Below are 206,477 nucleotides of genomic sequence, written 5' to 3' on the forward strand. Positions count from 1 at the left end.
GCTGCTGCCAATCGATGGCAGCCCTTCTAGCACACCGAGCCTTATCAGGCAGAGCAAGCCCCCTTTCATTGACCCACGGGGAGGTGGGGACCCCCAGCCGCACTCTTGTCCGCTGGCTTTGCACTTTAAAACCGCCTTTTAGTTTGCTGATTGCTCTGCAGACCTCCCTAATTGCAGATTCTCCCTGGGCACACATGTGTACAAGGCACAAGCATCTGAATAGCTCTCGTGAGGGCGTGAAGGCATGAGACTTAATGGCTGAGTGACTATTCCTGTCTCGCTCCTTAGAGACCCACTGCTTTCCCCAAGAGAATAAAACAATAATTCCAGGTTCACCCCCTTTCGACATTAATCCCAGCAAATTCCCTCACTCCGCCCAGCCAGCTGAAGTTTGCAAACTCGTTGGTTACCTGAGGATGCGGAGTCAGCCTGCAAAGGGTCGTTCTGGGGTAATCTCAGCAGTTCTGGTAAGATTTCCCCCTCGCACGGGCTCAGCGAGCATTTCTGGCAGCACGGCCCTGCTGAACGCTCACCTGCCGTGGGGGATCAAGGAGAAACACACATGGCTCAGGTGGCAAAACCAGGACAAACACGGCGAGCAGCTGGACCACAAGAGGACAAAGTGCTATTTCAGCATCCCCACAGGGCTTAGTAACAGGGATAAATAAGTGGCCTGATGTTACACCCAATTCTCTAACTTTGACCTTGCTTCCCGGAGTCCCTTTCGCACATCAGGAAAGCAGAAAAAAACATTAAGAAAAAAAACATTTCAGTCTCTCAGTGGTGTAGCTATAATCCACTCAGTGCAAATGCTGTAAAAATACAGCTTGCTCCTCTAAATATCCGGATGTTTCTGGAGCTAGAACATTAATTCTGCCCCAATCACCTCTTAAAATGGCACATTATTTTCTCCATTAATTCTTGTCAACCTCAGAGGAAAGCTAAAGGGCTACTATTAAAACCATGCCATTATTTTGAGTAGCAGCATTAATTTTCTATCATACACACTCGCACTGCCTGCAGAGCAGTACAGGTCTGGGGAAAGTCAGATTCCCATTTCTCTTTAACAGGGTGCACATTTCAGAGTTTGCCTGACATGCATTTTCCAGGCTGATGCCTTGCCTTCCGGGTGAAGCATTTGGCACGCTGTAGTAAGAACATCTCCCACTCTCATGGGGAAAAACCATCACAGATGCATGTGTACACCTAAACTCTGCGCTTTTACATGAGTGTGCCAGAGACACTCAGACTTTTTTGAGTACATGAACGAAATTAGACATGTCTAAAGCCTGCAAGAAAGAAAGGAAAGGAGAGCTGGTATGTGTGCGTGCTCGTGTCTCGCAGCTATAAGACAACTATATTTAGACGGTTGTGTCATCCCAGAGGATGACAGCATTAACAGGCGATGGAAAGAGGAGCTATGGTTACTTTTCAGAGTTCAGCTCTGACCGTAAAAAGGGGACTCTGATCGAAATGACCTTTCGTAGAGTCCGGCAGAGCAGCAGCACCTCTGCCCGTGGCACTGCGGGACGCGCGGAGCCTCCCTCTCGGCTCTTCCCTCTCCCCCGCTGCAGCAAAGCCACGAGAGCTCCCAAAGAAGCGCAAAACTTCACGCCAGCAGCCACCTGCTAAACCCTCTGGAGCAGATCCCACCGGCAAAGCCCCACACCACCTCGCCGACACGGGCAACCCCACAGCTCGCTGTCCCCGCCAGCACTCACCCAGCGAGCCCCGGCTCCAGAGGGAGGGCTGCTCCGGGCTTCCCTCGCTGCTCCTGGACGAGGCGGCGGCGGTGCTGCTGGCGGTGGTGGCAGCTCCTGCGGGTCCCTGCAGCCACTGAGGAGCGCATCACCTCCCGGCCGCAGCCCGCGGAGGTGGGTGCCCAGATGTTCCCGGCGCGGATTGGTCCAGCGGGAGCAGATGTTGCCCGGTTGCTAGGAGCGTTGCTAGGAGCGCTGCTAGGAGACGGTGACGCTCTCTCCATCACTGGCGCGACTCGAGGGAGGGAGAGAGAGGAAGGGAGGAGGAAGAGGGGAGGAGGGAGGAGCAGGTCCCGCCACCGGGATGCTCCGCGCCGTGCCGTGCCGTGCCGGGCTGCGGCGTGAGCCGGAGGATGGAGAGGGTGCCGCGGCTCAGAGCTGGACAGGCGGTGAGGAGCTGCAGAGGATGGGGACGTGAAAGGCCAGAAGGGAGAGGGGGGAGCAGCCCGGGAAGGGGGCGGGCAGGGGGGGACCATGAACCCCCCGTCAGGGCGGACTGAGGGGTGCCGGAGCGGGCCGGCACCGCGGAGGTGCCCAGCGCTCCTTGTGGCGCTGAGAGAAGGCGAGAGCTCTGCTCGCTTCAGGGCAAGAGCGGGACAAACACAACCCGGTGCCTGGGAAGGGCTGGAGGGAGAGGAGTCCAATTCGGTCCTGCTGGCAGAGAGCCGAGCTCTTCTGCTTGCTGGGTCATGTTCCTCTTCCCTCCCAATTTATGATTCTCCCTTTTCCCTCCATCAGATCCTGGCCCACTTTTTCCCCTGAGCTTTTGGGATGTTGCACCACAGTGCCCTGGGTCCCACCCTGGCACTTACACCCATGATCCCATGGCCAGCATTTGGATTGCTGTAGGAAAAAAAGCTGCACAGCAAAAAAAGCTACCCAGACCTCCTCCCAAATGAAAGAGCAGGTCACTGTGGGGTAGGACAACTCCTGCATCTCAGCCAGATAGCAGGATTTTACTGCTGAGCACACTCCTTAGGGAAATAGGTGGATTACCAGGCTCAGTCTACACTCACAACCAAGGGTCCACCCAGAAAAATATTAAAAGGAGTCAGGAAAATCTTACCTGTATAATACAGTGTGCAGAAAGAGGAGAAATCTCTTTTCCTGAAAGTCTAGCTCTGTATGTAAATACTGGCAGATAGGAAAGTAAAAAAACAAAACAAAACAAAACAAAAAACAACAAAAAAAAACCCCCAAAAAAACCACAACAACAAAAACAACAACAAAAAACAAAAAAAAAAAAAATAAAAAACCCAAACAAAAAAAAAAAACAACCCCAAACCACAAACACACCAGCTATGTGTAGGGACCTTCCCTGGAAGAAGTGGGTCACTCCCAGAGTGAAAAGGAGTTGCACAAGATGAGCTTTTCTGGACAGCCAGGTTGGTGCCAATGGCTGCACTGAAGTTACTGGTACAGCACTGGCTTAGATCAGCCCCAGCACCAAGCCTGGACTTTGATCAGGACTTCTCTGCAAGAAGAAACATCTCTGGACAATAAATTTTCCTCTGCACCTGCCAGATGTGTCCATTTCCTCACAACCACCATGGGTGACACCGCTGCTCCTGACAGACTGACGTTCATGCCTCAGCCTCCCTATCCAAGCACTCAGTCCAGCCCAGAGAATCTCAGAATGGTTTGGGTTGGAAGGGACCTTAAAGATCATCTTGTTCCACCCCCTGCCATGGGCAGGGACTCTTCCCACTACACCATGTTGCTCAAAGCCCCATCCAGCCTTACCTTGAACACTTCTAAAACAAGTACTGCCACCTCCCTTCCTGATACTAAAGGTGACTCAATGGCTCAGGCAGTGCCAAAAACAGGGCAAGGTGCAATGGGAACATATTCATTTTGACAACATTTGAAGCTCCTGGGCAGTTCCCTGTTCCCCTGTGATCTATAAGATGTCTAATGCATATTCTATCAGGTCACTGATAGAAGGGCACAGGGAGTTCCCCTCCCTCTGGTTGCTCCATGAAGGTTCTACAGAGGATTTTGCACCAGGCTTTGTGCTCCTCCCTCTTAGACAGTGGGAATGGGGGCACACTGCATTTGGCATTCACCTTGATCAATATTTCACCCAAATTTTAACAAACTGGGTCTTGGCAAGCCTGAGACACAGCTAGCATGTGTTAATTCAGCAGCCTCAGGTCAGTTATTGCCTTGCCTTGGATCACCTGGCTGCATTTGGTACTCAGTGTGCACAAACGTGGGCACACATGGCTCCCCTGGTCTTTGCAGCTTGAGGAAAGATCACTCACGGCCACATATTTACTTCAAATGGTCTCTGAAGCTCTGCTTCTTTTATTGAGAAGTCAAATGAAACTCCAACTAATTTCAAATTTGAATTTTCTAGGACAATAGGAAGGCACTAGAATTTAATTGATTTTGATTACCTGCCTTATTATTATGCTGTCAGTAGCAGTAGTTCAGGTTGGTGTAATTTTAAATTAACTGTGAGGTGAATCTGACATTTCCCTACTGCTGAATCGAGGACTTGAGCAATTCTTCAGGTCTTCACAAAGATGTTGTAATTAATTCAGTAACATCCCTTCTGTAAGCAGAGATAGAAAAGGAAGACACAAAAAGCACCTACTCCATGCCTAAGAGCTGAATGAACGACAGCATCACTCACTCCAATCTCTGTGAAATTTACTGTATTTTTTCTAACAATCAAGATAATTTCTGCTGCAAAGGCACATCTTCCCCTCTCCTGTCAGCACAAAAGCAGGACTTACTAGCAGGCATTAATATACAGCCAAAAGGTCAGCTGTGTTTCCTCAGCTGGATCCAAGAATTGTTTCCATCCCCTGATCAGCCCTGAGCAAATTCTTCCACAACCCAAGTGTAGCTGCTTTTCTTTGCCCACTTTCCAAGGGGGCAGGGTGCAGGGAAGCAGATCCCCTGCCAGGGTAAAGCAGCCCTGCTCTGCTGGCTCAAAGGGACTCCATCAGGAAGGAGAGAAGATGCTCCACCTCACCCCATCCCATCTCCTTCCTCCTGCCATGGAAGCTCGAGAAATCACCTCCCTCCTTGTCTGGAGAGGATTTTTCTCCTTTGCCAGGGATGCCTGGTCAGGAATCACTGCCCAGCTGACTCACACAGTGTTTTAGTGCAGCAGAAATTCAACAGACCCATGAACTGAGAACAAAGTCTCTATTGGCAGGGATATTATTTGAGAAGATAAGATTTTAAATGTGTGCTGCACAAGATAAAACCTGGATAGGCAGACAATAGAAGAGCAGCTTTTTCCTTTACTTTTAGTTTTTCTACAGCAAGATTGCCTGACATATTCAGTGCTATAACAAATACATGTTTTTAAATGGTTTAGAGCAATTGGAAATATAAAACCCCAGAACATTTGCATTTACTTTAACTGTCTCACAGAATTAGAAAAAAAAAGTCAGTTCCTTCATTTCAAAGCAGTTATGTCTCCTCAAGTCAAGTGTTTAAAAAATGAATTAAATTAATGTGCTCTTTTGAATTCAAGCACCAAACATTCAAAAGGTGTGTGTAGAAAAGCACCAGCCCTCCCAGACTGCATACACCTACACAGGTGCTGCATTTCTAAACACAGCATGCAGAAAGTATTTTCAAAAGATAAAATGCACCCAAAATGTTCCACATTTGTACCTGAGAAGTTTCAGACGTGAGGAGCTGCATCCTGGGGTAGGTTTTATCCTTGGCCTGGCCCAGTCAGACACAGACCCTCAAAGCTCTCCCAGCCACTGGCTTGTCACAGCAAATGAAGATGAGTAGCTCCAGTTTCTGGAGCCTGTTCAAGCCTGCCAGTGGTTGGCCAGCCTCAGAGGGACCAGATGCCTTCAGAGGCTAATCCTGCCTCCATCTGAAATGCAGACAGCTCTTTCTCTTTCTGTTCTTTCTGTCCTAGGACACTCTTTTTCACCTCTATATTCCAACTCATTGTACGAGAAAATTTGTTATTTTAATTTTTTTTAAATTTTTTTCTTTTTACATTTGAGAAAAACTTCTTAAAACCTGCTGAAACAAGCTGGGGAAGAGCAGAAAAAATGAAGTTCATTTTCCTACATATCTGTGCTCTTTACTCCCTACACTCTCCCCACATCCCCAACCAAATTCCACCATGTCCCCTTGGACACCCCCAGCTCAACCAGAGGCTGCACATGCTGGAACTGTCACAATGGGCCAGCTCAGCCACCCTTGGCCATCAAACCCACTCCTTTCTGCTTCTCTGGAAATGGTCCTCTGCCAGCTGACAAAATCTGTAGAAGCATAACATGCCTTTGAGACAGTTACCCTGCTCTCAAATGTGATTGAAATTGGCCAACCTGTTAAAAAGTGATGGTGGTTGAAGAGAGGCTGGCAAGGAGACAGATGGCAGACAGCTCAGCTTTAGCCTCCACTGAGCTGATTGAGAAGTGGGAATGCTTTCACCCTCTAGTGAAAAATGATATCACTCTTTCGCTGAAATTCAAAACTTAGTTTCCTGACATTAAAAATGTGACTTTTCCAAGTGGTCAAAAATTAGGATTAAAAAAAAAAAAAGTATGTCTTGACAAAACAGCACTTGGTGCTCTGCCAAGGCATGAAGTCATTCTAAAGAATGAAAATGCAGCTGGAGGAAGGACAGGATAATCAGAACGATCAAACACAGCACAGCCGGGAGCCCGGCGGGGCCCACACGTGCTCGTGCTGAGCAGTGCTGTCCCAGCAGGAGCAGCAAGTGCAGTGCTGAGCCCTTGCATTTGCATGGTGGTGCTGTACACAGCGCACAAACCTGAGTTTTTGTTACCAAATCCATGGGCAGCCTCATTGGGCCAAGCTGACCAAGGCTCTCCCCAAATTCAGGGGCAGCAGCTCCATCGTGGTGTGTGCTGAGCTCACATGGGGTCACAGGTGAGTCTGCCTGCAGGAATGGAGCCAACCCTGGGCTGGTTAGCTCTGAAATGGGAACGAGCCCGGGAAAAACCTCCTGAGGCTGAGGACACCCCCTCAAGGACAGGGTGAGGCTGTAGGAGCAGCAATGGAGCCATCACCAGCATCCCTCGGCACTGGGGTTACTGGGGAGGAAGAGTAGGGTGAGTTGCTGGGAGGGCTGAGGCTGGTTGATTGGGCAGGGAGAATTTTAAGTGGTTTTTCAGGAAATGCATGGGCTGAAGCAGAGTTAGGATAACCAAGCCAGGAAAACGCTGTGCTGGTGCCAGCTCAGACCCTGGCAGCAGCACCCACCTGAGCTCCCAAACCCCTGAGCAAATTGCAGACAGGGTCTGGCTCTGCAGATCCCCCCCTCTGTGTCTGGAGGAGCTGCTGGGGCACTGCTGCAACCCAGAGCAGACCCCAGCCCACCCTGCAGCCCCTGCCAGCCCTCTCAGCTGAGCCTGGTCACCCACAAACACCAGCCCTGAGCAAAACATGTATTTCATCTCCAGTTCACACCAAGGGGGGTGAGTTTTTCCCAACTCCCTAGTTTCTCTCTGAGCCTCCCAGCATATCCCATTTCTCCACTGTCTTTGAGATGAAAGGCCCTGGGCTGGGTTTTCTGTGTCCTCAGACATGTCTTGTATCAGCTGCCTTTGCTGAGGTTTCCAGGCACTGAAGCTACCAACTGTTGCCAGAAAAAGAAACTCTATTTCAGGACTGGTCCTGGAAAGCCAACCCTGTGGGTGCCAGCAGGGCTGCAGAAATCGTGGTTTCTCATGTCTCCCTCAAATCTGGCACTGCTATTCTGAGAGGAACAAGCTAACCCCGGTTCAAAGTCACCAATCTGGGGATTTTTTAGCTTCTATCGCTCTCCATCTTAATGTGGGCAGGGATTACAACTGCAACCTGCCAGAAGTAAACCACTCACAAATACATCATGACCAAAGGTAGATGCAAACAGAAGTAGCCACCAGACACTGACACACCCTTTGCTGGCCCAGTTTCACCTCTCCAGGTCATCATTTGAGCTCTTACCTTCGTTTCCACCAAGTGGCCACCCCATTTTTGATGGGGGCATCCCTCCATGCCCCAAACACACAGCCAGGATGGCAGCAAGGCTGGTGTCTACACACAGCAGGGACACTGGTGACACTGACTGTGTGCCCTGGTGCAGGAGCCAGCACACCACAGGTGTGCAGGGGAAATGCTGAGCCCAGGGTACCACCCAGAGGGGGCTGCAGGGGCTTCTCCCCCAACTCCTGCCAGGCTGGGTGAGACAGCAGGGAAGAGCAGATGTCAAAGGCACAGCCAGAACTTTTCCTTCCCCACACAGAGTTGGCTGAACAGCTCCATGCAGAGGGAAGCAGAGACATGATGGTGATGCCTTAGGATTTAGATTTTATATTTTTCAGGTCCTGTACTGCTTTAGTGTGTAACTCTAAAACTCCATAGCCTGTCAGCTGCTGTTCTCCCATTTTATTCTGACAAAACAATTCCTCTCTAGGCCTGAAACCCAAGGACACCTCATTATCTCAGGCCCTGAGAGATGCAAACAACAGTGAATTGGGTGGGGGAAAACTTGGAGTCAATTATTTCATTACCTCAAACTGTAATTGCAGGATTAACCCTTGATGCATAAATGGAAAAAACTGTGTGAAAAACTTGTGACCATTGTCCATCTTGGGTGTAGCCCCTCAGAGGCTTTGGCTGCCCAAGGTGAACCTAGTGAAGGCCTGCAATAAATACCCACTTTTATTCTGTCAATTTTGTCTAGCCTCTGTTTCAGGCAGCCACTCCAAAGCATCAGTGGGAGATGGGACTCTCTTCAGCCCCTGAAACACCCCAGCCTGCTGCCACAGGGCCCCTGTGTCCATGTGGATGGACAGGGGGACCAAGGGCAGGCAGACACGTCCCATTCCTCCCAGTCCTGCATTATGCACCAGGCACCTGCATCCCTGCTCTGAACAAAGCACGTCCCCCTCTCCTGGATGCATATTCACTCTGTTCTGCCACAGAGAGAACAAAAAGGAAGATAGGCTGGGTTTGCATGTCTACATGAGCCATCTGCTTCTGTTTTATTGATAAACCTCCAACAGCAGCATTCTCCATAACAAAATAAGACTGTTTCTAAGGTGTGGACAGCTGTGTGTGTGCAGGGGTAGTTTCAGCCCAGAATTCTGCAGAAGCTGGGTTTAATGCTGATTTTTTTTTTCCAGTCATATATCATGTAGACATTAGTATTCCTAACGCAGCATATAATTAGCAAGAGGCAATATATTGTATGATCATGCACGTTAGCACTTAAGTAAAATAAAAAATGTTTCATTGTCAAATACAGGAAAAGCTAAGAATAAACCCATACCAGTTTTCCAGTTGAATATCTAAACATATTTTCCTTGTATCTTTCATCTTTTTATCAGTTTTGCACCACAGATATCTCTTTCAATCACATACCCAGCAAGTGAAACAATGCTCACACCATCCCAGTGGCCCCTCACCAGTCAATGCCAACCATTCAGTAACTAGATTCAAGGTACAATTTTCAGTGCAAATCTTTGATCTTTAGAAAAGTGAAAAGGACATATAAATTTGTTTCTTATAACTTTCACAGTAGGAAAAGTTCTTCCTTTGTAGATTTACTTACCATAAAAATAATTCATCAATAAATGCAAGCTCTAGAAGCCTTGCCTTTGCACCAACAGAAGTTAAGGACGTGGCATTTTTATTAATTTGTCTTTATTGTTATTTTTTAAAGTAAACAGTTTATAGATAAATTTTGTGCTTGTCCGGAGTGGTTGTGGATGTGGAAGTGCTCAAGGCCAGGTTGGATGGGGCTCTGAGGAACCTGGTCTAGTGGGAGATTTCACATGGCAGGGCGTTGGAGTGAGGTGGTCTTTAGGGTCCCTTCCAACCCAAACCATTCAGTGGCTCTGTGATCTCAGGCTGGGAAAGGGAGCTGAGATCTCCACTGCTCCTGGTGCTCCCTCAGCCACGGGGCTGAATCGCTCCAAACACCAACCAGCTCTCTGTGCTGAGGAGATGGCAGCAGAGAAAGAAGAAATGTGAAATGTTCTACCAAACACCAGGGGGGTACAGTAGGAAGCTCACAACACTGTCCTGTGGAAACAAACCCAGGAGGGACATTTCTCCACCCACAAAGCTCCTGAGGGGAGCGACTCTCACCTCACAAGGAGGAAACAGGACAAGGACACACCTCAGTGTCTACAGCGTCCAGCTGTGCCCACAACAGAGACAACACAACCCTGCCAGAGATGGTATATTGTTCCAATAGAGAAAGAAGTCAATACACACTAAAAATAACTTATTACATACTGTGTATTTAAATCAGCAGTCAAATATACATTGAGATGTGCTTCATGCAAATGCCCCGCGGCACTCTGCCATAAAAACCATTTTTTATATACACACACACACATATAAATGTCACGCAGTATTTAAATGCTAAGTCTACCAAATGATTACTTCATTTACTCTTCTTGACAAACAAAACTCTCTGCTGGGAAAAGTCAATGAAGTTACAGCTGAGAATAAAGCCCAGCAAGACTCACAGCAATGCCAGCAGAGGAATACAGGAGAGATGTGATACCAGTTTAATTGGAAAACTTGTGCTTGAGGTGCCACAAAGTGACAAGGGATTGGAGGACAGGTTTTATCCTGAGCACCATGAACATAAAATATTGCTACCAGGCACTGACCTGCCTTGGACCAGACCTCTGTAGATATTAATGAGGGGATGGGAGATGCAGTGATGGAGACAGCATGAAGGAAAAACACCTGGAAAGTGCTAACAAGACATAACAGGGATGAGGAAAGCTGGCAAAATTATATGATTTTTTTCCCCTAGTTGCTAATGAAGAGAGAAATTTGCAGTGTTACTCTAAGAGAAATGAAGGGAGAGGGAAGTATTTGGCATGGGGAAGTGCCTTCCCTGAAGGTCACAGCTAATTAATGGTTGTGGGGCTCAGGAAGAATCCTGCTTTTGTGTGAATCCTGAATCCTTGTTCCTCGCCCATGGCCAATATCAGCTTTTTGTCTCTTGTTTCTCAGTAAGATCAGCTCACACTGGGAATGACTCTACAGGGGACAAACACCTCCAGAGTGTTTGGTGTCTATTTGATGTCCCCCACCACAGCCAGAGGAAATACAAAAGCAAGGAGGAAACATCCTTAGCTCCTCACACCTGCAGCTGCCAAAGCAGCTGTGATTTCTGTTACAGAAAAAAAAATTACTTTCCAATTTCCTTGAGAGATGAGCAAGTAACGGGTCTGAAAGGAGTTTCACAGCTCCCATCTGGCTTTTGTGTTTCTTCCTCAACTATTTCCAACCCCAGCTGCCTAATACTGACTGGGGGCAAGCCAGTGACCATACAGGTTTTGGGTGTGTGAGATTACAGACTCTCACAGCCTACCTGCATCACTTCCTGCAGTTTCCTTCTGCTCCACCAGTGATACCTCAGAGGATTCAGGGGTTAATGCTCCTCTGATAGGCAATACCCTAATCCTGTGCAGGTTCCCAAATTAAGACCAAAAAAAGTCTCATCACTGGAATTTTGTCTGCATCCTGCAAGAATTAGGTTTTCCCTGCTCTAGGTGTAAAGACCTGACTAGCGACAGAGCTTTGCTAAGGTTGTTCAGCTTTGCAGAGATCTCAAAATTCATCCACCCAGGACAAACTCAGGAGCAGAGAACAGGGGGAAAAATCTCACCTTCAGCCTTCTGTTTTGGGGAAGCAGCACAGGAGAGCCCAGCCCAGAGCTCTTCTTTTATCCCTTTATTTGTATAGAGGGATATTGTGTGGAGAAGAGGGGGATTGTAATGCCAAAAGAGATGAATGGCATCTACCAGGTTTTTTATTGAGGCTACAACATTGACCTATATCTGCTTTACAAAGGTGAAAAAACATGGATAGCTGTGTGGGTTGAGCAGGAGCATCTTCCTGCTGCCAGCTGGCAAACAGCTTGGGGATTACAGCATGAGGATTAATAGCCTTTGTCATTTGTAAGTGCAGATGCTAACCTTACTCATATGACAGACTGATCTTCTTTGGATTCTGTGCCTGTTTGCTGTTCCAGAAAGATGACCTTGGGCTGCTGTGAGAGACAAAATATTTACACTTTCATTTCTTAGGGCCCACAGCGTAGGCTGCAGGAAGACACAAGCTCACTGTGCACTGAATAAAAAAGCTGTGTGCCTTCAGCAGAGCTGGAGCTCAAGAGTCCTGCAGAGAAACTGGGTTTCAGCTCAGGCTTGATGCCACTGCAGCCTGGCTGTGCTGCTTTCTGGAGTCAGGAGTGAGCAAATTCCCAGCTCCACAGCAGCACAAGCACACCAAGAGCCTTCCCCTCCTGCCTCTCTTCCCCCACCACCACCCTCCCACCACTGCCTGGGGTTTTCATTTCTTGCATGACAGCTTGTTAAATCCTCAGCAGATCCCAAATAAACACCCAGGCCAGCTCTGTGGAATTATCTTGGATGCCTCTCCAAGCTTTAGGATCTGTCATCTTCTGGCTGCTTGTATCACAGAAGCAGATGAGCTCAGAGCCAACACTGCTTCCTGGGATAGGAGAATGTATTTGTTGGGGTATCACATGCTGGAGGGAAAAACCTGCCTCATTCAAAGTGTGAGCTTCTCTACAAACCCTGGCTGCTTTGTTTCTTCCCCTCAAACCATAGCTGCAAACATCACACTTAGCACATTTTAAATGGAAAGAGGATGTTCCTGCATACTAATTCCTGCAGGCTCCGTTGTCCTTTTGCAGAGCACAATGCCCATGAGAAAAGGAAGAAAGCAAATACAAACCAGGATCTTTCTTCTGTCATTAACTTGGTCCACACTGAGGGTGTCACTCTGTAAATATTTAAGTGTCACAGCCCAACCAACAAACTTCAAACTCCACAAGTGGACAAGAGAGCAGGGAGGCAAGATCTTGATCAGGAGCATCACAACTTTGGGATGACCCCTCTGGGAGGGGATAATATGATGGAGAAGGCCAATTCTTTGCTCAGCCTTTCAATCCACCTTTCATGCTGAAGGGCAGAAGGCAGGAGAGATGAGAGGGAGGCAGAGAGATGAAGTGCTGTGATCACACAGATTAAAAATGATGATAAATATGGGAGTGGAAAGCAAGCACTGCAGGCACGCCAGCTCCAAGGTCACTGCCAGCTCCAGCTGAAGGGGAAAATGAAATGCCACCAGAGGAAAAGCCTGCTCCTCTGCCAAGCTGCCACCTTCAGCTTTATGCTGGGGAAATGATCAATAGCAGCTGGCAGCCTTTGGATCTGTGCATCCAGGAACTTCAAACGCCATCCATGACTGAAGATCAGTCAGCTTTGTAAAGCACCAAATAACTCCTCGGGATCTGCAGCCGCTAAAAATACACCCAAGCATTGTCCACCTACCCGGGAGCTGCACAGCCCACTCTGCCCCTGGAGGGAAAGGCGGACGAGGCAGAGCAACAGCAACCAGCAGGCCACAGCAGGGTCCAGCTAATTAAAGACACTGGCAAAAAGGAAGCCCAGACAAATCAAAGGATGTGGAAGATGATCCAGATAAAGCCTCTGCAAATGGGCACTTCAGTGAGCCATTGCTGCAGCTCAGTGGGCTAAAAAAGGAACTGGTTTCTGTGGGCATCAGCTGAAGATCACCGTTATTATGGGGAGTATAAACACGGTGAGATCACTCTGTTTTGTTGTCAATAAACATGAAAAAAGGAAAAAAGCAGCAGAGAGCTTGGCAGGACGGGGCCATGGTGGTTGGGGAGAGAACAAGGAAAGAACAGCTGCAATCAGCTGAACAATGCTGTTCAAGATACAGAGATGTATCCAGGGAACTTGCCCATAATACTCTGGGCCAATGCAGTTAATCCCTTTCCACATTTTCAGGCCTTTTTTTTTTTTTTAAAGACAATTCAAATAAACTATAAAGAGATTACAAACAGGGGTGTCAAAAGGGAACAAATTATCTTCGAAAACATCAATAATCTAGACCTGTAAGTTCCCAAGCATCCCAGAACCAGGTTATCCATTCCTACTCTGCTGCCTGAAATCCCCATGGCATTCCCACAGCTGCTCTCCCCACCTGGAGCCCCACAGGAGCAGAGAGCATCAGCATCCACATGGAGAAGGCCAGGGGAGCACGGGGCCTACCAGCCATCCATGAGTCAAGTGAGAATCAGTTTTCCCAAGGAATGGAAAACCTCCTGGAAATTCAGCCTTGTCAGCCACTTCCAAGGGAAACAAGGGGTTAAAGCAGTGACTAAAAGGGCAGTGGTGTTTACATAAGAAAGACCATGAGCACAAGCCCAGTCTGTATCAATATTAGCAATGACTAATTCAATCTGTCAATGGGAAGAATTTACAAGAGCTTTGGAATATGCCAGGGCTGCTGCAAAGCCTCCATTTCACAGACAGTCAATAATGGAAGGAAAAATAAACCACAAAAGCAATAAAAATCCCAAAATATAGCTAGCAAACACGAGTACCCCCAGCACCTGGTTCATCCCAAGATTCCTAAATTTCTCCATTGCTTTAGTAGGAACATAAAGAACCCCACAAAAGCAATTCTCTCTTGGACACACCAAGAGTTTTGGCAGTAGCTCTAAAAACCCAAAGGTCCCACTGCCACAGCCCTTGCCCCCTCCCTCCAATATTTTCTGATAAAGGGTAAAATAAAAGGGTAACATGTGGCAGCAAGGACACAGCAACCTGCTTCCCCTGGACAGCAAAGTTTTAACACATGCTTAGGTATTGACTTACTCTAAGTAAGCCATTTTCACTTGCTTTTCTCTGACTCCAAAAACTCTACAATTAAATTATATATTAAAATTCAATTCCCTTAATGCCATATCTTCAGAGAAGATCTTAATGTGAAAACAGCATGGAAGTCCAAACCCAGTGTACTTCATTGTTTTTTTTAAATTATCTTTTTCATTAGGATTTTTTTTTAATCATGCTGTTATAAATCTGGGTTATCTCCAGTTCACTGCTGAAATGTATTATGAACTTACACTTTTTCCTTAGCTAATCATGAAACTTAGGCAAGGCTTTGCAGGTTCAAGAAGTTCTAAAGAAAATCTCAGCACGTTTATTACACCCACACATTCCAGGTAATAAAATTAATTATAAACACTTGCATATACATTTTATGCAATTCAGGACAAAAGATGGAGAGATTGGAAAACAACTAGAATCAACAAATGCACCTTTTAAATTGGGCTGTTTCCTCTACTTTTTTTTTTCTTTTCTTTTTTTTTTCCCCAGCAGAAAAGCGTATGATAAATGAAATTCTATTGTTCTGGTCACCACTCAGATATTCACTTTTTCTCGCATTGGTAATGCAGCAGCTTTGGCAGTGCAGTCAAGAACTCATTTGCTGGGTGAGCTGCATTTGGGTTGTGCCCTGTTTTGTGTTTCAAAGCCCCAGTAGTGCAAAGCAGATGTGCCAGCTTATCTAGACAATGGAGGAAACCCTCCTGCATAGGATACCCACCAGTCTCCCTGGAAAAATGATGCTCAGACAGGTGATAAGAAGATACAAAAACGTGGTCTGTAGAATAGCTTGTATCACCTGTAGCAGAAGTGCTTTTCTGCAGATTATTCTGTCTGCCTCCTGAGGCCAGACAGAGCCTCTGTGACACCAAGTGATAACTGTGAGTGTCACAGCAGTGCCCTCAGGGCCTGTCTAGCCTGGGTGTGACAAAAACCAGCACCAAGGACCAATTTTGGTCAAACAGCCAGTGCCAAAATTTGCATCAGTTAGATTTGCACAGCACCATTGAAGTAAAGGAAGTGGCTGTGGTGCAGGAGGAGGCAGAATTTGGTGCCAGGTCTCTGTAAATGGCAAAAACAAACCATGAAGTGACTCAGTAAAGACAAACCTCTTCAGCAAAATATTTCCTGTGTCTTGCTGTCATCAGCAGGAGTGGAGAAAAGACAGTCCTCCCCTAGAGAGTGTGGGGAATGGGAGATTGGGCAGCTGATAGCATTTGGAGATCTCAGCACCTCACTGCCTACATTCCACTGAGGAGGAACATCCTCCTTTGTGTCACACACAGCACTGCAACAACAACCACTTAGCCAAGCAGCAGACTGAGACACATCCTCCATCCATCATCTCCACGACTTCAGCTCACAGAGACAGGAAAAGAGATTAAAATGGAAAAGGACAGTGTAGTCTGAAAAGTAACCACGTGACAGCGTCATCACCTCATCCAGCAAGGCTGCTCCTTGCATTGCTCTCAGCTGGAGGCAGGAAGAACAATTCTTTTCTCCAGTGCTAGTTCAGCAGAGCCAGCAGCCCCTCTGGATCCTACTCCTGGCCTGCAAGAGAGCTCCTTCCCCAGGTTAGGTGACATGGTCTGGCATCCTCTACTGCTCAGCATGCCAGAACCAGTCCCCTTCCCTATCCCAAGGAGATATTACAGGAGTTTTGAAGAAGAGCCCTCAGCAAACCGAGTAGTGCTGTGCTGAATCACAGAAAAACCACAGGTCTGAAGCCCTCTCCTGTAATGCTCACAGAATGTTTTTCTGAATGAACCTCACTTCTAAAGATCACATAAACACATGGGCAAAAGGATGCAGAAAGGAGTGATTCAGGCACAAAGGTGGCTGTGCAGTTTGTTCTGGTCTTTTTTTGGTATTTGTGATGACAGAAGCCATAACTTCAAGTAAACATCTAAACATGCATTGTATAATGCAATATAAAACTGATGCTTGTTATCTCTTGTGCAAACCTATGTCAATGCAGGCTAACAGGTGCACAGGGTGCCTAATTAAAAATACCAGTAGTATTTAGTCCTTATATCAATTGTTAGTACAGGAGAACAGTAGGAATGTCTAGGCACTTGAAAGTTGACAGAGAATTCAAGAGTGCTTTCTCATGCTGACTGAAAAATATATCATCCAGTCTACAGTGGTATCAAATACTTATTTCTAGGACTTAGAAACATGATAATAAAAGAGAGAGGATGTGATCTGCATGCAGGTTAGCTTTTTTGTGAGCTATCTGCGTGGCAAGAATATTTGCAAACTTCATTAATATAAATAAGGGAGAAGGGGGAAGTGAGAGTTTACCCCAGAAGAAAACAGCATCACATCAGAATCAGTCTGTGGTGATTATGCCAACGGAAAAAATGAGGAAGACAATGTCCAAGGAAAAGATTTTCCAAGTATTCCCACTGCTTCTCACTAGGGTTGATTATGTGGATGTAAAAAATGCAGGGCAAGCTGGTAAGGCAAGAACTAAACTTGCTTCCCAGGCCTTGCCACCTTTGATACCTACAGTGAGCGGGCAGGTTAAAGCTGTGCTCCCTGCCAGAGCTGGTTTCTCTTTCAGAGAACAAGGGGAGCCAGCCAGCCCTTGGTGCCAGGACCTGCAGGCTGCCCTGGTCCCCACTAGGACTCCAGCAGCGTGTGCCACCTGCAGACCTGTGTCCCCTGTGACTCCCTCATCTCCTGCCAGTGGCTCTGCTCCTCCTCCCCGCTGCTGCTCTGGCCCATGGAGATCCAGCCAACCATCTCCTTGCGCTTCATGCTGCGCCTGTTGTAGATGGAGATCAGCAGGGTGACGTCTGAGAGCTGGAAGAGGGCGACCTGGAAGATGAAAGTCTCCTTGTAGACAGGGTTGGGCTGTCCCCGGCGGATGGAGGTCTTGCAGCGAGACATCTCCTGGCCCACCGAGTTGCGCAGGCAGAGCTTTCCGTAGGTGTCTAAGACAAAAAAAAAAAAAAAAAAAAAAAGGAAATGACATGTTTGGGGCAGGTGACAAGCTAAATGAAAGTCCCAGGCAGTCAAAAAACACACCCCAAAAACCATCCAAGCAGAGCAGTTTGCAGTGAACAGCAGATGAGGGCTGGATGGCGCTCATGGTAAAATCCATGGGATGAGAAGCAGAAGATGAAAGCATCTCTGGGACTTTCTCATATTCAGCTGAGGAGAAGAGAAAACTGATGCATGTTTCAGCCCCACTCTGTTACAGCATATATCACAGTTGAGACAGCCATGATACCCAGAGTATCCCCATACAATTTCAGAAGGCTTCAGGCACCTGCCCATACAGAGTAACATCATGTCACTTCAGAAGACTGCTTCTCTTGTTCTTTAGCCCACCCTTTTATACCCCTCACGTTCATGCCCCTGTGTGCCCTCTGTTCCCTTTGGTGGTTGCTCAGTGCCCCTGGGCACTCCATGGCTCATTGCTGTCAGTGCTGCTCACAGCTGTGCCCACAGGGATGAGGCTTGGCCATCCCACTCCCAGTCACCACAAACTGTGGGCCTACACCACTCTCTTGGAAAGAACAGGATATCAGGTATCCAGTCCTAGAAAACCTGTCTAAGCAAAACTGTGAGCATCTCCATGGATTCTCCACTTCAAATGGTGTCTCCACCTTCCCTTCCTGTCCCTCACAATCAAGCTTCATTGGGGCTGTCTACCCAGGCTTCCCTCAGCTGCCCTTGCCTTTCCACCACTCTCTATGATCTATTGCTTGAGATACCAAAAAATAAGCATCTTAAAAAGGAGGGGCAAAAAAACCTACATAAACAGTGAAATTATTTGGTCTCCATAATAGTTTCATATTTTTTGCAAATTCTCATATTACTTTTTTGGTGGGTCAATTTTATTTACAATTTAAGTCCATACAAGTGGTGAAACATATTTAGCAAATACAAGGAAGGGATGGTCCAATTTAGTGCTCCTACTCTTTAAATCCCTGCTGCCTCCTGTATTAATCAGTTCTCCTCTTTTGCATGGTTGATAATAACACTGTGGTGTCAGAGCTCCCAGGGCTCCACAGACCCAGCTCAGTGTAAGTTTTCACCTTGCTCTGCACATGACAGTGACAGATTGCTTGGCTAGACAAGTCCTCTGCTAACCTCTCCATAATCTGTGCCTGGGTTCCTGCAAGTGAGTATTATTTCAGAGTGTGCTGAAGATAGGAAATAAATAACAAGCCTCCATCTCTTGTCTGCAGCATTTCTGTCCTCTTCTGTTCCCGTTTGATGTGCTATTTTACGCACTTATCTACTGAGCAACACAAGGTGTGAAATTACACTTCAGGTGTGAAAACACTTCCACGTCTCCAAAGCAGGGCTTCCCGCTCCTCTCAAACTGTTCCACTGAAAAAGCTGTCAGGAGGCTGACAATCAAGGAGCAAATTGTGAGCCTGCACAGCTGTACAGCTATCAAGTTACTGCGGGGAAAGTTCAGCCCAGCCATTAGATGGGGGTGCCAGCTTGGCTCCCAGCCTAACGCTGGGGATGAAGAGGATCTTGCCAGCAAAGACCAACTTGTCACACAGAAAGGAAAAACTTTGATTCAATTTCCTGATTGTGTCTGGGAAGGGGAAAAAAAAAAACTTTACTGAAAGGTAGACTGATTTCCACTGTAATATTCAGTGTTGAGGGACTGAAATCTGTAACAACTTCAGGCCCATCAGGAACACAAAGCCCAAGAGAGGACCCTCTGTTCCAGCTTGACTCAATGTGAAACCAGACACAACTCCTACAGTATTTGTAGGGATGTCACTGTACTTGGCACTGACAAACCACAATGTGCACTGAAACATTCCTCATGCGTAAGTCCTGGCTGCTGGTCTAGACTGCAAGCAACTCCCTGAAAATAAAGATAAGTTGGGGTTTTATGATTTTTTTTAATGTGTTCATCTTTCTTTTTCTTTTTTTTTTTCTTTTTTTTTTTTTTTTCTGAAAATGGGATTTCAAAATTTTGGAAGAACTCCACAAGGTTGATTTTTGAATACAAACAAGCAAATAATTAGTACAATTCTTTGTTTGAACTTCAAAATTTTTCTTTCTTTTCACAACCAACCCAGCATTACCTTCCTACGCTATTTTAGGGAAAGGTGTCCCACACATGCCTGCATCTCTTTTTCTAAGAAGATAGGGAAAGCACTGAGGTCTAGATTTTACTTTTAGTATACCTTGCTGTCATACTTCCTTCTGACTTTCACCAGTACTGGCAGCTCAGGTGAGATTCATCACACCTAACTGCAGGAACAGTGCCCAAAGGAGTCAACCAATTAATAATCCAAAAAGCAGATGCCATAATTCAGCACTGATCTAGCAGACAGTGATACCTGTACAGATGATTTAGGTGTTAACACTAAAGCAAGTGCCACAGCTAAAGCACCTCATGGATACTGTTTCAGCATGTCCCAGTTAATTTTGTAGGCAATGAATGGATGGGTGTCTTACACTCATAAACTCCAGGATGTCACATCCCTGACTGAGGCCTCAGCTTCTGCGAAGGATAACACAGCTGGCTTTGAGGAAAATGAGCAGCACACCACCAATGAGTTGAAGCCAGAAAAGTTGGTTTTTTCTTTAATATATGTCAGATTTCTACATAATTCTGCACCAAGACCCCACCTGTGCAGTACCAAGGTGGGTGGGGATTCTGCATGTATCATCTGGATCAGGCTGGAAGGAGACTGTGCTCAGGGCAGAGCTAATACCAGGAGCCCTATTCACCCCCAAGAAAGCACAGGCACAAAACCAGTGCAAGTCACAACTAAATCAGGCTGCTAATTCTCCTCAAGTTTATTCCACTGGGTGTATGTTACCAGCCAAAAGAATCAAGCTTGCCTGAACAGAAATAAAAGAGTAGGTGTGGATCGTATATTTAGCATCTGAAATTTGCTTTGCAGAGTTGGTACATACGAGGCTGAGCTGTTATTCTGCTTCACTAACTAAATTTTAAGATTGTAGTTTTCCCTTCCTACATTGTGCTCTTTGCAGCATCTTTTTGGGTATCTCCTCAGAAAACACAGCTTTTCTTGTGATCCAGTCTTGTCCTCTGGGATGGAAAGCTCTCCCCTCCTGTTGACTTTGCCAAAGAAAATCCATCCCCAGTTACACAGTGATATTAGTGGAGCTACAGCAAGGATGAACTTGACGATTTACTGAGGAATATATGTGTAAGAGCATCTATTCATTATGAAGGCAAACATTTTCCACCTAATTACATGCTCAGGTTCAGTAATGGCCTCATTACCGTGTGTCTCAGCACTCTGTGCTCTTCACAGTGTTTACTTTTGTGCCACCTCCATCAAGCACAAAAGGAAAAGAGATTAGGGCTGACATTCTTTAAAATGCCTAAGTGCTCACCTTCTGTTTAGGCACCCGTCTCACTGACATGAGGAAGAGTGAGACCTCTAAATATCTGGGAGTGTCTGAGCCTGCAGCTTGCCCACGGTTGCACAGAAGTCTGTGAAGATTCAAGAACAACGTCTAATTTTGCCACGACCAATTTTAGCACCCCATCTACCAGGCTCTCCTTTCCATACAGGTTTTGGAAGAGAAGTTCTTGCTGCATTCAGAGCATTTTTACTCTGAACTTATCTTGCCTCTCTCGTATGAGTGGACTGAACAATGTCCACGTATACATAAAATATCAACATCTCAGCATTTAATACTAGACTGAAAAGCACTAAATCAAGGAATGCTGTAATAAGCCAGACACATTTTGGGCTAGTGCTGCATCCTCTTACTCTAGAGGGCTGGACAAACCTCTCCTCGTGCAGACTGCTCTGTCTCCATCAACCATCAAACACCTCTGGAGAGCTCATCTGCAAAGGCAATCAGTTTTTCCAGGATTCTTCTAATGACCCATTTCTGTCATGATTCTTCTGAGGGAACTAACTGATAATGACAACTCAGGGGAATAATCAACTGTAATTTATGCATTCCTGGTTTTGGAGCAGGGACCATAGCGAGCCTTCTGCTTTCACTTACACTGAGCACCACCATTATTAGTAAAGCTGACCCGTGAGCAAGAGCACTGCAAATACAAAAGCATCCAACCCCCTGCTTGAATTTATATTTAGAAAGGAAGTAAACAACCAAAGACTCCTGACCCCTCACGTCTGAGGACTGCAGGGTACCGCACAGCGTCGTGCGGACTTTCCCACCCGCGCTCCAGGCGAGCTAGCTCATTTCCAAAAGCAGGATAACCATGTCAGCATGCTGCAATCCAGACTAATAACAGCCACAGCAGAAGAAAGCCTTGGGCCTGGAGCTTAATTTCCCCCAGCTGGCAAGCCCACGCTCCCAGCCTACATAATAAACGTGGCAAAGCAGCCCCAGAGCTCGACTCTGTGCTGCTCTGTACAGGCAGCTCGACGTGAGGGCTCAGTTTGAGGCCCAGAAGACCATTAGGGCTGGCTTTGCCTCCCCTTTCAACCAGCAGTGGGGCAGAACACTGAACATTCACGCTCTGAGCCGGGCTCACTGCAGCTGGATCAGTAAAATAGGAGGGAGGAGGATTAGACCCAAGCTTCTGATCCCAACCCGTCCTCATGAAAGTCTGGATTAAGGCAGTTTATGGCCTACTGTATAAATCATACAAGAGCTGGGAGCTGCCTACTACATTGCTGAGAAGCCAACTTTCCTTTCCCTGTTCCACCAAGCCTCTTCTCAGGTTCCCTCTCCCGGGGCTGGCAGCTCTCTCACAAGGGAGAGGCTGGGATCTGGCAACCTTCACAACATGTGAGTCATCAGAGAACAGACCAGCAGTGCCTTTAATTTAAAATGCAGCAGAAAAGAATGCCCTGGTCCCTGGAAGCACTGTTCCAGAGGAGGAAATTGCTGGCATCAGTGACAGCAAGAGGGGCAGGAGATGAGGGCTCTCAGGAAGGAAAGCTCCTTCTGGAGCACCCAGAGCTCAGTTCTTCAGTGATGCTCCTCTGCTGCCCCAACACCCCATGTCCACTCCATTTCACAGCACCAGCCCTCTCCTGGGACACGTGTCAGGCTGCAGAGCCAGTTCAGTCCCCAGCCCTGAGGAGGTGCAGCTTCAGCCCGGGCTGACACAGCTAAAGCAGGGCACAGACACCTCTCGGGATGCACAGCGTGACTCTCCTCTAATAAGGGCATTTCTACTTTCCCACATTAATGCATTGCTGCTGCCTCAGAGAGGGGCTGGAGCTTTACCAGGGAAAGCAGGGATGCACACCTGCCCAGCAACGGGAGCAGCAGGATGTAAGGATGCTTAAGCCCGGCTTTTGTCACCTCCAGCAGCAGTGCCCACGGGCATGGCTTGATTACACAGCCTGTGATCAGATCTCCTGCAAACGCTGCTGCTCGGCACTGCCACGGCAGATTCCCGCTAAACATTCAGCTCCAGCTGAAATTTGGAGTTAGGATGAAATGGCTTTTTTCTTCTGCCTGTTTGGGGAGGGGAAGAATTTTCTTGTTCACAGCCATGGGAGTAGGAGCGTATCAGCATCCGTCCACTTCAAATGCAGTCCTTTGATTCAGAAAGATCTTCATTTCTGTACCGAGAAACTATCATGGACTGTGCTTTTCACAGACCATTTAGAAAACTAAAGCTATTGAAAACATTACTGGATAACCACCCACTATCCCAGGATGTCTAATTATTAGGGAATATCCCCCGCAAAAATCCCACAGTTGCTCCTTGAAAGTCCCTTTTTCACTTGTTTGACTGTGACACCTGTTCTCCTGAGCCTGCTCAGTCCCAGGCCCCGCAGGTGCTGGGGAGAGCTGTACCCATCCACCCAGTACCACACACAGCAATACATCCATGAAAATACCACACCATCATCCTGGTTCTCTCACAAATACTCTCGAATCTCCAGCGATTTTGTGACTCAAGAACTTCCTCAGCCAGAGGCTTTGTATTTAACAATCCTCTGTGGAACTTTCTCTGTGGATTTCTCCTGTGCTGCACAGAACTGAAGGAGGCTTCCAGCATCCATGGCATTCTGTAGGGAGGAATTTGACAGCTCAGGTGAAGAGCTGTCTCCCCTTCAGAACCTGCTCCCTCCTCGCTTCCTTTTACCATCCTCTGGTTTTGTATCAGAAGACAGTGAATTTCTTTCGTTAATTCACTTTCTCAATGACACTTAGAGACCTCTGTGAATCCACCCCCACCTCCTTTTGTTGTAGCATTGTAGGAGGCACAGTCTATTCAGCTGGAAGCTGCTCCCATTCCCCTGATTGTCTCCAACACTCCTCACCACATCTTTCCAGTCCTGCCATATTCTGTTCGAACAGAGGAAGGCAGAACTGCAAAAAGTGTTCATTACACCAGTGAATGTGTATTTACAATCAAATACCAATCTTTCATTTTGTCCACCTTAACTTTGGGGTTTTTTTTCACTACTATTCGTGACCCTTGAGTTGACATTTTCCTGCAGCTATTTACCATAAGCCTAATATTTCACTCCCAAGTGGCTCTGAGTCCATCCAGATCACATTTGAATTCCACCTGTGTCTCCATGCAATATCTTACACTCATCCACACTTCCTCTTCCACCTCACTGCCCAGCTGCTCATTACTGAGACATCCTCCTGGGGCTCCTTGCATCTGGCCTCATCTTTTCCACCCAGAACAAAGCTTCCTCAGCTGTTCTTATTATAAGCTTATTCCAGCTGTATTCATGGATGGGCAACAAGAATGTGCAGAAGGAGAGGTGGTTTTCTACAGTCTTACTGTCACTCACTGGCAAGCACTCAGCAGCAAGAAGCTTCCCAGCACATCTACTCCTCTGTTATCCAATGTCTGGAGGACTGAATCCATCCCAGCTTGCCCTGGCACAGATCCCTCTTCTATTACTGATGACATGGGAACATGAATCACAAAGCTTTAGGAGCTCAAGCAAGTTCCCTGTTCAGAGCAAGATAGGCAGGTTAAAAGTTAATTTATTTTATTCAGCTTCCTGGCCTGCTTTGAAGTAATTAAAGGAATTAACCTGTGCCTTTGTTCTCCAGGAATGTAACAGGGGTAATAACTTTTCTTCCCTCAAAAATAAGCTGATAAAATAAAATCCACTAATGGCTTTCAAGCACTCTGATCCCAGAGCAAATAGGATCCTAATGTAAAGATCCTCATTTTCCTATGGGAACGTTTCTGTACTTGTTGGCATTGTTACCTGTGGCTCAGATGCTGTTTGTTTTCAGACAAGTCTTTACTTCAAGAATTTCTCCTGTTCCCCATAGAAATCCTGATAGCTTGCTCTCTCCCCTCCTGTCTTTTCCAGCATCAGTGCTATTGTATTTGTTTAATGGGGTTAATATGCTGCTGGTATAATAATGATCATGCACGGATGCAATTATTATGTGTGATTAATTCTGCAGCTGCCAAAAAGCTTGGAGGACTTTTCTTAGGCAAGGGAATAACTTCACAATAGTTCTTCTCACATCACATTACACGCAGACATAAACCCCAAAAGAAATGCAGAAGGGAACAGAAGGAAGACTGGATTAGAGGAGACAGAGCTGCCCCCAGCAGAGCAGCTGATGAAGGTTTAGCATCACATGGGCAGACACATTTCTGTGCTTTGTGCTTATGCACTGACTAGCTCAAATGATTCCTGGTCCATCTCTGTGATCCCAAGGTATTACTTCCATGCACATAGTATGTAACTGGTTATAAATTTTTAAAGACATTTCTGCCAGTGGTGTAGCCTTCTCTTGCTGATTTTTTTTTTTTTTAATAATAAACACCCTTTAAATGAACACACTGCATTTTGTTTTAAGAAGATACAAGACCACAGACCAAAATATGAACTCCTACAATGCTAGCACAGGTTAATGATTTTTACAAGAAGCAAAGAGAATGAGGTGCACTGCACACAAGCCATTAGCACTAAAATACCAACAGTGTCCACATCTGCCAAAGCTGTGGATGCTTTTCTGCACGAGGCTTTTTGGCACAGCCAGATAATTTATGGTCCGATGCTGGAGCCACACTCTTGAGTGCTCTTAAGTGCTCTGAGTGATAATGGATCTATTTGTGTGATCAGGGAATGTAGGCCTAGGCCTGTAACTCAGCATGTTCCCCAGAACAATACCTGGACACTTATCTTTGACCAAACTATGCTTAAATCCCACATACATGTCCTGAAGAGAAGACACTGCCTGCACAGTTTCTCCAAGCTGCCCAGCTGTTTTCTAACCCATTTATTACCCACATAAGCAACCATGACTTTGACATTTACCTGACTCTGTTGAAAGGCTCAAGTGAAGGAGAAAATGTGCCCAGGAAACACTGAGACATGCACCATCTCCCTTTTCTTTATAAAACCATCTGTTTCAGCCTCTGCAGTCTTTAACACCTAAAATCACCAATGCCCCAGTCCAGTTCCTTGTTCTGCACAGAGAAATCCCTGTGCAAGGATGCCAAGAAGGCAGCACACATGGTGTGGGTCTACAGGTGGCAGAGAAGGTCAAGGTGGGCAAAAAGCACAGCTGGAGACTTTGCTGTTGTTCAAAACTCCTTTGCCATTCCTAAAAGCTGACAGGACCACATATGGGTCCTGTACAGGGTCTGTATATCCAGGGCTGGGAATGGAGAGGAATTCTGCCCCTTCAGTCTTACCATAAATGGCTGCCCTGAATAGCAGTTTAGGCTTGCTGTTTAAGTGTTCCACGGTGCTATTATGTCCAACATTTCCATGATACTTTAAAGAAATCACTCCCTCTGAGCCTTGAACAACAGAACTTCAAATAGGACCTATTTAAGAAAACACAAGGGCTCTTTGCTCACCCTCCAGAAAGGGGCTCAGCACTTTTAGCTTCACTTTGTGAAGGACTTATTGAGCATCTCATTCAGCCAGCAGCATGTTTCAGACAGAAACAAACTGCTCTGCAGTGCCTGGGGGTTATCAGTGAAGTGCCACTCCAGCACCGAGACAAGGGCTGGTTTCCTTCCTTCTTTTTAATTTCTTTCGGTTTCTGCTTCACTGGGTTTTCTTTTTCTCACCACACTACTGGGGGCTTTACAGGCACAGAAGAACAATTCAGACGGCAGAAGCAACAATGTGACTCAGAATAAAAGAAGCAGATTTTGATAGGTTCAGAGTTTGCTTATAATAATTTATGGATTTCTGTCTTTCACTTAAAAGTTGATCTAGCACTGAGAGACATTGGTCTGACACTGGTCTGTATCATCTGGATACAGGAATGATGAAATTTCATTTATGGGAAAATGAAGTGGACATTATAGATGCCTAAAAATTAATTTGGACCTATATTGGGACTACTTTAATTTAATTTCTGAGAGTAAAACTTTGGGATGTATCTATTCTGCAGCATATATAAACAGGAGAGCTCTCCTGCTGGGGCATGGTTGCCTTAGTCTACCTTTATTTTAAATTATTAAAAAAGATCCCAACTTAAAATCTTTTATTAAACATGTACATGCAAACAAGAACATGCCTTTAAATAACCCACGTGGAGAGGTATCCTGTCACAGCTAATAAAAGACAGTGAGGGCTGCACAGGCTGAGGTCAGGGGTTTTACTGTTGCACAGACTTGCCCTTAATTCTCAAGGGACTGACTGATGACAGATTATTTCTGTAATCTACCTCTGTATAGTTTAGCGTAAAACCTGAGTTTTCACATCCATGTACTGAAATATTTCATAAATATTTTGCTAGATCTGAACCAAAGAGCAGAGCATCTTGCAGAAGCAATTTCAGTGTTTTGCAGCTCGAGATACTCTGTCAAATCCAGAGAAGGCAAGGAACTGCCAAAGGTTTGCCTACTTTGACAAGCAGGCACACATCACAGAAAGCAAACAAAAAGGTTGCTTCACCTTGCCATTAGCTGCTGGTTTCAGACAGGAGGCAAAAGGACAGCAGGAGATGAACGAAGCACCCCTGTTCAACCCCTGAATGAGGCAACCAGCAGCAAACTGTGCCTGTGACTCCATCTCTGTCATGGACATTACCAGCACCATCCTTCTCCAGGATTTACTGCAGCTCAGGAGCCAACTAAACCTACCTTGAGGCAATTTCCATTTTCCCCTTTAGGACTGGAGGAAGGGAACTCAGCTGTTGCAACAACTTTCAAGTCTTCTTTCTGCGGAAGATTTCCTTGTGCAGCAGCCGAGGATTCACGGCAGGAGGGTCCCCAAAGAGCCCAGAGCACCAGCTCACCCAGCACTCAGCAGCACAGCAAGGGACCAAACCAAGTGTAGCCTTGGGAAACACTTAATGGCACTAGGCAGGGCCTCTGTGGGTCACATGGTAACATTTAAACACTTGGAAAGTGCTTCTCGCTTTTTTTTATGGATCTGCTGAGAATTCTGTGCTTTGGGTACAGCAGCACTTTTGCCATAATCAGATATTGTAAAGGTTTGAGGAATAAAGCAGACATTCTGGTATTATTGTCCCATCAGCTGGGCCTTCAGATGATTCCCTGCAATTGCCCTGTACTATTTATCAGCACATGGATCAGAAATAATGCTTAATTTTCAATAATGCTTAATTTTCAATCAAGTACTCTGCAAGGGAGCCCAGCTCAGAAACGCTCTAGTTGAGTACCTTGAGGAAGAAAATAAAAAAGCAAATTTTGGCTCAATGGCGCTATTTAATAGCAGTGAAAGTACTTACCAGGTGGCCTATTAATTGCAAGGTTTCGGAAATGGCTGCCTTTGATCATCTCCACTGCCAGCCTCCCTGTAGTGGCATTGTATGACAGTCCCACGAGCAGCTCTGGCACCCCTCCATGCGACAGGGACTGTGTTGAGGAAGCGCTATCACTGTGAGAGATTGCTGACAGACTCAGCTGAGAATCTGCACTCTGCAGGGAAAGAGCACTGAGAGAATTATCAGGACATTCACCACCCCTCCCCCCCTTAATTTGTATCTTGTGGCCTCGTTTAGTAAGATCTCTGCTAAGAAATTACAATAACTGAGAATTAATTATGCTGGGGCACCAGAAGAATCAGAGCATCACTTTTACAGAAACACATCTCTGAACTTGCTCTTTAAAGACGAGGAACTCTGAGCAAAGTGTTATCACGAGTGTAAATCAAAGCCTCTGAGATAAGCAAACACCCTGCTACACTAATACTCTGTACATCTCCTTGATAATGGCTTTTGGATGGAATACACTTTTCAGTTTGGCAGGTTTTGGCCGTGTACTGTGCATTTTCTTACTTTCTTTCCTTGCTTCCACAACTCTTTCACTATTCTCCATTTCACCTGAAGTAGGATGTTTTATTCATCTCACGTGCACAACCCCTCTCCGAGCTTTTTGTAGACAATGAATCATGACAGAGCTCATCTACACCAATTGATTGGCATAGCCAGAGCTGGATACAACTGTGATGTGTGTGGAAAACTAAGAAGCAGCACAGCCAGTTCCTCTTCACATGACCCAGCTCTCCACTTCCATCTGTCATGTAGAAGAACATTACTAAGCATTTCTGGCAAGATGGAAACTGCACAGAGGAGATCCACAAGCTGGTATCTGGGGCCAGATGAGGTAGCTTCTGCACTGGCAGTACCAACACAGTGGTGCACAAGAACCACTGCCCTTATTGGAATTAAGTCTAATTATGCCTTGGTGGTTCCCAGACCAATATGCTGTATCTGAATGGCACAGCATGTGGTGAGTAGTGCAGGTGTCGTGCATCCAAATTATTTTGTATAAGCTTGCTAGCTGAGCTGTTAGTAAAACACAGCTTTTTACAGGGAAGAAATGCCCTGAGCTTCCCCTTCCCTGATAGGGGACAGCAGGTCAGATCCTCCAGTCACACTCTGACAGCCCTGAGTGAATGAAAGGCTTCAGGAACACCATATTCACCAAAACCCAAAAAATTTTGTGGACTCCCTCTGTCCTTCATCAAACTTACACTCAGGTTACTCCGTGGCTCCAAGAGCAGTGTCACCTTCACTTCCCCTTCCTGGCTGATGCCTCTCAGGTAGAACAGCTGCTCCCCCATCATCTTCTCCCCAGCCACCTTGTGCACGGCGTAGAGGCGGAACCGAACGGCGTGGCTGCTCAGCTCCTGTGGCTCCAGCTTGCTGAAGGTGATTTTGTCCTGGAAGACGGGGACGGGTCCTCTCTGCACGCTGGTCTTACCCCTCTGCTTCTTGCCCGGCATCAGAACCGCGTGCACCTGCCAGGTGTTCACCCCGCTGCGGTCCTTGTCTGGGATGTCCCTGGCCTCCAGGACAGTGGCTGTCAGCTTTTGGCTTGAGGATTTGTAGGTGAAGATGACATCCAGGTCGCCACACTTGCTGATGGGCTCGTGGGCACAATGGTGAGCTGGCACAGTGTTCACTTCGTTGTGCTCCTGCAAAGAGAAGGAAGAAGTAAAACCTCCACTGGAGTTCAACTGCCTCTGTGGTTCCAATTCCAATTAAAAAGAAATTGTTCTCCTCACTTGTGCCTGCAAGAATAGTTGCTGTGTGAAACATGGATCCAAACTGTTTCTGGAAAGGCCAGTGATAGTTAATTGCCTGATTTTGTGTAATAGTCCCCATACGCTCTAGTAAGAAACAGCACTTGTTGAAAGGTTTCCAACAAAAAGTTTCATCAATATTTAAGTGTTTTGCAGGAGATGGTTAATTTGGCAAACATTCTACATAGAGAAAAAACTAAACAAAGAAATTTTTACATTTCATTCATGTCAATATTGAGGCACTAGCAAAACAATTTGACCTACTTAACCTGTTACTTTGAACGTACACTGGAATTGCTTTTCAAGGTGGGATTTTTTACATTATTAAAATCAAGCAATTCAGCCAAACCTGCTAACTTTTTTAATATTTTGTTCTGCTAGAATTTTTTTTAAAAATTAGGCACTATGATTAACATGAAGAGGAAATCACCATGTCAGAATTTCTTGTGGAATGGAAATTCCATTTCTAGATGCTAACCCATAATTCAATACTTTTCCTACGGCTAAAGCAATGATAATGGGGATAAGCAGTCTGATTAAATACGTATTGATTCTTTATACCCTTCTAAAATCTCTCAAGAGAAGCATCTGTTCCTTCTGTTCAGTTTGCGTACTAATACATTCAGAATAAAAATTCAAAACAAACAATCACAACATGTGCAGACCAATTCACACACAATCTTTTACCTACTTTTAAAACAAAAACCATCTTGATAAAACAAGATAAAACCATGGATGCTCACCTTACCTTTTGCTGAGTGGGTGTGTGGGTTTCTGTTCAACAGTGCTTTTTTATCTTAGAGCTAGAATGTGCTTCATATGATAAAGGGGTTGCTATAGTGATCAATGATTTGTATTTAAACACGAGTATACACTGTACTAGGGAAAGATTTTCAGTTAATAGCCAGAAGGTGAATTAAGGCCTGTCACCAGCATCTGAGTCACCCTCCTCCTCAAACATTTATCTTCTTTTCACATTTCAAGTAACACTTCTTTCCAGCACAGGAGTCTTTTTGTTCAGAGAACAGATGATGGGCCACGGGAAGTCTGGTGTTAAGTCCTTTCAGAAGTGTCTGGGTGTCTCAAACAGGGCCTCAGATAAACATCAAAATTTTTGTTTACTTCCTGTCAATCTACTTTTGAAGTGCCCAGATTCATCTGCCATGACATGCAAAGTTTCAGATTTTCACATTTTCAGAGGTGTTTAAGACTGGTGCACATGAACACACAAGTCCAAGTGTGCAGATTTGAGACCTGCTGTTGCATGTCTTGCATAAGCAATGTCAAAGGGAGAACAACACACAAAATTACTTGCTTGGCTACAGAAGCACCTTTCTGTATGAACAGCAGGCTGCTAAAAACAAAAATGCAAGGCAGGCCAGGTTGCCTGGAGAGAGCATGGTGTTACAAAAATGTTAAGTGCTCCTGTGTAGCAGTCAAGTTATTTCTGTCTGGTTGATGAAATAATATTCAATACGTGATGGGGTTGTGCTTGACTCACATTTCCCTCCACACTTTTATCTGTGCATTTGCTGTTGAGGAGATGGAATCAAGGCATGTTTAAGGATTGCTGCTAAGGTCTGAAGACAACCGTGCTTGAGGCAAAACTTGGCTTTCATCTACATGTCTGAGCTGGAAAATGTGAACTCCAGTGCACCAGCACAAACCCGCAGGAATGAAAATCCAAGAGACACTTTCCTGCCCCAGCAGGGCTGATATCATCACCTTCTGGCAGTGTGCAAGGCAGACTGAAGGTCAGATATCTGCATTTTGGCTGAACAGCTAGAGAAGGTCTGGATTTCAGGAAAGCTCAAATGGTGCTGCTAGAGCAGTGGCCAGACCCACTGCAGAGAAGACTGCATGAACTGGAGGCAAAGAGGGAAAGAGAAATGCCAAACTCCTTGGCAGTAAGCTTTCCATGGGAAACCAAGCTTTGGAGACCTCACAGTCTGGCCCTTTCTGAGAACGTTGTGCTAACCAGGACTCACCCCCATGCAGGTTTGCTATACACCTACAAATCCTCTTTCTGTGGAAGTCATTGACAGAATTCCAGCCTGCTTTTGGAGCCCTGCTGGGCTGCAAGTGATTTGTGAATGTGTTGGTTATACAAAACTTGTACTGAAATCCAAGGAAAGATTGGGGTTTAGTTACTTCATCTGAATTTCTTTCTTTCCCTCTTCCCAGCACAGTTGTTGAGAGGCTAAGCCAAGAATCCTGATTGATACTGCACGTCTAACTCAGTCATTCAGGACAGCCAACATCCACTTCACTAAGTAAAATAAGTCCATTTCTGCCAGAGAAACCTGAAAGAGCAGCTAATTATGGACAAGGCTTGAAATGGTACTTGTGGTTCCACTGCAGGGGCATAAAATTACCATTTCTGTCTGTAAAGAGAGGTCCTTTGAGTGGAGCATAATAACACTTGGACATTTCTGGCATGTCAGAACATTTAGTTCCTGCAATAAAGTCTTTCATTAATCCACACAATGCCTTTGAATGAGAAGCTGCTTGTAAGAGATAAACTGTGTCTTGGGCATTCCTGCTCCAGTATGCTGGAACCCTACTTGGCATTTTTAAGATGTGGACACCAGGAGTAAAATGAGCCACGCATTCCAAAGCAACACAAGAGGACACTGGAGACACCGCAGCACACGTGAACCGTGGCAAAGCACATCAAACACAGAAAAGAGAAACGAGCCTCAGATGGGCAGACAAACAGTGTGTGTCAGAAGCACAGCAAAGAGAGGGCAGGGCTGCTGCCACACACAGCTCCCATGTGGGGTGTAGTGATTTGTGGGATTGGGTTGTGCAGAAAGCCAAAATGCTGCTTCAAGCACCTCCTAGGGCTGGAGGATCTGCACCAAGGAGCTGCCCTCCAGGGATAGGGACCTTCCCTCAAAGCCTTGTTGCTCACAGTCTGATGGAGGTGTGGATTTCCACAGCTGTCTTTTAACTCAGGCAGAAGATATGACCTTTGTGCTGTTCTTTTAATATGTCTGATGCAATCTGGTATTTTTCCAGAAATTTAATCCTGCGGTAAGATAATGAAAATCAACACATCATGCAGAGAGATTAGGAGAGAAAAGGGGGATGCAAAGTCATCAGGTGTTTATAATGCCTTAAAATCCAAAATGTTTCCTTGAGGATTCAAAATAAAAGTGCAGAACTAAGGGAAAGCAGACTCAGGTTCTCTCCTTCCCTAAAAGTTTGCCTGGTATCAATGGGGACATGATTATTGTCACTTGGGCAGGTCACAGGCCACCCCCACCAACTGCCTCCAGCTTTTCAGATTATTCCCATTCTCTAAGTCATAAAAAATACCTGGAAAAAGACACAGATCTGACCCAGTGACCACATCCCCTCTCCTGGGACACTCACCCTGCATGCACAGCCAGTGACCAACCCTGGGCCACCACAGAGAGCTCCTTGCTAAACGTCAGTAAATGCTGCTGGTAGCTAAAGCTCCAATTTCATTTCAGACACTGCAGTCAGAAATCAAGCAAGAAAAGCCTTTCTGTGAATTAGTGTTAGTAGCAAGAGGCAAAATACCAGAAAAAAAGGGGAAACACAAAGAAGAGGTGTATGGTCATGCACACAAGCACACAGGAGTACCATTATCTTGTGCTGTGCTGATCAATTTTTCACTTCATTTCTCCTCTAACCTTTTTTGGCCCCCAATATCCTTCAAAAGCTTTCACTGTGTGTAATAAATGACAATCCACCATACCTCAGGGCTCCAAGCCGATGAGCTGTCAGTAGCATCATTTACTTCCAATCCCTGGCTGGCAAATGCTGTCTCCATTTCCAGGCGTCCTTCCCTGTGTGACTGGCTGACACCATCCCCAGTCCTGGCCTCCATCCTGGCCCCTTTGTGCTGCCCAGTGCCCCTACTCCTGGTTGTTGTTCTTGAATCAACAGATGCATGGTCATCTTCACGACAGGAGAGGTTGTCTTGGTAACTCAGTTGGCTTAGTCCATCCAGATCTAACAATTTTCAGCAAGAAAATAATTTCAGAGGGATTAGAACAAATTCCTCCCCCTACCATAATGTGCCTTTCTCTCCTTTCTTTTATTTTTTTTTTAATTTTTCCTTAATCCTCAGTGCTTACAATAGGCAGTTTCTGTTTCCTGCAGCACTGAACCTATAAAGAAATCAGCAATCCTGTTTAACAATCCTGTTTAAATCAGCATTTGGTGGAAGGGACATGGCTGTTTATCACCCCTTGCTGAACTGAGAAACCCATTGCCTTTACTTGAAGAAGCTATATCCACAAAATGCAAGTGTCAGTGGAGTGTCTGGGATATTCAAGTGCAGCCCCAAAGCAATCTCTTCTATGAAAACACAAACTGCAGCAAAGCACAGCAGAGGCCTGAAGAACAGGTATCACAGTTCCCCCTGTGCAGGAGGAGGCGATGACAGGAGTTAGCATGGTCCTCAAGAGCATGCTGCTGGTGAGGAAGGCAGCTTCACAGACATCACAGAGGGCCAGTGTTACCCTCTCAGCCATCCCTGAGAGCTTAGGTGAGCAGCTCCAAAAACCAACTAGGAATCTCTAAATCCCATGCTTGGGCTGAATTTTCCTCCCAAGGACAACTGAGGGGAGATGTGTTACCTTATTTCCTAACTGCTTTTATTAGTTTTAATTCATCTTTTCCTACACACACATGCTCCAAGGGCTAGAGTAAGCTTTATTAATGAGAATAAAATAATGCTCTGTGCTTCACACCACAGATTCCTCTTTTACACCACTGAAATCTCTGTTATGAACACAGGGCACTTTTCTCTACTTGAAAGCACCAGTGAGAGCTCTGTGGATGGAGCAGCACAGATAATTACATGTCCAGGGACACAGATGAAAACAACATCATGATTTGGCCTTGGATGTGTTCTGCAAGCACTTTCAGAAGAAAAGCAGGGACATTCCTCCTCCTAATGCATCTCATGATGAGCCTTGCTTCAGGAACATGGAAAGAAAATTCTGCCTCCATCACTTTCAAATAAGCAAAAAGCACAGTGCAAGAATAAATTGTGCTTCCAGACAGCTGATGACAGCAATGAAAACTTAAAAATTTTCTTTGCAAACAGAGTTTTTTGGGGTTTAAAGGTTTCACAGAAGGAGGTGAGGTTGGAAGGGGTCTCTGGAGATAATCTTGCCCACTCCCCTGCTCAAGATGGGCCACATCTTTGTTTGATCCTATGAAGGTCACTACTAAAGAACAATCTTTTTTCAAATTTGGTCACAAATTCAAATATTAAAAAGAGAGTATTAATTATAGTGCTTAATAAAAACTATTCATTTGCTTTTGTTAAATTAATGGATGTTTTTATTCCGTCTAATAGATGGTGGCATGGAGGAGGCTGAGGTGCCCAACAACTTTTTCTGTCTCAGTTTTCACTGTCAGCTGTTTGTCTCACATCTCTCAAGTCCATGAATCCAGCAGGGGCTGGAAGAATGAAGTCCCACCCATCTTAGGAGAATATCAGGTTTGAGACCCTCTGAGGGACTTGAACATCCACAAATCCATGGCACCTGATGAGATGCATTCCAGGATCCTGAGGGAACTGACTCGTGCAGGAGAGACGTGGACCTGTTAGAGCAGGTCCAAAACAAAAACAAAACAAACAAACAATCAAACAAAAAAAAAAAAAAAAGAAAAAAGAAAAAAAGAAATTGTCTGTGGCCTGAAACATCTCTTGCATGAAGACAGGCTGAGAGACTTAGGGTTGTTCATCCTGGAGAACAGAAGGTGTCAGGAACACCTTATTGCTGCTTTTCAGTACTTGAAGAGGGATTACAAGAAAGATGGAGAGACACTTTTTGCCAAGGCCTGTAGTGACAGGACAAGGGTAATCTTTTAAACTGAAACAGGTGCATTTAAATTGGATATAAGGCAGAAATTCTTTACTGTGAGGTGGTGAGGCCACTGGCACAGGCTGATCAGAGGAGCTGTGGGTACCCCAGCCTTGGATATCTTCAAGGCCAGGCTGGATGGGGCTCTGAATAACTTAATCAAGGCAAGGGGATTGGACTAGATAAATTTCATAAGTCCCTTCCAACCTGAGCCATCCTCCGCATATCCCTCAATCTTAGAACAAAATGCCCAAATCTTTTTTAGTAGAAGAAATTCTATGTTTGGCCTTAGCAGCAAATATAACATTTCTGATGCTTATCTGCTCCACACACACAAAATTCCAATGAGAGGAGTGGGGATTCTACTCAGGAAGCATTTCCTGCAGGTGAACAGAAGTCCTTGTTCCTGTCCTTGGCTGCTCTTTCAATTTAAGAACTCAGAAATTAAGAGAATAACTTTATCCCCTCTCTTCAACTATGAACAATCTCCACTCTCCCTCCCAGTAAAATGCTTCAAGCACGGGCACTTCAGCCAAGTCTGAGAGCATCTCACAGCTTTGTAATTATGGTCCTCTTCCCCATGGGAGATGGTCCTTCAGGAGCAAAGAGGGATCTGAATTCACATCTCTCAAATTCCAGGTGAGTGCTCTTCTCACTCTCTTCTGAAATGCAGAACCCATCTCTTCTCCTCCTCCTCATCCTCCCATCTGGCAGACCTAGTTCTGAACTGAGAGCCCTCATTGTCTCACCTCTGCCCTGAGCAAAAAGTCTTGAGTGAGGGTAGGAAGTAATTTATTTTTTTTTTGGCCATTTCTCCCCTTCCTCTCCACAAAGACAGAAAACAGAAAGAACTCAACACAGGAGCATAAGCAAGGAATAAAATAACAGAAAATCCACACATTTACTGAGACTGAATGGATACAGGCACTCCTTAAGGCATTTAATTAGCAAGCCAATGTCTAATACACATTTAAACAGTGGGTCATCCATCAAAGCACACACCACACAGCAGGCTTTCAGAATAAAATGCTTCTGTAGTAAGAAATTATCCTCACACAATTGTCTTGTGGGTTTGACTCCTGCTGGGATAATATCTAGATCAATAATAGAGGAATTTTCAAAAACTACATTAAAGCCATAAAAGTCTGCCCGTAACAGGAGAACTCCAGAAATACATTAATAGAGCAAGCCATCTCCCTGAGACTCAGGCACAAAATGAATGTGTTAGGAAAGCAAATGTAGTATTCAGGGGAAGTAAAGAAAAAGGTGATTCACTCAAACCAATCAGTGAAACAGTCTGGCTTTTTCTTTAAATTTAAAGCAGTTTTGGTAAGAGATAATCACGTATAAATACCAGTATTAGATGATCATTACAGGTAATAGAACAACTATACAGGCTAGAACAACTGCACCTCTCCAATTACATCCGTTCCAGCATTATATTCACAAAATAAATTTTGAAAACAAAAGTTCCTCCTGTAAAGGAAAAGGTCAGAGCAGTAAAATGCCTGTAATTTACCTGAGAGATCTTTAAGGAAGAAAATGTCAACCGTCTTATGAATACCTGACGTGAATAAACAGCACAGCATCAGGGACAGAGGTTGAGACAGCATTATCTGAGCTTTAATTAGCCAAGAGTCCCTGCAGAGCAATAGCAGACAATTCTAAAAGTAAGGGCAGACAGTACTGTACAATGAAAAAGTGTGATTTTTGTTAAGAATCCTGTCTCCCAAACTTTCCCTTTCAGGTCCCATGTTCACAATCCAGGAAGGAGGCGAGGGGGGTACTGGGTAGCAGAAGTCACCAATAAATCAGAAAAGTCTGTGTTTAGGGTTGGAGAACTGGCTGTGAAAAAACTGTGAGATGAAAAGATGGGCATGACCTCCCAGCAGAACCCCAGCAGGAACTGGGATATAGAAGCCTCTCTCCAAAGATACAAGGAATGCTTGGCACATCAAACACTGAAAACCAGGCTGGAAAAATATTGTCCAGTCTCTCCTCACACTGGCAGGCAAATGTTCTGGCTAATTTACAGTATCTTTATTTTTTTTTTCAATGACACACAATCTCTCAGTTCTATGAATCATTATATTTTGCCAAAGAACATCCTGAGAGGTCTCATCACTTCCTAAAGCCCATTGCCAGAGTTAAAAGATGGGGACTGGTAGATCTTGCTAAATTAACACCACATAGTTCATTAACCAGCAAAAAACACAAATGAAGAATTTATGTGTGCCTGCTACCTGTGCTGACCAAGGGTGTGTTTGCTAAGAGAACTCTAAGGAATCACTTTGCTTCCATGCAAAAAAAAAAAAAAAAATTAAAATTTTAAAAAACCCAAGTATTTTCTTTGGAAGAAATTAGATCCCTTCTTTAAACTATATAAAAAGTCAGGATGAAAGTTCAGAACCTGATTAAATATAGTCCAGAGGAAGAAAGGATTTCAGTATAGCCCTAGGTGCCTCTGGACTTGAAATCCTCCTAGCTACAAGCAGTGATTTTTCAAACCCCTCCTCCCATAAGACAGCAGAACTATGGCTAAGTAAGCCTGAGGAATATTTCCCCCACACAGCAGCAATTTTCCTGCCTGGGCCCTGCCACAGCCCCAGTTCCAAACCACTCTGCACCCCTTGCTCTGAGACAAACCCACAGGGAGACCAGGCAGTGCTCCTGCCCCTGGTAATTTGGAGATTAGCCACCAAAAGAGCGCTAAAAAACTTCCTAGAAGAGCCTCAAAGGAGCAGAATCATTATGTAATTACAATAAATCTAAACAAAAATAGCCTGTAAATTTTAGGGGTTAAAGAGAAAAAGGATCTTAAATTTCAAGTGACATTATGCAATCAGGCCAAGATTGTTTAATTTACCACATGCTGGGTAATAGCCTGAGAAGGCTCCATGTTTCCAGAACTAAAACAGGCTCTTTATTAACAGGGTGATTTGCAGAGAGGCTGTGGGCAGAGCTGGCATTCAAGCCTGTTCTACTCCCCAGAGCATCCTCCAAACACTTCCTTCATGCTGCGTGCACTTCAGGATCTATTCAGGTTACTACAAAGATTTTTCAACAGGTAAAAGTTAAAGCCAAATGAGTCCAAAGTGCAGACTGTCACGACAGTGAAAACAGAACCAGAGGGTCAAGGAAACTCTTCTGTAAGAGCATGGTGTGAGAAAACTCTGCCCTGTGCCAAGTCTGAGTGGGAGAGAAATTATTCAGGGCTCTCCAAGATGCTCAGCTTTGCTCTGTGCCCGAGTTTCCTAAAGATTTTGGATTGTATAAGAAATTAAAACTACCAGCAATGTGTGTAAAAGGTCTGTTAAGAGTACACAAGGAGAAGAGAAGTCTCAGGCAAAGTCTGGACGTGCCACGATCCCAGTCTGGACTCATCACTTCCTCAAGCTCCTTCATCCTTCCCACCCAGAGGATCTGCTCAGCTGGAACAGTGTGTGATCCCCCCTTGGGGCACAGTGATGGCTTTACATCCACAAATCTTTATGTTTTGTGATCGTGCCACCAGCTAGGTTCCTCTGAAAATAAAAGTAAGAGCAGCTCTGCACCATGTTGTACCAGAAGATCTAGATGGAGAGACATATCTTCAAATGATCTAATTGGAGGGTGCATTGAATTCAAGCAATTATATTTCAAAATTAAAACATTCTATTGAACTAAAAACAACAGGCACTTTTATGGTTTTTCCCTCTAATGAACTTCTCTGGATTTTAGAATGTGTTCAGGCCAATTTTCTAAATAGCTATGTTTTTAAATGCATTTCATCTCTGTTTGTATAAAAGAGTCATTACATTAGTCCATGGAAGATCATAAAATTCTTCCCTTCTGTGCCATAAATTTTTAGTTTCTGTCATTGCCTGACATTTGGCGTATGTGCTGGCAAATGATACAGCATAATTCATCCAATGTTCACCTTGTGTTTGTGAAGTTGTTACAAAAGGAGACATTCAGCTTCTGCTAAAAGGCTTGCTAAAGAGATGACATATGCGGCACAGATAAAAAATAATTACAACCAACTCCTGCAGTCTTTACTCTGGAAAAATTTCCAATAAAATCCATGAGAATTCCTGTGGGTTAAGGAAAGAGAATTCAATAACTATATGCAATTAATGGGAAGATCTTAATGGACTTCAGCAAGTCTTGGACCTGGACACTTCTCTCTAAGTATTTTAGCTGCAGGTAAAATCAGGAAATCAAGTTTAGTTAGAGAGAATGGAAGAACTAGGACTTGTCCTCCATAGCAAAAGAACCTGTCTGTGTTGAGACTACAGATCTCAGCCTCCAGCTTCTTTAACCTTTTTCCATGCAAGCTGTCCCTCTGCATCCAGACACCTCTGTCCTGTGCTCCTCCTGGCTGCAGGGCAAGGGGCTGAATTTGGGCCTACACTCCACACCTAATTTTTATTCAGAGAGAATTCAGAGAGAATTCAGAGAGAATTCAGAGAGAATTCAGAGAGAATCAGATATTTCTGATCAAAAATTATGTGACCATGACACAGAGGTCTCTGACTGCCTAACCATGTCATGGTTACTGCCTGAAGATGCTGCCCATTCATCCTCCTCCCTGTATCTGTTCACTGGGAGAACAACACAACTCAGGCTTTAGACAGCCTGCTGCTCCTGGCCAAGAAGCCAGAGGACACTTCTGACTCCCAGGTGCATCCTCTGGGGAGAAAAAGTCCCCAAGGATTCAGGGAGGACTGGGGCATGAACATGAGAATCACCTGCTTCTTCAAACCTCTGGAAAGCTTGATGATGCCAATTGTTACATGTTATTAGACGCTGCTCAACTCTGCATGTTAACCTATTTTTTTTTTAAATTAAGATATTTAACAGAGCAAAACACAAAGTCACAACGCACAGAAGAACCTTGTAAAATCATTTGCATGTGCTAAGACGAAGTAGTAAACAAAGGACTTGAAAACATTTTCCTGCTTCCATTCCCTGCAGCCCCTGCTAAGGTGGGGAAAGAGCTTTTGTGCAAAGAAAGCAGCTCAGATTTAACCTGTTCAGGGTAGCACCATGAACACAAAGACATGGCACGTGACTAACAGGCACTGCTGGCTCCATCTGCCAACAGGAGATGAGCCTTGGAGACCAATGTGAATTATAACCTTTAAAAGTGAAGATAACACAGTGGAGCACGTCCCTGCGCTGCCATCACGTGCATGGGGCATGGCTGTACCCTCACCAGAGCTCAGCACCCTGCAGATGGGGACAGGAGGGCTCAGGACATGCTCTGCATTCTTGGCCTGGCTTGGTCAGGATGGAAATGCAGAGACACTTGGCTGATGTCCCTGCCAGCAGCCCCGGGGGAGCACAGCAGGGTGTTGGGGTGGCAGCAGCCACTGTGCACACGAGGGTTTGTGTGAGAACAGCCCAGCCGGGAGTGTGGCCAGGCCACTGCTCCTTCTGCAGCACCAAGGGCATGATTTGGTTGCCAAGACTCGCTTTGATAATCTCCATGGCAAACCCCAGCAGCTGAGCAAACAGGTGGAGAGGGAGGCTCTCCTGTTTTGGGAGGGAAAGCACCTTCCTCCACCTCAAACATCAGCCTCAGGTGAGGAAACAGCGTGTGTGCTTTTACACACACTGCTAGGTCTGTTAAAAATCTGCAGTATAAACTTCCTGGCAAGTGCTGTCAGAGCTCCATGGATCTGCTGCACTCCTCTCCCAGGACAGAGCACCAGGTCCAGCTGAGCCCAGCAGGAGCCAGCTCCTTTCGTGCCACCACACTGGCAGGTTTGACCCTCTGCTCTGGTGTGCCACAGTTTGACAGCAAGCCTGCTCTTCCTGGAGGAAAAAAACTGTGTTCCTACTCTGATAAAAGCAAAAAATTTTTAAAGGTTAGTTTGTAAATGGTCGGTGAACAGCTGTCATAAAATTTGATTACTTTTATGTAAGCTATTAAAAATAACCTTCTTTGAAATTTTCTTGGGTAAAAATTATTTCAAGCTGTAACAACCCCGTGGCCTAAATGTGATCCAGTCAAATAATCAAAACACATAAAAATAAACATTCTTTTTCAGCCTAATACCTGCATTTCTAACCACAGCTCATATAAGCTCTACTAAATGTCTCTAATTGCTCAGCAAATGCTATGAAGTTCTATTAATATGTGTGCATCTTTTGGGTGATTAGGATAAAAATAAAAAATTATTTCAGTTTAACCAAAAGTCTGCATTTCAACTTTCATTCTCACATTTCAACACATTCTTAACTTTCTACCAATACGGAGTAAAATAACATCTTTAGTAATTAAGCCACACCTTTCACCATTTTAATGTTACACTCAAACAAGTGTAACATTAAAATCCTGGGTCCATGAGCGTGAGGCTGTAAACTTAGATAAACGTGCCTTAATCTAATGTGAAATTCTGGTTATTACAAGAAATTTTGCAAAGGACACATGGGTGCAGGACTCCTGGACAGCTCCTGTCAGGGCACTAACCCACCTGCAGCCCCTGCAGAACACAGCAGAGCCCTTTTGCCAGGAGAGGAGGAGAAGGGTGCAGGGATGGTGTGATATATTATTGGCTGCTTGACTTTGATTTCAACTTCCCCAGTCCCCAAGGCACGACTGCATCACTTGTTATGACAGAGGCTGCTATTCCTCACAAACATTTGGAAGCACACGGGCTAATTAAACGGGGGCACTGGGGAATCTGCAGCAAATGCCTGATGTGCCTGCTGCTGAATCGCTGCCTGAGCAGCGACAGCTCCCTGTCAACTTAATATCTCTGTATTAATAACAGTAACTTAACCCAGGGGAGAGGAAAACGAACACCATTCAAACACACAAGTGGCCTGATTAGCAGAGGACAAGGGGGAAGCATTTTCTACATCACCATGGAAACTTAAATAAAGGGCCCGTAATTGCAATCTAAATTCTGGAAAGATAATGAATACATCTTGAGATCTGCAGATGTTGTGTAGCATATACATATTTCTAGCAACTTCACTCAATTACTTCTATGCAGCATCTGTTTTACAAATCAACTTCCCACTGCTCATAACGAGGCATGTGGGATTTTTAATTTTTCTTTTTTCCCCAGAGGAGACAGTGGGGGAAGAAGAAGGTTGACCTCTTTTTCTGGCAAGGTATTTCAAACCACTACTATTTATTTAGAAATTTCAAACACCCAGTCAGTTACAAAGTTAGCTTACAGGCATCCAAATACACCAAGCTGAAATGCATGAAATAAATAATTCAATAATTCACTGCAATGTTAACAAGTAGAAAGAATAACTTATCATTTGCTCCAAGCTTACCCAAGGAAAAAAAAAAATTACTGAATAAAATACATCATGTAGGTGTGAAATACAGAAGTACTTCACACATCCTGCTGTCTGCCTGTGTGTTAAAAAACAACAACAACAAAGAAGAGTCATTTTGTCTGAACAATGGAAACTTTCCAAACGCCAAATTTCTGGTTTTCCAATACATTTAATGCTGCCTTTGTGTGTCCACTTTTTCTCAGAGATTTTTGATTCTGCTCTATGGAAGTCAGTGAGAGTTTCAATGGGAACATCACCAAGCCCTGAAGGAAGCAGGAGTAGTAACAAAAAAAAAAATGCATTTGATCACATAACCAAGGCAATATCAGTACATCTATGCATAATGCATCCACCCAGAGCATCCCAGGAGCACTCACTGCCGTGTTCTTTGCTTTTACAGAAGCAGTCACACAGGCCTGGCCTTAAAATTTTCATGATCAGGATGACAGAGAGGAACCGTGATCTGCAACAGCTCCTGCCTCAGCAAAACCCAGAACCGTGCACAGAAAGAAAAGATTGCCTTTGGAAAACTGGAAAGGTCTGTGGCAGACGAGGGACTTGTTAAAGCTTCTCAGAAAAAGGAGGAACATTTTGTACAGGGAACACACATGGAGCTGCTCCTATCAGTTCCTAGGGGACTCTGTAGTGGGTTTCAGTCTGGAGCCTTCATCCTGCTCTTGCTGTCAGCCACCTGAACTGGGAATTCCAATGCACAAAGTATCAACCTGCCTGATTTAGGCTTGACTAAGGAGGAGGGCACCCAATCCAAGCCATTCCCTTAGATCCCAAATGTGTTTAAAAATGCTGGAGCAAAGCCAAGCTTTTGACACATTGACAGGTCACCCCTGACAAGCACCCACAGGTCATTTACTGCTGAGGAGGATTGATTTCTCCTTGCACCATCCCTGTGTGTTTTCACCCCTTCCTGCCAGGTCGAACAGCCAGGGAATATTTGGTGTCCAGTGCTAAAGGTGAGGACTGCCCTCTCTGCTGACTGTCAAACAGAGAGTGCCCTGATTTTGCTTCTCCATCTGTCCTCACTCCATGACCAAACCAACCAGGAGGCTCCCCCAGGTGAGTTTATTTGGGTGTTTGCATGTGACACAGGTGGAGAGAATCACAACTTGGAAAGGCTTTGTACCAGGGGTTATCCACAACAAAAATAATCTTTAAGAAAAAAAGAACAAAAGAGCAAAAAAGAGAGTAATCAGAAAAAAATGGACATTTTTTGGCTCTAACCACCTCTACAGTGAAACAATACAGCAGTCAGAGCACTACACCACAATTCTGTGCACAGCTGTGCAAAGAAATAGAGGACTGCCCACAGAAAACAGCATGAAAACCAGCAGATTTTCCTGTTGTTTCCTTTCCATTCCCAAAATTGGATTTTAAAAATAGGAACATGGGATTCCACGTCAAACTGGCTCTTACTGTGCTGCCTGAGGTTCTTCCATAGCTGTAGGAAATGGCAGCCAAGAAGCTGAACCACAATCATCCCTGATTTTCCCAATCACCTACTTTACATCTTACATGTGGAGCAAAAATGAGTCAGGCTTCATTTATTCTACTGGGTTCTATTAGCACAGGCCCAGGATTTGTGCAGAAGTGGAAGAAAAAAAGAGATTACACACTGTGGGAGACACTGCCAAGGCAGGAAAACCCCTGGTGGGGATGCAGTTACATCCACGAGTCAGCCTGCACCTCGCTGACAGCTCAGGTTGGGTTGTGTGCAGGACACATGCAGCTGCAGAGGCAGAAAAGCAGCTTCTGCCAGCAGATGTGGTACACTGGGGACTCTGCAGGGCACAGGTGGAGCTGAGTCTGCTCTGGGTGTGGGGCTGGAAATGCTCATGGGCTCAGAAACTAAACAAAGTGCTGGAATGACAATGGCTGGTGAAGTAGAAAGCACTGTCTTTTCATTCCAACAAAAAAAAAAGAACTTTCCCCTCACCATTATTATTTTATAACCATTTTCCTGGTGGTTTTCATACCACAATGGGTTGAATTCCTTCAGGTTACCCATCCATCATTTCTTCTATTTGTTTGTTTGGCTTGGATATGAATTTCCTCTAATGTAAGGCAGTCAGATCCTAAACCTCCTCCTGTATGAGTAAGGAAGTTTCTTTGGATTAGGACTCATTGCTTTCAGCTAGCAGAAATCAAACTGGCCAAAGAAACATCCAGAAAACTCCGGTCACTGACTTTGCTCCTTTTTAAAGCAGTTTCACCACTCCACACAAGACCCAGGGGATGCTCTTAGCATTCCCAGCACCCAACCATCAGCTTCACACCCACGAGGCTTTGTTTGCTGATCAACAGTGAGGAAATGAACTCCCTCAAAAAGATATTTGTTTGGATTTGATACAGAAAACAACTGCACTGCAACGAGGCAGATATTTATTTTCCCACTGATTTTTCTAATTGAAACTTTGTTTGCTGCCAGAGGGTTGATTCACCACAGTCCCCCTTTACTGTAGCACCACAGCACTCCTGGGAAAATCACCAGCTTTGGGAGCAGCAGTGGGTGGGGATGTGGTGCAGCAAGGCTCACAGGACTGAAGATGTCACCCAAAAGGGACAACACTGTCCTCCTGCCTCTCCCCTTTGTTTTGGTTTTAGCAATCACACAGACAATTCACCCGGCTCAAAAGTAGCAGGGAAGGGGCTGCTGGCTCTTGTTTGAAGCGAGAGGCTGGGCTGAGTCATGGGAAGCAGCTCTGCTGTGTGATAGGGGGAGGATGTTGTATTTCAGCTGCAGTTTTACTTCAATAAATGGCAATTGCAAAACTCAGGCCCAAGGGTTTTGTAGCTACATTATTTATGGCAGTAAGTCTAACCCCCAAACTGACCTTGAGACACAGAACTCCAGCAAACCACAGGGCTCTCATTAATCCAAATTCAGGGCTTTCTCTCCAGCACCACCAGTCTCATTATCTGCTAGAAAATACTCCCACAACAATTATGCTGTATAGACTGTACAGGTTTGAATCCCTCTCAGCCTGAGGAGGTAAATTCCTCCAAATACCCAGCTTGTGGGGGCAAATCCTCATGAATCCCTCCAGGGATGCTTCATCTCACAGAGATGCTGAGTTCTTGAATCAGAGAAGTACCTGCCTGGACATGAGAGAACTTTTAGGTGGTGCAATGATGCCATGAGAGCATCAGCTATTTTCATGACCATGGGAAGGGATTTTCTACAGATTTTGCTATGGACTAAGATTCAACCGAAGATTCAACCCAAACCATTCTTGTTGGTCTGCAAATAGGTACTGATGATGTGTCCCTGAGTCCATCTGTGGAAACTGCATGAGAATCACACAAACAGCATCTGTGGAGGGACAGCCCAAGCACACCTTCCTCATTACCTGCAAGATCCCCAGAGCCCAACAGCGACATCCCCTGGCTTTAAAACTACACAGTTTTACCTCCATGACTGTAATCTCCATATTTGCTTTCATTGCAGAAAATTAATTTTCCTCTTGGTTACTAAAACTACTTGAGGAGTCTATGAGGCCACTCAAAATTACCTGTAATGACCCGGTGGCAGCGGCCAAAAATTACCTGGGCACAGGGAAGTCATATCCACACCCCTGTCTGGCAAAGGGTGAAGATCAGCTCACTTTTTTGGCAGAGTGATCCCATCTTGTATGAGCTTACATCAGTGGGTTTTGTGCTGTCAAGCATTGCAAGGAGGGAACAGGGATGGATTACCTGTGCTTCCACCAAGCCCCTGCAGGCCAAGCTGGCTACAACTGCAACAGAAAAGAAAAACCACACACACGCACACACAAAAAAAAAAAAAAAGACAAACAGTAGTACTGTTTGTGTCAGCACACAGAAATACTATGTCCCAGCTCTGCACAGAGTGCTGCTAGTATAACCTCCACCACAACACAATGAGATCATTCACACCTGCCTCGCCTGTAGTAGGAGAGGGAAGGTGAGGAGGCAGGGTTTCTAGGAGAAAGGCAGCATTTCCCAGATGCTGCCAAGATGCTGTTTATTGGTAAATGAAGTCTCTTGAGTCCTAAACAACCTTCCCAGAGGAAGATAGAGTCGCAACTGCCATATGGAGAGTGGGAAGAGGATGTCACTTAGCAAAGTGGATCAGAAAATACATGCACAAACACACACGCTCACACACAATTTGTTCTGTAACTGCACCGAATGGCAAAAGCCATTTCATCCTCTCACATAAATCCTTCTCCATACAGCTTATGCAACCTTCTAGATGACAAGTGCTCCTGAGCAGAGCATCCTTCCCCATGGCCCCAGGGAGATGGGCACAAGGCAGTTCTGCCCAGAGAAGGAACTTGGTGAAAACCCAAACCCTGATCTGTGGCTGACAAAGACACCATGTCCAAAATCACTGGCTGAGGATAAACAGCAATTCTGCAGGCCCAAGACAGAGCTGGCAATGGTACTACCTCTGAGAAATTATGGTTTGAGCCACTGTTTGGCTTCACTTTCCCAGCTGTAAAGCTGACATGCCACAATCCATCCTCCTTTTGGGGCTGTTGTGTTCTCTCATCCCCACTCACATGTGACATCCTGCACGAAGATCCCTCATAATCTGAAAATTTGGAGAGACAGAACTACAAAGGAATACTCTAAATACAAGTAGGAGCATTGTACCACCTTCTCAAGGACAAAAGTCTGTGCACAACCACTTGGAGTGGTTCTGAATTTCCCAGAAAGAAAGCATTCACTGCAAACTCATGTCTGCACTTCACTGCAGAAAGCCACGGGCTTGCATCACATTCTTCAGAGAGCAGATGCTGTCCCCAGTCACGTTTGTGCTTTGTCCCACTAGAGCTGCCAGGAGCATTTTCTCTGAAGTGTTTTTGTCCACTGTCTGCCTTTGCTTTCACCCCCTCAGTCTTCATGGTGGTATTGATTCAGTGTAGCCTCTTTGAATGTCCTTCTTGCAGTACAGGCAGTGATTTTTATAGGGTTACATTCTGGCTGGAACACTGGCTGGCTCCATACCCAGACAGGTGATAAAATTCATAAACACTTTGCTTCTCCATGTGGAGACTGGCCATCTATCTATTTTAGTCTCAAGTTCAAGCAGAAATTTAATTTATCACATAATCAACATCTTCTTCTTAAGGGTATTCTTTGCTATATGGGTTTATGGGATCTAATGAAAACTTCACTTTTTGCCTAGGATTTCCTGCCTGTATGAAGGGTCATTTACTGAGGTCAGGAGTATTCATACAGAGCAGAAAGAATAATTTCCTTTACTACAGAAATTACTGGCAAAAATCAATGACCCCCGTTAAGCTGGAGGCCAAGGTAAGTAAAATGCAATAGTGCTCTCTAGATTTAAAAACTCCCAGAGCCCCAGAGGTGTGCTTCCCCTCTCACATGTGCTGAGGAAGGCTAGCCAGCCATCTAAACAGAGGTGTCACACTTCCTAGCATTCCAAGGCCACAAAAATTATTTTAGGGCAACTGAAATGCAGTTTCAGCTGGCGCTGAGGTTGTCCAGTTGATGGAGGAGAAAAAAATCTCTAAGGACTTGTGGCAGTGGAAGTGCTGTGCTCACCTATCCATTAGCAGTGCTGTGAGCAGTGCCAGACAGCCTGGGAGACTTCCACCCCAGCACTCTCTTGTGCAGAAATAGTTCAGCTCTCACTCAGAGGGCTCAGCACTGCTGCTGTGCCTGTCCCTGTGCCTTTTCAGGCAGGTGAGACAGATCTTAATGGTCATTTGGCTTTTTGTTTGCAAAGGACAGCAGCCCAGGGGGAGAAGTGGGCTAAAGCCCTTGCACACTCATTGCTGTTCTTCACTTTTCTCATTATTGCTGTTTTTTCCCCTTTAGATCCATGCTGGGAAGCAGAAGCACTGGCCACCTCTACCCTTCTACTCGCAGTGCACTGCTTTCAGGTGTGCTTCCTTGCTCCTCTCTTTGCTGGTTTGGATCTTTTATCACTTCTCAAGCCCAGTGTGCAAGGATGGACCTGGCAGCCACGCTCTTCCAGGCACCCCCAGGCAGCTGAGCAGCAGCCGTGGGGGATGCAAAGGCTGCTCCCTCCCTGTCTGTGCTGGGAGACAGCTCCTCTGCCACAGGCTCTGAGGTTAAACAATGGACGAGGCTCTGGGAGAGAGAGTTCATGTGATTCTGCAAAATTCACAGCCACACGGTTTGCCACCGGTGGCAGCAATCTGCATACACAGAAGGCTCTGCTTTGCTGTCATTAACTTCTTAAGCCAAACACCTGGCACTGCAATAATTCCTGCTGAGCTACCTTCTCAGTATTAAACTGTGGATCAGAAGCATACAAAATAAAAATAAAAATTAAAAAAAAAGAAAAAACAACTTTTGCTTGCATTTTTTTGAAAACTTGCTACAACTTCACTACCATAACTTAATTACAGAGCAGCACTGGACAGCAGCCAAACCTGCACCCCATGATTAACCTGCCTCTTGGTGTCTGATGGATGCAAGAATTTCATTGCTCAAATAATTTACTAGATCCCTAAGCCTAAAACAGATTTTCAGTAATATATGTGCTGCTTCAGAGCCTGAGAAAATCTACTCTGGGAGCCAGGAAACATTTCCTAAGAGGTAAAAATGGAATAAAAAACATATTTGATGAAAAGGAGAAGGAGTAATGATAGCTTTTAACTACAGTGTTATTTTATTTCATCTCAGAAGCATGCTGTCAGTTTAAAAGAAGGGAACTTCTATTGGATTTTGTTTTGCATCTCTTTTAAAACAAAATTATTCTCAACTAGGGCTGCAGGGCTTTTTCCCCCTAAACCAAATAAACTATATATTGGAATGACCTTGTAACAGGTTTCTGTGGCTCTTTAATCACCAGTGGCTGCTAAATGAAGCATATCTATTTTCTCTGTTACATTACTATTGGCAACCAGGTCTTCAGTAAGTGCCCAGAAATATTTCCATGGCAACAAAAAGCATTCAGCATTGCTACTGTTTTGTGCCAATTTAGCTTTAAAATATTCTATTGTGGAGAGAAATATGGTACATTAAGTGAAATAAAGTCAAGATGCAATGTTCTGAAAAGAATACAAGGATAAACAGGAAATACGTATTTTGCAGAAATGGGGGGGAGAAACCTGCCAAATGGAAGGAAAAATGTTCAAAGCTCATTTTGATGCTACTGAACAGCTTTGCTGAATGTCAGCAAGTCCATGTGTCACTTACATTGTCACTTAGGGTTAGGTAAAAAGCTAACAGAAATAAGGATACCTCGAACATCTTCTCTTGATCATTTTAATCCATGACTGAAATTTTAAGTTGCCAGGGTATTACAGCCTCTCTGCATGTCTAGGTTACCATCAGAAGAGTTCACACTCTTGATGTTAGAGAATCAATCTAAAGGAAAAAGAGGAAATAAAGAGCTGAAAAATAAAACACAAAGAGCATGTGTGTTTTGGAAGTGAAAGTTCACTTGGAAGAGCAAAACGAGTTCTTCCACATCAAAGTGTCTGTGGAAGATATTTTCAAATCACAGTTCAGCACTCTCTCCCCCATTATACAACTTAGTTCTGAGAGAAAAAGGTATCAGCTCCCAGCCCTCTAACCCTCAAACAGCCAACCTTTGTGACTATGAAGTCCTGAGACCATTGGCTGGCCCTTTGTGCAACACATTGCAGAGGTAAAAATATTAAAGTCTGTCTGAGACCATTTGGAATGACATTCCCTAAGGTGCAAAAAGCTGTGCAGTGCTCCCTGAAGTGCCTGGTGTGCAAGCAGAGAGCTCTAGGAAGCAGCACTGAAGGTGCTGGGAGCTCCATGGGACCAGCCTTCCAACCCACAGTGGCTCCAGGAAGCTCAGGGAGAAGGAAAGCAAAAAAATATGGAGAGAGACAAACAGCAACTTCACCAGGACCTGCACTCATCTGGGAGAGATGTTCAGAGGGACCCTCCCTTGAGCTGCAGGGGTCACTCTGGCATCTGTCTGTCACTAAGTCCCTCTCCAGGAAACTCCATCTGGTCCATCGCCCACCCCTCAGAACCCTGCAGGTGACAAACAGCTCTGACCAGGCCAGCAGCTCCTTCCTGGGCTCCCTGACAGCTCACCAGCTTTCCTCCAGCCACTGTGAGCAAGGGTCCTGTGGCCCAGGGGCAGGAGGCTGCCCTGGAATGCTGCCCTTGGCACCTGGCTGAGCCCCAGGATTTGCTGTGAGCTGCTCCGACAGCTCCTCCTGAGGCTGGGGGCTGCAGGCTCTGCAGGAGACAGGCTGTGCCCTAGGACAGCACCTGTCCAAGGGGATCCACAGCCCCAGCACTCCCTGAAGGGACACTTTGTGCCCTGCTGCACCACTTCTGGGCACTCACTGGTCTCACAGCCCAAGCACCCACACAAACCCAGCCCTGCAGCACTGGCTCAGTGCCTATGGGCAGACTCTGGGGGCAGGATACTGCACAGGGGTACCAGAAGGGAGGGCTTGGGCTCCAAGAGATACAACTCTGACATCTTTAATCTGGGAACTGGCAATCTTTCATTTGGAATACAAAACAAGCAGTCCCAGTTTGGGAGGTAGAACAGCTAGACCAAAAGAGCTTTTTAATTATTTACTCCCCGGCCATAACGGAGTGAGAAATAGCAATAAAGAAAAGAGCTAATTTTACAGTCATTAAAGAGAACCATCAAGGTTTATACCCTCTCAGTCTGATACTCCTGTTAAATACAAAAACAAACAGGCTGATCTTCCACAGTCTGCACAGAAAAGGCTAAATATGTAAGACTTCCCTAGAAGGCAAGAGTGAAGAAAAGCTCCTGGTCATAATAAAACAGACATTTTCAAGAGCACTTACCACCTGCTTAAAAAAAAAATTAGATATTTGAAGCCAAATTCTGTAGATCCTCAGTGAGCCTCAACTTCTTCATCAGCTCCATATTGTAGAACTCAGTCACCCCCCCATCCTCTTTCCACCCTCATTCCCATTCCCAGGATGTTTGCAAAGAGCAGCTTTATGCCAACAAGACCCAAGGATGGTGTCAGCAGGACTGCAGCTTTCCTGGGTGTAGTCAGGACCTGTGTCACCATCTGTGACCCAGGACACCTCCAGCCTCACTTGTGGTGACACTGAGCGAGCACAAGTCATGTGGCTGAAACTCAGTCCCGGGAACAATCCCCTGAAAACACTCCTGCTGTCATTTAAAGATCAGAAGTCATAGTTAGGCCTATTTAAAACTGAAAATATCAAACTCAGTTCTCCTTGCCATAATCTCCTGCCTGCTGTCTCTTCAGTCTTGTTTGAAAAGCCTGTGGGGGCGGTGGGAGGGGAGGAAAGTGATTTGGGAGCCTTTCATCCATAAAATCATGAGATACGGCTGGCTTTTTAGTACAGCATTTCACAGCACATGGCACAGTAACATCTTGAGATTCCTGGCACAAAGAAACAAGGTTTGAGATTACATATATATATATATAAATATATATATATATATCTTTAATAGCAATGACGCAAAGGCAGATGGTTCTCAAAGCAAAGGCTTAAGGCTAAACATTCCCTTTGAAGGGTCCTGCTACCAGAAACTGAACAGGGAGGGAAGCAAAACACTCCTTGCTACAGCAGCAGGGCCTGATTGCCTTCTAATACACAGCATTTCACCCTGGAGATCCCCAATTCTTTCAATGAGATTAGTCTCACAAACAGGGAAGAATTGGAAAGGTTAGGATTTTTTTTCTTTGGGATTTGGGGAGTTTTATTTTAGCTGTGGGAAACAGAGACAATGCAGAACATACTGAGCAGATTAGCAACTAAATGAAAGCAGCAGCAGAGAAGAAAGGCCTGGGTAATGCAGTCAGGGAGCGTGCCAGCTGCTTACCTGCACAGCGTGCCGTGCCATTAGCACTGCCTAAGGAGCCACCCAGGCTGAGGCTGTGCTCATGACCTCCCATCCTCCAAGAGGGCTCACCTTCTTCCTCAGCAATGGGAGGAAGCCGATCAGGAGGCTGGAGATCTTCACCCATCCAGTAGGATCCATTGGCTGCCAAGGTCCTGCTGCTTCCAGCGCACTGCTCTGCCGAGGTGCTGCTGTTTTTAACCCGTTTTTGCCTCTCTGGACCCGTGTCAGAGCTGTGAGGGAGGTTCTGTGAAGTGAGATCAGGGCCTCCAAGGTAACTGTCTTCTCTAGGATAGAAATAATCCTCATCCCAAAGGTCCAGGTCTTGTTCATCATCTAATTCCTCAGAATAATCCTCATAAACGCCTCCATTATTCTCCAGGTCCTGGGTCCTCTCTCCTTCTGGCTTACGACCCACTCCACTCAAATTCAGCAGAGAGGCAGATATGGAGTCTCCTGCTTGTTGGATCGCTTCGTATAGTTGAGACATCCAAGACGACAGTGGCTGGAGGAAGTTGTGAGCAGCCTCAGAAGCCATGATTAACACTATGCCGGTGTCTGGTGATCAGTTGTTCAGCTTTGCCAGCATGTCACTTACAATTCAGGGAGCTACAGAATAAGCACCATAAGAAATTACTGTAAATTTCTTGTCCATCAACACCTGTCGACACACTATCTATGTGAGATGACTAGATATGAGAGGGGGAAATGGAAAAAGCACTTCTACCCATTGAGAATACTACCAGAAATCCAGAAATGATGGACTGATTGCACGTATTCCTGCAGAGATCTGGAAAGCTTTTATTCACTTGCTAAACCTTAGATAAAAATAAGAACACAGAACCTTGGAACACAAGTAACTTTTTTGAAGTGCACACACTCTGGTTACAGCTGTCAACAGCCCTGGGGAAAAAAGGTAAAAAACAATAAATAACCTCTCAAATAACCTCCTGGCCCCAATTTCCTTAGCATTAGCATGAGCAGGTGAGAAAACTGAAGGGAGAATTTGGGGAGAATTATGTTTTGAATTATGAAAATGACAGGCCAAAATCTTGCAGTAGCAGCCCATGGCAGACAAGCATCTCAAATACTTTGCTCTAGAAAAACTATGAAGAAACTCTCTCTGTACATAGCCCAGAGCTGTTTTGCCATTCACAGAAATTTTAAAAAACAGCCAAACAGAGGAGGTGTAATATTATAGGTACAAAATTACTGGGAACAGAAGCAAGTTAACAAAAGCACTGGTGTCATCTCTATATGATGCTTTCTCAAAATTCATCTTAACTCTAAATAAAAACATAACTTGCAGAAAGTTAGCATGCCTTTTTGCCCAATATACATCTTCCCACAGTATCACAAGACAGATATTCTTTTAGGAACTCTGAGAAGGAGAAACCTACAAATAGGGTGATGGGTTTAGGAAGAAAGAATTAAATAGGTGCAGATTTTAGACTAAAAGACAACTAAAAAGAAGCTTCAAAATAAATATAAATGTCTTGCTGGATTGAGAGGTCTAAAAGCAATCAAAGTATAAAAGGGTAAATACAGTGTAACAGCAAGAAAATAAGCTCAGCAGCAATGTGTATTACCTTGTGAAATGATCTCCAGAGAAATGTAGTGGGAATCTTAACGTTGTGGATTTTAAATGGAGCATAAGGAGATCCCATTTTGCTTGGTGAGCAGCTCTTCTAGACATGAGATCAGTGACTGAAGAAGACTTTAGCTTTTACAACACCTGTGCCAAATAATTGTGTTCGGTTGATTTATGCTGCAGACACTTCCAACAGGTTTATTGTCAGCTTCAGCTTGTGCTAAGAATTACAGCCCTAACAAGGGCAGTAAATGAATGTGGGTTACTAAAGGCATTCTAAAAGCTGTGGCTGTCATAAAATCCCTGGGCTCAGGGCACACACTGTTCCAGCATCCATCTGGCAGCCTCCAGCCCTCAGCTCAGCCCCTGGGATCCAGGTAAAGCTCCCTGTCATGCATTAAATCTTTGGCAAGGAACAGGCAGTGCCACAGCCTCACCTCCCAGGTGAGCTGTTCCCTTCCCTCACTCTCCTCTTTCCAAACCTGCCCTTGGCAAAGCCTCTCTGCTTTGTGCAACTGATTTTCTCATGGACCAAAAGAGATTACAGGCTCCAAACAAGCCATTTGCAGCATAATGTGGATTGGCTCCTGGTAAATCACAGCACCAGGGAAGTCACTGGGAGGAGATGGTGCTTTAAACAGGGAGATTCTCCCAGGCATGGAAGAACTCTGGTGGGTAAGTGCTAGATACTGGATACATTTTTAACCTGGCATTTATTTACAGGCAAGAGCAAATGAATCTCTGGTTTCTGATGAAAGGAGAACCTCACAGTGCTCTCCCTCTGTCTCAGGGCAGCAGTGGCCCTCAGAGGGATGCAGGCATCCAGAAGTGATGGCTAACTGATGCAGGTAAAACATATGGGTGCTGAAATGAAGTGCTGGTCTGTTCTAAAAATCAACAGAACGCAGCCTTGTGATATTTGCATGGGGAATAATTAGCTCCTCTTGTTATTAGATTTTGGAGCTAACACCTGATTGGTCCAACAGAGCTACGCCACTTCTGGCTGGCTACATCACAGTCTGACACAGGGAGGTTGGCACCACAGCCATAAAGATGGAAGGAGCTTCCAAAGCAAGATTTTGCAGTAAGGGAGTAAAGCAGTTATCTAGACCCACCTGCAGAGCTTGGATGTGGTCACTCAGTCATCTGAAGCAGCAAATAGAACTGGAACGTGAACTTTCACATGCCAAGCAGCAGCCTGTAGGTTGTGGGGAAGCATGACACATACACCTGTGTACACAGCTCTGCCCAGGACTGGGACATTTAATTGAATCCTAGGAACCCCAACAAGTGGTTTGATCTCAGTTTACAGACAATAGGCAGACACTGATGTGTATTTCACCAAAAAATCTAAACCACTTTGCAGTAACACCTGCAACTCACACATGCAACTTGCAACTCAGTGCCTACATAATCTCAAGAGACAAAAGCAATGTCTTTTCCAGAGCGCCTGACTCTGTTTTGTCACCATTATATTTTTATGAAAATCCTTTTGCAGGATTTTTCTCCCGAGAAGTCTCAGAAAAGAAATGTAAACAGTAACTACCTGATTGCCTTGGAATGTGGTCTGGAGGTTGTTTACCAACAGGTGCATCTTTGACTGGTCTCATGTGAGTTGTTTTTACTTGGTGACCAGCAAGCTGTGTTGGACTCTGAGTCTGTCATGAGTTTTTATTATTCATTCCTTTCCTAGCCTTCTCATGTATTCCCTTCTCTATTATTTTAGTATAGCACTTTTTAATATAATATCATAATATAATAAATCAGCCTTCTAAGAAATATGGAGTCAGATTCATCTCTTCCCTGTCCTGGCACCTCAAACACCTCGACATTGTTTCACCTTTGCTTTGCTTTTCCTACCATCCTTTTACTAAAGACTCCACAGTCTGAACAACTGGAGTTCAGCTGAATTATAAATGGTTTATTTTTGTTCTTGCAGCAGATGGATAAAATGTGTAACAAGCTGCAGACAAGTTTAGGCGGGCAACGATTTTACAAACTCACCAGAGGATCAAAGGGGGCTGAGCTGTGTTGCAGGCTTGCTGTTTCCCAGGAGCTCTCTCCATTAATTAGGAGACACTGCTCTAGCAGCATGTTTATGATATATTTCACAACGTGGTCTTTTCAACATAACGGATTTTTGCTTTTGATTTCTCTAACAGTTTTGACTTGTATTAGAAGAAGAAAAAAAAACCCTAAAAGAACTGAGAGAAGCATAAAATGTGTGGGAAATAGGAAAAAAAATCCATTTCTTTTTAAAAGTATTCATCAAACAAGAGAGAGGAAAAAAGCAGTTTAGAAAATTTACTTCAAGTTCCATCTTCTAAAACCGCCCATAAGAATTTTCACACCAAATCACATGCTAAACTCAAAGCAGTTAGGGTGGTTATTTTCCTCTCCTGGAAAATCAGATAGCTAAAAGGATCAATGTTAAGCCTCTCATAGAAACCATCATAACCTTTACTACAATCTATATTCCCTTGTCTTGATAAGATCATTATTCCTGAGTAGCATTCCCATTGAGAGGTACAATTACTATATTGCTAAAAAAAGTAGACTATTACCAGAATTTCAGACACGACCACAATGCAGAGGTTTGTAATATTCCCAAAGTGTCTTTCAATCTTCTTGATAGGTAGGTTCCTAAAAAAGTGCCATCAGTTGTGCATTTCTTAATGTGTCCCTTATTCAAGCTGTTGCAGAGTGTAGGCACAAACTTCCTTTTCTTCACTCACTTTTTGTGTGGCCCTTGGAGAAGTTTTCCACCAAACCCCTCCCTTTCAAGCAGAACACAGGCTGAAAATGGATTATATCCATGAGCAGGACTTTATTTGTGTGGATGTCAAACTGACCCAGCAGGAAGCTCTGCCCCAAGTTTAGGGGGATAACCTAAAACAAGGTGTGAATCCAAGCTGATGCCCAGAACATCAAGGATCTGTGCAAAACATAAGACCATTTTGCTGTTCACAGGAGGGGGAAATAAGGAAGTCCAGGACAGTTAAGATTTTTTGAGCTACTGAAAAATATAATAAGCCTGATCTTCCTTTCAGACTAGAACCCAATTAAAACACACATAAAATAGCAGAGGGTAGATTAAAAATGTACTCAGATGAAGGCAGGCAGCAGCAACACTGGGCCAAGAAATCCTCTCTCCTGGTTCTGGGAACAATCTGGACTCTTTGCTCCTCTTGCTGTTGCCAGAATTGTATCTAACAAGATGCTTGCAAAGCCCTTGCACTCTCACCAAACATTACTATGATGAAAATGTATTTCCAGCTGAAATTGTCACAGTGCCAAGCCCATCCTGTGCACTTGAAACTGTTCAGAGGGTTGGAGCTTCTTGCAGAAGTGTTATGAGGGAAGTTCACAGACAGTGCCCAAGGTTCACATCAGCTGTGAGCATCACTACTGACCACACTTCCCTAAGGGAAAAACAATACAGAAATACAGAACATCTGGTACCTTTTTGGCCTATTTTGTGCTATAAAAACGCTATTTATGTGGTTGAATTTAATACACAAAAAAAGAGAAGACAGAGGCACTTTCCAAGTGATTATGTGCTCTGTGATAATAGTTTTCAGCTGGTGAATCAGAAACTCCAGGGCACTGAAGGAAAATCTAATGGTTTATGCCAATAAATTAGACACATCTCATTGGAAACATTCACGGGTTACAAATCAACACAGCAATAAACCCACTGCTGCAGAGCACTGGTCCTGCAAGCCCCAGAATGGTGAAGAGAAAACAAAGATGAGCTCAGGCAGACAGCAATGTACCCGGCTGCACGGGGCTCAGCCCACGCACAGGAAGCCTGCAGACTTATTTCTCACTCCCAAATCATCTCATGTCTTTGCAGGCAGCTCGCTAGTGATGCTGTGCCAAATTAGTTGTAAAAATTGATGCCCAAATGACAAAAGTGGTTTTGATCAGGATATTTAGCCCCACGTTGTCTCCTACTTTCTTTTCATTCCTTTGTTCACGCTCTCCTTTTGTCGATAACAATGGCTAAAATTTACTGATCTTCGCTGCTTCAGTGGGATGGGGAGAAGAGGAAAGAGGTAGAAGAAAAAAAGGAATTATGCAAATGTGACATTTATCGTTCGGAATTGTGGAGCTTTTTTCAAAAACCCAAGTCTCTCCATCATACAGAGTATGTGATGACAAATTCAAGAAAAAAAAAAAAAAAGTTTCTGGAAGAGCAGGATTCAAATATTGTACTCAGAAGCTCCAACAGCAGTGGGGCTGAGGAGCTGATGGTGATTTCCTATGCTGACCTCTTCATAACTCTGTTTTGCCTAGATTGTAGAACTACTGAAGTCATGTAAGTCCAGGGCACCCAGAAAGCAGAGGATCTGTGAATGCACAGATAGATATTATTGCCACCAAAATATTAATACAAAACCTGGGGGAATTTCAGGAGAGAGAAAGTGGCAACATCTCCCTGGCCACAATGGATATTTGGGTTTGGATATTCGGGTGAGCCAGATTCTGACTTGGCACTGGTGTTAAACCCAGAGTCACTCCACCGAAGGCAGTCACATCCTTCAAATCAAAATAAAGCCCTTTGCATTTAAAGAGCTACTTGTCACCAGAGGCACAAAAAAACCCCTAACTGTTCCATGCCAAATGGTAGCACAAAAAGCAGCAATGAATAACTTCATTTATACTTCTCCAGCCGAGGGTTACATAAAGGGCATAAAGAAATTCACAAATCATTGGAGTATTAGAAAAGTGGTGTTAGTAGTGGCAACTGTGCTCTTTCAGGCTGAAAGAGTGAGAAACATCTGTAATTACTGGATTAGGGGAATGAAAGAAGAAACCTGCAGTCAGAAATTACAGCAAGTTCTGTAATTGAGCTTCTGCCATTCTCCAGCTTGCATGAAGACAGAATAGCCAAAAGGAAATCACAAGTTCAAAGGGCTGGAGAAACACCAATTTACACCACCACTCCAACCCACCCACCTGCGCTGTCAAGCTGCTCCCTAGAGCAGGTCCCATAGACTCCACCCTGCCTGCAATTGTGCTACCCAGTTTCCAGCAAGTGAACAAACCAGGGTCAATCAGAGCAATTACTTGCATGGAAATTATCAGTGGGAGAGCATGTCTAGCTGTTTAACAAAATGAATTTATTTTAGAAACATTTAGAGGAGTCACCCAGCTCCTGTTACTCCTTCCCCCACGCACACACTCCATCCTCACAGAGCCTGTGGGAATCTCTCTGTGTGGACCACCAAGAGCAGTGAAGGCAGTGATGGCTGGGAGACAAAAACACAGTGGATGATTCCTGGTGATCCATTTTTGTGTGCACACATGGCTGAGTCTGTAGTTTCCATCTCCTCTCACTTCTAAGTCAACCACCAGTCCAGCCAGAAAAGCTGGGAGGCTGAGGGGTCACTGGGAAAAGCAAACCTTGACTCAAGGGATTTAAAGGAATTTGGAGCCACAGATCAGAGCAGGTTGTCCCTAGTGACTTAGGGTGCTCCCTCAGCTACTCTAATCCTCCATTTAATTCAGCTTGTTGCAAACCAGGCTCATCCAACATCAGTAGCAGCAATCCCACTGTCCCATGGCCACTCATTCTTCCTATGAGGCTCTATCGAAGCAGTTGAGAGAAAAAACAACTTAGAAGAGCAGCTTCATGTGGGCACTGAGAAACTTCCCTTTCACAACCTTCTCTCCTTCCTGCCACAGGATTGTTGAGGAATCTGAGCTGCACACCTCAGCTGAGTGACAGAAACCACCTCAGGCTCGCCCTCAGTCTGCCCTTGCCGAGGACAGCGGAGCTGCTGGGTGCTCACACCAGAGTGAAAAGGACCAACCACAGCTGTGTTTCTTTGGAGAAGCACACCCCTGGGTTTTCCACAACTTTGGAGGAAGCCAGACTGGTGCTGTCACACTCACCCACATTTCTTCTTTCTAAACATGAGTCCCTGCCTCTGCTGCATGTGACAGTCCCACTCACTGCATGTGACAGGTCCCCAGGGCCCTCCTGGGCCCCGGGCAGCACTGACAATGAAAGGCAGCACCCAGGCAGCACCCAGGCAGCACTGCTAACATTCCAGCCCTGGCTGAGTGCTAGAGGTGTTGATGCTTTCCTTAAAGCTAAGGGAGATGAGTGTTTTATATAAGAACTGCATCTCCATTTATTTATTTTAAGTGTGCAGCTAGCCCTAGAGGCTGGAGCAGTGGCTGTGCAGAACAGCTTGAGAACATGAACTGAAAGTGCTCTTGAGGATGATAAAACAAAAGAAAAAATGAAAAAAAAGAAACCTTCCTTCAAACCTCATCATATTTATGCTGTTTTCACACATCAAGAGTACATCTTCAACAAGTGTTCAAGGCAAGGCACAACTGGAATATTTTCATATAAAGCACAGTGTACTAAGCTACAATTTCTTTCCCAGTCTCAGGTGACACCATTATGAAAAGATTACTGTGTAGAACAAAGAGGACCCTTCACTCTCTTGAGCCACAGCACTGCAGCCTGTGGTTGGTTACAGCTCTTTGTACAAAGGTTTGCCCAGCACTGTCACAGGTACCTGTGAAATCCACTTCACCCATGAACTTTTGGAGGGCTCCCCAACACTATAAACACTGTGTGTAGGAACACCACCACCTCCTCTTGGTCCCAAAACCTACACTACAGAGAGGGACACCAAACCATCACAACATCAAAAGGTCTCACATGAGGCCTCACTGACTTCTCTCAAGCCTCTGCTCAAGGAAAGCTCCTCCTGCCTTGTGTGGAGAGGTGATTCAAGGGGCAATTTCCCATACACACTCTCCCAGTTCCTGAAAGACCACCAGTACTGTGAAGAACCACTCGAGCTGACTCTAGAGGTGTGGCAATTAATCTTTCGCTCACTGAGGAGTTCTGCACATGACCTCTATCAAGGCTCTGCATCACTCTGGAAAGACCAGGACTGCTTCATGCCACCACCTCTTCCTTCTGCACATGCTTGGGCATAGCCAAGCAAGCTTGACATGCCCTGTGCTAATTTCCTACCAGGTATGTGGTTACCAGCCTCTCTACCTTGGCAGCCTGCTCTGGGCAGTGCCAAGTGCATCCTAAATACAGGCTGGCTGTGTCCAGATGAGCTCCAGCCCTGCCAGTGAAGGGACTCCTGCAGCTGAGTGAGAAGAAACCAAGGCAGCACATCCCTGCTCCAGAGATGGACTCATCATTGAGATCAACAAACCAGTCAAGAACAGGATCCATAGAAGTTACCAAAAATCTGCCATCCATTTTGCCCCAGTAATTAAGAGTCTTTGTCCTGAAGCCTCCAAAAAGGTTTTCAATGAAATCTTCATTTCCACAATGATCTTTTCCTTATCTTTCCCCCTCCATAGAGACACAAACTGTGCAATTAAAATTAAATCAGGAACAAAACAGCCAGATGTGTCCTAGAGCCATGTGGATGGGAGCACCTATTTCATTCTGTTACTTGCCTTGTTCTGGGGTCAGGCTCTATACAGGAAAGCAAAAACAACAACAAAAAAGAGGCTCTGACATTTTACAGTAGATTTTCTAAATGTCACCTTGCAGACTTGCAAAACAGACAGATTTCCTCATGTTTCTCTACCAACTCTCTTCTCCATTGGTAGATGACTCAAAACTCAGCTGGATCCAAGGGCAAGAGGGGCAGCTCATGCATTGAACCCATACACCCCTTCCCAGGCCACAGCCTTCATTCAGCTGTGCTATTGCATGTGGGGGTTCATCCTACAGCAGATGCCACAGTCATGCAAAATGCCTTCTCTCCTATTTAGATAGACATCTTCTAAGCACTCCTAATTCCCGATGTGGAGAATCAAAAATCTTTCCACAAATTGAGAACTTAGGACTGGGAAGAGCAACCATTAGTGGGCTGCATGTTAAAGACCTCCAGAGTCCTTGGAATCAGGATCTCCTTGCAACATGCACAGCTCAGGAGGTAAGAGTTGAAAAGAGGAAAAGTGAACGCTAACCAATGAACTGCACGTTGCAAATGCTCCCCCATCCTGCTCCTTCCTACCCACCAAAGCCATATTCCAAATCTGAAGCAAACTCTTGCTTGTCAACACTCTCTTGGGAGAGCTCCCTCACCCTGCTGGAAACAGCCTTGCCTGGCTTCCCTGCCCAAGCTCAGCCTCCAGGTTTCTGCATTCGCCATATGACACGCTGAGTTAGCCCAGGGTTTAATATATTCCTTCATGCTGCTGTCCTTTAAAAGCATTGGCATTTCCTACACACAGATTCCATATTGACTTTACAAGTACCAAGACACCACGGTGAAATTTAAACTAAATATAGAGGTGATATTTTTAAATAACTCTCAGCTCCAACTCGCCAAGCCCATTTTATTTGAACAGGAAAAGCAGACTCCAGCTTTAAGCTTCCATTGTAATTAATGATTACAACAGATTCCTCTGCCGTATCAGATTTAGCACCTCATTAAGGTACGTGGTATTTTTCTTGCATGGCACAGCTGTAGTTAAAGTTGACTTAGTGTTTCCATTATAAGCCCATGTTTTCAAAGGTTTATCACTCAGACACATGAGATTTAGTCTGAAATGAAAATTGCCATCGAGAGTGTCAGCTGGGAAGCAATTTCTTGTCCTTCAAAACCTGGAAGCAACAAACACCGAAAAAAAAAAAAAAAGCAAGCCACTCTGTTTATTAATAATTCACATTTTAAAAAGCATTGCAAATACATGTTTACATGATAGCCTGTGACAGCTCCATAGAATGTCAACACCCACACGCTCCTGGGAGATGTGTCATCTTAAAAACCGAAATAAAAGCCACATTTTTACACCACTTGATGGGAGGCGAAGAGAAGGGGAAAAAGACTTAAAAGTAATATCGATGAAGGAAACTTATAAAAAAAACCCCAGAGTCTTTGTTTAGAAACATTGAAGTTAGGACTTTCAGTCGAGAGGGGTGTGGGTGGGAATCATTTCAAGTACCATTTGTACTTGTACCTTTTTGGTGCTTGTCCCTGGCTCGCTAGTGAATTCAGCAAGAATTTGTGCCACTGAGTTCCCACCACAGATGGCATCCAAGCCTTCAACTGTCCATGAGCCCTGGAGTCTCAAAGTACAGCCAGATCATGTCCTCAGGCATGCTGAGACACGAGGCAAAATGAACAACAAAGCAACCTTGAATGAGCTCTATGATTTGGGATTGTGCTCTTCTGCCTTTAGATTTAAGACTGAATCATTGAGAAGCAGACCCTTCATTTGGGAGACTTCTGAGGCCTCTTCTTGCCTGACTATCTTAGTGATTATACACTTCTGACATGCAAATTACAAACAAATACAGGAAGAAATTACCAAATTCACAGTGACCACCATTACCAGAACAGATGCATTTTTGATGGCTGAGAAAAATTAAAATGTTCTTTTTCTAACATAGTAAAATTTCCAGCTGTTCTGACTCCAGGACCTATGGGTTTACCCAAGACATAACATTTCCAGAGCACAACAAATGCATGAAAGAGCGTGTAATAGCTACTACAAGAAAACCAGGACAGACATATCCTTTGTGAGCAGAAAGGCACAGTTGCTACTCAGAAACACTCACATTTTGCTTCTCACTGGATAAACAAAACACTCCCACAACAGACAGAGCAGGGAATGGGCTTCTTTCCCCAGTGTTGACTTTCATTTTTCAAGACATTACTCCAGACAACAAAGATAATGGGAACACAGTAGTAATTGCATATCCTTATGATGAAATTTGGGAGGTTATTACCCAAAACCCTATTGTTTTCCACACAAACAACCTGAGAAACAGCAGGTGGGCCTGTGCCTGTCCTGTGTCTGTCAATCAAAGCCTCCAGAAGACTCTGCACATCAAAGGCAGTTAATAAATATTGTGACACTCACCAAGTCCTTCATGAGCTCTGGACTTTTCTTTGCAGTGTTTTCTTCACCCTCATTGTTCCAGGCATGGGAGCCCACCTCTCTCTTCACAGCAGAGCTTCTTGTTGGTGAAGGGAAAGAGGACTGCAGGGAAGATAATGAAGGCTCCCACTGCAGACAAAAACCAGTGGCATCAGGAGTAACTGAGAACAGAAAGTCGAAAAAGAAATCATCAACACAACCAGGAAAAACTGCCTAGGGAAAATGTGGTTTAAGCACAGCTGTACCCCTGGCTCTGCTTCCCATCCTCGCCACAGAAGAAATGGAACTGAAATCCAGCAGAACTTGGGCTTGGATATAACATCCATCTAACACATCGATCTGGTCTGCTAAGGATGTGCATCACAAAGACTTGGTTCCCATTTAGGTCTTAATTTCTGTCACAGGATGAATTCCAACACAGGAAAGACACCAAGTGATTTTAATAAACTTTTATAGGAATTCAGAATTCCACCAGCTCCAAGAGAGACACTCTCCATCTGTACTACAACAAGAAAGGATAGTGGGTCATTAAGGCCCCAACACCTCCTTTGCAATTTTTGTATTTTCTTTAAAGCAATCAGATTATACATAATGGTACTCACTAACTTCATTGCATTTACTAAGAACCAGGTTAACGTACAGCCTATGATCCTCATTCAACAGCTTCTTCACCCTTAAGTAAGAAGTATGACTATATCACATAATTATCATTATTTTCTGGGAAAAAAAAAATCATCAGCCTCCAGCTCAGGTAATTCAGTTTAGGTCCTTGGGTGTCAGGTTTGGGCACAGGTGATGAGCACAGTGGTTTTGCACTAGCAGATGTCCCAGCCCTGTACATCCACATCCCTATGTCAAACTGTAAAGAAACAGTCTGGTTTCAATTTATCATGTTCTGCCTGTACCACTGGGTCTGCAACAAACCACAGGCGCCAGCTAAAAGCTTTTAAAGCCATTTCACCTCTCTCACACATATCAAAATGCCAAAACAAAGGACAAACACTACATACATCACTAGATGTGGATGGCAAGGGCACACATGTCAAAAACTTTCAGTGTCATCTGCAAAAAAAAAAAAGGGTTTGTTATTCTGGTAATTACTTCACCAAGAAGGGGCGAAGTTCAGCTGCTCAATTCAAGTCAAAGACCCCATAAAAATGAAACATCAGCAGCATCAGTGGCACACCAGGGATGTTTGTGATTACAAAGCTGAGATGAGATGAGCAGGATGAAAGGATGTAAACAGAGCCCTGCCTGTGGAACATCCAGCAGGGAATTTATAAGACTTGACTCAGCAAAAGACTTGGGCTAGAAGAGCTACACTGACCCCAGTTACAGCCTTGACAGTGCACTGTATGACTGCTACCAAGGAGATTTTAAAAAACTTAAATTACTACAAGCCAACATGTCTCAACTGGAAGCAGAAATCAGCAATGCATAGCAGCAGCCCACATGCAAAACAAACGAGTGGCTGGGAGTGAACCCAGAGGAACACGTGCTGCACAAACTCCGGAGGTGGCTCCGGAGGTGGCTCCGACCTGAGGAAGGAGCAGAAATATGCCCTGAGTCACAGCAGCTGAAGTGACAACAAGGTGAAGTCTACACTCCCCTTGCTCTCTTCTGCACAGACAATTCACAGAACCACAGAATGGTTTGAGTTGCAAGGCACTTTAAACACCATCTGGTTCCAATCCTCCTGCTATGGACAGGGACACCTTCCCCTAGGATGCTCAGAGCCCCATCCAACCTCTCCTTGAGCCTGCCAGCACTGCATTTGGCACCATAATTTCCCCAGATAATTTGGCCAGCACATCTCAGACCCATTTTCCTCTCACACCTCAACCCAGGGAGCTGGGGAGGTGAGAGTGGCTGAGTGAGACATTGACTCTGGCTATTTTCAGCTGCTGAAGTCACCATTAAATGGCTGCTGGAGCCAAGGATAAATCAAAGGAGATGAGTATAAATCACCATAGCCATAACCCCAGAATATACATGAAAGCCTGGCTGCATCCCATCACAGACTTACCCTGCTCTTGAGCACAGAATAAGCAGGAAAAAGGATAATGCTCTATCTTATGTATAAAACACACGGGATCACCAGCTCTCAGCTCACAAGAGGGTGTGTGCAGCAAGGACACCACTGTTACCATTTATTTTATTTGATAAAAATCTCAGTGAGCTCAAGGAGACACCAGAGTTTCCCCTTCTCAGACAGGACACAAGCAAGCCACCACTATTTTTAAATATAAATTATTCAGTACATGCTCTGAAATGCTATACAAGCCCCAGCTAAAGAAAATCCTCAAAGTGCCCCTTTTTCCCAAAAGACCTTCAAATACCTTGCAAAACCACAGAAGAAAAAGCAGATCTTTGACTAGACAGGCATCCTGAAGGAAAGCTTGGAGACCTTGATCACCTGCTATATATTTGCTCTAAAGTAACTCAGACTGGCACAACAACATTATTGCCCTTCTAATTCTTGTTTCCTGGTCAGATACAGAGGAACAAGAAAGTAGCAGCTCAGTGACACAGGACTTGGGACAGCTCTTCTGGCTTCCCTTACTCCTGGGGCCAAAAATATAAAAGGCACCACCTATCAGAGCTCACCAAAGGTCCAGCATCAACTTCCAGGAGGAAGTTGTCAAAGCCAAGTACTAAAAACTGTCCCCAGAAAGGCAGAGTTTTTGGGAGGACAGGCAAGAAGGTCTCAGGATCTCCTCTGTTCAAGATGACCCTGAGATGTATTAAAAGTCTCTTTTCCCCAATCCAGCTGTGGAAGGAGGAGTCAGAGGTCTTCAGCTGTCATTCTCAAGGTTGTTTATTATTTCTTATCTAAACATTTTCTGTCTGGCCTGCCAAGCTCTGTTCAGCAGGTCAGTCTGAGGCACACTGCCCTCCCACGGGGCTGGTGTTGTCTTTTATAGTCTAAACTACATATTTGATATTTACAGTTATGTTCCAATACCTATCACCTGTGTTAGACAGTGACTTTCTACTCTACACCAATCCCAAAGTGCCACCATCACCAAGAAGATGGAGGCTAGGAAGAAGAAGGGAGAAGAACAGAACAACGCCCAAATTCCTCTATCTTGCCTCCTCGATCCCTATAGTAAAAATCTTCAAAATTTCTCTTTTCACCCTATAACTACTACTATTATGCTATCTAAACTTTTCCGACCTTTAATTCTTCATACAAAGGTGGTAATTTATTCCATGGGTTGAACTCAAAGCCGCAGGGGTCTTTGGCTGCATGTCAGGGTCTCCAACCCCCCTGCCAGGATTTTGAGCCATCCAGGGCACCCAGAGGGATGTCCTGGGTTCTGACAAGAAGGGACTGCACAGACTCTTCCTGCATGGAAAACACGAACAAGGCCTCAGATCCCTCACCTCCCTTCAATAAGGTCACCAAGCAGCTCTGCTATCCCTCCTAAAGACAGTCTGTCCCCATGCAAGGAGGTGACTGGGACTCCTACAGTACAAGGCAGCACATCCTGTCCCATGGCTTTATGCACAAATTTCCTCTTTTCTCAACCACAATATCCTGGAGCCAGACATCAGAAGTTTGTGCCTCAAGGTCTGTGAGGGAGGGCTGAGTTTGCACCTGAGCACTGCCTCACACACTGCAGCTGCTCCAGCTGGAAGCTCAAATCCCTCTGGGGGGGGGGGCATGCTGGCAATTTGCTTCTCCATCATCAAGAGGAAAACATCCTGCACCTGCCTACAGTCCCGATGACACCTCCCAGCTCTCCTCCCAACCCTCAGCTGAGGGGCTTTCTCTGCAGATTTAAAACTCCAGACTAAGGCTGTGCCTGGGAAATGGCTGTAAAACTGATTTGGAGCAGAGCTCTGTTCTGGTTTGTGGTGACTGTCTGGGCCTGAGAGGTGCTGAGGAGGAAAAGTAGCAGAAATGCACAGGCATCCCTTGTGCAGCAGCATTGCTGGAATGTGTCACATTGCTGGAATTTTCAGGGGTAAAATATCCATCCTCACAGCAATGGATGACAGACTGTGCCTGGAGTGAGAAAATGTGACACAGTAAGGCATTCAGCTCTTAGTCCAAACCCTGGGAGGTGCTGACCACCACCTGCTTTGGGACATAAACATTTGGCTGAATGTTTATTCGGCCAGAATCCTCCCCCATTTACCCATTTTTAAGCCAAGAATTCATGCCATGGACACCTTTGTGCAGTGCCACAGTGGGTCCACTCATTCTGCTGCTCTGGTGGAGGGCACAAGGCAAGAAATGGTACTTGTGCTCCTGGCAGGCTGAGGCCACACAACTGCACACACTCCTTGCCCACTGCTCAAGAACAAACCACAGATGCAGTGTGAAGGGCCCTGAGGAAGAAAGGAGATCAGAAATGGAGCTGAGGTCAACAGAAGAAATCTGAGAGAGGATATAAGGCATTATAATGAGGAGAAATCTGAGAGAGGACATAGGGATCACAAGGCATTATAATGCTATTCCTGCTCCAACCTCTCCTCAGAGCCACATCCACACTACAAGATGACCTCAGGGAGAGTCTGTCCAGAAGAACAAGAGAGAAGTGCTGGCCACAGTGTTACATGCATGGAATCCAGCTGGGGTTTGGGCTTGGAGCTGGTTTCACAGCAATCCTGCTACCAGGGCTGGCCTCTCCTAATGGACCAGGGCCAGGGGAATGAACACAAGGAGCTCCACAGTAGATTCACTTGGAGAACCTGCAAGTAGCAAGATCTTAATCCATTCTGCTGTGCAAGGGTTAAATGCTGCATAAAATACTATTCCAGACAATAGTTCTTTAATTTCATTTGATACCAAACTTCCTGAAAAAGGAATGTTTACTGGTACTTTTTAATTACGAAAAATAAAAAAAACCATAAATTGTCTGTTTTGCTGTCTGTGCTAATTACATTTCATTATATATTTGGAGTAAGCTATGATTTTCCTGCTGGTTCCCATGACATTTTTCATTATCAGCCACTAATTGTCTAGCATGCACACTGCATTGTGAACCAAGTAGGCTGGTGCGTGGGCAGAAGTTCCAGCGAAAGCTGCAAGGCAGTACAAGTGTACATTATTATTATTACTATTATGATGTATTAGAGAGTTTCCACCTACTTGCATATCTACATACCCTCATCCCCACCAGCAGTGTCACAGCAGAGCCCAGGAGTCCATCCTTGTGCTTGGCAAGGCTCAGCAAATACTGAAGGGAAGTTATGTGGGATGGGATGATGGCAGCAGCCCCACTGCCAGCACAAGTTCCCTGCTGGGTGCAATGGAAACACCAAGCAGCTTTCTCAGTCACTTCCTCTACTCGGTGCCCAAAGCACGTGGGGATCAGAATCTTGTCACTCTGCCCACCCACAAGATGAGGCCAAGGTTATCAAGGAAAGCAGTGCCATATGTGGATTCCTAAAGGAACAGGATTACTAATGGGATCTTTCTGAGACAGAAGGGCAGAAGAAAAAGGTAAGGGGTTTTCAGAAGCCATGGCTAACACTGTATCCATTATAGAAAAACCTCCAACAAATCCCCATCTATGCAAACTCAGAAAGTGCCACAAATGGTGAAGCAACTCCTTGCATGCAGCATTTCATAAACTCAGACTGAGGGAAGCTGTAGGTGCCAATTCTTCACACAGCAAACTGCAAGAACATGACCACTGCTTGTCCTTATCAGCCTTGGACAGGTGGCAATTCTATTCATGTGCACCACACACACAATACACAAACACTTCAGAAATAAATGTGTGTTTTCACAGGATTGCAGCTCTCTCCTGATATCTATTTCAAAGGAGACAAAGCCCGACCCTTTCCAACAGCACTGTGAGGGAACAGTTGTATAACTCCCCCTCTTCTCCTCAAGGTGATCCACAAATACATTATCAGAAATGCAATCAGACCACATTTGGTGCTGTAGCAGGAGTGAAATTCCCATCCAAGGCAGGAGGACTTGCCCTGCATAGAGGCTGGGTTTCACACACTTTATTTTTATGTGCTGATTTACAGATAGCAAGAATGAGGAGGTTCACCAGTCCTTTTATATAAGGAATATGAAGAACAGAAAGCACTTACGACCTGACTATACCTCTATTTACTTTGACTGCCAATTTTGTCTGATCAAAGGGTGGAGGAATGGGCTCACTTGCAGCTGCTGCTGATGTTATTTGCAGGTCATCTTCAAAGATTAAAGCTTCCCTTATGGCCTCTGACATAGGATGCAATTTCAGAGGTCTCAAAGACAGTAAATCAACTTAATTTCCCTCTATTCTACCAGCCCCAGAGCCACCCAAACACCTTGCAGGTTTCAATGCATTTATCCCCCAGCAGGTGTCTGAAGCAGGGAAACATTAACACAACTGCCCCACAGAACAGGAGCCATGGCACAGGCACAGCCCCAAAGGGTGGAAGTTAGACCCAAAAGAACAGTCAAGTTACATCCATTTATATGATCATTTCAGTGTTAGAATTACCTCATGTTTCACCCCAGAGCTGAGGCTTCATCTAGAGATGACATCATGGTGACAGTCACAGCACTCCAGGCATCTCTCCTCAGTCACACTGGGTCACACAAAAGCCGCAGAATTGGCAATTTTCCCCCCAAAACTGGGGAGCTGCATTCTCTGATTCTCTGAGGGATGCAGTCCAGTAGAGGTGCTCAAAATCTTCAGGCCACACTGAACTGGAGGCACAACAGGAGACACAGTGCTATTTAGCAAGTGCTCTCCCCTTAGAAATGGAAGGCCTGAGACAAATTCTGCCTTAAACCCATCTTTTCCTTTTCCCTGTACCATGTCTAAGGTGCAGGACTAGAGGAGGGCAGCCTCCACCCTTCAGGCTCAGCCTGGCTCACTGTGCAGCCTGTGTTGGGGCCAGAAGTAGCAGCAGATTTGATTTTTCTCAGCCTGCTCATAAAAGCCAGACTCAGACTTGAATTCTCAGGACGCAGTCTGGATTTCACTTAGAACCTGCTGTAGATAAATGACCAAGACATAAACACTTGGAGGGCAAACCTCAAAGCACCCAGCAGCCAACCTGTGAGAGCCACAGGCCCAATTTCAAGAAAGCTTTCCCTGAGGCCAGATTTCCCACCTTACAAAGGCTGCTCTGTGTTTTGCTGTGTACGACCCTGGGGCAGCACTCTTTTCCCAGCAGCAAAAAAACCCATCCTGGCCTTGAGCAGTGCTCTTGATGACATTTGTAACTGAGCACACAGGGCTCTGTGAAACATTCTGCCTTCAACAAAAGGCACTTTTCAACTAGAAAAGATGAAGTATTCATTTTGCTGGATGTGTCTCAAGCGAGTGTGGAGCACTAGTTCAAGTCCACAGCAAGTACAGAGCCTCTGCAAACAATGGCACCTGAAATTCTGCATCCAGAAGAGTCCTGGCTCTCTCATTCCTCCATCTGTAAGCAAACACAGATGAAACAAGGGAACAGAAATATGTCCTGATAGACAGGGACATTTCACACTGTCTGGTGGAGGTCACTCGCAAGAGTGATCCAGAGGTTCACCATCAGTTTTAGCAACAACCATAAAAATGGCTCCATTCAGCCAATATTCAAAGTCTTTGAAGTTAACAGGGCCAGGGAGACTGAGAATTTGAGCAGCACAGAATCTGAATTGCCATTCATGAGCTGCAAGCTGGGCCCCTCCATGTCAGGGCTGGACAGATTCGATGGGGACAGCACGAGGAGCCTCACACCCATCCAAGCCCTGCTCCTCCTGGCCCAAGGTCCCTGCCAGGATTGTCCCCAGGGCTGGGCCCACAGCTGAGGTAACCAAAGTGAAACCTGCAGCCTCACCACTCTTCATCTCAGTTCTTCTCCAGACCAGGGAAGAAAAATCACAAGCAGGTAGAAAATTACTTTCCTGGCCCACAGTCTATGGCCTCACACTCCAAAGTTTGCTCTGCCATTTCTTCTCTATCTCAATATTCACTCTAATCCCTGAGCTGTGCCAAAATTCCCAGTTTTGCACTCTGGAACTATTTTCAATTGTAAAACCAGCTATCACACAAAGCAGTGAGGTCGAAGCTTTCACCTAAGGCATAGAAAAGCCAGAAAATGGCTGTAGTGATAATGATAAATACAACTTGAATTAGAGCAAATGAAAGAATCTAGTCACTGAAAGCCAGTCTCCTGCTGCTTAGGGCTCTCATGTTAGAGATGAGACCTGTACTCAAATGCAAATAAATCAAACAGGACAGAGGTCTCAACTGCCCCTTTCAGATATCTTTGACTTTCCAGCCTCTGGAAAAACCATACGGTAGCAAGAGACAGGCTGTTTTTTCTCACAGACTGCTCAGAGGAGAATTCCATCCTGAAAGAGGACACAACCTGGGTCTAAGAAAGTTTTTTTCAAGATGATGCATTTCTTAGGAAAATTTCTAATTTAAACAGAATTTAATTGTCCAACAAGAGCACCTTTTCTCAGAAGGTCCTCAGCCTGCTCTCCCTGTAGTAGGTTTGTCTTTGATTGTGTCCCAGGTTTGTTTTCAGTCACAGTACAACACAGAGATCATAATCTGATACCTTTTGTCATAGCTGACACCAACACTGCCTTACTGCTAGAAAGGGAAGACTAGGGCTGTCAGTCTGCCACCTTTCTTGAACACTGAAGTCATGCCTTTTTTTTTTTTTTCCTTTTCTTAAAGACAACTTCTTTGTTGCCATGGTATCACTAATGCAAAATTTTGAGACAGGGAAAGAAGATAACTGTGCAGCATCACAGTGACACATCTATCAGCTGCCATCCTCTCAAAAAGGATAAATAAATAAGGATGCCAATGCAGGCTTTTAAAGGCTCCTCTACCCTTTAAAATTTTCCCTCTCACATACAAGTCACTGTCTATAAAGTTCACGCCTCGGTTTTATTATAGAGAAGGTCAGGATTTTTCTCACAGCAAGGAGTGTCTAGAGCTATTTTTCAATTCCTTCTCTTCTCCCTATGCTACATGACACCAGCTGAGGTCCACACTCAAAAGAGAACAGTACCTGCATGTTCAGAAAATGCCAGCCTGGCTCCCCATGTTAAACCATGCCGTGACTCTTAGCAAATCCTGCTTGTACAGTGATTTCTGCCTGAACTAACAGGGTATCCACTGGTGAGAACAACTCACATCCATCTCAACAGTGAGAGAAACAAATAGGGGCACGCTGGTGGTGTCTCCTATATAACCACCTTGAGCTCCCTGTGATCCTGTTATCCTTGTAGCCTTGGATCTTTCCTATCACTGCCAGAATTATTTCAAAACAGAAACATTTAATAACTTAGCAAATTAAGGCCTGACACTCAGCACCATGGCACTTCCCTCCTTGGCTTGTGAGGACATTGAATCAGGTTCTTTTCATAATTTCAGAGATGGCTGTGCCCACCACTGGCACAATTCTGCTGTGTGAGTAAATCCAGGGAACAGCCAGAGTGAGAGATGCTCCTGTCCCCATGCACTCCCTGATTTGGGATCCAGATCAATTAACAGGCAACAGGAGACACAGTGACTTTCTGTGCATGCCACAGCTACAGTGGCATGATGAGATTTTTCATCTCCCAGCTGATACAAAAGGAGGAATAATGTAATGAAATGGAAACTTTTATAAGCTGAGTTTACCAGAGCTTCTGTAACAGAGAAGGAAGCAGAGAGCAACAAGCAGAGCAGTGACAAAAGGTCAAACTGGAAGGACCTCTGATATGAGTCAAGAATTAAACAGTGAGCACAGAGTCCTCTAGAGAATAAAAATAAGTATTTTACATTTGGGAGAGAGAGAAAATGGGAGGAGAGGGGGAAGAAAGGAGGATTTCAGTTGCTGTTTCACTTATTTGGGGGGATAAAAAAGAACAAGTTGTCTTCACTCAGAATTGAAGTGCTCTCTCCAAAGAGGAACCTAATTGGGACCTTTATACTCTCATCTTCTTATTTCTCTCATCCACAAACCCTTGCTCTTAGTTTCACCAGTTTGACCCAAGGCACAATGACTCATCACAGCAAAAGGCTGGACAGCAGCTTTGGGGTTTTGTTTTTTTTTCAAAGACCTAAATAAACCCTACTCCATCAATTGACCAAGGACAGCGCCACAGCAAACCTCGCACTGAAGGCTGCACGTTGCCTTGGCAACCCGTCTGATCTCCACTGCTCCAGGGACTGGAAATGTGCTGCCAACAGGAGAATTTAGCTAATCAAACCAAATCTCTTAATATTTAGACGATTTCCCATCTGTGGAGAGCGGGCCACGTGCCAGTGGAAAGCAGGGCACCCTCTGAACGCAGCCCTGGCTCCTCCTTGACCTGCTGTTTGTTGGGTCCTGGTAGGCCACAGACACCTCCTGGCAGCCACCAAAGGACAAGAAAGGTGATCAGAGACCACAGCCTCACACCTGCCCTCAGCACATCCAGGCAGGATGCTGGACCCTCACAATATCCATGCCTCAACCCCTGATTTGGGAATTAAAATAAAGTTTCCAATATTGGCATCGCACACCCCCTTGGTGCTACTTGTTTTGAGCCTCCTGAAGCTGCTCTGTCCCTTTTTCAGCTCCCATTAAATACATCCAGGCAGCAGCAGTGGCAAACTGCTGACCAAAAAGAAAAAGAGAGACAAGCATGTGCCTCTCAACCTTCCTTGATCAGGGGCTGCTGTCAAACTGCAGCACAGAACACTGACTTTTTTCTAAAACTTCTAATTGGCAGTGCTAAAGAGGCAGCTTTAGTGGCTAATTTTGTCTTGAAAGCATGACCAGCCATTGATTTTTACTTTTTTTTTCCAAGGAGTAGCCAGGTCAACCTTTATAAAGTTCCCCTAAAGGTTTCTGGGCCCTGCATTTAAGCTCAGCCACAAATCCAGACCATCAGTCTGGCATTTAGCAAGCCAAGGGGACACAAAAAGAGGCATGAGCAGCAGAGGGAGAGAGGAGTGTTCTACAGTCCTGCTGAGACAAGAGATCCACACCCATGAGCCACCAGTTTCCATCTAACAACCACCAGAGCTACATCACCAAAGATGGCCCTCACTGTGACCTCTCCATGCACTTGCCAAAAGAAATCAGGGTGTTTGAGCAGCAGCAGATGTAGCTTTGGCATTCAGGTTCTCCTTTCCTTCCTGGATCATTCTTTACAGCATCTCAGAGGACACTAATCCACAACTCTCCAAACCCAAACGCCACAGATCCTGCATGGAGCTTCATTCCAACAGGTTATTTGCTGCCAAATTAACTTCTGGTGCAGCTACAATTGGCATGAGGGATCCTCAGATGGTTTTTGAGCTGGTACAGAGGATGTCTGCCCCACCACAGCTTCCTGGGACCTTCCTGGCACCTAGCCACCAGCCTCAGGCTCTGGGTTTTGAGGAGCAGGATGGAGGAATTGTTGGCATTTAGCAGGGAGCCCTGAAGCAGAAGGCTGCTGCTCATAAAGCAGGGTGTGATTTCAAAGAGTGTTGTGGAAGACTTCTAGGCCTCAGGTATTGACCAAGTGACCTACGCCCTGAGAAAATATGTTCCAACAATAACAAAAGCCATTAAACAAGTGCTTGTGGGGGGAAAAAAATGTCAGCAGTTTCTAGTCATGTATTTAATTGAGTGAAGGGCTGAGCAATTACTGCCACCTTTTACCATGGCCCCGGGAACATTTCTCATATTTCTCTCTCCACATAGGTATTAACCATTTAACCAGTTACGAGGAGAAAGGAAGGAACTGAGGTCATTGCTCAGCTAACCCAGGGCTCTGTGACAAAGGAGAGACAATGAAATCCTGCAGGCATAAGGAAGAGGGAAGCACAGCTCATTTTAAATGGCCAGGAGAAGCAGTTCATTCCCTAGGTGTGCCTTCCCAGTTTATTCTTTCTTACATCACACCTTCTTCTTGCCCAGGCACTCCTCAGTTTTGCTGAACCTGAGTTCAGCCAAAAACTGAAAAGCTCAGCCAAACTGACTGAAGGATGAACCCTGGTACTTATGCCTGAGATATCTGACTCAACAGGACATGGAAAATCAAAAGGAGGGTGGTCACTGATTTAATGGAGGGCAGGAATGATCTCAGAGAAAACAGCTGTTGTAAGTCACCCTCCACAGTGCCCTTGTAAAAACAACATGCAGGGCAGGACCCAGCACTGGGAAAGGGCCTTCTCCAGATGCAAGCAGCCACATAGTTGTTTCAGAGGATTCATTTTTATTTTCAGGTTTCAAAGCACCTACCCAGAGTTTCTTCCAAGCAAAATCTGTGATGTCCAGCTGTTCTCAGGGATCCAGGGAGAGCTGTGCCACTTCAGAGCCAGCAGAAGGGCAGGGGGGAGGCAGATAGAGCCACTCTTAGCCAGAAGAGATGCAATGGAGATGGACTAAAAGAGATTCTGTGCACTCCAAGGGCTTCTGCAGCACCAATGCTCCAGCCCAGCCCACGTGAGCAAACATCCACACACACACTCTGCAAAACACTTGACATAAAGGACCACAAGAACAAAGTGCAGCCTGTACCTGGGATATTTTCAGACACACTGAGCCAAGCTGTGGAATCTGTTTACTATTTTATTGGGATCCCTTCCGCTGTTTTCTCCCCCAGCCACCATGGTACATTAAGTTCCTTTTTTTTCTTTGAGCCTGTCTCAGTCACAAACATCTGCAAGCACCCATGGCTTCCCTTGCACAGTAATCAGATGTGCCCTCTGCTTAACAGGAATGCAAACACTTTGCACTTTTGTTACTCATTATGGATCTAGAACTACAGTCTACTACTGCCTTAAAATAAAATTTGGAATGACAGCAGGAAACAGAATAATGTCAAAGTAGAAAGCAGAAGAAAAGGCTTACTCCTATTTAATTCCTTGCAGTTTCCAAGATCTTTGTATTTTAAGAAAACCAAAGCAGCATGCAAATCCAAAGTTAGAAGTGAGGGTAGCATAGGATTTTCTTCTCAAACTGCAATTGTCTCGAAAGTAACAAACTAGGGAAACTATCTTCTCACCAAGAAATGGCCCCAAAGCATTCCAAACACGAGACTTACCTAATCACACTTACATAAAGCAGCAAGATGAGTCAAACCAGAAATGGAATTTCCCAAGAAAGCTTTGAAATGTGTTGTTTATGAGAAAAGTCTTCTTCCTAGGACATCTGTTAAATCCTTAGAATCTGTAGTACTCACACGAGCTGGGCAAAGCTGTAGAGAGGCACAGTCCTGAGTCTGAGAAATGGGAGCGGTGCTGGTGTTCTTGCCCTTTTCCGTGCATGTGCTTGTTGATTTAACATCCCAAGGAAGAAGGAACTGCTGGTTGGTAAACATGTGACAGCCACCAAAGGAATGTGAGCCAGGGAAATGAGATAAAGCAGCCTATGCCACTTCCTAAAGGGGATATTTAAATACTACTGCCTCACCTTTCTTACTGTTCTCACCTTATGAGTGCTAGATCTTTAGTCAAAGAATTATCTTCCTGAAAATTTACCTAAAAAAAAATTATATTCATTTATGAAGAAATTGGAAATTGTAAGTGATTTTCTCTCCTCTATAGAGTTATCATTTATTACTTGGCCTAAATTCATAGTCTGGTAATAAAATTTTGGATCCACTTTGGAAATGTACCTTTCCTATCCTGGATTCCCACAGATTTGCATTAAAAGGGAAAAGTAAGGATCATTCTTCCAAAGCAAAGGGAGCAGCCTGCCCCTTGCACTTGCCATGCTCAGCCAGTCATTATTTCAGGGTCAGGCCCTGCTCCATCTCTGGGGCATCCCAGGCTGGAAGGGCAAAGCTGTGCCAGCAGCTCTGTGCTTCCCAATGGGTTTTTACAGAGGTAAAAGCTGGTTTGGAGCAAAATGTGTAAGCACAGCACTGATCCCAATGTATCCCTCGTTAACCTTAATTTTGAGGAAGGCTCTGTGTAAGCCTCATGTACCATGAGGGCACATTATCTCTCCTCACAGCTGCTACTTTGAATGTGTATTTTGGATGCAGTTTTGAATGCCAGCATGAGAAGGGTCATTTTCCCCCAACATTCAGGGCAAATCTTTCTTCACTCTCTGGCTGCAAAAGGTCTCTCTGTAGTGAAACTGAAGCTCTTCCCAACAATTCATTTATTGGTGTAAAAAAAATTGTTTCCAGCTTCTAGAATACCTGATGTTCCTCAAAAACAGCATGGAAAGGCTATAAAATAAAACCACACATCTGAATCCAGCTGCTCACAATGCTAAAAATATGAGAAAAGGTGGGGAAGGTGGACAGAACGAGGGGCAGGAAGGGAGTACACAGACCTGGCTGCTCACAACCAAAAGGCTTCTGGCCCTACAGCCTGCAGCAATTTGTAAACTGGCTCTAATCTGCTCTCAGCAGTATCTTGCCTTTCTAAGTCAAACTGCTCCCTGAGGCAATTTTCTGCAGGTGTTCCTAATGCAGCTCTTCCCCCCCACCCAAAAAAAAAAAAAAAAAAAAAAAAAAAAAAAAAAAAAAAGGTGTTCTGATGATCTTGTTGCTAAAAGCTGTTGCCTGGCAGATCCCCCAAAAGCAGTCCAGACTGGCATCTTCAAAATAAAAGCTACTTAGAAAGAGCTTGAGGGGAGGAAAAAAGTCCTTATTGGGACCTCATACCCTGGGTTTACATGAGTCTGGCCATGGCAGAATCCCAATGGATCCCAGCTGGAGTTGGTGTCTGGCTCCCTGGGCAGACATGTGCCTCCAGCAGGGCTGTTCCCAGACTCACAGCCTGTCCCCTGTCCCCGTGGTGACACACAGGGATGGCTGAGTGGCTGTGCTGATGAGCCAGAGCAGGAGGCAGCCAAGGAGTTGTGGCTAAAAATACAGGGGAGCACAGCAGAGCCACGAGGGAAACACCAAATCTGGTTATGTCAGACTCGTCACTGGAGCCAGCTGAGTGAGCCACTCCATCCAGCCATTGCCCAGGAGGCCTGAGTGAGCCATTTCATTCATCCATCATCCAGGAGGCCTGAGTGAGCCACTTCCATTGCCCAGACTTGAGTGAGACACTTCCATCCATCCATCCATCCATCCATCCATCCATCCATCCATCCATCCATCCATCCATCCATCCATCCATCCATTCCCCAGGAGATTTGTCTGATCTGCTAAGCCAAGGGGGAATTTCCCTTCTGGTTTAGAATGAAGATGTGCAGAGGCTGCCTGCACAGCTGGGCACACAGGTCTGTGGGTGCCTCATTCCCTGTAGATTCCCTGCATTTCCAATGCTGCATGATCGAAAATAAATGTTCAAGTAGCAGCTCCAGAAGGGAGGCTGTGAAATGAGTTGCCAAAGAGAAAATAAGGCCTCAAGTTCAATAAGATTTGCCCAGGTTTACTGCACTAGAGAAGTTGCTTACTCCAGACTTCTTCCCAATGATTGTTCTGTTATTCCCTTACTTTTGAGCTCTTCCCTTTGCAACTTTCTCTGTAGCCCCTAACATGTTTTCTGTGGAAATAAGATGCTTATCCTCTTCCATTCAAATTTCTCCAGAATTCATCAGGACTGTCACAATTATGGAAGGAAATGGGAGACCACACAAGCCTCTCCTCTGATTCCCATGCACTCGCCTGCCTTTCTTCATCTCCCACATCAAGTTCTTACTCCAATTTGTTCTTGAAACCTTCCTTTACAAAGTCGCAATGGGAAAAAACGTAATCCAGAAATAATAGCACAATAATGTTAAGAGAATAAACTCTTATCCTTGTCAACTCAACACTGCCCTTTCTATGGTTGTTTTTTTCCAGAACTGTTGTGCTAAAAGAGCTAGAGCACAATTGGCAGGAATTGAAATGCATTTTCAGATGTAGTCAGTTTTTATTATTCTTTGTCAACCACCAGCTAAACTGCAGATATATTCCCTTTATGTCCCACTAAATGTCAAGCTGGTATTTTTAAAACCCAGGAAATGTATTTCACATAAACCTTTACACTATTATTCCAAAGACCAAGCATCCTTTCACCTGGGAGCCCCTGGAATGGCTGTTCCTCCAGCAACAGGATGTGCTTCTGGCTTGGCCAAGCAGTGAGATCCCTTTCAGCCATCTCCTGCCCTGGGCCTGGATGAAAGATCAGCCCTGACATAGCCCAGTTATGCCAAGAAAAAGAGTTTTTATGCTGGTGTGGCTGATTTAATTCCCACACAGAGCAGCAGCCATGGGATACCTGCCATCTACCTGATATTTAGCAGGCACCACTCTCATTGTAGTTCTTTGCAAAACCATTGTTGCAGCAGCATTTGATGGAGGTAAATTTGGCTGAACAAAGCATGAATATGCAAGGAAGGCAGGATGGCAATAGAACTGCACACAGGCAGCAGCAACTCACACTTTGTTCAGTGCATTAAGCCTTCCTCAACATTCTCTAGACTTGCAAAAAACAAATACATCTCCTACTGCTTGAATTTTAAGTCCAGTTATTCTCCCTTCTCAGCCCCAAGTCTTATTCAAAAGAAACGTAAGATTGAAGAGCAAACTGCGTGCAATAGAGTCAGGTCTCTGAGTCAACAGCCCCAAAACTAGAAAAGCTTATGAAACAGAGCTCAGGGCAAGGCCAAGGCACGAATATCTGAGTGAAACATCTCTGGCACATCTTGCTGAGATCAGCCAGGGTCTCCCAGTACTCCACTCCTCTGGGCCAGCTGGAAGGAATGTGCCTGTGCTGGATGGGCAGGGAGGCAGAAATATTTGCAGAACACATTTCTGCCCAAGTCATATTCACCTGCTCTCTGCTGGCAGGTGACAAGGCCCTGAACTCCAGAGGAGGAGGAAATTGCCTTAGCAGAAGCAGTATTTCAATTAAACACGTGTATGGACACCACAGCATTTCCTCACTAAAATTTCCATGAAGCAGCACAGACCAAGTGCCTGAAACCACACTTGAAAATTACCTGAAATGAGGCTGTGAGCCATTAGCCACAAACAAAGGGGTTAGCTTCACCTAGAGTCCAAAATACCAACAAAATCCATGTGGCCACTAAGCCTGTAGTAGAGAAATCTGACCTGCCTTGCTGAAGTGTGCAAATAAAGAAGGTGTAGATCATCAAGGAGTAATTTAATCAAATCATTTCCCTGTGGCTATTCCAGTAGGTGCTGCATGATGGCCAAGCAGTCACTGTCCTGTGTTCCTGTACACTTCACAAATGGATCCAATTCTGGCTTTCACCCCTGGCTTGGACCTCACAGCTCACTTATTCCAATCAAACAGTTTTCCACTAATTTAACAACCTCTGAAGTGGATCTGAGAGATCAGATCAGGAATTTGCGAAAAGTTTCAGGAAAACCTAGGTCTCTCTTGCAACCTGCATTTATTCTGATGATGGGAAGAAGGAAAGCCTGGAGCAGCACTCAGTCTAGTGAAGACTAGACTGGAATTACAACTGCCCAGGAATTACAACTGCCCAGGAATTACAACTGAGTAGGCAAATCAACCCCTAAAAACAAAGCAAGCAGTCAGGCTTCCACATAAGGTGGATTTCCAAAAAAATGTCTCTATACACAAGGGTGGTTCAAGTCTACTTAGAGACTTGAAAATCAGTGGCAAGGATTTTGACTTTCTGAGTAAAGCTGGGTGATTATATTTGATATATATATATAACAGAAAAATTCAGCATTAAAGGAGATTGTTGATAGAAATGCAATGAAAACCATTACAGTTGCAAGGGAGATGAAGGAAGACTGGAATTCCCCAGGAAAATGACAGGTTTTGATCAGAAATCAAGAAAGAAATGATCAGTGCTCTTCACCTTGCAGCTGAGTCCACAAACTACTGTATCAACATCAAACAAAATAAAAACATCATAGATTATACAAGACCAGCTTGCAAGGAAGAGTATGGACAAGAGCAGACCTAAATCTCCAAAAATGCAAGCAAAGTCTCAGGCAATGGCTGTATTTAGAGAAGGAACCAACAGGAGCACAAATGCTGGGTCAGCACATGGGTTGAAGCAATGTAGCTTCACAGATGAGACAAACAGAGCTGGAATACAGGCAAAGGCCACCACTCCACCATGGAAAGTGATACAAGAGGGAAATACCCTCCTAACAGCTCCTTTAGAGATGAGGGAGACAGAATCAAATAGCCCAGGAATAGAAAAACAAAAGGAGGAACCAGCAAACAGCAACACGTGCACCGATTGGGAACATTACCAAATAAGAGAAAAATGCCTCCAGAGTGACTTTAGCTAATTAGAACCCTTGCCATGTACAAACACTGCAGCCTAATCCCAGGCACACTGATAAGCAGCAGTATCAGGCTGGAGGAAAAGGAGCAGCTGCTCTCCACACACGGTGAAGCCATTTGGAGGTGCAAGAGCAAGCACAGGCAGCCAAGAAGGAGCTCAAGGTACCAGGACTGTTATTGCAAAACCTTGACATGGCACGAGCACTGTCACCTGTCCATGCTCAGCAGTCCTGAGTGGCAGCCAGGGATCTGCCTGGAGCACACCCTGGGTGCTGGAGTTCTGGATGCTGAGAGTTTTAGGCTTTCTGTGCTGATAGACACTGCATTTGACCTGAGGCTGTGGAGAAGGGTTCCAAAATTGAATGATAGAACTGGGATTATGGGTGTGGAGTTGATTGCAAGTGTGTAATATCACAGGGTGAAAAACTTAGAGTTTGGGATTTTAGAATATAGCAATATATATGGAGTAAGATGGAGGTTTTAAGGTGGAGGCTGGTCCTTCTTCACTTTCTTCTTCATGGGTTTGGGTGGTCTTTTGTAACAGGACAGAAAAGTCCACAGTGCAGAATTTGAGGGATTAGTCGTTGGGTTAAAAATGAAAACAATTTAGGTGCCAGTTCTTAATTGGATAGTTTAGCCTTAAAAGACCTTGTAACAAGAGATAGTTATTCATTTTGTGTCTTGTTGGTGAAAGACTGCAGAACTCACTGCTGTGAGACTGTAACATAGACAAGAAAAAATAAACATCTAATCCTGAATGCAAACTATTGTCTCGAGTGCCTTCAATCCCAATCTTGACAGAGGTAGAAAAAAGAAGTGGAAAACAGGCACCTGGGGTGCTGGGGAAAGGAGGATGAAAACCCAGCTCAGCTCCAGCCTGCTCTGAAACGAGACAGGAAGAGGGCAGGGAAATAAATACCTTAACAATGGATTTTGGAAAAATGATCCTTGAAAACTTTCAGGAATGCTGAAGAGAAACTTGGATGCATTGGGGAATGCTCACACCCCAGAAAATGCAGAGAGTCCTCACTTTAAAGAGCTCAATAATACTTCCAGAGCTGGTGCAACTCCTCCTATATTGAGTTGGTGCAATATTATTATCTGACAGCATTGAAAAAAATAAATAAACAGTGAAAAGACAGCCACAAGACTAAGTGCAGAAAAATGTGCAGGGAGGAGTCACCACCAGTTGCACAGGTAGTTCAATTCAGGATTTGACTGGAGGGCAAATAAAGGTTGTATTTTCAGTGTTAGCAACATGCTTTAGGTCATTAAAGTGACAAAAAGGACACAAAAATCTTTGAGAGAAAGCCAAGCAAAGCAGGCAGCTTCAACAGTGCAGGCACCAAGGATCACAAACAACAAACACAGCAGAGATGAATGTGTCTGTGCTCCAAATACCAAACAATATGGAAGCAATGGAAAAAATCAGCAGATGATATCCAGGGTGGTGAGAAAAGGAACTAAAAGAAAGTTGGAGTACATTAAGAGACAGCCAACATTGCCCACAGCAATTTGGTTTATTTAATTGTGTTAACACTATTAAGTGAGGGATTTGAACATTTATTACAACAAAGGGAACAGATGTGATTTTCTGGAGCATCAGAAAAACTCAGCATCAACCAAACAAGAAAAGTGCAGTTTGCTTACCCTCTTCCTGCAGAAAAATGAAGTCAGAATGGGGCTCAGAGGACGAGCAGAGAGCTCATAAATAGGCCTGGCTGGAGAAAAAGAAAAAAACAATCACCCCCATGTCACTCCTGACAGGATGTCAGCAGTGGCTTTGCTGCCCTTGGGACAGTGCCACAGTCTCCAACTGCATCCCTGCACTGCCCTTTGCCTCAAAACACCCCAGCACAAAACACACTCACCTAAATGAGTCTGGCTATATAGGAGGAGTGAGTGCTTGCTGATGTTTATTCTGCTTCAATTTTATCTTATTTCACAGTGCATCTTCAATTTAAAGCTCTTAATAGGTGTCAGTCAGCATCACTGAATGGCTGTTAACTGCTGCAGCTTGGCAAATGAGAACCTCAGCTCAAAAATCAGGTCCTACATTTCAGCAGTATCAAACTTCAGAAGTTATCTAGATCAAAATTAAGTGCTTGGAAAAGGAAATACTTTTAAACATTGAAAAATAAGTTTAAACTCTATTGCTTAGCCAATCAGTTTTCAAGGTATCTACATCCAAGGAAAGATGACAGATTTCAGCTAAATTTTAATAATATGGTCAAACTCCTGAGTGAAATTAGTCAAAGCAGCTACAAAACTTAGTTTTTTAATTACCACTTAATGTAGCTAAGTAAAGGAATTTTTATTATGTTTCAGAGATTATAATATTGAAGTTTACAGTAAATCCACAGAGTTCAGTAGAATTAACTGGCTGTAAATCTCAGAGGCTAAAACTGGTTTGCAGAGTAGCATGTAAGTGATTCCCAGACTCTCTGCAAGGTGCCAGCCATGGAGAGAGCTGATTAGTCAGCCTTTGATTAATTGCCTGTTACATTAGAGCCAGGGTCAATCTACTCAATTAGGTGAATGTCTGGTGGAGATCAGAGATGTGAATCAAAACTGCAGCAAAGGCTTTGGCACAAGAGGAGAATGTTCCAGCAGCTTTTCTTCCCTGCAAGGACCTGTGCCCCCCAGGCAGCTGGCTCTCCAGCCACAGCTGTGGATCATGGAATCCCAGACTGGTTTGGGTTTGAAGGGACATTGAAGGTCATCCCATTCCAACCCTTTCCATGGGCAGGGACACCTTCCACTGAACCAGGCTGCTCAAAGATCCGTCCAGCCTTTAACACTTCCAGGGGTGGGGCACCCACATCTCTCAGCAACATCTGCCAGGGCCTCACCACCCTCACAGTCAAGAGTTTCATCCTAAACCTGCCTTCTCTCAGTTTGAAGCCATCCCCCTCTTGTCCTGTCACTGCACCCAAGGCTGCACCCACTGTGCTGCCACCTCCAAACAGGCGAGGCTGGAGCTGCTGTGGGATGGAGAGATAAAGGGGGGACACAGCAAGAAGAGGCTCAGTGGAAGACAAAACCCAGTGGGAAGCTGTAAATCCCTGAATATGAGAAGCGGGAGAACATCAGAAATGGTGCAATGTGTTAAAAAAAAATCACAGATTAAGAATAGTTAAAACCTACCAGATTGTGACACTGTCCACAGGGTGACTGGGAATGGAGACAGAAATAAGGAATGATTTGAAACTAAAGTTATACCACAGAGACTGGGAAACTGTCTTGACAGGGTGCTGAAAACACTGCATTTTTATACATTATAAATAACTAGTTAAAAACCTGTAATAGAAGAGCAACTCGTCCCCAGCAACACATGAGAATGGCTATTCTTCAACACCCCATAGAAGAAAAAAGAAGCCCACAGAAATCTAAGCAAGAAACCTGGATTTGAAAAGGGAGAACTACATAAAATTCAGTGTGGCATGATAATGAAGTAGGTGGAAAGGCAGAAATACTTCAGGAGACCATGTACAGGTACTATAGGAAAGCATCAAGACACTTATTAATTCAAAATAGTATAAAAGAACCAAAAAAAAATCAATTTGTTGATTGTGATTGAATGGTTACTTAAAGCAATTACTGGTAGTAAAGCCAAAAACAGGAAAAAACTATCCTTCAGAATGTGGACATCATGGTCAGAGGAGGACAAGAAAAACAGATGGTGAACTTCTGTCAAGTTCAATGTGGAATCATAGGAGGACAGACCAAAAAACAGCTGTGGTCAGCAACTTTCTAATGGCATAAAAAATTAATTACAGCTCCTTTTCAAGGGCAGCAGAAATAGGACTCTTTTCTGAAAGCTGGTGGGGTCACCAGTGATGGTGGACAAAGAGCACTGATGATGATAAGCCTAGAGAACCAATTTTTGCACCAGTGTTACCTGCAGAGAAGTTGAAAGATGTAATTCAGGACTATTTTCACGCAGAAAAGGGATCTTGGTGACTGCCCAAATAGTTCCTTGAAAATAGCTCAGTGCTCAGGAAAAAGGCAAATGAAGAAACATTATGAAAATTAGTAAGACCATAAGAAAGCATTGCCATTACAAATTCACACTGCTCCCCTTTCTTACTAGAGTGTAGGAGTCTTAAAAGACTTCTTAAAAGACTTAAAAGACTTAATAGACACACCACATTATAGCACCATGCTGGTACAGGCAACTTGGGTAATGAGAGGTCTGCAAGAGCTTCTGCTCAAAGAAAAAAAACTAAATTTTGTCAAATAAAGAGGTGATCATGGGATCAGAGCAGATGGAGGGGTAATAAAACAGGGTAATAAGTGTTATGGAGGTGGCAAATAAGGAATGAATTGTAGCTACACCTTTCTAGAAAACAGCTAGAGGGCACACAACAAAATGAACAGGTATCAGGTACAAATCCCAGTGCACAGAAATCACGTTTGATGCAACACAAGACTGTGGAGTTCACTGCTGCAGGTGTTGCATGGCCTGGAAGCAGAAGTGTTTCAAAAACCCAACAGATAAAATGGGTTCATCATAGGCCATCAAACATCACCTCTGGGTTAGAAAATCCCAAGCTGCTGATTGGCAGAGACTGGGAGCACAAAGCCAGACTCTGCTCTTAAATATTCTCCCCAGGTATTTACTACCAACTATCAGGGCTCTTTGCTTTGACACAGCACAACCACTCTTCTGGCACTGCAGAAGATTGCTTTCACCACAGATTGCTTTCTTGATTCACTTTCCAGGACACCAGAACGGAGTCTCCTCCAGCCTGGTGCCAGGGTCGGCTGTCACTTGTCACGGGAAAAGGCGGTTCTGGGCAGGCCGTGCTTTGAAGGAGGAGTCTGGACTCTTGCTTTTGGTCTTCAGTTGAGTTTATTGTTCCTTATCTACAAAGTTTTTCTGTCTGTCCAGCCGAGGTCTGATCAGCAGGACAGCCAAGGGCACTCTCTCCGGCCCACGGGGCGGTTGTCTCTTTTATAGTGAAAACTACATATTAGATATTTACCTTCAATTTCCAATACTTTTCGCCCTTGTTGGCAAGTGCACCTTCACTATGAACCAATCCACACATGCCAACATCATCCTGAACATGGATGCCAAGGAGAAGAAAGAAGAAGGACAGGGCACCCCCAAATCCCTCCATCTTAGAACTCCCAACCCCCATGTACAGAATTTCAAACCCCCCTGTACAGCGCTCTAAAATTTTTTCCTTCACCCTGTGATTCCTACTACTGTGCTGCTTAAACTTTTGTGGCCTGTAATTCTTCACATCAGGTTGGAAATTTGCTCCATGAGTTAAGATCGAATTTCCAGGTGTCTTTGGCTTCCTGCCAGGGTCTCCGAGCCCCTGCCAGGGCTTTGAGACATCCAGGGCATCCAGAGAGATCTCTGGGTTCCGACAGCCTGGGGCCTCCTCCATCCCAAGGATAAGCACCAAAAGTGGTTGTTCTCCTGGACAAGTAATGTCACTCCAGCTCTGGCAAAACAGCTTCCTTCTTTCAGCCCCCCATGTGCCTATGGGCACTGGGGCACTCAGGAGCCACAGGGAGTTTTTTGGATGGGCTTTGCTGCCTGGTGGAGAGGTCTGGGCACCAGTGCACAGAGCACCAGCCCAGCCCTGCCCCACTGGCTGTTACTTGCCCTGATGGGCATGGAAACCACAGAAGCCTTGGTGCATCTTCACTGATCCCTTGTGGGTCTCTTCCATCTTGTGTCACTCTGTGTTTCTGTCTGAGGCAGAAACCAGCCCCAGAATAACCATTAAATTGGGGGAGAAGGGAAGTTGGAAAACATCTGATTATTTTTTGAATGAAAAATACTCATCTTGGAGAGAAAGTCTTCATGTCAGCCTAGATTCCTTTGACCTTTCTGGCACAAATAGGGAAACACGGCCAAGTAGGGAAAAAAGAGATGAGGAGGGAGAATGAGGATAGAAGAAAAAAAGGATGAGAAGGTAAACTAGAAAAGGAAAAGCAATTGGCAATGTATTCCCCCTCAACTGGGTGACAATGGTTCAGCTTCCAGCTTTTAAAAGAGAATTTCTCCCAGAAAAATGACAGTATATTTTATTTATCTTTTTCTTTGATGCTGCCAAGCTTGGCTGCCAGCAAAATAAGTTTTGAATAAAAATGTTTTGACCAGCTTTGCCTGAAACACTCAATTAGTGGTGAAGGGCAGAGCAGGAATTGGTGGGGGAAAGAAAAGAGGCCAGCAGCTGGGCAGCAAACAAAGCCAGGCTGACAGAGAAGCTGGCAGCACTCGGCCCACCAGGCACCTGACAAATCTCTGTTCAAGCTAAAAAACCACCCTTTATCTCAAGCAAGGCTTATCCTTTCAAAGATGTTCTGCACCATCTTCTCCAGGGAGCTCCCCCAGGGTGCCAAGGTCCCTCAGACCCTGCTGGGTTCCACGGTGGAGTCTGCAGGACCTGGGTTTGCCAACAGGGATGGACAGCACTGAAAATAAATCAGGAGGCTCCATAGGAACCAGTCATCACAATGACAGCCACCAGGCTGGCTTAATATGACTCCAACCACGCTCCATGCACTCAAATAACAGCTCAGATCCAGCAGTAGGTCAGACTCTTTTCAGTCCTCAGATTCACCCTCTTCCTTTCCCTAATTCTCTCTTTTATTATATAGCACATCTTTCAGGCATCTCTAACTCGATGCTGGGTTTGCTGGCTGCCTGACAGGTCTCAAAAAAGCACATCGTTCCACTTCCAGAGCAATTCTGTTTAATCTTGTATGAAGAAGGTGTATCGCTTAAGTAACTTTTTCCACCCCTCCTTTTCTGGAGGAAAAAGGGAAGAAGTTGGGAAGAAGAATGACAGAAATGTTTCAACCTAAACGGGAGCAATTTGCATGCAAATCAGGTTTTTCAGGTGCCACAAAAGATGTGGGTGCCCTGACAATCTGAAGGGAAGGAATAAAAGGAAGGGTGAATTTGACACAAACACTGTCAAGTGATGAACCTGAAACTTTTAGTTTCCTCACTGGGGCAAAGAGTCCTGGAGAGAGAGTTTCTTCCATACCGCCTACGTATTTATTTTCATTCTCATTAGCACTACCGTTCTAAGAAGAAAAACCTATTTCTTCTGGTGTTTAAGTTATCCTTCTCAAAGCTCCTTGCATGCAAGAGCTACAAACATAGTCAACATGAGAGTAGGTGCAGCTGGAGGTAAAGCCAAGTGGGAAGTGGTTTAGTTGCAGAACTTGAGAAAATGAGTTATACAATCCATAAACTAGCACCAGACTGCAGAGGAAGAGAGAATCTTATGATGCACTAAACAGCACCCAGGCATTACCAGCAATAAATCACAAAACTGGGGGGGTTAGCAGGGGCACAACAGGGGTGCTGAAGCTGCTGAGCACAGAGGAGCTGCAGGAAAGACAGTCACCAGCACTTTAGCTCAAGCAGCTCCTCCCAAGGGAGTTTCTCCCCCAACAGGGAGCATTTGTTATCCATACAGAAAAATCTTTGTGCCCCAGAGCTGGCACTCCTTGCTCTAAGTATGGTTATTTGTGCTTTTCAGAGAGAAGCCCTTCAGAGACTCACTCCCATGGACATTCATATCCTCCTGGCAGCACTGAAGTAATCTTTTGGGGAACCTGAAGGCACCAAGCCCTGTGGCAGGGGATAGCACAGCACCCCACATCTGGGACCACTGCACAGCAGCAATGCAGTCCTACCATCAGAGCTTGGGTTAGCTCAGAAGGGAGGTTAAAAATCACCTTGTTCAAACCCCCCTGCCATGGGCAAGGAATCTTTCTCTAGACCAGGTTACTCAGAGCCCACTCAGCCTGGTCTTGAACATTTCCAGGGATGGGGAGTCCACCACTGCTCTGGGAAACCTGTGTCAGTGCCTCACCACACAGAGAGGAAACATTTCCTAATTACATTCTCAACCTACCCTCCTTCTCTTAAAATCCATCCCCCCTTGCCATGTCACCCATGTCTTTAGGAAAATTCCCTGTCCAGCTCTCTTGGAGCCCCTTTAGGTACTGGAAGGGTCTCAAAGGTCTTCCTGGAGGCTTCTCTACTCCAAACGGAACAGCCCCAACCCTCTCCGCCTGTCCTGATGTGCTCCAGCCCTGTGATCAACTTTGTGGCTTCCTCTGGGCTTCTTCCACCAGGCCAGCACATTTCTTGTGTTGGGATCATTCAAACCAGGTCTGTAGCACTGCCATACACAGGCAGACAACATTTTCACTGAAGTCTCAACATCACATTTAACAGTTTTATCTTATACCTGAAAACACAGAGAGAGCAACAGGAGAAAACTCCCTGGCTTTGCCTTCCCATGGATTTTGCACAACAGACCTGCTGTACCTGAGACCAGCAATCAGGTTAGCAAACATGCCACAGCTGCCCTTCACTAAAACAGACACACATCTGCTCTTGGAAAACTTTTACTGAGCACATGTTTTGCAAGTGCTCATTTTTCCAGGCCCTATTTCCATGTTCCCGGTATTCTAACGCAATTTACCATCACTGCTCTTACAAAAGAATTACACCCTTTCTAAAATAATACCAGGGCTGTGTGACAGATCAAAACCAGCAAAATGCATCAGAGCAATTAGTGGTTCTGCTGCCTTTATGGCTCTGATTGGAATTCTGATCTCCAGCGAGGAAATACGGTGGCTCCATCTGCCGGCACACGGCTCTCCCGGCCCTGCTCAGAACATAGTAAACTGAAACAAAAACCTACACAGCCATCAATTACATTTTCTTCCCTCAGCCTATGAATTTCAATAAATACACCATCTGTTCATCTTCTGTGTGGGAGTTCAGTCATCTTCTTGGCAGCAATATTATTCTCGAGCAATTACCTGTGTCTTTATCACCTATCATTGTGCTTCATCATCTTTTCATCATGTGTAAAAACCAACCACTTTATTACTACAATTTCTGTAGGCAGCCCGGTCCTGTTAGTTACCATGGAGATGATCTGTCAAAAGAAGTCTACATTTAAAGAAGTAAAAGCTGTGAAAAGGAGGAGGAGAGAAGCACAAAGAGCCTGAAATGAACTTGTTTCTCTAAGTCAGAGTTTAAACACAAAAGGCACATCTCAGGCAGCAAGGCTGAGATGCCACTAACAACCTAGTTAGGAATCCATCAGCCTGCCAATAAAGAGGATGAGTCAATGGCTCACAAGCATTACGATATGCCCAGAGGTCGGAGACTTGGCTTTAATCCCTCAGCCCAGCCCCATGACCTGCTCTTAGCAAGGCTGATTTCTTATTACGATAAATCAAAAAATAAAGCCCGGGGAGGGAGGACAGGCTGGCACCACAGGCAGGCGGCAGTGGCAATTCCCCCCTCACCACTGGCAGCACCACAGTGACTTACATCAGCTGCACTACACTTTATGCCCATTCCTGAAATCTCTTGGAATTAATCTCTTTCTTCCCCAACTTCTCTCTGGTTTTGCCCCACTTTCTCTCATCTCTTCCATGGATTGCTGCTTAGCTCTGCTCTTTTGCTCCTTCCCTCACAGGCTGCACATTGCTCTCCTCTTTCCATAAACCATACACACACTTGCAGCTGTTCCACCTCTCTCCTTCCAGATCCCCACATATTTTTAAAAGCAGCTGTCATTTCCAACTATTTACAGATGCTTGCTCCCTCGCCCACCCACATACACTCCCTGCCTTCACTTAATGAAATCCTGCTTTTCCCTTTGAATTTTTTCATCTCCTCCAACCTTCCAGCTCCCATCCTTCCAAGCTGTAATTGCTCTCGTGTTACTGCAGGAAAAATATTAGCAAAGTACAAAGGAGTTGCTGATGCTCTGTGTTTCCAGGATGCGTCATTAGCAGCCTTGAGCTGAGACACGCCGGGCTGCAAACTGCTTTGGCTCAATCCATCCTTGTATCCCTGCAAGAAATAAGCAATCTCAGAGCTATCCAATTTGTTTAATATCAAGTGCACATGCAGTGAGTTTTAATGGTGGGGACTGTCACCCTGAATTGCAAGGGAACAAAAAGTGACCACCTATACTCGCTGTGCTCACAGCTACCTCCCGTAATTGAATTTCCACAGTCTTGAAAGTCACAGAAAGACAGCTAGAGAGGGAGATAACGTTTTCCAGAAGTTCTCCAGACTTAAAAGCACTTTAATTTCTGTCTGTCCACCTTGAGATTCAAGTTTCCTAAGTTCTAAGTGCCCATACTTCCCATGGATTTCTGCCTGCAGAAAGCTTTCTATGTTAGATAGCTGAGTCTCAAGAGCCTCAAATTAAGGTGCTGTAAAACAGGAGGGGGGATTATAATAAAACATGAATCAGGAAAAGAGAGAGAGTGATGAAAATAAAATAAAATTTTAAAAAAAAGACCAAAACCAAACCACACCTAAGGCTGTATAAGGAATGTGTTTCCTGAGTTCAAAGCAGAAATCTTATGGACAAAACCAAAAATATCAAATCTCAAAAAAATCAGCATGTGGTGACAAAATATGAAATAAACAATAAAAAACCACATTCTGATCTCATATCTAATCTCCCTTGAAAATTTATTATGGAGCAAAAGTTCTTCCCAGCTGCCCCCTTGGCAGAAATGCTGTAGAAGAGAGACTGAAACCGCAGACAGATCAGACACTGCAACAGCTTCAGTTGCTGAGGAAATGGCACCCACACACTCTTCTTTATCTTTAAAGATGCGGGCCTGTGTTCCCTCTCTCTCTTCAGATACCTTTTGCAGGCAGGTTGAGCCATCAGCTTCCATATGGCGCTTTACCTTCTACAAGACAGGTCCAGGGAAAGTCACATTCCTGCTCTTTAGCTGTGTGGCTGCACAGATTGGATGGAGATGGAGGAGTGCCCAGGCTAAAAAGTGGTTTCCAGCATCCTGGGCCAACTTGGGCCGTCGCTTGGTGAGGCAAGCTGTAGAAACTTCTGCTTCTGCTAACCTCATTTCCTCCAGCCAAGCCTTCCAGACAGGCTCGGTGGATGCTGAGTGCCTGCACAGGATCTCTGTGCCCTTCCAAAGCAGATGCCCTCCACCAGCAGCATCTGTGCTGCCTCTGCCCTTGGCAGGAGCTGGCAGGGAAGCGGGACAGGCGCTGGCTCCGCTTTTCCCTCTGCTTCCCCCACGGGTCTGCAGGGACAGCCAGGAGCTGTGCCCACAGGGAATGCTGCCTGCTGCTGCTGGGGCTGCTCTGCCTGGGGCAGTGACACCCCAGAGCCCTCACACAGCCACCATGGGACACCAAGGTCCTCATCTGCCACTCCCATTCTCCCAAACCCTCAGCAGCTTTGCAATAATTACTGTTTCTGCTTACTCTTTGCTTGAGCAGATGTCCCCAGTCAGGGCTGTGTGCTTGCACAGTGATTCTCCCTCTCTAGGGCTCCTACAAGGGCGTGCAGGAGAGGGAGGAAGGAAAGCAATGTGGGGATTGTGGTCCCAGCCTGGCCACCCATGGCTTGTGAAAGACACATGGAGTGAGCAGCAGGTGATGACAGACAGAATAAAAACAGAGTATTGGATAAAGAAGATTTTCTTCTACTCTTTCCATTAAATCAAATACAAATGAGCCAACCCATTGCACACCTGGCTTATTAAAATGGCCAAGACACTCACAGGAATGGGCCTTGCAGCTCCCTTGACAGGGCAGAAAAGGAGGAACCAGAATGACCCCTCTCACTCCCCTGCAGAGACCCAAAAGCACATTTTGTGGCACCCAGGAGCTGCTGCTGCAGTGACAGGCCAGATCACTGCTCAGACCAGGCAGGAATTGCTCTGCTGGCCAGGGTGGCACAGCTTGGGGTGGTGGGGCTTGCCAAGGGGATCACTGGCGTCTGCAGCAACCCCACTAACCCCAGCAGGCCCTGCACCTTCCCAGAGCAGCCGCAGAGCCCTCACCACTGCTGCTGAGCAGGGTCTGTGCCTGGACAGTGGGCAGAAGCTTTCTGCTCACCCCTCAGCAGCAGCAGCACACATCTACAACCCCCCAGCATGACCCTGCAGCTGCAGGCACTGCCTGTACTGTGTCCAGTTCTGGGCCCCTCAATTTAGGAAGAATGTTGAGATGCTTGAGCGTGTCCAGAGGAGAGCAACGAGGCTGGTGAGGGGCTTGGAAAACAAGCCCTACGAGGAACGTTTGAAGGAACTGGGGTTGTTTAGCCTGGAGAAGAGGAGGCTCAGAGGTGACCTTATTGCTCTCTACACCTTCCTGAAGGGAGGCTGTAGACAGGTGGGGGTCGGTCTCTTCCACCGGGCAGCAACTGACAGAACAAGGGGACACAGTCTCAAGCTACGTCAGGGAAGGTATAGGTTAGATATTAGGAAAAAATTTTTCACTGAAAGAATAATAAAGCACTGGAATTGTCTTCCCAGGGAGGTGGTGGAATCACCATCTCTGGATGTGTTTAAAAAAAGACTGGACATGGCACTTGGTGCTATAGTCTAGTTGAGATGTTAGGGCATAGGTTGGACTTGATGATCTTAAGAGGTCTCTTCCAACCTCATTATTCTGTGATTCTGTGATTCACCTTCCCAGCAGGGCAGCACACAGAACATGGGCTTTGGCTGCCTCCAGGCGACACCTGCAGCCCACACTGCCACGTCCTGTAGGATCAGCCCTTGGCATGGGAATTGACCCCGGGCTCAGCAGACATTCATGTCTGGGCTGGTGTTTGGCAATCCCGAGCGGTGGCCGCACAGAGGGATGGGGTGACACGTGCCATGCCAGATGCTCATCCAGCACAAGGTCACCGTTGCTTGATTGTTCTTCACCAGGACCACCCAAGCTGTGCTTTGAGCTGTTCCACCCAGTGATCCAGCATCACTCATTTCCAAACCAAAAGGTAGCAGGAGCAGTGGGAAAGGCACAGGAGCAGGCTCCACACCAAAGCTGGTGGCAGGGACTGAAACCAGGACCTAATTTGCCACCCTGAAGGATTAGGTTAATGAAGAGGCACCATTAACACCTTTCACTTTTTCCTTTAACTTTATACAAAGCCACAGACAAAGCAATGCCTACTTCTGCGATCAAAGCTGTGTTAATTATTTCAGTTCACAGCGTGTTTCTACCCCCAGTTCAGCAACAGCCTTGACTTGTTCCTTAAAAACTTAACAATTCCTGGCCTCACGCTAGGGCAGCAATTTCCTGGCAGGGCTGGGCAGAGTGTGCAGTCAGCACTACCCACAGCAGCCTGCCTGGCACAGGAGCTGGGCTGGACTGGATTCAAAGGCACTGCACGGCTGAGGAGATGGTGAGACAGAAATCATCAATTCTGCCAACAGCCAGGTGGAAAAACAGGAGTTCCCACAGAGATTTGGGGGTTAAAAGGTCAGAAGATCTCAGGTTATCACATCCCCTGTTGTTCTCATGTCACTTTGGGAATGCACACGCTTTTTAAATTTTCCTTACACATTGCTGATTTATTGGCTGTTCCACAGGGTTTTACAGCTTTTTCATTAAACAGCAATTAGAGCAGGCAGCCAAAGTCAAGTCAGACCTGTGCACTGAAGAGGCAGAAAGTCCTGAGCAAACAGTTTTTCCTTCCTCATTTTAGGTTTGAGGAAGGAAGTGACACTGGATGTAGCTGATGCTTCACCTTGTGTCTGCAGGTAGCTGCATGCAATCTTAGTGAAAATTCTTGAAAATATCATTGTCAATTCTCTTCCTGTGGCTTCCTGCCCTTGTTACACACAGATATTTCAAGAACAGAGTAAAGCTCTGTGCTGCCTTTTGCTGATATTGATGCACAGGGCCAGCAGAGCACCTCGGGGACACCTTGCTTGGTACCCCTCACATAAATGCAAGCATCTGAATTATCTGAATTCCAGCTAAGCACACCAGCAATCCATTTGCACACTTCATCACACAGCCTCCTGTACCAGGCAGAGCTGGAATCTTTCAGCCTTAATTTGCCTTTTTTTTTCCTTCTACCTTAAAGCCCAAACTCAAGCTGAGATTCCCAGACAAGAGGCTGCAAGCCCTTAGGAAGCTCAGAGCATTCATCCTCTCCAGGGAACAGCTCATCACACGAGCTGCTGCCAGCACTGAAAGACAGTTAGGATTCTCCTGACTAATACAAAAGTACCAAAGCAGCATGTAAATACTTCCATCAAAAACCACTGTGTCTTATTTTCTAGACTGGGAGGAATCAAAGTGCTGTGACTGCATCTCATGTCTGGTAGCTTACTGGGGGTAAGAAAAGGGACAATTTAAAGGCCTAGTAAAAAAAAAAAAAAAAAAAAAAAACCAAAACACAAACCAAAAAAAAAAACCACCAAAAAAACCAACAACAAAAAAAAACCCACCAAAAAACCCCAAAACCCAAACAAAAAAGCAAAAAGCCTGTAGAAAGCATGTGACACAAGGAGATACAAAGAAAGGGGATAAAAAAAATCACTATTAATACAATGAAGATTATCTGATCTCTGTGCTAAAATTGTAGCAAGGAAATCTGTCAGCAGTGAGTAGGATATGATTCATCTGGATGTGGGGCAAAGGGATGGATCCGTGGTCCTTCCAGCTTTATTTTCTGTGATTATCTGTGCTCCTCAGCACTCATAATTCAGGACACACTCCTGGTGCTTAGTGTACAAAGCCAGCAGAACAGGATTTGTTTCCCACTTTGCTCAAGCTGTAGAGTTTCCTCATGAAAATAAAAATGTCTCCAATTAGCCTGGGGTACTAAACGTCCAAACAAATAAGAGTGAAAAATAACAACAACTAAACAACAAAAAAGAGAGCAATTCTACAAAAAGAAAGTCAGTATTAAAACCCATTAGGCAGAGAAACACAGCATCTATCAAATTTATTGCTTGGTTTCAGGACCTGGGAAGAGTCTCTTCATTTCCTGCACCTCTGGAGTATTTACTATGTCCCCTATGAGCTAAGTCTCTCAGAGTCATTTTAATGTCATGTTCTAAGCACTTCAGTGTTGTAAATCATCGATTTTTACCTTCTTCTCCCAATCAATGCAAAGATATTTATGCTGAACACATAAAAGCACTTGACACTATAGGGAAACCAATTACACCCTGCGAGACGTTTGCTTCTGGTCGTTGACATCATGGAATTATCCATTACACTTTGCACACTTTGCCTGCCATTTACAGGAAAGCAGTGTGACCTTGCCTGCCTGCAGTTTGCATCCCTGCATCCTGGTGGAGCAGCCTGGCAGGAGCTGGAAGCAGATGTGCTCATGACTGAGCTGCAGGCTGTGAAAGCTGGGTGAAATCACGAAAGGAGAAGCAGCTCTCATGGCAGCCCTGCTCCTGTGCTGCTACAGGCACTGCTTGCTGTCAGAGATGAGGTGCTGCCCAGAGAGATTCGAGATGAGGTGCTGCCCAGAGAGATTTACCTCTGGCTGCAGGCACCCTTCCCCTCCACAGCCCCAGGGACAGACTGGAAAACTTCATTATCTGTAGTTATGATATTTTATGAAAAATCCTCTGCTAGGATTTTCCCCGTCTTGAGGAGCTGAGAGCTTCAAGAAAGAAATGTAAACAATAACTATCTGCTGCTGTGGAATGCAATAAATGCATCTTCCATTGGTCTATGTGGATTGTTTTCAATTGGTGACCAGTCACAGCCACTTGTGCCAAGGCTGTGAGCAGTCACAAGACTTTGTTATGCATTCTATTTTATTCTACTCTTGTTCTTTGTAGCCTTCTGATCTTTCTTCTCTGTTCTTTTAATATTGTTTTAATGTAGTATTTTAATATATTATATAACATAATAAATCAACTTTCTGAGGAAAATGGAGTCAAGCCTCGTGTCCCCACACTTGGATAGTTCACCTCAACGATTATCTGCCTGAGTTTGCCAGTGCTTCAAGGATGGCACATCCACCTTCTGCCGAGTGCCAGGCAGGTCCTTCTGTCTCTTCCCACTCCCACACACCGAGCTAGCAGTGACTGCATCAAACTGCAGGGCAGGCACGCCCTAAAGCACCTGCAAATGTCTAGAGCCCCCCAGGATCCCTTGTGGCTCCCATCCTCCATGGCACTGGCGGACAGGTTCAGGGATGAGCCAGGAGCCAGCCTTTCCATCTTGGCAAAACCGCGACAGACTTGTCAGGTCTCAGGGAGATTTCGCATTCCTGACGCCCACCAGTGCCTGTCTTGCACTTTCTCAGGTAGCAGCAGCAATTCACACCATCCCAGCAGAGCTCAGACGGCTCTGTGCTCTCTGGAAAAGGACCCAGCACCAAGAGGTCTCCCTGTCCCATCCTCAGCATCAGCTTCTCTCCCTGTGTCCCCCATGTGCCCTGCTCAGCAATGGAAAGGAGCTTTCCTGCCAGGCTGTGCCCTGCTGCCACACAGCTCAGGGCTGGCTTTCTCACAAGTTAGACAAAAAAAAGTCATTCTCTCAGCCCTGGAACAGCCAGCATTGTCTGAGGAATAAGTGTGCTGAGCAAGACCTTGCTGTGCCTTCCCCAGCACTGCTGCCAGCTTTGCCTTTCCCCTTCTTGCTCAGATTTTCTCTGAAGCTGGCACACACCTGTGGCTCCAGCAGGTGAGGAGCAGCCCTCACAACTTGCTCAAGTGAACTGAAATTGGTTTTAAAACCTTGGTAAGATCTTCCTGTGTAGAAAGTAATGCCAGTGAAGTCGGGGAGCTGTGATGGTTCCATCAGATCCAGCCCACAAGCCATGAGCACAGCTTTAATGAGAGTACATAAAGAGAGGGAACATTAAACTCCAGACCTTGCAAGGGCAAGAATTACAAAAGCAGTGACACCAGCAGAAGCTTTAGGGCCCAGAGTCATCATGTTTGCTTTTCTACATTCCCAACTGACCCAGCTGAGGGAGGCAGAATTCTCTCTCATTAGCAGAACAATTAACTTTCTGTGTGCCCAGGCACTGCTTATGCTGAATCTATTCTGAGTTTCTGAACTTTTCCTTAGAGTATTGAGGGCTTTACCTCTTGTTGCTAAAACAGGCAGAATTCAGCCAAGTTCACTGCAGATCACCCCCATTAACGGGAGGCCAAACCTCTCGGGGGGGAAAGGGCAATAAAAAGCACCACTGTATTTAAAAGCCAACAAGCATATTCTGACTGTCAAATTTTAGAAAAAATAAAATCCCTCCTCCCTATTATTTATCCACTTCTGAACACCTGGAGCATCAGGCAGGCAAAGGAATGGTGTGAGAACAGCGAGCAGAAAAGATGTCCCTTATCTTAAAGGAGCTGCACACAAAAGAAATGCTAATGACAAGAACTTGCAGCACATCAATTCAATGGCATTAAGCCCTTTGGCTATCTCCCTTCTCCGAAAAATCAAAGCAGTCTTAAATAATAACAGTATGAAATTAAGCTGATTTCTTGCTCCTTAATCTAAATGAAGACAGCACACATGGCTCAGTTTTAAACCATAGAGGAAATAACAAGCTGCGTTCAGAAGGAGACTGTAGACAGGAATTTGGCATCATTGTGTTAATCTGCTTTACAGTCATACCTTATTTAATTAGGAAACACATAGGGAAATTAATTGGTACAAACATAAATTAGCAGTAATCTCTACTACAGTAATAGCTATGCAGCATTCATCAGGCAGCAGACAGTCTGATTCACAAAGTGTTACCAACAGGTCTCCTACTTGAAAATTCTACATTTTGGTGCCTGAAAACCAGGGTGGTCTGACAGGCAGCTTATTCAATTCACCTGGACAAAAACCACCAGCAGCAGCTCTTCCAAAAACCGTAGAGAAGGTGGATAGGTACTGCTGAAAAAGAGAATTAAGTCACAGTAGGACTGTGACATTTGTAGGTCTCATGTACCTTCTCTTTAAAACCAGAACTGAAGAAAATAAAGAAAGCAGATAGAAGGGAGAGAGGAAACACTGTGGTTTGTTGGGTTTTTTAAAGGGATTCTTCTGGAAGTATATATAAGCAATTTTCCTTCCCTCTGGTTCAAATGAGAGCATCTTATTTTTCACCTCAGTTATGTAAAGTCCTCTCAGTTATCCACAGCCCCTCCTTTCCTCTCATCATCTCTGATTTGCACAGATGAACAAGATGTACTCTACTTGGAAAACAAACAAACAAACACGTATTTCAGAAGTATCAGTTACCCAGTGCTGAGCCCACATCCAGATCCTTTGCATTCACCCAGGGGAAGTGCTGGGGATAATCTCCCCCCTCCTGCTGGGAAAGGCAGACGAGTTTAATTTGGAAGAATTTCTGCTACCTTGATAGAAATGATAGAAATCCCTCGTGTGCTGCCTTGCAGAGGGGTGCTGGGGGCACAGTCCTGCCTCAAACTCCTCTCTGCAGGATTTCAGCCCTGAAAGATCCCATCCACATGAGCAGCACAACCCGACCGGTCTGGAGACATGAACTCTCTCACAGAGGGAAAATCCATGCCAAAAGCTCATTAAATAATCAGCCAGCCATATATAAGCTGTTTGTGGGGTAGCAAGGAGCTCCTGACCCCTTCTGACGGCAGGAGCAGGCTGCAGACACCCCCCATCACCACCCTGCCATTCTGCATGCTGCCCTGCAATGTTATCAGCAGGCAGGTGTGGGTGGCACATCTCAGCTCCCACCTGAAGTGAATTCAAAACATTCCAGCGCAAGGAAATGTTGCTTCAAGCTGTGCTCTGCTGACACAATGATTTATTGATTTATCTCCCTTCAAGGGAAACAGGAGCACATCCAGGCAAAGGATGTGTTGCATTATAAGCCTGTGCTGGAAAAGGGGAAAGAACAAATTATTCTTATGTGGGCTCTGCTAGGTGCACAGGAGGGATGGGCTTTGGTCTGTTTGTTTCCTTAAATTCTACACAAATATAATACTTTTTTTTTTTAAGAGATTAAAACCTTTGCAAAATTAGTACAGCCAGTCTAATGTTCAAAGCTCCTCTAAAAAGAGAGCTAAGTCTTCTCGGTGCAAAAAATTTTCATCAATCAAATCTCCCTGTGAAACAACAAAAACTACTGCTTAATTCTATCTTCTTTTTATCTATTTTAAGCAATCATCCTGCAGAGTAAGATTCCTGTGAACGAATCCGGAGGCACTGCCATCACAGGGATGCTGCACTGCCCTCTAGAGCCTCTCTCATTCCAGCATCGAGGCAAAAATTCTTACAAAATCGGCTCTGAAGACACCACAGAGGGGAGTGCTTTCTACCAGACATGAGGCACGGCCAATAATTAAGACAAGAATTCTGATTCAAGCTCTTCAGGTGGTTGTCAGTGCATTTTGGACAATATCTCACCTGCCTCTGTTTAGAAAGGCACATCTATGAAATAAGCTATGGCATTTTAGAAAGGACTGTCAATATAAAATAAAAAATTGATAATAAAATGAAAAATAATAAAAACAGAAATAAATATTCTAACACAGAAAAAATAAATATAGTCATTTTAATTACTTGCTCCTTTCCCCAAAGCCACAACTATTCCTGTAGCTCAGATCACAGGATGAGGAATCTAGCTGGTCTTTTCAGGATGGAAAATTGCTGTACTCAGACCTACTGCATCCAAATTCTGTGCAGTGCTAGAGAATGATGGATATTGCTCCTGTGAGTGCTTTGCTTTGATTTTAAATTAGTTTTAGTTCCTTTCTCTCAGATTCATGATAAAAGATCCTCCAACACAGCTCACTACCATACTTAGATACCTTCAAGCAGCTGAATGTAATAATTTTTTCCATTCATAATCCAGCAAGGAGAGGATAAAACACACCTTAACCCTGACATATCAAACTACATCAAATCTCTCTGTCAATATCACATCCTAACAGCCACAGGGAAACATTTGCATCACCCTTGTAACAGGAGGTGGGCTGGCACATCTCATCCTTCTCCTCTGGCATTGGCAGAGCATCTTGTACACATCATTCCAGACCTCCTGCTTCACACCCTCATGCTGTCCCCACAGGTGATGTCTGCCTTGATGTCCTGAAAGACACAATTCTGCCCACAAAAAGGTATTGGTTTCTCTGGGTCTGGACTGAAGGCACTCCAGGTGGTTGTTCCATGTTTGGACTCAGTGTTTGTTATTTCTTATCAGTGAAAGTGAACTCTTGTCATGAGTTTTGCAGCTTTTCATTAGAAGGCACAAAATGGCCAACTGTCTTTTGTTCAAGGTCTTTTAAGACTAAGCTATTTAATTAAGAAAGGACACCTAGATTATTTTCCCTTTCAACCCAATAACTGATCCCTTGAAGCCTGCACTGTGGACTTTTCTGTCCAGTTACAAAACATCACCCAAACCCATGAAGAAGAAGAAGGAAAAAGAAGGTGAAGAAGGAAGAAGGTAAAGAAGAACAACCAGTCTCCACCCTAAAACCTCCATCTTGCTTCATATTTATTTCTGTATTCTAAAACCCCAGACTCAAAGTTTTCCACCCTGTGATATTACACACCTCTAACCAACTACACACCCGTAACCCAGTGCTATCAATCAATTTTGGACGCCTGTTCCATGACCTCAGGCTAAATGCAGTGTTCTCTTGTGGGTCTGTGCCTTTAAGCACAGAAAGTTTAAAATTCTCAGCATCCAGGAGTCCAACAAGAAGGGGATGAGGTGAGGGCAGGACCTGTTTGGTTTGGTTTGTCACTGCCCACATCAAACTGCACAAATGCTGTGCGAGATGATTTATTTCCAGCACGTAGCAGGACATGTCTGAAGGGACACAGACACACTAAAATCCCTTCAAAGGGCACAAAGACATGGCTGAGTCACCATCCTGCTGCCTGCTGACCTTGGCAGCCCCACAGCAGCAACAGTGGGATCAGGTCTGGAAAAGGAGATTTCTGCTTCATGAGCCATACAGGGAAAAGGGAGCAGGAATAAGGAGCACTGGGGGAAAAAGCAAAAAAGAGAAAAGAATGGCTGCCCAGCTGCTAAAATCATGCTGGGAATTACAAAACCAGGGCTGCTGGGACACTAATAAAACAAAAAAAACACACCACTACACCTCTCAAGGAGGTTTGAGTTTATATTCAGACTTACACAGCCACAGGAAAGGAAGAATCTCTAGAAGCTGGTTCTGAACACCACCCAGAGCAAGAGCTTCACTACAGTGGGAACATCAAGGACTGCATTTTGTGCATGCCATTTCTGGTCACAGAGGAAAGGAGCACAGGACACATCTCTTAAGAGTTTTTCTGGCTACATGCCAGTGTCTGGAAGAGGACTGAGGTCTCAGAGAGGCATCACAGTCTCTTAGTCTTCAGCAAACATCATAAAATAGTCAAGAAGTCAGAGATTTCGGGTTATTCTCTGAAATCTCGGGTTATTTACCTGTTTTGCTGAGCTCCACATCATCTCTGCTGTACCCTGTCCCACCAAGCTTGAGCTTGCATGGAAATTACAGCACATTAAACTCACTCCATGGCCTAACTAAAGCACCTTGAGTGTCACTGAGCCTGCTCAGGAGATCCTCTATCTCCTTTTCTATTAAAGGCAGAAAAGATCACCTGTCTGCTGAAACATCCTGGATGTCACAAACACAGCTCTGAAGTCTTTAACCCACCAAGGCTCAGGGTAACCAAATCCCTGCTCCCTCTCATGACACAGGGGCTTCCCAAAGGCAAACTCACTCTGCAGCTGACCCTCCCTGCCCCTCTCCTCAGCCTGGGTCCCCAGGACCACCCTTAGCTGTCTCTCAGTCTGGGTCTGAGCTTGGCTTGTTCAGGGGCCTCTCAGGTGGAAACTGCAAGGAGTTTGCTCTTGGCAAAGACCTCACCCTCAGGAACAAGATGTGAATGGACAAATGTGTCCTCATGTTTTAAATGCTTCCCAGCTCTCCTGGAGGTGTTACAACCCTTTGGCTTATCCATCTTCACCTTCACTCCCTTCCCTGCTACTCTGTCCTCAGAGATGTGCTGCAGCCTCTATCCAAGACAAAGTTGGAAAGATTTTGAGTTGGCCAAATGTACATCACACTGAGTCACACTCAATTAACCTAATCAAGTATTTCTCTAATCAAAACATACGTTTCTGGGCTGGCAGCTTCTGACTCAACCACAATTCATTCAATCTTAAGGAAAAATCATTAGAAAAACCATCTGTTCTCTTTAAATAGAGGAGCTATTTTTGCGCTCATAATGAACCCAAGTAATTATAAAACAAGTGGAGTGGGTTTCAAAAAGAAAAATAAAAAGAGAGGGTAAGACAGCTGCTACCTTGTGATTATCCTGGTACTGACAAATTTCCAGCCATGTGAAGTTCAGGCCTCACAGTCCTCACCTTATTATGCAACATGTGACCCATTGTCATCCCATTAGCACAGTAAATGCTGCAGGGAGGCACCGGGGGCAGAGTGCACAAGAGTGAGATTTGGTGAATGAATATTTACATACTAGAACTGAACAGCAGCAGAATCCCAAAGTTAAAGTTCTCGGAAAAGGGTTGGTTCTCAAAGGAAATCGGTGACAAGGTCCCACGCAGCTGCTATTTTTATGTGCCAAATTCAAGACTTCATTCCTCAAAATCATCAGTCAGTTGACACCTAATCCTAGGGGATCTGACATTTTTTGCATTAAAATTCCTTGGGCACCCACCTGCTCACAGAAACCATGACAGCATGAACCAAAACAGCAGAACTCTTCCATACCTAATCCTCCCCATAACCCATAGCACAGAAACTTCTGCCTACGTTTCCTGCTGAGATCATCCATTACTGAAGAGATGAGGCACCATGTGGGATCATGTGGGCAGCACTTTTCCTTTCCAGCATGGCTGCAAGGTGGGCCAGCCCCGAGGGGAAGTCCTGGCTTTGCCCAGAAGGATCTGAACCCCACCATCCTCACTGCCCTGGCCTGTGGGACCCTCCTGAAGAATTCCCTCTCAGCACACCCTGCTGGAGCTGCTCCTTTTAAATGTCCAGTGGACAAAGAGAAAAGCCAGAGGAGCAGAAGCCCATTGTGAACTCCATTGTGAGGAAGTCTCCTGACCCGAGGCAGTCTTGACTTTTTGCTTATGCTGCAGTGGCTGCTGCTGCCAAGCACAGAGAACGTGGGCAGCAGCTCAGGGGTCTGAAGGCTCCTCTTTCCAGCCCAAGAAAGGGGCACATTCTCCCTCTGTGCTGCTCTGCCTCTCACACTGATTGACTTAGAGCAATCCACACAGGCTGCAGGGCTTCCCGTGGAGACACCTGGCAGGTTACTGGTTCTGTGGGACTGTTCTGACAAAAGCTCCTCGTGGACCTCTCTGCAGTGTCTGGGAAGGAAACCTTCCCTGAGTAAGCCAAGCACAACTCCCAGTTTTCCATTGCCCTGGAGGGAGACAGGGGAAGTGAAGAGGGTGAGGAACTGAACCAAAAAAGCAAGGAAGCAATGGGAAGGCAAACAGGGAGAAGAGCAGCTCTGGGGATCTGTGCCTTCAGCAGGCAAATAAATGACTGTAGAGTCATTGCTGTGGAAGCACGGAAAACAAATGTTCCCACTAGAATCACTCTTTCCCCTCTTGAGATTGCCTGTTGGGAATCCTTAAATCCATTCCTTTTTCTCTAAAAGGGGGACTCTGTTGCCAGAGTTCCTAGCACATTAAAGTTATTTGCTGTTTTTCTTGTCTCTGTAACACTTGGACCCAAGTCAGCACAAAAGAGAAGGTCAGCTTTGTTTTACACTTCTGTTTCCAGCTCATGTTTTTGCAGGAGAAATATTTGGAAACCAGAGGTGAGCAGAGTAAAGGTCAGTCATGGTGTGTATGCTTTTTGAGACTTAAAACTAGTGATTTTTCAGCATTAGCTTACAGGGATGGGAGCAAGTGGCAACACTGTCACCTTGACATCTTCACAGAACCTGAAGGAGGTAATTCGTGATAGACAAGGAGTAATGGCTTCAAACTGAAAGACAGTAGGTTTAGATTAGATATTTAGAAGAAATTCTTGGCTCTGAGGGTGCTGGGGCCCTGGCCCAGGTTGTTCAGAGAAGCTGTGGCTGCCCCATGCATGGAAATGTTCCAGGCCAGGTTGAATGGGGCTTGGAACAGCCTGGTCTAGTGGAAAGGGATGGCAGGGCACTTGGAACAAGATGATCCTTAAGGTCCCTTCCAACACAAACCATTCTGTGACTCAGACATACCTAAACCAATTTTCAGAGTGGCAAGGAACAGCACATCCCCTGCCTCCTCTGCCCCTCTCGACCTTCAATGCTCCAGTGATAAAGAGAAAATCATGAGCAGCACCAAAGCAGGACACACTGGGTTTTACCAGCATGGACAGCACAGTTTGAGGGCTCCTCCTGCAGGTGCAACTTTCATTTGTCTTTACTAAATCAAAGCTCTCTGGCTGTTTTGTCATTTTGGACAGATCAGGTCGTGTGGCCTGGGTTGCTGGGTAATGAGAAAGGTGAGGGTGCCAGTATTTGGGCTAAATTGAGAATATCATACAGTCAAGACTCAGTAACTGGGTGGTGGGATCACTATTTTCCACCCATGAAGTGTCCCTTACGTATGTACAAATATGTAATTAATGCACAGTTAGGTGCACATCCCATGGTTCAGTCCATGCCAACACTGGCGGGTGGCTCCTGGAGCCAGGCAGGACAAGCACTGACACACAGCAGGAGCAGCACAGACAGAAACACCAGCAGATTGCCAGACCCCTCCCTGTGAACTGCCTCAAAAAACACAGCAGAACTTCCCAATAGCAAATCATGGCAACAGAAACACACCCTCATTTGTTTACAGGCTGTCATCCAACTTCAGCATGGAATGCGTTCTGCTGCCACTGAAAATTCTGTGGTACAACAATCATACAAAATCCAAGTTAAGCTGGGGAAACAACTATTAATGTTATACTGAAATGCAGGGAGCAAACCAAGTTGTTCAAACTGCAGAACAGAACCCAAAGCACTGCTGCAAAACGCTATAAGCATTTGTACAGCTCATCTCCTACAGCTTCAGTAACATCTCAACAAGCATTTACTCTGAAGTACAGCCACAGAACCTCCTGGATTCATTTTTCAGCAGGGCTCCCAGCACAGTTGTATCCCCCACATGATGACCAATAAATCTAATTGCAGTGTTGATGCAATTACAGAAATTCTTAAGTCATTTTTGCACCCAGAAAATTAAATAATTTGTAACTCTATGCACGTTTCATGGAGCATGCACAACTTTTTAAGACTTTAAAGGCAAGTATCACAACTTCACCAACTAAAATCTACACCTCCATCAAACAATAATTGGTATTTTACCTAAATGTGTAGATCTGAAGTAAATCATGAGGCAAAAATATCAACTGCTATAACCTTCTAGTCCTTGTGGCAATGAAAAAAACCTCCTTTTTTCCTTCTATCTGCTCCTCTGGAGAGAAACTCTGAAGATTTCAAGTGCTGCAAAACAAGAAAGAGGACAAAACCCACGCACACATGAAGCATTTTCTGTGATTTCTATGGTGATTGTGTTGTTCTTCAGGGCTGACTCAAAGTTTTTAAGCACAAAGCATAACCAAGGCATGTTATGCAAAATGGGTTTCAGACAACAAACCTTCTTAAGTATTTTCAACAAAAGTTATTGATGGAAAACGTTGGTTCCAAAGAGCCCCTAGGAAACAAGAGAGAAGAAATACCCACTCTGGAACAGTGCTTCATGCCCCCCTGCCATTGTCTGATAAATACATAACAAATTCTTTTCTGCAGACAACAACCTCAAGATCCCAATAACTGCCTTTAAACAGTGGCCCAAATGTTTATCTTGAGATGAAATTCACATTACCAGCAGGAAATAGCATTGTGTAGATCCCTTCTCTTTGCAGAATCCCTCTCCCCACACTTGTAGAAATAATGCTTAGGAAAGGAGAAAGTGCCACACCAAAGAGCAATAAATTCTTTTAGAGAGCTCTCTTCTTTCAATTGCAGTGAGACACCAAAAGGACCTGAGTAGACCTTTGTTAAAATTACTGGGTTTTTGTTCAACTAGCAAACATTTTTGTTCCAACTCTGCAATCCCTTGGTTGTCAGAATAATGGGATGGGAAACATTTGGGGGAATTTTTTTTAAATTTATGTACATTGTCTGCATATGCTCCCTAAACACTTCTGAGATGTAAACCACATTTTGATTGTCCACATTTTTATAAGAAGTGCTTAAGTGTTTGAAAACTCTGGTTTTGACCCAAAATAAGTAGTTCTGGCACCTGAAAACCTGTATTTTTTTCTTGAATAACAACAATCTTAAAAACACACCTGCCAGCTGTAGGAGCATGCACAGATGTTTTCAAACATCTATCAAAGTCAATGAAGACTAATTAGGACTGACTCCCTGCTCCTTGAAGGCATTCAGTGTCTTGTGCATTTGAGTCACTAAATAAATAAATAAATAAGCAATAATAATAGTAATAACAGTAATAATAATAATTATTAATAATAATAATTCATTACAGAGCACTATAGAAATAGCACAGACAAACAGGGAGCAGAAGCAAAACCCCCACAGACTCAAAGTCAGCATCAGAGCAAGGTTTGGTCCACTGAAGGTGTCCCTGCCCATGGCAGAGGAGCTGCAATTAAGTGATTTTTAAGGTCCCTTCCAAACAAAACCACCCCAGGACTCTGTGGCAGAATCCCACAAGTCCCAGCTGTGCCTCCTGCAAGGGACAGAGAGAGACACGAGAGGTACTTGTGGATCAGAGGGGTCAGAATGGTATGAGGTGCCCTAAGAAAGTAAATAAACCAGCAAAACCATCATCTTTATAATAAATAAAAACACCCATCCCTGCCCAGTGCCACTCAGGGGCCCTGCACTGCTCATTTCACCAGGGAGAACCACACAGGTGATTCCAAGCCAGAAATGGGGACAGGGTTAATAAGGAGATGTCACCCAGCTGCTCCACACAGGCACACAGGGCAGCTGTGATCCCAGCCAGTGCAATCAGGGATTTGGTTTGGGTTCATATCTCCTCTTGGCTCTGCTCTTCTCAGGACTTCACAAATGGCATCCTGTCCCTCCCACACCCACTGAGGAGGCTGCCACAAGGTCAATTTTCATTGTTTTAACCAAGTCCTGCAGCTGCTGATGGATAATTTTGTCAATTTTAACTGACTGTTTACCCCCCACCCCTGTTTAATTCTCCAACACAAAGCCAATCTATCTGAAACATAAGAAGGAAGGTATCCAAGAAGTTCATTCCAGACAGCACAGATAACTTAGCACCCCTGATTGATTAAAACATGCCTAATTGGATTTGATTACAGCCACTGTCACAGGCTGGGTGCATGCGTATCTGGTTGATAACCACATTCTCCTCTGATGGGGAATTCATCTCCCAAAACTACACAAAGAACAGTCTGTGCAAAGTCAGAGTGCCTAAATAACAACCAGCCACACCAGTCTGTAGAGGCAGTGGCTTGCCAGCTCTGAGGCAGCTCAGACTCAAGCCCTTGCTGAATAATTGATCAAACTTTCTGTGTGCAGAGCCAGAGCCATCAGCAGCAGATCACACAAAGGGGACACGAGCACAAAGCCTCCTCAGTGACTGCTCAGCCCCATCAGTCATGACATCAACCTACCTGAGGCTTCTTTTCAAAGCAAAGCTGCCTGATGTTTTTAGAAATGTCCCCTGGTGATTGTGGCTGCTCCTCTTTACTTAAGAGATGTCTCTGCAGCTGAGCAGCACCGTGGAAGGACGTACCCAGATGGGACTCACGTGTTCCCCACATGCACAGGAAGAAAAAGAACACCCCAAGAAGGCAAATGAACGTCCCAGGCTCCTGCAGATGGCTCCCTGAGGAGGGGCTGGCATCATTACTGGGAGCACAGTGCTGCACTTCCCAAAACCTGACACAGCTGGGAGCGCTCTGGCTGCCACAGTGCTTCCAGCACATCCTCAGCCACACCACAGCCACAACATCTCCTCCATAATCACCCCTCTGCACTGAGCAGGACCCATTTCATGGTGACCTAAGCATATTAAACCAGTGCTGCAGCCCTCAGTAACAAGGCTACAGGGATGCATTCAGCTTCAGGGGCCATGCAACCTCGAAAATATTTGGTTTAGTAACTCACTTTTGTCTTCAAACCTCTAAAAATGTTGTTATAAGCCTGGCTGTAGGATTCACAAGCCCAGCAGCCCTTTGGCTTTTGAATGCTCTCTGCAGCTTTGTAACAGCAGCCCAGTTCTTCAGTGAAGCCCTCTCCTCCAAGACAAGTAAAGTGTGAAAGACAAACTCTCCTCAGAGGCAGCATCCCTGGAGAATATCCTCCCCACCCCTTGAATCAAAACAGGAAGGAAACAGATTTTAAATATTCTCCAATTTACTTTGAAATCTATGTACCTTTGAAATCTATGTACCTAATTTTTTTCTCACAGGGACAGGTGGCTATGCACAAATGCAGGCTCTTTGTGGAAGTACCTATGTTTCACATGTTTAGAAAAGAACGCACAAGTGAAATGAGTATTTTCCACAAAGCAGACATTTCTTAAGATTTGCTTTCAGCACAGCCAGATGTGATGCAGGTCTATTATTAGCAAGAATTTAGGCAATGTTACATCAAAATGAAACAAGAATTAAAACCAAAACCAAGATACAGTGACATGAACTTTGAAATGGAAGTCAATATACTTCCAGTATTTAAAAGCTTCTCTGAAGAGTCACATGTATGTTTCCTCTTTTAAATATATTTTCTTGGGAGACCTTTGATATTAAAATATGCAGAATGGTCTTACTATTATGAGGATACCATCAAATAATGAAATCATTTAGGCTGGAAAAGACCTCTAAGATCACCAAGCCCAACCAGCACTGCCAAGCCCACCATTAAACCATGTCCCCAAGTGCCACATCTACACTTCCTTTAAATCCCCCCAGGGATGGTAACTCCACCACTGCCCTGGGCAGCCTATTCTGATGCTTGACAACCTTTTCCACTATTTTTTTCCCCAAATATCCAATCTAAACCTCTTCTAGCACAGCTTAAGGCCATTTCCTATTGTCCTATTGCTTGTTCCTCACAGAGCCTGACCCCCACCTGGCTGTCCCCTCCTGTCAGGGAGTTGTAGAGAGTGAGAAGGTCCCCCCTGAGCCTCCTTTTCTCCAGGCTGAGCCCCCCCAGTTCTCTCAGCTGCTCCTCACCAGATTTGTTCTCCAGACCCTTTCCCAGCTCCGTTCCTTTCTCTGCACATGCCCCAGCCCCTCAATGTCTTTCTTGATATGAGGGGCCCAAAACTGAGCCCAGGATTCGAGGTGCAGCCCCACCAGTGACAGTGCAGAGGGACAATCCCTGCTGTGGCCTGGCTGGCCATGCTGTTCCTGCACAGCCCAGGGTGCCATTGTCCTTCTTGCCCCCCTGGGCACACCAGGCTCGTGCTCAGTGCTGCCAGCACCCCCAGGTCCTTTTTCTCCAGGCAGCTTTCCAGCCACTCTGCCTGTGGTGGTGCAGGGGTTCTCGTGATCCAGGACCTGGCACTTCACCCTGTGGTCTCACAAAATTGGGCTTGGTGCATCCATCCAACCTTCTGCATCCCTCTGCAGAGCCTTCCTTCCATCCAGCAGATCAACACTCCCACCCAGCTTGATGCTGCCACCAACACACTCAGTGCCTTCTTCCAGATCATCAATAAACAGCACTGGCTCCCACACCTTTAATTAAAATCATTAGAAACGTTGTCAAATGATCCACAGTTCTGTTTGGCACTGACCTGAACTGTGTCCAAGCCAAACTCATTTCCAATTGAGCTGAAGCCATAGTTACTGGAAACCCAACTTCCCTCGTTTCCAGTCCTTCAGCCAGCAGGAACAATGAATTATTCAGCAATTAAACCAGAGCAGACAGCTGTGAAATGGATCTCTGATCACCTCAAGTCATCACTGCCACCTCTTCTGGCAGCCCAGAATCACAGAGGAAGAGAGACTTTCTGGCTCTTTCTGCCTTTTTCAGAGGAACAACTCTGACACAAGGACAGAAGTGGACACTACCTGAGCTCTCAGGATGCCCTTGCTCTCCTTCCAAACCTCCCCAGACAAGACAATCCCTGGTCCTGCTGATGGTGCCACTGCTCCATACAAGTACAGGAAAAGCTGGCATCTGCTGAGGCTGGATATTGAAAACAATCCAGATTTTCCCACTTCAATAAAAATCATAGTATATATCTAAGTGGAATTTAATACAAGTACACCAAGTCCAAGGAATGTCAATTTATTCATTTTAACTTCAGGCTTCCCTCCAGTCTTTTTCATTTCAGGTTATTATTTCTCAATCAAAACATTTAGGAATTTTCAAAGAGATGAGGAGTCAACTGTCAGATGTGGATCCCTGCTGTAAAATCTCATGGAAGGAGAGATTCTGCAAGGTAAAAGTGTACTAATACTACTGTAAACAAACCAGGTTAGTTCCTAATTCTGCTAAGGCCACGCTGAAGCACCAAATGACTCCATCTCCATGTTGTGGAAAATCCACAACTCCACCTACCAGCCTGGGCCTTGCCTGAGATGACCCTTCCTTAGGGACACAGCCTTGAAAGAAAATGAGGAAAAACAAACACAAAGGAACATCACCAAATGGCAAAAGGGGGAGAGAAATTAGCCTCCTGATTAAGTCCAATTTTTTAAATTAAAAGCTCAAGCCTAGGATTTTTTCCTGAGAGCTTATACACTGCTGTATGTAATCCTGGCATCTCTTAAAGGCTCACGTGATTATTTTCCCCAAAGCTGGCAAAAGATGTAGCAAAATCAACCCAGCAATCCTCAGGAAGCATTGAAGTTGTCATTTTTGTAGTAAATCATGAGGAGACTGCCAGGACTGTGTCTGACAGCAGCAGTTCAGGCTCAGCAACTCGCCGGTGCTGTGATCTGAAATATTAAGGGAAATACCTGGCAGCAGCACCACTGTCACAACCATGAGCTGAGCCAGGGTGGGTCAACAACACCATCAATCCAAACAACACCCTCACCACTCAAAAATCCTCCCTGAAATAATTTATTTTGTGCTGTGGTAAGAAAACCCAACAACTCCCAGGCTCCCAGACACAGACAAGTCCCCCATGATTACAAGAACACCTGTTCTTCATCAATACCTCAAAAGCCAGCTTTCCTAGTCCTTTATTCTCCCTAACACTCGTGTCTGTGCACAGGAACCTGTCGGTGGGAAGCACACAGGCAGCACACCCCAGCTCCCCGTGAGACCCGCGGGCAGGGGGACAGCGACCCCCGAGCCCCCTTCTGCCACCCCGCCGGGCCCCGGGGGCAGGGCCGCTGCAGCTGGGCCCGCTTTCCCCCTCCGAGCCCACCCCCGGGGCCGTCAGCATCCCTCAGCACCCCGCTGCCATCAGCATCCCGCATCCCGCGGCATCCCGCTGCCATCAGCATCCCGCATCCCTCAGCACCCCGCTGCCATCAGCATCCCGCTGCCATCAGCACCCCGCTGCCATCAGCATCCCGCATCCCGCGGCATCGCGCTCCCTCTCCCGTCAGCATCCCGCTCCCCCTCCCGCAGCATCCCGCATCCCGGGCCAGCGGGGCACCGCCCGCACCCACTCACCGTCCGTGGCCATGGCCGCGGCCCGGGCAGCCGCGCTGGCTGCGCGGAGAGGAGCGGAGCGGAGCCCCGCGGGGACGCGGCCGCGGCGCGGAGGGTGCGCGCTGGCCCGGCTCGGCTCGGCCCCGCTCGGCTCGGCCCCGCTCGGCTCGGCCCCGCTCGGCTCGGCCCGGCTCGGCTCGGCCCCGCCCGGCGCGGCCGCGGGTCCCGCGGGGCTGCGGAGGGAGCGGCGCTGCCGCTGCCGGGGCGGCACCGGGGCCGCGGCTCCGCCGCATTTCACCCCTGAACGCAGCCCGGGGAGGGAAAGGGCTTCGCTGCGCCTTCCAGAATGTTGTAGCGCGTCTTTCCGAGGGTGCTCGGGGCTGGCGGCGCTGGTGTGAGGCACAGCAGGCAGCCCCCAGCCCAGCGGGATGGACAGTGACAGCTCGCAGCCCTGTGCCAGAACCGCCTGCCCAGCAGGGTGCACTGAGCCTGTCTCTCGCATTTAATCGCTACATCATTTTCAAAGCCCGCACAAAACTCTATTACAAGAAAAAGAAACAAGTTACTCCCCATCTCCAACAACAGCTTTGTCCTCAGAAGCTGAGGGCTGGCTCGTATGTCCTGCCTGATGTCCCACACCCAGGTTTACATTGCTGTGAGTAAAGAGGAAGCAGTTGGTGTCTGTTACAGAAAGCTCAAGCTGCTGAAAGGCAATGTTCCTTTGGTGGTTCCTGTTACAGCCAAACGATGTCACAGCACAGAGACTGACCCGGGGCTATGAGGATGGTGAAAGGCCCAGAGGTGAAGGCACACAGGAGCAGCTGAGGTCTCTTGGTCTGCTCAGCTTGGAGGAGTGTGGGGAGAGTTTATCACAGTGTACAACTTCTCCTTGAGGGGAAGAGAGGGGCAGGCACTGATCTCTTCTCTGGGGACCAGTGACAGGACCTGAGGGAATGGCCTGAAGTTGTGTCAGGGAAGGTTAAGGCTGGATTTCAGGAAAAGGTTTTTCCTCCAAAGGGTGGTCAGGCTCTGATCAGGCTCCCAGGGCGCTGGTCAGCAAGGCTGACAGAGTTCAGCATTTGGACAAGGCTTTCAGGCATATGGTGCGACTGCTGGGATGCCCCATGCTGGGCCAGGAGTTGGACTTCAATGATTGTTGTAGGTCACATCCATCTCAGGATCTTCCACAACTCGAAGTCCTAAGTGCTAGGAGACAGACAGAGCTTAGCACATTTTTCAGTTCCTTATAGCTGGTGGAGTTCCAGGAGTCCCATTTCCAAATGCTGGGCTGCACATGGAGGAGGGAAATATTCCATTATCTGGCTTAAACTTGTGCCCAGATTTGAGGACCAAGATGAAAATGGGCTGAGGAAGCCACTTGGAAAGCTTTGTAAAATCTAAATAGCCAACTCCAGATGCAGAATGAACTTCAAAATGAAACATTCTAGACAAGAAGTGATAAAATATCAGCGTCATCTGAAGACACATGCTATGCAGGTCTCACATGCTGAGAGAATATAAACACTCTGCATAGAGTCCTGTTACATAAGACATTTAAGTATAACACCAGAACAAACCTCAAAGTATCTTTTAGTCCTTTAGGATCAGATCTACCTTTAGAATACTGAAAAAAAAGCCACAAAAAGAAGCATACTGCTTTTTAGTCTGAAAAAGAAAGGGTTTAGAATGAGTGGAAGAGTCCCTCCAGCTTTGTAATGTGTCTTTATGCAGACGGTGATTAATTAATTTTTCTCCGTGCTCACCACACTAGATATGTGCAATTGGTAGCAACACAAATTCACTTAATAAGAGAATTTCACAGTTAACAATCTGGCCTTATAACAAACAGCAAAATCCCTTTTCCTGTAGGACTCTCCAATTATTCCAGAGGTGATACCTACATTGACACTAAGCTGTACACACAGAGATCTCCACTCTCACCCACAGCATTTGGAATTTTTCCATGTCATTCCCATATTGCTATTTCAACTTCAGTTTGAAGGCTGCAAAAACCTCCAGGTTCAGCACAGCTGCTTACAGGAGCATTCCTGAGCTGGTATTTGAGCTTAATTTGTCCAGTCTTTTGCACTTACTTGGACTTAATTAGATTGTGTTGGTTCCTTTAACAATAAGAATTAAAAAAATATATTGTATACTTTCATTTAAATTCCAGGTGCTCAAGAAAAGATTGGACATTGTACTCAGTGCCATGCTCTGGATGACAAGGTGGTGAGAGTCAAAAGTTGGACTCAGTGATGCCTCTCAGAGGTCTTTTCCAAGATAATTGATTCTGTAATTCTGTAAACTGATGTCACTGATGTGTTTTAGGTGTTTATTGGTTTTCATCACCCACATTATCCTTGCAACACTGAGCACTGGCTCAAGCCCCCACTAAGAGCATCTTTCACCTTTGCCAAAGAAATTGTGATTACTTTTGGATAAACAATTGTGCATCTACCTCAGAGAAGCTCCAGCCAAAACACATGTATTCAATTTATTTCTGAAAATGGTAACACACTGTCATATGGCCTCACTCCTACCCACCAGCACAGCTGGAAGTAAGGCTGGCATTACAGAGATTAAATTTCCTTGCAGACTTTAACCACTGCAGTAGCTGAGGCTACAACCAGGAGAGAATTTAGATCCCAGGAAGTCTACTACTACTATTACTATCTGGATTTCCAGAATTATTGTTGGAGGGTTTTTTTAAATGACAGCTGCTTGCTTCAGTGAAGCATTTTAGAAGTCCCTCTCCTGTTTTTCAAAGCCTGTAATTGCCCATCAGACTGCAGCAAGGGATTTTTTTTTCTTTTAAAGATTACACCAGCATTGTGAAACTCTGCTTACAGCTGCCTCTAAATTCTCAGGATTACTGTTTTGAAACATCACCATGCATATAGTCAGCAGTTCTAAGTTTATTCTAAATCATGACTTCCATTTCCCATCTATGTAATTTTATAAGCAAATTACAGAACATTTGTTTTCATGATTACAATATGAAAACAACTTCTAGTTGAGTGCACCCATCGTTGTGCATAGCCTTTGCATGCTTTGTCCATCATTTGCAGGGGAGTGCAGGGAGCACTCATGTCACTGAATATCAGAATTGTGACAAATTCCACCCCTTACTCAGCTCTTGGGATGGCTCAAAGGTATAAGGAGAGGCAAATTAGATGGTCATGTTATGAAAAAGTGCCACTGCAGGGAACAGTATAAAACATGTTCCTTAAATATGTTACTGAGCAAAAATAGTTTAAGTTTCCCTTTGAGGTCTCCTGCTTTATTTTGTATTTGCTCATCAAAAAGTAGAAGAAACGCACATAGGCAGGGTTTGTGCAGATAACAGAAAAGCACAGGTGTCGTTGCTGTCAGAAAACCCAAATAAAACCAAATTGTTCAAACTTTACAGAAATTATACCTCCAAAACATTTACAGCCCTAGATGAGTCCTTTTAAGAAGAGCACATCTGAACCATCCACAGCCTTAGCCCAAGCTCAGGCCAGAGAGTGCAGTGGAAGAGTGAATGATAAACCAGAAAAAAAGAGTAGAAACCAAATGTATGTATGATGACTTTAACTGTGTTGGTACTGCTATAGGGGTTTTCACTCTGTGTAGAAGTATTCTTTTTCTATAATAATTAGATCTGGGCTAATAATGACTTTTGGATTAGACTATCAAGACTTTGCTTACTCAGTTGAGTATTTGACTGTTCAGTTTACAGTGCAGTAAGGTTTGGCTTTATTACAGTTTCCTCTTTTCTCATTAACAAGGCTGAATGCAACTCTGGCACTTCATCATCAGCTTTTCCAGTGTCCAACCTCATTGTGGCCCACTCCTCCTTGCCATCCAACACATTTAATATGGAAACCTTTGACAGTACAACCATTTGTATCTCCATTGAAATGATTTTTCTTCTAGGTAAGAGCACTTCAATTCCTCTGGCCTTTGACAGTCATACTACCAAACTAATGAATTCAAATTAGGTTCTTTTTGTATTCAAAATCTTTCAAATTTCTAATTTATATTTCTTCTTGTAGAAAGGACACTTAACTCCTTTGCCTTTCTTGAAAGAACAGCTGTAACCAACTGGAGAAATTCCAAGAGAGTAACTCCACATTCCTCTTAAACTCTTGTGGTCAGATGGGGATATTTAAAGCTACAGCCTTCCAAGGCTGAGTGACACAAAATTCTGCTGGTTTTAGTGTTTACAGAAAAAATTCCAGCATTTGCTTCTTCTGCTGCACTGTTGCCAAGCAAGTATTTCCCCAAGTTCTCAATGCTGAGATCCATGTTTATTTCTGCACCCACTTTTTTCACTCCCCTCCAATTTATAAAAATCATTTTCAGTTCCAGTCCTGCCCTTGTACAGCTTAGGATTATTTGTAGAATTAATGAACATCCTTTACATCTTTCCATTTCAATACACAGTAACTCCAGATCTGCTGGAGACAGGGCAGAACAAAAAGCTTACCAGCAAGTTCATTTCCACACGTGTGGGATCAAACCACGCTAAGCAGTGAAGTTTACACACCATAAAATGGAGCAAGTCAACCGTGAAAAATAATTTATTGCATTAATTTTCAACAGTCAATAACCTTATGTTCAGAGATAAAGGATTATAGACATGTCTTACACAGGCAAATATTTTCTGAGACTTCTCTTGCCAGCTCAGCCAGGACACAGCAACTTCAGTCTCTCACAAGCATTCAGCAGGTGAACAGAGGCACCACAAGAGACCTGCAGTATCCCACTCACTATCAGTATTCCAGCATCACATGTGCTTCTGGTCCCAGACACTTCTTTCATGTTCAAAGGTATCCAAAACAAGCACCTCTGACATTTTCACTTTCTTTAAAATTAACATAAGTGCTTCTCCAGCTGGATCCTCTAACATAATCTTCTCCTCTTGGGGAGAGATACTTCTGAAAAAAATAAAGAGAAAAGGTTTTTTTACAAGCTTTTAAATACATCTTCCTTCATGGGAGTTGTTCAAGGAGAATGAATTCTATCCAGCACAGAAAATTAATTGGATGAGTTCTTGAGATCCCCTCCCAGTCCCTCTCCCTGTGATTTTTAAATATTAAAAAAAAAATCTTTCTGGATTCTACAGCACACTATCATTCCAAGTATCAGCTGAAATTCCACTGATGAATATTTTACTTCAAAACTTACTCCATCTTAAAAGTTTTCTGCTCCTCACCAACATCTTTCAGATTTTGCCGTGAATTTGACAAATGGAATACTCACAAAATATCTGAAGAGACTGTTTATGGGTATTTTTAATGCTTCAGAATTTACTGGAAAATTCTGATAAATGGAGAATGTTCCTGATTTAGAAATAAACTTTTTGTCAACAACAAGTGGACAAGTGAAGGGAAAGAAAACAAAGTACAATATTAAATGTTCCATGGCACCTTCAATCTGACCATTTAAAACTGAATGAATTCCCACTGTCTACAAATAAAAATGACCAGAGAATGTCATCCCATTTCAGTGCTCCATGATGCTCCTTTGCTTCTAAAAACAGCAAATATAAATGCACAATGTCACTAAAAATGTATTTTAATACATTTAAATGTATTAAATATCCCTTGTATTACATATCCTTCCATTACATACAATTTTGGACAGTAAATTAAGTGCAGAAGATTCTTTACATCGTGCTATGTTCTCAAGCAGCTGAGAACAGACCCTGAAGCTTCTGAGTCGCAGAGCAGCTCAGTATCATCCAACACTGATGCTTCTGCAGAGCAACTCCACTGTAAGCTCTGAGCAATCTGCTTTACCACTGCTTCCCCATTCAAATAAAATTATTTTCAGTAACCTGACAGCAAAGCCATGCATTTCCCTGCTGCACTTCCCAGAATTCTCCCCTGACAATGTCAGATAACTTCCAGCACAGCAGAGGATGCTATTGCTGTACTGGAGCTCAATCCATGAAACACTGCCAGCTGAAAGTAAGGCTAGAGAGGAACCTTCTCTCCCCTCAGCAAAGGCGAGGGCAGCAAGGGCTCTTCTTTCCTAATTTCACAGAGTTACCAGAACAGGCATCCTCTGTAAGTCAGTGACTGACCAAAAAAATCACAATGGAACTCCTCAAGACAAACTTGTATTACAAAAGAATGGGACTCCTTCAACCTGGACCAATTTTAACTGAACACACTACGATGAAATCTGTGTAGAAGAAAATTACTCTGGGAACCTTGCCATGGCATTTCAAAGTTTCAATTTTCATGCAACAATTTGTAGGCTAAAACCAAATCTAGCTTTTGCAAGGCAGCAAGATATGATCCAAATATCAGCTTTAGTTTCAGAACAACACAGCAGAGAGATATTAAAAAACAGGTCATTGTTTTGCAGGAAATGCAATCACTGTACCTCCTTCATCTGAGTCCTCTTCTGTGATTATTGGCATCCCAATATGCCGAGTCAGAGTTTCCCTTGCCACTTGCATTTCACCTGCACAAAGATTTTGAGGAAAAACTGTCAGCTTTTTTTTGCTTCTACATCCCTCATCCAGAAGTTAAAAGATGGTTCACTGCTGCTCTCCTGAGATGCTGTCAAATGCTGCAGACAAACCCACTTTTCACAGTACCCTCCATATGGCCCACTAAGAAACTTTCAATAACAAGTAATTAACACTACCCATTTAAAGCAAATTAATTACCAACTCAGTTGAATAACTCACAACGCCTTTACTGCTCCAAAACACTTCATCTACTCTTTTAAAGTCAAACAAAGGCAACACTGCCTAATTCTCATCTCTGAAGAGGGATTAATTTCCTCAGTAACTTTTTTTCCCTAGCAGAGGCTAAGCAAGATTGAAAACTGAGTTTGGAACTTTGAAACTAAATCCCTATCTTCAAAATAAAGACAAGTCAAAACCATTTTGCTGTTTAGTTTCATTTAAACTGTAACAAATAAGGAGTAAACAAATTTGGACAGCAGAGCAACTTCTATTAGTTGAAGAATTAGATATCAGAAAGAGAATTTTCTTAGGAAAAGTAATTTCTCAGTGATCAACAGCAAAATTTAACCCAGCTAGCAAAGCAATGGATAAACTTTTGCCATCTCCCCAGGTTCATGGATGCAATGGAGAAGCACCTCTACCTTCTGAAGGATCTCTCCTTGCTGGCTGTGGTGTCCTGCTGGCTTTTTTACTTCGACTTGGAGACTTCCCACAATGGGACCCTGATTCAGAGGATTCCAACTGCATTGGACGATGTCTCCTGGATTTGGAAACCTGAATGACACAAAAGAAGCTCAACTTCTACAGGCAGATCTTGCTGTGGGGGTCACTTGAGAAGCCAGCAGGGACCAAAGCCACAACTTGATGTCAGGGTGGAAAAGGGATGGAAGGGGAAAGAGGGAGGGAGGACTCCCACTAGTTGCTGTTCTTCACTTTTAACAGGACAATGTCCTTCTACGACTTAATGGGTGCATAATTAAAAATGCTGATTAATTAAACATTCATTAATTCCCAATCCATTCTCTGTTACTACCAACCCAAGCCATGCTGCATCCCCCTACACAAAAGAAACACTTCCAAAAGCTGCTGCTCTGTAAAGCCTCCTTACCCTCATATTTTGCTTAAGTGCCTAGAAAACATCACTGCACATTCACCATTCTGGACTGTTATAAAATCCAGAGCTGTTTTTCATTCAATGACACATTTTTTTATATGAGATTTTAATAAACAGAGAAAGTTGAGATGTTTCTCATAGGACTGCTAAGAAAAAGACAAACCAAAATATTCTTTTAAGGGAGAAGCTACTGAAACAAAGTTTTCAAGAACTTGCAAATGACTTCAAACTCCCAAGTCCATTTTCACAGGCATCTTCCAAGATTCCAATATCTAAGATACAAAGAATCTGAGCAATTAAACTCTCACACATTTTTATACATCTTCTTAAAATTCCATCTACCTAAACAGAGAGGAGATATTAAAAGATACCCTGTAAAGGAAAATCCCCCAAGCACAGGCCTTATCTGCATTGTTCCATAAATCCAACAAGAATAAGAGCTTTGGATTTCCCTGCTGTGTTAGGGAAATTAGAACATTCAAAAAGTGAATTACAGAGTGCAGTTTTAACTCATTCCTTTTTGACCCAACATTTATATTAAACTGCTACTTAAAAGTATTCTTGAAAAATAAATACATGCCCATTATCAATTTTCATACCCACCTCAACAACTGCAGAATAAGACTTGTATTTGATTCTGGCCAGGGCATTTGCTCTTTCAGAACCCTGTAAAGAAACAAGAGTCCAGTCAGAAAATATTCTTATTCCATTACAGCAGTACTGAAATATTACATCAGGCAACCATTTGAGCAACAGCTCACTACAGCTGTAACTCTATAATTGTTCTAGAGAATTTCCATGCCACCAAAATGGTACTTCAAGGAAAAAAAATTCATTAAAAAGACAGAGCATAATTTTGGTTTCCTTCACTGTTACAAAGCTCAGGAGAAGAAAATTCAAATTTGAAACTTCACATCTTACCCAAATTCAAAGCAGACAAGTACACATGAAATAATTTTGTAGCATGAAAAAATGAATATTGCCTTAAGCTGAAACTCCAGGAGGAAGTGTAAAGGAGTTTGGCTGAGAAAATACAGCTCTTTTCCCTCCTTACCTGAGAGAGACTTTTTATGATGATCATGTAAGAGCTGTCACAACAGTGAATGCTCACAGCTCAATAGAAAACAATGTGAGTTAAAACAAAACCAGGCAACCAGCCCCACCAGCTGTCCTTGGACTTCATTTTGATACTATCAAACTTTGACCTAGAAGTTCAGCCTGAGATCTGAAGTCAAAAAATGAACAGATTAGCCTGTGCAATGCAGGCAATGCAGCAGAGTTTCCTTACCTCTGGTTCTAGAAAAGTCTCTTCTTTCTTTTTGTTTTCTGTTTCAAGAGTCACTTTACCATTTCGGAGTAATTTCTGTGGGGAAGAAAAGCATTTTTCTTTAAACATCTGTGATATACAAGACAGCTAAAATCCACGAACTGCAAAAAACAAGACAAGTACTTACACACATGCCCATTTTCTACATTTACCCTACACTGTGGCCCTTCTTTGATGCAGGAATGTGTTACAGAGGTATTTCATGAGGTCAGACCTTCAGGGCTTCCCTCTCAGCAGTCAGCTCTGGTATCCCAGAGGCAAGACCACCCACAAGTCCTTTCTTCCACACCACATCCCTGCCTCAGCTTTCACACATTGTATGCCTTCAGTGTCACAGCTCCTTCTCCTTCAGTCTGAGATGTGACCACACCAAGAAATCCAGCTCTTACATGTTTACCCAACCTGCTAAGGCCCCACAGCATGGTGGTACCTACCACTCTGTTCTTCTGCCATTCCTGATGTTCCAAGGTTATGTCTTTGAGATTAACCACAAAGTCATCTTGTATCAAGCTCAGGGCCTTGTCTGGCTGGGATTTGTCAGCTGAAATGACACACTTCATTTTCTGGTAGTGGTCGTGAATATTCATCAGTTCCTGAAATTATTTTTTAAAAAGTGTCTTTCAGAAAAAAAAGGGATTTCAGCAGTAAAGCAATATTATTCTTCAATGTACAAACCCAGGGTTATAGAAACCATTCTAAGGAGACCAATGGACCAGGAGGAATGTTAGAAACTGATTGTGGTTAAATTATTTGATTTTTAGAGCCAAGGAATCCTGCTAACCAGAACTGACCATTCAAATAAGCTAAAGAAGAAAGAGTATCTTATATTATTTAAACTAAGAAAGTTATTCAGGATCACTGTTCACACACAGTTCATTCTCATACTGTGGTTTATTTTCATCTCTTTGGAGGAAACATTTTATTTCACAAATTTCTGTACCACTGCAGTAAACCCTACTGATACACATTTGCTAGCAATAAATGAAAAAACCTGCAAAGAAAGTTTGATCACAGAGTGATATAAAGAACTTTTACCTGGTTTGAATTACTCAGGTTTTTATCAAATGCATCATATAATAAAAAACCCCAAGGTTTGAAAGGAGAAATAAAGGTGGGAGAAGGCTCTGAACTTGCAGATAAGTAAATTCATATTATCTATCCTCCAGCTGCAACCTACAGACATACTAAAAAAAAAATGGTTCCCCCCCTTTTCCATTTTTCTCTAAGTGACAATTAACCATTTACACCCTTTTACATCTTACTGAGGCAAAATCACAAAACATTAGAGCATATTTCAGTATTGGAAAAGGTACCACAATTCTTCCAAACTAAATGCCACATTTCTGAGAGTCTGGTAAATTACATAAGTCTTCATTCCACAAAAGGACAGGACTGCTGATTGGAGAAGTTACAGCTCTAGGACAATAGAGAAATTAAAACAAAGCAAACCCCACTGATTAATCTGTAGTTCAAAGGTTACTGTACCTCCAATACATCATTAGTGATGAGGCTGTTTACTCTGTTACTCGGGTCCTTAAATTCTTCTTTAACATAATTTTCTTCAATCTTCTTCTTAGTTCTGTAGGTCAGCTAAAACAAGAGGAAATGTTTGTAACCTAAAAAAAAAAACAACTTTAAAAGGCACCTCCTCTTGAGAATTCCTACTGTATATCCATCAATCAGGGGATGGGAGACACTGAAAGGCATAAAACCACATAAAACAACAGCTTTGCTGTCACATGCTCAGAGGCAGCACTTTTCACATATTGTTGTCTAGTTAAGAATTTAATCCAATATCTAGACTAATTTCCCCAACTGTTAAGACATCTCAAATCCATTAGGAACATTAGATACTGAAAAACTATTGTCAGGTGAGAAGCATTCACACATCCTCTAAGCTCTTCATCACCTACCTGTGTAAAGCCACACACATTGCATTTTAACACAGCCTCAAGGCTGAGCTAACCACGAGTGCTCTTGAACTGTCAGGCACCCAAAGATGAGGGTATTTTGTCCAAAAATGTAAGTCATTAATGTAATAACTCACTAGCTTAGGCATTGCTGTGAAATAGAAGGCTCTGGCAAGTCGCAGCCTCCTGAAGATATAGGCTGCATCATAGTGCTGGGAGTCAAGCAGATCCTGCTGAAATTTCAGGATTTCAGGCCAATCCTTGAGTGCAATTCTGATCTGCAACAAAAGAGTTACACACTGTTAAACCAATACTTCAACCACAAAAATTAACTGAGCTGATGACTGTGATCTACAGTCTACTGTGATCTGACTACAGACAACACCTGCATGTCCTGAGCTGCAGAAAGGACCCCACTATAACATCTGTTATTGCTGTCATCATTTTATGCACCTAAGATTATTATTATACTTTCTTTGACAGTGGCATGGAACACGAGTCCTTTCTGACATTGAAAACATTCATTCTTCACATTCTGAAGTGTGTGAAAAACAGTCTGCACCTGGGACATTCCCCTTCACTTGTGATTAGGAAACAATACTCACACCAGGCTGTGCTGCCACTGAAATGCTCATAAATGTTCTTTCCCTTATTTCTTCCTTTCTCTCCTGTCACATCCACTCTGCCAACTTCCCTTTCCCTCTGCTCAACCTTCTGGATAACTTGTGTACCCTCTTACTACTATCCAGCAGTGGCTTTAAAATTGCCTAAACTCATTTTCATAAAAAGTTATTGATTCCTCTGAGGTCAAAATATGAGACATCATGGCATCATTATAGTCTACTCCAAAATCAGTTTGTTATTTAAAGAATTTGGACTCAATTTGGCACATGCACTCAACATATATCACAAAGCTCCTAAGCAAGCCACTTCTCCCTGCACTGAGTTTGTAATTCCTTTAGATATTGGTCTCCTATCCTGAAAGCAGCAAGGAGGCTGTCATTCACCCTCTCCATCTATTTATGAATTCCTTTTCTGGTTAACAGGAAGTGGAAATAATTCAGTCCCCATTCTGCTGGAATTCTAAAGAGTAACTCAGGCTGCAATGGGGTTCACCCTACAGCTGATGAACACATTCTCTGTCCCTGCATTTTCCAGTAGCTTCCAATAGCTTTAAGTATTTTTATTTTAAGAAAGCGAGAGGAAATGCCCTAACCATTCATGATGACAAAGCAGACAGCACCACATATCTTATGCCTAGTATCTCCTGAGAACAAAACCCCAGGAACAATTACCTTTTGTTTTGGCTGACAAAGCTGGACATTATAGAGCCCATAGAGAAGGTACAGAGCACCAACTCGGATCTGGAAGGAGTAGGGGGGAAAGAAGTACTGCTGGGCCAGATCTAGAGTCTTCTCTGCGATCTTATTCCTCTCCAAAGCTCTCATTTTACCACTAAAACAAACAAATAAAAAAATAAGCAGCATGTTAAAGCAGGCAAATATACAACTGCAGGCTTTCCAAAAATCCATAATGCAGAAACAAGCTTTAGATGTTTTAAAAATATAGAATCATTGAATGTCCTCAGCTGGACGGGACCCACAAGGATCAATGAGTCCAGCTACTGGCCCTGCAGAGGACAACCCCAAGAATCACAACCTGATAAGAGTTCAAGAAGAGTCTGAACAAGAGTTCAAGAAGAGTCTGAACAAGATTCTCAGCACAGGCTGTGACCCTTGGGGTGTCCTGTGCAGGGCCAGGAGTTGGACTCCATGACCCGTGTGGATCGTGGATATTCCGTGATTCAGTCAAACACGCACATCCTGCCATCACACTGTTAAACCTCACGAGGACTGCACCAAGCTCCCTGCAGCGCTCAAATCACACATTCCTAATGCACGAAGTACACCGGACTTAAAACTCCTTTCCATCATTACAGAGGGACCGATGCTCCGCTTTCTTCAGAGCCCAGCCAGGCAACCCTCTCTGAGGCAGGCCTGAGGGGGCACCCCTGGCGAGGGGCAGGAGAGGGGGAAGCCGAGGGGGAAGGCGAGAGGCAGGCGCGGCTTGGCCTGAGGGGCGGCCGGGAGCCACCCCCGCCATCCCCTCCCTCCTTCCCTCACTCACTAGAAGATGGTGTGGAAGCGGCGCTCCCGCCACAGCTCGGCGAAGCGCTCGAAGCGGACGGTGTCGGCCTGCTGGAAGGCGCCCAGCAGCTCCTCGCAGTCCTCCTTCAGCCCCGGCACGCCGCTCATCCCGCGCCGCTCCCGCACCACAACAGCCCCGCGGCGCCTGCGCGGCTCCCCGCGCCTGCGCACAGCCCGAGCCGGGCGGAGCCGCCCGGGCTGCCCGTGAGGGAGCGGCGCTGCCCGTGAGGGAGCGGCGCTGCCCGGTCGTGCTTGGGCCCCGGTGCCGCTGTGCGTGGCGGGACCCCGTCAGTGACGGGCGCTCGCTCTGCCCGCCCTGGGCGCTGTCCCGCTGCCCCCACCGTGGAGGGCGAGCCCGGTCCGCAGGCAAAGTGCCGCTCCCAGCAGCGCATCCCTGTGTGGTCCCGGGGCGCAGCCCGCGGGATGAGCGGGTCCGGGCGGGATGAGCAGCGGCGGGGCCGCTCGGGCAGGCACCGCCGTACAACAGCCCAGAGGTCCCGGGGAGGCTGTCGAGGCGCGGGGCTTCACACTGCCCCGCAGGCTCCCCCGGCAGCGAGCTCGGGGGCCGTGACCCGGCGGGCTCGGCAGCAGCGGTTCCCCCGCGGGAAAGGCGCCCGGAGCTCCCCGGCCGCGGGGACGTGACACACCGCCACGCTCCGGTGAAGAGCCGCTGCCGGCCCCCTGCGCCGGTCCCCGCTGCTCCCCCGGCTGTCCCAAAACCCCGAGGGCTGCGGGCGCCCCGTTCCCGCCTGGCCGAGCGCGGCAGGCAGCGATAAGCCGGCGGCCGCCCCCCCGGCCCGAGCGGCGGGATGCCGTGCCCTGCCCTGCCGTGTCATGCCGTGCCGTGCCGCCCGCTCCCCGCATGCACGGCCACACGTAGGCGGCCGGGGCAGCGGGGCGGGCGGGGAGGGGGCCGCGGCTGCCGAGCCGCACGTAGGGTGGGTGGGTGCGGCCTCGCCGGCGGCGCGGAGCGGAGCGGGCGGCGGGGGCTCCCCTGGCCGCGCTCCGCCGCGCACGTACGGACAGGGCGAGCGCACCGAGGCGGCTGCGGGACCAGCGCCGGCGTCGGAGAGCCCCGCGCCGCGGTGAGTACGGACCCGGGCACCGGGCACCGCTCGGGGCCGGGAGGGCAGTGTCCCGGGGAAGCCGGTTCTGGCGCCCGGGAGGCTCCGCAGCTCCTCGGGCGGGTCCCCAGAGGGTTTGGGGACGGGGCTCAGGTTTCAAGGCGGCGTTGCGGTGATGTCGGGTGAGGGCTGTGGGAGCGGCACCTGCTCCGGGAGCGCTCCCGGGCCGGGCAGGAGAGCGGCCGGGTGCCCGTGCACCCACGGGATGCGGGCTCGGCGTGTAGGGTCAGTATGGGCTTGGGATGCAGCCTTGCGTGCTGCCTTTGGGATGTTTAAATCTGCAGGAGTTTTCCCAGCGACCGGGTAAAAAAAAAAAAAATTCGCATTTTGCTCTCTCAAATAATCATGCCCTGCGAAATGAGTGTTGAGTTCTGCTGGCTGCGGTACCGTGATGTTCTCCAGTTCACCAATAGCATCAACTAATTGATCCAAGGGTCGCTCCTTAACAGCGAGGCGCATCCAGCTGTCAGCTCCTGCAATGTCAGGAGCTCCCACAGTGCTCCAGGCATGCAAGCATCTTTCCATATTTATTGCATTTCCCAAAAGGTTGCTGGAGTGTAACCTTTAGCAGCCTTTATTAGGAGGTAATTTGCCATCGGCTGAACAGCACTTGCCTTTGAGCACCACTGGTTGCCAATGTCATTGACTATAGGCACAGAGAGATTTGCAGAGCTGTTGCATATGAACTGTACAGGGTTCAGCAGGAGAGCTGCACCTGCCAGGGTTTGGTTTGGTTTTTTTTTTCCTTTTTCTGAAAAGACACTTTCGTCTTTTCATTGGATCATGTTTAGAGATGTAGGGCAGTGACTCCATTCATCCAGTACGTGACCCTGACTTCAACAGATTGTGCTGAATTTGGAACAGAATGCCAACACTGATAGGAAAACAGATACAATGTACTCCTTAAATCAATGGATTTAAGGATTCAAAGCACAAGTAAGTCAAAAGTGACACATCATGGAGCGAGTTCACCATTACATACAGCTCCAACCAAGCCCTGTTTACTTATAGGAGTCATCCCTTAATTTAATAGGAGCAGAGGAGCCTGGCTCTGGAGTGATGCTCAATTTGTAAAGCTCAGAGTGTGTTTTCTGATTTTTGTATTTTAAGCGTGCAGTGAGTGGAGTGATTTCTCAGAGATGATGCTTCAAGGAACACTATATGGAATTTTGTTTTTCCTAAGGCAGATGGGGCTGCATGATGCAAGATGTAGTGAGGATGAGGCTGTTGTGCCCATGAGAATGTGCCCTAAGTCTTCCCTTGCAGGAAGTCTGGGTACAATGTAAAGAATGAAAATGCAGAAGAATAAAACCAAGTAACAGGGACTCTTCGTGCAATTTCCCTGGTGTGGTATATAAAATTAAATACGGTATCAATTTTTAGACTAATTAATACTCTACTCTTCTTCATCAGCTGTGTTTTCAGGGCTCCTTCAGATTATTCATTAGTATATTTTATTTTTATATATTAATACAATTAATGCCTTTAAATTAAAAATAATAAATAACTAGCTAATGTAAGGAAGAGTGTGCTGGTTACTGTATCTTCTTCATACTCAACTGCTAAACAAAAGGATGAAATCCTATTTGCTCTATTAATTCCTAGTTTATAAGTTGCAATTTAAAAGCCATTTATCCTGCAGTGATATAAATAATGGGGTTTTCCAGGTGCATATGGCACAAAACAAGTCTTTTTTTTAATACCTTATATGATTGCATTAGAACACATTTTCAAGTTGAAAATATGAAAATAAATCATGAATATATTTTATTAAATGGCTTATTCCACTTCTGGTATGTACAAACCCATTGCTAGTAACAGGATCATACTCTACTGGTGCAAGCCTCCTGCTTTCACACTTCCAACAAGCACAAACATTGCAAAAGCTTTTGAATCTGTGCGGGAGTGGCATTGATTTAACGGGACAGCAAGTCACCAGTTCTTGTCGAGCCATTTGTGTGCACTGACAGCAACTGAAATCACCTGGAGACACGGCCGTGGATTCAAATGAGTTTGTGTTTGTTACTAAGGGCATTCCTGGTGTGATTAACCAAAGAGGCTTCATAAATGTCCTCTGTCCCTTTAGCTCTGCAGCTCTTGCTCTCTCTTTGGCTTCCTCCAGGAAAAGCTACACCATCCCCATATCCAACTTGTTAAATTGTATGTTTGACCTCTTTTGTTCTCTGCTTAACTCAGTGGGATAACCACATGTGAATAGGATTCAGCTTATATATAAATATTATCTATTTACATAATATTTAGTATAAAATGTATGTTTTTGGGGACCGTGACCATATCTACTTGATGCCCAAGTTTCTGACAGCAGGCATTACAGTTTCAAACCTGCAAGGAGTTTGTTACTCTGCACAGTGGTTTAGTTCACTTCAAAGTCACCTCCACTTTTTACAATAGGGAAAAGGGACGGACAGAAAGATCACAAATGTCACAAATTAGAAACAAACCCTCTCTTTTATTGAATTTCATACTGGTACACAATCAAAAAGAAATACAGTCACAAGTACGTCAAAATGTTTCAAGAGAAATATCAATTGCAATACGTTGTACTTGGTTCCAAAAAAGAATTCCATTAAAATATACCACTTCTTCATGAGAGAATACTGCTATTATTCACAAAATCTACTGTACTGTATAAATCCAGCAGCAAACTCTTTAACTTTTTGGTAACTTGCTCAAGGTAAACAGGGAAGCAGAAGAAAAATGATAATTCAATTCCAGAATTTGGATCAAAAATCACAGTCCTCCAGAACGGAGCTTTTCAGGGAGTTCAGTCATAATGGTATTTTTAATGAAAGCTGGATACCCAACTCGTGTGGAATTCCTATGAAAATGGACTTCCTACAAAGTCCTGGTGGCCTGTGAGGTGTCTATTTTCATGCTGGACAGTTACAGTTTGAGTAACGTGCCTGAGTGCAGTGACATTGGAGTGAGATCATGCTCAGGGCAGGAGCAGGGCAGCAGTGGGGAGGGGACAGATGGCTGACCTGGGGCCTGGCCAGCCCGGCTGACAGGGGCAGGGTGCTCCCAGATCCCACTGTCAGCAAAGGTTCACTCAGCAGTGCAACAGGGGAGAACACTTGCCAACAGATACTGCCTTTAGCTGCCAGTGCTCAGCTGTTTAATTAAACAGCTCTTTAAGTAATGAAACATTACTATTAAATATGCAGTAGTTTAACCTGTAATCATCAGAATTACCTGACCCAACAGCTGTATTTCATTGGAAGCAGAGCTGATCATTTCATCCAAACTAAGCTTTGAAGTCCTTAAAACCCTCATCAGTGTTATGTGTAAATTGTTCTTTTGGGCCCTAATCTGTGATTCTTTAATTCAGTAATTGCTTTGGGAGAGTTTAATGTGTCTACACAGATACTATTAAGTTTTCTTTCTCAGGTAAGTTGTTTCCATTTCATCCAAAGGTTTTCAAAGGTCACCAAAGTCCAAGCCAGTCTCACTAGGTGGGACAAAGGTGTGTTAGCAAGAGGTACTTTGGACTTCAGGCTACCTTCATTTACTCATATCTTGCACCCAAGATAAGTTACTGCACACCCTATTTAAGTGATTTCTGGGGAGTTACAGCTGTAGTTAACTTTAACTACTTTCAGGTAAAGGAAGGAATTATGTCGTCATAAATACTAGTTTAAAAATTCCTTTAACAAATCATCACTGTTGATAAAAACATCAATAAAATCTCAGTACAATCAGCAATTGTACTGAGCCCTGAAGAAGGCATGGCTTGACTACTGGTGTAGTCAGGAAAACCTGGAAGGTAACTGTTATTCTCCTCATTTTACCATTTTCACATAATTAGCATGTTCTAGACACAAGAGAAAATACTGTATTTATCCACAATTTCTTTGTTGCAACAAAGAATAAATCACAGAATTATTTGGGTGGGAAGGGACCTTAAAACCTACCTAGTTCCAACCCCCTGCCATGGTCAGGGACACCTTTCACTATCCCAGGTTGCTCCAAGCCCCATCCAACCTGGCCTTGAACACTTCCAGGGCTGGGTTCTCCACAGCTGCTCTGGGAAACCTGTGCCAGTGTCTCACCACCCTCACAGTCATTAATTTCCTCATAATTTCTAATATGGTGTCTCAACATTTTAAAAAGGAAGAAAGTTGGTAAACAAAGCATGCAAAATCACTAAAATACTTAGAAAGTTATTTATTCTAGAAGTTTGTACTCCAAATTGGCTCTAGAATCAGACTGTGTGTTCCTGGAGTCTAAAGGGACCAAAACCAAAAAGTTTACTGGGGAGGAAAAAAAGTAAAACAGAAAAAAAGCAACTGAAAGGTAAACTAGGTTTGTAAACTGACATCTGCATTTAGCAAAGCTCTTACAAGGCTGGAGCAATTACTGCTCCTTTTCTGTGCCTTATTCAGTGTCTTTAGGAGGCTTGGGGAGATTCTGTTAGGTTATTTTTCCCCTACATTAAACCAATACAGCTACAGCAGTTCATCACAGTAATCAAAATATTATTATTATTATGCATAGTAAATGTTATTAGGTACAATAAAAAAAATAGATTTTTAGATGAAACATGGCTCAATTAAATCCACAGCTGCTGTTACTAAGATCAGGGATGATCAAGGACAAGGGTGGATGGGGCAACCTGATCTCATGGAATGCCCATGACAGGGGTGTGGGAACAAGATGATCTTTAAAGTCCCTTCCAAGCCATTCTCTGACTCCAGTGGGCTCATGACCATAAATCATATGGGGCACTTCAGTCTTCCTTCTCTTTTTAACATAGTCTGAAAAGTTTCTGCCCTTAGTGCACTGAAGAGGACCTGACAGATCCAAATATGTCAGGCTCCTCCCAGATACGGCCAAGAGAGCAGCAGAACACCTCTGACTTGTCTCTTGGAAGTGCAAAACGAAAACCCCCCCAGGCCAGCTTAAAGTTTGGTGGGGCAGTTCAAAAGTAGAATCAAGCTGCACTTTTCACCTGCCTGCAAGACTCTCCCAGAAGCACCACATCAATCCATGAAGAGCTTGAAGCAGGAGGGATGCCCTGAACAGCAGGGGCTTAACCCAACTTCACTATTTAAACCTCCTAACTGCTGACAGAGAAAGAAATGTCATAGAAAGAATGTCAGCCCAGACACAGCAGGCAGGGAGCAGCTCTGCTGTTTCAGCCATTAAAAATGCATTAAAAATGTTCACTAGTAAAAATGTTCTCTGCATGAAACTTCACCTGGCTGCCCCTACCGTCTCCTGTCTGTGCAGCTTCTACTCACAACTTTAACAAGTGTGCAACTATCTTCTGCTGCCAGTGCCTTGTTTTTTGTTAATAGTGTCCTTTTAGTTTCATAGAGTTGTGGCAGTTTGGAAAGTGCTCCTTTCAGTGAAACAGTAATTTTAGAGAACAGGTTACGCTTACCTACTGTGACATAGATTTCAAAACAGTGCAAGGAAACCAAAAAGTTTACAACATAAAACCAAAGTAACTCCTGTGACACTCCACAATTGATTACTTATATTGAGATAAGTTTTGTAAAAATAGTTTGGAGAATGCACAGAATATCTTGACCATATTTACACAACACAGGGTTACCAGTAGCATTGTGTTTTATGACAGCACAATGAGGAACGTCACTGGGTGAACAGCACAAAAATGTGGAACAAGTTTCAGCAAGTACCAGCTTAATTTTTTATCATGGAATTTTGTGATACAAATCCATCTCAGATCAATCACTCCTGTGAATTTTACTTTTTCCTGCTTTCCTGTGTTACCTTGATAAAGCTTCCAGAGACAAGCCTTTCAGCTGTTCCTAAAGGTGAATTCTTTCTGCTCTAAAGTCAAACAGAGATGCTGCCTCCTCGCTGCCAGGTTTGCTCACTGCTGTGATTACAGGTTGAGAAGTGTAACGTCTTTGGCGAGTGGTAGTACAACACTGTCTGGGAGACTTCAGTACTGAACAGGCTCAAAGAATGAATGCAGAGATGTTACAATCAAAATAAGGAAGCAGTAGTTTCCAATCAACTCTAAGTTAAAAAGGGAACACGGATGAACAATAACCACTAACAAAAATATAAATTATCTCATTTCTCTCAGATAACACACTCCCCAAGGGGGCCTGGTCCACATATAGTTTATTGATGTAAGAAAACAATACAGTTAGTGTTAGATCCAACCACAAAGAGCAAAAAGAATGAGTGAATGAAGGTTTTGTACAGTACATATAGGAAAATAAGATGTTTGTGACAACTATATATTTCTAAATAAAAAGGCTTCTAAATATATTCAAGTTATTGAAATCTACATGAAAACATATGGATGTTAATAGCAACAAGGTGCATAAAACCAAAACATCAAAATATTGAGCAACTCAATGATGTACTAGATAAAGGTTTGCTAACAATGCAAGATGTTTTACAATCTGCTTGAAATATCACCTATACCACACAGGGTAAGCTGAACATTTAGATTTAAGATCATACACAATATTAGCATTAACTTCAACAACTACAGGCAGGGATTTTTTTTAAGCTGGCAAAGTGACTACTTCAAGAACATCAAACTTTCTCTAAATTGAGAACGTATCCAAAGAAAATGCTGCTAGCCCTTTCCAGATAAAGCCTTTCCTTTGACTAACCACACCCACTGAAGTCAAAAGCATAAGACAGCATTTGAGAACAATTTATATTACAACGTGACTAAAATAATGACATAATCCAGGTTTAAACATGTTTTCATAGGCAAACAAAAGATTCTTCTTAAAAACTAGTTTTTATAAATGCAGAATATATTGCATGAGGAACTGCTGGTATTTTTTAAGAAAATATATTGTGCGATTGTGGCTACAATGCACCGCTGCAAAGCATTGTTGTTTCTTATAAAAACTATTAACATAAAAAAATTACTTGAACATAAAGAGTAAGAGAGCACAAGTCTTCCAACTACCTATGAAAAGCAGGATGGAAGTATTGCCAGTTTTTCCTGTGTTGACATTTTACTAATGATAAGTTTTGGTGACCAACTCCCCAGCCAAAAAATAAATTTTTTTTTTAATCAGGTGCATATTTCAAAGCTGCTATTGCAAGTGTGTTTTAAATGTAATGGACTTAAAAGTGTATGTACCAAAGAATTATAAAAATGCACTAGAGTTTGAGTTATTGTTACATAAAGAACATATTAAAAAGACTGTCAAAATAAGTAGAAAGGGGATCAAAACTGAACTAACTGAATTAGTGCAGTACTGTAGCCAGGCTTCTAAAATCAGATATAGAAAATATAAATAGACTGCTTTAGGTGATGATTCACCAGTGTCCAAAAAAGGAGCAAGTTTTGTGAAAGCTCAGTTAACTTGATCCAGAGCTCTGAGCAGTTCTTCCCCCTGTAGCAGGTTTCTGTTGCCCTGTATGGGAGCGTTTACTTCGCAGTCGTAACTCGTGAGTTGGGGGAGTCCACTCTCATCCATCGACTGCCCTAGAAGTTTACTTGCTATGTCTAAAGAGGGAGGGGAAGGAGAAAAAGTGCACTTTATTCACCATGCTTAACCTCTCCTAGAGCTGTTCACAAGGAGCTATGTGTGGATAGCTTTTTGGAGGCTCTGTTGTCTTTCACACAGCCCCCTCCACCCCCTCTGCCTAGGAAAGGAAGATACCAACCAGTTGATAGTAGAATGATTGTCTTTTGCTCCACTCCGCTCTGACCATTTGTTTTGCATCCCTTTACACGTTTCCAAGCAAGTGATGCATTTCCTCCACGGTCACCTGTCTGCTGGAATAAAGACCCCTGGAAAGAAATAAAATTAATTTTCTTTAGTGAATATTGTATTTTTGTAATCCTCCATGTCCCTCTTCCAAATTAACAGTTCACGTCACTAAGTACTAATACGGCATTGTTACAATTCAAAGTGGATTTTGTTCAGAATTTGGGGAGAAATATATTTCTAAGTACACTAACTTGAATTTAACAGAAAACTGAATCAGGTTTCAATACCTGACTTCCCTCAGAGAAAACAATTACAAAATCCTGGTTATCATCAGTTACCAGGCTGAAGATTAGCGGGTACATGTACACAAACACACCCATTTAATTACCACTGCTCTGGGGTGAGTAAGCATCAGGTTTTCACTGGAGTCTCTAATGGCTTTCTGCACTGGAATTAATAGTGTAGGCAGGAGTGTCAGGAACCTCAGTAGGTCGATTTCTATCTGCACATTTAGGATGTAAATTCTGCTTGCACTCCAGTTATTGCCACCAAGCCACCTGACCCAAGCCCTGTGGAAAATGCAGTCCTACACCAGTCTAGTGCAGATATGGCTCCTTAGCATATTGTTTTGACAGCAGAACAGAAGATATGGAGATTAGGAAGCTGTAAGGGCTTCATATGATTGGGATAAGGAAGAAGAAGCTGCCACTGAAACAGATGGGATGGAAAGAAAAAGCACCATCCTAGAATCAAGTCTGCTGGCAAAAGTACTTGAATCTGCAAAGTTTGGTCTTGTTAGTGATACTGACTGCTGCAAAAAGAGGAGAAGGTATTTCACAACACTGCCATTATCCTCAAAATAGTGAAGAACATATGTTTTCAGGTTATAAAACACCTGTGGAAGTCAAGGGAGCAGCTGTATACTAGAAGTTATAGTTAACTCAGAGCTGCAGTTCACAATGAGATCAGTCACCTACACTGCTGCTAATTATTTTTTATCAAGAAAGCATTCCAGCCCTACATGTCAAGAAAGATATGGCTTGTATGGCTTGTTCCAGTGTAATGAGTTATATATTATAACCTCACTATAACACAATATTTTATAATCTTACTATATCTTGTCCTTGTCTAATTCTCCTGTTTTCTAGAAAGCTAAAGTAATATTTCACTTTAGTTTATTTAGCTTATCTTCACTTATTGTCACTCTCTGCAAAATAGACCCCACTTCCCTAGAGCTAAAATGTTCTGGCAAGTGTTTGTACAACCCTAGAACAGCATGTATTTTAAGCCTGGATTTAACATCATTTTTCTGCTGCTTGTGTGAAAGGCCTGTATATCCTCCCAGATATCCATTGTGGAGAGAGAAGCAAAACAACAAAAGCACTTCTTAAAATAATTCCACTAAGACCCAGCTTCATGGAAATTCAGCTTCTGACTCTGAGAAACCATCATAATATTTTTAATACTTGTCAGCTACAGACAAAAGAAAATGTTTAGCAAAAGATGAAGTCTGAAGCTGGAAACATTAAACTGGCACTAAGCACAGAAGCCTGAACACTATTCCAGCAGTTAACACTGAACTGCTTGTGTTCTGTGCATTTAATAACATTCCATCTGTTTTGAATATTTTATCAGCAACACCATGAGCTTTAGCACCTCTGCATGAGAAAAGGGCAGTGGAAGGCAATAACATTTCTTGCAGAGCTGTGAATTCTTACAGGGCTTCTGGAAGCAGCAGGACAACATGCATGGAAGTGCAAAGCATTTAGCAAATGAAAACAACCACATAGAAATGGCATAGAAAAATGGATTTGTCTTATGCCCAGACTAGAATGCTAGGACAGGAGTAAGGAGAGTGCAGAGGAAAAATAATCCTGCACTGTAAAATATGGTAGATGACTACAACTAGGAGGTGGCCCAGTAGAGAAACAAAGAAGCTCAAAGGCTACATTGCAGTAGAGGAACTAAGACGCCTTAAAACTTGACAAGTGGGAATTTGCAGTGAAGATGAGACAGCAGTGTGCAATGGCAAAGCTCAAGGTTTCAAAATACTGAGAAGTGACAGTGAGAGACAAAGATTATGGAGAGAAGGTAGCCTTGCAGAAAATAACAAGCTGGACAACCCCCAATCATGTGACACAAATCTAGGAATATCTACAAAAATTTCTTTTGAATAGCTGGGACAGATGAGGATGAGCTATCCCAAGTGCCCACACTAATACTAGAGAGAGCATGCATGAAAGGGAGTGGCAGTAATAGACATTAGCTAGGTTATTATAGGAGCTCTCTTCCCTCACAGTTCAGATGGTCTTGATATCTGATTGAGTAAAGGAATCTCAGACCCAATGGAAAAATAAAAACATAGGAAGAAGCATAAGAACACTAATCTTCAGTGTTGACAAATATGAAAAGTGAGTTTGAATTCAAAAGTTAAATAAATACAGCAATTACACATTTAAATATAGTGTCTTACATTTGTGCATATTCTACTAAAAAAACACATATGTTCACAGAAGAGTATCTTCTACCTAATCAAGAAATGCACATGGGTGTAGAGGGCACTTTTGAAAAGTTGACAGTAAAAGAGTGGAGTATCTGCATATATATATATATTTATATTAAAATTTCACTATCAATCATCTCTCATCCCAAGATTCCACTGTTTACCAACAGCTTAACTCAGGAGTCTGCACTGATGCCTCATTTCAGAAATTGCAAGGTTAAAAGTGAATATTTTAAAATGGTAAAGCAAAACTCACAATTCCAACTGCCTGAAAAAGTGAACCATCATGTTCCATTTTTCGTTTTCTCTGAGCATTATGCAAAGCTAGCATCTTTGGATTTAGTTCTTCATCCAGTGCAGTAGATCTAAGAAAAATTGATTCAGGCTGTTAAGACGTTTCTACTTTCCTCGAGCCATTCTTCTTTCGTGGACACTTTTATATACAACATCACAGAACTGAATTTATGAACTCCACTACTTTTCGTTCATAAATTGACTTATTTCAACAATCATTTTCTATGAGCATAACAAATGTTAGCCTTTAATCTTGCTGTGAAGCTCAGAATGAGTTTTAACAAAAATTTTTAAATCTGCAGAAAAAAAGCATAAAAGTTCAGCAGTTCACTATCAACAGAAAAAAGGGAAGGAAGGGTGAGGGAAAGTCTATTCTGAATATTTCTATGTACAGATAAATATTTTACGTATCACAAATCTCATGTTTGATTTAACATAGTTTTCTATAGTGATAAATATGTATTACAGGCACCACAGAACATCACAAAACACATTCAGTTTGAAAAGCAATACCTATTGCTTGTAGATATCTGTAAATCTGGTATCTGCAGTATCTGTAGCACAGACTGTAGTTGCCTCTTACCTCTAACACAGTGGACAAGGAAAGCACCAGAAACATTGTGTGGGTGTAGCTACCTAAATTGCCTACTGCATTTTTATAAAGGCTGCACATCAGGTACAAGAGTGGAACAGAATTTTTACAGTAGCTGGCTTTTACATGAGGTGCTTAGGTAAAAGCTACCATGAAATTACCTTTAGGGGAATTTACTATTAAAAAAGGACTCAAATGAGTCCTTTTTTAATAGTAAATTCCCCTAAAGGTAATTTAAATGTCCAAATTTAAACGTCTCAATTTCTACTCTGAAGACCGCTGAGGATGAACACACACAGAATTTATACCTAATTCCTTGAACACACACCAGAGCTTAAGCCGCACTTTTAAAATACCTTTCATTCAGAGTGACTGTTAGCAAGCTGGGTGCTCCCGGAGAAGGCTTTTCCACCTGCTCCCCCGTTCCCTTCCCTGCCCTGATGGGAGAGGCGGTTCGGCTCCTGCTGGCGTAGGGCGAGGCGGGGGCGCTGCCGGCCTCGGGGCCGCCGCGCGCGGGCGAGGACGGGAGCAGGGCGGGCTTCAGCTCCTCCGGCCTGGCCTCCTCCGGGCTGCCCGCCGCTGCCGGGCCCTGCTGGAACAGGGGCACGCTGCCTGCACTCTGCGAGCTGGGGGAGCTGCTCTCCAGCGGGGACAGCTGGTCGAAGGAGCGCAGCTGGAAGTCGTCATCCATCGGGATGTAAGGAGCCAACATTTCTAAATCTAAATCGGTTTCCTGGAATGGACATGAAGGGGAACTTAGCAGTGTGGAAGAAATCTCAGTTATGACTTCATCAAGGCTTTTCCTTTTACCAAATCCTTACAATTTTTTTGTATTTTACATTTTAATCAAAATATTACATGAAAAGGGAAGGAGGTGCCTGAAAATATTCTAAAAAGGAAAAGAAGTACACTCAGAATAAGATGATAAAGAATTTTAAGTTACTGTACATTACCTGAGTAGAGAATGGATTTTTTGCTTCTGTATCTATGGCAAAGAGTTTCTCCACCAATTCCAGTTTGAATTCACTGGCCATATCATTATCCACATCAAAGCAGTAGTCGTTGGGACTACTGGGCTGTGAAAACATTTTTAACATAGTTTTAGGTTTCTGTCACTGCATCACTTGGCATTGTTACCTACAGATTCTCTACAGAATGTTCTAATGTAGAAACTAATCCCAAGCTGTAGCTGCACAAAATTAAAATGGGAAAGGAAAACATTTACATTTACCAGTATACACTCAAATTTACCCCACCAGGGAAGCACTTGTTTAACTGAAACCTGGAAGTAGTCTCTACAGTAATTCACTGCAAATACTTTGCTGTTTAGGGAAGTTGTATCTGAACCAAAAAGATCAATCCCAAGCTCTCCTTATTTCTGTGAGATAGTATTACATACATTTGCAAGACTCCCTTTAATGAAAAGATATGACAATTTATCAGTTTCCTCAAATCATGGTGTGAGCTTAAGTCACAAGGTAGAAATAACTTCAATTCCTGTCCTGGCTGCACCCTTAACCAGATCTGCCCCACAAGCCCCAACAGCACATCCATTCTAATGACAGCATATCCAAATTACAAAACTCACCTCAGGTGAACTTTGGCTGGTACTTGCATCAGAAGGGCTGGTTGGTTGTTCTTGCACCTGAGGCATGGTAAAAGAAAGTTCGAGTGGCTCTGTGTTTGGCTCCAGCTTTGATACAACTTCTCTATTGAGTGCAGGATCAGCATTGCTACGAAGTGGCTTTGTAGTTTCAGAGGCAGGTAGTGGGGACATTGCCATATTTATATTCTGCAATTTCTCACTGGATGAGGGGAGCATTACATCGTTATACAAAGGAACTTCATCACATTGTTGTTCATCAGACTCTATAAAAATTAAAAGAAACCATCAACCTAAGTAACAATACTGTGTGTGTCTATGGACCTCATTAAATTGAAACAGCAGCTGAAATACCACTGGGCAAGTGGTACTGGGAGGTTATTTTATGAAATCCACTACAAAAAGTAACTTTGCTAATTAACATGCTCTCCAATTTAAACACACACCCACCATTACTGCTGAAATCTAGAGAGATAATTGTGTCTCCAGCAGCTGGGGCTAGCACAGTTAAAGCATCTGGTTCCTGTTTAAGTTTTTCAAATAGGCTGTTGGTATCATCCAGGTCATCTTTACTGAATATTTTGGTCATTTTCATGTCAGGAGATTCCACTGGTTTCAGCATACACTCAGTTTGTCCAAGGGAAAAAATTAAGTCCTTCTGAACAATTCCACTGTCAGACAGAGAAGAAGATGACTGTTAAAGAACAGCTAAAAAGAAGAAGTTCTGGCCTAGTAGTTTTGTAGGTTGAAACCCACCCACTCTCCCCACCCAAAAACCCCAAGCTAAACCAAACAAACACCCTACCACACATTTCCCACATAATTATCAAGATAAGAGCTTTAAGATTTTTTTTTTTTGTTACTTATTCTTTCCTCAAAAGTAACAGACAAAGCAAGCACTAATTGTGGTGCAATCATAGAAAAAGTAACAAACATAAACATGCTTTTCTGAAAGCATTGAAAAAGGAAAAGATTTTTTTTTAAAGGGGAAAAAGTTAGATATTTCCTAAACTACTTTTCTTTGTTTTAAATGAATGTGCAATATCTTGATAGACCTATATTGGGACATTCACTGAAGTTTTGAAAAACTAATTTAGGACTATTAGACATTTGCAGAAGAACAGCCAACCAGTCTGGCCTCAGCTGAAGCTTTCAACTAAAAGAGGAGTTCTAAGGAATAAAAAGATAGATGGGATTGAGAGTGGCACCACTACTGCTGCTCTGACTCCATGACAAAGTTATTGGTGGAATTAACTGCTCCAGACTTGGGACAAAGATTAGAGAGTTCTCTAGAATGCACACAAATGCTCAAGTGCTTCCAATCATACAGAAGAGGCTGGCTCTACACTCATTTGCCTGCAGAGATCATCTCCTGACATCACTAGACCAAAAAAGCATTTTGCTCTCAAATACAATTTCTAATCCTAGGACTGGCAATATTCTAAGAAAAATTTCACTGGTAGGGAACAATAGCATCATAACTCAACAGTAGCACTATACTCAGCAGGGGACCAGTGCCATCAGACTCTGACTTGGTCTTCACTAAAAATGATGACAAAGAACACTGAAGTCCACTCAACTTACCTCAACACATAGTTCACACACACTATGCACTGTGGCTGAGAGTTCTTAGTGTTGTATATGACAGTTGCTTGAGTTTCAACCCAGACATAGCCACCTTGTTTGGCCAGCATTCTGTACTGTCCTGTTGTCACCTGCCCCTTTGTGAACACTAAAAGCAGAAAGAACACCAGCTTCAATTACAGGCAGAAAACCCCCAGAACTGTTTGAGGTCAGTATTCATTGCAGATCCCTATCTGCAACTAAAAGAAAGCCCTTGTTCTTCTGCTCTTTCCCCCAGGGCTGTCTCTCATCTCCCGCAGTTTGAGGGCTTTAAATTCAGTTTTCACTTACTGTCATGGTGTGTTTTGGTCAGATGATCAGAATCCAGTGCGTGATAGTACTCATAGATTGAGCGACCCAGGAGCTCCTCTGGCTCATACCCCATCAACTCTGTAATTCTTTAAAACAAAGGAAAAAATGGCTATGTGAAAGCAGACATGGACCAGCACAAATATCCAAGCATTTGGAGGCTTGCACATCTAGAAGAACCTTAAGAATCACTTTCACATATATCAGCAGTAAATTTGGTTTACTGGGACTTCTCATTTTAAAATAAATTGCTATTTTGATGCTTCAAAAGAGAAATTTCAGCAGGCATAGGATTTTACTTCTTACTGAGTATTTATAAATCATGTAGTGGGGATAGGATTAAACAAATCCCCAGTTTTAGACATTTTGGTCTTTTTGCTTCAAGGTAGACCAGCTACTTACAGACTGTCTTAGGCAAACATGAGAATTTAACAAAATAATAAAGATACTCTTCAACAATTTTAATCCTGCAACTAAAGAGAAATTAGGAATCAGATTTACTCTTCCCACTCAAGCACTGTCTGCTTTTAAGGCAAATGGGATTTTTTTAGTCTCTAGAGGGCAGTGCTAACCAGGGAAGTGCTTGTATTTTGCATCATTCTAGATAAAGAAAGTGACCAAATAAGTACCTTTTGCGTGTACCATTAGTCCTAGAAAAGTTGTTATTGCAGAGGTCAGAAATTACCATGCATCAACATCTTTCTGCACCTAACTGCAACAACTAACTAGAAACTCACTTTTTTTATAAAGGAAATGGGTAGTAGCAAATGATACCAAATTAAAAACAAACAAAAAAAGTGAAATAAACCAACCCCAAATAAAAAAAACTTGAGCTATTTCCTTCATTTGCATTTATCAAATTTATCAAGCAAAGTTCCCAGAGGATAGGAAAATAAGTCTGATGTCTGACTACACCCCTGATTTGCACCAGAACACAAAATCTCATTTTTCAACAGCAGATGTATTGCATTAAAAGTACAGCTGAACATCTGGGGTTTTTTTTGACAGAAGAAAGCAGACACTGATCCCCTGAGGAAGGGACAGAGAGGGAAGCAGTAGCAATAAAATACATCTGACAAGTATTACACACACAACCTTTTCAGTCACCAAAATGCCCCATCTTTGACAAACCTAAAATCCTGCTTTTTCAATGTCTGGAAGAACCTTCTCATTTCAATTTAAATCGGTGCCACTACAGTAAAGACCAATTTGAAGAGACAGTTAACTGAAGGCAAAGGATTTATTAATAGACTCCTAGAATGGCTTGGGTTGGAAGGCACCTGCAAGACCCTCTTGTTCCAAACCCTGCCATGGGGTGCCAACCCACCTTTCACTAGAGCTCAGAGCTCCATCCAGCCTGGCCTGGAACACCTTCAGGGATGGGGTAGCCTCATCTTCTCATCAAGAATTTCTTCCCAATATCTAATCTAAACATGCCCTCTGTCACTTTACAACCATGGTTCTGTCACTATCTGCCTGTATAAAAAGCCCTTCTTCCCTTTTGTTATTCCAAAGTGAAACCCTGCATCCTCCTTAGATCTAAAAATCTGGCTTTTAAGACATCCTGATCAGTTAGGAAAAGCCCAAGTATGCCATCAATTCATTGTCAAGATGAATTAAGTTACAGAGAAGGCAATTATTAGCCAACATGTACCAGCCCTTTCAAATGAATGATTTTTTACAGTAGAAATCATATACATTACCTTTCATCACAATAGGAAAATTTCATATCAAGACTGTGACGACTGAGGAACGTTTTACTGTCCAGGGGGACCTCAATGTTTGATGGGTGAGGAATAGGTTCACAGATCAACACCAGGCAGGTCATAGGAGGCTTTTTGTACCCGCAGTGAGTCTGGTTCCCACACGTGTCGTACACACGGATGTGGCCAGTGCAGTGCAGCACCTGCAGGGCAGTTGGGTTTTAGAAAGAAACCAGGTTTGCTCTGTCAGACAACACAATCCTATCTTCACCAGCACACCCAGAGCCAAGTTCTTCCCCACCCCACCCCTCAAGGGATGGCTGGAGGACAGCGGTGTCCTCCTCCTCCTCACCCCCCACATGCTGGGATGGGTTCACAGCCCAACTCCTTCCTCAGCACTGGCTGAAGCAACACCAGAAATTGCTGCATTTCTGTCAACCCTTCTCTCTAGTCACTGTAATGACAATTCTCATGAGCAGCTGCCTCAGCAAAAGGTATCCACAATTTCAATCTGAAAGTTATGGTAATAGTAGAAACCCCCATTTTAGATATTCTGCAGAGCTGATGACAGAGATCAAATACATTCTTCAACAGACAGGAACTTTTGCATTTTGTGGGGTTTTCTTTTAACCATTCTGAAGCAGAAATAGTCCACAGACAGCAGCAAAGAAGTTGTTTGATCCAGAATAATCAAATTCAAATCATAAAAGAGAACTGTGAGCCATAATCCACTGGATACAGTAAAAGGTTACTTTGTCCAGAGGAGAAAATGCATTCACTGCAGAAAGTTATCAGGCTGGCCTCTTTTTGTTCCAACTGTTACAAAAGGGAGAGCCAGCAGCTTCAAAAGAATGGCATTGAAGTCCTTCAGAGAGACCTCAACTATCACATTTTCAGTGACAAGTCAAAAGAAATCAGGGATCAGCATAAGTGATGTCAAGTACTTTTTTTCCCAGAGAAGGCTTTATGCAAACATATTTGGTAATTATAATTGTTTGTAAGTAAATGGCCTCTAATTTAAAATGGAAAATTCATTAAAAGAGTTTTGAAAAACTGATTTTAAAACATTGTTTCAGTTACCTCTGTGATGTAGTCAGCATTAAAATTCAGCATACTGAAGCACGATTATTAACTTATAAAGTACTTAGTGAAATTCAAGCTCGTTACATGAAGCAAAAATGTTGAAATACAGTGTTATGACATCTGAAGAGGAAGCTGCCAAACTATGCAAATATTTCTTTGCATTAGTTACCTTCCACGTAGCAGACTTTATATTCACTGTTCTTCCCCTGCTGGTCAGTGTACACTTCATTCTGAGAAAAAAGCTGCGCTCCGTGTTTTGCTCTTTGCCCTTTTTCACAGGACCTAGCAGAAGCAAACAGCAAACCCATTCTTAAAACACTCGGATCATCTTCCAAAGGCATTAAAAAAAACCTCCACAAACATGTTATAGAACTCTAAGGGAAGACCCAAAAAACAAACTAAAAAAGATTCATACACCTAACAGCACTTCTAATAATGGTATTTTTCAGAGCAAGTTTTACTATCAAGTAGATAAAAAAGCCCTGAAGTTTCAGAGAGTTCATAGAAAATGGTTTGTGTTGGAAGTGACCTTAAAGAGACCATCTCATTCCAGCCCTCCTGCCATGGGCAGGGACACATTCCACTATCCCAGGCTGCTCCAAGGCCCATCCTGCCAGGGATGGGGCAGCCACAGCTTCTCTGGGCACCCTGTGCCAGGGCCTCAGCACCCTCAGCAGGAAGAATTCCTTCCCAAAAACCACCTAACCCTGCCCTCAGTCAGTGGGAAGCCATTCCCCTTGTCCTGTCACTCCAGGCCCTGGTCCAAAGTCTCTCTCCAAAGTCTCTTGGAGCCTTTTTAGGTATAGGAAGGGACTCAAAGATCTCCCCAGAGCCATTTCTTTTCCAGGGTGAACAATCCCAGCCCTCTCTCAGTCTGTCCTCACTGGAGAGGCTTTTGATGCAGCCTAGTTTTAATAATTTAAAATCAGGTTTGTATTTGTAGCCAACTCCACACTCCCAGATTTCAGGAAAAAGGAGCAGGAAGAAAGAGAGACCAATTGGAAATTTAATATATTTTAAAATTGTGACACAGGACAAGAAAAACATATGTAGAATAAGAAGCCTTGTTGAGGTGGTTTCCACTGAAATGCATCAGTAATTCACTATGAGGAGGTTCAAACCAAGCACTTTTTGGGCTCATTGCTCTTCAGGACTGCAAGTTTTTCAATTCAAAACTAACAACTCAGCTGTTTATATGCATCCAAGTATTTCCACGGTGATTTACACTCTTGGAGTAAACAGGGACCAAGTTTTTAAACACATTATTAACATTCTTGGGAGCAAAAAAGTTAAGAAACCCTAATACAAATCAACATTGGCAGCACTTATTTTTTCCTTGCTACCAGCAGGCTTTAAGTTAAGTTTTTACCTGTACGGAGGAGAACCTTGCAGAGTCAATTACTAGTTATGCTATTGTGGGCAAAGAAAATGTAACTGATGCTATCAGGAGAGCTGCAAGAGCTCACAATGTGTGCAAGGAGGAAATGCAGCACCCAGGAGAAGGAGCAGTGGAAGAGCCAGTTTGCTGAGGCTTGCTGAAGAGCAAGGACCAAATCATGGTAGAGGGGGAAGTTTAGAACACGTGAGCTTTCTTCTGATACAAGTTTATACAATAATTTGCTCTCATCCTCCACAGACAATAGTAGCTATGAAATTCTTCATGGTGGCTTGCACTGCAGTTACTGGCTTGACAAAATTAACTAGAAAAATGCTAACTTGTTTATTGCTTCTAGCAGAGGCAAAGACTAAAAGGCTCAAGCATATTTTAGGCTACTTTAGAATTACCTTGATAATGGAGGAAGTGAGTGAGAAACTAAAGCAGAATTCACAGAAGCAGCAAAAACATTTAATTAATTAAGTTTTAAGAGTTAAACCAATCTAGAAATTGATAGCTGAAGATCACAACATTACTGTTACCAAGCCCTGATGCATGAGGCTCTGCTTCATGAAGCAGCTGTAAAAGATGGAAGAACTTTCAAGTCTGATTCAGCAGCAGACATTATTTTTTAAAATGGCCAGCTTTGAAAGTTTAAAAAGCAGCTTCATAAAATGAGAATGCAGTTCTGTTTCTGCCAATTGCATTTATATTCACTTGCACTTGTACAGTCCCAAAGGGGAATATTTAATACTCAATTCAAAACCAAAATAATTCCACTGATGTAAGAGCTGCAGTAGAAGGCAACCTGGGAATACTAATAAATATAAAAATGTACTATTACTACTGTAATTTTAGACTCCTGTCTGCCAACGTCATTTGCAAAACAGCTTTTGTAATAATGGTTTCCAGACATCTGATTCCAGTCTGGCCAATTTAGACATGCTTGAGATGGTTTCATGAAACTCAGTGATACGACATTTTAAAGAATAAGCTTTTGCAACAAAAGCAGGTTTTTTTACACTGCTTTAGGGAAATTGCTCCCCCACCCCAAGATGTATTACTGTATTCCAAAGGGGGAGGAAGGGGAGAAGTCCAGTCTAGCCTTAAAAACATACTTCAATTCTAAGGGCAGACAAATTTACAAAATGCTCACAAAATCAAAGTCGGGCTCTTAATGCTAAGGCATCTTATCAGGTCCTTTCCACAGAATTAAACAGGATGACAACAAAAGATTTACACAAGATTTACAGTGCTACAAGAAAACAGAGGTCCGGTTTATTAATTTATCACTATCTGAATTCAGAGTCCATATAAACTTCATTTGATGAAAGAGAAAGTAGAGGTCAGATTTTAGGCTTCTAACTACTGAGTAAAGCAGATTTGTTTGGAAGCATGCAGGCTGCCAAGTCTTTATAGCCTTTATCAAATCTTTAGAAGACATAAAAGCTGTAATTCATGGGCAATTGTTAAATTTCAAAGCACACAGCACATGTAAACATGGTGTTCTGCTCTCTCAGATGGAGAAAAGAAGAGCCAGAAATCTGTGAAACTATACCAATTTCATGCACCAATTGAAAGGTGCAGAGAAGCATCAACCCCAAAGCCCTTTTTGGGTCCATTTAAGTATTCCCAGATCAGTGTCTTGGTGTCCTAAAATTTAAATACACTATCTTTTTTTTTCTCTTGGGTATACCACCACAGATTTCTGGAAGAAAGCATTTGTTCTCAGCTGTCCTGTAAAGGCGAGGCCAGACCAAGACAAATGCACCAACTGAGCTTCTCCATGTCCCTCTACAGCAACTGCTTAAAATCATTTTCATTCAACCTACCTCTGATTTTATTCCTGTAGGCACTTATTCTTTCAACCCTCAAAAACTCCATTTTAGTAATTAATTTTGTTAGATTAAAGAATCCTACTGAAGCCTCATTTCTTCTATAATTAGGATATGGCCAAAACATTTGGTTATTCCTGTTGTTAGTGTCTCTCAACAAGGTTTAATTTGAGATTTAAGAAATAGAAACATATTAGCTTTTGAACTCAACACCATTTTCTGGCAGATATCCAACTGTATTAATGCCAACAGAAACCATCCATAACTAAATTAAATTGATTTTTTTTTCTTTCTTCTCACCATTTCTGTGCGTAAGCATTTCCCTCAGCTCCTCGTGGTCACATGGATGAGTGAAATCAAATACACTGTGCCCCGTCAACTCAAACTGCAAAAATGAACAGGTACATGGGTGTTTAACTTCATATACACAAAAATGGAACAGCTTTTTGAAAAGATATTAGGAAATGTCAGCATTTCACCTGAGTGAGTCCCATACACTTGTTCACGTTTTCAGACATGTAAATCATGTCCCCATCTTCAGACAGAACCATGACAAAGCCATCAAGAGCTTTCAAGTAGAAACAGTTCAGTTCCTTTTCCATTTTGGCTTCTGTCTCCAGCTCACCTGCAAGCAGACAGATATTTTTGTTTAAGCAAACCCCAGCCATTCTTCACTTATCAGCAGGAATGACTTCTGGCACCAGTCTGCAAGGAGTCAGTCTTGCAGGATCATTCAAAACCAGTATAATTCATTTAGATAAATCATCAATTCTTCAAGCTCTAGTAAAGGTATCAGAAATCACAGAAAAGCAGAATGAGGTTAACCCTCTGTGCTGTTATGTAGTAACCAATAAACTTTCCACCTTAAGGAAAGGGCAAAAAAATGTGGCAAAAAAATTATCACCCATCTCAAAAAGGGATTCTAGACTTCTCTCAGGGGCTTTCTGGGAGAGTTCTCCAAGTCTGGCTACTGAAGTTACTCCTCCACACAGCAGAAGCAGACATGCATGAGCACAAATATCAGAATACTGATAGCCATGGCAGGCTCTCAGCTACAGGGTACAACCTGACTCAGATATTCCTGCAGAGACAACACATCCTCAGCTGACTTCACCTCCAGAGGAGCACATCACAGAAACACAACTTACAAAACTATTCCTTGCAGTTTATTTTAAGGGGACACAACTATAGTTAGCTCGGTCAACCTTGAGCCAATTACCTACAATCAAGAAAGCACAGCTGGAACAAACAAGGTTAGAGGAAAAAGAGTTTAAATTAAGGAATCTCACTTTGGGAGAAGGGTCAGATGAGACTGAAAAGGGCATGACAGCTGTGATGAGACAACCAGGATCACCAGAATAGAATGGGAAAAAATGAAATCCATTGAACAGTGGATTTTTCCTGTATCATTGCTAACAGCTGATTTCTACTGTCAGGTCTCCCACCTTCCTTCCCAGAGCAAGAACACAGCTAATAACACATCCATTAATTTTACTGCTGACAGGACAAACAGATTCTTCCTCCAGATCCCTCCCAGATGGTGCCTTACCAGCATCCAGCAGCTTCCTCATGCGCAGGTAGCTGATGGTGAGCCTCATGATGGACGCCTTGTCCAGGTGGGCACTGACAGTGTGGGGCAGGGGCAGCTGGTGGGCCAGCTCGTAGAACACCTCCGACTCCTTGCTCCTCCTGCACCGGGCTGCATCCCTCGACTTCTCTTTCCTGCGTTCAGAGCTAATCCTAGAGAAACAAAGTTTCGGGTTCATACAGGGAAGTGAGCTCTCTGTGTTTGAAACTAAGTTGCCCAGCGGTCAAGTGAACCAGTTGTGAAAGTTGAATAATGTAAAGACGTGGTTTAAAAGTGCAAGTGTAATTCTTTGTATCAACTTCTGCCCCGGTTGGGCTCTGCCAGAACTAAATTCAAACCCCGAGTCTTCCAATGAGACACTTTCTTCCAAAGAGAAGATACTTTCTTCCAAGGAGACACTTTCACACTCAGAACCCTTCCAGCTTATCTCATACCTTGAGTGCTGCCTCTTCAGCCTCCAAATCCTGACCCTTCAAGCCCATTCAACAAATCACAGAGTAGTTAATTTCCAGCTCAATGCTCCCACATCACGGATCATGTACATTCTCCAAGTTCTTCCTTTTTACCATCCTTACAAAGCCCATCTAACAGGTCAGATAAGCAAAGGTACTCATTTAACATGAGATATGCTGCTTTTCAAGCAATCCAGAAAGTCCCTTCCCCAAAACCATCTATGATGATTCTATGATTCACTCTTTCTCCAGAAAAGCCCCTTGCAGAGCCTCCCCTGTACTGGAAAACAATACCTCATTCTCCTTCCACTGCCTCTGTAGACCTGCCTCCTCCAGAACACGAGGTAAAGAGCAGCTCACCGAGGGAGAGCACTGAAACAGTTAAGACTGTGAGTAACAGGGAGAATTCCCCCTTTTCCCAACACCCACACCAGGTCACTTCTGCCTTATGCATCTGGTCAGATGAGTTTTGAACTAAACATTTTCACATAGGAGCTCCAAATTTTTCACACATGCAAACAAGAACTCAGTGCTGCTGTGGTCCCTGAGGAAATAAATGAGCTTTTATTTTTAAATGAGCAGTACAAAACCACACACTATTATTGTATTAAAGATTTCTTTTTATGCATTTAAATCTTCTGAAGGCACCCTGTCTTCATTTTGCATTCACCTGAGATATAAAAGGCAGTTGCAGTTTGGGAATTACTTTTTTTCAGATTTCACAAGACTTAAAAGCCATCCACTACCACTGCCAAATTCATGTTGCTAAGTCTGTGGATCTGTGCAAAAGTCCTTTTTAGTTAGCACACATCTTGTGAGAGGCACCACAAATTACAGAGCAAAGCAATTTATGAGCTAATGATCCCTGGGACATAATGAACCAGATTTAAAGAATCAGAGAATGGTTTGGGTGAGAAGTGACCATAAAGATCAACCAGTTTCTACCCCCCTGCCATGAGCAGGGACACCTTCCACTATCCCAGGCTGCTCAGAGCCCCATCCAGCCTGGCCTGGAACAGGAATGGGGCAGCCACAGCTGCTCTGGGCAACCTGTGCCAGGGCCTCACAGCCCTCAGAGTGAAGAGCTTCTTCCCAGTATCTGATCTGTATCTCCCCTCTTCAGTGTTAGCAAATACATACCCAAAAAACATTTTCAGTCCTTTACCTGGTGTGCTACTCACAGTGGCCAAAACCTTGCTTAGTTTGTGCAGAAACACAGGGGTGACAATACCACGCTGGAAGCACAAATGTCTTGACACATGGAAGAAGTTTAATAATCCAAGAAAAAGACAGAATAAGCTATCAGAATCTCTTTTACCAATTTGATAAAACTGTATGCCATCCCCACCATCCTCTCCTCCTACTCCTGCCAGCAGAGAAAAACTATTTCTGTGGAATGAGAAACATTAATGGATTGACATAATAGTAATAAAGATCTTTGGGGAACTAACTTATGGGAATTATAGTTGTAAAAAACTCTGGACATACAACAGTCCCATTGATTCCTGTGAATATAAGCCCATGTTCCTAAGAAGGGTGGCCTAAAATATCTGACAATATTTCCCCACATTGAAGATTTCTTCATACTGAATTTCCCTATGACAACAGATGTTCCTGTTGTAGTGATGGATATCTTGGTCTGAGAAGCTTGAGGCTCCTGACATACAGGTATATCTGGAAATAGCCATTACGAAAAGTCTGACCTTTAACAATACTGAAAAAATATTTTAGCTATTTAACCTGACTGATTAAATATTTATTACTGAAGACAGGACTCAAGCACCTTTTCTCTTGGTGGAAAACTAAGGGTGGAGGGGAAAAAACATCTGGATTCTCTTTGTCCTCCTTCCTGGACCACAGATTTCACTGTAAGTCTATTTTGTCAAAGGTATTTCAAGGTAACTGTCGTGGTTTAACCCCAGCCCACAACTGAGCACCACAAAGCTGTTTGCTCACTACCTGTCCCACCCTCGTGGGATGGGGAGGAAAACTGCAATGAAGGTAAAACCCATGGGTCAACTTAAAAACAGTTTAAAAATTGAAACAAAATAATAATTGCAATGAAAAGAGAGACAATAAATAAAGAAACAAGACTCAAGACAGACAGGTGATGCTCGATGTGATTGCTCACCCACCCTCTGACTGATGTCCAGCCTGTCCCAGAGCAGGGACCTGCACCTCCCAGCCAACTCCCCCAGTGTACACCCTGGCCATGACACTCTATGGTTTGGAATATCTCTTTGGTCAGTCCAGGTCAGCCGTCCTGCTGTGTCCCCTCCTGCCTTCCCGTGCATCTCCTCACTGGCACAGCACGGGAAACTGAGGAGTCCTTAACTCGGGGGAAGCACTGCACAACAACAGCTGAGACCTCAGTGTGCTGTCAGCATTATTCTCCAAAACACAGCCCTGCACCGACTACTAGGAAGAAAATTAACTCTGTCCCAGCTGAAACTGTAACAGCAGCTCAAGAAATTCTGTTGCCTTAGACAGATTCACCTTTATACATTTGATTTTTGTTAGCTACACATTCAAGATCTCTTCACCGGCAAAATGTTCATCCTACAACAAAACTCAGAGAGAATTACTGGAAGTAAATGACTGCCCATCCACCCAGATTCCTGCAGTTTTGTCACTGCTTCCTTTTCAATTGCGAACACTTTAAAGTTAAAACTCCCCTGCTTTGGCAATCAAGCTGAGCATTTCAAGTCCACAGGTTTGTCAGGCTTGTGTGAATCACACAGGGCACTCAAGAGATGAAAATAGACAATAACATCACAAGTTGGGATTTTGGCCCTTGCATTTTCTTTTTGACAGCCTTATGTTCTTGAAAATATTTTGGGTAGTTTCCAGATTTTTGCCAGGTTTTGGCATCCTTGGCAGCAGCCTTCAGTAGGGACAGTCAAAACTTCTCCCAGCCATTGAATTATTAATTACCAACTGAAACACTGCTCAAATCCAGCCCATAATGCTTTCTGTTAAAAATTAATCCCAGAGTAAGATCATCAAGTGCTGCCAGCTGGAGCTGATGGGCAAAACCCAAGGAAAAAGGGATGTTGGAAGCAACCAGTGCTGCCTGAGTGGCAGCATCTCCTCTCCCTTTTACTACGTGTTTCCTTTCTAGAAAGGCTACTACTATAGATAGATGTTTAAACTGTACAGCACAACAGTTGGCTATTTTTAGCTGCTATTTAAACCTAAGCTGTAACCAATCTGAGTAAAACCCAGCCATTTAAATAGGAAGATTAACTACCAGCTTCAAAGAGCGTTTCTTTAATGGATCAAATTAATAGGGAAAAGGTCTTTCACAAATGAGGTTTAATTACCAAGTGAAGTCATTGTTGCCTCAACATTGAAATGCCACCAAACCAAAAAAAAAAAATAATTCTTTCCTGTTGCAACTACTCCAAGCTTTGTTACAATTGCATAAAGTAAATTAAAAACCACACATCAGCATGTATAGCTGCTCACAATTTTCTGTGTAGTCAATTAAATGACACTGAATTCCTGTAAAGAAAACATATTTCCAAAGTGAGCATTCTCCTCACCAGAGGGGAAGGAAAGGGAGCTCAGGGAAGGGGATTTTAAACAGTCAGGTGAAGTGCCACAAAATCAGTTTAAACAAATCATATCACTTCTCTTATCTGTTCTTTTGGAGCTGCCCCTGTGTAAAGCTCATGATCTTCTCAACAGATAGAGCATTCTGCAGAAAAGGAGCCAAGCTCCATTTAAAACAAACCCCAAACTTCAGAGCTGTATTGCAGCCTTCTGCTCTCAGTCTGGCATGAAACAAAAACACCTCAAGAGCCTGAAGAAAACCTCAGCTGCTGAGTGGATTATACATGCAATGAAAATATCAGAAATGCCAGTGCTGGGCAGGAAATTGCATGCATTTGCAGGTCTGATTTTTCCTGTACAATTTCAGTGCCAGACATTCATTTCCATTTTGTATTTCTACCACCAGAATACAGAAGCAGAGAATCATAAGCACGTTATCCATGAGAGCTCACTGAAAGCAGTTTCACTGACCCCTTTAAACCCAACAGCACTTCTTATATATAAGAGATGTTTACATGCAATAGCTGAATAAAATCTGAGCTCCAGAAGGTATTTGAGTCAGAGACCCAGAGCAAAAGGGTATTTCACAACCAGGACTCACTGCAGCTGAACCAAGAGCTCAGCTGAAGGATACAACCCAGACTCCCACTCCCTGCCTCAAATCACGGTGAACAAAGTTGTACAGCAGCAATTGGCCCAACAGCCCAGAGAGCAAAGCACACCAGCAGCAACTCCATGCCCACCAGTTACAGATGTTAATATTGGCCTCTCTACCTGAGTGTGCAGCTCCTGTCCTCGTGGTCATACAAACCATCTGGGCCACAGCATCTCCCAAACAACACATCATTCCCCATGCCACCCCAAAGACCCTTCCACAGCAGATTCCTACAAGTGAGCCCCCAATTCTCGAAATGCAGCCCAAATTTTTCATCTTGAGTGAAAAGCTAATTAATCACCACATAGAAGTTGGCTTGTTCCTCCTTATTTACCAATGGCAAAAGAAAAAAAAAAAAAAGCCACGGAAAATACCACCAGTAACTGGTAAATTTTGGTTTAAAATAATGGAAAGAACTTAAAATGTGTAGCAGTCAACACATTTTTCTCCTTCTAGCTTTTAAAATCACCACCTAGTGTTAAGAAAACTTTTATACTGTGTACATATTATTAGATTAAAAAAAAAAAAAATCAAGAGGTTTTCTTTATGCCACTTCGCAGTGGTTACAGATTTTCTCCCATTCAAACTTACTATTTCTCTAATCAGGTACATTTTACTCTATAGGTGTTTTCAGTTCCTATGTAAAATAACTTGTGCAAAATTAATTAACCGAGTCTCATCTTTCTCGATACAGGTTTGAGAACATTCTAAAATATAAACATCTTCTGACAGCAATTCACATTTTTCTCTTTAGATTTGCTTTCATCAACCAAGTGGTTTTGTATTTATCACATTATTTGTTCCTAAAGTTTCACAGAAATATACATTAGGAAACAAGAAATCCTAATTAGTAATGCGCCTCAAATCTGGCAACATCTCCTTGAGCTTTAACTAATTTTCAGTTCTGCCATTAATTACCATCGTTTGCCAGTAAAACATTCAGATAATATTTCCATGTTAGTAACAATCTCTCCTCTCAGACTGTAAAATTACCCTAGGAAACACCTGGCTTAGAAATGGAGTCACAAAAACTATATCCACTATAACACAGCTTGATTTTTCTCCTAATTACACCAAAAAAAGATGCAAATGTTACAACACAGTAATATACTAAAAGTATATGACATCAGGATGGTATTGGAACTTTAGAAAGTAGACCTGCAAGTGGTCTCATGTTTAACTTTTAAGACTGAATGCATTCCTGTGGTTGGTATAAAACTTGGTCACCTTTTCAAGCCCAGCCTAAGCAAGGTATTTCTGGCAGCACAGCTGAACGGGGCAGAGGGGCAGCTCCTGGTCTGCAGCCATACCCTGCAGAACACCCAGAATAACCAGTTGTGTCCATGTGAGTGCACATGGCTCACCAACCACTCTCACCTACAGCCAAAGAGTGTTAGGACAAAGTTTGCTCTCCTGACCTGCTGAATACACAATCACTGGGGTTTTTTCACTGTTTGTAAGATCTCTGTTTTGTCCAGAGCTATGATTTAGCCATGATACTTGCTAAATTATTCCTCCATGGAAAGGAGGTCCAGGCAAGCCCAGCACTTAGCACAGAGAAACTAAAACAGTGGCACGGCTCTACTGACAACTTCATATGAAAAACTGGTTTATAATGAAAGAGAACACCACTCAAATCCAGTTATTTAGGTATATTAGTTAAGGAGCTGATCAGCTTCAGTGAGGGGGGCCAGAGCTGCAGCGTTAGCACCATCTATCAAGTCTTGAGACAGACCCACACAAACATGGCCCCGAGAGCCCCAGTCCCTCTCCCTCCCAGACACTTGTCTGTCCTGACCAGCAGCCCAGACTGTTCATCCCTCAGCAGGCAAACTTTTTCCAAATTGCCTGGGAGGGGTGCTCCTTCCTCCTACTGCAGCTCTACAGGATTACTGCAGTCTCTCAGCTGCCAGTTCTCCATGAGCTTGGGGTTACAGCTTTGACCCACCTTGCTCTGATGTGATTTCCTTTTAAAGTATTATTGCTTTATGGCCAATTTTATTTACTAGTTCTTCTTATGTTCTAGTCTGTGTAGAGAGCTCTTGTGAGGAAAAAAAAAACCTCCACACCCACACCTTGTGTGTAATCAGAAGCATGTGATTATACAGAAGAAAGTCTTGCTCTTCATGAATTAATGAACATCACAGCCCACTAATCCAGCTCAGGAAAGAACTCAGAAATTCCTTACATACAGTATGAATGATTCAAAAGAGATTTAACTGCAGAAACTAACATAATATCCAAGGAGAAACAACACCACTGTACATAAACTATTAAAATTCATTCCTTTGTATATATTTATTGACTAAATTTCTTTCCAACACAGCAATTCAAACCATTTTCCTTACATGAGGATAGTTACAGGCATTTCCCACAGCCTGACTACCACTAAAACAAACCCCTAACTGACAAAACCCTAACAAATCAGGAGAGCAAGCAGGCAGGTCAGCCTGGATTAGCCACAGCAGCACAAATGCTCTGAAAGCCACCAGCATTTGCAAAATGAGAATGGGGAGAGGCAGCGAGAGGAGACTCACTCAGCTCACCTAGAGAAGTCTCCCACCACAAAGTCCAGATAAACATCCATCCTACAGACAAATCCCAGCACACAGGAGCCAGCAGCACAGCCTTAATGGCCTGAACCCACCACAGCACCACGCTGACAGCATTATCCATCAAATGGATTTGGCCTGGAATTGACCTGAAACCCCAAATACCTCCCCACACAGAAAGGGTGAGTAAGGAGGGAAAAGATTAAATATTGACATTTCTAACTGAGATCATGGTGAAGTGATTCTATCATGTCTTACTATACAATGTAACTACCCACAGTTTACCTTTGCATTGTAATATACTGTTTTAACCACATGGCATACAGTGGCAGCATGTAAGAAAATATTTTTTTCAGCTATGTTACTTGGCTTTTTCTTAAATATATTTTTTTTCCTTAATTAGTTGTGCTTTACCTTTTGGGATTAAAGGCACATGGTAGTAAAAATGTGGTTTTTATTACAGAAAAATCAGAGCTATTCAAAAGAGATATCTGAACACGGTCTTGACAGAACTAGACACTAAGTGCTCTCCTCCCTTCAGCCCCTCTGCTTTTGTTTCTACCAAGCTCACAAAAAATGATGCAAAACATATCCCCAAGATATCTGTCAGGCTCTCAGTTAACAATGTTTTCGCTAAGAACTGGTCTACCTTCAGACAGATGCAGACTCTTGATAAAGTAACTAATTTTAGTCTAAATCGTGGCATTAAAATGTATCTTCTGTTTTGTTCACTGCATTTGCTTTTCAAGACTGGAGGCTGGGCATTTTCCCTCATTGCTTCCATCCAAGTTTCATCCCTTCACCTCAAGTTCCTCAACTGCTTTCAGTTAACAGGATATTTTGTAATCAAAGGTTTTTAAGGGAAAAAAAAAGTAGTAAGAGATATCAAGCTTTATTTTTCTGTATGAATAAAGAACAGACCCACTAAGCAGTCAAGAGAAACATTTACAACAATAGCTAGGACAAAAAGCCTGCAGCAATGTCAACTCAGCATCCAATAGACTCAATAGGATGCAAGGAAAAAGTCCTTTCTGAAGGACTGAGCACCAAAATTCCCATCCCCAGCTAAACCATTCCTTCCTTTAGTTCAGTTTAGCTGCAGCCTTTATATTTGATGTGGATTACTTTATGTCTTCCAAGGGAGAGCAGGGAGCAAACATAAGGAGGTAAGCCTCTAGTAACTCCTTTCTATCATAACAGTCCATTTACTATTCTCATTTGTGAGCAAAAACAGGAGGCTTGGCCTCAAATCCTTTTGCTTCTTGAAATGCACGAATTTTCATAAAGTGACATCAGTCTAGTTTTGGTTTAGGATTGACAATGAAAGAACTCATTCTGGTAAAGAAAACAGGTCATCTTTTCCAGGTAACATTTCCAGGATTATTACAAATCCAGTCAAAATGTTTATTAAACAAGTTGCTTGGTAAAATCTTCCACTGTTGTAATTATAATCATTGCTTGCTGATTCAGTATCCTCAATTCTTCACTTGAAGTCCAGGCTCTATTTTAATGAAGCGAGTTAAAAGATTTGTTGTAACATTTCTCAAAATGCTTAAGGAGCATTCATTCACACCAAATTAAACAGAAGCTGCACAGTATCTCTGCTAACACACACACAGAGCTATGCTTTGGTGTCTTCAAGGAACAACCAATGGACCATCTTGAAGCACCAGTTCTTCTCCAGCGCCAGCAAAGCCATTTTGAATTTCTTGGTACTAAAATATCTCATGCTTTTAAAGGGCTACATCCCCAGCGTTATCAGACTTCAACAGGAAGAAAAGACAGATTATGTACATGATGAAACTGCTCTTTATCAATGCACCTTCTCCGAGTTCTCAAACCCAAGCCCCAGGCTGGTATGAACAGGCGTAGCTTCAACCGAGGCCGTGGCTCCACATCAAAGAGCCCTGAAGTGTTCATCACCTGTGTAAACTGCATTCAAAAAATACATATGCTGGCATGCATTTGCTTGATTCCATGTTTTCAGATTGGAATGATTTCAGAATGGAATTTTTGTAGAGATTTTTATTCCAGGCTAAATAGCAGAGATCTCAGTAGGGAAAAACCCCAACAGGCTTCATGTCCAGTGGTAATTTGGAAACCTGAATCTTCCTTGAATTTTCAGTCACTAAAGTGTAAAGGTTCATCTTCTCTCCTGTAGTCCCCAGCATCACAAAACCTCCCTGTGTCTCCCATTTCAGAGCAGCCCTCAGTGGAAAACTCAGATTCTCCTGCATTCTCTTACATCCCCTCTAATACAAAGGAAATTTCTCAGGAGAGGCTCAAAATGCTCAGACTTTCTCAAATTCAAAAGGGAAAGGGCTGTTATAACATGAAAAGATGATTAAGGTCCAAGTTCTTTCTATGCATTACCTAGGTGGTTTTTCTGAGGCATGTAAACACCTGCCCATATAACTGTGTATGTGAAGATAAAAGGTGCAGTAATCTGGAACATTCCTTCCTTTTGGACACCAGCTTGCTAGGAACAGCTATGGGTTACTGTGCCTTCTTGTAAGGCTCTTGCAAGATTTGTTTTTGTTTTGAATCTGCTTGATTTTTAAAGAACACATCTTGTAATTGAACTGGAATTTGCATCTCCTTGGAAGTATCATCAGGAAAAGCTTGATGCTCTTGTACACCACCACTAAACCATGTGGGACTTCCCTCCTGGGTTTATTTAGCCATGCACACTCTACAGCCAGGTAAAAATTATTTTATTGGCACGTCCTAACACCAAACCTCTTTAGGAATAAATTAATACTGCCAAATTCTCTTTAGTAGTACAAAAAAAAAAAGGATTTTCAAAAATCAGCAGCTTCTGTCAATGTCCCCTTTAATATAAAAAATCTCATGCAAGCCTACTTGAAATCCAGCATTCTAAGACAAATTGGTGCAATATTACTATTGAGGAACATAAACACATCCAAGAATTCAATCCACTGTGTTACACAGGCTCAGCAAGAGTCCTCCAGGCTTCCAGGCTGGAAGCACACCAATGGGAACATGCACAACCTTAGGAGTTTTGGGCTTACACTGCAACGCCACTGACATTTGACAGTGTTATTAATATTTATTGACTAAATTTTTTTTTTTATTCCGCTTCACCATCAGCAATAAGAGTCTTGGAAGCAGACACATAAACTCCAGGCATTATAGTTCAAGGACAGGGAGGAATAAAGGTCCGTGGCTGCTTGCACAACGTGCAGGGGAGGAAGCAAGCACCTGCAGGTGAGTTCACGCATCACACACATGACAGCAGCGTGGTCTCCTCTGGTGGCAGCAGGAAGACAGCCTGGCACTGCTTCTCAGCTCCTCAAGGCTTACAAAGGGCATGCCACCTCAGCCTAACCTAAGTAAGCCCTTGATGGGCACTTCTGATAAGAGAGAAACCAACCAGAAGATGGGGATGGCAATTAAATGAGAGAATAAAATCGATTATCCACTTCACACCTCCACCTTTAAACCAACAGCTGACTTAACTGCCACACTTAGGATGCTGATAAGGGTATGCAGCTACGTTTGGTCCCCCCACACCTTCCAAAAATGATCCTACAGGAAAGGAAAAGCATTTCAACAGAAGGTTGAATTGCTAGAAAAGCTTGAAAGTGTTTCAAAGATAAACATCTTACTATCACATCACCCTGTTACAGACCCCTGACCACCTGGACCATCTGATCTCAGCCTCCTTAGCCAAGCGTGGACTGGTTGTTGGTATTTCAGGCACCCCAACCAAGAGACCCAGACTGCAGACTGGAGACACTGTGTTTTAAAGGGCAAAGCAAGCATGACTGTAAACAAAAACCAGAAAACCCTCCTGCTGCTACCATCAGCTCACTGGCAAATTATCAGGCATTCACTGATAAATGGAACCAAAGCACCAGCAGAGCGAAAATTACGGAAAATTTCTGCAGCAGGCAAATCCTCCAGAGCTATTCCTCCCTGATTTTCAGTGCCTTGATGCTGATGAGGACAGGCAGTAGCACTATGCTGTCCCCTTCATCTTCAGTGGGCACTGGAAAACCATTTCTGGTCATTTTTATTAAAGAAATTCATGAAACTTTTCATGTTTGAGGCAGTGCAAAGGACAGACAACACAGGTACACCCTATGGCAAGGCAAACAATCCAGAAAAATCCAGAAAGCAGTAAAACCACTGTTCTATGAGCCAGAAACCACTCAGCCTTCCCCATACCTGTGGGGAGACACTACAGGAGATTTACTGAAAGATTCCTCCTCTTCTTACAGCCCGGATTATACAAAAGGGTTTTGTATTCACTTTCGACTCCAGCAACGGTGGCTCAGTTCCCCAGCGCTGAGAGAAATTAGACAAAAGCGGTGGCACACACAACCCCAAAGACCTCACACAGGTTTAAGGAAATTCAGGGGCAGCCACTGCCCCTCAGAACCATCAGCACAGGGTACAGCCTCCTCAAACACATTCTGGAGCTGGACTTTGGTGGCAAAAACCCAGCAGAAAACCCCTGATCTTCCAAATCATCCCCTTTAGACACTAAAAAATAAGTTTCAAGGCCCAACTCTGAGAAACTGAAAAGCTGAAGTTCTGCTGCAAGGCACTCGTGTCAGAATATTAAATTTCACTGGGTTATACCATCTTAAAACCCAGAAGGAATACACCAGAAATCACTTATTTTTATTTAGCACCTATGGCATTAAAAATATGTACTTTATGCTATAAAGACTTACAGCACACTAGAAAAATGAATCTGGGTTACCCACCAGCTGCAAGCCACCACAAAAGTAAAGGACTAACCCATAACCCTAAATATTTGGCTCATTTATTTTAAAAGACACCAGAATTCCTCTGCTAATAGTGAAGTTTCAGAGCACAGACCCGAGGAAAAGCTTTTCATTGCATCAGCCATCGGCACACTGGAGTTTGTTAAAAGAATATTGAGAAAAATCTCACACTTCTCACCAAAAGCCTTAAATTTGGCTCAAATGAGAGTCGATGAGCAAACAAAGCTCCCAACAACTGTTTCACCCACTGAAACGCTGTCCTTGAAGCACCTGGGGGAAAACCCAGGAGCACATCAAAGTGATACAACTACTGAAGAATGGCTAAAACCCAAATAATTCACTATCTAATCACGGTGCTGATACCTGATTTCCTAGGGAATCTTGACCCCTCTACATACATGAGAAGCTTGAGCCACATCAAAAAATGGCCTCAACAGGCCAGTATAAAAACCCACACCTCCAGATACTGCTATGACCAAATTTCACTTTAAAGACTGAGATATAAACTTGGGCAAATTCCATATTTTCTGAATCTCACAGCATATAATTAAGTAAACAAGAAGCTTTACATTAACTATCAAGAGATAAACACTATCCACATACAAGCAGAGGGAGAGGCGAGGAATAAAAGAATCTTAACCCATGCCAAAATTGAGGTGTACTGTATATACAATTAGCCAAAGTTTTATCATCAAAGGTGATAAAGAACAGGACGTAAAGGACTTCTCCCTATCAAACCTAAACCCTTCAAAAACAACCCAGGTTTTTGAGAAATGCTTGATATTTCCATTAAGTTCTCTGCTGAGCTCACATCCTTCCTTTTTCTGCTTAGCTATCTTCACTCAACTGTACATCCACAGCCCCCAGGATGAATGTACCACAGACACAGCTTTATGTTTTCCATTAAAACCCTACAAGAGGGGTAATCGGAATATTCCTTTATAAGAAACATTCCTGACTTTGAACTTTGTCTGCAGGAAACAGAAAACAACAAATTCTCTTTCTTAAGCCCTGCCTTTAGGAAGGAAGGATAAGCTTTGCATACTCATTCTTGCATTCTGAAGAAAGCAGATTACATCCAGGATAAGGGAATTCCAAAAAGAAAAAAAAAAAAAAAAAAGAAAAAGTCCTCCAGTGGGGCAGAACGGTAAGTAAAAAATAACAAATGCTCAAGGGCAAAACAAAAAATAAAAATAGGGGGAAAAAAGTATCAGAAAGCAACTCAACTCCCAGACCTGCCACTAAATTAGGGCATCAGAGCAAAGCGCAGATTAATCATTTTGATTGCAACATTTTCCCACAGGCTTCTCAGGAGCCATCCGCCTGGAGAGAGCAACCAGGGGTTGAGTTCCACCCAGGTGCCCCCCTGTTGGATTCCACGGGACCCAGAGGCGCTTCCCCCATAACATCCCATCCCATCGCATCCCATCCCATCCCAGGCGGCTCCCCGGGAGCCGGCGCTGTCCGGGCGCTGCCGGTGCCTCCTGGCAGCTCGGCACAAAGCTCACCATCCATTTTACAGGCCGGCCAGGCTCCTTCCCCGCACAACTCACACGCCGTAACACTTAACTGCGCTCAACCTGCTCTGATGACCCTCGGACACAAGGGCAGGCAAAAACCCATCTCGAATAATTAAAAGCCGAGGAAAGGTATCGATATCCATACAAACAAACCTTCTGCAGATGGCGAATACAATTAATCCCCCCCAACAAAGCCCCACCGCCGGGACCCGCTCACCCGAGCCCCCCCGGCTCCTTAAACTTCACCGCCTAACAAAGGCTTTTAAGGCTTTTATTCCCCCCCTTTCCTCTAATTTGCGCTTACAATCCTCGGTGAATTATTCATACTCCTCGACTCGCATTGTCCATCCGCCCCCCCTCCCCACCCCCCCCCTCACACCTCCCCAACGCGACTTTTGGGGATTTTTTTTATTTTTAAAAAAAGCTGAATCTCTCCAGATTGCCAGCCGGCCCTTTTCCGCACAAAGCCGGGGCACGGCGGGCTCGGAGCGCGCCGGGCGCGGGGCGCGATCAATGCCCGCCCGCTCGTTTCCAGGAGCGGAGCAGCCCCGGCTCGCTGCCCTCGGCCCCGCCGCCAGCCCCGAGCCCCGGCCCGCTCCCCCCGCCGACAAAATGGCGACGTGGACGAGAAGGAGAAGGAGGAATGGAAGAGCGGAGCGCTCCGCGGGCCGGGGGAGGGCAGCGGGGAGGAGGGCGAGGAGGGGGCGGCGGTAACAAAGCAGGGGGCGGCGGGGGCCGGCAGCAGCGGGCGGGGGGCGGGCGGCGCGGCATCGGTACCTCTTCTTGTCGGTGACGCCGCCGGGGCTGTCCATGGCGGCGGGATGGCTTCTCCTCCCGCCGGCTCCCTGGATGCGAGGCGGCCGCGGCTCCGATGGCCGCCACGGGGCGCGGGGAGATGGCGGCGCTGGCCGGGTCCGGGGCCGCGCGGGCTCAGAGCATCGGGGCACAGGCTGCGGGAGGTGCGGGCGCGGCGCGGGGCCCGCGCTGCGCCAGTGAGGAGCGGCGGCGCGGCCCGGCCCCTGCGCGCGGGGTCAGCTGAGCGCTCAGCTGGGCGGGGGCCGGCGCCTCACGTGCGGCGCTGCGTGCGGGGCGGGCCCGGGCCCGGCCGGCCCCTCAGCGGCCCCGCGGCGCCCGCCGGTGGGGGCTCGGCCCGGCCCGGCCCAACACAGTCCAGCCCAGCCCAACACAACCCAACCCAATCCAGCCCGGCCCGGCCCGGCCCGGCCCAGCCCAACACAATCCAGCCCAGCCCAACACAATTCAGCCCAGCCCAACCCAACCCAATCCAGCCCGGCCCGGCCCGGCCCAGCCCAGCCCAACACAGTCCAGCCCAGCCCAACACAACCCAACCCAATCCAGCCCGGCCCGGCCCGGCCCGGCCCGGCCCAGTCCAGCCCAACACAATCCAGCCCAGCCCAGCCCAACCCAACCCAATCCAGCCCGGCCCGGCCCGGCCCGGCCCGGCCCGCTCCGAGCGGATCGTGCCACACAAATCGCACCCCCGTGGGCACGGCGCAAGGAGTTGGTGCTTTCTTTATCGCCTTCTTTTTTTTCCCTTTCCCACGTAACTTTGTTCAGTGCTTGCCACCGCTGCCGCTCGCAAAGGTGTCGTGGTGCGATAAAAACCCAGGGCGTTTAGAGGCGTGGAATCAGCGAGGTTGGGGGAGTCCAAGCATCCACCTGGTGCTGCCCCTCTAGCCCCTAAACCGCATCTCCCAGTGCCTTTAAACACCTCCAGGATGGTGATTCCACCACCAGCCCATTCCCATGCCTGACCATCAGAACAGAGACATTTTTATTTTCTACTATCTAATCTGAATCTCCCCTGTCTTGCTTTAAGAGCATGTCCTCCTGTCCTCTCACTGGCAGCAGAGACCTCCCTACAGCCTCCTCTGTGTGAGTTTTACACAGCGATGAAGCCCCCCTGAGCCTCCTCTTCTGCAGACGAAGCTAACCCAGCTCCCGCAGCCACTCCTCACAAGACCTTTTCTAGTCCATTTCCAGTTAAAGGGTTCAGAACATCACATTAATTAAAGGGAACAGTCAGCTCCGCAGCCGGGCAGCCCAGCAGGGGAACCGACAGGTAATTAAGCACATTTCGAGCAAGTTTTACAACTTCCCAAACCCAAACCAAACTCAACAGCAGAGGCAGGAGGCTGGACCAGGGCTGTGACCCCTCTGCCTTCCCTGCTACCCACCCAGGCTGGCCCAGATCCAATGCCATCATCCCAGTGCCTGTGTCCAGTTTTCCTCTTCCTGCTCCCGCCATGGCAAGCCTGGCCTCAGGCACTGCTCACCTGAGAGCCCCAGGACCTCCTGCTAGCCTTGGCTGGCCCTGGAGGCTCAGCAGGAGGGGCTGGACAGTGCTCACCTGGCACTGACATGGCCACACAGGTGAGTGGCCTCTTGGATCAGGAGCCAGGATACAGCAAGGAGAGGAAAACTGGGGCAGAGCCCACACGTTTGAAGTTAAAAGCCTTAGCTCTGTACCCTTGGCTCAGGGTCATGTGTGGGTGAGCACTCTGGGGAGGCAGCAAAGGCACAGTTCCAGGTGGAGTGACCCCACAGAGCTCAGGGGCTCCTTTACATCTCGTGGGCTCCCACTAGCAAGGACTTCAAGTGACCATCTGGAGCTGAACCTTACGAGACTACTCAGTTTGCAGCTCAGCAGTAATGATACCTTTAAAAAAAAAGCAGCTTTGACAGGCATAAGTGACATTCTTCAGCTGCTGTGTGCACGTGTGGTGACATAAGAAACACCTGCAGGGCAAAGTAGATGGTGCTTCAGTACTGCACCTTCCTAACACTTCTGCTGTGGATTCCTCCCAACTCCCAGGTAACAAGCAGCTGGTTTAGGCATACAGTCATGGGTGTGCTGTGTTTGGGGGAGTTATTAATTTTTTTTATTTAGAAGAAGAAAAAGCAGTGACTGTGACATTTGTTAGCAATCACAAGGAGTTCCTGTATGAAAAGGATTGCTTCTGCAATCCACAGCAGTCAGATACGTGGAAGAGGCACAGGTGCTTCTGACTACTTGTATTCCTTCAAGGTTTTTCCATCCAAACATGGTCAAAGCCCAGCTCTGCTTTCCTTATGAGCTGTGACAACACAATAGCCCGTGGCAGTGAACTACTGATATTTCTGTTGTTCTGTGCTCACTGCAGCCCCGAGAAGAAAAACAATCTAAGCAAGACTCAACCTCAAGTGTCTTGCATAAGTACCAAGAAGCCCTCCCCAAGGGCTCACAGACAACTTCATCTTTTAAAATGAGGTTTAGGAAGCTCAAATATAGGAAGAAATTCAGTTGTGCACAGCAGCTGAGCAGGGGTTTTTAGTCTGTTCACAGTCTCACCATAACAGCCCCTAGAGAATGTTAAATGGGGAGGGATCTCCTGGTGGGTGCAGAAATGACAAGGCCAGCTCAGTGCCACCTTCCCCATCAGAGCTCCTGGAACACATCTGGGGAGTTTTGGTAGTGAAGTGATGGTAACAGAGGTACTTCCCATGCCTTGGAGGAGGCTGGTGCAACTCAGAGCAGCCGTTGCAGCTTCTCTAATCTCTCAGATTGAGGTTGAAGTGGTTCCTGGTGAGCCTGGCACACTTGAAAGTGAAAGCCTCTTCTTTACTTTGACTGCAATCTCAGTGCCCTTCAAAGACCAAGAGGCACTTGATGCGGTCTGGACCAGGGACTGCTAAATTGTAACCTAGAGAAGCTGCCTTACCCTACCTAATAAGATTTTATTTTCACTCTGGTCTCTCTTTGAATGACAATTTTAGTGCCTATAAGCATGGATGTCTTAAGATTCACTTGTGCACCTTTATTACTGCTATCCAAATTCACATAATGTGCAATACATCAAAAGGGTTTTTCATTGAGTGTTCTTAAATAAGGTTCTGCTCACTTTAAATCACTGGGACACAACAGCTCGAGATGTGTTGGTGACCCCTGAGTAAAAATCACTGGAGAAAAATCCCAGTCTACACTTTGCTAATGCTGCTCAAATGATTGTTCAAAGATATCAGACTTCCCAGCATGAACTGTCTGGGGAGCTGTGAGTAAGTGTTGTGGTCTCCTTACGAGACACATTTCTTTCATGCCAAACATGCTTACCCCGAGCTCATAATAAAGAATAATGCTTCAAAACCCAGTTGTTTTTCAGAAGGGTGTCAGTGGAAACTTGTCCTGCAATTAAACATTTCACAGTGTAGCAGCTCTTGAGAGATGTTAAGCAAATGCTCTCCCTCACAGACATCCTTCCCTTTATTAAACTTTTGTGTCACTCCCCTAACAGTCTGCATATACACTTTCTTTCCCGCTTTCCCAGTGGCTGATAACAGAAACTTATTCCAGTATATGATGCCTTAGTCACTTTTCTTGACCTTTATTGCTGCTCTAAGTTCACACTCACGCTTACGTTGGAGAACTTCCTGAGCACAATGGTGTTTGCATATGACTAATTAGGGCATATGCACAAGCTGATGAGTCAGCAAACGGCTCGGCGGGACAGCGGCAGCAGAGCGAGTCCGGCTGAAGGTGTCAGAGAGCTCTGCCTCTGCCTTCGGATCCGTCCGCTGATGGAGACAGCTCTGTCACCGCCATGGGCTCTGGAGGCATTACTCTCAGGATCCAAATGCATCCCCATCAATAACGACAGGCAGAGCTTCTGACTTCGGTGGGAAGAAGCCAGGGATTTAATGAAGGCATTTTACCTCCCAAGAGCACTCGCCGTTTCTGAGCAGGGACTCACCGGGGCGGGCAGAGGGTGTTAGAGAGAAGCTCCGTTTGTCTCTCTGGAGCTGGCAACTCACATCAGGAGATATCACAAACAACCTGCCCTCAGCACTGGCTTTCCTGGGCTTTTGCTTCATTGTGCAGCCCCCTGTGATGCCTTGAGAGGCTACCTAGAACCTAGAGGCTAGACAGTGTTAAAGGAATCAAATATTTATACATATTATTAAATATGTATTAAATATTTATAAATATTTATTAAAAAGGTCTTCAAAGGATACACCTTGGGCAGTACAAGAGCCCAGCCAAGACTACACCCAAGATGGACAATAGGTCATGAGTTTTCACACTTTTATAACTTTTGGTTCATTTACATATTGGGGTTAATTGTCCAATTACAGCTCCAGGTTATGAAATCCCATCCTCCCAGATTGCTCTCCTCAATTCCCTGTTTACACTTTTTGGGGCTGAAGCTGCAACAGCGTCCTTGGTTCTTGGGCTGGAAAAGGATTGTTTTGTCCAACTAATCTGTGAAGGGAACTTGCTAACAATTTTTATGAAGTTCAGAGCTATATACTAATGCAGTACAGAATCTGAAAAAATGAAAGCTAAAACTTAAGGTATCACCTACATGTAGGGAATAAACACTCACTGGTTCAGTAATTGAACTATAATGAAAGGTACATTCTAGTCTATCAATATTTGACCAAAAATCCTGTCTTGCACACAGCACCACTGTGCTGACAGAGGAATACCACAAGGTCTCAAATGCTGTGCAGACCCAGGGCTCTGTAACACAGGCTAATAGTTGTTACTACAACTTACTGTGCTTAACAGTGCAAGAACCTCAGAGCTCTGGTGGTCAACTCATTTCACAATAGAAAAATGAACTGAAATTTGAATCAAATTCAAACCAAACCATTGGCATTGGAAGCCTAATGCTGATGTTTCTAAAATATAAAATATTTTCTGAAACGAGAGTACGTGATGGGAGACATAATCTCCCCTTGGCAACTGCTGTTTCCTCTTTTCTTTTCTAACCTCAGTGCTTCTTCTTTGCTTCTTGTGCCAAGATCTTGTTTATTTTTCCTTTTGCATCTGCACAAACTCCATTTTTAAAACTGTGACCACCTCTTAAAGCCTGCTTGGGTCAGTGTACACTTATGCATTTGGAAATACTCTCTGGACTGTTGTTTCTACACAGGTACCCCAATATGGTAACAAATTGTGCAGTGTAATAAAAGCACTATGTCCTATTCAGTGCAATTAGATTTGGGGAAGGATTTTCTACCCATGAAAGGAGTTTAACAGATGAAAGTGAAAGGCAAGCAGCCACTCAGCAGGCTACACTGTACAGTTTCACCAGCTGGCTGCATCCTGCCTATCCCAGTCCCTCCTGAGCAGGTACTGCCAATTGTACAGTGGTTTTCCTGATGTGGACAAAAAACAGCATGGAATTTTAAAATTGTCCTTACAGAAAAGATGGGTTTGTGGTCAAAGCCCTGAACAAAGCCTCTGGGGGCTGAAGTTTGGTTCCAGGCTTCCTGTAGGACTCCACACAACTCACTTGGAGGGAGGCTTTCTATTTTCAGTGCTGCAATCTTTTTCCACAGTGCTGAGGGGAGAAATCACTGCGTGCCTTGCATGAAGTCCATCTTCCCATGCAGCAAACTGGCAGTTCCGGAGCCCTTCGGAACCAGCTGAGGAGGGAGCAAGGGACAACTACAATGTAAACATGGGAAAAAAGGACTTTGTCAAAGCCAGGTCCAGGTTTTGGTATGTCTGTGCTCAGGATCCCCAGTTACCAGCTCCACCCTGCAGCAAAGCACAGCAATGGGACTTGGAAAGAGCAGCTGAAGTCTGGGGCATAAAGTGCTCTCTGGGAGGTCAGAGATGCTTCTTCAGCCTCTGTCCTGTCCAGCTCAGAGCAAGGTTTGGCAACAACTTGGTCAAAGCTTCCCTTTGTGCCTCCTGTGGGAGCTGTTTCAATTTAGCCCCTTAACTGCAGTTTTCAAAGGAGCATTGGGGACATGAAGGAACTGAGTTTAAATTCTCTCACCACACCAGGCAAAAGAGATTTGGGCAGAGTTTTCCCCACTCAGAGTGCCTGAACAGTGGGTTTGGTGTTCCTTGCTGTGATTCTGAGTACTCCTGAGCTCACCAAGCGCTGTTTTCATGGCCACCAGCCTCACTGTGTGAGCTGGAGACACAAACTCCTCCTTTTCCTCTCTGCTCTGCTCACACACTCCAAGCACAGCTTTCTTGGGAGGCTGAGGTCACCAGGGCACACAGTCTGTCATCACACTGGGAAGCAGGACACAGGCTGGCTCTCCTTGTGACCAACAACGTGGTTTTAACCCACATCTCTGGAGCCAGCAGGACACTCCCCTTCTGCCAGTCAGCTCGTAACACCTCAGACCTACCAGGCTAGTTTTACTTTCTTCTCTGCACTTCTTCCCTTTTGAAGGCACTATAAACACAAGTGAAGCACTTTGAGGACAGGGAAGGGAGGGCAGATGAGCAGCCAGCAGCAGCAGCGTGAATGGGGTGACAGTCTTTGCATAAGTTGTAACCCAGAGCAGAGGAAACATGCCTTTCTCAGAAGGAGTGGCTTCAATTTCATGCAGATTTCTGACTCCTACAGCTAGTTATGATCCATAGGAATGTTCAGAAAGAGGCTTCTTTTTCCTTCTTTTGATCCTTTTCATCCCTCCTACGAAGCCCTTTGTTATTTTACAGCCTGGACCACAAGTTTCTCACACAGAGCAAGAAAGAGTCCAAAATAAATTGAAAGATGAAATTAAATGGGCTGCACTTGTAATGCAAATGTGAAGGTGACCAAACTCTTTTACCCAATCCAACATAAAGAAGTTTCAAATTCTGATTGGGGATTTTTTCCTGTTTTGACATTAAAACACACTTTCTTTCCAATTATACAGTTTCTTAAGTGTTTTTGCCTAACATTTCCCCAACTTGGATCTAGCTAAAAGACAAAGGGCTTGAGGTTTTATTTGTTTGTTTGTTTGTTTTCCCAGCAACACATTAGAAAATGCAGTGCAAGCTTTAATGACTATGTCTGTTTTAACATGCCTTTTGGAGGACTGTAGGCATTTATGGGGGAACGAGGTAATTAACATATTACTTGGGCATGCAAAGGCAAGTTCGAAGCAGCTGCCTTTATTCTCTTGATATGGCAACACAATCGTTAAAACAATGCCTTTTTAAATCTTTCTTTTTTTCCTCTCTCTGTTCACAGACCACTCAGGTTGCTTGTTTAAACCAAAGCTTTAAGAGCTTGCCAGATTTTCAGGACCAGTAATTTTTCTCTCAAACACACTGTTCCCTCTTACTTATTTGAAGTAGCAAAACAAAAATCAATATCTCAATCCCTTTAAGGAAATGTTGAACTCAAGAGCTCCCAAGTTCTCATTTCAGCCTCTAAATAAATGACTTGTGTAGTGCATCCATTTTTCTTCCAGACTTTCCAGCTTTTCCACCTATTAATCTTGAACCTTCATGGTTCTTCACAGTAATCTCACCTTGATGGAGGTGGTGAGAGGTGGGTTTAGCTGATCCAGCCCTGAAGAATCTGGGAAGCACAGGAAGATGGAGGAAGGATGCAGCTGCTTCCTGCCTTGCAGAAATCCAGGTGGGTAGGTGAGGGGGGATGCCTAAACAGGTGTTTCTAAATCGCAGGGTCAAGGAGCCGATTGTTGCTCTAGGCAGAAAGAAGCACTTTGCCAGCTTGATAACAACAGAGCTGAGACACAGATTACAGTTCCTTTAATTTTCTTCCAGTTAATTAAATGATCAATTGCAGTGCTGGCTTTCAGCCACAGAAGTGCCAGCTGAAATGAGCTCTCCAGCTTCTGAGAGGATAATCAATAGGCATCATTTGCTGCAGTGATATGGGGTTTTAGTTTAAAGACAAATATTAAAATGCAAAGGCAACATACTGCTGTTATTCACAGCAGACTGAGATCTTCTCCAGCTCCCAAAAAATTCCCAGAGAAGGGAAGAGTGGCACAAGCAGTCACAGCTTTAGCTTGCATTGTGTTTTCACTTCTCTGCTTACCATAGACTTCCTGCAAGACCACAGACAAAACTCTCAAGCCCAGATATGCAAAGGTATCCAGGCAGCTGAGATAAAAATCAGTTGGACCTAGATACATAAATAGTCTGTGGATGTGGTCCTTTGGAAGAGAGACTGAGTTCTCCACTTAGGGAAGGTGTAATAGGTACTTTCCAGTAGAAAACTCCTGTCACAAAAAGCCAAGGTCAAGTAAGAGCTAAGTTTGGGCAGTGAGTGAGCAGCTCCAGGTATTTGGCCACAAAGCAGCACCTGAGCATTCTGCCTGGTGTCCTCTCCTTAGTGCTGCCCACCTCAGCCAGCAGCAAGAGACCAGCATCCCCTCTGATGGCTTTCCAGCCATTTCTTTGTTCAAACTCCTCATTCCTGTAGCTGGAGATGCTGTGGAGTGCAGGAAGGTTGAAGTGTAGGGCAGTGAAACAAGGAGCACCAGTGCTGGGTTCTCAGAGCACTTTGGCAGGTGGGAAAATCAGGAAAAGCGATATAATGGAGGCATAGAATGGGCTGGGGACATTTCTATATTGTTAAGGAAGACTTTGGCATGGTTCTGGTAGGAACTGACAAGCCCAGCACTTCAGAGCCCAGGAAACCCCTGGGTTTGTAAGATGTCAACACAGGATAGAAGGAGTTTGCCAAGTAACTGAGTAAGCAAAATTCAGAACCATAATGACAAAGTTGGTGCATCAAACCTCGCTTTGCTATCTGAGATCATGTGCTAAATAATGAAATGTTCATCAATAAGAGGCAACTCATGAGCGTGGGAAATAAAGATCTTGTAGGATAAGATAAGGATGGCCACAGACCTCACCATTTTCAGAACCAAATGAAAGTTTGTTTATGCTGACTGCTTTTTCTCAGGGCAAACCTTTAGTACATATAGGTATTCATGCATACAACAGAGAGAGGCACACAAGCTAATCAATTTTTAGTTTTCCCGTCATCTTGGAAAAGAAAAAAAAGTTTGTTCATAGATGTAATTTTCATTTTTAGTTGGGAAGCCCTTGATTCATCACAAGCAAAGCACGTCATCAAAAAACTGGATGGCAAGGTCAAAACCCAATGAAATTTCATCACCATTTCATGACTTTCTTTTTAAAAATGCAAGAGGATTGTAGCAACAGCATCTCTGCTACTCATTTATTTTACTGGAACTGTTACGCAAAAGTCAGAGAAGGCAGCACTGCTGCAATCTCCCCCAGGTAAAAGCAAGCACAGGCCTGAGCACAGCAGCTCGTGGATTATTGATAGGACCAGCAGCTGAACAACTTCTCCCAAAGCAGCAGAAAAGAAACCTAATTGCAGGAGTAGAGCGTGGGTTTCCGAGAGGGAAGAATCCATTCTGGTGTAACAGGAACACTTCTGAAAGGTTTTTAATTGATATAAGCTTGAAAATGAACAAACAAAAATCAGTCCCTTAGGGAATCACCTCAGAGAGATCTGAGGCTCCTCTCCAGCCAGCCTGGCTGGCTGAGCAGTGCCCCTTAGGTGGCATCTTGGTGTCACCTTTCTTCCCCACAGGTATGTGCAGAGGACGGGGCAGAGCCCATGTGAGGGGTCCCCAGTGCACTGGGCTGTAGGAAAGGCAGGGACAGGCAGCCTGCTCTGCCTCTGTGGCTTCTCAGTGGAAAATCAGAGATGTGAGAAAACAGCCACAAGCATAAAACCCAACAAAACCCACTCCTTTTCCCCTCAAAGTAAGCTTGGCTCAACCCAAAGGTCATTGTCAGCCCACTGACTTCTTCTAGATCACGTAGACAACCAGTCAGTTTCTCAGGGATTCACAGTTTCCAAATTCACAGATCTCTGAGGTAACCACAATCATCCTAACACAGATTTTTTACAAAGTCCCTCATATTTTTTTTACCCCATCAAGAAAAAACAAGTAGCTTGCATTATACAACTTTTATTATTTTTCCTTGCTAAGCAAACTCATGGTAAAAAATGGCTGAAAGTGACCTAAATGAGCAAAAACTACCCAGGAGCAGTGTTTATTTTGCAGAACAGAATTCTGTTCAGGAGCCCTCATTAATGTGAAAAGTTTCCGCATGACCTCAGAGTTTCTGTAGCCTGTGAGTGTCCTGCAGCCTCTGCTGAATGTGAATGTAAAGAAATTGCTGCTGCAGCCCCGTGGAGAGAGTCACGAAATTCTGTCAATCGTGTCTGAGACAGCACAACTGGATTATTTTTAAAAATAAATTATAAAACCTCAGATCTCAGTGCAAGAACATTAATGGTGCAGATGGATAACCACCTGAAAAGTGCTGCTAAGCAGAGGCAGCTGCTGCTCCCAGGGCTGTGGCCAGTGTCAGACACATCCTCAGGCTGGATGTGGCCACCTTCAAAGTGCTGAATATCAGTGAAATCAGTCCAGACTCTTGCTGGCTTATAGGAAGGGTATGAGGAAAAAAAAAAAATTTCCTGGAGTTAGCCAACATATCAGACCAGAGAAAGTCCATCATCTCATTGATTTGCATCTCTTCTTCTGTTGGCCCTCTCTAATCTCTCCTGTCTGGGCAACTCCTCCCAAACACCTCATTGCTAAACAGCAATTAAAGCATAAGTACATTAGCAAGTCCATATTGTAAACTGGCTTGCAAGCCACACAGTGCTTCCAGCCCTCTCCATGGCAGTGGGGCTCTGCCTCATCTCTGGCCACTTTCCCATGTCAGGAGTATTGATCCATCCCTCTGAAACAACAGCAGGGTTCATGTCCTGCTCTAACACCACTTTGACCTTTAGGGAATGACTGCAGCTCCTGCAGGGCAGCAGGAGTTAAATGGGGCTGGGTTCAGATCACTGGCTCTGTTCCCTGCTCCCAGGCAGCTCCTGCTCCAGCAACTGCTCTGTTCTCCTCTTGGCCAGGCCAGAAGTTGTCCTTTCTCTTTTCAGATGATGGGAAATGTTCATAGTCTGTCATACATGCAGTGGCATTTCGTAACTCTTCAGTCACTTCTCTCTGTAGCACTGACATTGTGCCCACAGAGCCACAGGACAGGGAAACCCAGGCTTTCCCCTTCAATACTCAGCTTATCTCCAGGAATATGGGCACCAGCCCTGGAAACCTGTCTCCATTTACCCTGCTGGAAGTGCAGGGGAGCTGGGATGGGGGTTTGTGAAGCTGAGGCAAAGGGGTTTTGATGGGAAACCCTTGTCTGGGGAGGGAAGCAGGTGTGATAGCCCCTGGAGATGGGGACTGTCTCTCTGCCACCTTGAGGGGATGTGCATGGAAGAGGGGAGGACAGGCAGCAGGAAGGCACTGACTCTGTATTTCCGCCATACACAAAATAATCTCTGTTTTCCTGAGTCATCACTGTGATGTTTTGCTGTGGCAGGTCATAAGCAGCAGTTTCCCATGAATTAAATGGGAAAGTGCTCCAAAGCACTTTGAATTTGACTCAGTTTGCTGATGCTGCTGAGCACAGGAGCTTCCAGGCAAGCCATACCCCCTTTGCTGCTCTGTTCCTTCTGCATATCAGCATGGGCAAGCTCACTTCCCCTGTGGTGAAACAAGGAGATAAAGAGTTATTTTAGAGTCCTGGGGACTTGTGTGAGAGCAGCATGAGGGCCTCCTCATTTTTTTCATGCCAATTTGGTGGAGAAGCAAACAGCCAAGCCTAAGAAGGGGGAGGATTTCCCAGGACATCCTTGGAAGTCCCTGAGCTCCTGAAGCACACAGGGGATGAGTAAAAGAATGGAAGTGGCCCTAGAGCACAGGGATGGTGAACACATGACTCAGGCATGAAGTGGTTTCAGCAGAGGGATGGTAATGCACGAGCAGCAAGATGGGAGCCACCAGCACATCTCCTGTTAACCACACACCAGACTCGCTTGGCTTTCCAAGGAAAAGACACCAGGAAGGGGAAACAGGGATCTGCTGAGTAGCCATGTCTTGGTCCATGCTAAAACCTTAGACACAGAAGATAAGAGGGGCCTTGTTGCACATAAGATCTGCAGCAGGAAATGAAAAATAAACAGGGGCAGAAACGAGGTGAGCCCTGGAGAGAGCCCACAGCCTGGCAGAGGTCTGGCAAAGCTGGGGAGAGACCCACCAGCCCCGAGCTGGGGCTCAGCACACAGCTCCAGCCTGAGCTGGGGCTTTCCCAAGTGGGCTCTGCTTTTTTTCCCCTCCAGCAAAGGGAATTTTGGCTGGGGCAGCGTTCCTGTGCACTGCTGGCTGTGGGGCAGCGCTGCCATCGCTGTGAGTTTCTTTAATAAATACTCTCTGCCAGCAGCTCTTTAATGGGAGCTTTGCCTCGGGAGGATGTGACGTGTGGTAACAGTCTGTCTGCAGAAACACTTGCCTGTCTGTGTGCAGAAAGAGGCCAAACCAGGAGTTTTCTCCTTATTCACACACACAAAAATGGTGTGTTTTTAACCTAAAACTCACGTGCTTTCATGGAGCACGAGCACAACACTGTCAGATGCTGGGGGAGAGCTTTTCTCTCCATCACACCCAGCAGGATGCCCCAGAGTAGCTGCTCTGAGTGCCTCTCTTTATCTTGGTGGAATATATTTTATGCTTCCCAGCACTTGGATTTACTGAAGTCCAGCGCTTGCAGAAAGCCACCAGATATTAAAAAAACAAAAAAGCACTTGGATTAAAACGGTAAAAATGTACAATGTTAATAACAGCACTGATTTTTTTAAGGAGTTAACATGTGGAAAATAGAGCTGACCGCCTTTCGTAAATGTTTAAAGGATGAATGGTGTTTTGTGGCAAAATGCTTTTTTCTGACAGGTGGGGAGGGAGCATCTGAGGCAGAGGGACTAAATGACATAAATTTGTCTTCCTGTGTATTTTGGAACATGATTTATTTGTGTCCATTGACATGACAGCTTTTTTGGTAATTTCTTCCTTTCCCAGCAAAGAAGCCTTAATCTCCTTACTGGAAATTGTACTATTTATGCAGAAAATCCTGCCCCTGAGATTGCTTGAGATCATGAGTTATGTAACCCAAACAGATGGAGCTGGAACTTTTTTTTTGAATGTCAATTCATGTTATAATCCCAAAAGGCTGCAATCATTTATCAGCTCATTTGTAGCATAGAAAAAAAAATAGATTGAGGATTTTAAATGGGCATTTAATATATGCTTGCATGGGAACACCTATGCCAGTGACAAGACTGTCACTAAATACCAATAGCAATAACGCTTATTAAGGATTTTCCTCATTCTTATGAACACAAGGACTCAGTGTGACTCACAGAATTGTATGGACAAGACATTATGACCCTCACCCTGCCACAGCACGTCTGTGGGTGTATTTACCCCTTGGATAGATGAGTTTATCTGCAGTGATGCTCTGAAGGCAGATCTGGGAGATCAAACTGGTGAATAAGTGGGAAGGGAGAGGCAGAGGAGAGCTGGGTTGGAGCAGTGCAGGGCAGGGCAGGCGTGTGGAGAACCTGATTAATGCTGCCTTGTCCAGCTCTTGAGCACTCCTGAGCCTTGTAATGATGAATCACCCATCCAGCTGATCACATGGGTGCACTGTAGAAGCCAATATATCATACACAATGCCTAGTTTTAAATTTCACATTTGCTTAATAGTCCTTTTGCTAACATGGTCAGGCAGAAAAAATCCTAAAAGGCTCAATTACCCTTGCAGAAACCTTATCCTTTTATTGTTACTAATGTGGCTGCTCTGATTTCATGGGACTTTAAGCCAAAGTGAATCAAGACCACAGGAAAAAGAGGATGAAAAGGGATGGGAGGGAAAGGTAATAAGACAAGATTATTCCAAAGGGTAATTAATATAAATGGATTAGCTAGGTGTTCTTAAAAATAAGGGTTTGATCAGATGAATTTGGGAGGAAGAAGAGGAAAAAACAAAACATTAATTTGAACCCAAATATAATTTTTTATCAAGGTGAAGTTTACAAGGGCTTAGGGAAAAAAAAAAGCTACTGCATTTAAATATGAACTTAGTCCAACTACATTACTTTTACTCTATTCTGTGGGAATTCCCAATGTGACACACTTGCATATTTGGGTCTAAACTGTAATCTAAGGCTCAAAGCATGACAAGGAGCTTTGCTAGGGGAGAGATTTCAGTGCAACCACAGAAGGCTGAAGAAGAATGTTCAGTCTTAGAGAAGAACTCCTGGCATGGTGCAGAACTTTCTGCTAAAGCAAAACCAGCATGGAGGGAGGGATGATGCTGCTGCCCAGGCTGGGTTCAGGGGTCTGTGCACTGAGCTTGGCCCCTGTGATGTGTTCAGGTGTCACTGCACAACCACTTCCACCCAGCAAGGGGTGTAAGGCAGCTGGAACAGGCTCTGGGCCAGGGAATGTAACAGACCCAAAATCTGGTCTGTCTCCAACACCCTCTGCTACCTTTCCACACATCTGTGGGGGCATTTAACTCTTCTAGAGGCTCTGGTGGTGCTTGCCCTCTGGGCTGTAATTCCCAAGGATGTGGCCCAGGATGAGGGCAACAGCCCAGGCTCCATCACAGGACCAGCCCTTCCTTAGCTTTTGATCCCATCCTTCATTTTGCTGAAGCTCAAGCACTTCCTCTGGGGAAAGCTGAGCCAGAAAGCTGCTGGCAGCCAGGCACATCACCATCAGCCCTTTTCAGGCCTCACCACTGACAACAGATCTTACACTGAAAATATTTCTGAACAGGACGGTAAAAACAAATCAGTGGGGGTTAAATATTTAAATCCAGATGTGCTTGCAGTCTCTAAATTCCCCTGTCCACCCTAATTTCATTTTTTTCCCTTCTCATATTGCATTTAAAACTGCAGAGAGAACAAAATATTTTAGTGAAGCATCAAGTGACGGAGATTGTTAAAATATGGTCTGACAGTAGAAGGAATTACAGCATTTCAAAGATAGACCCAACAGAGCCAGGGAAGTGCCATTGCTTATACACAATGCTAAGCAACACCTTGATCTCCTTTCTTCTGGATTGGGGACTTCACCTACTTAGTATTACTAATGTGAGAAAAATTGTAATGGGTTTTTAATTCATTTTGGATCTTGGCCAGTTAATAAATTTAGTTAGATGTTTTTCTATTAGCCAAAAAACTTCAAAGATCCCATTTTTCGTCTTCTTTTTTTTTTTTCCACAAGGAAAGCAATGAGCTTCTGCTTGTAAATATATGTAAATGTTTACCTGAGCAGGATTTTGCTGAGGCTTATAAAGTGTGAGCTTTCTTTAGAATAGCTTTTCCCTGGATGATGTAATTTACTTGACTGGATATTTTCTACCCTTGCACAACTGTGTTAGTCGATCTAAGCAGATTAACCTAAGCACCAACCTGGCACTCACTTTGCCAAACACTTGTTCAGCGCCCTGCAGAGAAGGATTGTTATTTTGGGGAGGCAAAAGGATCCTTTCTTTGTGCCTGAGATGACTTTCAGATGGGTGTTAGTCTGTTTGTGTGTAAATAGGTCTGAAAGCCCCAAGGAGGATGGGCAAGAGGAGCCAGATATGTATTAGCACTTACGTAACAGGAGCAGCTCTAAGAGGAGGAAAAAAAAGTTTTTTGCCCATTGTTACAATGACAGTCAAGAGTCAGATGATTTAAAGGGCATGGAGATGATTTTAAAGGGAGTACCCACAGCTCTGGCTAGGCCTCCTAAATCCTCAGCCCCACAGAACTCTTGGTATCAGAGTTTGGGTCTGTGGAGAAAGGCAGAAAGAAGGAGGTTTATTTTTAGCAGAAATGATTCTCACACATGGGAAAGGTGACAGACTGATGTCTCTCAAGAAATGTTTTGTTTAAACTGAAAGCACAGAATGCAGGAAGCAGATTCAAGCCCTCTCCATAGCACACTCCAAAATGCTGCAGCGTCACCCGGTCACTCGGCCCTTAAGGGCAAGATAATTACAGCTGTGCTGTCTGAATGAGGGAATTTTTGGTTCACTGATCAAAAATTTTCTTTGAATCAACCTGAAATGAACATTTGACTTCTTGTTTTCGTTAGGCTTCTGGGAAGCTCAGCATTTCCCCTCTTTTCACTTAAAATTGTTAATGTAATTCTGGCAGTATTCAAGAAAACACAATTTTTCATTAGGACTGGGAACATTTTAAGGCAAAAATGCATCATGGACAATTTTGTTATTGTAAAAGTACTGCCAAAATTCAGCTCAGATACTTGGTCACTCCAAAACTGCAGGCTCCTGTGGTGACATTTTTTCCTGGATTTCTAGTAAGCTCTGAACTAATACTCAATTTCTCCAGATTCCTGCCTATTAAAGACATACATTTGGCACGTCCAATCACATCTCCCTCTTGTGGCTATTTCCCAGGACTAAAATGACCTGCTATTTACTAGGCATTATGTAGGATTATATAGGTTATACTTCATTTTCCAGCCCTGAGCCCTGCTGATCACAGTATGTGGGTGCTCGAGGGGCTGCACCACCATTTCCAACCTCGTGCTTCCCAAACAAATTGTCTCCAATTTCTCCCTTTTCTGGTATTGGGGACCCTGCAATACCAGACTGGAGGGTGCCACCAGCCCTGTGACAACCAGCTCACCTTTTAGACAAGCCAAGAGAGATGATAGGAAAGAAAATGCTGCTGTATCTGAGTGATGGGCAGCTGAACAATTCTCTGTTTCATCACACAATCCTAATGAAACTTGGGCTTTATAAGGAGTTTTGCCCTCCAGAGCCCTTGTGGAGATTTTCTCCTAAATTACAGCATTTTGCTGCTCCCCACTTGGGTCTTACAAATAGCTGCTTTTATAACTACATTTATCCTCCTGCTAACGGTTTCACAGCAAATGATATTTCATTTTGATGAGAAAGCTTTTGAGCCAAAGCCAAATCGCTCCAGGCAAAGCAGATTTTGTTTTCCTACAGTTTAATCAGTAGGAAATTAAGAGGCCAATATTGTTCTGCCACAGACATGGAGGCAAGCAGCTGCCTTTTACTTGGGTGAGTTTTTCCTCTCCTGCACTCCCCAGGACACAACCAGGAGTCAAAAGCCACACTGTCTAACATAAATCCAGTGGTCTCAATCTCAGCCCACATAAATCCATCGGGAGCAGGTTTACAGCCTCCATCAGTCAGCAGGTACAGAGCATCCACCACAGAATAGCCAACCTCTCTCATTTGTCTAAAATTCAATTTTACGTTTTAAGAGAAAACTGAAGCCACAGCACAGATTCCTGTTTGTGTCCTTGCCTCCAGGGAAGGCAACTCCTGAGCAGCTGCTGGCAGCTGGTCAGACAGTATGAAAATCTACTGGAACTATATATATATATAGATATATAGATATTTTCATGCTGTCTGGAAGGGTCAAGGCTTGGCTGCTCCAAGAGAAGGTGTTTCAAGGAAAGCATTCTTGCTACACTATTTACAAGGGTTGTGACTCAGCCCCAGAAATATGTGCCTTTTATCACACATTTCTAATTCTGTAAGAAAACAAGTTTAGGGCACTTCAGCCTGCTTATTCCACAGCTCAGATTCTCAGTCTGAAAGATGTTTATCTCAGAGGTTTTAGCTAGTGCCAAACTGCACGGACTGAATGCTTTCCAAGCATGTAGATTTTCTGTGTGGAATACAATGCAGTGTGATTCCTGATGGCTTCCCAGCACATGCATGAAAAACGACTTGCAAATTCTGCAAAGATTTATCCCCACCGACCCTCATTTCTCAGCAAAAGGCTTGCTGTCATCCAGGGCTCCTGGCGGGCAGGGGAAGCTGTTCGGAGGAGTTTTCTGCGGTCGGCAGCGCCGGGCGCTCCCCGGGGTCATCCCAGGCGAGGGCAGGATGGCTCAGCCTCCCTCCCCAGCATCAAACCAGAACTCATCCCAGCGCCGGGCTGGGCCCTTCCCCCTGCTCCGGCCCCGGGCGGGGGATTTCCACCCGCTTTGCCGGGTTTTAAAGGGGTTTTAAAGGGGTTTTTAAGGGGAGACATCTGCGAGCTCCAGCTCTGCGCGGCTCCCTCGGGTTCGTGCTGGAGCGGGCTCAGCCGAGGAGCAGCCTGGGGATGGATGGATGTGAAATAAACCCTCTCGGGAGGATGGACCGGGCTGTGGCACCAAGCACAGCCAGCCGAGGTCTCTCCCACCCCAAACAGGTCCCCCAGCCGTCCCCCGAGCCCGTGGCGGGGATGATCCGTGCATTCCAAGGGAAGGAGCATCCCCCATCCCTGCCCCGGCTCTCCTGGCAAGGCAGCTGCTTTGTAGGACAGGAGGGGTGGCATGGAAAACCCTGTCACCCTTCTCAAGGCTTCCTCACGAGGAGAGTCAGCACTTTATCATATCGCTGGCGGAAACGATTTGAAAGCTCCTTAATTAGCCCCGGGTATCAGGCAGTTCCTGCGCCGGCGGCTGGCTGGGTCTGCGCGGCACCACAGGCTTGGGTTTGTCACATGGAAGAAGTTTTCGTGTGAACCACAGCAAAAGCGGGTGTTTGCCTGGCTGCCCGGCGGGCTGGGGGCAGGGAGGGGCACTCGTGTCACACAGGATTTGTTCGTGTGACATCCTGACAGGCTCGGGACCAGCTGGATTTCTGCAGGTCTCACCTCAAAGCATTCTCTGCTCCCAGCTCCCTGTGCCACGGCTGGTGGGAGGAGGAGGAGGATGGGAATCCTTCTTGTTCCTCAGCATCCGAAATGACCATTCCACGTTTTGCCCACCACAGCCAGTGGAGATGGAGTTTTCCTCTTTTTTCTCGACCTGAAGTCTCACAAAAGCTTTTTTCTGTAAGATTTTCTCCTCTGCTGTGAGCTGTGTCTCGGGTACCACGGCAGCCCCACCTCACCCCCTGCCTGCTCCAGGGCTCCCAGATACAGCACTGGGGCTCTGAGGGTCAAAAAAGGACCTCTTATCCTTTTCATGCCCAAAGCAGAGGCTGAGTTAAAATTTTTAGACACTAAAATTGTTGTTTAATTAGGTAGCTAACTCAGCTGTTTACTCAGCTGAGAAACCTGCTTTCCATCTGTGAAGTGAACCTGCTTCCCCCAGTGCTTGGGCCAAGCCCAAGCTAAGCCAAGCTACGTCTCCCCAGTTAGGAGGGGCACCAAAACCAGAGGCTCAGGACTTCTCCTCACTGCTCCCCCCTCAGGGCTGTGCTCCCTGTTCCTATTCAACCCCACCTGCTGCTCATCCCTCCCAGAGCTGCTGATCCTGCCTGTGGCACAGCTTCCTCCTCCTCTCTCTCAGCCCCCAGCACATCTCCCCTCCCACCCCCCCAAGATCCTGCCCCTAGCATGAATGTGCATTATGCAGCTTGGGGCTTTTCCTTGAACACAGGGGTGCCCCTGAGTGCACCCACATCTGCTGCTATGGATTTAAAAGCATTGTGCAGATGTATGTGCGCTCATGTGAATATGGTCGTGTATTACAGGGAATTGTTTCTCTCCAAAGTGTCAAGAAAAGGGCAATCTGGGACTGCCTGTTGCTGATTTTTCTCATCTTTACCCCCACACATGCAGAGGAGACTTCCACAATAAAAACTGGAAATAGATTTCCAATGAAGTCTAAATTAAGAATATTTTCCTCTGCTTAGGCAGGCATTTGACAGTGTAATTCTTAAATAGACTTTATTGCTATTAAATTTAATACCCATGAAGGATTACATATCTGCTTCATTGCAAGTCTGACAGGATTAGGAGAGTGGTGTCTGCTTAGTGTTCTTAAAACATCAAACACTAACAAAGCCCTGAGCAAGAAACCTTTTCTGAGGGCTGTAAAATGCCAAGGGTCCAGGGAATTGCAGCGTGCCAGGAAATCAGATGGCGTGCCCTTTGAGGAGCTCCACATTCCAGCTGCCAAGGCACGTGGTGACAAAGACACAGCCACTGTGTCTGCACCCAAATATTCCAAATTCTGCTCCCTGGCACTGTAAAAACACTGGCTTCAAGCCAGGCAGCTGGCTGGAGGAGCAGGAGCTCACACCCCTTCTCCACAGGCTGAGAAACTCTGGGATTTGAGGACAGGATGAAAACACTATTTGTAATATTTCCATTGCAAGCAATTAATTGTTCAGAGCTGCACTGTTTGTAATGATCTCTCTCTCAGAGATATGTATGGAAAGAGGGTCAGCTCCTCTATGGATTTGTAGTTGGGGATGTTAAATCCTTGGTAGAGCAGGAGGCACAGGCCAGGATGGGATGAGCCAGGCTGGCTCCGACCTTCCTGGAATGGTGAGGGATTGGCACAAGGCCCTTTGAGGGACCTGTCTCTTTAAAATGATCCTCAGTTTCTCAAAAGAGGCTGAAAGTCAATATTGTTTGCTCTAATTAATGGCCTCACCAGCTCAGGCACCAGCCCTAGGCAAATCCACCCCAAAAATCCCCTGGAATAAACACTAGCACTTTGATGATAGCTAGGAGGTGACTTGCCTTGCGTTACAGTAAATTGGCATGTGGGAAGAGCAAACCAGCCTCGCCACTTCCAGCTCCCTCTGGAAAGCTCCTGTGCAGGCTGGGATCCTCCTCCCTCCATCTCCAAGGGACTGGGACAGTGTCCTGCGAGCCAGAGCCATCCCTGCCAGGCTCTGAAGCACCAGATGTAAGGCACAGGGGCAGGGAAGCCTGGTTTTGGTTCAGCTGCTGTTTTAGGGTGACTCCAGCATTTACAAAGATGGATTAGCCCTGGATATTTCCAGGCATAAGAGTTTGGCACTGGAAACCCTAGGAAAAAAGCATTTGAATTAAAGCAATTGTGGGGATTCTTATATTAATATTATTATTGTGCTTTCTTTGTTTCAGTTCCAGGGAAGACAGCATGCATGACAGGAAGGCTGGAGGCACCTCCACAGGCAGAGCTGATCTGCAGAAGGTGAACGACAGCAAAGCAGCAGCTCCTGGTGGGCACAGAGAGGATTTACCCACCTCCAGCATGATGTGATAGCCAGGAATCCCTGGAAAGCTCGTTTTCTGCTACAAAGTGGAAGAAAGAAAAGATTAGAAAAGAAAAAATACTCTAAGAGTTGCCTTCAAAACTCCAGCAGCAGATTGAAATGTAATCTCCAACTACTTCTTCACCTCCACAGCTCAGCTCAAATCCCTCCTGTTTCCTTTACATCAAAGACACAGAAACTTGAAAAAAAAATCAAAGCAGCAAACAAATCATGAAGGAAAAAGAGCTTCTTAAAGCAGTGAGTGAGCCAGGCCTCCATTTGCCTAAGGAGAGCCCACAGACAGAGCCTTGCAGTTGCTTACTAAAAGATGGGGTCACATGGGAAGGCTCCTGGCTAAATCCTCTGCCCCAAAACCCACACCTAGGCTCAGGTAAGCCTGGTTTAAAGCCTCGCTTCCAAACCAGGCTGCTGGCACTGAAAAACAGCTGGGGGCACAGAGAAAACCTGGAGTCATTGCCTGGGGCTGGGAAAGGGGTCAGGCGCCTTGCCAGGGCTTCCCAGGGGCTGAGCCTCAGCCACAGTTACCCAGCCCCAATTAGCCTGATGGGAAATCAGAGTTTTCATGAATAAACTGCAGGGTGGGAGGATGTCACTGTGTCACAGGTTTGACTTATCTGCTCAATACGAGATCACAGCATCAGTCAAGAACAAATATTTCCATCCTCATCTCAGTTTGTTGTCACTGGAGGCTGATGTGAGTGCACGAGGACCCACAGCCACCTAACAGAAGATCACAGAATCACAGAATGGTTTGGATTAGAAGGGACCTTAAAGATATCTGGTTCCAGCCCCCTGACACGGGCAGGGACACATTCCACTATCCCAGGTTGCTCCAAGCCCCATCCAGCCTGGCCTGGAACACTTCTAGAGATGAGGAATCCACAACCTGTTTGGGCACCCTGTGCCTCACCACCCTCACAGTCAAGAATTTCCTCCTAATATCTAATCTCACCCTGCCCTCCTCCAGTCTTAAAGCCATTCCCCTTTGTCCTGTCACTCCATGCCCTTGTCCAAAGTCCTTCTCCAGCTCTCTTGCCAGCCCCCTTTATGTACTGGAAGATGCAACAAAGTCTCCCCAAAACCTTCTGTTTTCCAGGCTGAAAAACCCCAACCCTCTCAGCCTGTCAATATGGGGCCCAGCAGGTTTTTTCCCCAGATGGCCTAGTGGGAAGCAGCCCTCAGAATGAGAGGTAATTCATTCCCCAGCCCGCAGTAATAACCACTGTATGCAGGACTGATGGATCTGGCAGGGAGCAGGGCACTCCTGGGGAGTTTCCTTTGCATTAAGTGCTTTTGACACTAATGTTGGTGCCTAAGCAAACACATTAGGATGACTAAAAACACCCGGGCTGCTAGGAATCACAGGGCTGCTAGGAATCACAGAGCACACACCGGGAATGCACTGGCTGAGGGGAAAAGCAGTGTGCTTTTGTTTTTAAGGCATGGGTGTGTTGGGTTCTGTGAGGTGCCTGTGGGTGAGACTATGACACTTCCTCGCAACACCCCTCTGCTATTTATGAAGCAGACCTGAACAGTCTGCAGTAAAAAGTCACATATGTGGATTGGGCTCATGTAAAGTGCAATTGGATTTGATTGTGCTCTTTGCAGATACAGGAAATAAACCCACAGCCTGCACTCAGTAGAATTAGTGTAGCAAGCACGGCTAAAAGGGGAAGAAATTCAGTTTTGTTGCCTGCATTTCCCAGCCCTGCCACACAGCACTAAAGGTTTTGTTGCTCAGATCTGCAGCCCAGATATTCCTGTTTGGAAGAACCTGAGATTCCAGGGATTATAAAGGATGCGTGGGAGTGCTAGGCAGATCTCCATGCAGAAGATGAAAAAGACTCTCATAGAAATACTTAATGGCCTTTGAAGCAAGAATAAAGCAGGCAGGATATTTTTAGCAGCCTGCCTGCACTTGCCAACACCTGCATCTGCTGATGGCAGAGGCTCCCCAGGGTCGACATCAGCACCTCTTGTTGCCACTCCACTCTGGAGAGCAAGAGAAGTGGGAAACACACAAGCTTGGCTGAAAGAGGGAGTGTGCCCTACGAAAGGATCCCTGAAAAATCACCCCTGAAATATGTCAGGGATGATGGTTCCCCTTCTACCAGCCTGTTTGTGCTTCAAAGATGCCACCCTGGAGCACCAAAGGTTGCATGGTGGGAATATCCCTTCGGACATGAGAAGGACCATGGTGGCACTTACTCATCAAGACATCACAAGGTCCCTCTGTGGGAATCTATAAAATCAGAGGGTTTTGGAAAAGTTGCAAAAGGCAGGTTTCAGAGACAGCAGAACTGTGATTAGAGTTAAGTAGTAGCCACAAAATAAGTTAGCAGAAAAATTATGCAAAAAGTAGAAAAGTAAGGATAAATGGAATAACGGTATGTGTATTCATGCTTGTCTAGAATAACTCTCTAAGCTACAGAAAAGTATCTCTAGCAAGATATTAGGAGGTTCTAAGCTTAATAATGGAGCTCTGTGCATTGTGTTTTAAGGCTTACAAGCAGGTATTGTACTCCAAATAAGCAAGCATTGTTTTAACTGAAGGTACGTGTGCTTAGAGTGGTTGGATAGAGCAACTGTCAATATGCTTTTGCTTTGTGTGATTGGGCAAAAAACTTACAAAGTAAGTTGTAACATTAAGTTCTTGGTCTGCTGCCTGGGATGTGAGCTGCTGGCATCTTCCCATTGTCATAACCATGTAACGAGAGTGATGCTGGAAAATAAAAGAGCTCAAGGCACGTTCCCAGCAGTCCCATCCCGTTTGGGATCTGTACACAACCCTCCTCTGCCCACCTCTTCTCTTGATTAAGGACAAGGTATCTCCAACTAGACCCTCTGCTTTGGACTTCTTTCTGGAAAGCCAGATGGTGGCTGTTGCCCCAAGACACCAGCACTACCCAGCTATGGAAATGCTGAAGTGATGGGAGTTAAAATTTCTTTGGAACTCGCACTTCAAAGCATCATAAAAATACAGAGTGGTTCAGTGGTTTGCATGTTTGCCTACCACTCCAAAGAACAGTTAGGAGCAGGTTGATAAGTGGGGCTTTGTAATTATCCTGTGCATTTTTCCTCTCACCCCATCTGCCATGAGTTTCCTTAGGAACAGGAGTGAAGCATTTTCCCACGAAAAACTACCAACACCAGATTGTGTATGTTCTTAGGAAATTACTTGTTTTCACTTGTTTGGTTTTTTGACATTAAAAATTTGTAGTGTCTGAATTTTCCAGTAAGAGAAACTTAATCTTATTGTACAAGAATTCTCCCAAGCCAGTAATAACATTTCTGAAGGAACCAGTCATGGAAAACATGTTTCTCAGCACTCTTCTCAGGACAAAAAATTTCCTAGGCTAATCTAAAACTCAAAAAAAAAAAAAGAAAAAAAAAAGAAAAAAAAAGGAAAAAAAAGAGAGAAATTGTAGCCAAGGGTTTGGGATAGAGGGATGTCTGGAACTGCTGTTTAAGAGTGATAAATGGGAATTTAATATGTTTCTGCTACTAATAAGAGGATTTTCCTGCTTCACCAGGATGGCCAACCATTGTGGTTGAGATTACAAAGCGTCACCTCACACTGGAATAAAGCTATCAGTTCACAGGGGCTGGGCCATGCAAATCCACACACCACTATTCATCAGCTTTCCAGCTCGATGAGAAAGTCCAGATGAGTTTCCTGGTTGCCCAGAGAAGCTGTGGGGCACAGTCCCTGGAATTGTTCAAGGTCAGCCTGGGTGGGGCTTGGAGCAACCCAAGGAAAATGTCCCTGGCTGGAGCTGGGTGATCTCTGCCTCCCTTCCAACCAATCCATTCACATGAGAAATGCATTTTGCTGACAGAGTCATGTCTCTCCATTCTTCTGTTAGAAGGGGAGACATGAGTTTTGTCTCTGCTAAGGCTTGTGTGTGCAGCAAAAGCCCTTCTGTCAACAGGCACCAAGGAAACGAGCTGGCTGCATCCCAACCAAGCCATGCAAGAGCCAATCCACCACCCCACAGCCTGGTGGATTATTGCCTGCTTGAGCTGAGGGCATTCAGCTGGAGCAGGGTCTGTGACCAGGGCTCGAGGAGGAGAGGGGTCACATCACCCTCGAGCCCTCCTTTGGGTTTGCCTTTGCTTCTGCCACTGTGCTTTGTACTCACTGTGCTCCTTTCCACGGAGAGAGACATCCCCCCTCTCCATCAGGGCATCCTCACTCTGCACTCTGATGATCCAGAGAAAGTTTGGCTACACAAGGAGAAAAACAATTTAAAAAAAATTTCATACCTTCCAAGGACTGTAAAGAGCATCAGCTTGATGAATACTGTTTACTAGTAACAGTGATGATTTATTGATTTTTTTCAGGAAACCGATTAATTTAGAGCCAGTCTGACGTAGATCTTTCTTTTCCTCTGTATTTATTGCTGCTGCTCAAAGTCTTTCACTGTGATCTCTGAGCACTGCAATGAGCATGGTTGTCCTGGATTATTCACTTACCAAGGAGGATCTTTGTAACAGGAGGCCAAGGGCAATTCCAATCCCATTCTGAAAAGCTGCATTTCATTTTTTTATTCAGGTATCCTTTGAGGAACCTTGAGAGTTTCTCCATCATCTGAAGCTATTGCCTTCATCTAAATTGTTGATTCAAGTGTTTTCCATGAATTTAGCACTTAAAGCGATTAGGGCAAAAAAACCTTTAATTTTCCTTCTGACCTTTTAACATCACCAAATGAAAATCAGGACATCAGCAAAGGGATTTTAAGTCAAGAATTGTTTTGTAGTGACTGTGTTTGTGAGCCAAACACTATCCCTGCCCTAATCCTTGCTCCCTGTATGGAGCAGAGTCATCTGCTGCAGTCTTCTGGGTTTGGCTTCGCAGCAGCCTTGCCAACAGGACAGAACTTGCAAACAAGGCAAGAGAGCAGTGATCCAAACAAAAATTGCAGAGACGAGGCTGCTCTGCTGGAGCCCCAGCAAGTTCTCTAAATGGGCTGTTGCTGAAATCCTGACCTTGTTTGCTCTTGGGCTGCCTGAGCTGCTGCCTACCCTGTAGCCAAGATTAATTAATTCTCATATTGATGTGTCGAGCAACTGCCATGAAACCATAAAACAGGCAGAAAGCTGTCGGCATCCTGTAAAACTTGAGGAGGAGACAGGGAATCAACACGTACGGATTTACAGAGTGGCATGCCAAGCTTGCACAGCTTTCATCTCAGGTTGTGCTGCCTGAAAAGAGGCAGATCAGGTGCCTCATTCTGGGCTGTTACCTTGGGCAAGAGTTAATGGATTTGCACAGGCAGAAAGCAGGCACAAGTGAAAGGACAGTAGCTGAGGAAACCAGATCCTCATGCCTTTGATGTCTCCTCTCTTACACCAGGTAAGAAGCTTGAGGAGGCTGCCTTTGGCAGACAGGTTTAGTTGCAGTGATGGGCTGTAGGTTCAGATTTCCTTTTGGCCCCCAGTCTCCTCCCTGGCCCTGTGCTGGTTTCCAGCTCTGTCACCTCACGCAGTTGCTGGAGTTAGAACAACTATTTTAGAGCAGAGTGGTCCCTGCTCATGGAGGAGATGGAGGGGAAAGCAAAGCAGCTGTGCAAGGAGCAGCAGGGCTGGAAGGAGAGCTGGAAGGAGCTCCTGGGGCAGGAGCCTCCCACCTCCATCCCCTCAGAGAAGAAGTCCTTGGGGTTGTGCAGCTCTTGGCTGTGCTGGGGTCTGGGTGGGTGCCTCGAGCCACAGTGGGGCTGTGACAAGGACCCACAGGCTGCCCACGAGGCCAAATCCACTTCCTTCTTTCTGCTTCTGCAGGGCTGTTCTCTGCCTCCTTGGGAGGGAACCAGCTCTTGCAACATCTCTGCACTTTCCAGCACAATGAGCCCCTGTCAGGAGCCTTCACTCACTCCACTACCAGAGCACAGGGAAGCCACAGACAAGAACCGTGGTGTTGCAACACCATTGTGCTGTCACAAGTCATCTCAGCTAAAAATAAACTGCTGCTAAACAACCTTCAGACTCACTTTCACCAAATGCTCTGAGGAGGACATCCATCAAGAGCACTAACTCAGGGCAAAAATAACTTCAGAAGCTCTCAGGAGTTTTTTTTTTTTGTCTCCCTTCTGGGGGTAAATCCCCACAAGCCCTCTCCTGATCCTCTATCCTGATCAAGTACCCTGCAGCACCTGTGGCTTCTCCACAAGCTCTTCCATGTGAATGCTTTTTTCCCTGCTCTCCTCACCTCAGGGCTCTCATGGAGCCCCAGGAGGGCAAATCCCCACGTGGGGACAGGAACAGCCCTCACCTTTGCTTTGAGCCGAGCTGAAGTGCCCTGTGAGCTCTGGTTCCTGGCTCACCCTGCCAGGTTCTGTTCTGTGGTGGTGTGCAGGTCCTGCAGAGCTTTGCAGGGAGCGGGATCCAGCCTTGCGGAAAGCCGCGCGCCGCGGACAAAAGCTGGCAACAAAGCCCAGCGAGCTTTTTTGTCTGGTCTGAGCCAGGACTGCTCCATCTCCGGCTTCTGCTGGTGCTGGCAGCAGTGCAAAGCCAGGGCCCTTTTCTCAGCTGAGCTTGCTTCAGTCTTAGCAGGTTGTCTGAAGTTCAGCCCTCCCCTGCTGCCCCTGTGTGACAATGTGGTGCTAGCTGCCCTGAGTGGCAGCCACACGTTGTCCTGCTGCTTGAAAAGCTGTGCTAGGCAGGCTCCTCTCAGCTCCTCACCTTTTAAAGCAAACTGGAGTGAATCTGCCCCACAGAGCTCCTGAGGACACTTCTGCCAAGTGGCTCTGTGCACATCAAACCCAGTCCCATCTGCATCCCCTGTGACCAAGACAACAGCTCTCAGCTTCAGAGTGTCTCACCTACACAAGATCTTCCTTCCCTGTCCCACTCACTTTCTTTCCATTATTTTCCAGCTCTGTGAGAAAGGCAAAGAGCCTGGAAACAAAAAGTTGGATCATTTTTTCCCTCCCTGTCTCCCAAACGCAGAGGTGAGCTGCAGCCCCACAAGCCCCACCAGCCTCTCCCACTGGGCTCAGTGGAAGCCCTCGGTACCTGCTCAGTCCTGCCATCCTACAGACCTGCACGAGACACCAGGATGGTCTGGAAACAACTGGGATTTTGCCAGTCTGAAACTGATGAGGGAGACAGCACAGCCCCTGCCCCAAGCCCAGCTCCAGCACGTGTCCATGAACCCCCTGATGGCAGCAGAGACCCCAGGGCCTCCCACCCTGCCTGCTTTGTTTCAAAATAGCCACACACTTAACCCACGGGGTCACAGAGCCATGCCCAGGAGGAAATTCCCCATCCTTTATCCTCCTGGTTTGCCTTTTGGCCTTTGTAGAAGACTTGGACTAAGTAAGGGGACGGGACATGGAGCTGGAGGGCAGCTCAGCTGCCTTCCCACACTGCCCAGGCACAGGCATCCTGCTCCTGGGAGAGGTGACATTCACTCCTCACCTGGACCCTGTGTGGCTGCAGAATTATGTGCCCAGGTGTGGGACCAAGCCATGGAAGGGTTTTTATTCAGAAGTACAAAACTGCTTCTAAGTTAGAGCAAATCTGTCTTTGATGCTCCTCCATCCAAGGGTTAAAGTTTTAGACTAGCTCAGCATGACACCTCACTGGGACAGTGCTGATGAGGGCACAGCATTTTCCAGTGCACAGATCTCTGCTGCAGGGCTCTGGGGCTGCCACTGGCACCATTTGCTGCTTTGCCAAAAGGGTTCATCACCAGAGCCCCTCTCAGGAGTGCTTAGCAGGGAGCAGCACCGTGCTGAGCAGTGTGGGGTGCCAGAACAGCACCAGACCACCTCCCAACGCTGCCCCAAGCCACATCCCAGCTGGAGCAGGCACAGGCATGAGCTGAGCCCATTAACCAAAGGAAAAGGAGTTGTGACTGGGGCCTAGTGAGTGGCAAGCACAGGATGCACTCCAGCTCCTTGTAACAAACCATGTCAGCTTCAACCCTCAAAGGGTTTGTGCTCACAGAAACTGCAGAAAAGCCCCAGGCACAGAAATCTCTGGGCAGATCCAGTATAGAATCATACAATGGGTTGGGTTGGAAGAAACTTTAAAGATCATTTTGTTCCATCCCCTGCCATGGCAGGGACACCTTCCACTGTTCCAGGTTGCTCCAAGCTCCATCCAGCCTGGTCTGGAACACTGCCAGGGATGAGACAGCCACAGCTCCTCTGGGAAATCTGTGCCTGGGCCTCACCACCTTCATAGTAAAGAATTTCTTCCTAACATCCCATCTAAACCTACTCTTCTTCAGCTAAAGCCTAGGGTTTCTGTATTTTTTCCATCAGCCTGATTTTCTCTGTTTCTGCATAAATGCTTAACATTCTTCTGAAATGGTCTTTTAAAATTTTCCATTTTGAATAAAATCTGGAAGGTAAAAGAATAAAAAAGAAGTAGAAAAAAAAAAAGCTGCATGTAGCCAAAACAGACTAAATTGCCAGTATATAGGATTTGTGCTGAATCATTGTTACATTTGGCTCTTCCTTGTGTCAATACCCTCTGTGCTTTTAAGGCTGCATCAAAAACACAGAAAAGGACCCAGACAAGGACAAGGACAGTTCAGGCCAAACTTTGGTACCAATGAATTGGTCAAATACACAAAGCAGCTGCTTTAAAGTCCAGAATCAATATTTTCACATCAGAGCGCTGTGCAAAACACAAACCAGAGAAATTGGGGAGGTTTTGACAGGATTTTCTTTGGAAAGTCCTGGCTGGGCTGAGGTGGCCTGGGAGGCTGAGCTGGCAAGGAGTCAAGGCTGCAGGAAGCCTTTATAGGACCTTTGTGCAGGGAAAGATCCAAGTCTTTTATGGCTTTGCAGCTCTATGGGCCAAAGTGGAATTTGCTGGGCTACAACAATTTTCCAGTGGATCTGCTGGGAGCTGTGGCTGCTACTCTGCAGGATAAATTTGGTTATGTGGTGACATGAATTTCCTCACATGAAAAAAAAACCAAAAAACCATTTCCCTGCCTGGTTTATGTGTCCTGAAATACACCAAGGAGGGGAAAGCCATGCCAGATGGTGCAGAGCAGATAGGAACCCCGTGGTTTGCACCCACCTTATCCTCCTGCTGAATCAATGGTGCTGCAGGGATGGTAAGCTGGGATGCTGCTGCTGCTGCTTGGAGAGGAAATTACTGCTCTGTGAATGAAAGCAGCAAGGTCTGTTCATCAGATATAACCTGTTCCTATCAGGATGGAAAAGCTCAAGCCGAGGAGCTTCTCTCTACAAAAGCAAAATTTGTGAAGCAATTCGTGCCAGGCAGTCATTACTTTTCTGATCAAAGAGTGTTTAAGATTAATAGAGGATCTCTCCACATACAACATGCAGATGGACATGAACACCATGAGGAAGGAAGGAAGGAAGGAAGGAAGGAAGGAAGGAAGGAAGGAAGGAAGGAAGGAAGGAAGGAAGGAAGGAAGGAAGGAAGGAAGGAAGGAAGGAAGGAAGGAAGGAAGGAAGGAAGGAAGGAAGGAAGGAAGGAAGGAAGGAAGGAAGGAAGGAAGGAAGGAAGGAAGGAAGGAAGGAAGGAAGGAAGGAAGGAAGGAAGGAAGGAAGGAAGGAAGGAAGGAAGGAAGGAAGGAAGGAAGGAAGGAAGGAAGGAAGGAAGGAAGGAAGGAAGGAAGGAAGGAAGGAAGGAAGGAAGGAAGGAAGGAAGGAAGGAAGGAAGGAAGGAAGGAAGGAAGGAGGGAAGGAAGGAAGTTAAAAGAAAATGCTTAGGGTGCTGAGGCACTGGCACAGGCTCTCCACAGAAGCTGTGCTGTGGATGTCTCATCCCTGGAAGTGCTCAAGGATTGGGTCTGAGCACCATGAGGTGTCCCTGCCCATGGCAGGGGGTTGAAACAAGATGGTTTTTAAGGTCCCTTCCAACCCAAACTATTCTATGAAAACTCTAAATAAAACCAATAGCAAAAAAGAAAGCCCTGAGATGTGGAAAGGATGCTCAGTGATGCAGTGCTGGGCCAGATTTGTCTTTTGTTTTTAGAGATTCTCTCTTATTAGTTCAAATTACAAATTGAGAGAAGTCCCTGAAAACAAAATTGGAGTGAACTCTAAGAGCAAACTCACTTGACCATGGCTTCCCAGGGCTTGATTTTGCCTGGATTCTCCAGCTGCTTCAGTCACCCCTGCCAGGGAGGGGAGACACCACTGAGTCAGGGACAGCACAAACCCCTCCAGGCACTGCTGACCACCACAGACCTCTACTGCAAATCACCACGAAGGTGATCCAGTGGTCAGGCAGTGCAGGGAAGGCAGGAATGAGCCACAAATACACCCCCAGACACTCTCCAAGAGGGCAGAGGAGCTCATTCCCCCAGCACCTCCCATTTATGCACCCTGCATGCCATCATTGCCTCGCTCAGAGCTTTAATCAGCCACAGCACAAACACAGGGCTGCAGTGAGCTGCTCCACAGGGAGGGAGCCTCACCCTGCTCGGGCTCCCCGATGGCTGTGTGGGGTAGCCAAGGCTTTTGTGTGGGGCAGGGGGAAGAGTGGTGTCCCCTTGTCAGACCCAGGCCCCCACAGCAGTTTTTGGATGCTGCAGGGGTGCGAGCACAGCCCTGGAAACATTGCTCCACAGCCCAGCCTTGGCATCTCAGGGCAATGGCTGCACCCAGCCAGCTGGAAGCTCCCTGTGTGCTATCACCTGCTTTAGGGCCACATCCAGAGTTTGGGCATGCTCCAGCTGGGGTGGCCTGTACACCTGAGGAGGGCAGCCAGGAATTGTGCTCCTGAAGATCCCATCCCTCCTGGTCTGCAGAGGGGAGGAAAATCAGGCACTGGGCATGCCCAAATGCATGGGGCTAAGGCTCATCTCAGGATGGAATGAGCCTCTGGGATACTCCCACCTCACACCCAGGCTCCAGAGCACACTGGGGAGCATCCAGGATGCTGTGGATGTCCAGAATGTCCAGGAGAGATTTAGCTGGTGTGATTTAACCCAGAAATGTGCTGGTGCTGCAGCTCTACCCCCTGGGACAGTGAAATAGAGCCCTTAGTCAGCCCTGATGAATGCTTGGGAAGGCAGGGGGGAGGCTGAGCCTGCCCCACTCCCAGGACCAGGATGGAAACCCTGGATTGGAAACAGAGCTTGGAAATGCCCGGTGGGTCAGGAGATGAACCTGCTGTGCCAGGAAGCAGAAGGGTGAAGTAGAAAAAGCTCTGATAAGAAAGGCCATGTAACCAGAACAAATATTGAGTGATTCAGCAGCAGCAGCTGACCCAGGAAGGAGTAAAGGGCACTCCTTGCCATGTTTGACTTGCCAGCTGGGAGGGGGCAACAGCCCCAGACAGGAGAAGCAGCACAGGCAGCGAGCTCCTCCTCACTGCAGCACCTGCTTGGCTTCCAAAGCTGGGGCCCCAAAAAACATCTCTGGGCTTCTCTCAGCTGAAAAGATTCCCCTTTCTGTGGCAGGCTTGGGTCTCCATCCCACAGGGATGGCAACAGTCCTTGGTACCAGTGCCAGGCAGGCAGCCAGGACTAACAACTGAGTTGTTTGCTGCCCGTGCCAGTGGACAAACCCTGCCAGAGCCCAGGCTCCTGCACCAGGGATGCTGCAGGAAGCACAGTCCCCTCCCAGCCTCGCCAAGAGACCCCACAGTGTCCCCACAGCCTGTGTTACCTGTGGCTGGAGAGCAGGTCTGCCTTCAGCCCTCATTTCACAGTGCCAGGATCCACCCCCACAATGCTCACACCACCTCAGCCCCGGGCTGGCAGCTGGGTCAGTGCCCAGCATGGCTCTTGCCTTTTTTATCCCCTAAATCCCTGCAGCAGGTAGTCAGGAGAGGGCTCACTCACTCTCTCCCCATGGGATGCACTGGGAGGGGTCACACGATGATGTCCAGGCTTTGGAAAGCTGATATGTTTCAGGTCACAGACAGGATGTCCATCCCCATCACCAGGAACACAAGCCTGGCCTCCAGGCTGAGCACCCACCTTCAGAAATTCAGCAACGTAAGAAAACAAACAGGAAAATATCAACCCCAACTCCAGCACCTCCCAAAAACATGACCCAAAGTTTACTTCTGAAAATCCATCTCTCACCCCATATCTAAACCACAGGTGTGCTTCCTGCTGGCTCCACCCTCTCACCCTGGGCACGGCTGCTCTTCCACAACACCCAGCTGGGAGACAGATCTTCACCCTTCAAGCAGAGCCAGGTGCCAGTGGGGCTCTCTGGCATGCAGGACCCCCATGGCTTCAGCCCTTCTGCCCTTGGCTATCACAGATGGGCCATGGCTCTGAGAAAGGCTGGCAGGACACCTCTGGCACCTGTGGAAAACTGGCAAAGTTCATGGGAGAAACAGGCAACAAAAATGGTGGTGGGTCCTATGGGATCCGGGTGCTCAGCGTGCCTGGCTCTTTCCATGGAAAAGGAGAGAGTGTCTGGCCCCAGGACTGTGCTGAGCAAGGGGAAGCACTGCCCTCCCTTCCCACCAGTGACGGGGAGGTGGCCATGCCACCCCCAAAACTGACATTCAAACCAATGGCAACACTGCTCACACCACAGCAAAGACATCCCTGCCCTGCTGTGCTTATTTACACCTCCCCAGGTGCTGACTGAGCACTGAGCAGCTCGGCAAGGCGGGTGAATGAACAACAAATAACCCCCCCAGAACAAAACACGGGCTCAAAGAGTGATAAAATCACCTTTTAGAGGTCACATTGATGATTTTTACTTGGTACAGTGCTGCTCCTCCCCAAATAGGGAGCAGAAGCTGCAGCGGAGGATCACAGATGGGCAGAAAGACAAAAGAGGAGGATGAATAAGACAAGGCACAGCTCCTGCAGGTACAGAGAGGTGTGTCTGAGGGCTGGCCTGGCTGAACACGGATTTGCAAAGACTTGTCCAGGGATTGACCAACCTGCACGTGCCAAGGTGCAGCTGAACATGGCCTGCTAACAAGGCCAGATGGAAAGTCCCTCAAAGAACTGCATTACTGGCTAATAATTAGAGGGGAAAAAAAACCCAGAAAATTTTACTGCTGTGGAGAGCACAGTGCACGGGACAAAAATGATTCCCCATCAGCATAAGGGAAATATCACTGGGGTTGGATGGGGGTTGGAGCAACCTGGTGTAGCAGAAGGTGTCCTTGCCCATGGCAGGGCCTTGGAACAAGATGATGCTCAAGGTCCCTTCCAACCCACACCATTCTGTCATTCCATGAAAACATGAAATATTTGTCACAGGCTTCTTGCCACGGGCCCTTGCTGCTAATTTAACTCCACATCGAGGTTCTGTGCTCCACCTACAGCGCCCCTGGCCCTTGGGAGCACAGGCAGCAAACACCAGGAACCTGCCAGGAAGGCCAGAAGCTGTGGCTGCCCCTGCAGAGCTGGTGGAGAGCTGCTGCCATGTCACAGCGCCGTGACCGCGGATACTTTCCCTGCCCACGCCCGGCCCCGGCACTGCAAGAGCTGTGCCTCATTGCATCATCCCCACTCCACCTCCCTGGCCAGCTCTCCATCAGCCCCAAACCTGCCAGCTTCCCCTGGGGGATCTTCACCAGCTGGCCCCAGCCAGTGCTTGCCCCGTGTCCCATAAAATACCCAATATCTCAAATAATTTCCTGGTCAGAGGCTGTGCCAAAATTAAGACTTTTTCCAGTACCTGGTGAGCAGCACCAGTTCCTGTATTCTCCTGAGATGGAATACCAGAATCCCTGCTTCAAGCCCTCTGTGCCAGCTCCTGCCAGCTTGCAAAGACTTGCCCCAGAGGGATGGGGTTGAAGGGTTTGGAAGTGTCTGGGAAGGGCTGCCATGGGCAGGTATTCAGCTTTACCCATCACAAGCAGGAGGGTCTTACTCAGATTCCCAGGAGACCAGAAATGAAGGCAGAAATGGAGCAATTAGCCTCTGAGGAAAGGATGGAGAGGGAAAGGTTTCAGGGCAGGGTGGTTGTTTCTCAGCCTCAAGCATGGCAGAGCTCAAGAAACATTTGGACAAGGCTCTCAGGCACGTGGTGGGATTCTTGGGGCTGTCCTGTGCAGGGCCAGGAGATGGACTTGGATGATCCTTGTGGGTCCCTCCCAGCTCAGGATATTCTGTGTTTCTATGAAAGTGGAGCCTGAGTGCTGCCAGGAATGTCTCAGTAACACTGTCAGAGAAAAGCTTCTCCAAAACAGTTGCTCCCCTTGGGCTGCAGAGCAACCAGAGTCATTGCACCCCATTTCCACAGCTACCCCTGCCTTCCTCCAGGCCTGGGAGGTGCTGGAAAGCTCCCTGCTCTCCTGCCCTCTGCAGCAGAGTGGCTCTGCCACCATCCTGACACAGCAAAGCCCTAAAAGCAGATGCAACTGCACATTAATATAAAGTCATCCAGAGCTCTTGGCCTGAGGGATCCATGAAATCTGAAGAGAAGGGGCTGGTGCCAGAGCCAGCTGAGCACCTTGGACACCCACCCGTGTCTCAGGGCTGGGGAGGGAGGGCATCACTGGGCATCACTGCCTCACACCCACAGTTTTTCAGCCCTTCCTTTGTGGCTATTTTTGACCTTCTGCCTAATCACATAAGCTGCTTTCCAGAGCAACCCCAGCCTTTGCAGCCTTTACTGACTTCCTCTGAAAACACAACTGAGGATTGCCAGGAGGGAGATGCCACAGCCACACTCACTTTGATGTGGTTTATTTACCTGGACACTTTGTGGGCTTCAATTCATGCCAGGCAGTGGAGGCACGGGCAAATCATGGGCCAGTGGAGGGCTGGCAGTGCCCTGCTGGCATCTTGAGACTCAGAAGCAAAATACATGATTAAAGCAAGAGCTGTGTGCTTACAGCTCTCTCCATGCAGCAGAGACAGAACTAGAAAGCCAAATCACCCTCCACTTCACCATAAACACTGGGTATTGGGTTTTAAGGAGCATCTCACCGTGACCTCAATGGCCCATTTCATGTGTGGTGGCATGGAAGGGAGCCCAAAGGTGAAAAGGCTTAATTAGTAATACTTCAAGCTGATTACCATGACCCATATATAGGGTGACCTGCATCTACTATCACTTAGCATGGTAATGACTAAGTACAGTATGTGGTTTAAATATCTCCCTAACTCTAAAGCTAAATGCATCTATAACCCTAACCCTCTAATTGACTGATTCTAAATATGATAGATTAGCTTTCCATCTCATTATATGTATCTAATCAGGGGATGAGGGCTCCTATACCCTTGGACACTTGGTTCTTCATCTCTACTGTCTTACAACAGCAATTAAAAGAAAATCACTTCTCTTCTTGGGTTTGTTGCAGGCTTATCTTGTACCCTGTCTCAGGAAGATGCTGGATTTAGTTTATGATGGTCATAAAAAAACAAGCTGCAGAACATTGCTTTCTCTCTTGGTGGACACCAAGATTTAGAAGCTTAGATGTTGTCTGTGTGACCTTTTCCCAGTGACCCCAAATCAGCACAGGGCTCCTGCTGCCTGTGGCCATCACTCCATGAACAACTGTCTCAGGGGCAGCAGTGCCCAGGGGGGAAAGGCTGGGAGCAAGGAGCAGGGGAGGCTCTAGGCACCACCACCAGCTTAGTGTTCAATCACCCTTTCTCAACTAAATTCCTCATTCAAATATTGCCTAAATGAGGGTGGTCCTGTGCAGGGCCAGCAGCTGGACTCAATGATCCTTGTGGGTCCCAACACCTCAGGATATTCTGTGATTCTGTGCTTAAAAGAAGCTTCCTGATCCCTGTTTCAGGTGCCTTTTCATGCACTGCCCAAGCCCAAGGTCCTGCACACCAGGCAGGCTCCACTGCCCCAGGAGCTGCTCACCATGGCCCCAGCCTGAGTGCACAGGTGGGTGGAGGACTAAGGCCAAGTCCCTGAGTGACCTCAAGGGCCTCTTCCAGCCCAGCTGAGCACTAATGAGCTTTCTGCATTAAGGCTTTCACTCCAGGCCTGGGTAGCTCCAGGCACCTCCTTGTCCTGCCTTGTCTCTGCCCAGGATTCAGTCTCCAAGGCAGGACACCCTGGGCCACGTGCCTGGTGTGCAACTCCAGCTGCTCCAAACCCATTTGTTAGAGCCCTAAATCAGCTCTGGAGGAGACCTTGGGATACACTCCACCAAAACTGTGAGACAATTAAATCACCCTGAAAATTTGGCCACCACCACCAGGCTCCCTGGTACCTCCCTCTGTCCCAGGAGACACATCCCCTCTTGCTGAGAGGAGAGGGCATCCATCCATCCATCCATCCATCCATCCATCCATCCATCCATCATCCATCCATCCATCCATCCATCATCCATCCATCCATCCATCCATCCATCCATCCATCCATCATCCATCCATCCAACATCCATCCATCATCCATCCATCCATCCATCCAACATCCATCCATCATCCATCCATCATCCATCCATCCATCCATCCATCCATCCATCATCCATCCATCCATCCATCCATCATCCATCCATCCATCACCCACCCATCCATCCATCCATCCATCACCCATCCATCCATCATCCATCCATCCATCCATCCATCCATCCATCCATCCATCCATCACCCATCCATCCATCATCCATCATCCATCCATCCATCATCCATCCATCATCCATCCATCCATCCATCCATCCATCCATCCATCCATCCATCATCCATCATCCATCCATCCATCCATCCATCCATCCATCCATCCATCCATCCATCATCCATCATCCATCCATCCATCATCCATCCATCATCCATCCATCCATCCATCCATCCATCCATCCATCCATCCATCCATCCATCATCCATCATCCATCCATCCATCCATCCATCATCCATCCATCCATCCATCACCCATCCATCCATCATCCATCATCCATCCATCCATCATCCATCCATCATCCATCCATCCATCCATCCATCCATCCATCCATCCATCCATCCATCACCCATCCATCCATCATCCATCCATCCATCCATCCATCATCCATCATCCATCCATCCATCCATCATCCATTCATCCATCCATCCATCATCCATCCATCCATCCATCCATCATCCATCATCCATCCATCCATCATCCATCCATCATCCATCCATCCATCCATCCATCCATCCATCCATCCATCCATCCATCATCCATCCATCCATCATCCATCCATCCATCCATCCATCCATCCATCCATCCATCCATCCATCCATCCATCCCCTCTGCCCAGTCCTGGCTAAGAGGAGGTCGATGGCTCTTTGCCCAACATGCTCCCAGAGGAACTGAGGACCACCCACCTCCAACAATTGTCAGGCCACGGGTGTTCTGTTTGCCCTATGTTTAACCAAATACAGAGGCCATGGAGCCAAAACAAAGGCTGGATACCTTTACAGTCACCCTGGCTGCTCCAGACTGTGTGTAGGCACAGAGTAATTGACCATGGGAAGATGAACTACGTTATAATTTTGTCATTTTCCACTCAAGCATCCTGGGCACTGATTGCAGCTTGGGGATTTTCCTTGTCAGACAAATTACCAGACTCCACCAAAATAGCTGAGAGAAAGCCCCATTTTGGGTTACAACATCTCCACCAGATGGGCACCAGCAGAAAACCCCATTGTGTGTGCAGGAGTCTTGGGGCCATGGTAAATTGGTGTACTGGAAGAAAAATTAAAGGAGTCGGGGTAACAGATGAGGGAAGACATCCCAAACTGGCAGAGGAAACTCTTGCTCATGGTAAGGAGAAACAAAAGAGCCTTTGGTTGCCAGGGTCTAATTTAGACACAGGCTCTACGTGGCAATTTCCATGGTGAAACTTGGGGATGAAGGCTCCCACAAGGGCAGGGATTTTGCTGAAGTCTGAGCCTAGCTGAATGTACTTAAAGGTCCCACTTGCCTTTTTTTTTCCTCCAGTTAAAATTGGGTTTTAAACTACTGAACAAGCATTTGAGAGGGAACACTGACCTGTGACATAGGGCACATTTGACCCATTTCCTCAGGCAGCTGGAGGCAGGTTCTCCCCACTGTCCCCTTTGTCCAGGGAAGTGGCAGAAGCACCAAGCTGTTCAAAACCACCACTCAGCCTCCCCCTTGGAGAAAGGGCTGGTGATGAGTGAGAACAAAGGGCCCGAGAAGAGGCAAGCAGAAAGGCTGCCCCAAGGAGAGCAACATGTCCAGATATGTCTGTCAGATAACAATACCTCAGCTCGAGCTCTTCACAGAGCTTAAAAATAATGATGACTCGATTCCAGGTGAAATACTCACCTGTGATGCTGCCCCCCTGCCTCAGCCAGTTTGAGCTGCCATTGATCCAAAGTGGGGGGACAGCAACCCCCCAGAGGCTGGAGGAGACACTGGCCAGAGTAACCTGCAAACACAACAACCCCATTCTTGGGATAAATGTGACACTGTGCCTCAGTACAGAAGAAAAATGTGGTTAGCACCAACACCTAACAAAGCTCTTGATACCCTGTTTCTTCCAGACAGCATTTGGGAAAAGAAAGCCAGACTTTTGTGCAGGAGGCATCTCTGGGCAGCAGACAGGCCTGCAATTCCTGGGAGGTCTGGAACTGCTTCCTGTCTGGGTCTAGCAGCAGATAAGATGGAGATACATGAAATTGCTCTCACTCCCAGCTGAACTACAGCACGCCTTGGCCAGTCTCCAAAAAAAGGCTCATTAACAGCTCCTGCAGTGTTTTTTTCCTGGAAGATGTGGTGGTTGTAGTGGAGGTGTTGGAGTCGTTGCAGTGGTTTGAAGATCTGGAGATCCTGTTCCTGGAATCAAGTGAGGTTCCATTTAAGAAGAAATGGAGTTTTAGTTGTCACTGTTGTAGAAAAACTGAGGCCCTGACCCCAGTTCACATTAAATGGTTGGCAATGAGAAGCCAGATGATGAGCAAACCCCTCATTTGAAGGAGGGGGAAGGAGGCACTGGAGGAACTGAGTCACCAGTTTGAGCAATCCTGAACTCACTACTAACATCTCTCAACTCCACTTTTATAAGAACTGCTGCCAACAGCAGCTGTGGGAGCTCAGAGCTGGAGCAGAACTGACACCATGGGCAAGTTAAAACTGTTTCAGGGCTAACTTCACACTGACACGTTACCTGGGGGAGCCCACACAGGGAAGACTTTGTCTTTGTCTGACCCACGCTCATTTCAAGCTTCCTTCTGGAGTTGAAAGGGTTTGGGGATGTTCCTTTGTAATTCTGCCCCGCAGCCTTTTGCCTCTGCACCTTCTAACTCCCACATCCCTGAGAGCTGTGGTCCCCAAGTCTCTTCACTCCAAGTGCCCTCATGGAAGGTCTTCCCCAGTGGGGATGGGGCAGCAATGATGATTCTTGCATGCCTTCACTGCCTGCAGCGGCCTGAGGCACCTCTAAAATATAGGGAATCTTCTCAGTCACAACCCAGAGCTGTGACCCCATTTCTGGAGGACACTGCCCTCTCTCCTGTCTTTTTCAGCTGCTGTTAAAGGCATGAGAGGGGAGACAGCCTGGCCTTCTCCCTGAGCTGCCAGACACATATATGGACATCACTGGGGCACTGGCTGGACCACAGTCCCCACGAGAAGCCACCAAGGTGGCCAAGCACCAACACTGCTCCCTTTCCTCCATGCTTTTTGACCTCCTGCTCTTCCTTCAGGCCTGGCTCCATCAGCAGGACACTTCCAGCCCGAGGGATGATGCCGAGTGCTGTGCCCAGGGCAAGGCAGGATGAGCAGTGTGGGATGCAGAGGGTGACAGCTTGTGCAAGGGCTGATGCACGTGTTCAGAAATGCTGCTGGACAAGCCCTACACACAGTGACTACACAGCACATAAATGCCTTCCCCAGCCTTCCTCCCTGCTCCTTCCTCACTCCCATGCCTTCTGCATGCCCTGCTCTGTGGGTTTGGAGACGAGGATGCAAGGGAGCACACTGTGGTGACTGTACATAAACAATAGGAAGAGATGGAAAAATACATAAACCCCATGCCTGCTCACAATTTTATCATCCACCTCTTGGTGTTTGGCATTTTTCTCCATGCTCCAATGCCTGGCTTCACATCAATTCACAGACCTCAGCTTTCATCTAAAAAAATTATAATTGCACGACATTCCTGCTCCTATTGATGTGGAGAAGTGAAAGTCAGGAACTAAAATATTCGTAATGCTGATGTTAAGAAAAAAAAAAAGGGGGGGAAGAAAAAAAGAAAGAAAAGGAGACATTTATTATTTTGGAAAGCTCTTGATTTGTGAGTGAGCTGCAATTTTCAGACAACCTGACTCATCATTTCTGAATGCTTTGGTTTGGCAGCCCTGTATATATTTAGTAATACAAACCCTGACTTGCAGCTTCCAATGAGAACCCTAATGGCATGATAAGACAGATTTTCATCTCATTCACGTCATTTCCAAATATCAGGACATTTACTTAGCGGGAAAAGTTGTAAAAGCTGTGAAATGGTCTCCCTGGGGAGGAGCAGAAACCTTCTGGCTACACGCTTGAGCAGCTGAACAAACCGAGGGAGAGCAGGCAGCAGTGAACAGCTCTTCCCTCTCTGGCCAAGGGACAGAGCGGATGATCCCAGACATGTTTTCATTTCACTGCTCCTGGCTCTGGGCTTTGCTAATCAAGTCCATTGCCACACCACAGCCATGGGAGCTGCTCTCAAACCTGACTGGAGAAAGAGCAGCTTCTGTAGGAGGAGCACGCAGCTCCAAGGGAAAAACTACTGTTGCAAACCATTCAGGACTTCACAAGGAGTGAGGAACCTGTGCCAGTCTCTGGGAATGCATTCAAAGCATCCTCAGCCAGCAGTTAGAATTTAATTTTTTACCTTAAAATCCCTTGGGCACTGGAAGTCTGTGAGATTTTTTCCATTGCCTATCAAGCAGTGGTATTTAAAATGCTGGCTTTGGCAGCACAGCCAGCATGAGTAGTTGCAAGATGATTTTCATCTCTTCATCCCAGACCATCTGCTTCTTACCATCAACTTTCAAAGGCCTTGAAGGAGACGTAGGCCACTGAATTTTATAGCTAGACTTCATGAACCTCTTTGAAAATGAAAGGATTGCACCGAACACAAATTTACAGACATCAAAGCGATCTTCTTTTTTCATGCAAGCACTAAAAGCAGTGCAAAGGGAACTAATTACAATTTGCTCAATTGCCAGTTTTCACACTGGAGTGAATACAAGCATTTTATGCTTTAAACCTTACAAACTTGTGGCTGCCAGCTTAATATACTTCTAAAGCCAAGAGCAAATTAACAGACTAAAACCATCTTGCATCCATTGAGGAAAGCAATGAAGCCAAAAAAGTTGGCAAGGTAGCTCCTAGAAAACTCTTGAGTTTTGTACCCGTGCTTGATTTCTTCTTTCTTTAACAAATCAATATTTATTTACATA

At 45.1% G+C, this 206,477-nt stretch overlaps 3 protein-coding genes and 2 long non-coding RNA genes across 18 annotated transcripts in view; 1 reads left to right on the top strand and 4 right to left on the bottom strand.

The window, feature by feature from the left end:
* Positions 1–2,841, bottom strand: part of LOC135302473 (uncharacterized) — a 13,065-nt gene extending 10,224 nt beyond the window's left edge. The window contains exons 1-3 of the long non-coding RNA XR_010364073.1: positions 2,827–2,841; positions 1,722–2,157; positions 411–533 (exon numbers count right to left, since the gene is read on the bottom strand). This is a non-coding gene — a long non-coding RNA (uncharacterized LOC135302473). The remainder of the gene's footprint in view (positions 1–410; positions 534–1,721; positions 2,158–2,826) is intronic.
* Positions 2,842–9,983: 7,142 nt separating this feature from the next.
* SYT16 (synaptotagmin 16) lies at positions 9,984–114,203 on the bottom strand. Of its 13 annotated transcripts, XM_064422933.1 has the most exons (10): positions 113,798–114,203; positions 107,519–107,656; positions 84,076–84,146; positions 76,478–77,435; positions 64,286–64,464; positions 52,807–53,433; positions 33,587–33,843; positions 29,308–29,751; positions 28,061–28,250; positions 9,984–17,391 (listed from the first exon to the last, which is right to left on the bottom strand). In XM_064422933.1, the coding sequence occupies exons 6-10, from the start codon at positions 53,360–53,362 to the stop codon at positions 17,078–17,080; spliced, it is 1,761 nt and encodes a 586-aa protein (XP_064279003.1). In that variant the 5' UTR covers positions 53,363–53,433; positions 64,286–64,464; positions 76,478–77,435; positions 84,076–84,146; positions 107,519–107,656; positions 113,798–114,203; the 3' UTR covers positions 9,984–17,077. The 13 variants fall into 13 exon arrangements, with proteins under 13 accessions (XP_064279003.1, XP_064279006.1, XP_064279004.1 ...); XM_064422936.1 differs by lacking the exon at positions 107,519–107,656 and having other exon boundaries at positions 84,076–84,142; XM_064422934.1 differs by lacking the exon at positions 107,519–107,656.
* Positions 114,204–118,323: 4,120 nt separating this feature from the next.
* On the bottom strand, positions 118,324–126,888 carry SNAPC1 (small nuclear RNA activating complex polypeptide 1). The gene is made up of 10 exons (XM_064422946.1): positions 126,724–126,888; positions 125,892–126,051; positions 124,734–124,874; positions 124,172–124,276; positions 123,121–123,279; positions 122,648–122,722; positions 121,963–122,025; positions 120,887–121,019; positions 120,155–120,235; positions 118,324–118,698 (listed from the first exon to the last, which is right to left on the bottom strand). Exons 1-10 carry the CDS (start codon positions 126,849–126,851, stop codon positions 118,664–118,666), a joined length of 1,080 nt encoding a protein of 359 aa, XP_064279016.1. The 5' UTR covers positions 126,852–126,888; the 3' UTR covers positions 118,324–118,663.
* A 3,429-nt stretch (positions 126,889–130,317) lies between these two features.
* On the bottom strand, positions 130,318–164,595 carry HIF1A (hypoxia inducible factor 1 subunit alpha). The gene is made up of 15 exons (XM_064422947.1): positions 164,326–164,595; positions 150,019–150,209; positions 148,949–149,094; positions 148,770–148,854; positions 145,429–145,541; positions 144,177–144,379; positions 142,456–142,562; positions 142,126–142,273; positions 140,992–141,212; positions 140,527–140,807; positions 139,892–140,014; positions 139,295–139,671; positions 138,309–138,417; positions 135,503–135,629; positions 130,318–135,341 (listed from the first exon to the last, which is right to left on the bottom strand). Exons 1-15 carry the CDS (start codon positions 164,358–164,360, stop codon positions 135,190–135,192), a joined length of 2,418 nt encoding a protein of 805 aa, XP_064279017.1. The 5' UTR covers positions 164,361–164,595; the 3' UTR covers positions 130,318–135,189.
* A 424-nt stretch (positions 164,596–165,019) lies between these two features.
* LOC135302476 (uncharacterized) lies at positions 165,020–185,688 on the top strand. 2 transcript variants are annotated; one of them, XR_010364075.1, is made up of 3 exons: positions 165,020–165,631; positions 171,808–171,926; positions 185,046–185,688. It is a non-coding gene; the product is annotated as an uncharacterized LOC135302476 (long non-coding RNA). The 2 variants fall into 2 exon arrangements; XR_010364074.1 differs by lacking the exons at positions 171,808–171,926; positions 185,046–185,688 and adding an exon at positions 169,891–171,211.
* Positions 185,689–206,477: the final 20,789 nt, after the last annotated feature.

The sequence above is a fragment of the Passer domesticus genome, chromosome 6, assembly GCF_036417665.1.
Source record: "Passer domesticus isolate bPasDom1 chromosome 6, bPasDom1.hap1, whole genome shotgun sequence".
Taxonomy (NCBI): domain Eukaryota; kingdom Metazoa; phylum Chordata; class Aves; order Passeriformes; family Passeridae; genus Passer; species Passer domesticus.

Coding starts and splice junctions, on each gene's coding strand:
- SYT16 (XM_064422943.1), bottom strand. CDS start 53,362: ATGGCTTCTGAGGCTGCTCACAACTTCCTCCAGCCACTGTCGTCTTGG. Junction 29,752..33,586: donor CATCGGCTTGGAGCCCTGAG/GTATGGTGGATT, acceptor TTCTCTTTGCAG/GAGCACAACGAAGTGAACAC. Junction 17,392..28,060: donor TGCAATTAATAGGCCACCTG/GTAAGTACTTTC, acceptor TTTTTGTCTTAG/ACACCTACGGAAAGCTCTGC.
- SNAPC1 (XM_064422946.1), bottom strand. CDS start 126,851: ATGAGCGGCGTGCCGGGGCTGAAGGAGGACTGCGAGGAGCTGCTGGGC. Junction 126,052..126,723: donor CGCTTCCACACCATCTTCTA/GTGAGTGAGGGA, acceptor TGTTTGTTTTAG/TGGTAAAATGAGAGCTTTGG. Junction 120,236..120,886: donor AAGGAGAGATCCTTCAGAAG/GTAGAGGTGCTT, acceptor ATCTTTGTGCAG/GTGAAATGCAAGTGGCAAGG.
- HIF1A (XM_064422947.1), bottom strand. CDS start 164,360: ATGGACAGCCCCGGCGGCGTCACCGACAAGAAGAG. Junction 141,213..142,125: donor TGTGTGAACTATGTGTTGAG/GTAAGTTGAGTG, acceptor TCTGTCTGACAG/TGGAATTGTTCAGAAGGACT. Junction 139,672..139,891: donor AAAATCCATTCTCTACTCAG/GTAATGTACAGT, acceptor TGTCCATTCCAG/GAAACCGATTTAGATTTAGA.